Here is a 286,209-nt window from a genome sequence, read left to right as displayed (position 1 = left end):
AGTCCAGCCTGAGTATCATCACAGCAGGGTGCAGGGTGGAGGTGAGGGACATTTCTGGAATAAGAGGCTGCCGAGACCATGTTGAGCTGGGAGGAGCATCTGCTAAAGACAGCACATCCAGGGTGTGTTGGGTGTAAGCCAGAAAATTCTCGAATGGAAGCCAAGGTCAAGGCCAGAGAAGGTAGTGCCAAGTATAAGAGGCAAAGAGGATAGGAACCCAGGGCCCAAACCATAGGGTCTTAGCCGGGAGGATCAAGAGTAGGACACAGTGGGGGTGCAGGGTGGATGGACAGGGCACAGGCCGAGGCTATAAACAGCCTGGGAGCTCTGAGCCACCTCACTTGCCTCCTGGCTCCCCACACCTTGCAGGCACTTCTAATCCAGTGTCAAAACATCGGCTTAAGATACCAAGAGACACATGGAAGCTGAAAATCTGTGTGCCTGCGGCTGTGATTTACCTACGTCTCAGCAAGTGTGAAGAACCAATGGGCAGAACCGAGAATGACTAGTAGGGAGCTTGTGGGCTGGAGGAGTTCTGCAAGGGCCCCGGGAAGGACAAGGACACCGGCTTGGAGCCTCTCTCAGCTGCCCCTTGGCCTGGCCCCGCACGGCTGAGAACTGTTGGAGGAACAGGCAGAGCAGCAGGGAATGGGCCATGCTACTCCGATGCCCAACGTGAGGCCAACCCTCTGCTTCTAAATCCCAGAGGGGCTTTGCTCAGTGAAGATGCCCCAGGGGGAGGGGGCAGCACCCTGCGCTTCCTCTGACTGGCAGCGAGGGGGCACTGTGGGGCGTCACCCCTGGCGTACCCATCCCCACCCTCCCGGAGTGTGCAAGAATGGCTTCACAGGCAGCAGGCCCTTAAGGGACCACTCATGAGTGCAGGAGCCGCCTCTGGGGCACCCTGAGCTGCTGCGGGAGGGACGCTGATGCAGGGTGATGGTGTAATGTGGTGGCGGGGAGCCTCACATGAGACTGTGTTCTGACTGGCTGAGAAGATCTCGGGTACGAATGATGTCAAACCTGGAGTCTACAACTTTCCTAAAGAAATGACACCCCTACTAGGCAAACCTCAGTCTCTCAAGGGTCCTTCTGCAAAATTGTTGTGGTCTTTGGAGTTGGGGAGGCATGGGGGGAGATTTCTATCTAAAGGATCAAAAGGGTTGCATTGCACCCAACATTGGGGGCTGCATGCCAGGAATTTCCCCGGGCTCTGTTTTGTGCTCTCCGAGGTCCCGTGGGGGTACATCACCAGCACTGGGGTGCCTCACGCTCTGTACCGCGAGGGCAGCAGGCAGCACACCACACCCCCTGGTTTTAGGGGCAGAAGGGCTCCTCAGTTCCACCCTGTGGGCCCTCATGTCTCCTTATTTTAGTTGCCTCCAGTCACTTCTTCCCTTTTGTCTTCTTGCCTCAGCCAAACAGGACACAAAAACTCCACGTGCTAACCAAAGCAATGTCCTTCAACAGCAGACCAACGAATACTCCGAGCTCTTCTTCCCTCTGTCTCTTGGAACCATGGAAGTGTGAGGAGGTGCCATACTGAGTGTGCTGGCCCACCCGTAGAAGGCACCAGAAACACCCACCGCCCGCCATATTGACACCTGTGTTGTACCGACCTACTGAATGTCCAACTCACTTCAGAGAGGCTTCAGATAGGTCCCTGCAGCCCGCGTGTCAAGTCCCTCTGGGGGACTTGCCGCCTTCAGGGCTTTAGCAGACCCTGACAGCAGCGGAAGCGACGTGCCTGCTGAAATGAGGTTCTTTTGCATGCGCGGATTTATTTTTCTTTTTTTTTCATATGTTTATAGCTACCTTTCCAGAATGCTGAGAAAAAGTTGCAAGAGCCTGTCTGGTCAACTCCAGAAACTTCTGCCCGAGAGGTCACGCAGAGGAACCCCCTGACACCTCCGCAGACACTGTCTTGCCACATTCCGATGAAGCGAGTTTTGAAGGTGAGATTCTGCTAAGCTCGTGGTGAAAGAGGTTGACTCCGAAGCCAGTTTATCAGGGAGCTGGAAGGAAGCCAGCCCGAGCGGTTGCCAAGGGCTCTGTGCAGGAGTGCTGAATGTGTAAACCGTATCATTGTTTAAAAATGAGCCAACCCAGAAACTTCGGCTTCCAACAGCTCAGCCTCAAACAGCAGCGGGGAGCAGTCAGGAGAGGCTCGCCTGCAATCACGCCACACAGAAGGGGTCCGTGCGTCCTCTCTGTCCGTCCAGCCCCGGGAAGCCGCAGATGGCAGGCGGAGCTCCTGCTGGGGGGTTCTGGAAGCCTGGCACTCTGGGGTGGCAACACAGGGTGAATGCAGGCCAGAGAGTGTGGGCAGCAGCGAGCCAGAGGCAGGTGAGGAGAGACAAGCCAGGCCAGGAACGAGGGATGACGACTGGGCTTGCACGCCGAGACAGAGCCTGACACACTCTACGCCCGTGCTCAGCATTCGATGAGGGAATGCGTCCTGCCTCGCATTTACCAGGAACTGTTCTAGGCACCGGGGCGACGTCCAGGAACAAAGAAAGCGTCGGACGCTGTGGGTGGCACTGCTGTGGCAGAGGACGGCCAGGACCAGGCTCCCTTACCATGTCCTTGCTGAGCAGAGGCCTGAAAGGCAGGAGAGAGGAGACAGGAGCCACTGGGGCCGCGGGCAGAGGCGGGACGTGCTCCGACTTCCATTATGAACCAGTGGACGGATGTCGTAAAGAAACAGCAGGTGCTCAGCTCCATGCCCGTGGACTGCGAGCCCCAAGGGTCAGTAGAGAGGAAGATTCAGGAACTCGGTAAGGATGGTCTGTCTATTCTGAGGGAAACAGGCCAGGCGGCTGGGGACGGAACTGAGCCCCCAGCACCTCCAGACCAGGGCAGCTGGGATCCGCCGGTGCTGTCTTCATCCTCCTTGCCCTGAGAGAAGGTTCCAGGTCGGCAGTTCCCTTTACAATTCCACCCGGAGTCTGGCGGGGATGGCCTGGGCTGTAGGACTGCCGCAGACAGCACGCTTGTGGTCCTGAGCCGCGCTGCCAGGATGCCATCAGGCCCCAGGTGCCAGCCTACCTTTACTTCTGGCCAGTGGGCTGATTTGCGTCCCCCTCCAGATACATGTCCAAGTCCTAACCTCTAGGACCTCCAAACGTGACCTTATTTGGAAATAGGGTCATGGCAGATGTAAGTTGATGAGGGGGAGCAATGTGGGCCCTTAGAGACGTAAAGAGGAGAGGGCCACGTGATGACAGAGGAGAGACTGGAAGGACACAGCTGCAAGCCACGGACTGCCACGAGGCCACGGCCGCCACCGGAAACTGGGAGGGGGCAGGAAGGATTCTACCCAGAACCTCAGAGAGAACATGGGCCTCCAGACCCCCTGATTCCCGATTCTAGCTCCCCAGATTCTAGCTCACCCAGTTGGTTAAGCGTCCGACTCTTGATGTCGGCTCAGGTCATGATCTCACGGTTGGGAGGTCGAGCCCCGTGTGGGGCTCTGCACTGGGCATGGAGCCTGCTTAAGATCCTCTCTCTCCCTCTTCCTCTGCTTCTCCCCCACATTAAAAAAAAAAAAGTACTTCACAAACAAAATTTCCAGGACTTTTAAATTAGATGGTGTCATGGGTTGAATAGTGGCCTCCAAAATGATTATGTCTGTACAAATCCCGGGAGCTTGTGCATGTGACCTCACTTGGGAAAAAAGTCTTTGTAGATGTGGTTAAGGGCCTTGAGACGCCATCACCCTGGACTAACAGGGAGACCTCAAAATCTGATGGCAAGTGTCCTCATGAGACAGGAGAGGAGACCCAGATGCACAGGAGAGAAGACCGTGGGAAAACGGAGGCAGAGGTTGGAGGGATGTGACCATGTGCCAACGAGGCAGGGAACACCGACAGCCACCTGAAGCTGGAAGAGCGAGGAATCTTTAGAGCTGTTGGAGGGAGAGGGACCCTGCCGACATCTTGATTTCGGACTTCTGGCCTCCAGAACTGTGAGGAAATAAATTCTGTTGCGTCATGCCACTCGGTTTTTGGTCATTTGTGATGGCCGTCCCAGGAAACAAATAAAGCTGGTCACCTAAACCAAAGCTAGAGCCAGCTCTGACGGTGACAGAAGCCACTAAGGAGTGAAGAAGCCGTGTTGAGCCGCATTGAGTCACTGGCTGGACTCAATCCTTGGAAGGGCCAGGGTGAATTGGACCCACTGAGCCCAGAAAGCTCTGTCTTTCAAGACAGAGGAAATTACTAGCCCAGGTGGGTGTTTGTGTTCCTTTTGGTCTAGTTCTCATTTGTTTTTTCCCATTTTGTTATTTATCGAATACCAGTTTGTGTCCCTGGTGAAAACGTTCTCTCTCTGATGAAGAGGTCCTTGTGAGAGAATTGGCCTAGTTACGGGCCCATCTCAGGAAGATGTTCTCTTCGCAGAGCCAGCTCCTTTGCCCTCCTGGGTTCCTGTTGGCAGTGGCACACCCCCAGCCACCAGGAGGACGGTTTCCTTCAGTTTCCGGGACAGCTGGCTTGGCGCTGGTGGCCGAGAACAGGTTCCTCACCTCCCTGCCGAGCGGCTTTTTCCAGAGACAGCAGAGCGCGGCACCGTCTGGCTTCTGAGACATTTGGAACCAGACGGTTCAGATGAAGACCAGGCCTCCTGACCCTCGGTTCCCTTCCAGCTGGCTTTGCCAGCCATCCGGCATCCTCACGGCCCAAGTCAGAACACGAGGGAGTCGAGCCTCCTGCCTTGGCCTTCCTCACTCACATCTGCTTCTTTGGACTGATGGTTCTTCTGACCAAATGAAAACACAAGCACACGACCAAGAAGAACTAAAGAAACTGAGGATGTGGATTCAGCCTAGAAAAGGAGAAACAAAAGATAAAATGAACCTGTGGGACTTCATCAAGATAAAAAGCTTCTGCACAGCCAAGGAAACAGTCAAAGAAACTAAGAGGCAGCCCACGGAATGGGAGAATATATTTGCAAATGACACTACAGATAAAGGACTGGTATCCAAGATCTACAAAGAACTTCTCAAACTCAATACACGAGAAACAAATAAACAAATCAAAAAATGGGCAGAAGATATGAACAGACACTTTTCCAATGAAGACATACAAATGGCTAACAGACACATGAAAAAATGTTCAAAATCATTAGCCATCAGGGAAATTCAAATCAAAAGCACACTGAGATACCACCTTACGCCAGTTAGAATGGCAAAAATAGACAAGGCAAGAAATGACGATGGTTGGAGAGGATGTGGAGAAAGGGGATCCCTCCTACATTGTTGGTGGGAATGCAAGTTGGTACAGCCACTCTGGAAAACAGTGTGGAAGTCCCTTAAAAAGTTAAAAATTGAGCTACCCTATGACCCAGCCATTGTGCTACTGGGTGTTTACCCCAATGATACAGACGTAGTGAAGAGAAGGGCCATATGCACCCCAATGTTCATAGCAGCATTGTCCACAATAGCTAAATCATGGAAGGAGCCGAGATGCCCTTCAAGAGATGACTGGATTAAGAAGTTGTGGTCCACATATACAATGGAATATTACTCAGCTATCAGAAAGAACGAATTTTCAACATTTGCTGCAACATGGATGGCACTGGAGGAGATAATGCTAAGTGAAATAAGTCAAGCAGAGAAAGACAACTATCATATGATTTCTCTCATCTATGGAACATAAGAACTAGGGTGATCAGTAGGGGAAGAAAGGGATAAAGAAAGGGGGTAATCAGAAGGCGGAATGAAACATGAGAGACTATGGACTATGAGAAACAAACTGAGGGCCTCAGAGGGGAGGGTGGTGGGGGAACGGGATAGACCGGTGATGGGTAGTAAGGAGGGCACGTATTGCATGGTGCACGGGGTGTTATACGCAACTAATGAATCATCGAACTTTACATCGGAAACCGGGGATGTACTGTATGGTGACTAACATAATATAATAAAAAATCATTAAAAAAAAAAAAAAAGGAGAAGACATGAAGCTGGTGAGCACAACCCTGACCTGGGGAAGGAGCTTCATAGACGGATTGGGCCTGGCCTGGGAGGCTCCTGACCCGGAGGGGGCAGGTTCACGAGACAGGTTTTCCCTTCGCCTGTGAGCACACACATCACTATCAGAATGAGATGGCTGTGTACGGAGTGCTTTCTCCGCCTTGAGCCCGTTTCTGTGATAACTACCCAGCCCATGCCTCTGCTGAAGGAATGGGCCACAACGCTTTCCCAGGCTCTGACCATCTGGTGTTGGATGCCCGGATGACGGTCACCACCTGACCCACACCAACCAGCCCATTGGCTAGAAAGTAACCCATCAGGTGCTGTCCCTTGAGAGTTTGGACTAAGAGCTAGAGATTCCTCCACTGGGGTGGGTGCTTGCAGGAGACGCTGACGGTGACCCTCGCGTGTCCCTTCCACCCTCATCTCTACACACTCAAGGTGGCCTCTCGGGCACACTTGTCATCTGCAGCTGAGAACTTTATTCAGGCAGGGGGAGCATGCTTAGCCCGTGCGTAAGGCAAGCCAGAAGTGCCAGAGAGCTAATGCCCCCAGAAGCAGCTGTCGACAGGATGAACAGACCCAGTGGATAAATGCTCAGCCTTCCTAGCCCTCAGTTGGGATAACTCTGTTTTCCAGACTTTTCCAGAAAGATTGAGGTTCAGCTGCCTGTGGTGGTAACTTGCTCGATAGTGACTTCTTCCTTTATTGACTTCTTTCTTCTCTGTCTCACTTCCTCCCCACCACCCCCAACCACCCCATGTGGGATACCTCCCACATAGACTACGTTCCCAGAATCCTTTTGTCAGGGTCTGCTCCTGGAGCCACCCGAATAAAGATAGAATTGCATCTACTAGGTCATGTAGGCTTCAGGCTGGAGGCTGTGTCAGGTCCGTCATCGGCATGAAGCCAAGCCCACAGAAGGATGGGTCCGAGAGAAACTGACTGTGAGGGTCTACGTGGCCTCTGAGAGAGTCAAGGGGTAGGAGTCACTAGGCACCTGCGAAACAGAGGGAGCAGCTCTGTCCCCCACACCGCAGTCCCCTTTCCCTCTGTAGGAAGGTTTCTGTTCCTCAGAGCCACAGTCCCAGCAGCAGCACCAACCAAGCTAACTCTACATGACCCACCATTCGCCAGGCACTGTGCTAACTGCAACCCCAACGGAGTTGCCAGATTAAGCATTTAAAAATTCAGGATGTCTGGTTACGTTTGGGACACACTTTTACTAAAAATTTGTTTTGGCAAGCCTATATGCTATCAGGCAACTACCCCATCATCATCGCACAGGCAAAGAACAAGAGCAGTTAAGCGACTTATCCAGGGTCACACAGCTGCTAATAGGAGGGTGGGCTGGGCACCCAGGATGTCTAACTCCGCAGCTCGCCCTCTTAGTAGAGCCTTGACTGGCTTCCTAGCGCCCAACAGTGAGGCGCACTAGATCTCCAAAGAACAAATTCCCCGTCACTTCTTTTTTGTGGTCATGTGGTTGGGGAGCACAGTGGACTGGCATTTTATTCCTGCCTGGGAAATCTTTAAGGCAAGAGACCTGCCTTGGTAGAACATTTTTAAACAAAGTATGTTATAGTAATGGTTCCATTCATGGAACTGCCTGGCTCTGGTGAATTTCCGCTTGGCACGTCTAGCTTCCACCTGGGTCTCCTCTGACGGCATGTGACACATGTGGTTCGACCCAGAAGTTTCCTAGCGGCATCTCTCTTTTCCTGGTGCACCACTTAACCAGCACCTTTCTTTCAAGCACAGCGTGCGGGGCTCTGGCGAAGAAATAAAGTGAGCTCTGCCATGAGTGACTGGGGGAAGTGAGCTGCTGTCAGGCTTGTGTGGCGGTAGGAGAAAGGATTTGACGCCTCTGATCCGCCAGCCAGTTGTGCCCATGGGCTGTATTAGTAGCCTGTGCATCCTGCCAAAGGCTCGAAGCCATCAGGCTGCCAAGCGATGGTGTCTGCTGGACATACGGGAGATCGCAGGTCAGGGACAGTAGGGGTAGATTAGGTGTCGGAAAATATGTGTGGGAAGTAAAGCTGAGCAGCCCTACCCTGGAGCGTATAGAGAGAAGTCAGAGTCTTTTGCTCCAGTGGTTGTCCCTTCTATGGTGTGACTCTATTTATTCACTGTATTGTTTGGTGATGTTTTATGTTTTTTCAATGTACCCATCTAGCCATCATGCGCTCAGAAATTTGCATGCATATTTGATGAAAACGGAAGCCCCTCATTTCTGTTTCTTGAGCAAGTTGATGGTGAACAAACACCTAGCACAAAATGTTGTTTACCAGACAGGTGGGGGCTGTAGTCACCGCCCACGTGAAAACCAGAAGGCATAAATCTGTGGAAGAAGCATCACGATCCACTGCAAAAGGTAGTGATTATTTTTAGGAGATGATTCCCAGGAGGATGACTTACCATCCGCAGCTACAGAAAATGACAGTTACATACACTCTGTGAACCATGACTGTTTGTTCACATCAAATGACTGTCCTTTAAAATCAATCTTGCTCATTTTGGGGGTAAAGAAGATACATACATGGCCAAAAGGTACATGTACAAGATGCTTGATGTCACCGATCATTAGAGAAATACAAATCAAAACCACAATGAGATACCGCTTCATACCCATTAGGATGGCTACTATCAAAACACACAAGAGGGGTACCTGGGTGGCTCAGTCGGTTAAGCATCTGACTCTTGGTTTCAGCTCAGGTCTTAGTCTCAGAGTCATGAATTCAAGCGCCACGTTGTAAACAACAACAACAACAAAATGCCCAGAAAATAACAAGTGTTGACAAGGCGGTAGAGAAACTGGAGCCCTTGTGCTTCGTTGACGGGCATATAACATCATACAGCCCCTGTGGAAAACGGTATGGCAATTCCTCAAGAAAGTTGAACATAGAATTGCCATAAGATCTTCTGGGGATCAACCCCAAAGAACTGAAATCAGGGACTTGAACAGATACTTGGACGTCCACGTTCACGGCAGTGTTGTCCACAACACCTGTAGTACCACGCTACATACGGACGAACCTTGTGGGCATCACGCTGCGTGAAATTAGCCAGACACAGACAGATGCTGCATGATCATATTTCATGCATGTCTGGAATAGTTATGTTCATAGGGAAAGAAAGTGGAGCGGGGGTTACCAGAAGCTGGAGGGAGAGAGAGATGGGACTCAGTGTGAGATGACGAAAAAGTTCTGGGGAGTTGCGCAACAACGCGAATGTTCTTAATGCCACCGAACTATACCCTTACCAAGGGTCAAAATGGTCATTTTTATGTTATGTGTATTTTGTCACGATAAAAAATTAATTTTGCTCATTTTTGATTCTAAGTTAGAAGTGGTAACTGTTAATGTGTGGGCTCCGTTGGCAGAAACAGGACTTTGCCAATGGTTAAGTGATGCCAGTTTGGTATCCGTGTCATCTGAAGTTTAAGTGGATCTGACGGAAATTTGATTTTTTTCAACCAATTCATAGCATCCTGCCAAAGGTAAAACATCCAAAATTAGTGTAAACGCTACCATAAATTTAGTTAAAATATCTGGCACTTTAGATGGAATTGTTTTTGTGGCCTCTACAAATATACGTTTTGGTGAAACACGGCTTCATGATTGAAATGGTGTTTTTACTAAACTTTCAAATAGCGGTGACCTTGGAGTTGGTTGTGATGCACGTGTACTTTCTAATTCATCCAGACCAGCTGTGACATTCTACCAGCTGACATAGGAGCTGCGGTCATTAAAAATTACATATATTTGCATGCAAACTCAGAGTAGCTGTAATAAAGCTGATGTATTAAAAAATACTTCTGCATAGTAGCCCATGTTCCCTTTCTTTGCTGCGAGTCATTCACCAGACGTGAAAATGCCTGGGGTTTTGCAGACTATTTCGTACAACAGCTGGAGTCTTCCAATGGTACCAAGTTTTCTTTCGTTTTGTTTTCTCTTTTTAAAAGGAGTCCCCCATATTTTTGCCAAAAATCGGTTGGAAATATTAATCAAAATACTCAGTGAATGGGACACTAAAATGAACGTCAGCTTTTAAAACATTTTCACAAATTGCAATGACTGAAAGCAAAGCTTGCAAACAGGAAGGATGGAAACTTGCCTCTGAAAAAGGGAGGGAGGAACTGGGCAAAGTCAAGGATGAGAGCGCCCATAGCATAACCTACCCCTGTGCTGGGGGACGCTCAGCTCCAGCCAGACACTTTGGATGGAGCTTCTCTTTTGAACTATATACATTTATATTCTATACCAGAGTGGAATAGGAAAGGCCGATGATCGAAGTTTGGCAAAACATTCGAAAGAGTCGTAAATAGAGATCTCTTCTCTGATGCTTTTTCATCTGGTATCGGTACTCACCAAAGAAAAGTAGTCTGAAAGGGGGCAAAGAGCCAGTGCCTGTGAAAATATTTGGGCTGAAATATTACACACTATAATGTGAAATATGTTAGAAATGAGGCTATCATTGGGGTACCTGGGTGGCTCAGTGGGTTGAGCATCTGACTCTTAATTCTGGCTCAGGTCATGATCTCAGGGTCCTGAGATCGAGCCTTGCATCAGGCTCTGAGCTCGGCGTGGAGTCTTCTTTGTTTCTCTCTCTCAAATAAATAAATAAATAAATAAAATCTTAAAAAAAAAAGAAATGAGGCTATCCTTCATTTAACAGAGTTTCCTTTGAGCTCACCAGGCATCTCAGCACCTGCAAAGAACATTTTCTCAATTAAAAATATCATGGTCTGTAGAGGGGTCTTTGAAGCTATCAACAGTTTCAAATTTATTAACAAGTAAATGCAACTTTGAAGACAGTTTCAGGCTATGTTATGAAAATCTACAAATAATGAGCCCAAACTGAAAAAATAAAACAAAATGAAGCATATTCTTCCAAAGAATGTGATACGCTATTAGATATGGCTACGAAATGGATTCAAGTACTCGACTGTGTACCCATAATAATTATTCTTCTAATGTTTTTTAAATGTTCACATAATTAGTGTAAATACTTTTAAAATTTCACACAGATATATGCAGATACAGATGTATGCTATTTTTATTTTGAGAATCTTTTGTTTTTTTAATTGTTTTTATTATTTTTTTTTTTTGAGAGAGAGAGCGTGAGCGCGGGTGGGGAGGGGCAGAGGGAGAGCGTGAGAGAGAATCCCAAGCAGGCTCCCTGAGAGTTGAATTTCTGAACTGAGCCCATGTTTGCAAAGAGATTTGCTGTAGGACTTTTTGAAAGCAAAGAACGGGCAAAAATCAGGGGGTGAGGAAAAGAACAAACCTCGAGAATGTTTATCCTAAGGGAAAGAAACCAGACACAAAGGTCACATTTTGTAGGATTCCCTCTAAATGAATTACCCAGAAGAGGTAAATGCATAGGGACAGAAAGTAGACTGGTGGTTGCCGGGGGCGGGGGGGCAGGGGGGGTGGAGGGGCATATGGGGAGTGACTGCTGCTGGGGAGGGGGGTTTCCTTCTGGGGGTGCTGAAAATGTCTAGGAACTAGGTAGAGGGAGTGGTTGCACAACAGAGTGAATGTACGAAACGCCACTGAATTGTTTACTTTAAATGGTTATTGAGTAATTTTATGTTATGTGGATTTTACCTTAATTAAAAATCAAGGGACTTCCCAAGTGTCCCTCTGGGGACAGGAGAAGGACACCCCCTACAGGGAAGGTTTAAAGGACAGTGCCAGAGAAAAAGTTCAGCAAGGATTGTACCCCCTACATTCTGCACGTAATTAGATGGGGTTGTGGCCTCACACAGCCGCTGAAGTCTCCAGGAGACTTCGAGAGTTTTCAAGGGCACATTTTGACTCTATTGGAATTTCACTTAATGTGTTAACTTCATCAGCTCCACACCCTCTAAGCAGCAGAAAGCATCAGGCAGGCGAAGGCCAGGCAGAAAGAAGCACCCTGAGCTGTCTCCCTGAGAGCTGCGTCTCATTAATAGGAAAGTTCTAGACCAGGGCAAAGTTCTACAGACGTCTGTTGCTGCAGACCCTGGGCCACTTTGGACCCAGGACCATCCATTGCCCCCTGTAATTCCTGAGGTCCAGCTCTTTGGTGGGTCCTAAGTTCCCATTTCTGTGAATTCAGACCCTAAGTCTCCCAACTCCTGAAATGGGTTCTGTGCTTAGCAACCAAAGAGGTAGACAGCATGGAGTCTAAGAAGCTCGCTAACTCAGAAGGAGGCTCTCACCCCACAAGAGAAGTGATTTCCCTTGGAAGGCATCCTGGGTGTTTGCACTGAAACTGTGTGCCCAAAGCATGGAGAGCAAATTATTTTTAAAAACTGGCAGGGCACTACTAACTTTTAAGCTTATAAATGTGCATTAAAATCAGAAATGATGCAGTCAGAAAGTAGGGAAGGAATTAGGGTCCAATCCATGCTCTTAATTCAAACGAGCGGATCATATGATCTCCCCATGCTTCAGTCTTCTGCAAAATGGGGATCCTTTTGATTTCACTAGGTGGTTGTGAGAATAAAGCGGTATAGATACATATCAAAATGCTTTGGAAGGTGCAAAGTGACATACAAAACGCAAGGATTTTACTCAAGTTGATGAACACAGGAGCTCGTTCAGAAACATACCTAGAGGGGGACCTAGCGCTTTCAATATTTAGGGATAAGTTGGGCCGGCGGGTGAACGCAGATCCAGGTCTTACTGTCTCACGTGGGGTTGGCAGGTCTGTTTGGGCCGCGTAGAGATCCCCTGCTCTGAGTTTGTCATTTAGTAGAAAGAGGAAACCAGCTAAAGGGGGTAAACGCGAATGAAGAAAGTGAATCACCAACCACTCATTATAATTGCCTTTGTTTTTCAGGATTAATAATCCTAGATCAGAAAGAATCCAGTGATTTTAGGGTTTAAAATTTGGGTGTTGAGGGGCGCCTGGGTAGCGCAGCGGTTAAGCGCCTGCCTTCGCCTCAGGGTGTGATCCCGGGGTCCTGGGATCGAGTCCCACATCGGGCTCCTCCGCTGGGAGCCTGCTTCTTCCTCTTCCACTCCCCTGCTGTGTTCCCTCTCTCACTTTCTGTCTCTATCCTGTCGAATAAATAAATAAAATCTTCTAAAAAAAATTTAGCACAAGGAACCAGTCTGGAGTGTTTGTTCTTTGTGTACTTAGCTGAGAAGACGAAGATTTGTGTCTCAATTGGCTTGTTTAGAATTAACATTTTGACCTGTATGCTTCGTTCGCTACACCCCCCACCCCCCGAGATGACATTCAATTAAACTCAGTAGATATTTACTGAGCTTCTGGTTTCCTCCCAAGCTGGGGATACGGGGTGAACAAGACAGGTATCCTCACCCTTGAATGGCACATAGGCTTCTGGAGATCAGCCCAGCCTCAGCCCTGAGGTTTGAAGGGGATGGGGAGGGGGCGGTGCGGAGCATGGGCTTGAACCTGCAGACATCACACCCTACCCGCTTCAGGTGTATTCTGGCAGGGATTTCCATGGAATCACCAGCAGCAGGGGTGGGCACCCAGGTTTGGAGTCATTCCTTTGGATTGCTGCAAACCTCTCTGGTCCTTTAAGGATACCCTGAATCAAGAGTCTGGTATTTAAACTGACAACCACTGCTCACATTTGAAGGGCAGACATCTGAAATTAGAATGCCCAAAGATCAGGAAAGCAAAAGATGGTATGTGGTGTGTTTTCACGGGGCAGTGTGCTTTAAGCTACTACACTCACCTGCACAGTGGCTGAAGGATGTTGTTTTTGGAGACACCCGCCAAAACCCCAAACCAATTTTCAGCCTGAGTACTTCCCATGATTTTGCTCCAAATACTGAACAGATGGGCTCCAAGTTGGGTTTTCCTGAATCTATGCACCAGCAGCCTTGCCCAGCTCAGAAATAAAATAAGCAGGACTCACCCACAAGGACAAGAACCCCGGTTTTTAAGAATTTTTAAAGAATTTTAACTCTCCAAGGATCACAAAATTCTTGCCCCAAACTGCGCGAAAGGCCAAGTTACTCCGGGGGCCTCCACAACCCCCCACCCCCACACCCCAGGAAGACTAGAGACTGGCTAAATCCATAGATTCTCATCACGTATTTCTTCCCCATACGGGTCTGGGAAGCACAGGCTGGAAAGAGGGAGGATTTGACTTTGCCATTAGGTGAAGGAAAACAGGGATCTCCTCTTATGCTCTGTTAGCACCAAAAGGCATAGAATTTCAGAGCTACATGACCACCTAGACTTAGACCCATGACCCCTCTTTATTTTCCATCTCCAGAACTTTCTCATCCTTCCCAAACCGGAACTCTGTCCCCATTAAACACCAGGTCCCCCCATTCCACCCTCCTCCCAGCCCCTGGCAACCAACATTCTTCTTTCTGCTTTTATGAGCTTGACTACTCTAGGGACCGCATAGAAGTGGAAGCATACAGTATTGGTTCTTTTGCGACTGGCTTATTTCACTTAGCATAACATCCTCAAGCTGTTGTAGCATAGGACAAGATTTCCTTCCTTGTTAAGGCTGCATAATATTTCATTGTCTGTATATACCGCGTTTTGTTTATCCATGCATCCATCAATGAACATTTGGGTTGTTTCCACTTTTTTTGCAAATGCCGCTATGCACGTCCATGTACAAATATCTGAGTCCCTGCTTTCGCTTCTTTCGGGTAGATACCCGGAAGTGGGATTGCTGGATCACATGGTAATTCTATATTTAACTTTTTTGAAGAATCACCGGACTGTTTTCCACACTGGCTGTGCCATTTTACATTTCTACCAACAGTGCACAAGGGCTCCAACTTCCCCACATCCTTGCCAACACTTGTTGATTTCTGTTTTTTTTTTAATTAATTAATTTATTTGAGAGAGAGAGAGCACGAGTGGGAGGGGAAGAGGGAGAGGGAGAGAGAGAATCTCAAGCAGACTCCATGCTGAGGACAGAGCCTGACACGGGGCTTGATCCCAGCCCCTGAGATCAGGACCTGAGCTGAAGCCAAGAGCTGGACGCTTAACCAACTGAGCCACCCAGGCGCCCCACTGTTCTTTTGATGGTAGCCGTCCTAATGGGCGTGACGTGGCCTCTCACTGTGGTTTTGATTTGCGTGCCCCTAATGATAAGTGATATTGAGCATCTTTTCATGTGCTTATTGGCCAGCTGTATATCTTCTTTGGAGAAATATCTATTCAAGTCTCTTGCCCATTTTAAAATTGGGTCGTGGGGGTTTTATGTTTGTTTTTGAGTTGACACCTCTTCTTCCATATGGACAAAACGGGTCATAGGAAAGCCATGCTTGTCCAAAGACACTCAGCTGGACAGTGGCAGAGTCAGAATCAGTATCTAGGGTCCTAGTACTACAACAGGGCTTTGTCCCACTTCATTCCTTACAAAGGAGGAAACTGAGGCCCGAAGGTGAGGGTGCTCATCCCTGCTCTTAGGGGTTGTGGCCTTTTGGGGGCGACCCACCAATACCAGCTGTGCTTCATTGCACCATCTTGGACTGACTGGAGCCTAGCTTCTCAACCCTAGTGTTATGGACTGAGCTGTGTCTCCCCTCCCCAGATCCATAGGATGAAGCCCTGACTTCCAACCTGATGTATTTGGAGATAGGGCCTTTATGGAGGTGATTAAGGTAAAGGAAGGTGACATGGGAGGGCCCTAATTCAGTAGGACTGGTGTCTTTATAAGAGGAAGAGACACCAGAGCTCTTTTCTCTCAGGGCACAGACAGAGGAAAGACCCCGTGGAGATACAGCAAGAGGGTGGCTGACAGGAAGCAAGACCTCACCAGAAACAACCCCCACCAGCACCTAGACCTTGGACTTCCAGTGTCCAGAACTGTGAGAAAATGCATATCTGCTGTTCAAGCCACCCAGTCTGTGGTATCCTGGCATGATGGCAGCCCAAGTTGACTAACACCCGGATTCAGAAAGGAAACAGAGAAAAACCCCGAGAGAAGTTCGAGGCTGGGTACCGGTGGGTCCCACACTGGGTTGGGCCACTTCAGAATTTTTCTGGCATCTTCAAGTCTTTAATCTGACGTCCGAGTAATCTCTTCTTGGCAGAACACAATTTCCTGATGTTGAAAATAAAGGGCTTAATGAAGCCTACTAAAATATAACCAAAGGCTTCCTGGATATCAAATGGCTGTCACCAAAAAGTATTCTGGTGATTTAAAAGCCCCAGACACGTGCATATTAGATTTCCCCGAAGTACATATGGTTTTACCCCCAGTATTGAGCTTCTCTCGTTCCATTCTCTTCTCCGTGATCTCTTGGGAGGTTTTTCTCAGCTATTTCTGAAATCTATGTCAGCCTTTCCCCCCCATCTGCCAGATTAAGTGCCAGATCCCTCTCCAGGCTTCTTATTTCTGTAAGATCTAGTTATACTTCAGATGGTCTTGGCTGTAAGGCAAACGGGATCTAGTGAACAATGGGAAGAGGAGGAAGCCAAGAGCAGCTGTGGACGGCCATGGGTGGGGTAGGGAGCAGACCGGTCATCAGGCTCACGATGGGCCTCAGGCAGGGGGCTGGAAGGCCAAGTGGGAAACTGAGGCAGAACCCTAACCAAGTCGTAAGAATGGGCTCAGCGTCGTAGCAGTTGCCCAGGGTGATGTATTAGCCTGGTGTGTGCAGACTTACTCTTCTAAGACACCGAGTTCCTCCTTTCTGCCCCTCCCCCTTCGCTCTGTTTTCTCAGACTCCTGCCCACCCCTCCTGTCCTCACCTTCCCCCACCCCTGCAGCCTCTCTGTTTCAGGCGCTGTAATCTTTCCTTGCTGTTTCTTGGCTTTGTCTGCTCACAGGAAACCTTCAGGGTAATGTCATAGGCCCAGGATGTCTCTCAGGGTGAAGGGCAGGGTCCCAACATAAGTTAAAAGCTGGCTGAGACTCCCCTGTCTCAGCTTCCCGGAGAGAACTCTGGCACACATCCCAGAGGTTCTGAAGGTTTTCCCTGCTGAGTTAGGAACTGAGCGGGCTGGGAGGTCAAAGAAAGTGGTGCAGTTGGAATTTATACTCAGGAATGAAGATTCTCAACCTAGAGCCTCACTCGACTACAGTATTTCTCAGGCTCTAAGCACAGCTGAATCTTTCCAACATGCGCGTGCTGATGTCGTGGGCTGTGCGGCTCTGAATTCTGCATTTCTAACAAGCTCCCAGGTACGGGGGGCTGTTCTTAGTTACCGCCCTGTGAGTGTCAAGGTCCCCCAGCATCATGTTAAGGGAGGGACATCTGTGCTGGAATTTCAGCTGGCATGGAAGGCTGGAATAGTTTTGAGTGCCATGGGCTCCCGGTCACACCTGGTGGCCACGACCTCCTCCTCTCCCATATCTCCTCAGGCTTGGATCTGCGGCATAAGCTTGAGCATCTATTGGAATCACCTGGAAAGCTGAAGCCACTGCGAGCTGGGCTCCATTCCCAGACTTTCTGATTCACTAGATGGGGGTATAGGGCCCCAGAACTTGCATTTCAAATACGTTTCCAGGTGCTGCTGATGCTGCAGGTCTGGGGACCAGACTTAGAACCCGCTGTTGCAGAATGACTGAAACGGGGGTACCAGAAGGGCCCTACCACAGAGGGTCACATAGTGTTGGGTTTGAGTGTGATTCTGCCCCTTACAGTGTGATGGTGGGTAAGTCACTCCCATTCTCTGGAATCCAGCTTTCCCATCTACAAAACTGCGACAATGCCTCTCACTGTGCAGAGTTGCTGAGCAGATGAAAGAGAACGTTTGCAAGGACCTTCACATGCGTTTGTCCTTAAGAAAGCATTCCCAGGGGATGCCTGGGTGGCTCAGTTGGTTAAGTGTCTGCCTTCCGTTCGGGTCCTGATCCTGGAGTCCTGGGATCGAGTTCTGCGTCGGGCTCCTTGCTGAGCAGGGAGCCTGCTTCTCCCTCTGACTGCTGCTCCCCCTTCTTGTGCTCTCTCTGTCTCTGGCAAATAAATAAATTTTAAAAAGAAAAGAAAGAGTCCCAGTTTGCCTCTGAGAGTCTGCTTGCTGCTCTCACACCAATGAAAATGTTTTCAGGTGGTCAGCTCTTTTAGTTGTTTGACTCACTGTTTTCATGGAATTGAGTAAATTATCCAAATCAGAAGAGCACTCCCACCCCCAGGACGCTGTTGAGGAAAGTAAGATCTAGAAGGGCTGGGTCTGAAACACCCAGAGCAGGGCTTCTTAACATTTAATGTGCAGGAAAATCACTTGGGGAGCCTGTTGAAATGCAGATTTTTGTACAGGAGCCCTGGGTTGGTTCTTGAGGATTTGCATTTCTTTTTTTTTTTTTTTTTTTAAGATTTTATTTATTTATTTGAAAGAGATAGAGACAGCCAGCGAGAGAGGGAACACAAGCAGGGGGAGTGGGAGAGGAAGAAGCAGGCTCATAGTGGAGGAGCCTGACGTGGGGCTCGATCCCATAACGCCGGGATCACGCCCTGAGCCGAAGGCAGACGCTTAACCGCTGTGCCACCCAGGCGCCCCTGAGGATTTGCATTTCTAACAAGCTGATGTCGTCGGGCTCAGGAGCACACTTGGAGTAGCTAGAATTCTAGAACAATTTCACATGCATATTCCTTGACCCTGCCCAGACTTATGCCTACAGTTTCCTCAGGTGATCCTTCAGCAAACTGAAGTGTGACAGCGTTGTCTCCATGACCACCTTAATCTTTTGCCTTTTAAATTCTAGCTATAGCCCAAACAGGGGAAGTTGTCAACATCACACCCCCAGCCCTGCACCTTTTCATGGGGATGTAAAGAGAAGCAGAGCTGCCTCAGGTTTACACTTCTAGTGCCTACTAACTGGGCGATGCTGGGCAAATCATATCATGTTCACGATTCTTTTGAAGTAATCTGCTCATCTGTAATATGGGAAAAACCATACAACAGATCACTGTGAGTCTGGATGACCCACTGGGTCCAAAAGCACCTTGGAGATTGTAGATTTGCAAATGCAAAGGACTCTCTTTAAAAGTAGAAACACTGGGGCACCTGGGTGGCTCAGTCGGTTAAGCATCTGCTTTCAGCTCAGGTCATGATCCCAGGGTCCTGTGTTCGAGGCTTGCATCGGGCTCCCTGCTCAGTGGGGGTCTCCCTCTCCTTCTCCCTCCGTGCTCTCTCTCTGTCTCTCAAGTAAATAAAATCTTAAAAAAAATTAAAAAGCTTGGAGCCAAACTTTCTATATCAACTTGCAAAAACTAATTTTACATGGGTTTTGGCCATATGCACGCTGGGAGGAATGTGCAGAACAAGGAAAACTAAAATATTTTGGTGTTGGTCCTAATTTAATCTAACCATTAATTTATAAAACCTTTGCATCTTGGCCACCTCCAAAGAGGACCAGCTGTGCATGAACGTCACTGCCTTGAAAGTTGTTTAAATGGTTAAATGTACATTAGCACATGCAGCTGCTGGACAGCGACACACAGCATCACGGGCCTTCGCCCATTTAAGGGTCAGTTGGGTTTCAAAAGCAAGAGGGTCATCTGGAACTTAAGTCCTCCTTTTGCAACAACCGATTTGAGTATCGTCTGAGTTCCTGGGCTATCTTTAGCTTCCTATGGCTAAAACTCCATAAAGACTAATAGCAATGATGTGTAAAAAGCATTGTGGTTTACAAAGCATTTCTATAGCCATCAATTTGAAACCCTCAACGATCCTCTGCGGTTGGATTTCCCTTCCTGTCCATTGTACAGATGAGGACACTGAGGCTCAGAGAGGTTAAGGGAGTAAAAATTGTAGAAGGAGCAACAGGGCGAGAGCTTAAATCTGGTCTGCTGATTTACAGACTGGTGCATAATTATGGTCTCCTAGAACCAGTCTCAGTGAGCAGAGTTCTAAAGATTCCATCTTGGACCGTCACATGCATATACTTTTCTCCGCAGCTACAAGATCTGGGGATTCTTGTTCACTTGCTTAGTCTCCCACCTGCCAGTGGAGGGATTCAGCAGGACGGGGACCACGGCGGAAGTACTAGTCTGGAGAGCTACCTTAGTAGTTTTTGAGGGTTGCCTTTTGTTCCTTGGGCTGCTCGTTAACTTTCTTTAATCCCAAGGGGTCTGTCTCATCTTTAATTGGAAGCAAAGTTTCTGTCTCTAATTTAAACAAGAACATGGGTGAATTGCTTAGGATTTCTTCTGGCTGCTAATGACTGAGATTTGAAATAGTACTGGCCCATATATAGATGGAGGACTGGTTTTTTTCTGACCAAAATGTGAGGGAGGGTAGGTAATCCAGGGATGGTATGGCAGTTTCACAAACTCCTCAGAAATCCAGGCTCCTTCTGCCTTTCTCTCCACTATTCTTAGGGCTGGTTTCCATCCTCAATTTCACTTTATGGTGGTAATGTGATCACTGTAGCTCCAGCCGTCATGCCAGCATTCCAGGTAGAAACAAGGAGGAGGAAGGGACACAAAGTGCATCTTGCAGGCAAGTTCCTGCCTTTAAAACTGAGTACATTACACACCCAATAAACTCCAGGTTGTGTTTCTAAGGAAGAAGGGAGAGGAGGAACTGGCCTCTGCTTTGTTGGGTTCTAGGTGGGTCATGAACTGAACAGGGAACCAGGGCTAATCTGAACATTTCAGGAACACAGAACATCTCATTAGGGAGGCGTTGTGGGATAATTCCTCTCTGCTGCCTTTAATTCCTGTGCATGTCCATTGAAGATTCAAATCCCAGGAGAAAGAGAGCCTGAATTTAAGTTTGCCTTAGCTGCCCCTTGGGTCATCAGAGAAGTGGGCCTCCAGGTGGACACCCCATCAGATACATGGACGGCAGCAGCTTCCTTGCCCAAAAGAGAGGATATTGGGCAGAAACAAGTCACATACGTCTTCCAGGTTTCCTCGTTGTCCCATTTCATTCTCCCTCTTCCAGGCCCAGACACTTCTCAGCAGGGAGAAGTCATGACAGAGTGTGGAATGGAAAAAGAACAGGGCTGTTGAGATGAACCACCTGGTTTTCATCACAGTTCTGCCATTTACCAGCTGTGTGACCTTGGGCCTGTTACTTCACCTGGCCATGCCTCCCTTTCCTCCACTGTTGGAACGGGAATAATCCCACATAGCTCCAAGTCGGCTGTGAGGATTGACATATGAATAATGGGATTCTCATGGTCTTGCTAGTCTTGAGTATGAATAGGGTCCCTTCGACACTGGTAACCTGTTTCACGAATTCTTGTTGACGGGGAAACCCCACCTCCCCCTGCCTCACGTGTTTGTGGAGGCATTTAGGGGATGCCCTGCACATGCGCTTACCGAGAAGTCAGCTGCCCCTATGCTCTGGGGCTGCCCTGCCAGGCGCCTTGGCCGCTGTCCCTCGTTGAGCCCTTTCAAAGCTGAGCTACGGTTTGGGGAAATCATAAGGAGAGCTCTTCTTCCCTCTCAAATGTTACTCTCCAGTGGGAGGGATCCAGACTTAGCATTCCTTAGGTCCCTATCTCTCAGTTTCCTTGCAGGCTCCTATTTTCCTGAGACCGGATCATACAGCCACAAGGCAGGGCTGGAGGCAGAGCCGAGGTCAGGCTTCCCAGCTGGGGTTCCTCACTGCCTATCCAGAAATCCATCTTCTCCTTTTCTCCTTAGGAAGTAAATACTGATTTCCAGCTGGGCCCCTTGCCACCTGGATTAAAAGAGATTTCTTGGCCTCCCTTGGAACTTGATCTGTCCATATGACCGAGTTCTGGACAACAGGTTGTAAGCAGAAGTGCCACAGATAGGGAAGGCTGCCTAGAGAACTGACACAGCTGGAAGCATGTCCCTTGTTACCCTCTTCCCTCTTTCTTTCAGCCAACCAGCCGGAATTGTGATGGCTGGAGCTGCAACAGCCATCTTGGACCAGGAGGACAGCTTGAGGATGGAAGCTATGTCCCTGAATGGTGGAACAGAAAGATTGAAGTCTGTGTCCCTAATGACACCACAGAATCTCCATGCCAGTATTGGACCATTGGTTCTGGATCCTTTTGTATGAACGAAAAATAAACTTGAATCTTGTTTAAGCTATAGTCATTTTAAGGGTTGTTTTTTCCTTGCTATATTCAGCTAAAACTAATCCTAATGGACAGTGTCACACTCAGGCCAGGTACTTTCCCTTTGTCTGTTGGAGTAAATTCCCTCTCAGGAGATCTGTTAGTCCTCAGTGCAGAGACTTCTGATGGGGTCTTCCCGATAGATAGATAGATAGATAGATAGATAGATAGATAGATAGATAGATTTTATTTGTTTGTCAGAGAGAGCACAGGCAGGGGAAACAGCAGAGGCAGAGGGAGAAGCAGACTCTCCATGAGCAAGGACCCCGATGTGGGATTCGATCCCAGGACTCTGGGATCATGACCTGAGGCAAAGGCAGACGCTTAACCCACTGAGCCACCCAGGCGTCCCCCCCACTGATATTCCTGACATGTCCAGGCACATCTGAATCCTCTTAGAATCAAACTGGAATTCTCACAACAAGCAAAGTGCTTGGCACATAGACTGTATTCATCACGGTGTAGCTATTCTTAGAATACATAGTCTGGTATGGTTCCAAGCACACAGGGTTCAATAAAAATTAGTCAGCGCTCTCTCCTTCTTTTATATGCACAGGTGGTCAACTCCTTCCACCTGTTAGGTCTGGACTGAAATGCAGAGGGCTGAGCCAGGGTGGGGAAAATTCTACATAAGTAGTTATGAACAGATTTGTATCTAGAGGTCAGTTTCCAGAATGCTGATAAGAAGGTATAAAAAAAAAAAGTGCATTTCCCAGGCAAGTTGGTGCTTTGAAGCTGAGTACATTACACACCCAAGAATCTCCAGGTTTTATTTCTAAGGAAGAAGGGAGAGGAGGGACCGGCCTCTGCTTTGTTGGGTTCTAGGTGGGTCATGAACTGGACAGGGAGAGGCTAATCGGAACATCTCAGGAACGCACAGAACATCTCGTTAGGGAGGTGTTGTGGGACAGTTCCTCTCTGCTGCCTTTAATCCCTGTGCGCTGAAGATTCAAATTCCCAGGAGAAAGAGAGCTTATCCCAAAGGGAACGACAGCAAGCTCAGAAGCATTTTCCTTCAGAATGCTGGCTTGGGGAACTTCCCTGAGCCCCCTCTGGGCCTTACTGTCTACACCTCGGCCTCCCTCTTCTGCCATCTCAGGGCCTCTCCAGAGCAACGCCCTTCCAGGGCCTTAACTTGAAATTCCAGGAAGGAAGGAGGGCTGTAGACTCCCTAGCCAGCCCACCACTCCCTAGCTCACCTGACTGTGCCTGACCCCCCAGACTCCTCAGGCATCTTTGGTGGCAAATACAATCCAGCCTGAAGTGAGGAGGGAGGAGGAAGTGGGGGAACAGGGGTGATGGCGACTCCCCAGTCCCTCGATCTCAAGCCAGGAGAAGCCCACTTCTCGAATTTTGCGGAGATGTGGAAGGAAGCCATCTCTTGACTTGGCCCGTTCATTCCGTTTGTTTGGGAATGTTTTTTATTCTTCTTTTCCCCTGTTCAATTCATTTAACAAGCTGAATCCTTACAATTGGCTGAGATGTGATTTCCTGCTTTACAAAAAAAAAAAATCAAAACAACAAAAGTCATTCTAACTACCCATGAGTCTAATAATAATGAGAATCTTTGCGTCAGCATTGCCCAGATTCAGGTCAGCAAAGGGTGGAGGTGGGGAGTAGGTAACCCAGGAAACCCAGGGACTATTTGGGACAAGTCAGACCTCAGAGGGCCATAATGGATTATTGGAACAGATGGTTCAAAGCTGGCATGGCAGCCCCGAGATCTCTCAGTCTCAACCCAAATCACGGGGCGTATTTAGTCCCCATTGGGTAGGTGCCTCTGTGGCATCGTCTTCCTTTGGGGACCACCCCCCAGGCGAGGCAGGATAGATGAATGGCAGCCAATCCTCTGAGCTTGGGGTCTTGCCCAGCAGGGTCCTAAGGAAGAACCAATTCCTTAATCAACCTTACTTTCTCTTCTCTTCTATTTCAGCTCTGAAGTCAATTTCCTTTGTGCTCTCTTCCATGTCAGGGTGCACTCTTCGAGGCATGGGGCACCGTGGTTGTGGGGGAGGCTGTGGACCTAGACAGTCTTGCCTCCACCACCTGCTGGATGTATGGCCTCAAGCAAGTCACTTGCCCTCTCTGACTTCACTTTCCGTACCTGGAAAGTTGGATTTATTATGGTTCCTTTTCTTTTCTTTCTTTTTTTTTTTTTAAGATTTTATTTATTTATTTGACAGAGAGACAGCCAGCGAGAGAAGGAACACAAGCAGGGGGAGTGGGAGAGGAAGAAGCAGGCTCCTAGCAGAGGAGCCTGATGTGGGGCTCGATCCCAGAATGCTGGGATCACGCCCTGAGCCTAAGACAGATGCTTAACGACGGTGCCACCCAGGCGCCCCTATGGTTCCTTTTCATAAGGCTGTTGGGACAATGCATGGAACAATCCATTTGAAGCTCTTAAGAGCGTGTCTGGCATACAGTAGGGGCTCAGTAAATGTTAGGTGTGATGGTCACTGGTGATGGGAGTGTGAGACAGCAACAAGGCCGTACTGGAGGCAGATGCTGGCCGTTGACAGCTGTCCTGGGTGTCCGAATCCCCATGTCCAAATTCTTGTCCCAAATAAAGGGTTGCCCACGAGAGGAGTACCCACGATGGGCCTACCCTCCTGACTCCTTTCTGCTGCTGCACAGGGAGAGCCAAGAGCCTAGAATGGCCTTTCTCTTGGGATTCAGGCTCCTCATCGGGAATCAGGGCTGACATGTGGCTGTGTGTTTGGGGACTGTTAGTCCTTGACCAACGTGGCCCCAGACGCGACCATGTTTTGAATGTGTAGGTTTGCATCGTGTGGTTTTCGGCCTCCTTTTTAACGAGCAGCTGTAGCTTGCTGGTGATGGCAGTGTGTTTGCTTTCAGCAGCTCCATTCCTTCTCCTTCTAATGTCTTGCTTCCATGAGCTGGGAAAACGGAGAGCAAAGTTGTTAGAATGTTCTGCACAAGACAAGGCTTTGAGCGAGGGCCTGGGGCCTGTGCTGTGAGCAAAGCCCCGAGCTGATTCAGGCTGTGCGCTGTGGTAGAGACAGCAGTGGACAAGGAGTTGAACTGGTCTACAAGCCACTGATTCTTTAAAAAGTTTTATTTAAGGGGCGCCTGGGTGGCTCAGTCGTTAAAGTGTCTGCCTTCGGCTCAGGGCGTGATCCCGGCGTTGTGAGATCGAGCCCCACGTCAGGCTCCTCTGCTATGAGCCTGCTTCTTCCTCTCCCACTCCCCCTGCTTGTGTTCCCTCTGTTGCTGGCTGTCTCTATCTCTGCCAAATAAATAAATAAAATCTTTTAAAAAAAAAGTTTTATTTAAAAAACGATCATACAGTAACATTTGGCTCATTTTCCTTTCCGTGTCCAGGGCTCTAAATGTTAACACATGTATACATTTCTAGGATGGCCACCGCAACTGGGGGACAGAACAGTTCCAGTGCCCCAGAAGACCTCCTTTCATGGCCATCCCTCTCCTCCATCCAGAAGACCCGGCAGCCGCCGACCTGATTGCCAAGCACTACAGGTTTGCCTGTTTGAGAACATCAGGTACATGGAACCGTACAGTCTGTAACTCTTTGAGGCTGGCTTCCCTCACGCAGCACACTGTTGTCAAGCTTCATCCAAGTCTTCGTCATCAACAGCTCATTCTTTTTTACAGCTGTGTAGTATTCCATCACCTTGATTCTTCACCTGTGAGGACCATCTGGGTGTTTCCAGGGTGGGGCTTTCACAAATAAAACTGCCATTTGCATTTGTGTACAGGTTTTCATGTGAGCATAAGTTTTCACTTTCCTAATGTAAATATCCTGGCGGGAGATTGCTGGGTCCTATGGAAGGTCATATCTAGCTTTATAAGAGATTGCTAAACCATTTTCCGGAGCAGCTGTACCATTTTTGCATCCCCACCAGAAATGTCCTAGTTGCTCGGTATCCTTGCGAGCACTTGGTATTGTCTTTTTCGTCGTAGCCGTCCTAGTGGGTGTGCATTGGTATTTGTGGGTTTGATTTGTGTTTTCTTCATGGCTAATGATGTCGAACCATCTTTTGATGCATGTATTTGCTATTCTTATGGCCTCTTTGGTGAAGTGTCCACTCAAGCTCTTTGTCATTTTTAAAAGTTGGTTGTTGCTTTTCTTACCGTTGAGCTTTAAGAGTTCTTTTGTATTTTTGGATACAAGTCCTTTGCGAGATCTGAGGTCCACCAGTGCTTAAGCATATTACTTAAGCACCTAAGCCTCGCCCCTTATTAAATGGGGATAATATAGTTTTCTTACCTGCTTCCCAGTGTTGCTCTGAGGCTCAAATTATAAAGGTTAGTGAAACATTGGAAATTGGGCAGGGACCGCCATTGCTGTTTTAATCACCCAGGTTCTTGTATGAACGGTCTGTGGCTGATGGGTGTTTCTTTATTTGCATAATATTATACTCCTTCCATGCGGGTATTTCACAGATAAAAAGGTTCAAGATAAAGGGGACTTGAGTGAAGAAATGGCCTCCGCTCTGCCATTGTGGGAGCTCCTCTGTCCACAATCTGCCCAGACTCCAGAAAGCAGCTCCTGCTGGCCGTGGTCAGAGCCCAGTGCACCTGCTGAGAGTCACACGTCACAACAGAGGATTAAAGAATGATGCACTACAGAGCATGTACCCCATTCCCAAATGAAAGGAGGATTACTGGACCCCATCTTCCACTTCTGGTCGCCTTTCGAGGTAGGTCCCTTGTGAATGAGCCCAAGCTTGAGGGTGGTTAAGGTGAGACAGTGGTGACAGAATGTATAGTACCCATATTCTAGAAGTGCTTACCCATGTCCTAGTAATGCTAACTCACAGGCTAGGGGTGTTGACCCGTATCCTAGTAGTACTTACCACTGCTGTAATAGCAGACATTGTGGCGGCGTCCCCAATGTCCATCCCACCCCTCCCATGGAGCTGAGTAGAACTTCAGTTTGAAAAATTAACTTTAACTCACAGGGTGAGCCTGAGGCATTTGGGAAGAATCCCATTTACTCTGCTACTTACTGGGTCTGGAATGGACATGACCTGATTCTGCCAATGAGACACAAGAAGTGATTTGCTGAAGGTCTCTGGGAAAATGTCCTACCTTTTGTGGAGGGGTGAGAAGCCAGATCCATTCTCTCTGTCTCTGTGTGTGGGTGTCTGTCTGTCTGTCTGTCTCTAGTCTTCTCCCCCTTTGCTGAACGTTAGTAGCCATGACCACAGGGGTGCAGACTTGGAAGGAGTTCAGGGCTCGGGATGGGCGAACAGAAATCTGGAAAGAACCTGAGTCCTTGATTCTGTCCTTGAGCACAAAATGTTGCAGCCTGAAGCCCACCCTGTCTGGATGTCTTTGTATGCCCTTGCCAATCTTCTCTCCAGTTCAATTCAGTTTGACTCGGCTCCCCTATTATTTGCAGACCCAAACACAGTAACTGTTCAAAGCTGTCCCCCTCACCATGCTTCTCAGCAGCCTTCCTCAGTTGGTTAGTTAGACTTCAGAGGTGCAGGGAGATTCTGGGGTGGAGGACAAAGGAATATGGGAAAGACAATGACCTCTTTTCTCCTCAATGGCCTGACATCAAGAAGAGTTTGTGGACTGAGCCTCCGTGGGTGTTCTGTTTTAACATGGAAGCATTAACTGCACCTAAACCTTATTAACTTGGGTTAAACTGGGGGTGGGGAGGGGAGGAGGGTCTGGAATACGGCATGCATTCAAAGGAATGCAGTTTTATTCTTTCCTGAAGTGCACAGTAACTGGACCAGCACCAGGTAGAGGTCCTGCTGGCCTGCTTTAGGGAAGACACAATTAGCATATTGTTGCTATGCCAACACTAATAATTTCTTCGGGGATTTTTCTTCGCACATATAGGCATTGTGGCTGAGTCAATAGTGTAAGCGAGGTAACAGAGGTGGTGGAGAGGGTTTTAACCTATTTCAGGGAACAGATTGTTTTCAAGGACTTGAACGCTGGCCATTGGCAGAACAACGCAGCGCTAATTATGCATTCATTAAGGCGGGCTCGGCCACCCCATCCGGGCGCTGCCCAAATGCTCACAGAGTTTCCATCTGAGGAATCCTGCCGGCGATGCTCCACGGCCCCGCGCTGGGCGTCGGTGCGCGCACCCGGGCTCCCGTGCACCCAGGCGGTTCCGGAGCAATGCACGCCAAACGCTTCGGAAGAAACTTGCTTGTGCCCCGTGTATCATCAGAGGATTTCTCATTGTGGGGAATGTGGCTGCATGGGGGCTTTTTTTAGTAACCATTGGTTACCCAGGCTGTGTGTGTGTGTGTGTGTGTGTGTGTGTGTGTGTGTGAGTGACTGGGGGGGGGGAGCGATCCAATGCCAGCTAGCAAGAGCACCGCTTACTTGTGGAGATTTCTCATAAGCCCTCAGACCCCTGAAAGGAGACTGCAGAGTCCGTAGTCTTGACCCTATTTCCTTTCTCCTCACTGATCTCTCAGATTGTTACCTGAAGCCTCGAAGACAGGAGCAAATGAGGCTGTTTTCCATAGCAGATAAAGACTCATGCATTTAAAGAGAAGCAGCCGTCTAATATTGGTGTATATTTAAGATGCGGGTTGGGGGGACCCCCATTTAATAAATAGGAAATGAGTGCGGGGGAGGGGTGATCCCTCAGCTCGTGCCAAGCGTTAGAAGTGTTTCCTTGAGCTACCCAAGATCCAGGGTGCCCTCTTTCTTCCTGCATTAAGTCTGACTTGAGTACCTGCTACTTGCCAGGTGCTGTGCAGGATGAATGATGAATGAAATGCAGAATCTGTCCTGGAGGGGCTCACGGTGTAATGGGACACGCACACACACACGCACGTACACGACTCCAATGTGTGTTGAGATGTACAAGGAGCAAGAGAACAGAGGAGGAAGGTTCAAGCTGGAACCTGAAGGTCAAGGAAGCATCCCAAGCAAAGGAGGGCCAGCAGGCAGCAGGTGCAGAGATGTGGCCATGGGAGGGGAGGTGGTTTGTGTGGGGACCCGGGACCACCCAGCCTGGCCGTGTGGTGTGGGGGTGAAGAGCGTGGCTCTGCAGGTGACATCTGGTGGGACCATGGGCACTTTACCCTCTGTAGTCTGTTTTCTTAGATATAAAACGGGGATGATGACCCTACTTGCCGAGGGTCGGGACGACCGAGTGAGATCTTGCTGGGGGAGTGCTCAGAACAGTGCCCGGCTGGCAGTAAGCATGTCCTTGGGTCACAATGTTTCAGGGGCATGGCTTGTGCTTTAGTCCTTTCTGAAGCCAGCACTCCCCTGACTCTTCCTCAAGGCACTTTGGTCCAGCTGGGTCTGTGAGAAATCTCAGTCATGGACAACAATAGGTTACTTTCAAAAGGCGAGGTTCCACAACACATTGTGTTGAATTGGAACTATCAAGATAAACTCATAATCTCAGAAAGGAATGTTCCCAGGTTGGTCACTATTCAGGGTCAACTCCTTGTAGCCAGATTTTTATCTTAAACCCTTGTTCTTTGCTCACAGAGTTGGGACTTTTTGGAAAATGGCTGATTCCATGTCTGGGGGTGGGTGGGATTAGGACAGAAAGTTTTGGATCATCTTGTTGCCAGTCAGGAAAAATGCTTTCAAGGATGCCAAGGGCATCCTAGAAGGGCTCACATGGACAGGGTGACAATTTGACCATTTAATAAGGCCATTAATGGGAGCATTCATGAAAGGCTGTGAATTCGTAGTGACATGCAAATGAGAAAAATTCACCTAACGTACAAAAGGGTAGTTGAATGATCAGAGGAAGATGACTAATGGATACAGTTACTTTCTCTTCTAGTCAGTAAGGGAGTGTTAACGCATACAGTACTTTGTTTCTTCCGTAAGGTGGGTGGCTGGTTCTAAGGACAGGAGGTTTGCCTGTGAGCCTCAGATTCCCTCCTGGCCCTTCTCTGTTCTTCATGACACAGGGACCACCTCCTACAGGCTGCCTTTCTGGGCTGCTGGCAGGGCCTGGCCAGTGGGAGGGAAGCTGAGAGGAAGAGGAGAGGAGCCAGGGGATCTCTCCCTACTCTTCTCTGTCTCCAGCAGTGCCTGACCCTGGTTACATCCCCTCCCCACATCACCTCCAATGCCACAGCTGCTGACCCACCACGGTACCAGCTTCTTCTGGGGCCCCTAGGCCTCTAGCTCCAGTAGCACTTTCTCCTTTTTTTTTTTTTTAAAAAGGTTTTATTTATTTATTTGACAGAGAGAGAGAGCGCTCACGTGCAGGGGGAGCGGGAGCGGGAGAAGCAGGCTCCCCACTGAGCCGGGAGCCCAAAGCCGGGCTTGCTGGGATCATGACCTGAGCCGAAGGCAGTTGCTCAACCAACGGAGCCACCCAGACCCCCCTTCACTCTCCCTTTTTTTGTCCCACCGGCCCCAAAATTTCCAGCAGTTCTTTCTTGTTGCTCATCTTGGTTACGTCACCCGTCCTCTGCTGGCTTCTTAGCTGAAGAATCTTTGATAAATTCCCTCCATGGAAACTACTGAAGTGACCTCCGTTTTCCTGGCTGGTATCTGACAGATTAGGTCATTGTTTCTATCTGCATAAGCAGGGGAGAACAAACACTGGCAACTGCGAATAAACCAAATAATCTCAGAATCAACAGACACGCTAGCAAGGGCAGGAAGGGTCGATGAGCACCGTGGTCACATAAAACCCAGGCAGAGGGGACCCAAAGCTGACTGGCACAGGACACACAAGAAGCAGGGAGAAAGCTCAACAAGACGCTCCTAGCAGATGCTCTCCGGAGAGGAGCTCGCTTTGCTGATTCAATCCCTCATCAAGCCGGAGATGCAAGTTTTAGGTGGCCTTATGTTAATTATAATAAAATTTGAATACAGGTTACTGCATCAGTTGCAAATAATATTGTCGCACCAGATCAACACATCCTAAGAGGGTAATGGGTTAGATGTCTTAGCCCAGAAACATTTAAAGGTAGAAGCAGTTCTGGGAAAGAAGCCGAGCATGGCAGTTGCCATCTGTGTCCTGTCTGTCTCCCCCCCGGGGGGGGGGCATGTTGTCCCCTCACCTGTCTGACTCCAAGCTGTGCAGCTCTTTACCCAAGAGCTGTCTGTGGCCATGGGAGCCTGCTTGGCTCCCCCAGGGCAGCCTGAAAGTGTCCAGCTCCAGGACAGCCCTCAACCAAAATCTGCATGGAACGCTGGATGGGTATTCTAGCTGCCCTGCTTCCCACTTGGAGTAACTCTGGGGTATGATCTACACCGTCTCCCATCTTTCTGGGCAGAACTGTCCCGGTTGGCCCACGACGGGAACTTGCTTGCCAGCACGGCCGCTCTGGATCATTCCCTTTCCAGTCTCACGTCCCCACCTCCTGCCTGCCAGGCGATTCCTAGAATCACCTCCCTAAGAAACTACTTCCGCTCCTATCCTTGTCTCTGAGTCTGCTTCTCGGGGAGCCCTGGCTAAGGCACTGTTTTTAAAAATAAACTCATTTGGGATAAGTTTAGATTTTGAGAAAGGTCACAAAGATAATCTGTCAGATACTGAGGCTCTGAGGTCCAACCAGTCACAGAGACGTCTCGTACCCAGTTCTTCTAATTGTTGACTTCTTTTTTAAAAAGCTTTAATTAAAGTATAATTAATATACAAAGAACTGTATATATTTAGCATGTACAATTTGATGGGGTTAGAAGTATGCCAACAATTAGAAATATAGATAATATAGAAAAATAGAAATACACCACAATAAAGGTAATAGACATACCCAACACCTCCCAAAGGATCTTTATAGCCCCCCCTTTTTTGTTGTTTGTTTGGTAAAAACATTTAACATGAGATCTACCCTCTTAACACATTTTGAAGAGCATAATACATATTGTTAACTATGGGCACGATTTCCAGAACTAAGTCCTCTTCGTCAGCTGAAACTTTAAGTCCAAACACTACCTGATCACTTACCATACGTCAAGACCAAGAGATCGACATTGGTATCTTACTAGTAAGTAGACTCCAGACCTTATTCAGATTTTATCAGTTTTTCTACTAACATCCTTTTCCTGTTCTGGAACCCATCCTGGCGACCGTGTTCCACACAGACGTCGTGTCTCCTTAGCCTCCCCTGGTCTGCGGCAGTGTCTCTGACTTTCCCTGTTTTGCATCACCTGACAGTCTTGAGGAGTGCGGTCACGTATTTTGTAAAGTGTCCCTAGGTTTGGATTTGTCAGATGTTTTTCTCGTGGTCAGATGACAATGATGGGTCTGGTGGAAGAATATCTCTCAGGTGAAGTATTCGTCCCATTACATCATCTCGGCGAAGACACCACATTTGAAAACTTAAAAAAAAAAAAATCCCTAAAAAGACATATACTTAAAATTCCCAAGTCATCACAAGTCAAAGTTTTCTTTTTATAAAAAGAGACCCCACCTACAGGCCTGGGACTCATGTTGACTCACTTTAAATTGTGCACGCGGGTCCATGTCCCGGCCAAGAATCGATGAGCCAATAGCCCCATTCTGTGTCCTCAGCTTGTCCAAGAAAAGTGTCCTCTGTTTTTTTGGCAAGTCTTTGTTAAGATGAATGACCCCCCTGGAAGGGATAAAATATTACTGAAACCGTAGGATGATATAAAAATGTAATCAAGAAATAAATGTAACAATAATCCTGGCAAGGTGATAGATCAAGTATAAGATAACGAGTTCAGGCCATGGCTTGTCTGTTTGCGAATGAGCGTTAAGTACGGGCACCGTAGTAAGTCGTACAACCATTGTGCCTCTGAGTGTTTTGTCTGCTGTGTGAGGGATTCGAAGTATCCAAAAATTCAGATGCACCGTCTGCAACTGGCTTTTAAATTGTTTACAGACATTGAATTCATCATATTTATAATGGAGAAAAATGGATTTTCTGCGTTCTGTTGGTTAGATGTAAGCGAACAAATCAAGCATTAAGGAAAGTCCACACAATTGTGGGGGCTTCTTCCCCCCCAATAGAAAAACGCCTGGGTGTTAAATCATCCATCAGTGGGTTACAGGAGGACCAACAACACCCCCCTTCCTTCCACGCACACCTTTAAAGCTGTTAGCGTCCGGGCCACTGATGGAGGCAGGCACTCTTGGAGCCTTTGGGCATTTTCACATCTTTCATCTTATTTTATCCTCACAGGAACCTGGTGGTATTATCTTCATTTGACAAATGAGGACACTAAAAGTGTAATTTAGAACGCATTTGACTGCAAGAAAGAGACTGCTGGACCAAAAAGGACTTCGACAGCAACAAGTTCATTATCTCTTTGAAAAGTAGTCCTGCTAGCTGCAGGCTGGTTAACTCAGGCACTCCCTAACACTAGGTCCCGGCTTCTCTGTGATTCTTTCCACTACTCCTCATGGCCACAAAGTGGCCACAGCAGGTCCAGGCATCCCTACAGTGCTCTGTGAAGGCAGACTCTCCTGTGGGGCTGTGCTGAGAGGGAGGAAATCCTTGCTTAGCAGCTCCTTGGTGAGTCCCCCTCATTGGCCAGGAAGAGTCCTGGACTCAGGGATCAGCCAATCACCAATGGGGGGTGGAGTTATATGACTGGACCAGTCAACCTTCACCCCGGGGGCTGGGAGGGGGAACGCCCAGCCAGAGCCGTAGGGAAGATGGGCTGTGAGGAGGGCCAGGGAAGGGCACGGCTTGCCTAAGCTGACCCTGCCAAGTCAGGACTGGGACCTTAGGTCCAGCCTTACTCTCTTGGCACTTCCCACGAGACCCTTCTGAGTGCTTGGGGTGAGGTCATCCTTTAAAAGGTTTAGGACCTGGAAGGATCCTCTAGGGACTTCCCATCTCCCTCTGACCACCAGGCGAAGATGGGTTTAAACTGCACAGAACAAAAAGTTGGGTTGCTTCTTCCTGGAGACTGTCATGGCTCCTGAGGCTCTGAGATCCAAGTAGTCCACACCCTTTTTTTTTTTTTTTTTTTAAGATTTTATTTATTTATTTGACAGAGAGAGACAGCCAGCGAGAGAGGGAACACAAGCAGGGGGAGTGGGAGAGGAAGAAGCAGGCCCACAGCGGAGGAGCCTGACGTGGGGCTCGATCCCATAACGCCAGGATCACGTCCTGAGCCGAAGGCAGACGCTCAACCGCTGTGCCACCCAGGCGCCCCCAAGTAGTCCACACCCTTATTGCACAGATGGGAACACTGGGGGTGGGAGGTTCTTGATATGCCGTCCTGTTTACTATACTTGGTCGCTTTGCAGGTGGCCACTAACAAAAAGTGAGTGTGAACGGAGGCACTTTATTTATTTTTTTTAAGATTTATTTATTTGAGAGAGAGAGAGAGTGCAGGGGCAGAGGGAGAGAGAGTCTCAAGCCGACTGTGCACCAAGTGCAGAACCTGACATGGGACTCGATCTCACAACCCTGAGATCAGGACCTGAGCCAAAACCGAGTCCGACGCTTAACCTACAGAGCCACCCAGGCGACCCTGGGGAGGCACTTTAGAAGAGCTTTTGGGAACATGGATTGTGGAGCTAGGCTGCTGGGTTTGTATCCCGGCTCAGCTACCCACTGGGTAGGTGACCTTAGGCAAGTTACATAAGCTCTCTATCCTCATCTGAAAAGAAACAGGACTGCTTCCTTGGGTTGTTGTAAGGAGTAAATGAGTGAGTTTGCATAAAAGCTTTAGAGCATTTTGCAAGCTTTTAAATTGTCATTGTACTCCCGTTACATGCCCAGCACTGTGCTCTGTTTGTACCCACGTAGTGTTTACGACATCTCTATTGTTAGCAGACTTCCTTTACAGATGAGGAAATTAAAGCATAGGAATGTCAAGTGCCTTACACGGGGCCCTGCAGCTGAGGCCACTCTGAGTGTCACACCCATGTCTGGCTAGCTCCAGAAGCCTCAGCTCTTAATCACCTTGCTGTTCCGTCCCCTCCAATCAGCATTCTGCCTCTTGGTTCCTCTGTTTCCGAAAAAGAGGCCAGCGACGTCAAGGCCCAGGTTCATGGTCACTTATCTGGTCAGTGAAACAGGAGTCAGGATGCAGGGACCCTCTCACCACCCCACACATCCCATGCAGGATGGAGGCTCCCAGGTTCTGACAGCGTGACTTGTCCCAGCCACCCTGACGAGCAGTCCTTCCTGGGTCTGACCAGAATCTGTCCTGCTTTAATTCATGCCCGTCTTCTTTGGCTGACTTCCCTTCTTTTTCTAGTCTACGTGAATCATTAGCTTATGAGTCAATGAGCCCTCCCGACTGCCACTCATCACTGCCCTGTTTGTCCCCATCTGTCCATTTCAGCACCTCTCCCTGAGGATGTGGCCTAAGCCTACCTGTGTCACCTTCGTGGACAAGTGGAGCAGGGTTTCTAGGGAATGTCCATGCCTGCACGGTCTCAGCTGAGCTTCAGCAGGACCTGGCTTCTCCCTGGGCCCGGCAACAAAGCATCTCCTTCCTGACATCTTCTTTCCCTGTGCCTCTCAGACAACCCACCTGCCACCTGGCTGGGGAGTCGTGTGACCAAGTAAACTGGGGATAGGGAAACTGTCCTCTGGACCTGTGCTGTCCACTGGGGCAGCCAGTGGTCACATGTGCTATTTAAATTGATTAAAAGTAAATAAAACTTAAAATCCAGTTCCTCAGCTGCACCAGCCAAGTTTCCCGTGCCCGGTACCCACATGCGGCTAGTGCTTTCCATATTGGACAGCCCAGAGAGAACATTTCCACCATTGCAAAAAGCTCTTTTGGACAGCACTATCTGTGGTTCTCATGCTCAGAATCGTCTGGGGGACTTGTTAACACCTAAGGCTGGCCTCACCCCCAGCTTTTGCCTCCTAGTTCCAAGGCGGCTTGGAGGATTTTCATTTCTAACAATTTCCTAGGTGATGCCACAGCGGCATCCACACGTTGGTCCGGGGCACACACTTTGAGAACTGCTGTATTCAGCCACCACTGGAAGAGCCTGCTTCAAAGACTCCATGTGCTAATCTTGAGCTGCTGGTGGGACAGAGCGACGGGGAGACACAGCTCCCTCAGCTGGGCTTCCAGAAGGAGCCTGAGACCAGCTCTTTAAAATGTGAATGTTAGAGGGGCAGTGTGCACATTGCTGTACTTTCCCCCAAAGCCCCCAACCCGAGAGAGTGATCCTGCACCCCCGTCGATTGCCTGAGCTTCATTTCCACTTGTCTGTAACTTCTCGATTCCGAGCCTGATCACTGTTCTTCTCCGACAACGAGTACAAAGTGAGGAGCCAGCCCAGCGTGACCTGATATCACTCCTCGGTTGCAGCTCTCCCTCCACCTTGAACCTTCCAAGACCTGCTGGCACCCAGTGCCTCCTCTTTTGAAGAGGCCAGGTTGGGTACAGGAAAGAACACTGGATTTGGAGGTAAAAGATTTGGATTCAAGGGCCGTCTGGGTGGCTCAGTCAGTCAGGTGTCTGAGTCTTGATTTCAGCTCAGGTCATGATCTCAGGGTCGTGGGATCGAGCCCCACGTCAGGCTCCACACCCAGCATGGAGTCTGCTTGAGATTCTCTCTCTCCCTCTGCCCCTGCCCCCGCTCGCACGTGTACTATTTCTCTCTTTCTAAGATAAATAAATAAAATCTTTTTTTTTAAGAAAAGATTTGGATTCGAGTCCCTGTGTGACCTTGGACATTGCCCCTCTGAGCTCAAACATGGGGAAATAAGGGCCATGGTAGTTTATAAAGCTGCTTTCTGCTCAAGTAATATACTATATGGATTTTGTTGGTAAATCACAGGGTACTGTCCAAACCGGAGGCCCCACAGCTTGGTGTGTAACCATTAGAGTACAGGCTAATTCAATCAGTTGTTGGGTTATATGCACACCTCACGACAGCCTGAGAGCTCCTTGAGGCAGGGCTCCTGTTCATCTATTAATCTTTGGGCCCCCTAGTGCTTGACTTGAGGTCCAGCAAATAGTTCCACTAATAGTGATTATTATACTCAAACACACAGCATTTATCCTGTGCTGCACTGTTCTAATGTATTAATTCATTTAATTCTTACTGCGTTTCCACGAGGTATGTATTCCTGTTAGGAAGTCACACGTAATAGATGTCTACTAGATATTTATTGAAGCATCTAGGGCAGGACTTCTTCAACTTGAACGAGCCTAGGAATTATCTGGGAATCTCGACCTTGTTAAAACGCACCTCCTGCTTCAGCGTGGCTGGGGTGGGGCCTGGGATTCTGCATTTCCAACAGGCTCTCAGGTGATGCTGGCAGTCAGCAGACCACACTGTGGGCATCAGAGATCTAGACCATTTACTAGACTATCAAACAGAAAACGTCCAGTCCCTTGCTGGAGCGGAGGCAGGGGCAGGAAACACTCTAGAAAAAGCTAGCACATCTTACTTGGGTAGTGAGAGGATTACAGATCCTTAGGATAGAAGTTCTTTGAGAGGATGATAAAACGAGTCAACAAAAGCAGCTTTTAAAGTCTCGGAACAGTCCGTTCTCGCGGTTTCCAGGAGAAGAGCAGGGCCAGCGCTTTCCAACATTAGCAGTAGAGCGTCCAGGGGCTGGGGCCACATGTCTGACTTTAACAGGGAGCCCAGCAGCCACGGCCAGAGCTCCTGGAGTCTGTCATCCAGGGAGGGCTGCGAGACCTTCCCAAGACAGCCACAGGAACAGGTGGGGCCGAGGCCAGTGTTCCCAGCAGGTAGAGGGATGTTCAAGGGCAGTGGGAGAACATGGCCTCAGAATCAAAACTGGGTTCAGATCCAGTGTCTTCACTTATAAGCCGTTCAACCTGTGACAAGTTACTTAGCCCTGTGGTTCTGTTTTCACGCTGTGGCGCAGAGGTCATACTGGGTTAGGCCGGGGGAGCTGAAGCTCCTGGAGGATTTAAGAACGGAGTGACCTTAGTGCAGGGCATTTGTTACACAGGAGATCACAGCGCCGGAAAGCCAAAGGGGTAAGGTGAGGCAGTGCGGAGATGAGCAGGAAGACAACCGCGGGCAGGGAGGTGACAGTGTCACTGGGCTGAGGCTGGAACCACAGAAGACACAGCCGTTGCCAGGATGCTACCTGAACAAGGAGGGAGGAGGAGAAATAGCCTTGCTTATTGCTTTCATCCCACCTTCCAATCTCCCGCCATTGTCTCCCTTGGCCCAACCTCGCTGGCAGCTTGCTGGGAAACGCAGCCCACAGGGGCCAGCCCGCGTGGCTGTCTGGAGCAGAGCAGGAAAGGGGAGGCGTGGCTCTGAGGGCCAATGGGTTCAGGACCCCAGGCCACAGGTTCGAAGACTCGGTGGGAAAGCCCACGTGGATGCCCGGAACACAGGGCCACCGCATTAAGAAGCACCTGCCCTTCCCCTCCCCTGGAAACAGCCAGCTTCCCTGGGGCTAACCATGGCTTCTGGGATGACGTTTTGGCTATCAGCAACCTCTCTCTTCCCACCTCTATGTGAGTGGGATCTCCAGGCTCTGCAATTTAATTAAATTCTCCGCTGGCCTCTTGGAGTCCTGCGACATGTCGGACCAAAGGGCCACGTCAGTCGGGGGGAGGGGAGCGGCTGAAGCTGGATGCAGGGACATTAGCAAGGTGGGGCAGGGAGGAGGGCCTGGACAGGCCTGTCTCGGAGTCGTCCATTCGCTCCTGCACTCCTGCACAAGCAGTTACTGAGCCAGAAACATGCTGGGGGATAGAAATGCAAGGGTGTGTCCTAGTCTGGTGGGTGAAACAGGTCTGCAAATCAAGGTTTCAGTCAGGGCTATCTCGGTTGTAAGAAACAGAAACCCATTTAAAAAACTCAAGTGTGAAGGTGTTTTACTGAAAGGGGTGAGGGAATCTGATGGAATTGAAGTTGGGGAAGTGTGGTGGGACCTCATGGGACCCATCCCCATCTTTTTCTCTGCCTCTCCCCTCTGTTCTACCTGAGCCCCCCCAAACCTGACCCCACATTGCCCCCTGATCCCCCATAACTTCTGCTCCCGGGTGACTTCTGGCTTTCCTGGATGTCAGTGGACTCAGGCCTTGAGCCCTGGCGATGGTACAAATCCAGGCCATTCTCACCGATGGACTGAGATTGCGGGTCTCTGGGTCACATTACTGAGAGAGGCCCAGGCCCTACCTGGCTGTCTTGAGTCAGACTCCCTGGGCCATCAAGGTGACCGGGACAAACAGGGGAGTGGGAGGAGGGTAAGGGCCCTGCAGGCTACCCTGGGGAGGGGCCACTTGCCTGCACCAAAGTTGCTCCTGTTTCCTGCAAGAAATAATTACAGACCTGGCCTGAAAAGATCAAATAAGAAAAGCATTTAAAATGACAATAGTCACCGTTTATCAAGTCACACAGTAAAAGCTCTTTACAACCATTGACTTCTTTGAGGCCTCAAGCGAGCCTCAGAAGTCAGCAGTATCATTATGTTCATCTCCCCATTTTACAGATGAGCAAACTGAGGCGTAGGAATTCGAATCCATGACCTGAGGTCAGATAGGTTGGAGGTGGCAGCAGCCCCGTCTCTGGGCCCCGTGCCCGAGGCCTGTGTTTCACTGCTTCCACCCAGACGAGGAGCCCTTTGGTAAGGCCATTCCAACCGTCGACCTCCGGGAATGTTCTCTCCAAACAAAACCTTCCTCGTGTTAGAGGTTTTCAGGGGCACCACCATCCATCTCCACGTTTCCATCTTCCCAAATAGAATTTCTGTGCCCATTAACAATTGCCCTCTCTTTTTAAAAAAAAGAGGCTTTGTTTTCTAAGCGCAGTTTCAGGTTCGTAGCAAAACCGAGCGGAAGGTACAGAGATTTTGATCCCCTGCCCCCCTCACGCATAGTCTCCCCATTATCAACCTCCTCACCAGAGTATTACATTTGTTACAATTAAATGGGCCAAAGACCTTAACAGGTACCTTACCAAAGAAGATATGCAAACAATGAATCATGGAACACTACATGGAAAACTAATGATGTGCTGTAACAGTTCAATAACGTCTCACAGGATTAAAAAAAAAGAAGATATGCAGATGGCAGATAAGCACATAAAAGGACACTCCACACCATATGTCATCAGGGAAATGCAAATAAAAATGACAATGAAGCCAAAATCTACACACTGACGATACCAAATGGTGAGGATGGGGGGCAACAGGGACTCCCATTCATGGCTGGTGGGAACGCAAAATGATACAGCCACTTAGAAGGACAGGGTGGTAGTTTTTTACAAAGCGAAACATATTCTTATCATAGAAGCCAGCAGTCGTGCTCCTTGGTATTTACCCAAAAGAGATGAAAAATTGTGTCCACACAAAAACCTACATAGAGATGTTTATAGCAGCTATATTTGTAATTGCTAAGACTTGGAAGCAACCAGGATGTCCTCCAGCAGGTGAACGAATAAATAAACTGGTCCATCCAGATGATAGAATATTAATCAGCACTAAAAAGAAATGAGCTGTCAAGTCATGAAAAGACATGGAGGAAACTTGAATTCATATGACAAAGTGAATGAAGCCAGGCTGGAAAGGTTCCGTGCATATGTCTGACTCCAACTACATGACATTCTGGAAAAGGAAGAACTATGGAGACAGTAATGAGATCAGTGGTTGTGGGGTGGAGGACGGGGGAGGTGAATAGGAAAAGCACAGAGGATTTTCAGGGCAGCGAACTTCTTTGTATGATCCTGTAACAACAGTGTTGTTGACAGACTAGTTTCACTGTAATGTTTTTGTCTGGTTTGGGGTAATGCTGGCCTCATAGAATGAATTGGGAAGTATTTTCTCTGCTTCTGTCTTCTGGAAGAAACTGTAGAAAAATTGGCGTAATTTCTTCCTTAAGTATTTGGTGGAATTCACCAGTGAACCCATCTGGGCCTGCTGCTTTTTGTTGTGGAAGGTTATTAATTATTGATTCTATTTTGTTAATAGATATAGGCCTATTTAGATTGTCTATTTCTTCTTGTGTGAGTTCTAGCAGATCGTGTTTTCCAAGCAATTGGTCTGTTTCATCTGGGTTATCAAATTTGTGGACGTACAGTTGTTTTTTTAGTATTTATTTATTTTCATTTTAATGTTCATGGGATCCTCAGTGGTGTCCTTTCATTTCTGACATTAGTAATTTGTGTCCTCTCTCTTTATTTCTTAGTCAACCTGAATAGAACTTACTGATTTTATTGATCTTTTCAAAGAACCAGCTTTTGGTTTCATTGATTTTTTCTCCTGATTTCCTATTTAAAATTTAATTTATTTCTGCTCTAATGTTTATTATTTCTTTTCTTCCACTTGCTCTGAATTTAATTTGTTCTCTTTTTCCTAGTTTTCTAAGGTGGAAGCTTAATGAATCGATTTTAGATCTTTCTTCTTTTTCTAGTATATTCATTCAATGCTGTAAATTTCCCTCAATTTCAGCCCCACTTTTGCTGTAATACACAAATTTGATAACTTGTGTTTCCATTTTGTGCAGTTAAAATATTCAGTTCAAAATATTTTAAAATTTCTTTGAGATTTTTTCTTTGAACATGTGTTCTTTAGAAGCATGTTGTTTAATCTCCAAAATCTCCAGCTATCTTTGTTATTAATTTCTGATAACAGAAATTAATTAGAATTAGTTTAATTCCATTGTAGTCTGAGAACAGACATTATGTAATTTCTATTCTTTCAAATTTGTTAATATGTGTTTTATGGCCCAGAATGTGGTCTACCTTGGTCAGTGTTCCATGTGTATTCTGCTGTTGTTGGATGAAGTAGTCCATAGGTGTCCATTATTTTCTGTTGATTGATGGTGTTATTGAGTTCAACGATGTCCTTACCGATTTTCTGCCTGCTGGATCTGTCTATTTCTGCAGAGGAGTATTGAAGTCTCCAACTATGATAGTGGATTCACTGATGTTCCCTTGCAGTTCTAGCAGTTTTCGTCCTACGCATTTTGATCCTCTGTTGTTCTGCACACATACATTAAGGATCAAAATGTCTTTTTCTAGAATTGACTCCTTTATCATGACATAATGTCCCTCTTTATCCCTGATAACTTTCCTTGCTCTGAAGTCTTCTCCGTCTGAAATTAGTATAGCTATTCCTGCTTTCTTTTGATTTAGTGTTAACAATGTATATCTTTCTCCACCCATTTACTTTTTTGTTTTGTTTTGATTGTCATTGTATTATTTTAACTTCACAGTTTGTCATTCGTTTACGTTTAATCTATATGAGTCTTTATATTTAAAGTGAGTTTCTTTTTTTTTTTTTTTTTTTTAAAGATTTTTTATTTATTTATTCGACAGAGATAGAGACAGCCAGCGAGAGAGGGAACACAAGCAGGGGGAGCGGGAGAGGAAGAAGCAGGCTCATAGCGGAAGAGCCTGATGTGGGGCTTGATCCCATAACACCGGGATCACGCCCTGAGCCGAAGGCAGACGCTTAACCGCTGTGCCACCCAGGCGCCCCTAAAGTGAGTTTCTTGGAGACAACTCTAGGTGCGTTTGTTTTTTGATCCACCCTGATAATCTCTGTCTTCTAATTGAAGTATTTAGACTATTGACGTTCAAAGTGATTACAGATATAGTTGTATTAATATCTACCGTATTTGTTACTACTTTCTGTTTGTTGTCCTTGTTCTTTGTTCATATTTTTGTCTTCCACTCTTTTTCTGCCATTTGTGGTTTTAATTGAGCATTTCCTGTGATTATGTTTCCTCTCCTTTTTAAGCATATCAGTTGTACTTTTTTTTTTTTTTTTTTACATTTTATAGTGTGTTGCCCTATACATTTACAACCAATCTCTCTGCTCCTCAGGCTCCATATCTCTCCATGATTCTTCCCACCATACCCCAGTTATAGCAGGAGGGTTCTGTAGCAGATATAAATTAAAAATTCTTAAAATGGATTTACAAAGACAAAACAAAAAGGTTTACCAAAGCTAAATGAACTAAGCAAGAAAACCTCATTAAGTTGCCATTTGCTGATTTGACTTTTTTGAAATTGGACAATATTCACATTCCAAGAGCTTTCAAAGTGATTACAGATATAGTTGTATTAATCCAAGTTCACATTCCTGTAACACTACTGCTTCATGAGTAAGGCAAATACATTATAGTAACAAAATAACCCTAAATTCTCCCTCTTGTCTTTTGTATCACTGTTGTCATTCATTTCACTTATACGTAAGCATGCATAAGTATATATATGTATGTACATATATTTTATATGCATTCATAATTGAAACTGTTATCTGTAAGATCAATTAAGAATATAAAAAATACTTTGTTTTACCTTTGATTATTCCTTCTGCAATGGTCTTCCTTTCTATAGGTAGATATGAATTTCTGACCTATATTATTTTCCTTCTCTCTGGAGAACTTCTTTTAACATTTCTTTTTGTTTTGTTTTGTTTTAAAGGTTTTATTCATTTATTTGACAGACAGAGAGACAGCCAGTGAGAGAGGGAACACAAGCAGGGGGAGTGGGAGAGGAAGAAGTAGGCTCCCAGTGGAGCAGGGAGCCCGACGCGGGGCTTGATCCCAGGACCCTGGGATCACGCCCTGAGCCAAAGGCAGACACTTAATGACTGAGCCACCCAGCCACTCTTTTAATATTTCTTGCAAGGCAAGTCTACTGGCAACAAATTCCCTCAATTTTTGTTTGTATGAAAAAGTCTTTAGGGGCGCCTGGGTGGCACAGTCGTTAAACGTCTGCCTTCGGCTCAGGGCGTGATCCCAGCTTTCTGGGATTGAGCCCCACATCAGGTTCCTCTGCTAGGAGCCTGCTTCTTCCTCTCCCACTCCCCCTGCTTGTGTTCCCTCTCTCGCTGGCTGTCTCTCTCTCTGTCAAATAAATAAATAAAATCTCAAAAAAAGAAAAAGAAAAAGTCTATTTCTCTTTCACTTTTGGAGGATAATTTCTCAGGGTACAGAATTCTAGGTTGGTGTTTTTTTTCTCTTAATACTAAATATTTCACTCCACTCTCTTCTTATTTGCACGGTTTCTGGGGAGAAAGTCCGTTGTAACTCTCATCTTTTCTCTTCTATAGGTAAGGTCCTTTTCCCTCTGGCTTCTTCCAGGATTTTTTCTTTTTCTTTGATTTTCCATAGTTTGGTGATGATTTGCCTAGGTGTAGTCTTTTCGATGTTTATTCTGCTTGGTGCTCTCTGAGGTGTGGTTTTGTGTGTTTGGGGGAAATTTTCACTAATTTGGGGAAATTTCCTTCTATTCCCTTCTCTCTTCTCCTTCTGGTCTTTGCATCACATGTATATTACACCTTTTGTAAATGTCCCATGGTCCTTGGGTATTCTGTTCAATTTTCTTCCGTCTTTGTTCTCTTTGCTTTTCAGTTTGGCAGCTTTGTATTGCATCTTCAAGCTCAGCCACATTCTTCCTCTCCTCAGCCATGTCCAGGCTACTAATGCACCCATCTGGAGCATTCTTCATTTCTGTTACAGCGTTTTTGATCTCTAGCACTTCCTTTTGGTTCTTAGAATTCCCTTCTCTTTCCTTACATTGCCCATCGGTCCTTGCATGCCATCTGCTTTATCATTTGGAGCCTTACCATAGTAATGATAGATATTTTACCTTCCTCCTCTGATAATTCCAACATCCTGGCCATATCTGAATTTGGTTGTAGTCCTTGCTCACTCTCTTCAAACTGTGTTTTTTGCCTTTTAGCATGTCTTGTAATTTTTCTTGATAGCTGGATATGATATATAGGGTAAAAGGAACTGGTGTAAATAGGCCGTTGGTAATGTGGTGATGAGGTGTGTGTGTGTGTGTGTGTGTGTGTGTGTGTGTGTGTGTAAGCATTCTATAGTCCCATGATTAGGTCTCAGTCTTAGCAAGTTCATATCTTTGACTTGTAAACTTCACACAAGATTCTCAGGCTTTTTTCTCCTCGTTAAGTGGGACAGAATGGCTAGAGGGGGCTGATGTTAGGTGTTTCTCTTCTCCCACATGGAAGGCTAGAGCTACACAAAAGTATAGGGGCCTCCCTGTGACTGGGTGGCCCTGGAGTTTTGAGCTCTCAGACTTGTCTACACTGAGCCTCTAGTTAATTACAGTTCAGGTTTTCCTACCTCAGCACTGGCTCCCTCCCAGGTTGCTGCTTGTGGGTTTCTATTTTGATTAAGTTATGGTTCTCTGTATTTATTTATCTGTTGGTCTGTCCAATTTTGGGGGCTGTGGTTCGCTCTATGACTTCACTTCTCTTACGAATCTTAAGGAGAGTTGATTTGTCATTTTGCTTAGCTTTTTACTTGTTAGGATAGAATGGTGACATCCATGCTTCCTACAGGCCAGGCGAGAAATCGGAAGTCTCCCTCCTCTCATTTTAATTGAGCATTTTTAAATATACCACTTTATCTCTGCTCTTAGCATATAAGTTATAACTCTTATTTTGTTTTAATGGTTACCCTAGAGGTTACAAAATACATTTTTAAAATGTAAGTCTACTTTCAAATAATACTGTACCATTTCGCATGTAGTGTAGGTACTTTTCCCCCAATCTCTCTTCCCATCCCTTGTGACATCGTTGTCATTCATTGCCCTTACCCATCTGTTGTAATCATTACACTGTCACTGTTGTTGCTTTAAACAGAGTTATCTTTTACATCACTTAAGAATAAGAAGAAATAAAAAGATTTCATTTTACCTTCACTTATTCCTTCTCTGATGCTCTCCCTTTCTTCATGTAAACTAAGTTTCTGAACTTTATCATATTCTTTCTGCCTGTAGAACTTCTTTTATCATTTTTTTTTTCAGGGCAAGTCTGCTGGTGATGAATTCCCTCCGTTTTTGTTTGTTTGAGAAAAGCTTTCTATCTTTTTCGCTTTGAAGAATAAGTTCACCAGATGTAGAATCCTGGGTTTGGTGAATTTTTTCTTTGACCGTTTTAAATATTTCACTGCATTCTCTTCCTGCTGGCTTTCTTTATGGTGAGAATACTACTGTAACTCTTATCTTTGTTCCTCTACCAGTAAGGTATCTTCCCTCCTCTGGCTTCTTTCAATATTTTTCTTCCACTTGGGGTTTCTGTAGTCTGAATATGATGAGCCCAGGCGTGAGGTTATTTCGTTTTGGTATTTATTCTGTGTGGTGTTCTCTGAGCTTCCCAGATTTGTGCTTTGGAAACTTTTGGCCATTGAGACTTAAAATCTTCCTTCTCCATTTTCTCTGTCTTGTCCTCTGGTATTCCAGTTATGCATATGAGACACCTTTTCATGTGGTCCCACAGTGCTTGGATGTTCGGTTCTGTTTTTGTTGTGTTTTCTTCTCTGTGCATTTCAGCTGGGATATTTCTATTGACCTATCTCCATGCTCATTGATTCTGTCCTTGGCCATGGTTAGTCTTCTGATAAGCTCATCAAAAACACTCTTCATTCTGTTGTAATATTTCTGATTTCCCCCCTTTCTTTTTTATTCATTTTTAGAATTTCCAGTTCTCTGCTCACATTATCCATATGTTCTTGTATGTTGTCTACTCTTTCCACTAGAGTCCTCAACATATCAATCATATTCATTTTAATTCTCTGCCTGATATCCAACATGGGTGTCATATCTGAGTCTGGTTCTAATGATTGCTTTGTCTCTTCAATTTTCTTTTGCCTTTTGTCATGCTTTGTAATTTCCTGCTGAAAGTCAGATACGTAGTGAGTAATAGGAACCCCTAATTGAAAATACTGAGCACCATGCTTGATCTCGACTAGATTCTTGGTTAAATCAATGGGCCTATTTGGCTCTAAATCATTAATTGCTACTGGTTTAGTTGGGTGGTGATCCAGAGTTTGGCTTTGCTTCTTTCAACCATAGAGTTAGAATCACAATTTAGCTCTCCTCACCCTAGCAGTTAAGCTGTATGAATGCTGCAATAGGCAAATTTCTTAAAAATAAATGAAGGGTATCTTCCAGGTACCCCAGATGCTTTAAGCAGCACCTAATGACATATTTAAGTATAGGGCCTGCCGGAACCACCACCCTCTCTTGAGAAAATAACCTCCCTAATTGCACGCTGACCCAAGATACATTCTCCCAAGTAAATAATACTCTGTTCAGAAGCATCCTAATTAGGTATTTACCTCAGAGATTGCAATGGCTTCGCACATCTCTCCAGGGAAGTATTAAGCATATCAGGGCCGACAGGACTGAAAAACAAACCAGCATCAAGAAAATAAACCCTATCAATGATTTTCCATGAGACGGCAGAGGGCCGGAGCTCTGGGGAGGAGGAGCTGCTGGCCAACCGTGGAGTCAGGCAGCTTCCCTGCCTGAATGGAGGCAGCCGTCTTGGAGACAGCTTGGGTGGGACTGAGAGGCAACCCGTCCTTGTCCTGCCTCCCTGGAGTTAGGAGTTGGGGCTGTGCAGGGGAAGGCCTTTTGTCCACTCACAGATTGCTCAAACAATAGCTGGCATGTGAGCTGGGGCTCAATCCTTAGGAATCCTGTGTTGGGTGAGATGTGAAGGGTCCTCCTCTTTGTGCTTTCTCCTGCTTCTCATGTTCCTGGGTCACTGGCAGCTGCTGGAGAGGCCAGGGGACCTCAGACAGCCTTGTCTGCCCACTCTCCTTCTCTCTTCTCCCTCTTCTTCCCTCTCTCTCTGTCTTTCACATCTCCTGAACTCATCTAGTGCTCCCTGCCTCTCCTCCTTCTTCCCTTTACTTTCTTCCTTTCTATCTCAACAACTCCCCTCTTCATCTTCCTTTTCTCTCCTCCTTCTTCCCTCTTCCTCCTCTTTCTTTTCTACTCCCTGTGCCTCCTCCAGAATTCCAGAAAGTCTGGACCACCCTCACCAACCCCCCCAGCAAATGTGTACTGGCTGGGGGGGAGGCGGTGGTGCTCCCAGGGCAGGCCCTCTGGTGCTGGGAACACCCACCTCAGCCTCCCACCAGGACCTGACAGGAGGTACCCCTCCAACCTCGTTCACTTCTTGAAGGCACCATCCACTGGGCCTCAGGATCCTAAAGCCTCATGGGCTGAAGTGCAGACACACCATGAGGAACACAGGGGCTGTCCTGGAGAGCCCTGGTGAGACTTCTCAGCATGCTGGATACAACCACAGTCAGTGAAGAGGGCCCAGAGCACTTGGGGCTTCTTCTCATCCTGGCTTCTTCTCAGTGGCCCAAAGATTACGCCCTTTCATGTTCATCTCCAGAGCCCATGTCTTCCATCAGCATGGGCAGATTCAAAGGCACCTTACAGCTTGTCCATTCCGGAATTCTTAACTTGGGGTCTATGACCCAGAGGCTCGTATTAGTCAGCTGGGGCTGCCGTAGCAAAGCGCTGAAGATGGAGGAGCTCAGTCAACAGACATTTGTTTTCTCGCAGTCCTGGAGACTGGAAGTCCAAGACCGAAGTGTTGGCAGAGTTGATTTCCTCTGAGGCCCCTCTCCTTGGCTTGCAGATGGCCACCTTCTCCCTGTGTCTTTACATGGTCTTCCCTCTGTGTGTATCTGTGTCCTACTCTCTTCTGATAAGGACATCAGCCATATTGGATTAGGGCCCACCCCGATGACCTCATTTTAACTTCCTCTTAAAAGACCTTGCCTCCAAATGCAATCACATTCTTAGGTACCAGGGGTTAGGACTTAAACATAGGAATCTGGGGGGACACAACTCAGCCTGTAATAAGGTTTGTGGATAAAATCAGGGAGAAATAGAAAGGAAAAAACTGCATTTTTATTTTTACTAACTTCTAACCCAAATGTAGCATTTCCTTCCTACATCACAAATGTATGCAATAGTAGCACCTGTGATGTCATCACTGATAAAAATCACAGATATTTTCACATCAAATTATGGTTATCACAGATATCCTGAAATACTGTTAGTGCTCATAACTACTTTGAAATTACAGTTGTTATACGCACTGCTGGGACTTATTCTTTACTGCATCTATTAAGAGGTACATATGTTAGTGCATAACAAACTGTTTTTTTTCAATATGTTGATAATTTTATGACAATATAATTGGTTTCCCTTGTAAATTTGATTTTATTTTATACACTTCAAGCATTATTCTTACAAGATATCTGTAAATCTCACCAAACTGCCTAAGGGACCTATTTCAGATCTTCATTTTGACTCTTGTCCAGGGTCACACAGCTAGTTAGTGGAAGGGCTGGGGCTTGAGCACAGGTCTCATGATTCCTGGCACATTCCTCATCCACTCTGCCACATTTGCTAGTTTCTCCTCCGATGAAGACCGGTATAAAATCATTAGCCATGATAAGAATTTTCCAAACTCCTGCAGATTATGAGTGTACCCCATATATTTCTCAGATGTGTGGCCTTCAGGGGCACCCTTCCTTTTAACAGCCAACTAGCCTTGTCCCCTTTCTGAGGGATGGAAGGAAGGCCAGCTTTAACTGCTTCCCCTACCGAAGTATTAGGGAGGTATCAGAGGGACGCTTATGGTTTCCACAAATGGGTATTTGTTTTCTCTGATTGCACCATCTAGAAGGGCACCCAACTCATCCTGGTTTGTCTGGAGCTTTCCCAGTGCTAGCACTGAAAGTCCCATGACCTGGGAAGCCCCCCACCCCAGGGTAGCAGGGGTGTTTGGCCACCACCCCCCTCCCAAGCCAGCTACTCCATCCCTTGGAACATCTCTCACCATCTCATTATTGGCCTGTCCAAGCTGCTCCTTCTTTGCCCACCCTGCATGGTTCTCCAAAGTCCAGCAAAAAGCAGGCTGTCTCCTGCTCTTCATCTTCTCTGACTTAGGGATGAAATTGTAGGAAAGAGAGCAACCTAATATCTGAGAGTGGCTCTCAGGACCCCAGCCCACAGGCTCGTTCTCTCTCCTTGGCCCCCAACCTGCTGCTGCTTGGTGTGGGTCCATGTGTGACCTGTGCTGAGGGTCACCCCTCTTTCCCCACCAGGAGCCCCTGACCACAATCCTCTGCCCTCTGCTCTCTTGGGGTCCGGACTGCTAACATCCTTCCCTCTTCCCAATCAATATCCTGATCTTTCTCAAAGGTGCTTCTCTGCAGTGAAGACCAGCTCCAACATTATTACATAGCACAGCTCAGCTTCTAATTCTCAGTCTCCCCAGCTTGGCTTCACCTCTGCACAGTGAGAAGATTCATAGACGTGGTTTTCTCGAAATGATCAGAGCTTCCTTCCCTCCATTCCTGGAGCAAGGCAGCATCCAAACAGTGGCTTATCCTGGTCCCGGCCCCTGGGACAGTAGAAGATATATATGCGTTATCGCTGCAAGCATTCATTTATTCATTCAAAATGGATTTATTGAGATCTACCATGTGCCAGGCACCGAGCTGGGATATGTAGACACAAAGAGGAACAGGACCTCAAGACCTGTTCTTTCATGGTTCTCCGCTAGTAAGGGAGGCAGACCATGACTAGCAACATCATATGACATGACTGGTTTAATGGTGCAGGTTTTGGGTGAACCCACCGAAGATGAGGTAGTTTCTGTCCTGGTGATGAGGTGGAGGGCGGGGAGGAGAAGGTGTAATGTCCTGACTCTCAACACCTGGGAACGCATTGGAAATGCAAATTGGCAGCCCAACCCCCACCTCCCGAATCAGAATCTCTGGGGCTGGGGCTCTGCCGCCCGCATGCTAAGTAGCTCTGCAGAGAAGTTTAGAACCACTGAAGTTCGCCAGTCAGCGGCACGCACGGCGGATGCTGGGGTGCCCTCTCCGATACCCCTTACAGGTCAGGGCAAGCATCCCCGAGCTGCCATAAGTGACTGCTGCTAGCCCCTCGCAGATGCCCCCTTCTCCGGAGAATTGCTCTCTGCCGGGGCAGCTGCCTCAGCTGGGAGGTTACCTCCATCCCCACCCCCACCGACTGCCTCCAATGACCGTCTTTGCCTCCAGTCCCTGCGTGTGGCAAGCTCCGGGGTGCAGGGTGTGAGCCACAGCTTTGCATAAGCTCAGACAGAAGATCATCCCCAGCTAAATCCAGACCCTTCCCTATCCTGCCTTCCTCGTGCCCTTCCCTGTAAACCACTTGAACAGGAACCCGGTCTTGGGCTCTGCTTCTAGGCACTGAAGTCAGAGGCTTCACCGAGGAAGGAGGCTTGGAGGAACATCCAGGCGGAGGGCACAGAATATGCAAAGGCCTGGAGATGTAACCCCGCTCCCCAGGGCTGTCTACCCACCGGTTCCTTCACGTGGGTGGAATGCGGGCTCCCTGCAGGTTGGAATCTGAAAATTTTCCATGTCCTACAAAGGAGTATCTGTATCCAGGAGCAGCGAGATGTCCCTGAAAGGTAAGGTAGGATGGGGCGTGATTTGATTTGCACTTTGGACAAATCACTCTGGCAACAGTAGAGTGATGACTTGGAGACAAGAGAACATTTGGGTGGAGACTTCCGCAGTCCCGTCGTCAACGGTGAGGCCACACCTAAGGAGCTGGGGGAGGAGGGTCAAGAGGAGATCCGCAGGTGAGAGGGACAGAAGGTAGAGTCACTATCTGCTGGGTGTGGTCCTTTCAGCGACTTGGGCAAGAGGCGCAGGGGACCCCAGTGGCTGGAGGCTCTGTGAAGCCTGGCTGAGATGGGCCAGAGACAGGCAGGCACAGGCACCCTTCTGGAGTATGTCATGGTCATATAGGACAGCTGGCCACAGCTGGCCTCAGGCTGGGTATCCAAGCGAAGCAGAACCGCCTGGAAGCAGGAGATTCTAAAGGTGACCTTAACGTCACGCACCTGGCTTTACCTGTCTGTGTTACCCGCCGTGGCAGAGGGTGAAGACGGAGAACCTTGCACACAGACACGTGTGTTACAACATACTCTCAACCTCACACCCCAGCCAGGCCTCCGCAGACCAATTTGTATACACCTGGACAGAAGGGTGATAATTTAGTACAGGTGACATTATTTGAACACGCAGTTTTCACTGGTGGAGATGCAAGTGCGTTCTCCAAGGCAGTGTTTGGCAATGCTTGAAAGAGATGATCTCATCAATCACTTCTCATTCCCCTGCTGTTTACTGGAGCCACCGTCACGATGAATTCTCTCGGTGTTAATGGGCGTCATCAGGGCTTCTATAGGATTCTCCCTGCACCTCAGCTTTAAATAACCAGATTGTTTTTGACATGTTATTCAGGCTTGGATTTCCCAGCCCCCCTCACCCCCTCTCCACTGTTTCATATCTGGGAGACCCTCACCTTGAAACCACTTTTCCCTCTGGTTCACCCAAGGCAAGTCCATTTGCCTCAGATTTAGGGAACGGAACTAAGCCAAGATGCCTTTCCACAGACGGATTAGGGGGTGGGCTTCATTGTAGGTGTTCTAAAGTCTTTGCAAAGGTTGCAACACATCCTTCCTGGTGTTAAATATTTATCTCTTCCCAAGGCCAGAAGTGGCGGTGTGCTTGGGCTTCCCTGGGGATCTGGCAAGTTGCTGGGGCTCCCGATGAGCTCTACGTGGCTGTAGTGCTGGGAAGCTGTGAGGTGGTCCTCCTCCAGTCATGAAGACGATGTAAAATAGTGCCCAGCTATTACCTCCCAGTGATTATTCTCTTTGACCAAGAAAATCTGTGAATCATAAGACCATGTGTCCCAAACCAGTCCCCTAAAGCAAGTGTTCCCTGAGGACCAGTGAGATTAACGGACTCAAGAGAATGGCAAGAATTGAATGAGTGAATGAATGAGTGGTGGAGAGGCCACGGGCCACAGGCTGGGTGCCAGATGTACACTCGCAGCCTGGCGGAGTCTGGTTTCAGCCTCCAGTGCCATAGTTTTGTCTAGCCAGCCTTGACTCTGATCTTGAGTTCAAAAACTTCTTCCTGATGACCCTCCCTCACAGCCCATCTTTATTGCTAGCCTAGTCTCTGTCGTTTCTGTTTTTGGCTCATTCTCCCCCGGGGGTGATGAGGGTATAACATGTCTGTGCAGGGGGGCAGGGAGAATGGGACCCCGGGCTCAAATGGACCCCTCACGTTGTCTTTGGATCAAGAGAAGGAAGAATCCATAATGTGGACAATAGGGCTTTGGGATGACAGTGTTTGCTGAGTTCCCTCATTTGTGCCATCCCCCACCCTCACTGCCACTTCCAAGGGAAGAGTGTGGGCTGAGTGAGTGAGTGAGTGAGAGAATGAATGGACCTTAATTGCACCTGTCTTCTTCTCCCTGTCATCAGCCCATCATTCTCCTGGCTTGGAATGCTCTCCACGTGCCTCATTCTCCAGCTTCTCCCTCACCATCTTGGAGACTAGCTCAAATGTCACTTGTACATATCTCTCTTTTGATCTTTCTGAAAGACAAACATGATCCTGTCACCTCTGCATTTAAAACCTTTAAATGTCTCCTCAAATCCATTCAACAAATAATGAACTATTGCGAACATTGCGATGTGTCTCCCAGTGCTTGGGATGTACCTGCGTGCCGGGCAAGACTGCAGCTAAAGTCGGTCTCCTCATGGAATGTATATTCTAGTAGTGGAGGAGAGAGCCCCCGGACAAGGAAAAATAAATCGGAAGGTTCCATACGGTAGTCTTTGGAGCAGATAATGTTGGGATGGCGGATGGAAGGCTCACGTCAAGTGCTCTTTGTAGGCCACGCTCATCCTGTTCACCTTTGCTGCCTGTCTCTGAATCTCTCTCTCTCTGACATACATAGCTCCAGCTTTCTCAGGTCATAGGAAGCTAGAAGAAGCTTCTGGGTCATTGGTTTATGACATGAAATGGAACTGCCATACAGCATGCCAGAGATGTTGGTTTAGGGGAGGGGAAAGGCCTTGATCAGGGGAACTCAGGAAGGGAATATTTGTCCAGGGTCTGCTGAAGAAAGGCAGTGGGGTCCAGGGCTCATGTCCCCTACCCTTCAGCCTCTGTCTTCCCCTCCACTCCTTTCAGATCAGAGTCTGTGCAGAGATGCCAGTTGGTGAGCCATGGGGAAATTTCTTTTTTTTCTAGTTCTATGAGCCAGGAAAGCCGGGTTCTAGTCCTACCTCTGCCCAAGCAACCTCAGGAAAACTCCTTTGTGGGCCCTGATTTCCTCATCCCTGAGATGACAGGGTGGCCCCTTCCAGCTCCTTCCCTGAAGCTTGGTGAGCCACTGCTCCTCAGCGGCTCCCTCAAGGGGGTCTACACCAAAAAGTAGCTTATGATTTGAAAAACCTTGGCAGGGGCTGTTTGTTCAGTTAAGACTTTCAGATGATCTTGTGACACCTGCCTTCTCAATTGACTTTCTGTTCCTGGTAATCAAGAGGAGGGTAGAATTCCAAAATAAGAGAAGTAGAGATGCAGAGAAAACCTGTGGGTCTCTCCTGGGGTGGTCATTAGGGCAAACGCTAGGTATTTCCACCAGGATTGTATCTCCTGCCCCCCCCCAGGTGGTTGGATGGGGCCACGTGATCAGTGATGGCCAGTGAGTTGCGAGGGGAAGTGATGCACCTCGCTTCCAGGCCAGAGCATTTAGGTCACTGTGGAAACCCTTCGGGGCTCTTGACGGTGTTGGAGAAGGAGTCTACTCTGTCAGTCTGAGTCTCTGAAAGACTACGTTAAGCACAGCCCCCAGCTGACCCTACACAGATGTGCAGCCTGAGAGAGAAATAGCCATTGCTACCCTAGGTCACTGAGTTGTGGGGCTTGTTTGTTACTGCCGCATAACCCCCCCCCCCCCGTGTCCTGACTATTACACAAACCCAGATTCTGTTAAGATCAGTGGAGAACATGGTTGCTTTCTCCTGAGCAACTTTCATTTCCCTTCCCCAGTCAGCCCTTTTTGAGTCAGCCGGACATGAAAGCAGCCAAGGAACAACAAGGGCTTGATCTCTCGGGGATGAGTGTGAAGGCTTTTCCCAACTTGTTATTTTACCTGCCAGGAAAAAAAAGAAAATATCCATTAGGAAATTATCTTTAAGAGCCCCATGTGAGGGCCGAGAACTTTCCTCATTGTTTGCGGTAATGTTGGTGGATGACATGCTTGACTGTGAACTACCAAGAGGGGTTATTATTGTAGTCCAACTCACTGTTTGCCTCAGACTTTTATTACCAGGGAAAGTTAAGTACATGCATATGAATTTTAACATCTAACCAAGACCCCACAGCAGATGATTTAAACAAACAAACAGAAAAACAATTGTATGGACTTAGGAAGACATTTCAGCAGAACATTTCCTGATAAGAAAACTCTACTTCTAGAAGATCTTCATGTACCGTCAAAGTGGCTCATTATCTCTAAAGCAGAATTCGGGGTGTGTTCAGCCTAGGGCCCACGGGTACTTCACTTGGCAAGTGGTGTCAAAACAGTCATAACTGTCAATGATAGAATTTATATAGCTCCCCTGGCATGCCCCATCAGTGTCTTTGGCTCCCAGGTTTGGTGCTAGAAGGACTTGGATTCAAGACCCACCTCAGCTACTTACTAGCTCTGAAACCTTCAACAAGTCCGTTTACTTCTCTGAGACTTGATTTCCTCATCAACAAAATGGAAACAAATTTATCTACTTCTTAAGGCAGTCTTAGGGCTCTGCTGCTTCCGTGGCACAGCTGTGGTCATGTTGTCCCACTTACACATTTCCATTGGCTTCTTGTCACCTCGCCGCTGGTTCAGTATGGTGGCCACTAGCCACATGTGGCTATTTCCATTTCAACGTATGTTAATTAAGATTAAATATAATGAAAACTGTAGTTGCTCAGCGGCACTAGCCACATTTCAAATGCAGTGTGGCCACTGCTCAGATACACAACATTTCTCTAGCTGCAGAAAGTTCTATTGGACAGCACGAGATAGGGCTAGTTTTCAAATTTCTTGCTAAAAGGAAACCTTGGGAGAAAGTCCCCTATGTGAAAGAGGTTCAGAGAGATGTTCTGAGACGCACCTGTCCTCCATCTCTCCTGACAGTCTCTCTGGAGGTTGTAAAGAACCCCGCAGAGCAGTTTGAGGACCACTCAGCCTCTATGTGCTCTCCCCCACCCCCAAATGTCCTCCTCCTCCCCCGCACAGTGAGTTTCCTCTCCCTAACATGCCTTTCCCTCTGCTCTGCCTGTTAATCATATTAACCATCCTCCAGGACGCAATTGCTATGTCACGAAGCAGATCCCACTCACACGTGGGCTTAGTCACTCTCTGCATCCTTTACTAGTGATCGGCTGCCTTGGATTGGGCCTGTCTCCCCAGCGAGGAGGGCAGGGACCAGATCCTGACTTCATTGCATGCGTGGCACACAGGCAATACTCAGGGAATGGTAGTGGAATGGATGAACACAAGTGGGGCGGGACCTTGCAAGGGGCCCATCTCCCCAACTGGACAGTGGGGCCGGGGTGCTATTCTGTTTCCTCAAGAGAGCAAACTCACAATGACCTGTGTGAGCACAACTGGGTCCTGTTGCTGAGCAATGTGGCCGCCTACAACCCTCGGGTCTGTCCTAGTGCTGGTGGGGAAGGACACTGTGGCTGGGCAGGGCCTGGAGCTCGCAGGAGCTCCGCACATTCTTCCCTCCCACATATACTGGTTAGGTACCCACTGTATGCATGGGAGCGGTGAGAACTGGGGACGGAGCCCTGGCAAAGCCACACAATCCCTTGCCTTCATAAAGTTCAAGTCCTAACTCTCAGTGTGACTATCTGTGGAAATGAGGTTTTTAGGAAATAATGAAGGCTAAATGAGGTCATACAGGTGAGGTCCTCATTTGATAAGATTGGTGGCCTTATAAGAAGAGGGAGACAGAGAGAGATTGCATGGATGAGGTCACAGCAAGAAGATGGCCATTGGCAAGCCAAGAAGGTTCTCACCAGAACCTGAGCAGGCGGGCACCCTGATCTCAGGACCTCCAGCCTCTGGAACTGTGAGAAATAAATGTCTGTGCTTTGAGCCCCCATCTATGGCATTTGTGATGGCAGGCTGAACAGACTAAACCACTTCTGTAGGGACTTTGGCTTTTGCTCTGAGATGGGGGCCATGGGGGTTTTCAGTAAGGGATGTGGACTGACCTCTGCTGTAGAGGGATTTTTCTGGTTTCTGTGCTCAGAATAGAGGGGATGAGGGGACAGGTGGAAATAAGGAGACCTGGGGGGAAGGCTATTACAAACATCAGGCAAAATCCATATGGCAGGATACCATTCAGCAGTAAAAAAGGAACAAACTGATACTTGCCATGACATGGAAGAACCTCAAAACATTATTCCCCCCCCTGCAAATATTCATTAGGCACCTACTGCATGCATGACTGTAGTTAGTATTAGGGACGGAGCCCTGGCAAAGGCAAAGAAAACCAGCCACAAAGACCACATGTGTATGATTCCATTTATGTGAAATGTCTAGAAAAGACATGATGAAAATGTCCCAAAACAAAATTATAGTGATGGTTGCATAATTATAAATTTACTGAAAATCATTGGTTTGGACCAGGGCCATAGTGGGGTGGGGTGAGAAGCAATCAGATGCTATTTTGTGGGTGCAATAAATGTTTGCTGACATATTGGACATGAGATGGGAGAGAAAGAGGAGCCCAAGATTGATCTCTGTGCTAATACTTGTAGCACTTACCCTGTTGCAGACCCGGGTCCAAGCCTGTTGCAAATATTAACTCCTTTAATCCTCATAAAAATCCTATGCGTTAAAAACTATTTTCCCCATCTGTTTTTTTTAAAAGATTTAATTAATTTATTTGAGAGAGAGAGTGGGCGCATGAGAAGGGGGGAAGGGGGGAGGGAAAGGGAGAAGCAGACTCCCTGCTAAGCAGGAACCCCCCCCCCAACATGGGGCCGCATCCCAGGACCCCAGCATCATGACCTGAGCCAAAGGCAGATGCTTAACCGACTAAGCCACGCAGGAGCGCCCCTCTTTTTCACATCTTACAAATGAAAAGCCCGAGTCACAGGAAGGTCAAAGCACCTTGCCCACGGTCACATACTTAGGGCCACTCCAAGGATCTAGATGAGCGGAGCTGACATGTACTAAGATGAGACAAGGCGGTGAGAGCAGCTGATTTGTGGGCTGAAAGATCGGGAGGGCAGCGTGGACACATCAAGGCCGAGAGGTGCCCGGCTGCGTGCAGTGAGCCGTGGCATGATCAGGTCCAGAGTTTACAGGAGGGGGCTGGGGTACAGACATAAATTTAGAGTCGCCAGTGCATCCGTGGTATTTAAAGCCATGAATCTCAGCCAAAGAGTGAGTGTAGACAGAGAGGAGAAGGGGTCCTGGAGCCCTCTACCATTGAGAGTTTGTTGAGACGAGAAGTGAGCAAGAGGTTGGGGGACCGAGTGGCTGGTGGGGTGAGAGGAAACTCAGCAGAGCGTGGTGCCTGGGCAGCCCAGGGGGTGAGTGTCTCGGAGGACCGAGGGCCTGGCTGCTGCTGGCACAGAGCTGCACAGAGCCCCTGCTCCAGGGCCCCTCGTCATCACATGAGCTGACACAGGGAGGTTGGCGACCTCAGAGATGAAGGGACCCAAGCACTCTGAACCCTATGGAGGTTTAGGCAAACATGAGATTCACCGGGGTGGCCCTTTTCTGAGGTCAGATTTAGGGAAGACCACCTGTCCTAGGAACACTCTCGCCTCCTCCCAAACCAAGAGAGGAGAGCAAGGACTCCGAACTTGCCCGTGGCCTTGGCACCAAGGTGACAGGGTCGGAGGGGAAGGCTCAGTGAAGCAACTGGTCAAGGAGCCAGATGGAGGCCATCTCCCAAACTGCCGTGTGCTTTGGGAGAAAGTGTCCGTGGGTGTGTGGGGATGAAAGGAGTTGGAACATTGGGGCTCAGCTCGCCTTGTCGCAGGACTCCCTTGCCTAAGCATTAAACAAAAGGCGTTGTTACTTAGAAAGGCAATTCTGAGCTGTCCCAGACCGAAGGGATTCTGTGGGTTGGGTCAGAGCCCTATGCGTCGAGGAACAGGATGCTAGGGGTGGTAGTGGGTTCTCTCTGGGGAGTCTGCCCATCACAGGGCGCCGGGTTTTCTGCCCCACCCTCAGGACAAACAAGATATGAGGACAGAAATTCCAGTTTCCAGACATGAGTCAGCACACCTGGTGATTCTAAGAACTCCAGGCGATGACTAAGTCTCCCTTTAGCCAGACAGATGGAGCCTCAACACAGAGATTTGGGTAATTAATGTAATTTGGGTAATTAATTGGCCTGTTTGGTCTCATCTGGACTACACAGTTCTCCCTAACATTGGAGATACAATTAGAGGTTGTCCATGTTTCCCTATTGACCCGCCTGAGGGAGACTCTTTCTGAGTTTCCCTGGCAGGGTGTGAATGACTTCAGACGGCTGATAGAGTGAAACGCGGTGTCTGTTCCTTTCCGCCCTGTGGTTGGTGTGTGGAGAACAGCAGACAGGAGACCGGCTCCTGGCAATCCCAAGGCGATTTACACGGGGGCAGGCAGTCAGGCTAGACGGTCCTCAAGGTCCCATCTGTATGAGTCGGCTCAGGCTGCCATAACAAAGAGCCACAGACTGGGCGGCTAATACAACAGAGACGTATTGTGTCACGGTCCTGGAGACCAGAAACCTGAGATCAAGGTGTCGGTGGGGCTGCTTTCTTCTGGGGCCCCTCTTCTTGGCTTGTAGATGGCCTCCTCCCAGCTGTGTCCTCACACGGTCGTCCCTCTGCACCTGTGTCCTGATCTCCTCTTCTTAGGACTATATGACACCAGTCAGATTAGATTAGGGCCTGCCCTAATGATCTCATTTAACTTAATCCCCACTCCAAGACCCTATCTCCAAATACAGTCACATTTCCTGAGGTACTGGGAGTCAGGAGTTCAACACAAGTCAGCCCACCACCTCATCAGTCCTGGATTCAGAGATTCGGGGTCCACTCTCTTTTGCTAACTCCCCACGAACGGAGGTGCGACATTCCCTCTCTGGGCCCGTTTTCTCCTCTGCTCTGCCTCCCTCACTTGGAAGGCACGAATCAGCGAATGTACAAGAAAGAGCTTTGTCAAGTCCACAGCTCTGGTCCTCGGAGGGACAGCACCACCCCTAGGGGGCACTTTGGAAATCTGTGGCTGTATGCTTTGGGTTGTCACAAAAGTTAGGGGACCTCATCGCACCTAGTGGGCAGGAGCCAGAGAGAAGTCCAGCTTCATGGGGGACGGTCCTGCACCATGAACTGCCCTCTGTGGCTCACAACTTTTTCATGTCCTCTGTGCCTTCTCGTAGGTAAAAACAACAACCCATCATCATCCGAATCTAGCACCGAATTCTATTGCATGTATAAACACCAAGTACTGCTATTTTTTTTTTTTTTGCAAAGTTTAAATGTATGCTTTTTTATGGGAATGCATTGCCAGGCAAAGTGAGAGAGGGTTGTGCTTTATTTTGTTCAGAACTTTATCAAAAATTAACCTACACTTCAGAAAACTCACATTTTCTACAGCACGCATTTAGCCACCGAATCTCTAACGCAACTCTATTCGTGGCGCTTGAGTCATTGATACAATGTCCCTATGCCAGGCTTTGCATATGTGCCGCTGTCTCATCCGTGCTAGTTAGAGACGCAGGTGTCTACCTCATTATGTCTCCTGGTAGAGCCGTGAAATGTATTATTCTAATTTACTGTTCTTCCATCCTGTCTATCACAGACAGGGCATCATATATTTTCTGGAAATTATGAGTTGAGTGGTGATCTTATCTCCAAATTCACTTAAAGATTTTAAAGGGAGTACAGAATATTCTTAAAGGGGGGCCTATTACACAGGGGTTGAGAAATTCTGCTTTAAGGCACCGTGTGGGGGCTAACTTTAGCTGGGCTGGTCAGCCGTGGCAGCCTTGGGGGTTTCGCATTTCTTTTTTAAGGTTTTATTTATTTATTTGAGAGTGAGTGAGCAAGAGAGAGCAAGCAAGAGAGAGCAGGAGTGGGTGGGGGTGGGGGGAGGGGCAGAGGCAGAGGGAGAAGCCGACTCCTCGCTGAGCAGGGAGCCCCATGCGGGGCTCGATCCCAGGACCCTGCGATCACGACCTGAGCTGAAATCAAGAGTCAGATGTTTCACTGACTGAGCCGTCCAGGGCGCCCTGGCGGGAGTGGGGGAGGGGGTCGCATTTCCTCAGCCTCTTGCCGTAGCTGCACCTGACGCGGCCCAGGGTGACCTCATGTCAGTGGAGCACCTCAGAAGGAAGGGAACCTCTTTACTTCTGCCATTTCTTCTGCCTCCAACACCAGCAAGGCTCTGGCACCTGCATTGGCCACCACTCCTTACTTTAGACAACAGGGCTGGTCACCACCAAGGCTCCGGACCTCTGTCACCCTGCTGCCTGGCACAGGGAGCCTGTGAGAGACAGGGCCTGGCTGAGAGAGCAGCTCCCCTGAGCCGGCTGGCTACCCTGTGCCAAGCAGCTGGCAGCAGCCTGAGAAGCCAGGTCACCTGGAGGCCCCGAGCTGGGGCTCAACCGTGGGACTGTGTCGTCACTGGCAACGTCACCAGGCGGAGTGGGGCATCAGCACGGCCGGCGCCCTGGGGCGGGCCAATTGCTGCCTTTGCCACTTGTTTGTGTCCCAGCTTTGCTCCCAGCCTGGGTGCCAGCCCCTCCCAGGCTTGGGGCCTCGGGCTTCATTAGTGGCGCGGTGCACAAATGAGGTCTGGCTCCCCTGGGACAGCCACCCTCCCCTTGGTGCTGCCGACGAGCAGGCAGGCTCTGCCCCAGCCTCTCCCCCTGCTTTTCCTGGTCTCACTGCAGCAGGTGGCATGGCAAGTCCACTAGAGACAGGCCTCCAGGGTGCCACGACAGAGGCGGGCCTGCGGGCATCCCCCCACCCCCCGAGCGCCACTCTGAGTTTCTTGTACTTCTGTGACAATCCAGTCTCCACTCCCTCCTCTTCCAGGTCATTTCCCACAGGCCTCCAGCTGAGAATGGCCAAGCAGAAGCCGTGCCTCTTCCTCGACGTGCACCCCATCCGCTCAGCAGTGTCCCAGCTCTTACTGAGACACACTCCTCAACTGTGTGGGCCACCTTCATTGGTGCTCATCAAAATGCAGGTTTCCTGGCCACCTTGGACCTAGAAAAAGCACAATTTCTGCAGCCGTGGCCCCGGAATCTGTATTTTAATATGAGCTCCCTAGGTGATTCTGTGTTCCTTAAATTTGGGAAACCCTGAGCTACAGAATACAGCCTAAATGTCTCTACGGCACTGGCGGCTTCCACAACTGGGCTCTGGCCTACCTGTGTAGCTGCATTTTCCACGGCTGGACTCACACTGAACTGCGAGTATGCAATAAATATTTATTGGATGGGTACAAGGATGGACGGATAAATAGTTGGATGGATGGGTGAATAGTGGAATAAATAAATAGGTAAGTGGATGAATGGCTAGAAGAATGAATGATTCAGTAAGTGGAGGGAGCCAACTTAGAAATATTTAGATCGATCAATCAGTCAGTCAATATCTAGGGAACGTCTTCCATACCAGTATTGTGCTGGATAGTGGAGAGGAGTGCTAGGGGGAAAATGAGCTGCTTACAGAGAAGTAGATACAACCTTTGTCTTAATGTTTCAAACATGCTGGACCCAAAGCCATGCAAACAGTGTCCTCCTTCTCTAGATCTGGTATTTATTGACACCTGTCATACCCAACATCGTGGGCTCTGCCCCTCCCAGTTCCTCTACCTGCACGTGCTCTTCCTTCTCCCCAGAAGAACACTTCCTCCTTTTCCCCCTTGCAAACTCCTACACACCTTTTAAGACAAGATCAAACAGCACCTCTTCTGGAAGCTTTCCCTGATTCCCTCCTGGTGAGATATATTTTCACAGCACAAGGTCAGACCACGATCATAGCACATCTCGCCCTGTCCTGTCCTCTTCCTTTTAACCTCACCTGGTAACCCCACCTGTACCCCACATCGTCAAACCCCAGAGGGCAGGGAGAGTGTCTTACTTATCTTTAAAATCCCAGCAACCAAAACTATTCCTGGTACCTTGCAGGTGCTCCGGAAATATTTATGTAACCTTAAGTGGTCTCTTGGACACTAATTTCCCATCTCTTCTTAATTGGGGTTCTGCCTTCGGCTGCTGGGCTTCATTGAAACCTTGGTCATTAAAAAGCAGTTCCTTTGTTTCCTCTGCATGGTTCATATTTAGGCAAAGAGATTTATTTCTCCAATAAACCTCGCTCTCCAAACAGCCGCATTCATCTGCTCCTCCTACTGAGAAATGAAAGGAAGTCACTAGAACTCTGGTGCTGGGGAAAGCAGAAGAAAGGACCAGAGAAACTTGTTTAAACCTCACTGCCAGCTGTTGATCAAGGTCGTTTCTCTGTTATTTGCCTCCTGTGTTTGCAGAGTTCAATGAGATTCTTTGGCAGGGGGGTGGGAGGAACCTCAGAATTCCTTTCTTTGTTCTATTAACTGCTTTAATTTTTGAAAAAAAGCAGCACTCGGGTTTATGTTCCAAGAGGGTGGCTAACCCCTCAGGAACCGTAGAGATGACAGGTGTGGTTGTTAGCAAACCCAATAGGCTCCGAGCTCCAAGCTTCAGAAATGCAGGTGGGGGATGTGTCCCAGCTCTTGGTGACCCAAGACCGCTGGAGAATTTCTGCCCGACACTGTAAATTCAGGTACAAATTCAGTCTTACGGGGTGGGCCTGAAATCCATCTGATTTTTTTTCTGTTTTCCTGGTTAAGAATTTTATATCTCTAAGGATTCTTGCTCCCAAACTTCTTTCCTAGATGCAGACCAACTGATCTGGTGGAGAGGCTACTGTGTTCTCTGCCAACTTAGCTCCCGTAGAATTAAGGGGTTTAGGGGGAGGGGAGGATGCCAAATGCTAAGTGGGCTGTCTGGGCACTGAGCTGGACACAAACACTGTAGTCTTGCTCCTAGAATTCTGAAATTCAAGGTGAGAAGGAACTTTGAAGGTCACCTTGTCCAATCCCTCCTTTCCACGCTTGAATTCCCATTGTGACATTCCCAGCAAATGATGATTCTCTAGCCCTCGTACAATCGCTTCCAGTGCCAGAGAACTCATTACCTCTCTGGCAGCCCATTCTGTTTTCTGATTGCTCCGCTAGCCAGCTTGTTCATATGTTAAGTGGATATCCATGTCTCTACAACTTCTACGCCATGGTGGCCTTGCTGTGCCTGCTTGTAGAGAAAGTGTTCAAAGTCTCAAGGTTCCTCTTGTTCAAGCTAATCATTCCTGATTCCCATAGTCTACTTCTGTGGGAGATGGGGCCCTACATTATTTTTACCTGTTTCCCACGTTAGTGGAGAGCTCCTCAGTGGCATCGTTCACTTACTTCTCCCCAGGATGGGCACGTGACATCAAGTGGTGGCTGTCACTACGTCAGTACTTGACATAGTGCTGGGCACATAAGGGTATGCAACAATATTTATTGAATGGATACAAGGATGGGAGGATAAATAGTTGGATGCATGCGTGAGGGTTGAATAAATAAATAAGTGGATGAACGAATGAATGAATGAATAATTCAGTTAAGTGGGAGGGAGCCAACTTAGAAGTATTTAGATCAATCAATATCTATGGAACGTCTTCTATACCAGTATTGTGCCAGGTAGAGAAGAGGAGTGCTGGGGGAAAATGAGCAGCTTACAGAGAAGAAGGTACAATCTTTGCCTTAATGTTTGAAACAAACTGGACTCAAAACCCATGCAAACAGCCTCCTTCTAGACCTGCCATTTACTGACACCTGTCATACAGCAAGTCAGCAGCAGCATAACGTGGTTCCCAGAAATCCCATCCTATGATTTGGGAGTGAGAAAGTTAGAGCTAGAAGGGATATTAGTGATCAGTTGGTTGAGCCCTGTCTCTTACAGGGGACATGGAAATGGAAATGTCTTAGCCTCACTCCAGAAGGTTAGTGCCAGAGCAAATTTTCTGAATCTCCCAGACCAGCCCCTCTTTCCAGTATTTATTCTTTGTTCAGAGATTGTCTTATTCCACATTTCATATGTATTTGCTCCAAAATGTCTGTTTTGCATTGACCTTGCAGACTTGGCTGCTTTTGGATTCCATAGATATCATTTGTTCATTCATTCACTCATTCATTTATTACTCACTCTCCCTCCAGCCATACTTGGAGAATATTTATTATGTATCAAGCCCTGTGCTAGGCTTTGAGGGTAGATGAATGAGACAGGGTCCCTACCATGGGAGAATCTAGCAGGGGAGAAAGACCCATAAATAAACAAAAGGCAATGTACTCAAGCTATAAATTGGGAGTGAGTGCCAAGAGGAAGAAATAGCTATTTCTGCTTGGGACATAGAGAGAACCCCTTCAGGCTTGATAACAATGAATGGGCCTTGAAAGATCAGTAAGAGTTTGCTAATGGATAGGTAGGGGTAGGCATTTGAAGCAGAGAAAACTATTTGCTAAGGCAAGAAGCTTGGAAAGAGCCAGCATCAGCTATAGCTCAGGGTGGGAGAAGTGGTGTGGAAGGCAACAACACAGGTAGACTAAAACCACTACTCCCAAGGGTCTCCTAGGACCCAAGGAGTGGCATAGAGTGGCCTTAGCCATTCCATGATGATTTGTTCTTGTGTCCTGATGAAATGCTGATCAGCAAGAGCTTGAAAAATGAGCTCATTAGAGGGAGAATTCTCTCAAAAACCTCAGTATAACTTAGCAGTTAGGGAGTGAACTACAAGTCTTCTAACTAGTTGTGGGAAGTGCAATGTTTCTGCAGAAATTATTTAGATTTTTTTGGCGTTCCCTTTGACCATTAGTATTAAGGATAAACAATGCTTCGTGTGTATATTATAAATAACTTTGAAGTTAGTCTCCTTAGTTTTTATGCAAGGCTCACAACAATCTCTGTTGGAAGCCTGTACAGAGTTGAAGAAAGATACATGTGATTTAAATTTAAAGATGAGCCAGATATGACCTGTGATCAATTTTCAGTGGCTGTTGTGCACTTGGGTTGCAGAGACATTAAGGAAAGCTTGTAAACTACCTAACAGAGCACTTAAAAATCTAATAAATAAGAAATACAATGCCACTGTCAGAAGTCTTGATGGAGGTCAGAGGGAGCCCGAGAAGTAATTTGTGCAATAAATCCTGTGAATTCCCATTACTTTTTTTTTTTCCTTCAGACAGGCTAAAAATAGAAGCCCCAAATAAACATATATCAGAGGTAGAAAAAAGAAAATGGTGATTTGGAATGAGCTGCTGGATAGCTTAAGCTGACAATGTAGAGATTAGAATCAGAGATTACAGGCATGGGGGATTCCACCATCTTTTTCAGGGACCCATATTTGATTTGACAAAACTTCTGAAGAGTCAGTTGGAGGAAAATGTGTCCGCTAGAAGCAAATCAAAGCGAACAGGGTAAAGATCCAGACAAGTATAAATTTAGTCCCTCCTTGGCTGAAGTCTCCTGGACATTCCATGGTCTGACTTCTTCTTTATGACCATTAATGACTATGACTATGACTATCTCAGTTCAGATGTCTCAAACCATCTGGCTTCCCCTCCCATCAGGCAACTACTCTTTTGATGACCACCAATGACCTTCTTGTTGGTGAGGCCAATGGAAACTTGTTTTATTGTACCCCTGCTACATGTGGCTTTGTTATTGGCCCCTTCTTTCTTGAAATGTGCCGCTCTTAGCTTTCAAGATACCCATATCTTATGTTTTTCTTCCTGTTTCTCATTCCCACCTTCTCAGCATCCTTTGCTGTTTCCTTTCTTCCACTTGTACTCGAACATTGATACGTGCTGTCCCTCACTCTCTTCTCTTTCCACACCCTCTGAGAAACTTTGAGACCCCCAAGTTTCTGTCTTTGCCCAACACGTGTCTTAACTTCATGTTTTCAAAGTCTTTCTAGGCCTGTGCCATTCAATAGAGTTGCTGCTAACCACACGTGGCTATTTAAAATCAAAATCTTAAAATAAAATAAAATTTAGCATTTAGTTCTTCATTCCCATAAGCCACATTTTAAGGGCTTGATGGTTGCATATGGCTATCGTGTGGGACAGGGTAGCTATAGAACGTTGCCATCCCCGCAGAAAGTTCTATTGGACAGCACTGTGCTAGTTACGGCTACCTGAGTATTCCACAAGCACCTCAAACTCATCATGCCTCGAATATATTATCAGAAGACTGTTGGTGTGGATGGGAAATGTGTCAGAGAAATAAGGGAGGGGAAAAAGATTTTTTCACTTGTAAGTGATATAAAATCCATCTCAAGAGGCTTAAATAATAAAGGGAGCTTATTGAGCTGTGTAACTAAATGGTACAAAAGAAAGATACGTTTTGCATGAGGCTTGATCTAGCCTAGGGACTATCTCTCTACCCTCCGTAGCTCTGACTTCATCCGAAGTAGCAGCACTCGTGGACACAAGATGGCTGCCAGCAGCTCCCAAAGTCAAAGTCTTCCTCCCTCCTGTCTAAAGGGGGATAGAAGATCTTTGTCTTAGCATTTTCAGTGTAGGTCTTGAGATCCACTCTGCTTGGACTAGCCTAGGCCATAAGTCATGTCCGTGCCTGAACCCATCACTATGGCCAAGGGCACAGAAAGCATTGACGGGCTCCGTGCCATGGTCCATCCATGGAGCCCACATCATTTGGGATGAGATTGTCCTGACTCACAAGGCTGCTCAGACAGAGATTGGAAGCTGCAGGGAAGAGAGAAGGGGAATATGGTTGCCGAGGAGACACCTGCAGATGTCTGATAGCAGGGGGAAAGCATGATTTTAGAAGGAGATTGAAAAGTGGAGTTTACATTGAATTACCATTGTCTTCAAGTTTTAGAATCAGGAGGTAGGTACTTGGGGTTGCCTGGAGGGAAGGAGCAGGACCATGTTTCTTTCATGTGACTCACTGTTGACCCGGGGCTGGACAGCACACCTTCCATCCTGTGTCTTGTCTTTTTCCTTTCTCTTTTCTTTTCTTTTTTCTTTTTTCTTTTCTTCTTAAGATTTTACTTATTTATTTGAAGGAGAGAGCAAGCACAAGCAAGGAGAGACAGAGGGTAGAGCGACAAGCAGACTTCCTGCTGAGCAGGGACCCTGGGATCATGATCCGAGCTGAAGGCAGAAGCTTAACTGACTGAGACCCCAAGCGCTCCCATCCTGTGTGCTTCTTAAGGAAAGTTTTTTGCTTTGCAGCTGCAGAAATGATCACATTTTCTGGAAGGGGTCAGAGGACTAGAAAATGGGGTTGTTTTTTCAAAGCCCAAAACCGGGTGGAGAGAATGGGTATTGTCCATCTACTGCAATATTTTTTTCCCTCAAGAAGGGAAGAAAAATACAAACAATCAGGGGAGGGGCTGGAAGCAGGAAGAGATAACACAAGTGAACACAGTACCATACATCTCCTTTGAGACTGTCCAAAGGTAAAACTGCTTCTCTACCAGCACAAGAAATTAATATATGCCCAAACTGGAATAGACAGCTTTTCTAACGTGTTCACAGTGCTTTATTGGTTTGCCAGTGATCCATATCACCTGTAAGGAAGGCAATATGTTCTTGAAAGTTCAGGCAGAACTGTACTTCCTTTCATGGAACAGAAATTAATAAAGTCATGCCTTTCCAGCAAGTGTGAATTAAGACCCAAACTGCTTTCTTTCATAACTACACATAATGAGCGTCTTAAGTGCGGAGTGACAGCAGTCCCACAAACTCCATTAACACTTTATTCAGGGAGCCTTATAAACCCCATTTAACTTGAAGTATATTGTCACACCTGGAGCGTCTCCAGTGGAAGGGTTTCACCTTTGTTTAAGTGATGTGGTACTGGAAAAACCGTGACCACAGCATGTTGAAATTCTCTTCCTGCACAAGTGTAGAAAAATATTTTTTTCTTGACTTAAGGTTTTTTTTTCCCCCCAAAGCCAAAGCACTTGAAATGTGTCCACTGAGGGAAGCCCTCCTGATAATTATTTATGAAACTCAGAAGTGAGGGAGGAGGGGGCAGCCACCTGCTCTGGGTTACATTGTGTTCCCCCCAAAAGATATGTTGAAGCCCAAACCCCCAGTATCTGTGAGTGAGACCTTATTTGTAAGTAAGGCCTTTGCGGACGGCAAGTTGAGATGAGGTCATACCAACTTGCGGTCGGCCGTAATCCAAAGACTGGCGTCTTTACGAAGAAGAGATCATTTGGACACAGAGACGGAGAGAAAAACATATGATGGCAGAGGCAGAGAAGGGGGGGGTGCACAGGGCAGGCCAAGGAAGGCTGAGGATTGTCTGCAACCCTCTGGAAGCTACGAGAAGGCAAGGCAGGATTCTTTCCTAGACCCTTCAGATGGCGCATGGCCCTGCCAACACTTAGATCATGGACAGGTGGCCTCCAAAACCACAAGTGAAAGAATACGTTTTTGTTGTTTTAAGCCACCCAGTTTGTGGTACAGCCACCGTGAGAAAAGGCCCCAGAGCAACACCCAGATCCTTTCCCTTCCTGCTGTTGAGAGAGGCACAGATCCTCAGTTGCCAGATGGACTCAGAGTGACTCGCCAATATCCCACATTCTTGCAAGACCGCCTGCCAGAGTCTCTGTGACACTTTCTGATCCTCAACCTTGAAAACCCCCTAACCTTCCGAGTTACGTCTCCCCAGCCACACAGCACAACTCAGTTAGGAAAGGGGAGAGAGCTAAACGGAAGAGCAATACAGGATCTGGTTCTCTGGGCCTGAATTAACTCCTGAGCCCAAGGAGTTTTGCATGTTCTGGCCAAAGAGCCATGAGACCTGCTTCAGAACTCTAATTACCAGGGTATTGGATGAGGCACTTAAGACCAGTGAACCTCAGGCTCCTTGTCTGTAAAATGGGTCTATAACGCCCACCCTGCCAATTTCCTAGGGTTTTTTGGAATCAGATGAGAGAGAATGTGCAAGAACCAGTCTGAAATAGAAATTGAGTACACGTCTAAGGCATTGACATGCCCGGGGTGGGGGGGCACAAAACCCGGTTTCTTAGCAAGGGAGGAAGTGGGCATGGGAGGCTCCTGAGATTGAATACCAGTGGGGTTCTAGAGTGGGGCTCAAACCCGAGGGATCTGCTCAAGGACAAGTGGCAAAGCCAGAGAGCTGCAACCAGAATTCGGGTCTCTAAAACCGAATCCTCTGTCTTCTCACTGAAACACCTCCCCCCACCCCAATGGGCCCAGTGCATTTTCTTCTCTAAATTATTTTTCTAATTTAGGAAATTTCTGTCTCACTTCTCCCCATCTTAATTCTGGTCCCTCTGTCTGTCTTCCTCTTTTTCTCATCCTCTTTCTTTCCCTCTCAAACCACATCTTTCTTTTGAAAAGTTTCGAGTAGAGTGAATGCAGTGTTCTCAGCCATCTGGGCATAAAGAGCTCACTATGCACTTCGAAATTATGTCCTTTGAAGAATCCCCTCTTTAATCTCCTCCAAGGCAGGTTTTTGTGGTGTTAGAACAAAATGACACAATACTCTTCAAACTAAAAGCCTCATTATGTAGCATTCAGAAAATCTGGCAACTTCCTCTTCTTACCTTCCTGATCACCGGAGACCTACTTAATTGGGTGAGTTTAAAAGATTTTTTGATAGCATTTGATAATTAGGACTAATAAAATATTCCAGAATAACTGTCTCAACTTTTGGGAGGGACAATTATTATCTTTAACATCATGATGATGAAGAAAATACATCTTGGTTAAAGCATTGGTCTATATAATGCATGTCTCAGGGGGTTGGAACCATATGTGCTGAGCCAACAGCCTTTCATGGCAGCTACGGTCACAGCAGGTGACCCCAACCTGGGAGAGCATCTCTTTCCTCTGAGGTCTCTTGTGATGCAATGAGAAGCTTGATTGTTTCGGGGGGACCTGTTTCAAGACCTGATTATAGGTGTGGAACAGAGACAACTGGATTAGACCATGTTATGTCATCTCACCATGGAGATAATAAGCACCATCCCAGACTGGAAACCCCTCCATCCCTCGATAACTGTGGGACTTCAGAAAAGTGTGGGGGAGGGGTCACTGGGTTCTCAGCTGGGGAAACAAGCACAGTAATTCCTGTCTTCACCTTCATCATCCGCGTGAGAAAATGAGTGTGAACCTTGGAATCATATTGCAAAACTCTATATGCATGGGAAATGCTATTCTCAGCGCCGAAAATGCTCCTAGAGAGACCCAAATGGGGTGGGGACAGCCATGTACTATCGCTTTCTTTGACATAAACCTTAAATGAGGCCCTAGCCCAGCCCCTTCTCGGGAGCCGGCCTTGGCATTCCAACCCAATGGGACCCTTTAGTCCTCTTGATACGTCCTCCCCCACTGTATTTGCACCACTCCCAAAGACAGCGTACCCCAGGGTCTCCCTCGGTGAACCTAGTCCTCTGACCCCCCGAGGTTCTACTGCTCCCGCGGCATCTCTGACCCTGCTCACTGAAGGGTCTGACGCTCTCAAGCACCTACGGCACCTGCTGGACTCTGCTGCCCCTCCAGCCAGGACCTCACCCGCAGTCCAAGCCACGGCTGCCTACCATGCTCTGATTTCTCAGACCAGAAAGGTGAGAACAAAACAAAGCTTGGCCTCCCGAGCACACACCTAACTCCTGTCAAATCGTGCTTCTTTCCTAAGGGCAGAGGAAACGGGGGGCCCTGTGCTTGGCTCTGGAAGGTTCCAGGGCCTTGGTCCCCAGCAACTGTGAGATTCCTGCTGTGCGGCTTTGATCTGGCCTTCCCTGCAGGGGTGGGAGGAGCATTCCTCCAAGGTGCTCTTGCCACCATTGCTGGGGCCGTCACTCTCCCTCATTGGCACCCTGATCCATGGGGCCAGTGTGGGCAGAAGCAGTGAGGACACAGTGGACCTGGGAAGATTTAGGGTGACTACTCTGTAGGCAGCCTTCAGAAGGAGAATGAGGCATCTTCACCCCTGCCAACTCCTGCCTCCACCCAGACTCCTGAGGGCAACCTTCCAGCAAATTCCTCCTTGGGCAGCTCTGGTCCAGCCTCTGAGGGCACGTGAAAATCCCCTGAGCCCATCCCCTTCCCCGCGCGGTTCTAGACTGGGGATTCCATTGCAAAATTTGTACAATCAAGACAAGACCTATCTCTCTCGGTCACAGTGGGACCCGTTCAAGGGGCAAGAACTGAGCCGAGGCTTCGGCATCTAGGAAAGAGAAGGTTTCCTGAGAGCCCCTCAGTCAGAGCATGTAGCCGGTTCTTCCAGATGCCCAAGACAGGAGCCTGGGAGGCATCCCGACACCGCCCTCCTCTCCCTCTGCCCTGGGCTTCTCAATCAGTCAGCAACTCTGCTCACCTCATCTCCGAAATTTCTCCTGAGTCCACGCCCCCGCGTCCTGCCCCACTGTCAATACCTGCTTCCTTGGTCTGACTCTCCTTCCAGAAATCTGCCCCTCTGCACTCCCTCTCTCCACACAGGCCGCCCGGTGGGCCCTTTAAAAGCCAGATCCGACCACGTCACTGGCCTCTTCACGCAGAGTCCCTCAGCCTGTTATTGTCTCCAGGATGATAGTCGAATGTCGTGGCCTAACTCCCAAACCCTCGAGGCCCTGGCCGCAACTGGCTTCTCCAGGAGCACGTTAGCCATTATCCCTCACCTTCTCTGCTCCCCTGATCCTGTCGGTCCTCAATTCAGGGCTGTGCCTTATTTTTAACGTGTGTAACATTTCTGAAATTCTGATGTGTTTGAAATTGACATATACATCTAGTGTTTCGATCCCTTCCCCAGAGAAATTGTCGATAAATCAGTGGTGCTTTATATAATCAATAGTGTATTAGATCAGAGGAGCCACATGGCAAGCGGCAGAATCAAAGATCAGTTTGGTGAGTGAGGCAAGGAAGATGTACTCTGGGATTTGGACTTTATCTAGTGCAGCCCCCTGAAAAGGATGGGAAGGGTCAAATTGGTGTTTCGATGTTAGGATAGGAGAGGGAACTGCACCTTAGAAATAGAAGTCTCTAGGGGCGCCTGGGTGGCTCAGTCAGTTAGTGTCCAACTCTTGATTTCGGCTCAGGTCATGATCCCAGAGGCATGATCTCAGGGTCATGTGATCGAGCCCCACATTGAACCCTGCCTCAGGCTCTGCGCTGGGCATGGAGCCTGCTTAAGATTCTCTTTCTCCCTCTGCCTTCTCTCCATGTGCAAGCTGGCTCTCTCAAAAAGAAGAAGAAGAAGAAGAAGAAGAAGAAGAAGAAGAAGAAGAAGAAGAAGAAGAAGAAGAAGAAGAAGAAGGAGAAGAAGAAGAAGAGGGAGAAGAAGAAGAAGAAGAACTTTCTAAAAGACATTCTGCATGGGGTGCCTGGGTAGCACAGTCGTTAAAGTGTCTGCCTTCGGCTCAGGGTGTGATCCCAGCGTTCCAGGATCAAGTCCCACATCGGGCTCCTCTGCTGGGAGCCTGCTTCTTCCTCTCCCACTCCCCCTGCTTGTGTTCCCTCTCTCGCTGGCTGTCTCTATCTCTGTCAAATAAATAAAATCTTTAAAAAATAAATAAATAAAATAAAAGACATTTTGCAGATGGATGTTAAAGTAATGGCCTATTAATGTAGAGTTAGTGCAAAGCAAGGGCGGGAGGCAAACTTTTTCCGTAAGGGGCCAGATGTAAATGTTTCAGGCAGTGCAGGCCACTCTGTGTGTCACAACTACACAATTCTGCCAGTGCAGGGATTTGGAGGCAGCAATGGACAATCTGTACATGCATGGGTGTGGCTGTGTTCCAATAAAGCTTTATTTATAAAAACAAGTGGCATTCCAATAATTTAAAAAGTGTTTTGATGACACTATATTTATAAAAGATATGACCTCTGGGTTATAGTTGGCTGGCCCCTGGGTACAGCAGAGTGATACCCAGCATTTTCGTAACCAGAATTCCAGAGAAACTAAAATCTCGGAGTCGTACAGTGGGTATCAGTCAAGGTTTTTAATGGATCTTTTGAAGCCAAAGGGCCCATTCATAAAGGAATGAGTGAGATGAGGGAAATAACAGGGGGTTGAGACTCCCCAGGGACACACGCAGTTGGAAGCCATCACCATCCCAGTGCCTGAGGGGACAAGGGGAGAGAATGGTGTTCCTGGAACCCAGATCAGAGCTGTGGCCTTGGGGCAGGAGCCAGCTGGCAGAAACGGTGGCCATAGGAGGACCCAGCCACCATGGGGACTGTACCCAAATCAAGAAGAGAGGGAGGAGGGGAAAAAAATAGACTGGGCTTTCTCTCTATGGTTTGTTTTTTCCAGAGTTGATATTTACCCAATCGCCCATCCTCACTGCCATTCTGCTTTTGGTCATTCTGCCTCCAAGCGCTTCTGTATCTCAAACCAAAGAATGTCTTTAAGATACACCTGAAAGGCTGTTCCATAATCCTGCCTTAACAATCGAGTGCAATGTCCAGTCTTTTCCACCCAGCTAGCAGTCCCCCCACCCCAAACCTCACATTTGATTGGTATTTATATCCTTTTGCTTTAACATTCACAGATGCCAGACACACTTTTGGGTACACGGTGGATCACTTGAAAGTAATTAAGACCCAAGGAATTCAAAATCTAGAAGAGATAGACCGCTAACTAGCCAGAAGAGGGATTCAAACACGCTACCTGTGAGGTCTGAGCCGAGGGCCATGAGAATTACAGAGGAGGGAAGGCTTAGTTCCATCTGGTCCAAGGGAAGGCTTTGCCTCGGGGGTCACATCTGAATTGGATCTTGAAGGATGGAGTAGAGGTTTTCTAGGAAGGGGAAGCAGCTCAAGCAGAGGCACAGAGCAGAAAATGGCATGTTCTGGAAGACAGGGGACTGGGGGGGATGGAGCAGAGCTGACGCAGTGAGCTCAGTGCCTGGTGGGATTAGCAAGGCAGGTGGCGCTGGGCCCTGAAGGGGCCCGCATAGCCTCCTGAGATGATTAAGTCTGAGTCTGAAGGCACAGCAGACTGAATGCAGACAGATGACAATTGGTCCCCAGACCTTGAATACTCAACTTTCATCTTACAATTTTAAAAAAATATATTTTTCTCTAGAACCCACTTCTCTTACCTTCTCTGCTCTGACACTTACCTGAATGTCAGCTTCAGCTTTGTCTCAGAAGTAGACCCTGCCCTCACCAGCCCCCCGTTCTGTTCAGCTGCTTTTTTTCAACGAAAACTGTTCTTCCAAACAGTTAAATGTGAATTTGGGATCTCATTTATCAATTTCCATTTATTACCAACTGTGGTTGAAAGATTTGCATGATGAGAAGTGGGAAGACGGAATTGTCTTCTCCTTGGAGAAATAATTTGTGCACCTGTCATTTAGAAATTATTCCAAGTTCATGCTTCATGAGAAAAGTTACAAATTGCTCCCTGGGATGGAGCTAATGTACCCATCCACAAGCGACCTCAGACGCGAGTCTGGGTGTGTTATTAGCTGGAACACCTTCTCAGTGTGGCCTCGGGGAAGCGAATGAAGAGTCATAGATCAAGACCACGGTTAGGGCATTTTTTCATTCACTTATTAAATATTTATTCACCACTGATTAGGTATGCATCCCTGGGCGAGATGTGCTGGGAGGTACAGTCACCTGTGTGGAAAACTCAAGTCTTCCCATACTGGAAGGTAAGCTCCGCGGAGCAGGAACTTTATCCACCTGATTCACTGATGTGTTGCCAGCCCAAAGTGGTGGCCAGTCGATATTTACTGAATGAATGAATAAAGGAACGAAAGCATGTATGTTGTCAAGGAAAGAATGCTAGGTGCCTGGGTCTGAATCCTAGAATCTGATTATAAGCAAGCTAGTTTCTTTATGTATATAAGCGACTTGCTTGACCTGTGAAAAGTGACAGCTTTGATCCTAATGCTGTTGAATACATATCGTGTCCCCCTCTATCTTTATCCTTCTGAACAGAAGAAACCCATCTAACAAAATATGACAAACATCATGGTTTCTAAAAAGCCATCGTTCACTCTGTGGACCCCAGATAATACTAACTGATCCTGGAAACAGGGAAAGTGGAGAATCCAGCAGAATGGAGACAGTAAAATATAGAATGAGTAACTGCTTTTTTTTTTTTTCCTTTGTTGGCATGGTTTTCAAGAGCCAGGAGAAGAACAGAAGCCCTACCCATTCCCACTCTGCCACAGACGTCCAATGCCAGCTGATGGAACTTTCTCTAGTCCCCTCATTATACAATCAGCAAAGTGAGGTGATCAGCAGAGAGCTGGCCTCACCACCCCACCCCCCTTTGCTTTTTGGTCAAGTGAGTCCCGTTGGTCAGCAAGCCTGCTCTTCCCGGGGCAGTTAAAACAGTGCAGATAATAGGCCCACAGACGTCAGCCCTGCATTTATCCGCTTACAATGGCTCAGTTCTGCACCGCAGCATTATTCGAAGCCCACTTTGAAACAAACGCGCCTTGAAACACAGGCGACTGTGCCCTTCCACCCCCACCCCTGCTGGGAACTTTAAAAGACACCTCAGCGAAACCAAGCCGGGCTGTAATGAGAAGGGGGTTTTTCTGAGCACGAGCCGGAGGCCGGCAGAATCTTAATCAGTCAACTCCGACGTCAGATGAGTGTCGGCTTGGGGGGCAGAGTGGGGCTGCCACGGCCCGCGGAGCCCCAGCTGGTGTGGCTTCTCCCAGACTTGTTCGCAAAGGGAGACACCTGAGATGTTTCATGATCTCCTGTTCAGATCCTCTTCCTGACCATCTCCCTTCATGCCTGAAGGGTCTCACTCCCAGGAGGCCCTGGGTTCCCACACCTTCGATCTCAGTAATCGAAGTAGCAGTTGTGCCACCACCCTGTCACCATCATCCTCAGCTGTGTCTTCGACTAGTACGTGCAGTTACGAGGGGCTTTCACGGGGCGCTGGGTGCCTCACTTAGCTGAGCAGCTGACGTTTGATTTTGGCTCAGGTTGTGAGATCGAGCCCGGCGCCGGGCTCTGCAAGGGCTCTGCTTGAGATTCTCTCCTTCTGCCCTTCCCCCCCAAAAGATAAATAAAATCTTAAAAAAACAAACGAGGGGCTTTAGCTATTTTGTTATTTGACCTAAGTGATACCCAAGAATTGCATTTCTAAGGAGTGATTTCCCACAGGCCAGGCTGCTCTGAACCACCCCTGAAGATTGGTGAGGCAGGGAGACGAAGCTCTGTGGAGCAGGGCCGCCCCACCGGCCTAGGCCGGTCATACGACGAAGGAAGAGAGAAATAAATCTCTCTTACGGTTGCCAGATTTAGCAAATTAAAATAGAGAATGTCAGAGAATCAACAAATAATTTCAAATATGGCGTGAGATAGATTTTCACGAAAAAAATATTTGTTCTTTATCTGACATCCAAATTTAACTGGGTGTCCTGGGTTTTATCGGACAGCCTGGCTCTTCGTTGTAAATTCGGGCCGGTGTGGTTTGGAGGTTTCTTTGGCCCCGATGAGCCTTCCCCTTCACTCACACAACACCATGGACAGGGGCTGAGTGCTGGCTCCCACAGCGGGGGCGGGGGGGGGGGGGCGGGGAGGTCCTCCGAGCATCACACCTGCTCTTGCATCGTGCTTCTTGTTCTTGTCCGTCCTGGGCCCCACTCCTTATCCCTGGGCTTGTGCTTTCCTCTCTGGACCCACATCTTGCTCTAGGAACTGCCTGGAGGCCCCGTCTCTGATAGAACTGGGGCCATGGTCGTCCCTTAGCACCGTTCCTGGGGTGTTGAGGACCTGGCCCAAGCTCCCATTCTGTTCCTTGTTATTGCTTATACCGTCTCCCTTCTTAGGCGGTGAACATCCCGAGGGCAGAAACGTGTCTTTTTAGTCTTTGGCTCTGCAGGGCCCGCCAAGGCCTAGAACAGAATGAGGAGACAGCACTGGTTTAAGTGCAAAACACCGGATTTTATGCCTCCCGCACCCGCAAATTCATATGTTGAAACGTAATCCCCAACGTGAGGGGGCTGGGAGGTGATTAGGTTATGAGGGACGAGGCTTCAAGAATGGGATTAGTGTCCTTATAAAAAGGGACCCCGGAGAGCTCCCTTCCTGTGTGAGGACACAGCAATTAGATGGACATCTCACCAGACACCAAATCTGCTGGCACCTTAATCTTGCACTTCCCAGCCTCCAAATATGACAAATAAATTTCCGTTGCATGGTCATTCGTTTAAGATTTATTTATTTATTTATTTATTTATTTATTTATTTATTTTAGTAATCTCTACACCCAACACGAGGCTCAAACTCATGACCCTGAGATCAGGAGTTCTCTGCTCTTCCGACCGAGCCGGCCAGGTGCCCCGTGTATGGTGTTTTTCTTAGAGCAGCTCAAACGGACGAAGACCTGAAGTCAGTAGATGCCACCAGTGCCCGACAGGTCTCCTGCTGGCATGCTGGAGTTCCAGGTTTACCAGGACAGGGGACCTAACCTGGGCTCGTGTTCGGACTCCAGGAGCAGGTGCCATGCCCCCAACCCAGCCATCTTAGGCCGAGCTGGGAAGTTGCCGGGGAGACCTGGGAAGGAGCAGAGGTGCTCCGTTTGAGGAAAAGGGCCCAAACCCCTGACCCTCCCCTTTGGGGGTGACTCTGATCAGGTGGCAGGAGTGGCCTCTGCCATCGAATTCTCCAGAAGGGTGGTGCAGATGGTATCCACAGGCTGACCCTTGACGAGGGCCAGAGGCCAAAGGGTAATAGAAGTTCAAGCTGTACAAGACAACCATCCCAGTCAAACTGTGGGGGGTTGGTGCCCAAGGGAAGTGGTTGTGGAGGCGGCTCCGCAGGACCGGAACGCTGGCGGGGAGGCCGGATGTGCAGTAACTGCAGGCGGAACATCCCGCCTGCTGGCGGGCTGGGGGGGACCTGCCGCAGCCCGGCCGCAGAAAGCCCTCGGGGTCCCCCGCAGCACTGTGGGCTCTGCCTGCCTGGGGGGCTGCCTGGGTTTATGGGCACGAGACGAGGACAGCTAGGGCTGGGCCTCAGGCCTGGGTACACAGAGTCAGTCACCTCTGAGGGATTCCTGAGCCTAGCAGGGCAGGGGCCCAGGGCAAAAGCCTGGGCATGCTGTCAAGCTGGCTTGTTGGCACGTCTTCCTAAGTTGGCCTGGAGAGGTGTGAGCTGTGCTCTGGCCGTTGCTGGGCAGGGAAGCTTTTTTGCATCCCAGAGCCTGTGAGGCAGGACCTGCCCGTGACTCGATTTTGTTCGTTTCAATTCTGTGAGGCTGGGTTCTGCTCGTCTGATGGGACCTCGGGGAATCTCACCTCTGACGTGGGGGGCCGGCCACCCTGACCTGCAAGGCAGAGCTGCTGTTCCTCTTCCAACCAGCAGAACATCAGCTGTCAGCCCCTTTTTGGTCCACCCTGGGCTGTCTATGGCTCGCCTGGCCACAAGTCCCCCACACTGGCTTGCTGGGGCACTTGTCGGGAATCACCAGGAGCAGGGGCCTGCGGCATGCCTCCTCTGCCCCCGGGTATCATGCCGAATGTTCTCTGTACTTCCTCCCATTTCCATCCTGTTGTTTATTCTCTTCATACAGTTATATGGATTCGCCTCAAAAAGATTTTAAGGTAAATTTGTTTTCCAGCCCTCACTAAAACCCTGTGAGGTAACGAGTATTATTTCTAAAGACGGTGAACTGCAGCTTAGAGAGGGGACATCACACAGCTAGTGGGGACAGCTAATGGCAGGACTGGATGACAACACAGCCCATTGTGATTCCAAATCGAAGTCTCCGCCCTCGCATTACAGACTGAATAGCTATGAAGGATTCGACACATATAAAAGAACACATACAATGTCTGTGAAGGTTGTAAGCATAACAATAAAGTGTCCCTCTGTGAACGCGCCCCTGGGGCTCTCCATGGGCCAGACTGCTTCTGGACGAACAGGGCAGGGTCCCGCCAGGAGCCACACTGAGCCCAGAGCTTTCCACGCTTTTGTCCTGTGACTCTCACCGCCCCTGGGGGGCAGGGGTGGGCACTTCGTCCTCGATGTACAGATGGAGAAACTGAGGTGCTGGGGCTTTTCCAACCAGGCCCTGGTGCCTGCCAGGACAGAGCTCAGACTTCCACATCTGGCTGCTTGTCACACTCTCTGGGGACATTTTTCAAAATGTAGATCCCTGAGCTTTATCCCTGACCTTGTAGAATGGAATTTCCAGAGCTGAGGCCCAGGAAGGCATTTTTTTCCAAAGTCTCCCGGCGACTCTGAGGTAGCTGGCCCGCAGCCCGGGTTGGGGACTAACGTTCTCCAGCACCGTGGTCGGGAGTGGGGGACAGAGACGCAGAGCTGCAGACACACCTGCTTGGCTTTGCCTGCTCATGATTCTCAGTGACCTGCAGCCCATGGGAGGGCCTCGGGACCCTCCTGAAACAACGCACAAACCCTTGCCCCAGGCAAAGGGCACTCCTCCCCGAAGCCTTTCCTTGTCACAGACCATCAAGATTACCTAATAAAAGAGTATGGAGGGTTCCTAATATCTGGTGTTTATAAGGTAAAAGGAGTCTGTCGCTAGCATTTACTGAGGACTCTAATTCCGCGTTCTACTAAGGAGTCTGGCTGCCACCCAGCTCTTGGCAACAGAAATGGCTGGGAATCCTGCAACTTCAGGGAAGGATACCCACTGCCAGCGTCCCGTCGGCGCTGCCTTGTGTTGCCTGTGCTTTCCGGCTTCACCAGTATCCATGGAGCTGGTGGCAGGCTGTGCGGTTAACCCTGCAGTGTGTCGCGATGTCTGTTTGCATTGGCCGTTCGGGGAGTCTATAATTTTCCAATAACTAGATGCTAACATTTCAGATGTTACAATTCATTTGCAAATCATCCACACCCCCGGCCAAAGGCAGGTGCGTTCGTGCACCTCTGGCTCCGTCCAGTTTGCCTGGCTGGTGGTGTTGCAATAGCAACACGGTTCCTTTCCCACTGGAAATCGGGAAGGGTCGCGGCAGGTGGACCACGGGATCTTTAATCCAAGCAGGGCCCCAATCGACCAAGTTTGAGAGCCCCTGGCCTAGAGGCACCAGCTCTTATAGCTGGAAGGAATCCTGGCCCCAAATCAGGGAGCCTCAGAATCGGCTACGGTTTCTTTAACAAACTAGACCCAGGAGGTAGTTTCTTCCAATTTCGAAGACGAAGGCTGGCCACACGGGCAGTGGCTGCCCGCCTGATAACATGATATTTAATTTACAGCAGCGCAAGAGCGTAGCTTGTGCGTGTTAATATTGGATTATTTCTCTTCATAGTTAGCTGCCTCCTCACTTCACCGTTTCCATGGCAACCCTTCTCAAACACCGCTTCGTACTCTGAATACACAATGTAAACAATCTGCAGTTGAACATTTCCCAATTTAGGGGTTTGGAGCCAGAGCCAGCAGGCCTGCCATTAGGGAGAAAGGTGAGCCTCCGATCCCAAGAAGCCACGAGGAGCTGGCGGGGACTCCTCTGTCACTTAGCAATGAGGGGCCAGAGGCTCGGAGAAGGGAAGTGACTTTCTTATCGCCACGCAGTTTGTGAGGGAGCCCCCACCAGAACAAGGGCGTGTCCGGGAACTGCAAATGCTCCCTCGCATGCTCGTGGCACACACCGTTGGTCCATCCTGGTCTTCCTCCCCCTCGAGCCCACTCTCTCTCCTCTGTCTCAGCGCGACGCTCTGGGAAGTCACCGCCAGTTGATCAGAAATGGTGTGTAAGACAAAGTTCCTTGGCCATTCCGGCAGAACCAATACTAGACCCAGTATCGCAAAAGGAATGGCATGTGTGTGGGTCACTGGTAGGTTCCAGAAGCCAGGAGATCCAAGAACTAAGAAGATAAAGGAGGAGGAAAGCAACTCAGTGAGCATCTTCTGTGTGCCAGACATGACAGAGGTTAGTGCTTCCGTATGCATCACCTTGTCTCACCTGCGGAACTCACCAAATCCCCGTTCAGGGGGAGTCAGGGGTGGGCTCAGGGCCAGACAAAAATCAAGTGGAGGGGCAGAGCCAGGTGGAGAATGTTAGACACTAAGGGTGGCCAGAGCCAGAGGCGTCCGTCAGAACAAGTCCATAAGGTGCTCCAGGGAATGGGTAGGGAAGCAAGACCCACTGATTAACCTAAGGACAGCAGCGGGAGCCCAAGCCCCGAGCTGGGAGCTGAGCGCGGCCGGAGAGGAAACACGAGTTTGGGAGCACAGCCGGTGCACCCCGGGGCTGTGTCGTGAGTGTGGCTGGTAGTGTCCGTAGATCACCCTCGAGGGCTTTGGGGCGTGTGGCTTAAGAGAGAGGCTCCTACCAGATGTTCAGAGCTCAGTGATTGGAGACAGAGCTTTAAGGAGAGACCAACCCCATTGTTCACAGCCAGGAAACTGAGGCACAAAGAGATGAAGGGACGCTTTCAGAGCCACCCAACCTGTGAGGCCCATGTGAGGCTGGGGCACAGGTCCGCACACCCCAAACCCTGCTTGCTGTCTTATGAATCACTGCCTTGTTGCAGATCTTCGTCTTCCGGTTCAGAGTCATGAAAAACTAGGTGGGAGGGGACAGCATGGACAGTAACTGGGGGGGTAGGGTCTGAGAAGGAGTACAGCGGGCAGGCAGAAGTGGGGAGGGGTGCGGTGGAGTGGAGGGACCCTGAGGAGGCAGGAGGCTGGCCAGGGAGCCCCCTTTTCTCCAGGGATCTCGTGCCGGGGCCATAGTGATTGTCCAGAGCTGCCTGACCCGGGACTTCTCCCGCGGTTGGTGGCGACAGTCTCTGTGCCTCTCCTTTTGAGATCTGCCTCGTCTTGGCTTGCTGGCTGCAGGGCTGATCCCTGACGCAGCCCAGACTGGCACCTCTCCCTCAGGGAAAGGCACTGATCCATCCAGGCAGTGGTGCCTGGAGAAAAGGGACACCTCTTTCTCCCCACCGTGCATCCTTCCAGCCCAGAGGGCCATCATCGCCAGGGGCTTCTAGGGCCTCCGTGGGCTCCACGTTCAGGTAGTTTCATCCGAGGAGTTGTCTCTACTCAAGAGAACAGAGACGCAGCCTGCGGGCCAACGAATGGCCCAGAAACCCAGGGAAGCCATTGATATTTTCTTTTTATCAAAGGAGCTATTTTTACTTCCAGTCTCTGCCCACACATAGTAATGCACACATTTTCTTCATAGTTATAAGCATGACAAGGAGGATTATTGGTTTTTTTTTTTTAAATAGAAAAATCCCAGACCTTTTTCTGTCAACTTCGTAGCAACCCTTAGCATCTTTTGATTTCTGAGAGAATGAATCACATGATTGCTGCATCTTTAGGAATGAACCAGAGGATGCTCTTGGCCTCAGGAAGATGAACAGAGGCTCAGATGGCATGTTTGGGAAAATGCCACCGGTGGGTGTCCTATGGGAGTAGGGCTTTTCCTAAGGGTCAAGATTTGGGGAAGTGATAGGGGAGGGCTCCCCATTTCGCTGCCAAGCAGGCTTTGGAGCAGTGTGTGTGTGGGGGGGAGGATGCAGTCCGTCATTTGTAGGTTTTAACAAGCAAACAGAAAGGGAGGTTCATTCCTAGCCCAGTCGGTGCAGAGTTTCTGCCTTTCCGCCCACATCCCGGGGCCCAGAGCAGCCCCACTCACCCATCGGAGCCCTGGCTGTTCTTTTGAATTTGCTTTCACTGGTTGCCAAGGTGTGCTCTGGAGGTGGGGGCTTGCCTGCTGTCTGTACTCCTAGGGATGGCCCATCGGGTTCCCCTAGCGACGCTAGTAGGGTCACCAGATCTGTAAGAGTGTCCCTGAGAGCCAGGGCTGTCCTCCAGGTCCCATTCTGCAGCCTGTGCTGAGCTGTCAGGCTCTCAGAATATTATCATGGAGCAAAATCCACACACATTTCCAGGCTCTGGGCTGTAAACCTGGGGCCCTGAAAATGCTCTTCTCTGCTACCCCCACCCCCTCCCCAGCCTCTGTGACTAGGACATAGTTGTTCTGCCTTGTTCTGCATTCTCCTCAGAGGGAAGAGGGGGCTGAGAGCTGCACCGTGCCTCCAGTCCTTAGAGGAGTCCTCATTACTATGGCCATTTGCTACATGGAGAGAGCCACAAATCAGGAGACCAAGGACTGGCTCCACTGCTGACTCACTGTGACCCTGGGAAGGTCATGCCCCTTCTCTGGGCCTCAGTCTCCCCATCTATAAAATGCAGGGATTAGGCTACATCAGTATTCCTCAAAACACCAGTTCTATGGGAACCTAACTGGGGATAGGAGCAAAAGGGGTTCCAGGGCCAAATAAGTTTGGGAAATGTTGGATTTGGGAAAATGAAAGATGCCCATGGTTGCAGATCTTCTCAGAGCCTTTAATATACCTTGTAGATTTCCAAAAGGGGATTGTAGTATAATTTCGAAATTTATTTGAACTTAGAACATCTCAGTCTTTCCAGCATGAGCGTCGGAATTCTCTCTCTCTCCTTGGACAGGCATTCACTTCTTCAAGCATCTACGGCTGTTTGCTCTTTCAGTTTTTGTCTAAACTACGAATAGGCCTGGTAAGGTCTTGGAAGTAGGATAAGGGTCACCTTAAGGGTTCTTGAGAGTCCTTAGAAGAAGGGTTTGGGGGAAGGGTTCCAGTCTTCCAGAATTTGTATTTAAACTCCCATGTGTATAGTTTCTATACTTTCCCAGGGGGCATAGGGCCTCTAGCATTCAGCAAATTACCCACTGCCTTTAGACTCTTACCTTGGTAGAGAGGAAGCTTGACGACGTAAGAGTTTGAATGTGAAACAAACCAGGTGGGACTTTGCTATCTTACTGGGAGTCAGGGCCCTGGGAACAGGGAACAGAAATGACAGGAAAGTGGGCAGAGAATGGGGGCAAGGAGAGAGATAAGCAGCACCTCCATCCCGGGCAGGCCCTGGCGCCCCTAGCTTCTTCCCCTGTCCTGACACTCACCCCCTGGTTCTTAGGTATGCAGCTTAGCTGCTGAATACTCATGTTTGTGGCAGGGAGAAAATTACTGCTGTCTCAGAAAGGCTCCATCTCTTACAGGTCAACAGGGCTCCATTCATGAAACCGTTGCTCCAGGGCACCAATGTCCTGAAAGTGTGTGTCTCTTCAAGGCCAGACACTTTCTCTCATTTCCTCAGAGACGCTAAGGCCTCCATCTTGGACTCTCTCCACGCGAACCCGAGATGGATGTTCAGAAGCCGAGAACTGGTTGCAGGAAACCACCTCCTCATTACCGAGCACAGCCTGCATAGACAGACGTGTCCTGAGGCAGTGGGGCATTCCCGAGGTGACCAAGAGGAGGTTCTGGTGGAACCGGGACCCAGAGGCGTGAAGTCTGGATCCACAGAGGGAGCCTGTGAAGACTTCATTCAGAAGCTGAGTTCTAAAGTTCACCATTCTGGCCGCCTGCTGTCTTTTGATCACTGGCCTTTGAAACAGAATACTAATCATAAGTTTATACATTATTATTTACGGGCAGCCTGAGGGATTAGAATTCTCTCGGCTCGAAGGGCCTCATGACCGCTCACACGCATGACCCAGCGGAGGACGGTTCCGGCAATTGTCAGAGGGGAGAGCAGAACTGTGTGCTGGTCACAAAAGCTCTTTTCTTTCCTTTCTCGGATATCTTCTGAAGTATCTGCGTGTCCCTACCCGAAATATCTCCACCCTGCAGGTAAGAATTTGCTAGAGAGTTTGCTCTTAGAGCCCAGCTAAAAGGGGGAAAGAGAAAGGAGAGGCCCCAAAGCTAGCTGACCACATTCATCAGAAATCCTTTAAATTAATTTAAAACGCTGAGTCATACAGGCCCATCCACATTGCGTAACAGCCATTAAAGTATTAGTACTACTTTGGGGGGCACTTTATTATGCAACACAGTGGTAAATCTCCTCTGGGCCTTTTTTTTTTTTTTTAATTCCCCAAAAGACTTGCAGTTTGCGAATTTATTTTTCAAATGGGTTGAGTCTGTTGTTCGGCTTCCTAGTCAGCCTTTAGCCTCAAAGCAAGGGTCGTGGTCCATGTGAAAGCTAGTAGCTAACATGAAAACCTTCCTTGATATTTTAAGAGCACTTTGAATCATGCACAAAAAGAGAACCACCAATCCATTCATTTAACAAGTGTTTGCTGACGGCTTATACGTGTGGGAGAGTAAGCTCTGCACCTGAGCTCCCTTTGTCTTTTCTGGGTCTCTGTTTCCTCACGTGTAAAAGGGGGGCTTGGATAGGAAGGCTCGTTCTTGAGGCAGGACGGTGAAGAGCAGGGATCCTGGACCCAGACTGCCTGGCTCTGAATCCCAGCTTTGTCACTTAGTCGCTGTGTGACTTCTGGCAAGTTACTTAACCACTCAGAACCCTTGGACTCCTTCACCTGAAAACAGAAGAGGATAATGGTATTTACCTCCCGGAGTTGCTGGCAGGATTAAATGAGTCAATAGATATAATGTACTTGGAACACTGCCTGGCCCAGACCGAGGGGAGGTGAATATGATACCCTGTTAGGATGGTGTTTGTTGAGGCCGGGGCCAGACGACTGCTTGTGCATGGCCCAGACTATTTACCACGCCACTTCCTCTTCTCCCTGGGTGCACAGCTGGACCTCGCGTCCAGCCTCCCTTGCAGCCGTGGCCACGTGGCTGAGTTCTAACCCATAGGGGGGACGTCGCCACGTCCAGGCCTGACTTATGAAAACCTTCCGTTTGGGACTCTCCATGTCTTTCCCCCCTGTTCTCTCAGTGCAGACCGGCTTGCCCCCCCACCCCCCCAACCTGGAAGCCACATGCTGAAGATGGCATGGCCACGATGGAGGGGACCGTGATTCCTGGCCAACCGCATGGAGAAGGGCTGCCGCCCCCTATACCCGATTTGGATGTCATTTGAGTGAAGAATAAACTTCAGAAGTGCTAAGCCAGTGCGATCTGGGGGCAGCCGAGTTACTATAGCAAGGCACCGGGCTAGGTTTGGAATTCGGTGAAGACCTAGACGTCTTTCCTGAGGGGCTGAGCCTCGCTGTGACTATTCAGTTGCTTGACTCCGAGTTTCGGATGTTATCTGGGTAACCGAACCAAAGGACGTCCAGTTCTCTGGCTGGGGACAAGAGCTTGCGTGTCCAGCAAGTGCTGGCCTGGTATCTGGCAAGTTCCCTGCAGACAGCTGCCCTGGCTGGCCGCCTGGGCTCACTACTCTTGCTTTCTGGACCATGCGTTTCTGCCCAGACGCCGCAGGGAGCGCCTCCCATTCGCCAGGCGGCACACCATTTCGGTCCTCGGATCTTGGTCTTCTCCCGACTTTCCAGCCGCGGAAATTAGCAGGAATGTTTGTACGGGAGCCTCTGAAGTGGGCAAAGTGAAACTTTCCCTCATTAAAACCCCAAAGCACAGGCTAGAAGGATGCTCACCGAGCAGAATCGGCTTCTGGTGCGGAGTGATTTGTGGAAACGCACCTGGATGGGAGACGCGCCTGCCAGGCTGTCCCTTCGGGATTTAGTGACTCCCCTTGTGGCAGATCTGCACTCCCTTTGATGAAAACCTCTGACACTCTATCTTTCCTTGTCTCTCACCACTTGTCATCTTACTTCTGGCATAATTGTCATTTCTTCCCGTATATTCAGGCCCTTCCAGAGCTACAGAGAGGCTGGGGCTCCTGAGGCTCAAGCCATTAGAGAGAAATGAAAAAATGTGAAAATAGGGCACATTCACAGGAAAACAAAAACCCATGCTGCTCTCACCTTTGGCTGTGCAGTACGCTGATTGTAAAGGAAAATCTGGCTTTTGTGCAATGTCATGGCTCCTACTGAGCACGGAGAGGCCGATCCAATAGCAGAAAATTAGCAAGGGTCTACACCGGAGGCGTCTTTGGAGCCATGTCCCCTGCCAAATAGCCCTTCCTACTGTCCCTTGTGGCGATCCGTCCCTGCCTTACGTCTACTCTCAGGCCGACAAGAGCTGAATGACCAGAGGGGCAATGAATAGACGGCGCCCAGTAATCCGCGTCCTGGGGAGGAGGCTTGCATCTGTGACTTACTACCTGGGGCATCTTGGACAAATCCCTTATTCTCCTTGGATCCCCATCCCCTCGGCGGTGGAGGCCTGTAGCTGTCCACTGAAACCCCCTCCTCGGCTCCCGCCATCACAGATTGTCCCGGGCACACGCTGCCCAGCCAAGCATTTCGTAGCCTTCCTGGGTGAGGTGTGCTTATGCGGCTAGGCTTCCACCGACAGGATACGAGGAGTGATAGATCCTGGGGCTTGAAACACTGGGCTCTCCTCCTCCTTCCTGTTGGCTGCAACCAGGAGTGGTGGTGAATTGGCTTCAACCCCATAGCTGACGACCATGCCCGAGGGGATGGCAGAGCCACTAGGTGGCAAGAGCCTGGGTCCCTGTGTGGTGATGAGGTGCTGAGCCACCTTACAGACCTGGACTGCTCTAGCGGACTCTCGTATTAAAGAAACTGCTTGTCCTTTAAGTCACTGTAGTGCTGGATTTCCTTGACACAGCCGCTCACTGCACTCTCACGGACGTATTCTGCGGAAGCTTGCGGCGTGGTGAGGTATTTAAGCCTGAAGCGATACTGAGTTAGGTGCTCAGTGAATGTTTGCTGAGCGGTGAACAAAGTGGTTTGGTAGTTTTCATATTTAAATCCAAAGAATCTAAGAAGCAGACTTGCAAAGCGTGGAGCAGTGACATGGGTTGACTTTAGGAGACCCAGGTCTACTCTAGCTAGGCATCTTTCCTCCTCCAATCGGCCTGGGCCGGGAGTCCCCCCCATTAGTCAGTAACCAGGAGATGACCCAGGCAGGACATAGCGCCATGACACGTAGCCTTCTGTCTCTCCTTAGAACTTATCCAACAAGCTAGTTAGCATGCCCGTCAGGAGGCAGAGCTGTGGCGTGCTGTAGTGGTGAAGGGTCTGGCTAACGGGCAGCAGCCCCGGTTCAGATCCCGGCTGTACCTCTAACGCCTTGTGCGAGCTTGAGCAGGCCGCTTCAGTGTGAGGGACCTTATACAATCGGGGTGCTCCTTCTGGCTCTGCCTCCTCGTGGGGGCTATGACGGGGATCAAAGAATGCACCAATGAAAGCACTGTATAGGACAGATGCCAGTGGGAGCAACACAATGGGCCGAGTCACACATGCTGAGTGTGGGCCAGGTATGCTTTCTCTTCCTTCCATGAGCATTTATTGAGCACCTAGTATATCCAGGTCGTGAGCATGGTAGGTGTGGCTCCCATCCCCACAGAGCTCAGAGTCTGCGGGAAACTATACACAATAGGTCATTAAATATGGCCTGATGAATTATTTGATAGAAATACAAGGCACCATAAAAACACAGAAGAGGGGGGCTCTTAACTCAGACATCAGTGGTCCTGCAAGGCTTCGTAGAGGTCATGATATCTTCCTCATGATTGGATGCAAAAGAGTTAGCCCGGTGTCTTAGTTCAGGCTGCTCTAACAATCCCACAGAGCGAGTGGCTTATAAACAACAGACATTTAGTTCTCACGGGTCTGGAGGTTGGAATGTCCAGGATCCCGGTGCCAGCGATTTCGCGTCTGGGGAGGTCCACTGCCTAGTTCCTAGACAGCCATCTTCTCATTGTGTCCCCAAGGGCAGAAGGGGAGAAGGAGCTCTCTGAGCCCCTTTACTAAGGGCGATGATCCAACTAATAAGGCCCCACCCTCACAATCACCTCTCAAAGGCCCCGCCTCCAAATGGCATCACATCGGGCAATAGATTTCAACATATGCATTTTGGGGGGGAAACAAAAACATTCAGTCCATAGTGCCAGGTGAAGGGGGCTTTGGAGGCAGGAAGGCACGATCCAGAAAGATGGGACAAGGGTCACCCCTGAAGAACAAGAAAGGGATTCTGAATGGCTGGAGCCTGGAGGGAAAGGAAAGGAATGATGAAGGATGGGGAGCAAGGGGCCGTGAGGGTCTGGAGCAGGGTTCACCACCCTGGCTGCGGTTTGGATAAAATACCAGTGCCTGGGGGCGCCTGAGTGGCGCAGTCGTTAAGCATCTGCCTTCGGCTCAGGGCGTGATCCCGGCGTTCTGGGATCGAGCCCCACATTAGGCTCCTCCGCTGGGAGCCTGCTTCTTCCTCTCCCACTCCCCCTGCTTGTGTTCCCTCTCTCGCTGGCTGTCTCTGTCAAATAAGTAAATAAAATCTTAAAAAAAAAAATACCAGCGCCCAGTGCCCAGCCCCAGGAGCTGAAAAGCTCTCCAGGTGAATTGAATGTGCAGCGAATGTGGAAAGCCCGGATTAGGTCACGCAGGATCCTATGTCAAGCTAACGAGCTGGCAGTCTACGCTGAGAGCAATGGGGAGTCTCTGAGGGTTTCATGGAAGAAAGGGACATAATCGAATTTTCCTTCTTTGGCAAGATTACTCTAGCGCCCAGTGGAGACAGGAATGTGATGGACAGGCTGGCCTTCAAGATACTGGTTAAGAAGGCCACTGCAGGGATCGGGTGAGGCCCAGAGCCCGTGGTGTCCACGGCGATGGCAAGAAGCGGACCCATCTGAGGTCCTAGTGGTGACAGACCGGGCTGGGAGAGGAAGAGGCGGGAGGACAGGGTGAGGCCTAGATTTTTGGTTTGGGCAATCTCCTGAACACACAGGTCTACATTCCTCAGAAGGCCCCAGCTCTGGACTTCTGAGTCAGCAGCAGAGGGCAAATCACGCCATGCAGAGAACTGATGAGCTCTCCGGGGGAAGAGAGGAAAGAGCGAGAAAGACGAGGCCAGGACAGAAGCCCAGAGGGCTGAGGGAAGAGCTGGTCAGAGAAGGAAGAGAAAACCCAGAAGCAGGTGCCATCCAGAAAGTTACAGATGTGACTACTGATAGAAAGGTGCGTTCGAGCACGTCAAATTCCCCTGAGATGTAGCCACAGGTCGCTGGTGACCTTGACAGTGACCGTGAATGGAAACTTAAGGTGGCACGAAAGGCTTCATGAGAGCAGGCGCCACCCCACAGGGGCAACTCTTCTTTATCTCCTTCACATTGTAGCCAAAATGTGTTTATGTATTCACTCCCTAAATATTTATTAAGCACCTAATGTGCTGGGCACAGTGTTCAGAGCGGCGGATAAGACAGCAAGTCCTTGAGGCCTTCACTCGCCAGCAGGAGATGGATACTGTCACTCCTATCACAGGCCATGTCGCGGAGATGCACGACAGCGGCTTTGCAACACGCTGCCCGTTCTGCCAGGGAGCGGCGAGGGGCGGGCAGGAAAGATCCTGTCTAGCAGGGGAGAGGGATGTGAGGTCTGCACTGTGGTTTTCACTGGGGCCATCCACTGCGGAGTTCAGATGGCAGCCAGCAGGGGAAGAATGGCACTGCAGGACCTCCTGGTGCTTTGGTGGGCACCTGGGACTGGCTTTGGCTGATGAGTGGTGGGTAGCAAGCAGTGAGCATGTCCCTTCCAGGCCAGCGTGCATATTCCCGTGCCAGTGCAAGATCCTCCAGAAGTCTCCCTCTGGCTGCTCCCAGGTACCTGAGCACAGCGCAGGGGAAGAAACACTATTTCCCCTTTACCCATCTTAGATTCATTGGCTGCAGGCCTATAAATTAGATCAATGAAAGATCAACGAGAGAAAGACAAACAGAAGCGTATGAACATTCGCATCGTGCGTACATACAGGAGTGTGTGCACTCAGTAATGAGTAACTCAAAGGGGTGATTAGAACTTAGGCTTGTATCACCTCTGAACAAAAGAACAATACATTTTTAGCAAAGGGACAAGACAAAGGAAAAAAGACCGAGCTTCTAGGGGTGGCAAATTGTGGGAAGGCAAATAAATGGTGGAAGATAAGGGCTAGTTCTAGCAAAATTTGTTAGATCCCTCTGGCGCTGTCTCTAGGCTGATAAGAATCTAGAGTTGTCACCTGTGATTAACTTCTGTCCTTCCTGGTGGGGGGGGCACCTTTACAAATTTATGTCCTGCTTTTATACAAACAGGGGAAGGGCAGAGAGTTTTTCATGTATCTGCTTCTTCCCATTTGTCTTCAGCACAAAGTAATCCTTATGCCAAAGTGGCATATTTGGGGGTTGCGGATTTTTGCCACCAGAAGGAAACTTTCATTGTTTGCTACGGTCACCATGACATAACCTAGCCCAGTGGTTCTCAAAGTGGGGTTCTCAAAGCAGCCTGAGTTCCACCTGGGAACTTGTTAGAAATACAAATTATTGGGCACCAACCTCGAACTTATTGCACCTGACTCCCTGGGGTGGGGCTCAGCCAGGTGAGTTTTAATACGCCTTCTAGGAGATTCTGAGGCATGCTCAGGATTGAGAACCCTGCCCTAGGTGGTGCTGACTGCCTCCAGTCATCTGAAAGGCAGAGCGAGGGGAATTAGAATTGATAGGGAAGGCCGTTCTAGTAAACTTGAAAAAACCAAGTAAGACAAATGGTGAGGTTCTTCCCGTCACCGGGCAGAATTTTTTAGAAAAAGATATTGTCTCTATCCCCCACCGACTGAGCCTTCCTACTAAAATGGCCAAAACCATTTGGCTTGCGGAGAGTCTCCCACTATGTCACCGCAGAAGAAAACAGAGGGGATTCTCTGAATCCAGTGGCATGGAAGCCAGACCGGGGTCTGAGATAAACCCAGAAATGCATTTTCCATTTGTCCCAATAGCCTTGCTGACTTAGAACGTGCTCCTGAATGCTTCGAATCTGAAAGGTGTATAAAACCCAGTTATCTCTTCTGCAGGGTGAGTCCTTAGAGCTGGAGTGGAGGCTATTTGGTAATGGGCACTATTTCAATGAAGCAAAAAGTACAATTCAAATGAATTGCTTTTTAAACTGTCAAAGAAGAAGAATCCATTTGTGCATGTGAAATTATTCCAAGGTTCTATTAACTGAAAGCAGGTGGAAGCTGTCAAAGAAAACAAATGTTCTGTAAAAGAGCCGGCTAAACGTTTAAAGGCAGACACCTGATGACTCCTTTGGCCTGTTTCGGATTCAAAAATTTGTTTTAGGGGCGCCTGGGTGGCTTAGTCCTTAAGCATCTGCCTTCGGCCCAGGGCGTGATCCCGGAGTCCTGGGATCGAGTCCCACGTCCGGCTCCTCCGCTGGGAGGCTGCCTCTTCCTCTCCCACTCCCCCTGCTTGTGTCCCTTCTCTCGCTGGCTGCCTCTCTGTCAAATAAATAAATAACATCTTCAAAAATTTGATTTAAACAGCCCTAGGTGGGCTCCACGGACAGACGTTTTAAGAAAATACTAAATCCTAGTAAGCACGTGCCATTTGGTTTCTTGGAGTTGTTTCAGTCAATGTGACCCGACGGCTGTCTTATGGATAGGACAACATGTTAACATTTTAACTTTTTCCTTCGGCTTCCATTTGATGCCAAAGGCTCTTGGCTAGCTTTCCAAATGATGCATTTCCCACATTCTAGGGTTTTCTATTTGCTATTGATAAATGCATCCGTGTATGGCCAAGTCAATGAGAAGAAAACTGTCATCGTATGAAAAGTTTTGATCCCTGGCACGCATGCTTGGTAACAGTCACGCATATGGAGGAGAAGCCTCCATGGTAGGTAAGGTGTCTCTACAGGCCACACAGAGCCTGCACTGCTCTATACGAGACCAACACTGGCCTTTTCCATTTCATTTCCTCCAGGGGTTGCCGCTGCAATTAGTCCTGTGTTCATGCCTTCAGTATCTGTGTAGGCACTGAACTGGGGTTGCTAAAAAATAATTAGTGAACCTTCTCCCTCCCCTTGCCCTCTAGGTACCTCTTATTTGTGCTACTGTGCCAGACTCACACAAACACAATTATCCCTGCTTAGACCAAGAGGAATCATGCAGATGGTGACCAGGCTCCATGCACGAGGACAGGCTCAAAAGGGCCATGCTTCTCATACTTGGGTGTGCCCACAAATCTCCAGGAAGTCTTGCGAAGAAATGCACATTCTGGCTCAGTAAGTCTGGGCTGCAGCCTCAGAACCGGCATTCCTTGCAAGTTCCCAGGCAGCGCTCACGCTCTCGCGGACCACATTTTGAGTAGTGAGGGAATAACGCATGTTGTGCATAACAGTGACTTTTGGAACTGACCTATTAAATAGAGGTTTAGACTATGGACTATGAGAAACAAACTGAGGGCCTCAGAGGGGAGGGGGGTGGGGGAATGGGATAGACCGGTGATGGGTAGTAAGGAGGGCACATATTGCATGGTGCACTGGGTGTTATACGCAACTAATGAATCATGGAACTTTACACCGGAAACCGGGGATGTACTGTATGGTGACTAACATAATATAATTAAAAAAAAATTTAAATAAATAAATAAATAAATAGAGGTTTAGCTGAGGGTCCTGCTCCCCTTTGAGTTAGGGTTCCTTGAAAGCAGGGACTGGATCTTACACATTTGTTTTGTTTTGTTCTCTGGCTGGCACTTGGCACAGTTCCCTGCACTCGGTGGGTATTTATTTAATTAAACAGATCTGGCCTTGTTCCAAAAAGGATTTTAAGTGGACTTAACCCCTAGCAGGTCCTAACTAGGTGCGTGCTCAACTGGCCAGGGAGGGAAGTCCGTCCCAGCGTGTAGTCACAAACCCTCCGGGCTGAAGCCCTTTCTGGGCTGGGCCCCACCGCTTGCTTGCACCTGGATTCCACTCCAGCTGCTCCTCTTCTGAAATTCTCCCTTCTGCCCCATTTTTAAAGCGGTTTCCACTAGAGAGTTGATCAGAGCCAAGGAGGAAAAAACAACAAAACAAAACCAGAGAGCCCTGCGAAGCGGCGAGGCTGCAAGAACCTCAGAAGCTCAACTCTGGGCGGCGGGGCCGTGGAACTCTTGGGTTTCTGCCTCTGCCTGATCTGGAGCGTTTTGCAGGTCGGCTTTGCGCCCCAGCCGCCGGCTCCCCCGCCCGCCCCGAGAGCCCTGCAGGAGCGGGTCCCGGCGGGCGCGGGCGCCTGTTGGCTTGGTGCAAGCCTGTTTGTTAGCTCTGTTCGAGCAATTAATCTTCTCGTGCATCTCCCGCCCTCAGTGGAGGGGGGAGGGGGGGCTCGGGTCGCCTCGGGGGTCGTGGGGAGCCTGCATAGGAGCGGCCGCGCGACAGAAACCCTTGTTCCGAGAGTCCCTGCGTGGCCAGAACCCGTTCCTCTCTGCAGCGGCCTTGGAGGGTAGAGAAGGGATTGTTTCGGCTCCACTGGGGAGGGAGGGGGCGATTATATTGGTCAGTAGTTGAGCCTCTCGGGGGGAAGGGAGGAGCGCACGGGCGAGTGCGCCCTCGGGGAGGAGTACACGTGCTGAGGAGGGGGGTGAGAGGCGGGCGGGAGGGGAGGAGAAGGGAGGCGAGAGCTGCGGGCGGGAGGCGCCACGGCCTCGCAGACGCAGGCGCCGGCAGCCAGAGAGAAAGTTCCCGGGGAGAGCTCGCCCCCGGGAGGGCAGACGTCGAGGCCATTCGCCGCGAGGGTCGCAGGTCCCGTGGGGGCCAGCCTGCCTTCTCCCCGCGCGCGCTGGGCCGCCCGGGTTTGGCTCGCGGCGAAGCAGGGGAGCGGTGCTGTTCCGCGGCCGCCGCCAAACTTGGAGGGGGAGAATGCTGCGAGTGGGAGCGGCGGCGCGGGGCGCGGAGGCGCACTGAGTGCTCCCCGCGGACGCCCCCGGGCACTGGTCCCGGCGCTGCGGCCGAGCGAGCGCTCAGAGGCTGAGCGGGCAGGTAGCGGCTCCGGCGCCGGGACTGCGCCAGCCTTACGAGCCAGGGCCGCCAGCGCCACCGTGCCGGCGTCGCCTCCTCGCCCCGGAGCCATGGTGCGCGGAGCGCGCACCCCGCGCGCGGGACTCTGAGCTCCGGCTGCGCCGCGCGCCCCCACCGCCCTTCGCCCGGCTTCCCCGCCGACCTTGCCCGCGGGCCATGAAGCTTTGGCCGGGAGACTCTCGCCTCTGAGCTTCGCGTCGCCCGCTCCAGCGCCGCTCCTCCACAGATAGCACTCCGCCCGCCGAAGCTCCCCATCCTCTCCCAGGAAGGGCACCTAGGCGCTCCAGGATGGCCCTCCGCGGGTCCCTTCGGCCGCGCAAAGTTCGCAGGAGGCGAGAGATGCTGCCGCAGCAAGTTGGCTTCGTGTGCGCGCTGCTGGCCCTGGTGTGCTGTGTGTCCGGCCTCTTTGGCAGCTTGGGTAGGTGCCGGTGCGGGCCCGCCCCGGGAGTTGAGGGGCTTGGGCTGGGAAGCCGCCGGGTAGCTCCGAGATGTCTCCCCTTCCTTCCCCGTCAGGTTGGTCCCAAGGGTTCATCCAGCCCCGTCCCCACCCCACTGGGCAGGTAGAGCGCACCCAGGAGGGCTGACAGCGACGCTTTGAGCTGTGGCGCTCTTTTCCCTGAGCTGCGCGCGGCCCCTGGGGGCTCAGGACGCGGCTGCAGGTCTGTGTTACCAAGATGAAAGCCTGAACATCGAGCCCCTCCGTGCCAGAGTTCTGTCCCCAGAGTGCGTGGGGGAAACGGGCGGCGCAGAGGCGGGCGGGGTCCAGGTGTGAATTCTCTTAGCCTGGGGTGAACCAAACTGAGTGGCCCGCTTCCCAATTTTGCGGAGAGGAGATGGTTGTGCTCCGTCGAAAACCCAGATACCGAGGCTGGGAACTGAGTCTCAGCCCTCCCCTCGCCCCTGCCAAAGGAGTGCCCTGGGTGTCCTGACACATCGTCTCCAAACCCTAAAAACGTCGGGGGCAGTCGCCTGGGGAGGTTGCTGCCATGTTTCAGCATCGCTTAACTCCTCTTAATCCCCACGGTAGGAGAGCCCTGGTGTCTGGAACCGCAATTCACACTCCTTCATCCAAGACTGAGGGATTTGGGAGTCGCTTAGGATATGCAGATTTGAGAAGAGAGAAAGAAACTTAAAAAAAAAAAATTGGGGGTGGAGTGGGGGATGTGAGCCCATGCAGAATCTTCAGAAGACATTCACTTGGCTAACACTCCCAGTTTTAGGTGGACACTGTGGACGTTTTACTTCTTTACATTAAAAAAAAGCAATAGAGGTGATTTTGCAATCTGGACATGGAGATAAAGCAGGGGGTGCCTTTCTGAGCAATGAGGGACAATCTAGAGAGGTTTATAGTGATAGGTAAAATCAGGTGGAACTTGATTAAACTCTTTAACAAACTGCTTTTCAAGCCCCCAACTTGTGATTTGAGGATAGAAGATCAAAACCTGGCTCTTTCCAACAGAAACCCAGAAAGGTTATTTGAACATCTTAACCTGGTGCTTTGCAGTTGGGCAAGCCAGTGTATTTCCCCCCCTCAGTTACACACCAGAAATAACAAAATACTCAGAGGCTCTTCAGTGTCAGCACTATAGAAGAGGTATTGTTACCCAGCTGAAGCAGTGGGCACATCAGGAGAGGTAAATGAATACTTGGAAGCTCTTAAAAGCGAGAATCGTTTGTATTTGCTGGATCAGGAATTAAGTTTAGAAGTTTAACTGTGTGTGGTCACTGGCATCCACACCACTGCTCTCCCTTGTTACTCTGTGGCCCTTGGACCAGGAGAATTAGCACCACCCGGGAGCTTGTTAGTACAGAATCCCGGGGCCCAGCCCAGCCCTACGGAAACAGAATCTGCATTTTGACAAGGTCCCCAGGTGGTTTCTGTGCACATTCAGGGGTGAGAAGCTCTGGGCCAGACCCCATCAACCTTCTCCAACCTATTTGCTGACCTAATAGCCACCTGAGCATCTTTATGGGACAGTTACCTCTCTAAGCCCTTGGCCAAGGTCAGATTTCGGGCTGACGCATCTGGGACTAGAAACAATGGGCCAGATCTAGGAAACAGATTACTATGTGTGAAGCAGGTGATACTGTGCTTCCAATCCTTGTATCACTCCCAACAGGTGGCTCTAAATAGTCACACAGGGCTGTTGCTGGTGCAGCCCGATAAATACATGTAAGGTCATTGGAAGAATGCAGGCCCCATATTGACCTAATGGTATTTGTGACTTATTTTCCAATACAGGGCATAAAACAGCTTCCGCTAGCAAACATGTTCTGCCAGACACATGGAGAAACAGAAAGCTGATGGCACCTGTGAACGGGACTCAGACAGCTAAGAATTGCACCGATCCTGGTAAGAAATCGATCTCCCCCTTGCCTCAAGGCATTTGGCCTGGAGCTGGTGCTTCTGTGGACATTACAGCCAGAGCTGAGAAAGGTGGTTTGATGAAATCGTGTGGGAAAGGGTAGCTGTAAGGTGTAGAGAGGTAACGTACAGACATTAATCGGTTGTGCTGCTAAGCAACTCAAGTACTTTCTTTACCCAGCGATGGAAAAGGTCACATTGGAGAGTTTAAAAATTTCATTTTTTGTTCTCATGATGCTCCTAAAGGCTCCGTGTTTCCCCTGCTGTCTTGATTTTGCTCGCCTGGGTGTCTTTGTTTTCTTTCCCTCTTGCTCACGGTATCCATCTGATGGAACTCGAGGGGCAGCAAGTCCGGCTGCTCTGGCAGATGGCTGGCACTTTGGGATGACCCACTGACCGGGGTCGCAACACGCTGGGGCACCCGCAGGGGTAGGACACTCTGGAGTGCCTGGGTCCTATCTCTGCAGTGGGAGTTCCCAGGGTATTTCCAGATCCCAGCTCGGGGGATGGATTCTGCTTGCTGTGGGAGGTGGTCTTACCGTTCCCCTTCAGAATTCTCTAGAGGGTCGGAGGCTGTAGGGACCCAGAGATGACCTCTTATCTGTCCTGCCAGAGACAGATTTTGCTTAAATGGGTGAAGAAGATTCTCGGGAGTGTGCCAGCAAGCAGTGAGGCAAATGGAAGCTGCCCAGGCCTTAGACAGGGCAGTCCTGGGCCAGAGCTCTGGCTCCAACACCTGGGGTTCTTATGGGAAGGGTCCAGTGGGCTGGAACATTCAAAAGCCCTCTGAGAACTCTGTCTTACTGTAGATGGATACCACTTGGCTCTTCCACCGCGTTGCCCGGCATGTCAGAGCATATTTCTGGGTCTGCTTTCCCACCTGTGAAATGGGCAGAATAGTACTTCCTGTTCTGGGGTTGTTGGGGGAAATCTGCTATGGCCCTGTGTGGGGCTGGGTGGGAGTGGGAATGGAAACCCAGGTTTCGATGGCATTCTTCACTTGTGCTCATAGGTAGATCTTCTCTGCATTCTATGGGTCAGGAGACCTGTAGGGGAAGACATGAGTTGCTCAAGTCCTAAGTCTTGTAAGCGGTGAAGCATGGGGACCTCGGCCTGTGCTTGGTTCTATGGGCATAAGGAGGCCAGGGCTCTCCCTCAAAGCCTGACTACTACACCATCAACCCCCCTTCCCTGGAGATGCCTTCTAAGAAGGGCTTGTGGGGCATGGAGGGTAGGTGAGTCCAGGCTTGCAGAGAAGCTGCAGGGATTCCCTTTGAACTCGGACCATCCATTTCTGAGAGATTCCTCGTGAGTGACTCTGCAGGCGCTGTGCCCATCCCATCATTTAACCTCCCTCGGGCATCTTTCATTACCAGAAGTGGTGGAGGCATGCTGGACTGACAGGTGACCTGTGTAAGGCCAGAGGCTAACATTGGGGTCCATGTCCTCCAGGGACCCGAGACGTGAGGGTCAGCACCATCCGTGGGGGCCGGGGACATTTTGCTACTGTGGGTAGAGAATCCAGGGTAGTGCCTCTTCAGTTTCTGGCTCTCTGGTGCCCTCGCCTTGGACAGGCTCTGCCCTCCTCCTGTAACTTCTGTCACCTGTAGTCTGGCCACATTGGCTTAGACAGGGCCCTGTTTCTTGGGATAGAGTCTCGTGGGCTTCCTGGTTGTCCAGTCTCCAGTGTACTTTCTCATCAAAAATTACCCTACTGACTGTGGAGCAGTCAGTCCCATTTGTCAGGAAGACCTGGCCTTGTCCCTCTTATGGAGAAGGAAACAGAGGGAAACCGGCCATATCTTTAGCAATAGTGAACGCTTGGGTTATGCTTTTTTTTTTTTTTTTGTATTTTTCTTAAAGATTTTTCATTAGAGCATGCAAGACAGCATAAGCGGGGGGAAGGGCAGTGGGAGAAGGAGAAGCAGACTCCCCACCAAGCAGGGAGCCAGACCAGGGGTTTGATCTCAGGACCCTGAGATCATGACCTGAGCCGAAGGCAGACCCTGAGCCGAAGGCAGACCCTGAGCCACCCAGGTGACCCAGGGTTATACTTTTTTTTTTTTTTTTAAAGATTTTATTCATTTATTTGAAAGAGAGAGAGAGTGAGCACAAGCAAGGGAAGGGCCGGAGGGAGAGGGAGAAACAGACTCCCCTGCTGAGCAGGAAGCCCAACGTGGGGCTTGATCCCAGGACCGCAGGATCATGACCTGAGCCAAAGGCAGCTGCCCAACCAACTGAGCCAACCAGGTGCCCCCCCAGGGTTCTGCTTTTGTTGGTTGTTTCTGGGATAGGGCCCTGCCTATAGAAAGGACTCCATAAAGTTTGATCGAATGATGGAATGAAAGTATGTTTTGAGGGGCGCCTGGGTAGCGTAGTCGTTAAAGCGTCTGCCTTCGGCTCAGGGCGTGATCCTGGTGTTCCGGGATCGAGTCCCACATCAGGCTCCTCCGCTGGGAGCCTGCTTCTTCCTCTCCCACTCCCCCTGCTTGTGTTCTCTCTCTCGCTGGCTGTCTGTCACATAAATAAATAAAAATCTTAAAAAAAAAAAAAGTATGTTTTGAGTATGAAGCACTTTTATCCTTTCAGTGTTTTTTGTTTTTTTTTTTTTAAGATTTTATTTATTTATTTGACAGAGACACAGCCAGCGAGAGAGGGAACACAAGCAGGGGGAGTGGGAGAGGAAGAGGCAGGCTCATAGCGGAGGAGCCTGATGTGGGGCTCGATCCCAGAACGTCGGGATCACGCCCTGAGCCGAAGGCAGACGCTTAACCACTGTGCAACCCAGGCGCCCCCTATCCTTTCAGTGTTTTTGCAAAGATGAGGAACAGGGGGGCTCAGAAGTTTAGTGACTCCCCAAGACCTCTTGGCGGGCAGGCACATTCCTGGTTCACCTGGGTCCAGATCCCATGGCCTCCCTCCTCCATCGCACCTGCCCTAGCTTTCTTTCCTGCGCAGGTGGGGCTGAGACCTGACTTCCCTTCCAGCCACCTGGTGCCTGGGCCCCCTTACCAGTTCACAAGCATGTACATAGCACGCATTCGCTGTTGGCCTCTTGCCCTGTGGTGGGCATGTGGGGGGGTGGGGGCGCGGTATAAGCAAGCATATGAGGCAGCCCTTGTCATCAAGTAGCTTACAATTGTGGAGAAGACCGGCTCCTGACACAGGGAAAACTCGATGATGATGAAGAGGGACACAGAGGTCCTGTAGTCAGCAGCCCCCCGAGGGCTACTTTCAGGGGCTCAGAGGAGGATGTGACCAGGTCTGATGCGGTTTGTGGAGTCTTCGAGGCAGGCCTCGAAGGCAAAGACAGAAAACTTCCCCAGACTGGGTTTAGCGAAAGAGGGAGCGCGTGAGACCAAAGTTTAAATGTCATGACTCAGTTTCCCTCTGTCTCTGGACTCCGGAGTCCTGTAGTGTGGGAAGGTGGTTAGCACGGCTCCAGCCTTCTGGCCTCCCAGGCCTCAGGATGTGGGCAAGTGGGCCAGTGGCTGGGGGGCTTCTGTAGGAGCTCTGGAGTCTTGTTGGCTTGGGGCGCATGGCCCCCTTAGCTACTTGCCGGGGGTGGGGGGACGGCTGGGTGTGGGCTGGCTTAGACCTGCGTCTCAGGCTCTGCTCCTGGAGGGCGCAGCACTCGGTTCTTTCTTGCCGTTTGCTTACAGAGTCCCGTCCTAGGGCTGCTGCTTCGGTAAAGGTGGACCCGAGCTTCCTCGTGCTAAGTTTTGGAGTGTGAGGGACGGTGACATCCACTGGCTGCCCTCCTCCCTACACGGGGAAAGGAGCTGCCCATGAAGAACCATGGAGAGGGGGGGGTTCTTGCACCCTCTGAGGCTTCTGCTCTGCACCTGTTTCTCCAGCTCGAGGGCCCCCGGTCCTGGTCTACTCCGTGAGCTCTTCTAGGGATGGGGGAAGATGGAGCTTGAAGAATTTCCGCTCTATCAGCACCCCGAACTAAAGTGTTCCCCGTGTCCCCTGCCACAGTAGGCTTTCAACAAAAGTCCGTTCACGTTTTTGTAAGAACCTCTAGGGTGGGGACCGTGTCTTATTTTCGGTAGCCTGAGTGCTCCTCCTCACCTGTGAGAGGAATAGCTTCTCGTGGGAAAGGCTGCAGGGCACCCTGGAGACTCGGTGTGGAAAATGGGCTCTTTGCTGCACCCGGGGTCACTTCCCCAGGTCCTGCTGGTGTCCATGTCCCGTGAGCTGTGTTGCGGCTTAAGCGCCTCCCCCATCACATTATCCTATGTTTTTAGGACCTGTATCACCGTCTAAAAGGAGCTTACCTGTCATCTGTTCCCTTCGAGGGCTCCCTCGCTCACTGCGCTCTGCCCAGAAGAGTGATCCCTAACCCTGCCCGCATCTTTCAATCAGGGAAGAGCTTCCGAAACACCCAGGCCCTGGCCCTGGAGTGGCTGCTGTCACTGGTCTGGGATGGGGCCCGGGAATCTGTACTTTTTAAGAGCTCCCAGATGAGTCCAAGATGAAGCCAGGGTTGCTGCTCGCTGGGCCAGAGTCCTGCTGTCCGGGGGGGTTGGCATCACCTGGCCGCTTGCTGGGAATGCAGAGTGTCAAGCCCACCCCAGGCCTCCTGCATCAGAATCTGCATCCTAACAAGATCCCGGGGCGACACGCACACGCACCACAAGCAGAGGAGCACTGGGCGAGGTCGCTGCCTGACCCTTCGTAGGAGTCCAGCAAGTGTTGGGATGTCGAATGAAGGCCAAGACTTGGTGTAACAGAGATTTTCCTGAAAACCAGTTTGGTCTTGTTTTTGAATGTAGAGCAACTATATAGATCTATATCTGTATGTATATATAAATCTTCATTTTTGACTACTGAGGTCTGTGGGAAAGTCATTAATTTATCTTCCCCCAGAGATCTGTGCCTCTAGGACTTAGATTTTTATTTCATGGTCTGCGAAGAGCAAGCATTACAGGAGAGAAGTGGGTCCCTCCACGTAAAATGCATGAACGAGTGAGAGGCTGCGATTTTGAGTCTTCGGGGATCTGTGTTAGCTCAGGCTGCCGTAACATAGTGGAGACGGGGTGCCTTAAATGACAGACCCGTATTTCTCACAGTTCTGGAGGCTGGGAGGGGGGTCCGGGGTGGTTCCTGGTTTGCAGATGGCCCCCCCACCTCACCGTGGGCTCACTGGGTAGAGAGAGAATCTGAGCTCTGGTCTCTCCTCCCCTTCTCATGAGGGCACGAATCCCATCATGGGGAGACCCCACCCTCATGACCCCCTTCAAACCTAATTACTTCCCAGAGGCCTCACCTCCAGGTCCCACCACCTTAAGAGAGGAGAGCTTCCACTCAGGAATTTGGAGGAGACACAAACCTTCGGGAACCAAAGAGTTTCCGCGCATCTCTGGCGGTGGCATTGGGGGTAAGAAGGCAGCTGAGGGAGGAACCGGGGATTCTGCTGGTGAGAAACCCCTGGAGGCTCTGAAAAATCCAGATGCCTGGGCCTACCTCCGAGCTGTGAAATCAGAACTGGTGGTGAGCACGTTCCGGGCTGACTTTTGGGGCTTCGGGGAACCCTGTTGTTCCCCCCACCCCGAGATCCTCCAAGATGGGCTCATCATCGACACATCCCACGGGGCCTTCTCTGATCATCTAAGCCAAAGTAGCCTTCCAGTCGCCAGTTCTCTTGTTCTAGCTCTTTGCAGACCCAGATGTGCATTGTGACATTGTTGCTTTGCCTCCCGACTAGAATATAAAAGGTGAGCATTGTTTGCTCTTGAAACCCAGCGTCTGCTTCAGTTTTTCCTTCTGGGATAGGAAAAGGGGGGATAATTGCATCCACCTCAGAGAGTTCTTAGAAATAAATGAGTTGATACCCACGAAGCACTTACACACATGCTCAGACGTGAGCTTCTGCTTTCATTATTTTTTTTCTTATCTGCTTACCTCAGGCATGATACAAGGCCTAGGAATCGTAGGTCCTGGAAAACTATTTGTTACTTGAATTTTACGAGGACAAGTTAAAAAGTAAGCATCTTGCCAAACACTGGGTTTTAGTTTTTGTTTTTTCTTCTCCTGGAAACAAACTTTTTGTTTTGTTTTTTAATATTTTGAGGATTTGGGACGTTGGAGGATGGCCCACCTTGCAGAACACGCCTCTAAATTGAAAAACCATTTTTTTTTTTTGTCTTGACAATGAGGCGTTACTTTACAGGTTGGCTGTGAAGCTGGGGTGGGTATGTCTCCCCCCTTCTCCCGCTGCCTTTTCCCCTCACATTTGAGGCTGAATCAATGGTCTGTCCTCCACGATGCCACACCTCTTCATTTGGGTTCCCAACATCCTATGCCCATATTCGAAAAAAGAGGGAAGTTTTGTCCCCTACCACCCCCCCATCGATGTTGGAGGGATTTGCTTCATCATGTTTGGTTTTCTGCTTTTCACATAGCCTTTGGAAATGCCCGCTGGCCGTGTGTCTGCCTTTGCTCAGACTGCCATAACGGGATTCCGTAGACCGGGCAGCTTAAACAGCAGAATGTCTTTTCTCATGGTTCTGGAGGCTGGGCGTCTAAGGTCAGGGTGCCCGCCTGACCAGGTTCCGAAGAGAACTCTTACTGGCTTGTGGACTGCCCTCGTTTCGCTGTGTCCTCCGTGGCCAGGAGGGAGAGCTAGTGAGAGACGGTTCTCTGGCGCCCCTTCCTGTAAGGCCCTTGATCCCATCGGACCAGAGCCCTGCCCTCATGACCTGGTCTAGCCCAGATCCCCTCCCAAAGGCTCCATCTTCAAATGTCATTACTTCGGGGCTTAGAGTTTCAGTGTAGGCATTTAAGGAGGACACAGACTTTCGGTGTCCATAGAAGGAAGGCTAGGAAGAGAGGGCTGCTGGGGTGAGGGGTGCTTGAGAGTGATCTGAGGACGGGGTGGTTCCTAGGCTTTCAGGGGAGCAGAGGAGGGGATGTGGGTGTTGGATGGAGGATCTTCTGTGGTCAAGCTGGCTCTGATCTACCCTCACCTTTCGTTCTGTACCAGGGCTGATGCACGGCCACAGTGGGAAGAGGGGGGGAGGTGGAGGCAGTGGGGCGGGCCCACGCACAGGAGTTGGTGTGGAGGCTGGGTGGGAGGAGATGAGGTCACTGAGCAGGTGGGCGCCACGGTGGCTCTCTGTAGGCGCCCCTGTGTGGGGAGCAGAGGTGCAGAAAGCATGAGAAAGCCGGGGTAGGAGGCACGGACCTAGAGCTGCAGAAAGTACATCAGGATGTGGCTGTGGGGGTGCGGCGCTCCTGGGGACATGGTGCAGCGTCTGCGTTCTGAACCGGAGTCTGTTCGAATGCTGCGTCAGCACGCTTGGGAGATGAGTGGCACATCTGAAGTTTTAAAGTCGTTATGTAAAAGCAAACCCCGACTCGGAGAAGCAAGAATTGAACTCGCTACTTCGGGCAGCGAGCTCGCAGTCTAGTTACGGTCCGGGAGGGCCGGAAGGGAGAGGAGTTCCAGCCCGAGGAGGGCGTTTTCTGGGTGGGGCAACCTCCAGAGAGCCAGGTGGCTTCTTGGGGAAAGTGTCACCAGCCACCTGGGGACGGTGATAGGCTCGCATGAGACACCAGCCTGATCACAAATGGAGGCCAAGGAAGATGGCAGCCCGTCATCTGTGATCACTTTTCGTTTTCTGGGAGCTTGGGGGTAGGGATGCTTTACAGAGGATCGAGTGGCTCAGGGACCAAAGATCTGGGTTCTAGTATTGGCTCTGTCTCCAGCAGCCAGAAAGGGCTCCTGTCCGAGCAAGCATCCGCTCTTTCTTGGAGAAGACAGTTCGATGTGGTGAAGGCAGGTGCGTGGGTGTGAGTCCCAGCTCACCCTGCTGGCTGGCTGTGTGACCTTGGGCCCGTTACATAAGCTCTCTAAGCTTCACGTTTTCTCTTTTGTAAAGTGAGGATAGCAGCAGTTCCTACCTGCCTCACCAGGCTGCTGCAGGACTGGAACCACATGATGTGTGGAGGCAGTAAGTATTGAAGGCCTACCGAGCACATGGCAACTGCTGTTGTCATCGTCATCACCGTCATCGTGGCTACCACCAGCATGCCCGTACTGGGTGAGGTGCTAAGTGCTTTCCCTGCATTAACGCACTTGCTCCTCCTGACAGCCCTTTAGGGGTGTGCTGTTAGTATCTTTATTTTGTAGATGAGGACAGGAGACCCAGAGAGATTAAGTAACCGGCCCAAGGTCACCTGGCCAGCAAGAAGCAAGGCCGTGTGTGTGTGTGTGTGTGTGTGTGTGTGTGTGTGTGTTGTGTGTGTGTGTGTGTGTGTGTTTAACAGACTACATTTTGGTGCAGTTTTAGGTTTACGGAAAAATTGAGTGGGAAATAGAATTCCTATATGAATCCCTCCCCCCACCCCAGCTTCCCCTGTCTTGCATTAATGTGGTATATTTGTTGCAATTGATGAGCCAATATTGTTATTAACTGACGTCCACAGCTTACATCAGAATTCACTCTGTGTTGTACTTTTGATGAATTTTGATAAATGTACAATGACCTGTCTCCACCCTTACAGTATCCGGCAGAATAGTTTTACCGCCCTCAATACTCCCCGTGGAGCCTTTTAATTTGGACGGCCTGAACCATGAGCTTGTAGACGTCTCCATAATTGTCAAGGATGGGTGGAAAGAGACCATTCGGAGATGAGGCCTCCTATTGTAACTTCTAGTCTCTGTCTGGCTATCCTACCGTCTGGGTACCCCTCTGAGAAATGGGAATGCCTGTTCATTGCAATGGCAAACACCTGGCTGGGCCCTGCTTCTTGGTATGTTTCTTTTTTCTTTCTTTCTTTTTTTTTTTTAAAGATTTTATTTATTTATTTGACAGGGATAGAGACAGCCAGTGAGAGAGGGAACACAGCAGGGGGAGTGGGAGAGGAAGAAGCAGGCTCATAGCGGAGGAGCCTGATGTGGGGCTCCATCCCACAACACCAGGATCACACCCTGAGCTGAAGGCAGACGCTTAACCGCTGTGCCACCCAGGCGCCCCTTCTTGGTATGTTTCTAATACTGATTTGTTTGCAATCAAAGCTTTCCCCTTCCTACTTTTACTTGAGAAGTAATTGACGTACACCACTGTGTAAGTTTAAGGCTTCAGCATGATGGTTTGATTTGCATATGTTGTGACATGATTACCATAGTACGTTCAGCTAACATCCATCTTCTACAGATAAATAAAAAGAAAAAAATTTTCTCCTTAGGATGAGAAGGCATAGGATTGTCTCTCTTCCCAGCCTTCCCGTATATCATGCCGCAGAGTTTGCTGAGGTCATCACGTTGTACACTCCATCCCTAGGACTTAATTCTCCTTTAACTGGAAGTTTGTACCTTTCGACCACCTTCCTCTGATATCCGCTGTCCCTGCCTCCACTTCTGGTAACCACAAGTCTGGTCTCTTTTTCTGTGAGTTGGGCGCTCTCCTTCCCCCACATGTGAGATCGTACAATATTTGACTACTCATTTCATTTAGCACAATGCCTTCAAGGTCCATCCACTATCACAAATGGTGGGATTTCTTCCTTTTTTGTGGCTGAATAATATTCTGTTAGATATATTCCATATATGCCTATATATGCAACTTTATCCATCCAGCCATGGATGGACACTTAGGTTGTTTCCATGTCTAGGCTCTTGGGAATAGTGCTGCTATGACCATGGGGGTGCAGAAATCTTTTCGAGTTAGTGTTTTCATTTCCTTTGGCTATATTCCCAGAAGTGGGATTGCTGGATCCTATGGCAGTACTATTTTTTATTTTTTGAGGAACCTCCATACTGTTTTCCACAGTGGCTGCACCAGTTTGCATTCTCCCAGCAGTGCCTGGGGTTCCCTCTCTCCACATCCTCGAGGATACTTGTTACCGCTTGTCTTTTGGGTAGTAGCCATTCTGACAGGTGTGAGATGGTCTCTCACTGTGGTTTTAATTTGCATTTCCCCAGTGACTAGTGACATTGAGCATCTTGTCATGTACTTGTTGGCCTTTCATTTATCCTCTTTGTAGAAGTATCTATTCAGGGCCTTTCCCATTTTTCATTGGATTGTTGTTGTTGTTTTTTTTTTTTTTTACATTGAGTTGTCTGAGTTCTTTATGTCTTTTGAATAGTAACCCCTTTTTTTTTTAAAGATTTTATTTACTTATTTGAGAGAGAGAGACAGCCAGCGAGAGAGGGAACACAAGCAGGGGGAGTGGGAGAGGAAGAAGCAGGCTCCCAGCGGAGGAGCCTGATGTGGGGCTCGATCCCATAACGCCGGGATCACGCCCTGAGCCAAAGGCAGACGCTTAACGACTGCGCCACCCAGGCGCCCCAGTAACCCCTTACTTTCTATCTAGTTTGCAAATATCTTTTTTTCATTCTGTAGGTTGCCTTTTCACTGGTCGATAGCTTCTTGTGTTGTGCAGAAGCTGTTTAGTTTGATGTAGCCCCTCTCGTTGATGTTGGCTTTTGTTGCTTGTGCTTAGCTGCTGTATCCAAAAAATCATCGCCAAGACCCATGTCTAGGAGCTTTACTCCTGTGGTTTCTGGGAACTTCATGGTTTCAGGGCTTACCTTTTAAGTTTTTAATCCATTTTGAGTTAATTTTTCTGAGCGGTGTTAAGATTCAGGTCCAGTTTTATCTGTTTACACATGAGTATCCATCATTCCAGCACTTACTGAAGTGCTTTTTTTTATTGAAGACACTCTTTTCTTTCTTTCTTTTTTTTTTTTTAAGATTTTATTTATTTATTTGACAGACAGGCAGTGAGAGAGGGAACACAAGCAGGGGGAGTGGGAGAGGAAGAAGCAGGCTCATAGTGGAGGAGCCTGACGTGGGGCTCGATCCCATAACGCCGGGATCGTGCCCTGAGCCGAAGGCAGATGCTTAACCGCTGTGCCACCCAGGCGCCCCTGAAGACACTCTTTTCCCCCATCAAGTATTCTCTTTATTTTCCTTAAATATTTTATTTATTTATTAGAGTGCTGAGAGAGAGAGAGCAGGGGCAGGGGGAGAGGGAGAGGGAGAAGCAGGCTCCACGCCGAGCAGGAAGCCCAACATGGGGTTCAATCCCAGGACCCTGAGATTATGACCTGAGCTGAAAGCAGATGCTTAAATGACTGAGCCACCCAGGTGCTCCCCACCATTGAGTATTCTTGGCTCCCTTGTCAAAGACTCGTTGTCTGTATATGTGTAGTTTACTTCCACAACTCTCAATTCTGTTCCACTGGTTTATTTGTCTGTTGCTATGCAGTACCATACTGTTTTGATGACTATAGCTTTATAGTTTAGCTTGAAATCAGAAAGCGTGATGCTTCCTGCTTTATTCTTCTTTCTCAGGATTTCTTTGGCTATTAAAAGTTTTTTTCTTCCCCCTTATCCAAACTATTGGGGCCATCTGCTAGCAATCTCTCCTCCCTGCTGGGCCATCTGCTACCCCCTGACTTCCAGATTCTCCGCTCTTGATGCCATGCGGGCGTCCCGCAATCCTGAGCGCGCCCACTCGGCTTCCTCTTGAACTCTGAGAAACGTTCCTCCCTGAGTTAAAAATGGAAATCATTAAGCATTGCCATGTGTTGCCTTGGGTGGAAGAGAGAGAGTCCTTCAACTCAACAGAAAAGGTTTAAAAACTTTTTTTTTTAAATTAAACATTGTCCATTATTGAAGAGGACATTGGAACATAGCATTTTACTAAAAAATACGAGAATGTACTAGAACAATTTACAAAAATTTCTCCTGAAAAGACAATGGATATCCCCCTTGGGAAAGGGACAGAAGTCACTGTGTGGCTGAGAAGTGATGGTGCTCCCTGCTCAGTGGGTCGTTCTACCCGGATGGGGCCACACAGCCAGTCCGTTGGTGGGCCTGCAGTGCCCTTTGCTCATTGAGCGCCAGGGGTCCAGCCCTGGGTCTCCTAGTAATCACCTGAGGAATCCAGTGCAGCATGCATTTCTGAATGTCTCCACACACTGCACCCTGCTGGGCTCTGAAGCTGGGAGGGACCCAGGGCTCTGTTGTCAGGGAGTGTGCAGCAGAACTGGCGGGGGGGGGGGGGGTTCAGGCTGGGGTCTCAGATAACACAGAGCCACCTGTGGCAGTTACCTCGAGGGAGAAAGGGGGGAAAGAAGGCCCTGGTTCAGGGGAAGGTGTCCTCCCTGGAGATGACCTCTGATCCCAGCCTCTAAGGGGAGGAGGTGGCGGTGGAGGACATTCTAAGAAGGCACAGTGTATTTGAAAATGCTGCCTGGGAGATCGCTGCATCATGTCTGTACCTGGAGCCGTGCTTGCTAGCAACCGCTGCGTCTTGCTCGCTGGCTATCCGAGGGGAGAGAGACAACAAACACCTCCTAAGATTACCATGCAGGATAGTACGTAATTAGGCTTTGGGGATTTAGCAGGAGTCAGTGCTCAGCCAGGGCTAGGGCTGAATCAGATTACTTTTTTTTTTTTTTTTTAAGCAGAAGGAGGGGGGCTGGGAAATGTACTGGGGCCCCGGGTGAGGTTGGCAAACTGGTTTGCAGTGGCCCCGCTGAGCCGCAGGTAGGGCAGTCCCCCAGTTCCCGGGTCGTGCCGGACTCTGCGATGGCTCAGGACAGACGGCAGTCGTACTAACGGAGATGTTTGCCAGCCTTTCCCCACTAGCCTGTGAGCTGCTGGAGGGCAGGGCTGTGTCCCTGGCATCGTTGGCTCTGGGGCTGAGGCTGGAGTCTGGCGTAAATTGAGCTTGCAGCAAATGGTGTCTAGCAGGACAGACCCCCTCAATCTACCTGTCAGGGAGCTGTGCCCCACAAAAGTGGCCACGGTCTCCCTGGCTGTCCCTGCCAGCCTGATGCCATGGGACAGATCAGAACATGCGGCGGGAGGGATTAAGGGTTAAGAACGTGGCCTCTGGAGCCAGACTGCCTGGTTTCTAGTCCTGTGCGTCCTTCCTAGTTAGGCGACCTTGAACTAGTTACTTGCCTTTGTGTCTAACCTCAGGGAAGGGGCAGGCTTTGTTTTGTTCACTGAAGTAGCCCAAGCTCTAGAACGGTGCCTGGTGTGTGTGTGGGTGTGCGTGTGTATGTGTGCACGTGTGCGCGTGCATGCATGTGTGTGCGAGGCCGTGCAGTACCACTCACTGTGGTTAAGCTAAGTAAACTGCTCACTAGAGCGCCTGGCACAGAGCAAGTGCTATACAGATTTTTGCTGCTGAAATTACCTCTGAAAAATAACTTGCATTGAACTATAACTTTATAGGATAAATTTTTAGAACGGATCTCTGATGAAGGATTGAGGGTGAAATTTGTAAATGCAGTACTTGCTTTATTTCTTTTTTTTTCTTTTTTTGATTAAAGATTTTATTTATCAGAGAGAGCACAAGCAGGGGGAGCGGCAGGCAGAGGGAGAAGCAGGCTCCCCGCTGAGCAAGGAGCCCAATGCGGGGCTTGATCCCAGGACCATGGGATCACCATCTGAGCCAAAGGCAGACGCTTAACCGACTGAGCCACCCAGGCGTCCCAGCACTTGCTTTATTTCAAGTTCAGATTAAAAATGAACATCTGGACTTACATTTGCTTCTTGTTAATTCTTAGAGGACAAGAAGCTGTTGACTTTTGAATGGCTAACGTTGAGACTGCCCAGCCCGTGCAGGCCGCAGCGGGCCTCCCCACGTATTCTAAATCTGGTCCCCCTGTTGGTGATGGGGGATATGATGCATGAGGCCTTTGGAGACCAGTTTGTGTCTGGCCCTGATAGAACCTGTGTGTGTTTTGCATAAGCCACTTTGCTACGGGAGGCTTCGTGTCCCGCCCGTGAGCTGGGCAGAAGGATGATGCTCTTGATTCTGCAAGCTTCTCAGGATTCAGTGCAAAGTGCTGTGTGAGTATCATTACGACCGTTCGCACAACTGTGGTGGGTGCTTGACCCTTTGAAGAATGTTCCTTCCTTGTGGAATGGAGAAAATCAGTTATTTGGGATTTTTCAGAATGGATCCATGAAACCACAAAGAGGATTTGGTGAAAGGATTGTGTTTGTCTCGGGTGAGGCAAAGGGCGTATCGATGGAGGGTCTGGCCGGAGGTCATTTTGATCACCCCCCCCTCCCCCCCCACGGCAGCTCGGAGGAGCCACCATCGCTTTCTCTCATTTCACGCTAGAAATGTCTCCTTGGAATCCATGATACATGCCAACTTCAGGGACCGGCTTTTTAGCTGGGCCGGCTCTTTACCTAAGGCCTGTTAAAATAATCACATGTTTGAAAAAATTAAGTAGACCTCCTGAGGGCAGCTTGGAGCTCAGCTAGGAAGCCATCCCTTGGCTTTAATATCTGGTGGCTGAGTGAGTGCTGACCAAGCGTCCATGTCTGCTGGGCCCATGGGGAAATTAAACCCGACCCAGACGTGGACCCAGCCTCCAGGGATCTTCCATTCTCACTGAGAGGATCAAAACTGGGAAAGCTAACCTGTAATACGGGGGAGTGGGGTATATTAAGTGCCGGAATCCCTGTGCTAAGAACAGAGGAGGCACGGTAAGTCCTGAATGGCAAGATCAAGAAGGACACCACATTCAAGGGGTCACTGCTGATGGGCACGTTGGCTTTTGAAGGATAATTATGGCGTTGACACGTGGGTAGCACTGGTCTCCATGCCTTATGTGTATCCCCTTTGCTGGCCCCTATAGGCCTAGGAGGGTAGGTACCCGTTTTACAAAAGATGTGAGTAGTGGGGATTTGAACTCGGGCAGCCTGTCCCCAGAGCCTGTGCTCTTTGGGGGAGGAAGATGAGCCGGATAAGCTTGCGTCACAAGGATAAGCTTGGGGCACAAGGCGTGTGGGCAGCCATGGGAGGCGAGTTGTCCTGTAGTGACCACGTGTTGGACCTCGAGCCTTAACCACCCGGAGGCCCTTCCCATGCTCCCTTCTGAGCAGCTCTGTGTTTTAGGAAGAGGCCTCTGCTGGCGACATGGGGGGGAGTAACTTCAACTGAGCTATAGGTGAGAGTTGTTGGCATTATGCTTGATAAGCTTTTGAGGACTCCCCCCCCCCCCCAAAAAAAAGAAGTGAAGACCAAGAGAACAATTGGAAGTATTGCTCCAATATTTAGGCAAGATGTAGGCAAAAGTAATAGTCTTGTGGGGGAGGTCGAGGAATAGATTGGGAGCCCGAGTCTACAGATCTCAGCAGATGTTGGATTTGCCAGCTGGAAAGGGGGAGTTACCTCTGCTCACGGATCCAGATGGATGGTCCCCGGTACAGGGGTGCAGATGAGGGGATGGGAAGCACTCCTTCCTTCTTTAGATTCAGACCCCTCTCTTGGGGCCCCTCGCCCAAGAAGAGCCTTGTACCAGGCACAGTGACTGGTTTGTGTCCTGTATTTCATTATTCCTAAGTACACCTCTGACTCTTGGGACATCTGTGGGTGGGGCACTGGTGGGATGTTGGCCCTGGGGAGAGAGCTCCTGTCCTCGGTGAGCCCCCGGGTTAGGAGGAGAAAGTGGACTTGTAATCGCCACGTGTGACCTGGAGTGACCCCCCGGAATGCCCAGCATGGCTGGAAGGCGTCACGACGCGTGCGGCCTTTGAGCGGCGCTTTGATGCAAGTGGGTATTTGCTAGACAGATGGGAGCGTGAGAAGTTCCTGGCGGTGGATACGGTGATCGCAGAAATAGGGTGCTAGGAGAGAACCTGGCCGGCGCGGGGATGAGGGTGGCATTTTCAGTTGGCCTTAGGTTTGGGTCCTTGAGGGGACATGGGAGGCCCTGTGGCGGCATCGTGCCAAGCCCGAGGTGCACCGCTCTGGGGTCTGGACCCCCTCTGGCTCAGGTAGGGTTTGAGGAAGAGAAAAGCTTAGCCTTCCCTCCCTAGTAACTGCTCACCCTTCTTTCCACCCAGGCGCCAGGACTCTGGGCACCTGCTGGGCAGGGCGCTGAAGGGCTGCCGAGGTGCGCTTAATGCCCTCAGGGAGCAGGGCTGAGAGGGGCGCGGGCCACTACCGTTCTCATGGGCCTTCTGCACATTGCCTGGAGTGTTGGGACACCCAGTTCATTACACTCTTCATGTCAGCGTGGCTCATCCCAGTAGGACTTCACAGGGCCTTTTACTGTAAGCAGCATGTTGGCATTTAAACAGAACCACAGGGAAGAGTCTATAAAACGCCGAGCGTAGTCCATACCTATGCAGGGGAAGGCTCTGGGGTCCTCTCTCGGGACAACTGCTACTCAGAGCCCCATCCTGGTTTCCTCTTCTCTCTCTCCACCCTCTCTGATGAGCGGGAAGGGGGGAGCAGCAGGCTCGAGCTGAAAGAGGATTCCCGTCACCACATGGGCGCCTGGCTGAGGGGCAGTGGCCCAGCCTCCCTGTGCGGTGTGTCCTGGTGCCTCTTGTGCCTCACCTTATTTGGAGATGAACACCAGAGCCCCGGGGACCACACGTGCTGTGCTCCCGGTGCGGAGGGAGCCTCCCCGTGGTGGCTGATGAGGGCGTGCACGGGGCGCTGGGTCCTGCAGGGCAGGAATGGTGGACGAGAGCCAGAAGTAGTCCCAGCCCGGCCTGCAGCCCGGTCTGCTGCCTGCAGAAACCTGGTACCGAAAAGAGGTGGAAATGCCCCCAGAGGTCCCAGGAGTATTGATAAAGGCGATTAATGGAGTAGATAGAATGATTTACAAGTGAAGATTAGGGAAGCTAAGTGGATCTGGGCAATTAGCTAAGCCTCCACGAAGGAGCACTGTGGGAAGGGGCCCTGGGATGGTTTCGCAGTGATTTACTGGGTGGCAAGAGGCTGCACCTAGGGAATCTGCAGACCAGGGAGGGGAAGAAAGAGGGCAGCTCGCCTCCCCTAAGTGCCTCTTAAAGGAAATCTTGGCTCCTCCGACAGCCTCCCCAGGAAAATGGGGGAAAATCCCATGCCCTGGGGTATTTAGATTGGGCAGTGGGCTGGAGAGAGAGAAACCCCCACGCTCAGTGGCCTGGCTGTGCTCTTGCTTCTTTTCTCTCTCGTTTCTGGGTAATTCTTCTGCAGGCCTCAGAGAGGGCAAGCCCTTGAAAGAATTGCTTTGAAATCATTTAAACTATGCTTGTTTTTCCTGAGCTGGCAAAAATCCCACTGTAGTGTGGTGTGACTAAGTGACTTGTGGGCTTTGGGTGACCCAAATGCATTAGCAGGACGAAAGGAAAGGGGGAGGGGGTGCAGACCACGTGCCCCGGGAGGGTGTTGCTGCTGCTTCCGCAGACACCCCCCCACCCCCAAGCTCACAATGAATGCTTAGAATCACACAATCCAGTTGGAAGGGACCCGAGAGGAAGGGGAAGGCAGCAGGTTTTAAGCTCCAGCTTCTGCGTTTTTCATGTGCCCAAGAGCACCTGGGGGCCTTGTTAGCATGCTGATGCAAGGAGGAGGTCTGATGTGTGGCCTGAAGCTGTGCATTTCTGACAGGCTTCGGGGTGGTGTCAGTGCTGCTTCTCTGGAGACCACACTCAGAGCAGTGAGAGCCTGGAGTCCGCCCGACTGAGCTTTGGGTCCCAGTCCTGCCTCGGGACCCAGTCGAGGCCTGTGGCCTCGGGCACGTTTCTTGGCCTCTCTGAGCCTCTGCTTTCGCCATCAGCGAAATGGGGGTCCAGATATTTACCTGGCAGGATTCTTGGCAGAAATAAGAGAGCATGCCTGTCGGCCGCTTTGCTTGGTGCTGTGACGGCTGCATGGCCAGAGCCCCGTGATGTAAGGCTCGTACTCAGAGCTCGATCTGGCATTCCCCATGCTGCTTCGAGGGGCCCTGGTCCGCAGCTGGTCTGCCCCCTCTCTCCATCTCCTGCTCAAGAAAGCTTCCATGATCAGAGAAGTCCGGGGAAGACTTGTAAAATCTGCCTCTTGTGAGGACGAACTGGGTCACAGTAACATGTTCAAGGTTCTGGAATATTCTGTAGTAAAGAGCCCTTTACGTGTACAAGCGTTCTATTGTGATAAAATGCACAGAACTTAAAAATTACAATTTTAACCATTTAAAAGTTAAATGCCACTGTAGTTGGGTGGCACTACGTACATTCGCGTTGTTATGCAACCATCACCACCATCCGTCTCTAGAACTTTACCTTCCCAAACTGAAACTCCATACCCATTAAACAATGACATCCCTGTTTTCTCCTCTCCCTAGCCCTTGGCAGCCACCCTCCTCCTTTCTGTCTCTGATTCCCACTACCCCAGGCACCTCATTGTAAACGGAGTCACGTGGCATCTGTTCTGTTGTGACTGGCTTATTTCACTTAGGGTAATGTCCTCACGGATCACCTCTGTTGTCGCACACGTCAGAATTTCATTCCTCTTTAAGGCCGAATAATATTTCATTTGCTGTGTATACCATATTTTGTTTATCCATTCATGAGTGGACACTTGATCGTTTCTGCCTTTTTACTATAGTAAATAGTGTTGCTACAGACATGGGTGTACGAGTATCTGAGCTTTAAACTCTTTAAACCCAGTGTTTCCCAAATATTTGGGGTGGGTGGGTGGGTGTGGACGGAGAAATGCCTAACAATCCAGCCCAGGATCCCCACCCTTGTATGTTTGTGTCCCCACACCCTTTTACGTTAGAGGATCCCCACCCTTGTATGTTACAGGATCCCCCGCACCCTTGTATGTTATAGTATAAGGGGAACTCTCAGGTCTGTAGCTGAGGGGTTCAATCCTGGCTGTGCTTTAGACTCACCTAGGGAGCTTAAAATTTTTTTACCCATGCCTGGGCTCTACCCTGGACGGATTAAATCAGAATCCGTAAGGCTGGGACTTGGGTGGGGGTATTCTCAAAGTTCCAAGGTGATGTTAAGGAGCTGCGGGAGTAGGGAGCCATGCAGAGCTTCACTCCCAGCTGCAGCACGGCGCCGGGTCGAGAGCAGCCCTGGCAAGCCCCGTGACCTTGCCTGCTGCAGCCTGCCAGGAGTCTTCCTCACCCAGATCAGGCTCCTACACTGGAGGTCCTGCCGCGGGCCTGCAGGGTACAGGGTGGTGAGAACGGTGTGCCCAGGAGCAAGGGCATGACCTTGTGGTTAGCAGCCCTCGGCCTCAGGCTTCTGTAAATCCAGACTTTGTTGACAAGTGTCAGTTGTCCGCCTCTGCTCGGGAGGTGACAAAGGTCCCGTCCTCCAGGAGCAAACCCGATCAGGAGGCAGGCCCACATGTGCATGAAATGACCCACGACACCACTGAGTGCCCAAACGTGGACTTGCCTGACCACAGTATGCAGAGCTAAAGGCAGATCAGATGGGCCATGTCTGATTTTGGGGTTTTATGTACAGAGGGCGTTAAGAGCACCACATTCAAATATTTCTCATCCAGGGAGATCACACGGTTGATTCTCCTTGTCACTCGATCGAGAGAGGGAGTTTCTGGCCTTCAGGTTATCAGGCAGATGGCCTCGCGTGTAAATGCTGCCCCTCCCTGAGCCCGGGATTTGTCTCTGCAGGACTTCACCTCGGGAGCTCCTGTTCAGTGGCCTGCTGTCCCTGTTTAATTTCCAGGGCTTAGCAGTCTTGATTGCCCAATCTCACTTTGGTCTGATGTGCAGTAATGTGGAGGAAAGACTTAAAGATGTTTACATTATTATTATTATTATTATTATTAAGATTTTATTTATTTATTTGACAGAGACAGCCAGTGAGAGAGGGAACACAAGCAGGGGGAGTGGGAGAGGAAGAAGCAGGCTCCCAGCAGAGGAGCCTGATGTGGGGCTCGATCCCAGAACGCCGGGATCACGCCCTGAGCCGAAGGCAGAGCTTAACGACTGCGCCACCAAGGCGCCCCTACATTATTATTTTTTAAGTGTATCATGGGCCTGGGAAAACAAGCCGCAAGTCCGTTTTTGCTCCAGGTTCAGTCTTCAGTCTGGCTTGCTCTTCTCTTTCCAGGAACGTACGATGCGGCACTTTGCTTGATAGCGTTTATCATGGCTCGTCTCTTCATTCACCTCTTTCTGTTCTAGAATCGTATCTTAGGAGTCGTCTTTGGATGCAGTCCCATGTCTTAAATTGTACCCGGCCGTCTTTTTCCGGGGGTAGTTGGCAGACAAGGTAAAAAGCAGTTTGCAGACGTATCAGAAATTCACTGTCACTCCATTTCATCGAGTCATCATTATTCGGAGTTAAGCTAATCCTCGAGGCCAGATCTCCCCCTCCCCCCCACCCCTCTGCTGCCCCCTGGCCTCTCAGGCTGATGGGGTTCTCCACTCCTACCTCTGCTCCCTCTGGGCTTGAAGTCTGTTCTGGCTCTCTGCTCACTCATTTATGTACCCATTTGTTCATTTATCCAAGAAATTCAAGAACCTCTGATGTGGGAAGCACTTTGGCAAGTGTAGACGAATCAAACAGGGCTCACCCTAATACAGGGCGGGAGGGGGGGAGGCAACGTGAATCCAAATATCAGCGGGTTGTCATGAGGAAAGGAACTCTTTCTGCCAAAAAAAAAAAAAAACAAACCCAAAAGACAAAACAAAAGCCCCAAACCCCAAAACTCTCTAAAGCCAAATGGGAATCCAGCTCTCCGTAAACTCATTCACTGAGGATACACAGCTTACGTGCCTCCTTTATGCAGAACAGCCCGGTTCAGAAGACTGACTCCGCTTCCAAAGATGCTAAATTATCATCCAACAGGGAAGGTGAATTGCCAAGAACTGAAATGCTCTCTGGGGCTTGAGGGAGATTGCCATCTCCATGCGTTCAGGGGCTCAGAGCCCAGAGAAGCAACAGGCGCTTCCTTCTGGGTCTTCACGGAGGGTTAGCCTTGAGGGTATTGCCAGCCTTTGACCCTGTGGATGGAGGGACCACGTGGACTGAGGCCTCTAGTAGTGCTTTCTGTAATGGCTTGTGTGACTCCATTTACCTACCTGAAGAGGTGGGGATGTGACTTGCATGATAGCATGTTCAGTCCATTGACGTTGGACATGGACGCCTGACGTACTTTGGCCAAGGGCATGTGTGCAGATGTGGCTTAGACCATGTCTGAGTGGGAGCATTAAAGCCATGTGTGTTTCTTCCACCTCTTGTTCTTTTCCCCTTCTTTTCCATGAGGGTGGAGTGTCCCGGATGGGGCTCCTCCTTCTGCTTGGATTCTAGAATGGGAAGACACGAGAAGCCAACCCGTAGCCGCCAGTACACGATGTGAATAAGAGCTGAGTGTGTGTGTTGTGTTCTGGGGGTTGTTTGTGACGGCACCATAACCCACAGTTAGCTGGCGAAGCCTGATGGATACAGCCTCAGCAGGACAATAGTGTGGTTTGCTCATGAGTCGTGTTCAATGAAGGAGAAGACTGAGGGGGAAGAGAGAGCATCTCAGAACCAGATGACAGTGGGCTTCTACTGTCCAGCTATGAAGTTTGGGTTTCTCGCAAGGTCGTGGGAGTCGGGGAAGGCTTCTGAGCCAAGGATTGATCGTGGGAGGCACGTGCTTTGGGAAGATGACTCCAGCCTCGGGGCAGAGGATGGATGGTTCTGGGCTGATACTTGACCCCGTTTAGGGCGCACACACAGGGAAAGGAGGGCAGTGTCCGTGGAGAGAGGGTCCGATTTCAGAGAACGGGTCGTGGTCCCATGGAGATACACGTGGCAGCTGCCTGATGGTGAACGAGGGAGGCAGGCAGAGGGGCCGGGTTCTTGCTGGGGAGGGAGCTCTGTCTTGTTAGCCCTCCACAAGCGAGGGGAACCCGGCTGACCACACGTGTGCCTAACGTCTGGCCAGTGCCCTGTGCGGTCTGTTTCCAAAATGCTGTGCTTGGCTGTGTCATCATGAGATGTCTGGTGGGACATGCCAGGTGTTGGGTGGACTTCAGGTTCTGTGCTGGCTTTGGGATGTCCTAACGTCCCGCGGCTGCCCAAACTGTGGTGCAGATAGTATGTGAAGCTTTGATGGTGCCTGACTGAGGAAACAGTGCTGGGGGCCGGGGTCTAGTCAGGGTGCACTGGACCCCAGGTGAGCTTCAGGGCAGCCCCGTGACGGGCCTGCTCCGTTCACTGACTCATTAATCATTCATTCAGCAAAGCGGTTAAGAGGGCAGACTCTGGAGCTGACCTGCCGAGGTTTGAATCCTAGCTCTGCCACTTCCCGGCAGTGACCTTGCACAAGTTGCTTATTAACGCTCTGTGCCTCAGTTTCCCCACCCGTAAAACAGTGCTGACAGCCCCGAGGTGAGTAGTCTCCGTGAGCAGCGTGTTAGCAGAAGTAGATCAGTGGGAAGAGGGTTCGATACATAACCAGGGCTGTCGCAGTGGTGGGCACCGAGCACCTGCTACGGACATGCCCCGCACTGGGCATATGGCAGGGAACAAAAAGGCCCGGCCCTCGCAGAGTTTCCTTTAGGGCGGGAGGCAGAAAATAAATCTGTGAGTAAGCAGATGCAGAATGGGAGGTGACAAATACCATGAGGAAAAGAAAGGATTAGGAAGGTCGTGACCAGGAGGGGTTTGGGGATCTAGAATAGAGCCCAGGGGAGGCGCTTAGGGGGCAGACGAGTCCTGCATGTGGTCAGGGGAGGGCCTGAGTAGCTCTCTGCCAGAGGAGAGGACCCACTGGGAGCTGTGTTTCTGGCCAGGGGCACAGGAAGTGCAAAGGGCCTGAGGGAGGCTGTTTCTGGGGCAGCCAGGGGGCTAGTGTGGCAGGAACAGAAGGCCCTCGTTGACTGTTTCCCCTCCTTTTGTAAGGAGATTGAAGCTTTCTGCTTCTATTGCTGGTTGGGATTTTAAAGCAAATGGGCTAGAAAGTCTTGCAGGGATGGAAAGAGCTGCTGTTCTCCAACCTTACACTGTTTTGGAGCCTCACTTTTTCCATCTATAAAATGGGGCTGGTCCCCCCGCCTCTCTGGATGGTTGTGGAGAGCACCTGAGGCCACGTGTCCCCCGTCTGTGCAGACAGGAGGTGCCCAGTAAACATTAATTATGGGAGAGCCTGCTCCGAGGGCAAGGACAGAAGGCTGTCTGGAATGTAACATGTTGGGCTGACATCTGAGGTCACGAGGGAGTGAGGGATCATCGTCGTGACCGCCTACTTAAAAAAATTAAAAGGGTCTTAACGTCCAGGCTCTTACTCATATTGCAGTAATGGCTGCTTGCAGGGGTCATTGTCCTCGTGAAAGAGGAAAATGAGCGTGACCTCGTGACTCGGCACTGAGCTCAGGCTGTGGTTTTTGACGTTGGCTGTTCATTAGAGTCACCTGGGGGATTTAAAAACCCTGATGCTGAGGCCAGACCCCAGACCCCAGACAAGTTAAGTCCGAATCTCTGGGTGTGGACCCAGTCTGCGGTGGTTTTTAAGGTCTCCCTGCCCCCCCCCCCCCGCCACAGTGATTCAAATGTACAGCCACTGTTAATAAAGCACTTGAGCTGGGTTGGGTGGGGATGCAGCCTCCCTGGCTCTGGAAGATTCCAGAAGGGAGACTCGGGGGCCCCTGTGGTTTGGGACTGTGGTGGGGGTGTTGGAGGGTGAAGGTGGAATAAGAATGACCCCAAGAGGGGCGCCTGGGTGGCGCAGTCATTAAGCGTCTGCCTTCGGCTCAGGGCGTGATCCCGGCGTTCTGGGATCAAGCCCCACATCAGGCTCCTCCGCTGGGAGCCTGCTTCTTCCTCTCCCACTCACCTGCTTGTGTTCCCTCTCTTGCTGGCTGTCTCTCTCTCTTCAAATAAATAAAAATAAAATCTTTAAAAAAAAAAAAAAAAAGAATGACCCCAAGAGTCAGGATCCCACCAAGCTTCTTCCTTTGTAATCCCAACTGCGAGTGTGGTTCATTTATGTGGCTGGACATGATTTTACGTTTCACCTTCTAAACATTTTATAACAAATGCGAATGCTTTACAATGGACTCTGTCAATCTCCTGTTTCTTCCTCCTTGGGAGCCAGTATAGTGATAGGAACTGACGGGGTGCATTCCTGCTCCCATTTAGCGTCCCACACTGGGCTCCTTCTGCCTTGCTCGTGCTGGGATGCTTAAGGTGTTTTGAGGAGCCAGAGGCCCTGGGACCCCAGTGTATCACTTTGTGGCCTAAGACCTCACTGATGACAGAAGGCAGAGTTGGGGACGCCAAAGGTTCAACTAAATTAGCAGCCAGGAAGGGATGATTCGTCTCATTAGGTAGCGACAGCCTCATTGTTTACCTTGTTTCCTTCATTGCTTTGGCCGCCAGGAAACTTAAAAGTATTTTTATGCTCACTTGTCTAGGATTCCGTTGGCATTTTTTAAAAAATGTCATGATCTAGTCTGTCTTTATCATTATTTTTGCATCCTGTTACTTGGCTTTCAACCTTTCACTCTGGTCTCAAGCCTTTCTGGAAGTAGCTGGGTTATAAAAATACTCTTGTCTTTTTTTGTTTGTTTTTGAAGAAAATGATAATACAAATTTTATTCTGTGATATAGAATATATACACTAGATAAAATGCAAAGAACCAGACTAAAATATCAAAAGAATCACAACTGTAAAAATTATTATAAAGATGAGGAAACAGATTTCATCCAACTTAATTTTCTCCAAAGTAACGGTTTTCTGATGAAAAATGGCATTTGGTATCTACAAGATGGCTTTTCTTTCATTATACTCATTCTTTTTTTTTTTTTTTTAGCTTGTTTAATTGAAGTAGAGTTGGCATACAGTGTTACACTGGTTTTAGGTGTACAGAAAGTACTTTTAAAGAACTTGATCTAAGTGTGGACCATTTGGGGCATCACCCTGGTCACTGATACCTGACTGGGAAAGAGTTGTTCTCATTAAATTCAAAGGAGAATAAAATAAATTCAAAGGAGTAGTTGGGGTGTTAGAACTTCATTCGTGACCCTGCCGTCCTCACAGGTGAGGACCTGGTCCCGAGGGGAGGGCTTGCTCAGGAGGTGATGTGATGGAGAGAGCTGGACACTCAGTTATCAGATGCACTGGAATTTCTGTCATCGCTTCTCCATTCACTGTTACCTCCGGGCAGGCTTGAACCCCCTTGAGCCTCTGTTTCCTTATTTACGAGGTGCAGACCATCCTAGCTTTGCAGGTTCATTGTGTGGACTGGATGAGCTAAGGTGTAAAAAGCAGTTGGCATGGTGCCTGGCACTCAAACACTCTGGGAGGGTAGCGAGCATTTTTAGCATGACGACTGCTCTGAGGCAGGGCCAGCTGACTGGTCATGTAAAGGGCCAGATAGGAAATATTTTAGGCTTTGCTGGCACATGGTGTCTGTGGCAACTGTTCAGCTCTGCATAGGGGGAAAAGCCAAGGAGAGTGTGTGGCTGTGTTGCAGTAAAACTATTAACCCTGCTTGCCGGCACCCTGCTTGCTGACCCCTGCTCTGGGTCACAAAGTCACTGGGCGGTTTCCTGACTCCCAGCCCCAGGAGCCCAGAAATGGACGCATGAGAAATGGAGACAGTTCAGTAATTAGTTTTCTGTTGCCTGCGGCTCAGTTTTCTGGGTTAACTTTTTCCCTAAGCTTCATACTAAGGCAGAGTTTCATCTAGAGAACTCCAAAACGGGCTCAGCATGCCTGTGTGTTTTCTCTGGGCCCCATCGGAGGTATTTGAGGAAAATCCTTCAGAAGCTCAGTGTATTAAGGGCCCCCTTTGGTGAGGGCTTTTGGAGCCCAGGGCCACCAAAGTGTGGAGCCAGGCCTCTGTGAATGTGGGAGCAGTGATTACTGAGAATGTCACACGGAAGTGACAACCTCACCTCAGGAAGGAGCCCAGACTTCACAGAGAATTTAGCCACTGACCACGGCTTCTGATTTGGAGTTCCCAGCTCTCAGAGGGGGAGAAAATCCTGCTGCGGACTCCAAAAGGCTCATACAATGAACCATCATGCCACAAAACAAGAGGGAAAGAATAGGGATACCCCCAATTCCAAGTAAGAAGGCTGATAGAGTGATTGCTGTGAACCCCCCACTTGCCAGTTTTCCATGTCCTAAATAATAAAAGTGACTAGGAAGATTTTTTTTTTTTTGAGTATAGAAGTCATATTCTTTTTTAGTTTTTAGGGTTTTTTTTTGTTTGTTTGGGGTTTTTTTTGTTTGTTTGTTTTTAACTAAACTTTTCGAGAACTGTAGGGTCCCATGCAGTTGTAAGAAATAGTACAGGGAGCTTCCTTGTACCCTTCACCTTGTTTTGCCTAATGGAAATATTTTGAGAAACTGTATCACAGCCAGGAAATTGACACGGATACAGTCAAGATACAGAGCCTTTCCATCCCCACAAGGATCCCTCCTGTTGCTGCAGGGCATTTTAAAATATAAGCTTCTGTTGAATTTGGAGGCATTGGAATAGGGTGGCATACCAGTCATTGTTTTAATGACTTGCTTTTTCAAATACTCTCCATGGCCAAGAGGCTTATTTCCAAAGACAGAATGTTTCGTTTCCGAATTGCCGATGAAGGAGCGACTGTCTTCCTAAGAGGCAGTTCTCGGAGGGTGCCACTGCACTGGTCCCACAGGGCAGCCACTTGCCACTCAACCTGGCAGACATGTGACCAAAAGGGATCATTTAGGGCTCATCATGGGGGGAAACTTGCCCAGGCTCAGAATAATTCATTTATGAATGGTAGCTACAGGCTCATAGGTGCACTGGACCCTATTAAAGTCTCTGTATCTAAAAAGACAGCATAGAGTAGTAGCTGGTGGACTGATCCCACCAGTTTCATTTCGTGCAATCCTTTGTGGGAGCTGGCAGTGGTGGATGGGAGCCAGCCCCTCCTTAACACTCCTGTAACCAGGTTATAAAGAAAGCAGTGTTAATACATTCTGCCACATGTCTAACCTTCAGTAAGTGGAATGAAGTCCCAGCACTCTCTTTTCAGGTATTCTGAGCACAGCGTGCAGGAAGGATTGACTCAAGGTAGAATCAATAACATTCAAGTGTCAGGATTCAGTTAACCTTAGAGTCAGGATCAGACAGGCAGAAACCACCCAAGCCAGTGGCCAGACTCGGGACCATTTGGGGAATCAGGTGTTGGCACCATCCCTAAGGACACAGGATACAGGCTTCTCTCCCTTGTCACCCGTGGTGGGGGCTGCGGGTGGGGATGACCTCTGGGATCCCTTATCTTTTCCCCTCATCTCAAAGGCCATCCAGTTGCTCAGGGAGCGTCCATTTCCAACAGCCAGTGTGCTAATTATGGGGTTATTAAGTTACCAGCAAACCTGACTCATTATGCAGATTAGCAGAGTCGCTGATGTTGATGGGAAATGGAGGCAGCTGACAGATTTTGGAACTTTGCCAATCATCATGTTAACTTAGGGCCCCTGTGGTAGGAATTCGGGTTTCGGCAACTGACCTCCCCTAGAGCTTAATTGAAACCACACACACCCACACACCCATCACGCTGTCCATGTGAAAAGCTCAGGGTGAATTATAGGCATCCTAGAAGTGGTTAGCACAACACGTTGGGCTCCAGAATGCCGGCTAACACTTACACATTGTGCGACTCTGGGATTTTTTTTTTTTAAACTGTTCTGTTTCCCCATCTATGGAATGGGGATAATAAGACCTACCTCAGAGGGTTGCTATTTGAGTTCAGTAAATGTTAGCTGCTCTTGTTAAGTGGGGAAAAAAAGAAATGCCTCTCAGCTTTTCTCTGCCTCCATCCGTATGAGCGAGACAAGAGTCTTTTAGAGTCTTCCTTAGAGGCTCCTTCTCTTCCTGGAAAGTTACAGGCTTCCTGTTAGTTGGAGGTGGGCGTAAGAATGGCAGAGGTAAGCAGAAAGGAGGAGGGTGAGTCGTTTGTGAGCCCCTGCTATTTGGTCAGCACCGTTGCAGGTGGCAATGAGTAAGGGACCTGATCCCCCTAGGGAAGCGGAGGGTCTATAGGGAAAATAGACCTTGAAGGAGCCAGCAGTGAGATGAGCTATGAACCAGTGCAGGAGACAATCAGAGCCTGGATGGGTTCGAGCTAACGAGAGAAAGCCACCCCAAAGCAGGGATGTTCAACTTGAGACATGTTAGACAAGTAGGAATTACTGTGGTGGAGAGTGACAGAAGAGAATGGCAGGTACAAATGCCCTGGGGCAGGGAAGATTGTGGTCTGCTACAGCAACACAGCTGAGTTTGGGGTGTTTGGAGTAGAGCGATGGGGGAAGGAGGAGGGAGGTGAGGCCATAAGGTTGCAGGGACTACGATGAGCAGGACCTTATGGGCCAGAGGACTGAATTTGGCCTTTGATGGAGGGCTCTCCCCTTCTAGGGCTTTTCATTGCCATTGGCTAGATCCTGATTTCAGAAGATGGTGCCAGATGTGTGGCAGCTTCATTTTGCTGAGGAGTTGAGACCCAGGAGGTTCAGTACTTTGGAAGCCAGAGAGCTGTCCCGAGACTCCTTCATTCCCTGGGCCTTGTGTCTCCATCTGCCGAAGAGATGTTGTAGCTGACGTCTGAGGTGCATTCCAGCTCCGTTAGAGCAAGTTAGACTTGCCAGGGGACTTACACGGGGTGGAGGGGGAGATGTGAGACTAAGGTACCAATTGGAAATTGAGGCTGCCTGTAAAGAAAAAATGAAATCTACTCTTAGGAAACGCTATCAGGGATCAGTGGAGGTCAGTCCCTATCTTAGTCTTTTCGGGCTGCTCTAAGAATAGCACAGACTGGGTGCTTACAAGCAACGGACATTTCTCACGGTTGCAGATGCTGGAGGTCCAAGCTCAGGAGCCAGCATGGTGGGGTTCTGGTGAGGGTCCTCTTCCAGGTTGCAGACTGCTGACTTCATTGTGTCTTCACATGCAGAAAGAGGGCAAGAGAGCGCTCTGGGGACCCTTTTATAAGGGCAATAATCTCCTTTGTGGGAGCTCCACCCTCATGACCTGATCACCTCCCAAAGGTCCCACCTCCTAATACCGTTGGGGGTGGGGGGGGGTTAAGATCGCAACATGTGAATTGGGAGTTGGGGGAGGAGCCTTTAGTCCATAATAGTCCCGTTGTCTGAGAATGTGATTCTGCAGAGGTTGGGAAATTGTGAATTAGAATCCCTCAAAATTCTGATTAGGATTTCCTGATGGTGTTTTTAAGATGACCCAGGAGAGTAACTTCAGTTCAATATAGGGAATTTTTAAAAACCTAGTCTTCAAGTAAATAATATAATTCATGCAATTCAAATTCAAAAAGGACAAAAGAGGATATAATAAAAATTCTCCCTCCCAGCTCTCTCCAACAGTAGCCCAGTCCCTTCCCCAAAGGCACCCCATGACCAGGTGTTGCCATGTGTGTCCCAGAGCACGGGGCTGTGAAAACTCCCAGATCACACCCAGTTGCTAGCATAGCATAGCATACATACCGTTCTGTACCTTTCCTTACTGTCGAAGGCCAGCTCCGGTCATCAGTAGATAGACCGCTTTTTTCCTCTAGTATCCTGTTGTATGAGGGCTGCGATCCGTCTAACTGGCTCTCTACCACCTGCCCGTGTAGCTTGTCTGAGCAGAAGGACGCAGAAGCAGTGTTGTGATGAGTAGCTGACAGGTGGAGTTCCTGGGCCAGAGGGCATGTGAACTTGTGGTTTTGATAAACAGTGCCAGGTGTCCCTCCAATGAGCTTTTGTATCAGTTGACAACCTCTGTCCTACAAGCCCGGGATGAAACACGCCATGGTGTTATCACACCTGTGGTTGCCAGTCGGGAGGGACAGTCCCAGTATCTTGATGGAGTTTTTGTTTGTTTCACTCCCGAGTGAGGTCGAGCACCTTTCCTGTTTGGTACATTTGTGTCCGCTTTCTGCTGGCTAGGGCTGAGGTCCTTTCTGTGCAGACCGTGGAGCAGGGACACTGTGGAGCCCTCACAAATGGGACTCTTGCCCTTATAAGAGGGTCCCCGGGGAGCTCTCTCGCACACTCCTCGGGCTGTGTTGTCGGAAAGGGAATTGCCACCATTGGGTTTCCTGAAGATAAGCTTAAAGAACCTCGGGATGGCAGGGCCTCGTCCAGCATAGCCGGCGGGGAGGGAAGTCCTTGAGCACTAAGTTTTCTGGGGGCGCCATGACCCTATAGCAGATCAGAGCTCCAATTCCACCCGTCCCGCCTGCGTCTCCCACAGCGTTCACACGTGTCTTCCGCACAGCTGGCCCAGAGAGGGCGGTCACTCCGATGTACCCGCACAGCACTGGAGTTAACCAGTCCCTGATGATGAGAAAATGAACCACCTCACCTCCTGGTTTTCCCTGCCCCTGCCAGGGAGCTCGGTCCTAGGGACCCGGCTGTCAGAAACCCAAGGCCGGGTCTCCCGCCTCAGTGAGCTCACCTGCCCCCTGGCAAACCCCACCTCGAACCCTACTCTGCATTATCCCGACCTTCACTGCCTTCGGGGTCTTCATTTGTTCGTTGTCCATTAGCACATCCGCAATGCGGCAGCTACCTTTGTAGTTTGGGGACCTGGTAGGGATTACAAGGGACAAATGCCTGTCCTCGCGGAGCTTGCAATCTGGTGGAGAGGAAACAGGCACAATAAAGAAGCAAAGCGTATAAAGCAAAGCTAGAATAGAGTTTTTCACACTCGAGTGTGCACACAAATCCCCTGGGGCGCCTTGTGGAAATGCGGACTCTGATCCAGCGGGTCTGGGGTGGCCTGGGGGTCTGCATTTCTCCCAGGCTCCCAGGGGCTGCTGTGGATATTGGTTCCCAGGCCACACTTGGAGTAGCAAGGCCCTGGAAGGTGCTCGTGGCAATTTGGGGGAAAAAGAGCAGGGTAAGGGGACCCCCCCCAGATACTGTTGGGGGGTGGGGCAGCTGGTGTATCCTATAGACTGCCAAGTCACGGCCCTATTGAGAACGTATGTGAGGCATCTATGGGAAGGGGGCAGGGGACAGCTTGCAGACACGGAGGGGGCAGCCGGCGTGTAGGCTGCAGGGGAGGGCGTGGTTGGTGGGGAACAGCAAGGAGGCAGGCATGGCTGGAGTACGGTAGCAGGCAGTCGGAGAGGGAGTCGTAGATATGGGAGAGAGGGCAGATGAAACGCAGGGTCTAGTGAGCCATGGGAACACGGAGGGACACTTTATTTGGCCACTGACAGCAGTCTGCTGGGGGCGCTCACTTTCAGGGAGAAGCTGGGGCTGGAGAGATTTCACCACTTGCTGACAGCTAGCCCTGTGTGTGGGTCCTCGGACTCCAGGTTTCATACGAGGAGATGCTGACCTGCAGGGTGTGGGAACTTCGTCAGTTCCTGCAGAAATTGGTCTGGTATCTTAAAATACCTCTTTGCCCAAATGCTAGGAGCCAGGACTGGGCTGGGAAAGGGGTAAGGGACAGAGAGGGAAGCTCAGGTTGGCTGAGCCTGGGAGCCCGGCCTGTCTGAGGTTCAGGGCACCTGGCCAGGCCCAGTTCCTGTGTTTGGAGGATCTATCTCCATTCTGTAGCCGGAGGTCATCCAAAGCGGTTATGAGTGACACTGGCCACACGAGGCGGCCAGGTGAGATGTTCCGAGTGTGGGAGCTTGGCGGGAAGCCTTTCTACTTGTGGGTTCTTGTGGAGCTCACCCTCTCCTGTCCCCTGCGTGGCAGGTGTCATGTATGCTTGGGGAGGGGGTGTGCACATGCTATGGAAAGTAGGGGGGGCTGACCCACACTGTATACTTTCCTTGCCCACACTTAGTCCACACAGGAATCACAGAGCTCTGATGGAATTAATGTGACCTTTTCCATGATGGTCTCTCTTCACCGGAAAACGCCTATCTCCATGCCTCTAACGGGCTGTGCGAACTGTTACAAGGTAGTAAAGCTTCATGGTAAGAACACAGGCTCTGAAGCTGGAACAGCTGAATGGGTAGCCCAGATCCATTACTTACTAGCTGTGTTACCTTGGGTGAGCCATTTGACGTCTCTGTGTCTTCATTCCTCCAGCAGTGATGGGGGATGGCAGTGCCTGGGTTGTGAGCATTATAGGAATTAATAGAATAGAATGAATAGAATGCATATCACGTGGCACAGTGCCAGGAACGTGGGACATGCTCAGGAAATTGTCATGGCACACGCCATGTCCTCCTCCTCCGTGAAGCTTCAGCAGGTCCCAGCGGTATGGGATGAAGTCCACATCAGCAGGACACATTTCAGTTCCCTCTGGGATCAGGCTCCTCTCCCCTCATGTCCCTCGCCTCGCTGATAACTCATGTGTGCTGGTCACTGTCACACACGTTATGGCTACTTGTCCTTGACGATTGAACACGAAGCCAAAAAAGGCTCCTCTCGACTCCCACAGGACAGAGATGCGCTCTCCGTGTGGAATGAGCCTTACAGAGGCCACCCGAGGCTGAGCAGGTGTCTCGGGTAACTGGGGGGTGGGGCATCTCTTGGCGCTGGGGCTGAGTGGCGTTGTTGCCTTTGTATTTTACTCTACCTTACGTCTAGCTCTGGGGGAGTGTTCGTTGGATAATTACACTCTCCCTTCAGTATTGGAAGTTCACTTCTCTGAGACTCACTGGGGCTGTCTCCTCAACAGAGGTTACAGATGTTACAGCCTTGGAAGGGTAAGAAGAAGATCATTCCTGGTAGAACTTGGCATCATTAACTCCAGGGAGAAGTTTTTCTGAACTGCATAAAGATCTGTCTAGAAAACTTGGTTGTAAGAAGGAATTGGACATCCTGGGATAAAGCCTGGTGTAACTGGTCAGCTTGGTTAGATGGCGTTGAGGAGACGAGGAAGAATCCATGTTGCGTTTCGGGTTTCTAAGAGACATCCACATTCTGAGGGGTGTGGTTCCCCACAGCCAGAAGGTGAAAGCTGCCCAGGTGTCCTTCAGTGCATGAATGGGTTAAAGGTGGTGCGTACATCCAAGGGAATATTATTCAGCCCCAAAAAGGAAGGCCATTCTGACAAATGCGTCAACACGGATGAACCCGGAGGACATTTGGTTAAGGGAAATAAGCCAGTCACAAAAACACAGTTGCTGGATGATTCCACTTGTATCTGTTACAAAGAACAGTCAAATTCGTAAGGACAGGGGAAGAATGATGGGTGCCAAGGGGCAGAGGGCAGGGGGCATGGGAAGTTGTGGGCGCTGGGGATGGAGTTGGAGCCTTTCAAGGTGGAAAGCATTCTGGAGATGGGTGACGCTGATGACCGCGCAGCACTGTGAACGTACGTTATCCGCTGAATGGAACACTGGAAGCTGGTGACCGGGGCAGATCCTGTGTCCTGTGCGGTTTACGGCAATGAGAAACATTTTTGTGAACGATAGGTGTCGCACGTGGCAATGGTGACAAGGGAAGGCAGTTTGCTTCAACCCGTCTTAGGCTGCTTGCGGGGGAATGAGATAAATGGAGAAGTCTCCTACGTAGAGGTCCTTAAAGCCCGAAAGTGTTTGCTTTCAGAACGATACCTTCTAAGAATCTGCCCCTGGAAGGCCCGCTATCTGGGGCTGCTTTGGCAAAAAGTGCGGAGCAGAGAGAGAAATTAAAGTTGGTTCTTTTCTACTCAAAATTCTCTTCTTCCTAAAATTACGTGTTTCCGTTCTGCATGGAGGGGACATAAGGTGGAAATACTGTGTAGGAGCTGGGGGAAAATGTGCGTTCAGATAGGCCTGTTAAATGCTTTCAGCTGGGATAGGCCCCCCCCCTTTTTTTTGCCTCCATCTAAAGGGCAAATGATGACTACCGTTTTTGAAACATATTTATTTCTAATGCAGTTGACCCTTGGCCATGATCTAGTACTTGGGGTTTCTGCTGTTTGGGATCCCATGCTCAGATCTCCTCACATAGAACAGTATATCGGTTGGTCCACACACATCTGGGAGGTGCTGGGAGGCTGGTGTGCAGGAGGGGTGAGTGACTTATCTTAGCGTGGGGAGCTCCAGGCTCCACTCTCTGGTGGCCTCCCCACGCCGCCTCTGGGATGTTCAGTAGGGCCCCTCCAAGTTGACATGATGCATACGGATTCTTGATGTCCTCCTGCACCCCTTTCCATGCCTGCCTCCATTCTTGCCTTCCTAGTGCCATTACCAGCTGTCCAGGTGCGCAAGCCTGTACCCCGCCCATCTGACCTGCTTACCTCCAAAACCTGTCCTGTCTCCCTTTCCCTGTCTCCATTGTGATCTCCCCAGTTCCAGCCACCATCCTCTCTGATATAGTCTAGGGTGATGATCTGGTGTGTAGAAAGCTAAAAGCCTAGAGTGCTCGTCCCATCTTGTCTAGGGATCTAGTCTGTTCTAGCCTTAGCCTAGCCTTGGAAGGGTCTGGCCTCCTCTAGCCTCACCTGTTGGGCTCCTCTAGAGCAGAGGAAGGGCACCTTACCCAGCATTCTGCTTTCCCTTTCCCTGACAGTCCACTCCAGATACAACCAGGATGCTTTGTTAAGACCTTCTTAAAACAATGCGATATTACCACAAGCAGAAATGTGCATAAAACAAAAATGTACGTGTAACAAAGTGAAGACCCTTGTAAATGTCACTCAGGTCAAGCAATAGAGCATTACCAGGACCCCCAGGATCTCCCCAGCATGCTTCCTGCCAACCACACCCTTTCCCCTCCAGTAACTAGCGTCCTGACCTACCGGTAATCACCAGTTAAGTAAGGTAAGTAGGTAAAACCAGTTAATTTTGTCTTTTAAAAAAAAAACCTTTATATTTAGGAAGTTATACTAAAATACACACGTCTGTCTGCTTTTACTGGTTTCTAGTTTTGTCCCTGTGTTCCTTGTAGCCGTAGTTCATTGTCGTCATTGTGAATATCTTACACAATGGAATACTAAACAGTTTATCCGTTTGCAGTGGTTAGATATTTGGGTTGTTTCCTGAATGGGGCTAATACCAGTAATGTTCTTAAATACAACTTTGTTCATGTCGCCTGGTACATATGGGTACCCTTGCTTCTAGGGTAGTTTCTAGAAATACTTAGAAATAGAATTACTGGACCATAGAGCCAAGTGGTTTTCCAGGGCATTTGTATCCATTCATTATCCCTGGTATTTATTTTCCTGGTGGCATCTGTGAGTTCCGGTTACTCCATATCCTTGTCAATGCTTAGTATTGCTGGTTTTTGGTAGCTAGAGTCGTTTTAGATGTGTGTGTGGTGGTATCTCCTTGGGGTTATGCTCTTCGGATCTCAGACTGATTTTCTTCAGTCTGATGGCTACTTGCTATCCTCTGTGTGAAGTGCCCGTTTATATCTTTTTAATCCTTTTCCTATAGGTGCTCTGCCTTACTGATTGTAGAAGTTGTCCGTGTATTTCGGATCTGAGTTCTTTGGTTTTTGCTGCAAATATCCCCCAGTTTGTGTCTTGCTGTCTTTCTGTTAAGGGTGTCTTTTGATAAAGAGAAGTTAAGTTTTAATAGAGCCAAATGTATCAGTCTATATACGTAATATTATTGGTGTTTTGTTAAGGGTTGATTTCCCTACATCAAGGTCACAGAGATATTCTTCTACTTTATCTCCTCGAAGCTCTGTAGGTTTTCATTTCACATTCAAAGCTGTAAGTTGCCTGGTGTAGATTTCTGTGACTGTTTTAAGAGAGGAATCCAATGTCACCTTTTCTGGTACATAAACCCAATTGTCCTTTTAACGTAGGGTGATCTTTTACAAATGTAAATCATGTTGTGTTACTTCCCCACCCTTTCATCAGCCGTATTAAACCTTCAAGTGGCTTCTAAACCCCTTACCTCTTGTCACCTCACTCTATAGCCCTCTTGTCTTTAGTTCTGTTTTTCAAATAGGCCAAGCTCATTCCAAACCACTCACCTCTTGGTCACCCCACTCTAGCGCCATCTTGGCTTTGGATCTGTTTTTCTTTTTTTTTTTTTTCTTTTTTTTTTTTTTTTAAAGATTTTATTTATTTATTTGACAGAGATAGAGACAGTCAGTGAGAGAGGGAACACAAGCAGGGGGAGTGGGAGAGGAAGAAGCAGGCTCATAGCCAAGGAGCCTGATGTGGGGCTCGATCCCATAACGCCGGGATCACGCCCTGAGCCGAAGGCAGACGCTTAACCGCTGTGCCACCCAGGCGCCCCTGGATCTGTTTTTCAAATAGGCCATGCTCATTCCTGCCTCAGGGCCTTTGCACTTGCTGGTCTCTTTCCCCTTTCCCCAGAGTTTTACGTGGTCATTTCCTTTGTGTCTTTAATATCACCATCATCCTCTCAGAATGCCTTCTTTATTTACCCTATAGATACCCCCCAACCATTGCTCCTCTTATATTAAAAGTACTGGTCACTATCTTAATTTTTTTCTTTAATTTCTTTACTCCCCTCCCCATTAGAATATTTTTTGAAAGCCAAGATCATTTGACTTGTCCTCTGCTGTGTTCCTGGTCTCAAAGCAAAGCTCAGGTAACAGTAGATACTCATTCGTTGTTGAATGATTGGATAAATCCACCAGAATTTTGTGAAATGAGAAATTCTGTGAAAAATGACCACCGAATGCCATAAAGGACTCTTGCACATTGAAAAGGTTATTGATGTGTGTTGTGAGGATTTTCTTTATTTAACAAACATGTCGTGCTTACATTTAGTAGACACTTCTGAACTGCTTACAAAATATGAACTCATTTAAATTTTTTAAAATGTAATGCAATTTCATTATAATGACATGGATATTGAATATAAAAACAATAATTTTTCCTCTTTATTGGCTAAATCATAACATTATTCTCTTATTCAGAAAGTGGGATCCCATCCTTTGAAGTAGGTATTCTTATTGTCCTCATGTTGCAGATGAGGAAAACGAGGAAGAGACCATTAAATACCCAGGAGCCTCTGGGATGTTGGGGGCTGGGATTCAAACCCAGGTGTGGGATCCCTGTGAAATGGGAGATACAGTGAAATTGTGACCAGGGAAGAGTGTGGAGGGAGTAAGTACCAGTATCTCTCCAGGGACTTCCAGGGGTCCCTGGTAAACAGCACAGTTTACGGTAGCATCTTCCAAGGTATTCCATGACATTCTGAAGATGATCTGGTGGTAAAGGACATTTGGAAATATGTATCTTTTTTTTTAAAGATTTATTTATTTGTTTGAGAGAAAGCGAGTGAGCACACGCAGAGAGGGGCAAAGGGAGAGGGAGAGAGAAACTTTAGCAGACTCCTTGCTGAGCTAGGAGCCTGAGGTGGGGCTTGATCTCATGACCCTTGAGATCATGACCAACCGGGGCCCAAACCAAGAGTTGGATGCTTAATGGATGTGCCACCCAGGGCCCCCGGGAACTGTGTATCTTTTGTCCTTTGGAGAGTCACAGCCCACCTTCACATGGTAGAAAGAAATTCAGCAGGAACTCTCCTATCGAACCCCCCATTTCTTTAAGCACAGCCCACCTCCCCCATCAATGTAACTATGAACAGATCTGTGTTGTCACAAATGGTAAGATTTCATTCTTTTTTTATGGCTGAGTAATATTCCATTGTATATATACTACATTTTCTTATCCGTTCATCCATCAATGAAGACTAGCTGTCTCCACGTCTTGGCTATTGTAAATAATGCTGCAGTGCATTGGGGGGCATGGGGGGTGCTGATATCTTTTAAAATTGGCGTTTTTTATTTTCTCTACATAAATACCCCGACGTGGAATTGCTGGATTATATGGTAGTTTTCTTTTTAATTATTTAAGAACTTCCATATTGTTATCCAGAGTGGTTGCACCAATTTATGGTGCATGAGGGTTGTCTTTTCTCTGTACCCTCGCCAGCTCTTATTTCTTGTCTTTTTGATACTGGCCATTCTCATGGATGGGAGGGGACATCTCACTGTGGTTTCGATTTGCATTTCCCTGATGAGGAGTGATGTTGAGCATCTTTTCATGTGTCTGTTGGCCATCTGTTGTCTTTTTTGGAAAATTGTCTATTCAGGTCCTCTGCCCATTTTTTAATCAAATTTTTTTTCTATTGAGCTGTATGAATTCTTTATATATTTTTGGATATTAACCCCCCATCAGATGGCTGATTTGCAAATTCTTTCTCCATTTACTAGGCTGCCTTTTCATTTTGTTGATGGTTTCCTTTGCTGTGTAAAACCTTGTTAGTTTGATATAGTTCCACTTGTTTTTGCTTTTGTCACCTCTGCTTTTGGTGTCAGATCCAAAAAATCATCCCCAGGATCAATGCCAAGGAGCTCACCACCTATGTTTTCTTGTAGGGATTTCATGGTTTCAGGTCTTAAATTTAGGTCTTTCATTTTGAGTTAATTTTTGTGCACGACGTAAGACGGTGGTCTAGCTTCATTCTTTTGCATGTGGCTGTCCAGTTTTCCCGACACCAGTCAATGAAGAGAATGTCCTTTCCGCATTGGCTCCTTTATCATAAATTAATTGGCCATATGCGTGTGTTTATTTCTGGGCGCTCTGTTCTATTCAGTTGATCTATGTGTCTGTTTTTATACCAAAGATTGCTTTGTATAATTGCATTATGTCCTGAAAAGTGTCTACACCATTAAGTAAACTAAACTATTGACTTAAGTCGTTAGATTTCTAGGTGGTTTCTAACATTTGCTGTCCTAAATAAAGCATGGAGATAAATGTCTTCCGCAAAAATGCTTTTTAAAAAAATATTTACAATTGTTCCTTTAGATACTTTCCTGAAAACAGAATTACTTGGGCTGAGTACACACACTTTTAAGGCTTTGATCTCTCAGACTGCTTTCCACAAGATGCTAGTTTGCCATCTGCAGGATATAAAATTCTTTGTTTTTAAACAAACTTTGGTGACCCTTTGTTAATTGGAAAATTCTATTACAAGGTGACTAATTAGTGCTATAAATGGTTTATATCCTTACCATTAAACTCGTTTCCCATGTGTCAAAGTAAGACTATTGTTCAAGAACCGTTCTCGGAGTGCCCCTGGGTGGCTCAGTCGGTTAAGCGGCCAATCCTTGATCTCAGCTCAGGTCATGATCTCAGGGTTGTGAGATCGAGCCCTGCACCCTGCGGGGAGTCGGCATGAGATTCTTTCCCTCCCCCTCCTCCTCTGCCCACCTGACCCCACCCCCGCTCCCATGTGTACTCTCCCTCTCCTTTAAATAAATAAATCAAAAAAAAAAAATTCTCATTTCAAGTTTTTTAACTTCTCTTTTCTGTAAAGTAAATAACTGATCTGTTTGTTCCTTATCTGTCTGGAGATTTTTTGCTTCTAGAACAAATGTGTATTGTGTCCTTAAACAGAGTATGGAAAGGTCTGACCAGAAGCTGAGATTCAGCTCGGCTGCTGGGGGAGGGGCCTTGGCTCAGGGTGGGAGCATGTAAGAGCTGGACCATTGGTATGGGGGTGCACTGCTTCCAGACCAAGCCCAGTCCAGCATCTGAGACCCACCCCCCCAAAAGGCTCTGTACACAGCTCTTTCTCCTGCTCACAGCTGAGCTGATGAGGATACAAGTTTCTTTGTTCTAAGGCCTCTACTTTTTAATAGTGTCTTGAGGACTCCCTACCCCAAACCAATACCCTGACACATATACTCCCTTCATTTTATCCTCGCTGAAGCCCTGGGAGGGAGAAAATTATCCCTGTCTCCATGCATGGACAGAGCGATGCCCCATTGGACCGGTGAGGAAGTGGCTTTCGAAGTTGAGTGCTCGCTTTCTGGACTGTCACCTCCACTTGATCCGTGACCTTTCGAGGACGCTCATCCTTTGATCTGTGTGATCCCAGCACACTGCCCATCCATCTGGTTCGCGCGTCGTTTGCCACGGTGACCTGCTGATGAGTGGCAAGCTTGGCCCCTGGCTCTGCCATCCCTCCCTTGGCACCTGCCATGCTCCCAGGTCACCATGGAGCTCTTTGTTTCTGTGGTGCAAAGGTCGCCAGTGCCTGATGCAGCCGCACGGTGTCCTCTTGCATTTCAGAGGACCAGCCATTCCGCATGTGAAAGTCATTAGAATAAAGCAGTCGAGCCTTTTCAGTAAACACTTGAAGTGCAAGGGAACATTTCCATCTTATAAAAAGACATGGTGTTGCCATGCTCCCGGCAAGTGCCGGCCTCAGCTTTCAGGTAGGAGGTGTGGGGATGGAAAAAGCCACAAGTGTTCGTGGCCAAAATCTGCCCATGGCTGTTGAGTGGCTCAGGTTTTCCTATAGTTGGCAGCATTCCCCACACGTTTCTTCTCATCTTGGGGTTGTTGACGGATTATGTAATAGAACATTTTTTGCTGAAGATAGCATTTGAAACTGCAAAAATGTTCCCTGCACTAGCTAAAAACTATTAAAAAAAAAAAAAAAGAAAAAACTCCAGCACAACCTTTGGCTTCAGGCATTCTCCTTGGAAAATGTCACAGGGGTGAAGGAGCAGAGCTGGGGAAGGGGAGGGGGCTTGGGAAGGTAGAAGGGGGCACAGCTTAATTTTCTGAAAACCTTGAGATCTCAGCTGCGTGAATTTCTGGCTGTGAGGTCACTTGGTAAAAATCAAGCAAACGAAGGTTGAATTAGGAAAGACTGAAGGGAGAGAGCTTTCAGATCAAGGGAGCACAATTAGATTCATTCAGTCAACACGTTTGGTCTTTGCTAGGTGCTGGGAACAGTGATAAGCCCTAACAAAGCCCTTGTCCTCATAATGCTACAATCTAGCAGGCAGGGGGAGAGAAATCCTAGACGAATATGGTGTTCGGTGGGAAAAGGAAGCAGGGTGATAATTGGGGGGGGGGGTCAGAATGACACTTGAGTCAAGGTGTCTAGAGTGGGGGTGGGCTTTGCTCAATGTTAACGTGAGGTTTCCGTGGTCCCCCAAGTAGGAACAGGTGCCTACCAGCTGGTGACTGGACATGGAGCCTAGAGAAATAGGGGCTGGGTGTTAGGATCTTTGGGGGGTGTATGTGTGGGGGGAGTATGTGTTGGGGCAGGCAAAGTGTTGTAGCCTTAGGAAGCCTCTTATTCTGGGGCCAGGAGGAGAACCCTGTGTAATTGCTGGCTCACAGATGCTCAGGAAACATTTCTCGAAGTAATGAGTGCTGGTAATGGCCTAGAACATGGGGAAGTTACAACAGGTGTGGTTCCCTGACTGCGATATGGGCACGAGGCCTGGGACTTTCCTGTCCTTGCTTGGTTGGGCTAAAATAGAAACCCCAGGGCCTCAGCTTCCCTGTCCAACCCCAGCCTGATTCAGGTGGCCCTGGTGTCTGACCTCAGGGGCCTCTGAGTTCACTCGACTGTCCCTCGGGTCCAGCAGGTGGAATGGACGCCCTTGAAAGGTAGTTATCAGTTCAGTGAGCCGATCAATGCACGCAGCCACTGCACAAGTGGGCACCCATAAAAAGGCCTTGGGGGCTCCTGGTAGAGATGGCTTCTAGCTTCCAGGTAAATGGAGTTTCATCTTAAAAATCAGAAGCCGTTTTCTCAAGTTGTCGAGGCCGTCACTGTGGCAAGCCCCATGCAGCACGGACGTCTGTGCTGGGGTGAACATGTTCGCTCAAAGACTTGCGTGGAATAAATGTGCAAAGAGAGGCAGCAGCTCCAGGCCGAATCCATAATGCCACTGATACTTGGTCAGCAACCATGGGATACCTGCTGTATACCCGATGCTGCCCTCGGGGTTCCTTGCTCTGCAAGGAGTACACAAGAAGCAGCTGTCAGCCTAGCCGAATTTCTCTTGGCCAAGTTAATGAAACTTGGAGTGGGTTGGTTTTAAAAAACTAATAAAGAGGAAGGGAGAAGGAAAAATCAGGAAGGGAAAGCTTAGGTTTTTTAGTTCTCCACCGTTCTCCCTGTGGGGCGGGTGCTGCATGGTGATGCGAGGAACACGAACCAGACGGCTGAGCTCCGTCTGTGCCTGGAGGATAAGCCTGTCCCCATCTGAGTCATGGCCGTGGCAGTGACAGGACATGAAGACAGTGCAGGCCAGCTTGGGGCTGAGCGCGGGGTCGGGGCGTCGGGAGCTCACTGCCGGCAGTGGGTGCAGACAGCTGGTCTGGAAGTGAGTCTCTGCCTGCGTGTCGTCTGAAGGCCGGTCTGTGTGCCCTGGTCAGTCGGCTACCGGCTCGTGGCCTGTGGCAGCCGCTTGCCCGACACCCGCAGAACGCGAGGACTTCTCACCGTGTTAATGGCACAGACTGACAGGCTGTCATTCGTGTGCCCACGAGACGGCCCCTCTGAGAGCTCCCCTTGTCCACGCCCCTCCTTTGATCAAAGTCTGCAGAATTCTGCACGGCCCTTAGGACGAAGAAGAAACTTCTCAGCCTGGCGTCTGGAGGCCCCTGCACCCTGGCCCCCTGCTGCCTGTGTTGTGTTGCTTCACCCACGTGGGGTTAGGGCCACCTGAACCCTGATGGCATCACCCTCAGATGTTTCCGTGTCACCCTCCCCTTTCTCCTCTCCTGCGCGGAGTCCTTCCCGGCATCCCCTGTCTGGTGACTGCAACCGCATTCATCAACATCCAGCTTAAACTGAGCCTCCCTGCAACACTCCTGAAGCCCTTGGGCAGAGTTACTCACTCTTTCTGTTTGTTTCACTGCTGCTTTCATGACATAATTATAATTATTAATGTGTCACATAGGTGTTATCCTAATAACTGCCTTTCTCAACACACTGTGAGCTCCTCCGCTCCCAGCCCAGCCCCCAGCCAGTGGTGGGCAGGTGGCGGTCCCAAACTTTCACAGAATGGACTGGATCCATGACCTAGGTGAACCCCCCCCCTCAACCCCACTCCAGGCAGAGCTCTATGGTAGGCTTTTGGGGCCACAGAGGGGTGGGAAGGACAAGGGGCAGGGCAGAGCTACAAAGTAAGGAGGGTGGGATCACCGCCCTTGGGGAGGAACAGGGAGAGCCAGAGAAAGCACCAGTGGTTATCTGTAAACACATGGCAGGAAACAGGTGTATATACAGAACACCTGCGAGGGCTTAGGGAGGAGACAAGATGACGGTGGTGGTGGGGGGAGGTGACTTTGGAGCACACAGCCCAAGGGAGCATGGCCTCCTTCTTACTCCCAGAGGCCCCTTCCGCCCCACCCCCATCACTGGAGGCTGGAATTGGGGAAGGACGGAAGGACTCCAATGGGCATTTGGCATTCCCTTGACCAGGCATGGTTTTCCCTGGTCTTTGTACAGCTGCCTCCTCCTTCAATCTCTTGTCCCTGATTGCCCAGAGAAACTCAGAACCTCTACATCGGCCCCCCTCCGAATGACAAATTGGTGACCAAGACGGTCGTGGCTCCTGCTTGAGTGTATCCAGCAGAATCTCAAACGGTATCTGGCAGGTGCTCAGGAAATGTATGTCGGACGAAGCACATCTCCTGCCTCCTGCCCTCCTCCCCTGGTGCGGCCAGGCAGCCCACTCACGTGCCCTCCTATGGGTCCCTTTCTTCCTGCCTTGCTCTTGCCCTCCCCTGCGCCCGATCCTTCCAACGTTGCCTGTGTGGCCTACATGAAGCCTCCTGTGTACCCCCTGGCCTGAGCTGGGGGCTGCCTGCCTTGGCACAGCCAGGCCGCTGAGCATGGGCAAACTCGTGGTCTGCCCACTGCCTATCACCACCCCTGTGTTGGAGGCCCCCAGGGCAAGGACCACTGCTGGTGCTCACTGGCGCTCGCTGCGGGGAGGCTTGTGTTGACCTCGGTTCACCTCACCAGGCAGTTGGAGCGTTGATGAGAGTGGGTCTGTAGGTCAGACAGATCTGAAAGCATCTACCGGGATTCTGGGCTGGTTCCCATCCTTACAATCCCCATTGGGAGCAAGCTTCTGCACAGGCTCATAGCTTACGCTCAAAGCCTTCGTGTCTGGATGGGCCAACCCAGGAGGGCTTGGGGTGGGGCTCCCCACTCCCCTGAGCGCTGGCGTTTATGAAGATGAATTGCAGCCTGTGGGTACTGGTTTGTGCTTCTCCCCCACTCCTAGACTCTTTCCCTGCCCTCCCCCATCTAGCCGATCTTACGGTGTGAGGCGCTGGTGACCTCCTCCTTCCCACCGTGGGACTGGAGCTGCTCAGCCCTCAGCTCCCAGGGCCTGAAGCTCAGAGGGAACAATCTGAAGAGTGGAGCCAGCCTCCCTTCCCTGGGTCCCACAGTCCCCCGGGGTTGGTAGGTATGGTGACGTGAGGTCCCCAGGAGGTCGGAGAGGATTATGATCGCTCACACTCATTGGTCCCTTGCCATGTGTCGGCCACTGTCCTTAGAATTTCCTATCTGTGAACTATGTTTATTTTTTAGCTTTCTCATATTGTAAAACTCACCCACTTTGAGTGCACGGTTTGAGAACTTCGGCGATTGCGTGTGGTATTTGTGGAACCACTCGATGCTCAAGAGGGAGCAGTTTCCTTCATGCCCCAAATTTCTTCGTGCTGTGTTCCGTCTCTCCCTTGCCCTAGGCAATCACTGATCTGCTTTCTGTCCCTAAAATTTTGCCTTTTCTAGAATTTCGGGTAAATGAAATCCTATAGTATGTAGCCTTCCTCTTTGATTTCCTTTATTTAGCATGAAGTTTTACAGATCTGCCACTGATGACGTGTGCCTGCCTTTTTTTTTCTTTTTAAGATTTTGAAGATTTATTTTAGTGAGTAGAAGCAGAGGGAGGTGCAGAGGCAGAGGGAGAGAGAATTCTCTAGCAGACTCCCCACTGAGCACAGAGCCTGACCCGGGGCTCGATCCCAGGACCCTGAGATCATGACCTGAGCCGAAGCCAAGAGTCGGCCGCTGACCCAGCTGAGCCCCCAGGAGCCCCTGTGCCTCCCTTCCCATTGCAGAACCCCGTTCCACGGTGTGTATGTACCACGTTCGTTAATCTCTACACTGGTCCATGGAGATGTGGGTTTCCAGTATGAACTATTCCTGCAGCAAGACCGTGAGGAAGCTGGAGCAGAGAGAGCGAGAGAGAAACTTGCCCAAGGTCACACGGGGTGAGCGGCAGAGGTGGGATTGGAACCAGGAAGCGTGTGTCAGAGCCCGTGTTCAAACCAGCACACCGTGCTGCGATTCACCAAGTGTCTACTGTGGTCTGGGGACTTCCGGTCCTGACTTACACTTGAAGCTTCCCGCGTGCCGGGCACCGCTGTAAACCCTTCACGTGCATCAGCTGGGTTGCTCGGCCCAGGCTTTTGTGGGATGGGCACCGCGATAGTCCCATTTAGCAGGGGAGGACGTGGAGGCCCTGAGAAGTTAGGTAGTTCGAGCAAAGTCTGACTGAAGTGGGGAGGGAGGCCCACTTTTCCTTCTGGACATGGGGCTGGCCACCTTGGCCTTGGCCTGGGAGCACTTGATCCTGGGGCCAGGCCTCCGGGAAGGGGTCAGCAGAGTGCGCAGGTCTGCCGGTGCATGCAGACCTCTCTGGTGGGCAGGCGGTCACAGGATGACGGGTTGCCAGCAGGTGCTCAGGATAAGCTGCTCTGGTCCCGGCCGGAGGGACGAGGTCGTGGCTGCCTTGCTCAGGCAGGAGCAGGTGCCGGCACAGAAACAAGGATGACCTTGTGCCTATAGCAGATGTATCGACTAGCTTGAGGTTTATGGGGCCACCCCGTGACTTCAGCACTCAGGGTGGAATCTCCTCGGCCTGAACCGTGCCCTCCCCTTTGAATGTCATCAGCTGGGGTTTGGAGCTTAGATGTGAAACAACAAGCCAGCGCAGTCTTAGGACAAAGGCGGGGCTTGCTTGCATGACAGAGTTCATCTGGTGAACTTTGTGGAGCTAGAGGGTACTTTCTAGGAGCCTGTCTCCACAGCCCTCACCACCCCCAGTCCCTGTCCCCACAGCCTAGGTTCACGTGTAAGGGGGTCCCCTCCACAGACACATCTATGTGTGCCCATTGCTGCCACTCCTGTGAAAAACAAAACTTGAACTGGAAGGAGGCCTCAGGCACTGTTTTCTTTTAAACGTGTCTGATGTAAGGAGCACCCGGGTGGCTCAGTCAGTTAAGTGCCCAACTCTCGGTTTTGGCTCAGGTCATGATCTCAGGGTCGGGAGATCGAGCCCCACCTTGGGCTCCATGCTGGGCGTGGAGTCTGCTTAAGATTTTTTCTCCCTCTGTCCCCCACTTTCTCTCTCAAAACAAAACAAACTGAAACCTTGTCTGATTTCAGCCTTAGATTTTGGTGACAGTGGGCAAGTCAAGGGTGAAGTTCCCCAAAGCCAGATTTGCTATTTATATTCCTTTTATTTCTTTAGTATCTGTCTAAATATTACAAACACTTAAACAGTTAAGCAGGGGTACCTGGATGGTTCAATTAATTAGCGTCTGCCTTTGGCTCAGGTCATGATCCCAGGGTCCTGGGATCGAGCCCCACATCGGGCTCCCTGCTCTGTGGAGAGCCTGCTTCTCCCTCTTTTCCCCACTCATGCTCTCTCTTGCGATCTCTCTCTCTCTCTCTCAAATAAATAAAATCTTAAAAAAAAAAAAAGCACAACAGGTATAACCCCTCTGTTGGCTGGATTATGAAGATCGTGGTGATAACAAATCTCACTGTATATTTTCCTGTGAGCTTGCAGAAGTATCATCTTTTTAGGTCTTCAGAATGACCTTGGAGTAGACAGGGAAGAGGTGATTAATTCCACTTCTTTTTCAACCCAAGGCTCAGAGAGCCTGAGTAACTTGCCCAGGGTCACACAGCTGGTGAGCAGTACGCTGGAACTAGACTGAGACCATTTGTTCTGGGTTCAGTGTCTTTTTGGCCACCCTCCAAAACCCCCTGCCTGACTTTGGTTGAGGAATGAACTTTCTGTCTGGCTTTGAGGTGACACTTTCCCAGGAGTGGGGTGAGGGGGCAGGTGGATGTAGGGTGCCATTCAGGAAATGTGGGAGCGGTCCTCACATGTCACCTCAATGCCTTCTGATGCAGCAAGAAGAAAGGACAAGTCATACCCAGGCCTCACTAAGTCAGAGGCTGGGAGGTCTGTCCTTTGACTCTGATCGTGAGAAAGCCAGAGTTTAACCAAGCGTTTCCGCCAGCACTCTGCCGTTTGTGACTCGAGATGGGGATTTCTACGTCCGGGAGCTACTGAGTGCTTGATGGGTGCTGGGCACTGTTTTAACGTGTGTCGTGCTAACTCACAGACTCCTCAATGAGCCAGAAAATCAAGGCAGAACAAGGTCAAGGTTGCGCAGTCAGGTCAGAGCTGGGCTTCCAGCCCCTATGCCATGATCAGAACCACAGAATGGGATTTTGGTTGACCCCAGCCCGGTTTGGAAGATGATATGATTTGAGGTCCTAGCGAGCAGAGTTCTCTGCCTGAGAAACAAATGAGAATGCAGGGTTATCCGCAGCGGGAAGGGAGCTCTCCCGAGGAGAACCAGCACAGAAGAGAGCACAGCGAGCCGCCAGGGGGGAGGCGGCCCATCGTGCAGGGAATGTTCGGGGGTTCAGAGTGGTAGCATGATGCTCCGATGCTCCGTTTCATGGTGTTTGTAATACCAAGCCTTCGGTCACCGGCCGCCCACGAGGGCCTTGAGGGTTGGGGTGCTTTCAGGGATGAGAAGACAGAGGAGGTGATATCAGAGTGCAGGGAGAGTGGAGAAGAGCTGGTATTCACTGCCTGTGAGTTGCAGGGGAGAGAATGAGCCTTTGAGAGGAACAGAAGCCCTTGAAGGGCTGGCAGTGTATTTTTGAAAAAGTTAAACACATAATTCTCATACAAATAGACAGCCAGCATGTGTCAAAGACTTACTGAACACATTGATGAGGGAACCGGAGGCATGATGAAGCTCGCCCCAGGAAAGATCCAGAAGACCCACCTTATTAGTGAAAGGCTGCTGGAATCCGATTCCCAAGTGAGACACGAAACTTGCCAACATCCTACAGGGCCATGAAGCCATCACCTTTGGGATGGTCTCTTATCCCAAGACAGAAACGAGTGGCAGTTGACAAGTCAGCCGCTAACTTGACAAAGTCTGAGCCACAATGAGGAGGGAATTATCAACGGGATCTTCCCGGGAGAGTCAGATGACCCTTTGCTGGGCAGGTTCGATGATGCTCCCGTGTGACATGGAGAGGACGGCCGACATCCACCTTCCTGCCTTTGGAGCTCTGCATGGTGCTTTTCCCTGTGTCTTTGGAGGCCTCTGGGGAGAAGTTCCTCTGAGTTTAATATGGTAGAGGGTTTTGGGACTCTACCTGTCACTTAAGTATTAAAGGATGCAGGCTCACCATTAAAGGTGGTGGGTTGAAAATACACATCGCCTTGTCTTCTTGCCATTGTGAGTTCACCAAAAAGGTTTTTTGAAAAGCTAAAATTCAGAAGGACAGGAAAGAGAAAATGAATATTTTGGAAGCTGGAAAAGAGAAGTACGAGCAGTAAGTAAGTTATCTTGCAAGCTGGTGGGATGTGCCGCCAAAAGCAGAAGGGTTGGGGGGAGGTCAAGGAAGCCATTTGGTGCCCTCCCTCCCTCCCTCCCCCCCACTGCCCACCTGCCCACTCCCCTCCGATTTAACATAACCAGACGACCCTGTCCCGACTATGGCAGAAAATGAGAATTTACTCTTTGGAAAGCATGACACCAGGTCCTTGGAGAAGAGGGATTAGGAAGAGGTTGGTGTGCTAGGTGGAGACCCACAGCTGTCCTCCCCCACTCAGCTTCCCAAAAGCGGGCGGCCGGTTCTGTACCCACTCAGAGGAGACTGGAAAGTTCCTCCCTGGGGACTCCGATCAGCCTGAGAGGAAGCATCTAAAGACTCTGACCTCTCTTTTTTCCACATCTTTGCCAGCACTTGTTTCTTGTATTTCTGATTTTAGCCATTCTGACAGGTGTGAGGTGATAGGTCATCGTGGTTTTAATTTGCATTTCCCTGATGAGCGATGTTGAGCATCTTTTCATGTGTCTGTTGGCCATCTGGACGTCTGCTTTGGAAACATGTCTGTTCAGGTCCTTTGCCTGTTTTTTAATGGAGTTATTTTTTTGGTGTTGAGTTGTTTAAGTTGTGTAGATATTTTGGATATTAACCCCTTCTCGGATATATCATTTGCAGGTATCTTCTCCCATTCAGTAGGATGCCTTTTTGTTTTGTTGACGGTTTCCTTTGCTGTGCAAAAGCTTTTTATTTTGGTGTCGTCCCAAAGAAAATGAAGACAGTGATTTGAAAAGATGCATGCCCCTTTGTGTTTATTGCAGCGTTATTTACAATAGCTGAGACATAGAAGCAACCTAAGTGTCCATTGATAGATGACTGGGTAAGGAATATATGTATATACAATGAAACACTACTCAGAGTAGCCATAAAAAAGAATGAAATCTTGCCATTTGCAACAACATGGATGGAACTAGAGAGAATAATGCTAAGTGGAATAAGTCAGAGAAAGACAAATACCATATGATTTCACTCATATATGAAATTTTAAGAAAACAAATGAACCGACAAAGAAAAAAAGAGATAAAATACCAGACTCTTAAATACAGAGAACAAATGGGTGGCTGCCAAAGGGGAGAGGGATGGGGGAGTGGGTGAGATTGATAAAGGGGATTAAGAGTACACTTACCTTGATGAGCAGTGAGAAAAATATTGTTGAATCATATTGTATACCTGAAACTAATATAGCATTGTATGTTAGTTATACTTGAATTTTTTTAAAAAACCACCAAGAAAGAAAAAAAGAAAGACAGACACTGACTTCCAGAGGTCCCCACTGAAACAGCCTGATAGTCCTGTAATTGAGGCCCTCCGCCAGGCAATGCTTCATGCTTCTCACATGAGCCCAGGCAGCCAAGTCACCCAACATCGCAGGAGAGCCTTGACTTTGCAAACCAGACAGAAGAAAAGCAATTTGGAGGGAACCACCTATGCAGGGAAGGAGTCGGCCTCTGTCCCTAGGATGAAAGCAGACTTTGCATTACCTATGTCGTTTTCTTCCCAAGATGTTGAGTGTGGATATAAACATGAGGAAAGTGGAGAATCCATATGGGGAGTGGCATATAAGAAACTTATATGGAGACTTCAAAGATGTGAACGAGAAGAAGAAAAAAGTTGGTCCTCCCCTGGAGCAAAGGAGCCGCGACCACCAAATGCAGTGGTGGGATCCAGAACGGCGGGGGGGGGGGGAGATATATATATATAATATAAAATATATAATATAAAATATATAATATAAAATATATATATATTTGCAAAAGACATTTTGGGGACAGCTGTAGAAATCTGAATATAAGCCATATGCAAGACAACATTCTATCAAAAGACGAAATTCCTTGATAGTCATAATAGTGCTGTGGGTAGGAGCAGGGTTTCTCAACTTCAGTACCTTTGATGTTTTAGGCCAGATAATTATTTCCACTGGAGGCTGACCTGTGTGTACATTGTAAGATGGTTAGCAGTATCCCTGTTCTCTACCCACCAGACACCAGTAGCTCCCCCTCAAGCCTTGACAACCAAAAATATCTCTGGACATTTTCAGATACCTCTTTGGTGGGAGAGGGGCTAACATCGCCTTTGGTGAGACCCATTGAAATAGAGGAGAATATTCTTGTTCTAAGAGAAAAGGTACTGAAGTATTTAGGGCAGAATTTTATGATCTCAGCAATCTGCTTTTAAATGGTTTAGTAAAACAAATGTGTGATATAGAGAAAGTGACTATGGCAAATATTAACTGGCCAATAGGTGTAAAGGGTACACGGGCATTCATTGTATGTTTCATTTTATTGAAGTATAGTTGACAGTGTTGTTAGTTTCAGATGTACTAGTTTCGTAGCGATCCCCTAATTCGGTCCATTATGCAGCGCTCACCACAGTAAGAATAGTTACCATCTGCCACCACGCAAAGCTATTACATTATTAATGACTGTTTTCCCTGTGCTGTACTTTACATCCCCGTGACTTATTTATTTTATAACTAGAAGTCTGTACCTCTTAGTCCCCTTCACCTGTTTTATTCATTCTCCCCACACACCCTGCAACCGTCAGGTCTTTGAATTTATGAGACTGTTGTTTGTTTGTTTGATCATTTGTTTTTTAGATTCCACGTATAAACGAAACCATATAAGTCTTTCTCTGATTTATTTAGCATTTACCCTCTAGGTCCATCCATGTTTTCCTGAATGGCAAGATTGCATTTTTTATGGCTGAGTAATATTCCATTGTTCGTATGTACCACATCTTCTTTATCCATTCATCTCTTGGTGGGCATTTAGGCTGCTTTCATATCTTGGCTATTGTAATAGGCATAGCAGGGCATATACCTTTCCAAATTAGTGTTCTTGTTTTCTTTGATAAATACCCAGTGGTAGAATTACTCAATCATTTGGTATTTCTATTTTTAATTTTTTGAGGAACCTCCATAGTGGCTACACCAACTTACATTCCCACCAACAGCACATGAGCGTTTTTTTCTTTCCTCTACATCCTTGCTCACACTTACTATTTCTTGTCTGTTTGATATTAGCCATCCTGACTGGTATGAGGTAATAGCTCATTGTTGTTTTGATTTGCATTTGAGTGATATTCAGCATCTTTCCACGTATCTGTTGGCTATCTATAAGTCTTCATTGGAAAAATACCTATTCAAGTTTATAATTGGATTATTTGGGGTTATTTGGTGTCGCGTTGTGTGAGTTCTTTATATATTTTGGATATTAACCCCTTATCAGTTATATCATTTGCAAATATCTTCTCCCATTCAGTAGGTTGCCTTTACATTTTGTTGATTATTTCTTTCACCATGCAAAAAGCTTTTTGGTTTGATGTAGTCCCAGTAGTTTGTTTTTGCTTTTGTTTCCCTTGTCTGACGAGACCGATCCAGAAAAAAGTTGCTAAGGTTTATGTCTAAGAGATTACTGTCTATGTTTGCTTCTAGGAGTTTTATGGTTTCAGGTCTTACATCTAATCTTGAAGTGATTTTGAGTTTATATTTCTGTATGATGTAAGAAAGTGGTCCAGTTTCATTCTTTTGTATGTTGCTTGTCCCGGTTGCATATTCTTGCCTCCTTTGGCATAGATTAATTGACCACGTATGTGCAGATTTATTTCTGGGCTATTTATTCTGTTCTGTTGATCTATGTATCTATTTTTGTGCTGTACCATACTGTTTTGATTACTATAGCTTTGTAGCATTGCTTGAAATCTTGGATTGTGATACCTGTAGCTTTGTTCTTTTTAAGATTGCTTTGGCTATTTGGGGTATTTTGTGGTTCTGTACAAATTTTAGGATTGTTCTATTTCTGTGAAAAATGCTATTGTTATTTTGACAGGAATTGCATTGAATACGCAAAGTGCTTTGGGTAGCATAGATATTTTGACAACATTCTTCCAGTCCATGAGCGTGGCATGTATTTCCATTTATTTGTATGGTCTTCAGTTTTTTTCATCAGTATCTTATAGTTTTAGGAGTTAAATTTATTCCTTGATTGAATTTATTCTTAGGTATTTTATTCTTTTTATTCTTGATGCAATTGGGATTTTTAAATGATTTCTTTTTGTTCATTATTAGCATATGGAAATACAATAGATTTTTGTATCCTGCAACTTTACTGAATTCATATATTCTAATAGTTTTTTGGTGGGGTCCTCAGAGCTTTCTCTATAGTATCATTGTCATCTGCAAATGGTGACAAGTTTACTTCTTTCTTACCAATTTAGATGCCTTTTCTTTCTTGTGTGATTGCTGTAGCTAGGACTTCCAATACTATGTTGAATAAAAGTGGCAAGAGTGGACATTCTTGTCTTGTTCCTGATCTTAGAGATAAGTTTTTAGTTTCAATGAGTATGATGTTAGCTGTGGGTTTGTCATATATAGCCTTCATTTATGTTGAGGTATATTCCCTCTAAACCCATGTTGAGTTTTTATCATGAGTGGATGTTAAATTTTGTCAGATGTTTTTCCTACATCAAGATGATCATATAGTTTTTATCCTTCATTTTGTTAATGAGGTGTATCACATTGATTTGTGGATATTAAACCATCCTTGCATCCCTGGAATAAATCCCACTTGATCATGGTAAATGATTTTTTTAATGTGTTGTTGAAAATGATTGGCCAAAATTTCATTGAGGATTTTTGCAACTATGTTCATTAGAGATATTGGTCTGTACTTTTTTGTTTTTGTTTTTGTGGTGTCTTTGTCTGGTTTTGGTATCAGGATAATGCTGGCCTCATAGAACGAATTTGGAAATTTTCTTTTCTCTTGTATTTTTTGAATAGTTTGACAAGGATAGGTATTAAATGTTCGGTAAAATTCACCTATGAATCCATTTGGTCTTGGATGTCTGTGTTTTGGGAATTTTTCGATTACAAATTCAACTTCATTACTAGTAATCGGTCTGTTCAGAGTTTCTACTTTTTCCTGATTTAGTCTTCAGAGATTGTATGTTTCAAGGAATTTACCTATTTCTTCGAGCTTGTCCAGTTTGTTGGAATATAATTTTTTCATAGTAGTCTCTCATAACCCTTTGTAGTTCTGGGGTATCGATTGTTACTTCTCTTTCATTCCTCATTTTATTTGAGACCTTTTTTCTTGAGTCTGGCTAAAGGTTTATTAACGTTTGTCTTTTCAGAGAACCATTCTTGTTTTCATTGATCTTTTCTGTTGTATTTTTAGTGTCCTTCATTTATTTCTACTCCAATATTTATGATTTCTTCTGACTTTGGACTTCTTTTTTTTCTTGTTCCTTTATGTGTATGTTTAGATTGTAGATTTGAGATTTTTCTTTGTTTTTTGAGGTGGGCCTGCATTGCTATAAACTCTCTTGGAACTGCTTTTGCTGACATCCCAAAGATTTTGAACTATTGTTTCCATTTTTATTTTTCTCCAGGTATTTTTTAATGTCCTCTTTGATCTTTTTGTTGACCCATTGATTTCTCAGTAGCGTGTTATTTACCCTCCACATGTTTGTGCTTTTCCCAGTTTTGTTTTGTTTTTTTGGTTTCTTTTTGGGTGTTTTTTTTTTTTTTACTTGTAATCAATTTCTACTTTTACACCATTGTCAGAAAAGATGTCTGACACAGTTAAATCTCCTTAAATTTATTGAAACTTGTTTTGTGGCCTAACATGTGATCTGTCATTGTACTCTTTAAATTTCTTTTTAGATTTGAAAAGTCTCAAAGTAGGTTAATATAAAAAAATTTACAAAAGATAACCCATAGATTTGCATACAGGAGAGGTGAAGAACTCAGAAAATGGCTAAAAGAGAAATTTGATAAAGTCTCCCAGATATAGAACAAAAAGAAATTTAAGACAGAAGATGCCTGAAACTGCCACATATTAGCTGTGTGATTTTGGGAAAGTCTCTTGACCTCTGTGGATTTCAGTTTCATCATCCAGGAGGGTGGAGCTCATAATTTCTGTCCTGTGTACCACACAAATATAAAAGGCAATTCCTATCCTTGCAGTTGTACGAATTTCTCTGACTCTCTGGAATACACCTGTTTTTCTGTGAATGATGTTGATGTGCTAATTGCTGATTGCATTAATTCACTCATTTATTTGAGAAACATTATTTGAAAATACTTGTAGTGAAGAGAAGGGCCATATGCACCCCAATGTTCATAGCAGCATTGTCCACAATACCTAAATCATGGAAGGAGCCGAGATGCCCTTCCACAGATGCCTGGATTAAGAAGATGTGGTCCATATATACAATGGAATATTACTCAGCTATCAAAAAGAACTATTTCTCAACATTTGCTGCAACATGGACAGCACTGGAGGAGATAATGCTAAGTGAAATAAGCAGAGAATGACAATTATATGGTTTCTCTCATCTATGGAATATAAGAACTAGGAATATCGGTAGAAGAAAGGGATAAAGAAAGGGGGGGTAATCAAAAGGGGGAATGAAGCATGAGAGACTATGGACTCCGAGAAACAAACTGAGGACTTCAGAGGGGAGGGGGGTGGGGGAGTGGGATGGGCTGGTGATGGATGGTGGGGAGGGCACGTATTGCATGGTGCACTGGGTGTTGTACGCAACTGATGAGTCATCGAACTTTGCATCGAGGACCAGGGATGTACTGTATGGTGACTAACATATAATAAAAAAAATATGGGAAAAAAATGAAAATACTTCTATGAATAAAATGTGATTTTCTTATAAACAAAAAACAGAAAAAGTAATAAAATTAGAGAATGAGATCAGAAGGTCAAACATCAGAATAATCTAGAAAGAGGGGGTTGGGGTGGAAATCATTAAAAAATTAATTCTGGAACCCTTCTTGGAACCGAATTTCCAAATGAAAAGTACACTTAGGTCTTCAGCAGAATGGATGAAAAGGACCTCAGTAAGACTTATCATTGTGAACTGTCCCTGGTGTTGAGAAAAATGTCTGAAAGTTTCCTAAGTGAAGAAGAAAGAGGTCCCATACAGGGATGCCTGGGTGGTTCCGTTGGTTAAGCGGTTGCCTTTGGCTCAGGTCATGATCCCGGGGTCCAGGGAATGAGTCCCTCATTGGGCTCCTTGCTCAGCGGGGAGCCTACTTCTCCCTCTGCCTCCTGTTCTCCCTGCTTGTGCTCTTTCTCTCTCTGACAAATAAGCAAAATCTTAAAAAAAAAAAAAAAAAGAGAGAGAGAGAGAAAAATCCCATGAAAAAGATCGAGACCCAGAGTGGCTTCTGACTTTTTGCCAGTAGTGCTGGATGCTGGAAGGCCTCAGAGGAATGCCTTGGAAATTCTGAAAGTTCTTCCAGCCTGGAATTCTCTACCCTGCAGAGCGTCTAATCAGATTTGAAGGCAGAATAAAGACATTTTCAGTCCTGCAAGGTCTCCTCTGTATCTCCATCTCCATGGATTTGCAGGCACACACTCTGAAGTCAGGCTGTGCATGAGGTGTACATTTCAGGGGTCATGGCCACTTCCCACCCCCAGACTGCCACAGTCCATGGCTGTAAATCCAGAACAGAGAGAGCAGTTCCAGAATCCGAGAATCTGGGGTACAAGGATGACATGGAGGGAAACATGGGCAATGGTGTGTTTATATATATACATAAAAACATCAAAATAAAAGTTCCAGCCTGTGGCAGCCAGGGCAGGCTCTTAGGGTCCTGGGCAGCATCTGGACATGGGGGCAACAATTGGGCTGGCAGAAGAGGGGTGCGTGCAGAGGTGTGCTGGTGTGAATTGGTATTGGGGGGGGGGAGTTGTCACACGTAGAGAGGTCCTCCATATGTAGGTTTCCTGTCTGCCCCTGTGACTGTCTCAGAGTGTGCGCATCTCCCACCTCCCAGCTTTGAATAAATGAGAACAGCAGAGTACAAGGGAGCCCATGAACTGGCTGGCTCTGACCTTGAGCAGCCAACTGCCCACAGGTGTTTGTGACCGACAGCCTGAGACTGACAAAAGAGAACGAAGATTGCGCGGGGTCCACAGTGCTTGGTCCTGGGGGCAATGCGAGAGAGGCAGCCAGCCAATGGCAGGGACTCCTTTTAGGAATCATAAGACCTGTGCATGTCAGGGCTGTGCATGTCAGCATGCACACCTGGCTCTATTTGAGACTTCGCTTTGCTGAGCTGGGGTGTAACGGCATCCTACAATCAAGTGTCTCAGAGTCTGTGTTTTGCAGCAAAGTGTGCCCAGGCTTCCAGAATCGGAGGATCTGGCTCATTCCCTTGGACCTTCATCAAGCTCTTGGCCTTTCTGAACTTGCTTTTCCTATCTGTAGAGTGAGGATGATGTTGACCTCCAGGTTTCAGAGATGTGGTGAAACATTGACCATCACATCATGTTTGCTTCTGGTCAAGCGCTAGGGAAGACAGGGGGTCATGGTAGTTTTTAAGAAAAATAGACTCCTGGCAGGGAACGAGGCACTAGGCAGAGAAGTGCCTTGCCTGGGTCCATCGTGAGCTAGAGTGAGTGGAGAGGGGTACCCAGGGTGCTCTGGCTTCCATCCAGGTTCTGTGTCCGCCCCCTGCCTTGCCTCATTCGCCCTTTAGGTAAGCTTTGCAGTCACTTATCAAATATCTTGAGAGCGAGTGTGCTTAGACTCTGCGATACTTATTCTTTTTCTAGTTCTTTCACATAGCAGAAGAATGTGCCACCGAGAACAAGGTGGGGGAGAGATCTGTCTCCATATGTGGTGGACTTTTAGGATGGGGACAGTGAATTCTGTAAAGAACATCCTTCACTTAACTCTGTGTTTGTATGTGTTTAACCATGTTTAGCCTTTTCTTATTTTTTTTTAAGATTTTATTTGAGAGAGAGAGAGAGCATGAGTGGGGAAGAGAGGGAGAAGCAGGACCCCAGGATCACAACCTGAGCTGAAGACAGATGCTCAACCGAGACACTCAGGCGCCCCAACCTTTTCTTATTTTTAAAAAATATTTTTCTATGGAAAATCTCAGAAACATGTAAAATCAGGGATAATAGTATAATCCCCGACATTATGCATCATTCAGATTCATGGCCAGTCTGGGAGGTTTTATCAATACCCCTTCCTTTCACCTCTTCCTATAGCACTATTTTGAAGCAAATTCCTTATATGAGATCTCATTCATGAATAATTCAGTACGTATCTCTGAGAGATTTTTTTAAAATGACATAACCACCATTATTGCACCTGAGAAATGACCTGATTTTATTCTTTGTTCACACTGCACCTGGGTCTCCGGAGCCTCCACTGGGAAAAGAAGGCCCCAGACAAAATGCAGAGAGAAGCCCAGGAAGTTCTTTGCTTTTGTTCTTCCCTGGGCACAGGTCCTGAAGATGGAAGAGTGGTTTCAGGGACGGTCGGGAATGTTTTTGACCACGCGTGAATTTGAGCCCACCTTTCCAGAGCCAGGCAAGGCTACTGTGCCACTGTCAGCACAGGGCTTATAACCAGAAGGCCAGGAGGGGGCGCTGGTGTCAGATGAGTCCCTCCTGGGGGAGGAGCACCACACGCCATTCACTTCCAGTGGAGCAGGTGGTGCGGTTCCCGCTGAACAGAGAAGAGGAGGCTCAGAGGCTCGTCAGGCAGTGAGGGACCATCCAGGATCAAACCCATGACCATCTTGAAGAATCTGACTCTGTCATAGGTTTCTTGGAAGGTGGCATCAACTCACAAGCTAATCTCCATAGACAGAAGCTTTTTCCTGCAGGTGTCTTCCCGCATCCAAGGCCGCTCTCACAGATAGGTGCCTGTTGGGTCAGCACCAAGGACTTTGGTCTCGGTTTGCAGAGGGCTCAGGCATTCCAGAAAGAAGTGTCTCCTGCAAAAGTCCCCTAGCTCCGCCTTCTCTTCCTTGACTCTCTGCAACACTGGCTCTGGCCACGTTTTCTCATTATGCTCAGCATCTGAGGGTTGAGTCTGAATTTTAAATTTGTGCTCTCAATATATCGAGCCTTAAAAAATAGAATGTTTCAACATCTTATTACCCAGAGTTAGGGGACCTTTAAACATCGGATGCCATGTTTTGCAATCTGTTGGCTTGCCCTATTTTTGTTAATAGATCTTCAAATCTCTTTAAACATTTGCTCCTATCTTTCGGTTTTATTAAATTTTGAAATGCACATGTGTTTTGGAGTCCTCTGGGTAACAAAACGCCGACAGATTATAGTGTACGTTTTTTTGTTGCCTGCCAGCCCATAGAGTCCTAACAACCCAAATCTGATCAGAAATGAGGTTACTACCCCCCACCCTGCCCCAGATCTTCTGAGAATAAGGCCACGGAAATGAGAGAAGTTAAACCAATGATTATGTTCCCCTCAAAGAGTTACAACTTTTAACCAAAGTTCTTTCTGGGGATTGGATTTGGTAGGATGAAATGTCCTTCGGCCCCATACTGCCATCAGTCTCCTGAGCACTAGAATAAGGTGCATTCGTGTTGGATCAACAGAGAGTTTGGGTGATGCCACTTCGAACCCCCTGGGGTGGCTGTGATTTAAAAAAAAAAAAAGTGTTGGTGAAGATGTAGAGAAATTGGAACCCTCGTACGCTGCTGGTGGGAATCCAAGATGGCACAGCTGCTGTGGAAAGCAGTTTGTAGGATCCTAAGTAAGGTGAATCTAGCATTACCATGTACCCTAGTAGCTTTCCAGTGTCATTGAACACAAGTGCTTAGATGGAAACTCGTCCACGAATATTCACAGCAGTACTCTTCATAAAGGCCAGAAGGTGGAAACCACCAGAATGCTCATGACCTGACGAATGGCTGAACAGACTGTGGAATGTCCATGCAGTGAAGTGTTACTCAACCATAAGGAGGAGTGAAGGGCATGCCCTACCACAGAGGAGCCTGGAGAATGTGATGCCAAGTGAGAGAAGCCCCGTATTATAGGATTCCATCATGTGGAATGGCCATGATAGGCAAACCCAGAGAGACAGTTGCCTGGTGGTTGTCAAAGGCCGTGGGGAGTAGCTGGTTAATGGGTAAGGAGTTTTATTTGGGGATGAAGAAACCGTTTTTTTGTTTTGTTTTTGTTTTTTTGCAACTCGACAAATCGGGGGGGGGTTGACAACATTGTGAATGTGCTAAATGCCAGCAAATTGTGTACTTTAAAATGGCTAATTTTATGTTGAAGAGACTGAGACAGTTTGAGTTCTTGTAACATACTTACTATTCTACTTGGCATATGATCAAGTTAGTAGGTTAGGGAGGATCTTTAAGTGGGGTGGCTCAAGCGGCAGTCTGGAGCAGTGGATAAGAGAACGAGCTCTGGAGGGAAGTGGGTACGGGTTCAAATCCTGACTTCTCCAAGCTGTGTGATGTCAGGTAAGTAAGTCGACCTCTCTGATCCCTATTTCCCTTCTCTGTAAAATAGAGCTGCTGTAGTGCCTACCTCACAGGGTCGCCAAGGAGACAGAGCTCTCAAGGGCAGCCATGAATGGGTTCTAGCTGCCAGCCGGGGCGTGCCCCTTCTCCAAACTCTAGTTTCCTTTTCTACCGAAGAGTGAACACCCTGCCAGGCACGTCCTGTCATGTAGGTGACGAGATCGCAGGCAGGAATATGCTCGGGCAACTCCCCATCTCTGTCCATGTTCTCAGGCCACACAGATTCTTGGGGGCACGTAGAAGGCGTCTGGTTTTCCTTTCCTCTGTGATCTGTCAATGCACAGGGCATCAGGAGGCTGGGCTGGAGCTGACCGAGGCCCTGGAAGCCCTTTGCCAGGTGCGGGGTGGCCCTACACCTGTCCAGCTCTGCTGAGCGGCGGCAGGCATGCCCGCCCCCACGGGGCATGTGAGTTTCCCAGGCCCCGGGAATCCGTATCCTCTGAGCACCAGGATCAGCTGGTTAAACCTGCTTTGGCTCAGGTGCTGGGAGAGTCTGCGGATTCCTGGGATCGAAATCTACGTTTGTGGTCCCCAACTGCCTCCCGGGGGACTAGTGGCAAGCTCTGAAGACCTTCCTGGTTGCAGGGCCCCTTACTGGCATCTGGGGAGCAGAGCCAGCCTGCAGGGCCCAGGAAGCCCCGGAGACCAAGAACAAGCTGGCCCAGGAGTCAGTCGCACAGAGAAGACCCCTCTGCTAAGTGACCTGTCAGAAGGACAGGTTTAGAATGCCCTGAGAAACGCCCGACGAGGGGACCATTCCTGCCCACCATGGGCACCTCGTGAATGATCTCAACAGCCACAGAGGCATCTCCCCACTTCATGCATGAGAAAAGTAAAATCCACGAGGGTCTTGTCCAGGGCTCACACTTGCCAAAGATGTGAACTTGGGTCTCACTCCAGAATCTGTTTTCTTAACTGCCTGTCCATAAAACGGGACAACAGTACGTGTCCAGGCTGCCTTAGGAAGGCAAAACGGGACCTAGTATGTTTTATTTCGATAAACCAGCATTACTCAATGCCTCTTCTTGCCTGGGAGCCATGTGGCATGGTCCTTGCTCACAAGGCCCCTAGAGTGTATTGGGCAAGGGGGGCAGACCTCAAAACCGAGAACTTACATCTGCTTTTCTAAGGACTGAGAGTTGGAGGGAGAAGCGTGTACCCAAACCGAGGAGGTGCTACCTGAGCTGAGTACGAAGATAAAGTGGCGGTTGGCAGGTAGAAGACAGACAGGAAGGGTGTTCAGGTTGATGGAACAGCATGAACACAGGGGTGAGGTTGTCAAGCAGTGTAGAGCTGTTGCAGGGGTGGGACCGGACACTTAGCCGGCTTGGGAGGCCCACGGTGACAGGAAGGAAGTGTGGCTCTAGGGGCTGGGGGATGTGTGTGTGTGTGTGTGTGTGTGTGTGTGTGTGTGTATGAGAGAGAGAGAGAGAGAGAGAGAGAGAGAGAGCCCGCGCTTGCACCTTATCCTGAGGGGGAGGTGAGGAGCCACAGGGCAGGGTGTGTTCTGGATCGGGCATTCGGGCTGCTGGGTAGAAGACAGGCTTGGGGGAGAAATGGGCCATGTTGTCAGGTTGCTTTAAGCCCTGAGGTGGGACTGGCTGGTGGGGGGCGGGGGCGGTGGGAGATGGATTAGAGGCAGAGGTAAATTTGTGGCTGGTCTGCCTTCTGGAAGAGGAGAAGGGAGGGGGTCTGTGGGTATCTCAGGTCTCTAGCCTGGGGGAAGAGGAGTGTTAGTATCTACTTAGAAGGGAAGAGATGGGGTGGGAGGTTTGAGTTTGAGCTGTTGGGAGACCAGCAGGGGGACCGTCCAACACACAGCTGAGTGTGATCTTGGGCCGTGGGCACCTGCAGCCTGGCAGCTTTCCCACATCTTTGAGATTCCTCCGTGTTGTTGTGGGGAGCAATGGTTGTTTTTTTGTTTTTTTGTTTTCATTGCTCTGTCAAACTCCATGGCATGGGCGGGTAAGTGGCTGGTTCATCCAGTCAGCCGTCAGTGGGCATTTAGGTTGTTGGGAGCTCTGTGGAATCATGCTGCGGTGAACATCTGAGAGTTGCTTTTCCGGGGACTTGGGCTTTCATTTTTGTTGCATACAAAGGGGTGGAATTGCTGGGTCCTGGGAATGTGCTTGGACATCTTTCGTAGCTGTGGCTGGATAGTTTTCCAGTCTACCACTTCCATGTGGCCTCCAGAAAGTGCGGGGTTCTCGGTAGTTCACATCTCAATTCTAGTATCTTGTAAATGTCACCTGCCTCCCTGGAAAGGAACGGTTCTGAGCACTTTCTTATGTTAAACATACAATGGCTGTTGGGATGTCCTTTTCTCTCCCCCACCCCCCGTGATGTGTCTTTGTCCAGTTTTTTATTAGATTCTTTTTCTGATTTGTATCCGAAAAAGTCTTTTTATCAGATATGGGCTGTATTCCATTTTCACTCCTACTGGTGTCTTTTGAAAGGAAGTTTTTAATTTTAATGAGTTGTAGTAATGACAGCAATGAAGTAAACGTCTTTATTAAACATGGAGCCAAGCGGTATCTTGGAGAGAGGACGCCTCGTACTGTGGCTAGCATGATTTTTAAGGGAATTAAAAGTCTGCTGGTTTCATGAGTGGAGAAGGGAAACAGCCGGGATGGGTCTTGAGTCTGAGAACTTCTATTGGACAGGTCCCCAGTTCTTGTTCTGTAAAAAAGGGGGCTGTCGGCCAGACCTCTTGGGGTGTCCACAGGGCCCAGTGAGCTCACGTGGGTGAGAAGGCTCCAAAGAAGGATGTTGGCACTGTTCTCAGAGGTTCTGCTCCGAGCCTGAAAGCAGAGGGGAGGCCCCTAACCCATCTCCTGCCTGACTGTGGGGGTGGGCCTGGGGGACAGGGGCATGGTGGGGGCTGCTGGAATCATCTAGGAGGGAGTGGATCAGGCCTGAGTCTGGGTCAGGTTGGGGAAACCGGGATACCCCTGCTTTCTTCTCTTTCCTAGAGTCTCCCCCTTCTCATCTCTTCTCATCTAAGGCCCGTGAGCCCTTGCCTGGCGGCAAAGGACCTCTGGAGGGAGGACACTTCCAGAATGCACTGGCTGACCTGCTTGCCACCTGTGCTGTCTTGGTAGCTGACGGTTGGATGGGGCTTGGAGCCTGTTCCCACAGGCTAGCAGTCATGCTCAAAACCCGCATTCCTACTGCACAACCCCATTTCCCCCCACCTCCCCATCACACGCTATGCTCCAACCACACTGACCTTTCTGTTCTGGGAACACTTTGCCACTTCCTGCCTGTGCCCAAACCAGCCCATCAGCTGAAGATTCTTCCCCCGGTCAGCACCTCCTCAGGCCTTCTGCTCTCTGTCCCCCCTGTATGGTGGCCTTTTCCCCACCCCCACGTTTGCCCTGCCACGTGTTCCCTGAAGCTCTCCCCAAAGCCGGGTCACATGGCACTCCCAGGGTCCAGCTCCCCCTCGGTCCCACCAGCAAATGCTGCAGGGCGTGGCCCTCAGCCCCGCTTGCTGCATCCCCATGGCCTGAAATTGTGCCCAGCACGGGATGGGAGCTCACATACCCTGAAGGCCGGGGGGACGCAGACACTTGCCAAGAAGTGGGTCCTCTGCGATTGAAGGGGGAACAGGTTGGCAACGACAGGGAGCTCGGAGCAAATTCCACAGTCACAAGTCAGGGCACCTTACATTCCACCCCTGCCCTCTGTCCTCCTTTGCAAGAGGTCTCGGAGGGGAATTTTAAGCTCTAAGGGCCAAGGTGAGTTTCCTAGGAAGTGGCCAGCCATGCTTGCTTATCCTTCATAATTCCTGGGCCTTGGTCAGTTATAGAGGAGGGGGGCCAGCCCTTGGTCACATTTCCTGGCCCTAGACAGGAATCTGCCTTGAGAAGTCTGCTTTCTGCCCCCACTCTGCCCACCCCACCCACCCCAGAGCCACATGTGGCCATAGAGGCCTCAGTCTCCTGAGGGCTTTGAGAAGTGCAAGATAGCTCTCTGCTATGGGCAGGACAGGTGTCCGTGCCAAAGTGACATTCCAGCGTATGGGCAGACGGTTGTCAGCAGCCCGGATCCCGGTAACCTGCGGTTTTGTTTGCAGCGCCCTGCCCCGCACCAGTGGGGCCTCTAGACAAGTCAGAGCGGGAGGTGCTGCGTTGCTGAAAGCCTGGGCTGCCTTGGGGACCACTGTGCAGTCGCTGCTTGGGGCGGGGGCGGGGGGGGCTCCGCTTTTGAGGCAGGTGCATCTCGGCAGCCCTGGAAGGAACTTGGGGCTCCTGCCTAGGGTCGCGCAGCCCCCAGAAGGCAGCCTGCAGGCCAGGCCCTTCCCCCGAGGCACCAGGCTGGGTGTGGAGGCCTGGTGGGCATGACAGAGACTCGTGGGGGGTGGGTGTCGGGCTCAGGGCTGTCTCCAGGTGCTGCCACTGGTGAGCCGGTGACAGTGGGGCAAGAGGGGTGGCCCTTCTCGGCCTCAGTGTCTCCTGTGGAGAAGGGGGTGGTTCTTTCTCTGGGGCCTGTTGTGAGGGTTCAGTCAAAAACAGCAGCCCTGAGGGGCGCCTGGGTGGCACAGCGGTTAAGCGTCTGCCTTCGGCTCAGGGCGTGATCCCAGCGTTCTGGGATCGAGCCCCACATCAGGCTCCTCCGCTATGAGCCTGCTTCTTCCTCTCCCACTCCCCCTGCTTGTGTTCCCTCTCTCGCTGGCTGTCTCTATCTCTGTCAAATAAATAAATAAAATAAAATCTTAAAAAAAAACAAAAAACAAAACATCAGCCCTGGGACGGGGGAGGCAAGAGGTGGGTGGCCTCACCGGGGAGATGGCAGAGACGCCCACTGAGCCACGAAATACGCTGTGATGGACACGTGAAGAATTTTCAGTTGGGGCGTCCGGTGCACTTAAGTTCTTCAATTATTTCGTGATGCGATTTTGCTCTGATTTTACCCTTTTAAAGATCAGTGACTCTCAACCAGGCCTGCATATTGGAATCACCTGGGGAGCTTTCAAAAATGTAAAGAACTGCCCAGGTGCCCCCCCCAACATTATGATGTCCTCTGGGTGTGGCCTGGGCACCCAGATTTTTAAACCTCCCCAACTGATACTAAGGCCAAGAGCCCCTGTGTTAGGCAGCCCCGTGTGTTCCTTAGTTCCCCACCTCCCAGAAATGCATACGAAACCCAGGATTAGGTTATTGGAAAATGCACGTAAGTTCTTAAAAATTTTTGCCTCATTACATCAATTTAGGTCCGCCGTCTTTATTATTTGAGGTGTATCAGTCAGCTCCCGCTGAAACTCTCCACTGCTTTCACGTCCTCTAAACCCCTTCCTTGCTTCAGGGCTGTTCCTTCTTTTGGAACTCTCCTCCTGGGCCTTGATAGGGCGGGACCCTTGGACTCTCTTCAGGGCCCGGCTTAAATGTCCCCTCCTCTGAGAAGCCTTCTCAGACTTTTCCAGTCTCAAGTCACCCTCTCCCCGGTCACACCCTAGCCTATCACCCTTCCCAGCTGGAGCTGCTGTCATTACTCTGTTTCCTTGGTGCCAGCAGCTCTGCTCTTAACTGTAAGCCCTTGAGAGTCTCTCTGTCCTGTTCGCTGCTGGATCCCCGGGCCCGGCACGTGGGAAGCACCCACCAAGTGCGTGCTGAACATAAAGGGGTTGAATGAGCGTCTCTGGTGTTTGTAAGCCCCTTGAGCACAGGCCCAAGGCCTATGCGTCCCTTTGAGGCCTCTCGTGACACAGGCAGAATTGCCCTGGCACAGAAATGGACGTGTTATAGGGGTAAGCCTCTCAGTAGACCAGTCCGCTTTCGGATTTGCTCTAGGTTATTCCACAAGGAAGGAGAAATGAACTAAGTCACAAAATAGTCATGCACAACTTTAATTTGGGGTCCTATACATATACTATAATAATACGTGAAGAGATAGGCCGAAAGTTGAATGGCAATCTCTGGGTCGAAGGATGGCCAGGAGTTTTCTTCTTTACGGTGGTTTGATAGTTTGAAACATTTCTATAGCGGACACATATTTTCCTGTAACCAAAAATACTAAATTTTAAAGGGGATATTTGTATTTTTCAATGCTTCTGGTATAGTGGTTTGAATACTCTGGCTTGCTGTAGGTAGGTAGGTAGGTAAGTGGATGGATGGGTGGGTGGGTGGGTGGGTGGATGGATGGATGGATGGATGGATAGATAGATATAAAAGAAAACCTTCTGGCTCCAAAGCCAGACCAACCTGGCTTTACAACTTGCTAGCTCTAGCTTAGGCAAATTAACCTCTCCGAGCCTCCGTTTTCCCATCTGTTACTACTGCTAACTAAGGTACCAGGTGAGGCTCTCTTAGGTACAGTATCTCCTGTAACCCTTTCATCCCCCAAACAACCTAGGAGGTAGACAGAACCAGAAACCGAGGGAAGCAAAGCATAACTTGCCATCAGTTGTTGTCACAGCGGGTATGGGACGCAGGTGCAAGCTACCTCCTACGAGGTCATGCATGGACCCTGTGGGGAAACAAAGCAATCGGTCAGTCCTGTAAAATCAGTCCTGGAGCAGTTCTTAGAGTATCCTGTGTCCTCCAAGTGGCCTCGGGGGTTTCTCCATGCTGTGACTCTGAAGGTCCTCCCTTGGGTGCTCTGCCCTCCAGTGGCAGACGCAGGAAGTGCGTCTCTTCCAGGCCACTGAGCCGCTGGGCGGGGTACAAAGAGCACTGGGTTCAATCAGAAAGTCTCTTCATTCCCTAGCAGTGAGAGGCCTGTGGTTCATGTCTCTCAGCCATGGTTTCCTGACGCCTCCACTGTAGACCCGCCCCCTGCCACGGCCCCCCATGCACCTTGTCCGGACTGGTACAGTAGTCTGCCTGCCTCCCTCCCTCCCACAAGCCATCATGGTTGTCTGGATAATCAGCAGATAGGTCTTGGCACTCTCACCCATAAAGACCCTGCAGGTCCTCGTGGCAGGGGGAGAGACCTCATGTTTGCTGAAGGTCTGGCCTAAGCTGGAAGTTTGCCATGTGAGACCCTCTGTCTGACCCCCACCCTGCTTGCTAGCCTCATTCCGTACCCCTTCTCCTGCACACCCCTTGCATAGAAACTGGGGGTGGGTGGGGGGGCACCAAGAGAAGTAGGACTTGGTTATGGAAGTGACAAGCTAGGGAAGGCAGTCACACAGGGGGTAGGACAGAAGGTTCGGAGTGTAGGAGACTTTGCCCACGCCGTTCCCCTCCTGGAATGCCCTTCTTCGCTGTCTCCAGACACACACACACCCACATAGCCTTCGAGGCACGGCTCCACGTCCCCTCTTCTGCAGCTCTGCCCGTCGGTGCCCCAGGCGGCGGGAACTGCCTTCTCTCCCGTTACCACTCTGCTGAAGTCCCCGCGGGCTGCACCCCCAGGGTCCTGCCCATGACTGTGTGTTTCCCACTTGCCTGCCAGACCCCTGGGAGCTGCCCCAAGGCAGATGGGAGCCACCCCAGAGCAGAGGCCCTATCAGCCTACCCCAGCAAGGCGCCCCGCCCACACCGGGCTGCAGTGTCTGGGAATGAGTCAGGTGCATGCAGAAGATGGAGACCACTTCCCAGGCACCCAGACGTCCGGTGTCTGTGACCCTGGGGGTCTCCCGCTGCACCGTCTTCACCTGCGCCCGTGCGGAGGTCTTGGGCGCGGCCCCGAGCTGTGCCTGGCTGGCCCCTCCTCACGACCGCAGCCGAGCAGGCAGGGAGCGGCTCGGAAATGTAAGTCAGAATTAGGAGCAAACCACTTAATGACTTCAGCGAGATATGAACCAAGGCAACGCTGAACAAAATGAATTTTTGATTACCACCAGGGCATTGTGAATATTTCTGTCTGACTTGCCCAGTGTTTTTTGTGTTTTTTTTTGTTTTGTTTTGTTTTTTTGCCCCCAACTCAAGCATGAAATACACCCCGCGGTTCATCGGAAGAGCCCGGCGGCGCGGGCAGGGCCGTTGGGGTAAAGTAACGTTGGAAATTATCAGCATAAGAAAGGAAAATGACAGGCCTCTGTAGGCGGAGGCTGTAGCCTCTCTCCTGTCATTAAAATTTACTTCGGACTTCAGGGCTGCATTTATCAAGACTGGAGGGAGGGTTGTACACTGTAGCGTGATTGTGTTTTAGAGCTGGTGTGTTTTTCAGGGAAATGTAATGGAGGGGGGGTTTTCAGGTCAATTCTGATTTTTAAAAATGTCATCAGCCTGTGCGCCAGGGGCCTGTTCTGGGCCTGTGCTAGGGGTGGGGTAGGGGTATGGGAAGGTCATAGAATGTTCAACTGGGTGAGAAGCCTGCCTGCCTTTAAGCAGACAGCTGTAAATTAAGTAGAAGGGCAAGTCGAATGGCCTCAGGGCTCTAGGAAACGGCAGCAAGTTCAGAGCCTCAGCAGGTCAATCTTGGGTGGCTTCATGGAGGAGGCGGCATTCTAGGCAGACCTTGGGAGACAATAAGGCTTTAAATACGATATTTAAATATTTAATTACTTGGGGTTGGAGAAGGGCAGCCCAGGAGGAGGAATTGTGAACAAAGGCTCAGATACCAGGGAGCCTGTAGCTGGGCTGCGTGGGACCGAGGAAGGCAGAGAGGACAAGCCTGGGAAAGAAAGTTGGAGGTCAAGTGGTGGAGTGCTGACAGCCCCCCCTGCAATGGCTGCCCTTGGTGTGGAAGAGCTGTCGTCACTGGGGGCATTTTTCCGTTAGGGGCTATGGGGACAGCAGTCGACATGAACCTGCCAGCTGGGGCACGGCAGGTGACCACTCCTCCTCCTCCAGCTTAGAAGGCAGTTCATAGGGGTTGGTTACCAAGTGCCCCATGGGCAGGATGCAAAACAAACAAACAAACAAACAAACACCATCTGACTTTGTGTATCTCCATTCCCCAACCCCTGTGTTATGTTTGAAGCCTGACTCCAACTGAGCAGTGTAGGAGAGGAGCCTTGAAGGGACCACGGGTGGTGGGGCACGCTGACAGCGGCCGAATTCCAGCCCTTGCTGGCAATAGCTGTGTGATTTCATGACTTAGCCTCTCTGAGCCTCTGTCCCCCACTGCGATGTAACGGGACAGTGTAGTGGGGGATAGCTCCTAAGTGCTAAGGTGTTCCGAGCAATAAAGGAAGCGTCATACCACACTTAGAGCCATGCCTGACAAACAGCAGGTGCTTAATAAGTGCAGGCTGTGCTGCTCTGCTCCATTTACTCCCTGATTGCTCCTGCCTGGTTTGATGAACGTGCCTCAACTCTTAGCAGCTCTGCTAAGACACTGTGCCTTCCAGCTCCCAGGCACTGTGTCTTATAAAATCCCCAGAGGGGTCTGCCAGGTAGTTCCTGTCACCAGAGAGGGGAGACAAGCTCAAGGGGAGGTGACGTGGTCACGGTTGCACAGCCCCATTTAGACGTACATCCGAGGTGTCTAACAATGGCTCGGCTCCCAAGCTCCTCAGCGACGGGTGGGCCCTCGTCACAGGTTCCAGGTGAGCTGACACCGCAGGCTCTGGGTGCGAATCTGTCTCCCGGTTAGGCTGAGCTAGGTTGTCTCAAGGACAGTGCGTGCCCATCCCTTGTCCCTCTCTCCTAGCCCTCCATGCTCTTCGCGAACTTGATGTCTCATCTCCCTGGGTGCCTGGGGAGAGGGGAGGGGGCTGGGTATCCGCTCTGCTATAGGACACGTGGGCAGTCACGGCGGGGGAGGAGCTCCCAGATGGCTGGGCTCTGGGTGCTGGCATCCCATGTCCCCCCTGGCTTCAAGGCAGTTGCCCATCTGGTGAGGGTGCTGGGTCCTGCATGGGTTTGGGGGCACAGGCATCTAAAAGACCTAGGGCATCCCTCAGGAGGGGAATTTTCAGACTCTAACTCTCCATTCTTAGAAGTTTAAAAGTAGCTGTTTTTCTCAAAACAGTTTCCTCTTTCCCCTCCGGTAGATGTTTCTAGCCCAGTGGGAAGGCACGTTTGGGGAGGCAGGGTGACCACAAAGGGAATGCGCTGCATGGGCTGTTGTGGCAAATGCTAGTGAGGGGTGTTGCGAAGAGACAGGCCTGGGCTCAATTCCTTTCACCTTGGCAGGTCACCTAAGCTCCCTGTGCCTTAGTCTTCTCAGCTGTAAAATGGGATCATAACAGACATACCTCCCCTGGTCACTGTGCAGATTAACCAAATGCACATAAAACACTTAACACTTCTTCCTTCTGCAATTTCCCTGAGTGCCTAAAACCAGCGGGGCACTTGGGGTCCAATTGTAAGCAAGAAAGATTCTGCCCCCTGAGTTTACTTTCTTGGGAGGGAATGGAGTAGCTTTTAGCATAAAACTCTTAAATGATAATTCTGGTTAACAGCAGGTACTGTGTGAGTATTATTTAAAGTCAACCTCATTCTCCGCTCACCCTCCCCAACCCTCTCCCCACCACCAACCCCACCCCAAGAAAGGCAGTTAAACCAGCAAAAGTCTGAGAAGAATATAGTCCCCAACAACGTGGCCCATCCTTCTAAAGAGTTTGCTTGATGTTTCCGTTAATCCCTGTTTCACATTTAAACAGATTATCTGAGCAGAACCAGGATTTTGGTGCAGAATGTGTCGCTGGCCTGGGCTGCTGGCGCCTGACACCGCCATTGAGGCTCTGTCTGTTCCTTGTGTTGAAATTCCAGGTGGTGCATGGGGGAGAAACATGGGCAGGGGGGAGGGGGCATCTAGAGCTGTAAAAGTGTGTTCTCGAAGATGTCCTGAGCACAGATACACTTCTGCCTTGACGTGCAGGAGGCTCCTGCCGCAAACCTTGCTCTCACGCCCGGCCCCTGTCCTGGAGACCCACCTCGGCCAGCCTCCCGCTGTCCTCCAGGGTCGAAGGGAGGAAATGGGACGGCAGGAGCTGAGGGCTTCCAGGGGAAGCCAGGCAGGGGTGCAGTGGGCTGATATGCCTCAGGAGAGGAGCATTTTTATCATCGATGTTTAAAATTGCTGGCCAAGGGACACCTGGGTGGCACAGCGGTTAAGCGTCTGCCTTCGGCTCAGGGCGTGATCCCGGCGTTCTGGGATCAAGCCCCACATCAGGCTCCTCCACTATGAGCCTGCTTCTTCCTCTCCCACTCCCCCTGCTTGTGTTCCCTCTCTCGCTGGCTGTCTCTATCGCTGTCGAATAAATAAATAAAATCTTTAAAAAAAAAAATTGCTGGCCAAGGGGCGCCTGGGTGGCTCAGTCTGTTAAGCATCTGCCTTCTGCTCAGGTTATGATCCCAGGGTCCTGGGATCGAGTCCTACATCAGGCTTCTTGCTCAGCGGGGAGTCTGCTTCTCCCTCTCCCTCTGCTCCTCCTCCTGCTTGTGGACATGCTCTTTCTCTCTCACAAATAAATCTTTAAAAAAAATTGCCAGCCAGTGTGAACCACGAGTAGTCCAACTTCTATGATTTTTTATCTTGGGAAATACATCTAACATAAAATTTACCATTTTGACCATTTTTACCATTTTTCTACGTACAGTTCAGTGGTATTACGTCCATTCACGTTGCTGTGCGCCCACCACCACCTCCCATCCCCAGAACTTGCTCATCTTCCCAGACTGAAACTCCGTTCCCTGTAGACGCGAACTCCCCCTCCCCCTGTCCCCAGACCCTGTCAACCACCATTCTTCTTCCGGTCTGAGTTTGATGACTCCAGATACCCCATGGACGCGGGATCATAGTATGTGTCTTTTGGGGACTGGCTTTATTTCCCTGAGCGCGGGGTCCTCAAGGTCAGGGTTCGTCTGTGTCATAGCAGGCATCAGGCTGCGTGGCGTTGGGCTGTGTGCGTTCGCTGTGTCGTGTTTACCCAGTCACTCAGAGGTGGACACTTAGGCTTCTGTCGTGGCTGTTGTGAATCGTGCTGCCTTGGGCAGGGGTGGCCATATCTGCTCAAGTCCCTGCTTTCTGTTCTTTTGAGTGTCTGCCCAGAAGTGAAATTGCGGGATCCAGGGGTTAACGCCATGTTTAATTGTTTCGAGGAGCTGCTGTACTATTTTTATTTTTTATTTTTTTTTTAAAGATTTTATTTATTTATTTGACAGAGATAGAGACAGCCAGCGAGAGAGGGAACACAGCAGGGGGAGTGGGAGAGGAAGAAGCAGGCTCACAGCAGAGGAGCCTGATGTGGGGCTCGATCCCACAACTCCGGGATCACGCCCTGAGCCGAAGGCAGACGCCCAACCGCTGTGCCACCCAGGCGCCCCTGCCGTACTATTTTTAAACTGTGTGGACAGTGCACCCCTTTATTGCCTACACCTGAGGTTGACATGCCCAGCCCTCCCCCCTTGGTGCCCCGTTCCTGTACTGGGTTTTCTCTCGTTGCCTGATAAAGCCTTGAGAGAGACCTCAGAAGGACTTGTATGGGTGACGTTTAGGTCTGGAGGTTGTCCCTGTCATGGGAGTTGGGCTTCCCCTGGACTCACTAGTGTGGTCTGTGGTTCAGTGGCTGCCAGCACCCGGTGGGGTTCCCTGCTACGTCTTCTTGGCTTCTTTGAAGCTCCTGATGGCTGGCTTCCAACTTTCTTTTCATCTGGAGAAGGCCCATCGGCATTGATTGGGAACACCTATCCTTAGGAGTGGGCTTTGGCCGGTGGTCCAGGTTGCCCCTCTCTCTTGTAGTTGTGGACAGGGATGTGGTGCCTCCCCTCCCCTTCTAGTACCAAGGAAAAGGGAACATCAGAGGGGTCCTTGTCCCTCTGCTCGTGGGGAGCAGCTGGTTCCAGTTCTGGGAGATTGTTCTGGAGCTCACACTGTCCACCCTGAGGGATGTCAAGGCTGGAGATGTGCAGGTGTTGAGGGCAAGAGCTTCAGACCCCACGGTGGCCCCCAGCCCCAAACTGGGGCCTGGGAGCCTCCCTGCCTGCCTCTGGTCAGCCTGTACCTGGAGAAGAGAATGCCTCTGGGCTCTCAGGGACTCCATCCAGATTTTGTACTGAGTTTGCTTTAAAAAGGCAACTTATTTTAGATCTGTGCACTGAACATTTACAGAAGTCCTGTGCTAACTGGGGATCTCCTTCACAATAAACTGGCCGCGGAGCTGGGGATGCTGCGGGGTTGGTGGGGGCCGGAGATGAGACCACATCATCCTGAGTAGGAGTCGATGGCTGTTGAGGCGAGTGATGGCTGCGTGAGCGCGCACCGTACTGTTCTCTCTATTCCTACGTCCCTGTGACATTTCCCACATTACGAGTTAAGAAAAATCCAGCCTTTCTCTCCACCCCACTCCTGGAAGCAAACCTTCCCTGAGCGCTCCTTACGTTTGGACACTTCTCCTGTGTTCTCTCCCGAAATGCTCAACACGAGTGCAGTGGGTACTGTGAGCCCCATTGAGAGGTGAACAGAGGTGCTTTGACGGCTTAGCTGGGATCTGAACCAGGTCTGGTTCCCAAATGCTACTCTGCCCCTCCCCCCGCCCCCCGGACCTGCTGCCCCGGAACGGAGATCCAGGCCCTGCCTCACCAGCTGGTGGTCTGCTCCTGGAAACCCAGCGCCCAGGATATGGAGGGGGGACCCCTGACCCTCTCCCTGTGGCTTGGCCTTCTCCCTCTCCTATCCCCCAGAAAGTCCTGCCTGCAAGGACCTAGAGAGTGGCATTCAGAAGGGCAGAAGGGGTGATGACTTGGTCCGGGTCCTTCTGCTGCAGGAGCCACGCCCCTGCGCCGAGCTGCTGCCCCAGAAGCCTGCCTGCCCCAGGGGCACACGTCTCATTAGCACACTTTCATTTCCTGTGTCTTCCCTGGGCTCCTGCATCTTGCTGCTCAAACCTCCCCTCGCCCCTGGGCTCCTGCTTCCCGGCCGCGTTGCAGTCCCAAGCATCCTTGCAGCTTGTTTGTTGGTTTCCTAACTCCCTCTAAGCCTCTGTTCTTCTGAGGCCAGCTGGTCCCTCTGCAGAGGTATTTTGGTGTTTTCGTCCCTCCCATCCCCTCTGCAGAATCTCGCATCACCTCTGCTTCCCTTGGGCCCGCGTCTCCCCAGCCAGGTGTCCCCGCTGCCGTTCCCGCTGGTCTCCAAGCCCAGGTTGGCAGAGTCCTCCTGCCCCCCCTCCACGCTCCCACCAAAGGGAGCACGTTTCTCTCGGTGCCGCCGAGGCCTGCCCATGCCATCTAGCCCGCGGCAGCCTTCCCCCGAGCGGAGAGGGCACAGTGCTGTCAAACAGGACCCGGTTCCCGGCCTCCCACTCGGTCTCATCAGCTTGTCAGCCTTCATTACGTTGAAGATATTTTTAAACACTCTTAACACTTTATGCCTTCCTTTTAACCCCTCCTCTGGTTAAAACATGGTTCTTCTTCCAGTTCATTTTCCCCCTCCGATCTCACAATGGATTTTCTGGAAATGTTTTCTGAACCTTTATGTCTTCGCCACCGTAAATTTGAAATAAGAACAGTCACAGAAATCATAAAACCCCTTCCATGTCTGTACCCTGTACCCTGCTCCTGCCAGGGCCGGGGGCTCCTCTGCGAGCCCCAGGAGCCTTCCTGGACCCACGGACCCCATGTGCGTCATTGTACTTACTTGCCAGACAGGCCTGCCAGCGTCTTTTTACAGAAGTGGTTTGGGCACTGGGCCTGCCAGGAGAACGACCATTCCCGTTTCAGGAACCTTGAGTCGGCCGTGGCCGGGAGGGGGTGTAGTATTAGATAAGATGCCGGCGAGTGTAGCCAACCCTCCCTAGTTCAGCTTCTTAGCGTAGTAAAGACTTATGTCTCACTCTGTAATGTGCTTGGGCGTGCTCCTGGCTGGTGGAATAGCTTCTGTGTGGTCATTCAGAGACCCGGGCTCCTCCCATCTATGGCTCTGTCTCACTAGGGCTCAGACTCTTACACATTCATCCAGCAGGTGGGGAAAGAAAAGCATGTAATAAACACCCTTGATGCTTGACGACCGCGGTCTGGGAGGACACGCGTTACTTCCACCAGAGAAGGCTGGTCGCATGCCCTCCCTGATGCAGGGGAGCCTGGGAGGGGTCCTTGGCTGGACACTTACTTCTCAGCAACTACCCTGCTCCAGGAGAGAGAGTCACAGTCTTTGGAGAACAGCTAGCCACATCTGCCATACATGGGAGTGGAGTGGGAAGTGGGAGGGAAGAGGGGGGAATTGGGAGAGGCCCTCGTCGTCCCCATTTTTAGGTTCACTAAAAAAGTGCCAAGTCGTTCACCCGGTTTGATCTCCAGGTTTTGTATCCCCGCCCAACCCTTGTGCCCTCAGGAGCCAGGGTCTCGGTGGGGATCGTTACCATCTGCAATGCTGATTTCCCCTAAGTCTGGCTTGGGGCACCTCTCCACATTGCTCCTGGGAGTAAGCTCCATGTAGACCATCCGTCTGAATCCCCCAGTGCCTGGAACGGTATGTGGTACTTGGTAGGTGTAATTGATCGTTGTGGCCATCTGCGGAAAACCCTATCTCCTGTCCCATGTGCTCTTCTGCCGTGTGACCTGGCCATTACCGATCAAGTTCCTTCCTCTCGATTTGGGCTGACCTTAGTAACTTTCTTGACCAGCACAGCGTAGCAGAGGAGATGTTCTGGACTTTTGAGACCAGATCCTAAGAGGTCCTGCAGCTTTTGTCTGCATCTCCAGGGAACACCTGCCATGTTCTGAGAAGCCCAAGCAACACTAGAGGTGTCCCACTCCCCATCCCCAGCTAGGCTCCCAGCAAACTGCCCCTGTCAAGCGCCAGCCGTGAATGTGCGTGTGCCGCTGTGGACACCCAGCCCCGTTGAGCCTTCAGAGGATGGCAGCTTCAGCCAACATCTGGCTGCAACTGCATGAGAGACCCCAAGCGAGATCAACTCTTCCCTGACCCCGGCTCTGCCTTCCGTCTCCCGCCTGCCCTTCTCATGGAGCCCCCAGTCCAGACTGGAGCCACGGCTGTCAGCTCTGGTTGTATTTGGGACTCTCAGGAAGGCCCCTTTCTCGGGTGGCTCTTTCCTCCTTCCCAGTGCCCTGCCAGTTTGATTGACCCCCGCTCTTTTCAACATTATCAGGAACTCTGTCATTTTTTGGAGGTAAGGCAGGATTTCTGGATTTAGGGGTGAGCGTATAGAAAACGAACATCTCTGGATCTGAAAAATACATTGAGTGGTTATCTTCTCATAGTGTTAGAACACCAGAAGAAGAGACATTGGTAGATAGTTTTCCTTTTCTCCCAAGTCCCCAGATTTTGTCTTGCTTGATTTCATCCTGATGTCCCCTCTGCCTGCCACTTCCCTTCTGGACCCCTGGGCCAGTTTTCCATCTTCACAAACAACACCTTGGTTTATGTGTCAGGGCACCAGCTTTCCTCTCTGGGCCATGGCTGGAAGTGGCCTTGTTTCCAGTGATTGCTCTGCAGTGAGATATGCAGGGTTCGGTGGTGGCTTTGTGTGCCCTACTGGCTAGCAGGGGCTCCCCGTGAGGAGCACTCACCAAAGGGCACCTTGGAACAGGAACAGGAGGTGGGCACCTGGATGCCTCAGCGATGGAATTGCAGAGCTCTGGGTTGGGGGCAAAGAGTAAGAGGGAGAAACAATCAGGATTGATTTTTCCTTTTCCATCATAGAATCTATACTATCAGCAGCTCCCCCTCTGGAGGTTTCTAAGGACCAGTTGTGCTTGGAGGTTCAGGTATCTCCCGCAGCACTGAGGGTACAGGGGGGAGTGCTCCCCCACTACGTGGATGCCCCTGTGGACACCTGTCCCCCCACCCCCATGGATGCCCTCCATCTGAAATAGAAGTTGGGTCAGGTACCAATGGAAACAGTCATCGTTTCCAGTTCCATTCAAGACAAGCTCTTGAAGGAGTAATGGCATAATTTCTCATTTCCTCTCATCATGCCCAGGCTTTGATGTTTGTCATTTCTAGATGTTTTTCTTGTTTTGGGAGAATCCATTTGCAATGATTTTTAAATGCAGAAATGCAGACTTCTGCAAGCAATTAAAAATGGCCATCCAGATGGAAAATTACTACCATTGTAATGTTATTGTTTTTACCATAATATAAATTTTGTTCAAAACAGTCATAAAGGAGACTGGAATCAGGTGATGTTATTTCAGTGGGAATTCAGATTATTCCTCCTAGAACTTTTAAAACTGCTCTGAACCATAAGTAGCTACTTAACACACACATCGTGCACGATGTCAGCAATACCATTTACGTGATCTCTGTGAAAGGTGTTCTATTTTAAATGACGGGTAGAGTGGGAAAGAAGGTAAATCCTACTCCAACAGTTCAGGTCCTTCTGCTACAAGGCAAGCTTCCTGACTCCCCTCCCCCACCTAAGAAAGTAAGGTACCAATTAAGAGATGCTGTGGAACTTGAACTTAGAGAGACCCTCCCACGCAAGAGCCAGACAGCAGGAATGACAAGGGATGCAGGTAAGTGGGGAAGGGTCTGAGTGGCCTCCAGGCTGGATAATAGTTATGAACTTGACCCCACATAGGCATATAGATTTTTATCCTGTTCTCAATCTCGTGGCCCTGAGGTCATGACCTGAGCCAAGATCAAGAGTTAGATGCCTAACTGACTGAGCCACCCGGGTGCCCCAGTATCCTGTTCTCTTTAGAAGTGGTAAGAAAAGGGAATCAGGCCCATCATGGCCTGACTTTTACAGCCCCCTGTTTTTGCCTCACTAGAAGGCAGGGTGCTCTGGTGTCTAGGATGAAGGATTAATCTTGGCTGCCGTCCATGTGCACGAGTGGAAGCCGAGCACTGCTGCCCGTGACAGTTCAGTGATGCAAAAGGTCTTTCTCCATCAGCAGTTCTCAGAGCAGGGTTTGCTACTTGACTGGGAGAGTTAGGGGCCCTCCTGAAAGGCCAGGATAAAAAAAAAATCCTCTCTGGTTCTTCTGGGCAATGATGTATGTATGACTAGCTCCAAAACCTTCCGTGTGCAGAAATGGCGAAGGGTTACTTATCACCTGAGCTCGCTCTTAAGGATTTCAGTGATAGACTGTAAACTAAAATTGGTGAGTTTCTAGAGTTTGAGGGCCCTAATTCAGGATCCTGTGAGGAGCTTGGATTCCACTCAGCAGTGGCTGATAGTGCCCAGTTCCTACAGACACGTGTACGCGTGGAGAGTTGGAATTCCTTTGACTTAAAGGAAGTGTGTTTTAGGAGTTTGCTTTCTGTTCATTGTCTTGAGATGGTCCCACTTTTTACTTGCTGCTGTTCTTTTCAGCTCTAAGTCGATCACTGTTGGTTTGGCTTTGTTGCCAATTTAGTTTAGTGTAGGTTGTCGGCATCACAGGGGGAGGTCAACCCCATTTGCATATTTTGGCTCGTCATTTGCCAGTATTTAGGCTGAGATGTGTATACTTTAAAAAAACATTTTTTAAATTTTTAGTTGAAGGATAGTTGACCTCTGACATGAGTTTCAGGTGGACCACGTTGTGATTTGACAGTTCTATACGTTACCGTATCCTTCCCTCCGTAAGTATAGTCACCATCTGTCACCACACAATTATTACAGTAGTACTGAGTTTATTCCTTCTGCTGGACTTTTCATCCCCATGACTTACTTAAGAGACGCGTGGTGTGTTTTCATCTGAGTAAATCACACTCCCGTCTCCCCGGCCCTCCATTTGCTGTCGAGTGATGCTTCGTTCTCATCATGGAGTCCTTTGTCTCCTGGGAAGTGGGGACAGGTGAGGTTGGGGAAGCCCCGAGCGCTCCTTTCAGTCTTCGTGGGCCATGGTGCAGAAAGAAACAAAGTGAACAGTGCGGGAACCTGTGATCCTGATCAGACTGGAGAGCAGCGATCGGCACAGAGAGGAATGGGGACCAAACTAGGAATGTGACTCTCTGCATCATTCAGCAGCTCCGGGTTGAATTTGAAGAAAGGCCCCCGGTTTCCTTGTTCCGTTTACTTCCGGGGCATCCGTAGCTCCTTGTCTGTGATGGGGTGGGTTTTATACACAGCAAGCATGCTTCGGCACTCCATTATCTTCTCTGTTGTGTTCTGTGTCTCTTTGGTGCTCAGAATTCTTGGTGCAGTGGTCTGTTGAGTCACGATGCCATACTGACTGATGGCCTGGGGTATTTGAATGGCATCCTGAATCTGTCATCACCCCCTCTGCTTGTGGCACCTCCCCCACCTACACACCTTCTTGACACCAGTGTGGCCATGAGACTTGAGGACATGTCATAATAATGGGCTTATAGACATGTTCAAAGTGCCAATGTTGTGCTGCCCCAGGGACTGTGACAGGGACAAGCCTCTGGTTCTTGGCACAAATAGCATTTTCTCTTCTTCTGGTAAGAAACTGGAGGTGGAAACCATTCATGTTCTTAATGATCTCCAAGTTTTGATGGATTCTGTATGGAGTCTTCTATAGAGAAGCCTCATGGGGACAGGAACCTGCTACGGCCCTTTCTCTGTTGGCATTTCATACCAACGGTTGCTCTGAGGCTGGAAGATGGTGTGAAATCTATCACAGTGGATAATCCCAAATGTGCGTTTGGAATGCAGTGGTATCTTTTCTCCGAATCCCATGGAAAACTAGCCTCCCTGCGTGCCCAGCTCCTTCTGCTCCTGCTTGGTTCTCCCGCCTGGGCAGCATTGGGAGGAGTCCCTGAGTCACCATCTGGAGTGGCCATCTGTGACTGAGTGATCACGGTCTGGAGCTATTTGGGTGTCTGGCATTGGCTTGAAAAGGAGTCTGTGATGAGCCCAGTGCTGCTTCCTTAACTCAGTGCAGTGTTCTTTCCCCTGTTCCAGAAGGAAGAAAGGGCTTTTTGCGTAAGAATAGTTCCCCCCCACCCCCCATAGTGGAGGGGGTTCTCTGTCTGCACGCTTAGTGTGCACGCTTAGTGTGCAGAGAGGGGTGCATGAACAGAAGGACAGAGGTCCAAATGGCCAGAGATTGTGCGTGGGGCAGTGATCCAACTAGAGTTTGGGGTGGGGGGGTCCTCCTGAGGAGAATGGCTGGCAAGGTTGGAATCGTCCAGAGCCAAGTTCCAGAAGGAACAAAGAATGCTTCTGGAGGGGCGCCTGGGTAGCGCAGTGGTTAAAGCATCTGCCTTCAGCTCAGGGCGTGATCCCGGCGTACTGGGATCGAGTCCCACATCGGGCTCCTCCGTTATGAGCCTGCTTCTTCCTCTCCCACTCCCCCTGCTGTGTTCCCTCTCTCGCTGGCTGTCTGTCACATAAATAAATAAAATCTTTAAAAAAAAAAAAAAAAGAATGCTTCTGGAAGTTCTGTTTGTGATTATCTAACGTGGCAAGTTGGGATTTAATAGAAATAAGAGCCCACCTGGTAGAGAGGCTTTTCCTACCTATATCCTTTTTCTCACCCTAAAAATAGAAGCAAGTGATATATTTAGGGTCCATAGAATGAGTTGGATTTGACTTCAGAGTGGTTCGGAATCAGAAGACCTGACTCAGGTCAACAGGATCCAAGCCTGACCCCTCAGAGTGTCTTTTTTGAGAAAAAGACACTCAGAGTGTCTTTTTTGAGAACAAGCCATATAGTCTAAATAGGGGCCCACAGGGCCAAACCCTGAACAAGGGGCTGCATTTGTGCCTCCTCTGTCCCAGCCCTGACCCCCACCCCAGGCCCTGGCTTGGGGCTAGACCCCTAGGAGGATGGGCCATTGCTCTCATCCATTTTGGGTCTATATACACCCAGTGTGGTCTCATTTCAGGAGTGTGTGTGTGTGTGTGTGTGTGTGTGTGCATGCACGTGTGTGTTTGTGTGTGTGTGTGTGTGTGTTTTAATGTGTCCCCGGAGTGTGTTGACTTAGGTTGGTTGGAACCTGCAGATGGGCCACTGTGGTTGGTAAATCGGGTCTTGGCAACCATTTGGTGGCAGATGGGCCGTTGGGTGCCACACTCAGGATGGCCTCATCCCCAGGACAGTGGGGACCACTGAGGGTCTCTGAAGAATGGCCTGGCACAGCCTCCATGGAGCTAGGAAGGGGTGAGGGTGGCAGCAGGCATCCACACAGAGCATCATGGGTGGGGCGGGGTATGCGTGAACCGTTCTGGAGGAAGGGCTGGTAAAGCTGTCCAAGCCGGGCAGGAGGCAGGGGAAAGAATGAGAAGTGAGCTCACCTCCAGGGCCCAATTTTATGGACACCTCCTCCTCCTTCCTGAAGCTTTCCAGTCCTGTTAGCCTCAGCCCCTGGCTTCTCAGGACCCGCAACCAGCCTGGGCTGGTAGGATAGGTTCCCTCACATCCATCCTCCCGTGGGTTCAAACACACCCCTCCCCACACGAGCCAAAGTGGGAGGAGGAATTAGGTCACACACGGTGCCCCTGAGAGAAGGCTGCCATAGGTGGAGGAGCCCCATAAGGAACACTTGCCTCCCTCCCCGCTGCCCTCGCTTTCTTATGTAGTTCCGCCTCTTTCCCAAGGTGAGATCCTCTCGGTCAAGGACCATGTCCATGTGCATCTGACAACACGACTCAGTACCTGTGAGGTGTATGAGGATCATCAAGTGGCCTACTTTGGGGGGATTCCAGCAAGATTCAGGACCTTGATAAATAATCTTAACAACCTAATCCTGCTCAGCCCTGTTAGATGACATTTAAATGCTGGCACTCGTATGAAATACCTGAGGAGAGCCCTGCTAAATTATTCAGACCTTAATTGATCTTAAAATGCATTTTCAGTAGGATACGGAGTTACCTAGACCCCAGTTCTCAGAAAATAGCATGCTGTTGATTTCATGCACACCGAGTTAAGAATGTCCCTCCATGAGGTCCAAATTGCCATAAACTTGCTTATGCAGCTGAGGCTCACCTTGGCTTTGACACCTGCTAGGTAGGGGTCAAGGTTTCCCGTTTGGCACAATGAATACAAACAGTTCAGATTAGCAGCTTCCAGAGCTGATGTTTCTTTTCTCCAAGAAAGGGCAAAACAAATATTTCTCAAAGAAATTAGAAGGAGGCCATTGGATTTTCACAAAATTTGGATGGAAAATAACTTGATGTCACTGTTACTTTTCACAGGCAAGGTACTACCTAAGAATGAAACCAATTCTTTATTTCATGGCGTCGACTTTTAAATGCCGCCCCGTGTTTCCACTGAAACCATTTTATTGTCTTCTGGGAGCATTTGTGAAATGTGGAAGCATCCTCGTCACTTCTGTCCCCCTTTCCCCTCAGTGAGCTGTTGGGCTGGAACTCAGCTGGCTCCCGGGGCTTTGCGGTGTGACGGAGCTAATGATTTCCTCCTCTGGTACCCTCCAGTGCATTCTCCCAGCGAGAGTCTTTATCGCTTTGGTTAATTAAGACAATTACAGTAAAATTTATGAATTGCAAAGGTAGTTAGAGAAGAGAGGTGGCCTACAAAAGCTTTGCAGAAAAGATCTTGCTTTGTTTGAGCTTTGAAGGATGGGAGTCAGGGGACAGCGGAAGGTGGGTGGGGTGCAATTTTAAATAAAATACTAATATTTTGGAACTGATGGTGTTTTGGTAATGATCTGTAATTATGATACCTAAATAAATGGATAAACCTCAAAATGTTGGCTTACAGCTGGGAGAAGCACACCCATGTGTCCACCAGCAAAGGGCAGGCAAACCGGGGGAGGGACGATTCCGTGGAGCTTGGCAAGGAAGCTCTGGCCATAGTGGCCTCCTCTGGGCCATGCAGGACTGCAGGTTCTTTTACTCTTGGCTTGGGATCCTGGTTCATTAGGGGCATCCCCCCACCCCCTATCCCCGCCTGGGCAAGTATTGACCAGTATATAACTGAGCACGCAATTGGCTGTCATAATCAGCTGTGATGAGATGAAGCTAACTCCGTTCAGTGCCTCCAATAGGCCTAAAAGCAACCTGAGAACGCGGGGTCCCCTGCTCTCTTGTCGTTTCCTGCATATTCCTCTGAATATTGGTGTTTAGTGGGAGATGAGTACTTTGCAAATACCTTTGCTTTTGTCAGTACTCTTAATACCTGACCTAAACAAATATGCTTGAAGAGTTATAACGAAAGGAAGGGAGCGAATCTCAAATCTCATTGGTACTTTGGCCAGTCCCCACTTGGGAGGTGAAACGGAGAAAGGGGAGTGAAAACCTAAGTGGAAATTATTGTTTTGAAAGTACCTCCATCTCATAGAGAGGGAAGAGCTCCTACAAGGCACCCAGCCACTAGCAGGCCTTGCTTCTCCACCAGCAGTGCAGGGGGGAAACAATGAAGAGAAAATTCTATGGCCTCAATCATTGGTCTCCTAAGGAAGAGTCAGAAATTACCTGCCTCTCAGAGTTGAGTTAGCCAGCAACACTTGTAAATTAACAAAAATCTATTTGACCTTATTGGGTGCCTGGTGCTATGTTGGGAACTGGCAGCACCAAATGGAAGAACACCGTCCTCAAGGAACTGATGCCCAAGGTTTGGTGATAGATCACTGTTTACAGCTGTGCAGGTTGTGCACTGCACAACCCTAAGGGTGCCATTCAAATCCTAGACATTGTTGATTTGTCTCTTTATTATGACGGTATTCCGGTAGATGGAAGCAAAGTGTCTTGAGGAAAGGGGCACCTTATCCTGTGGGCTAATAGGACCTAAATGTGGACACAGAGAAACAATTAAAGGGCAACAGTGGCCAGAGTGGACATGTGTGCAAAAGACAGAGGGACCATTAAAAGGATCCCTCTGTGTCTGAGGGAGTCCTGGAAAGGTTTGCAAAGGGCAGTCCTTTGGAAGATCATCCCCCTGAGCAGAGAGGCAGTGTTGCATAGCAGCAGACAGATTGCGTTCAACATCCAGACTGCCTGGGTTCACATCCCAAATGGGCCTCTTACCGTGTGACCTTGGGCAAGTTCACTAACTTCTCTGTGCCCTGCCTGAGTGGCCACTAATTCTGCAATACCCGAGGGTTTGTATCCAGCCAGCCAGGCAGGTGGTTCAGTAGGAAGGAAGCCTGGGGGCAGGGAGGCATCTCAGCCCCCCTCATGTGGACTAGATGCACTCAGACCTCAACTCCCCAAAATGCTCCAGCCTTTTCCTGGGATGCAGACCACACAGAGGCCAAAGACGCTTGCTACTAATAAGACACATTGTGTTTTCCTCTAAAGAGCAATGCCCCTAAAAGTAAGAGAGAAATATGGGCAAATACATCGAAATTCATCCAGGCCCATTGCGTGATTTCCTTCATGATGGGCTCATAAAAGTGATGGGATATATGGTTCTGTAACATTTAAGCACTTTGTAGTTTGCTGATTGTGGTCCTCAGATAACATTTATCAACTTATACTCTTGTTTCAAGGGACAAGGGCAAAGCTGAACAAGATTAATGTTCGCTGGAATAAGTAAACCGTATGTCAAAAGCAAGACATAACATTGGTTACCCCGGCTTCTAAAAATATCCGTGGGCCAGGCAGAATTATTGAGTGTTAAGTATCATCATAATTTAGTCTGGCCACTCACTTCCTAATTGTGCTGGTCCTGAAATATACTGAGTTTTATATCCACGGTCCAAACTTTTTCCTTGTCCGGGGTTGTCTCCTTGGTGACAACCCCAGAGAGCGTCCCTGATCCTTTACATCTCCTAGCAGGGTCCCCGTACTGTGATCCAAAGCCCCAACCGGACAGTGTAGATGGATGCCTGAAAAATCCGGAAATGTGACTCTTTTGGAGGCTGGTTGGGATAACGATCACAAAAGTAACAGAGAAACCCCCAAATCTCAGTAGCTTCACCCAGGACAAGGTCACTTTTGATTCCCACCACAAGCCAGTGTCTATGTTCAGCAGGAAAGCTGCCCAGGTGGTGACCCAGGGACCCCGGTTCCTTCCTGCTCTGCTGCCATCAGCAGGTGGTCTCCGGGGCCTCGTGAAAGGGGATGGAGGGTCGGGAAGACAGGCCTGTTTCTGAAGCTCTTTGGGGAAGAACGGACACATGGCGCATGGCCTGGCTGACCCCCCCTCCCCCCACTGTCTCAGTCAGCAGGCAAGTGTGAGAAGTTACCCCTTCTCCTCCGCCAACCCCCCCCCCCCCCGGCTGAGTTGGCTCGCAACAGCAGACTATCGAAAGCTCAAAGAGTACTGGCCTGCATTTGAGGTTCTGGAAGCTGGGAGTCAGGGAGAATCGCCCCTTACTGTTTGGATGCAGTGAGAGCCAGCCTTTAGCCAAATTTCAAAGGAGCCATCTTTTCTCATCTCTTTCTCCTTTTTTCTGCATTCTTCTAATGCTTTTCTCTGCAGCGCTGCTAAAAATGTCCATTTGGGCACTGCACCCCCACCCCCTCCACATATGCTCCGTTCGTACATTACGTACCTAGCTTCTCTTTCAGCCGAACTACTCATTCCTCCAGTGCTGCTGATGCTCAGTATTGAGAGGTAAAGCTGCTGGGGCTAATTTATACTACTGTGTAGTTGACTGACAGCTCTTTTTCTCGGGGAAATAGTTGCATTAAAACAAAAAAAGATGTTTGAATAAGCTTTGATCTGGGTTTGCCAGAGCCTCGGTTCAGTGACTGTTAGAAAAGAGCAAGTCGTGTAAATTTAAACAGAAGTAAACAGAAACCCAGTACTGTCTCCTATGCTGTGTGCCCTGTTCATGCCCTCCCCGAGCAGAGAGGAGTACAGTGTAACAATGAAGTGCTAACTATCTGGGTATAAACCCCTACTTTATCACTTGCTGCGTGACTGTGGGCAAGTTACGTAACCTCTCTGTCCCTAAAATCAGCTGTTGCGGAAGAGGAGAGGTATGGGTCCAGCCAGGCTGGCCAGGTAGATCAGTTAGCCCCTCACTTAGAAGTCGGATCCCCTCCAGAGAAATGACAGGATTTAGGAGTAGGGCCTTAGGAACTGTGTTTATAGGAGAGAAGTAAGTCTGAACGTTCAGTCGGAAGCTTTTCCATCAGCTCCCGAGTGGTCAAGATGGAGACCCAGGGGCTCTTTAGCACACACCCGCCCCCAGTGGTGTCCAGCGTTAAGGATGGCCTACAGCAGTAGAACCAGTTTGCAGGCGATCCGAATCAGCCCATGCATGGGGGTTGTATGTACCGTGTGTTGGGGTGGCAGGCTTGTTCCCAGCGTGGATTCAGCTAGAAATGACTTTGTATGAACCCAAGTGCCGAATTGCCATGGGACGTTCCTATGGTGTGTGTGTGTGTGTGTGTGTGTGGTTGTTGTTGTTGTTGTTGCAAGAGTGTGTGTGTCTTCTTTCACATCCGCCGGGGGGGATGAGTCAGGATGGAATTAAAAGAAGGGGGTGACTAAATCGACCTGGGATTCGAGTCTATTATTGTATCTGTTGTGGTTCCATTGAGTCTTCTGGGTTTATTTGTTTAAGGAAGTAGCTTGCTTCATTATTTACTTGGTTATCCCAGAATAGCAAGCAGTAAGTGCCTGTGTGTTGGAAACATAGGTTGCGGATGCGCACGGGGGCGGGTGGGGAAGGTCAGGGCAGCTGGGGCCTGGAACGGGGCTAACGCGCTCTGGATCTCCGCAAGGGTGTAAGTTTCTGTTACTTTGGAAGCCTTTGTTTTAATTTTTTTTTTTATTATGTTAGTCACCATACAGTACATCCCTAGTTTTTGACGTAAATTTCCATGATTCATTACTTGCGTATAACACCCAGTGCACCATGCAATACGTGCCCTCCTTAATACCCATCACCGGCCTATCCCATTCCCCCACCCCCCTCCCCTCTGAAGCCCTCAGTTTGTTTCCCAGAGTCCATAGTCTCTCATGTTCATTCCCCCTTCTGTTTACCCCCCTTTCTTCTTCCCTTTCTTCTCCTACCGATCTTCCTACTTCTTATGTTCCATAAATGAGTGAAACCATATGATAATTGTCCTTCTCTGCTTGACTTATTTCGCTTAGCATTATCTCCTCCAGTCCCATCCATGTTGCTGCAAATGTTGAGAAATCGTTCTTTTTGATGGCTGAGTAATATTCCATTGTATATATGGACCACATCTTTTTTTTTTTTTTTAAGATTTTATTTATTTATGTGACAGACAGCCAGCGAGAGAGGGAACACAAGCAGGGGGAGTGGGAGAGGAAGAAGCAGGCTCCCAGTGGAGGAGCCCAATGTGGGACTCGATCCCAGAACGCCAGGATCATGCCCTGAGCCGAAGGCAGACGCCTAACGACTGCGCTACCCAGGCGCCCCTGGACCACATCTTCTTAATCTAGTCATCTGTTGAAGGGCATCTCAGCTCCTTCCACGATTTAGCTATTGTGGACAATGCTGCTATGAACATTGGGGTGCATATGGCCCTTCTCTTCACTATGTCTGTATCTTTGGGGTAAATACCCAGTAGTGCAATTGCTGGATCACAGGGAAGCTCAATTTTTAACTTTTTAAGGGACCTCCACACTGTTTTCCAGAGTGGCTGTACCAACTTGCGTTCCCACCAACAATGTAGGAGGGATCCCCTTTCTCCACATCCTCTCCAACAATTGTTGTTTCTTGCCTTGTCTATTTTTGCCATTCTAACTGGCGTAAGGTGGTATCTCAGTGTGGTTTTGATTTGACTTTCCCTGATGGCTAATGATTTTGAACATTTTTTCATGTGTCTGTAGCCATTTGTATGTCTTCATTGGGAAAGTGTTCATATCTTCTGCCCATTTTTTTTATTTATTTGTTTCCTGTGTATTGAGTTTGAGAAGTTATTTGTAGATCTTGGATACTAATCTTTTATCTGTAGTCTCATTTGCAAATATCTTCTCCCATTCCGTGGGCTGCCTCTTAGTTTTTTTGACTGTTTCCTTGGCTGTGCAGAAGCTTTTTATCTTGATGAAGTCCCAGACGGTGGCTATGAGAGGTGGGCCAGGGTGGAAAAACCCTAGGCTTTGGAGCCAGGCCCATCCGGCTCGGGATGAGCTCTGGTGCTCCTGCTTATGGGCTGGATGGCTTCAGACAAGTCCCTGAGCCTTCCTGGGCCTCAGTCTTCTCATCTGCCAGATGGGGATAATGAGACCGCCCCTTCAGGTGCTTCATTAGGAATTAAGATCATGACTAACAAAGGTTGGTGCCTTTATTTCTCTGCTGGTGTTCATTACAATTTGTTTTCCTCTTCCCTAGTCCCGGAGCAGGTCAAGCTATGCCTGTTCTCCCGACGGGAAGCTCTCCTGCGGGAAAGTGTAGTTAGTGCGCATTTATTATGCCTTTTCCTCAGTGTGAGAGCGCGGGCAACTTTGATTCCAGTCTGTGAATTGCAAGTTGCCATTGTCGGGCTAAACAGACAGACAAAGAGCTGGAGTTTTCTGAGAGATAAGCTGCAGGTAAAGGAAATCTGGCCCTAGATTGACCAGGCTTCACCTGGCTGAGTCTTGGGGTGAAGGGGGGGGTGAGTGGGCCTTTGGCTGGGGTTGCTGCAGGCAGAGGCAGGGATCGGTCAGGATGGCTTGTGGAAAAAAGCGCCTTGGCTCCTGCTGGGTAGAGGCCAGTCCCCTGGGCCCTTCCCATCTCAGTGGTTCGGTGGAGAGCGCCTCGGTTTTAGAACTTTTTATTGAAGGATAACATACATCCAAGAAAGTGCACTTCATAGATTTTCACAAACTGAACTTACCCACGTCGCCAGCGACCTTGATCAAGACACAGACTATTACCAGCCCCAGGAGGCCCCCGGGCCCCTTCCAGTCATCCCACCCGCCGCCCCCCAAAAGGGGACCCCTCTCTTGACTTGTGACAGCACAGGTTCATTCTATAAGGGCAGCTTTTTTAAGGAAAAATTCCACGGACACCCACAAGAGAGTCCTTGTTTTGGTGTCTCCGATTACACGGACTAGTGAACGTGCACTGAGCCCTCGCTGACTGCTAAGTCTCTTCCACTCCTTTTCCAACGTCCTATCACTCCTTCTTCTCGATGAGTCTGAGAGGTTGGGGTAAATACTGTGCCTGGTTTGCAAATAGGAAACCGAGACATTGCAAGGTTAAGAACCTGGTTTGCCAAGGCCACGCTACCAGTAAGGGGCGGAGCAAGAATTTGAAAGCAGTGAAGGTCCTTGCCGTGCGCCCCTGAGGGAAGTGGGGGCGCGTGTCATCTGGATGTAGTGGACTGAGAAAACAGTGTCAAGTGACTGCGAGTTTAGTGCCTCCAACAGCAAGTACCCACACGCTCCTGGTGCTTGTGCACGTGAGAGGTATGTTCACTCTGCATTCTCTCGTGGGTTTAAATGCCTCTTAGATGAACTCTGAGTTGTCCCCTCTGCTGGAGAATTGCTTCTCTGGTCCAGCTCTCTCATGTACAGCTGAGGGAATCGGGTCCCAGAAGGTAGAACTGACTTGCCGCAGGTCACGCATTCGATGAGCACCAGGGCTGGGACTCCGTGTAGACTCGCTGCACAGTGCTCTCGTTTCCGCCCTGCCATCCCCCGTTCATCAGCTTCTCCATACACTTATTTCATGGACAGTCACAGTTGAGTTGAATATTCTGGAGCCTCTGGGGGCAGGGTGGGGGGTGGGCACAGTCCTGGCATCCCCAGCTGTCCACCCACGTCCCCACCTCTGGGCTTGGAGTCGGGGTTGTGTTGCTCCACGGAGCCCCAGCACCCATGTCCCCTCCTTGCCCGGTGAGCTGCTTCGCACAGCCAACATTTTCCATGCCCCGCTGGAGGCCTGCCCCTTTCCTGAGACCAGGTGTTCCCTTCTTTCATTAGGCGTTTACCCGGCATGCACTTAGAGCTGGCGCCCCCGAGCCTCTGCTCCCCCAGCAGGGGCCTGTCTTGGTAGGTTGGATGAGGCAGAGCCAGGTCCCCGAAGCTCAAGACGCTCATGGGTTCTCTGAACCCTCAGCCGGTGGAGAAGGAAAAGAAATCCACGCTTGCCTTCTGACGTTCCTTTTCAGAGTTTCCGCTAGCTCAGTGTGTCTGGTGCCCTGGGATTGTGTGCCTTCATTCTTACACCAGCAACTATTGAGCACCTACTGTGTATAAAGGTGCCATCTAGAGGAAAATACAACAGGTGCAAATGCTTTGGATAAGGTCATTTGTCAGTCCTCTCGGGAGCTGTGTCTCACATGATCCCAAGATCCAGGCCTCTGCCCTCTGGGGTTTCATTCTAACAGCAGCCAGATGTTTTAGGACTTTGGTTACAACTGACCAAAACCCAGCCTGGCCTGGCATGATTGGCTCCTGAATTGGGAGGTCTGGGCTAGCTTTAGGTATGGCTGGGTCTAGGGATCAGTGAGTGGTAACAGGACTGACTCCTTCCAAGGTCGCTTCCTTCACGACAAATCTCTCTACACAGAGGCCCTGGGAAGTCCTGGCCTGCATTTTTTTACCACTTTCAGGTTCAGCAGAAAGAATGCCTTTCCCTTTCCCAAATTCCTGAGATTGGCTCCCATGGGACCATTCTCTTACATCTGAACCAACCCTGCGGCCCTGGGGCGGAACCAGCCCCACTCAAATCTTGGGGACAAGAACAGGGGAGGGGACAGTCCCCCAGGGAGAACCAGGGTTATAGGATTCTGGGGAGGCAAACAACAACGTCAGCTCCTTCACCTGCCCCAGTCCTCTGCATAGCTGACTCAGGACCACCGGGCTGTCTCTGAGACTGGCTGATCTGCACTGGAGCCAGACGCTTCTGTCCCCTTGGGCCTGGATGTGTTGCCACAGCCACAAGCCTTTCTGACCCACACCAACCCCAAGTTGCCACCCATCTAGATTGATGGCATCACGGTGCCCTCCCATCACTCTAGCTGGACACCCATAGGCGCGTCCCTCTGGGGCCCCTCAGCCCGCCATGCTGCAGCCCAGGCTGTCCCTCTCTTGCCATCCCCGTGTTACCCCAGCAGCTTCTGCTTGAGGTCCCTGTCCCTCCCCACCCCCTCGAGGGAGGTTTCTAAAACTGGCATCCGCAAACCACGGCCCACAGGCCAAATCGAGCTCATCGCCTTCTTGTAGGTGTCCCGCAAGCTTAAAATGGTGTCTTCATTTTTGATGGTGGGAGAAAAAGTAAAAATAATAGTAGATTGGGGTATATGACAATTACGTGATATTCTGATCTCAGCGGACATAAATAAAGTTTTATTGGAACACAGCCATGCTCGTTTGTTTATGTGTTATATACAGCAGTGGCGGCTCCGTAGCCTCAGAGCTGAGTAGTTGCGACACAGACCATATGGCCCACAAAGTCTAAAATACATACTATCTGGCCCCTTACAGAAATCGGTTTGCCAGTTTGGGGTTTAAAATACTCTAATCCTTGTCATTCCTGAGCTCAGAAATCTAGTGTTCCCTGGTGTCGTTGAGACACAGCGAGGCTCCTATCCTGGCACCACAGGTCCTGTGACCTAGTTCAATCCCACGTCCCAGTATCTCTTCCCAGTCACATCCCTCACCTCCCGGAACGCCCTGGGTCCTGATGGCCCAGAATTCCCAGCCTCCTGGGCTCCCTCCCCCTTCCCGCCTCAGCCTCCAAGTCATTCCTTGGCCTTAGAAAGCCTCTCTCCCCTATTCCTGGGGCATCCCTGGAAATCCTCCAGAGCTCAGCTCTCCCGACTCCGGCTCTTCCCTGAATCCCCTTTGCTGAGTTGGAGTTCATGGTTCCCTCTTCTGTGCCCCCCTGAAGCTCCCTTTAAACTTGTCCCAGTGCCATTTGTCTTACTACAGCCACCATCCACGCCCTGCCTGCTTCGCCCTCCGCGGTCGGCTGCAAAGCCCTCCTGCCTTATCCCCGTTCCCTTGCAGCCCCGAGAGCAGGTCCTCCCGGTGGATGCTCGGCGCCGGTCCGAAGGAGCGAAAGTCCAGCTGTGGGCTGGGAGCAGCTTCTGTTCCAGGCACAGACCCGCTGGCCGTACAGGAACCCACACGTAGGAGAACCACAGCTGGGAGAATAAAAATACTCCGCGGTAGCAGAACAAGCCGCGAAGTTCATTCTGTACCGTCCGTGGGTAGAACTGGGCAAGAGATGTGCCACTATTGAAAAGTGTGGATTTGAGTTGACTTAATGAGACTAGAACGAGAAGGTGGGGCGAGGGGGAAGGGGTGAGATTCCGAGTTTTCTGGCATGTTCTTACCGCCCAGTTTGGGAGGAGAGTTTCGTGAGCGGGGAGGACCTGCGCTTTAGATGCCACGTGTGAGAGGCAGCAAGTGGGCGGGTCTTAATGACAAGCAGGTGTCCGCGTTCAGTGGACAAAGGCAGCAGCTATCACTTTGTTTTTTTTTAGCTGGGGTGTTGACTCTCCAATGTTATGTTAGCTTCAGGGTATGACCTAGTGATTCAGTGACTGTGCGTAACTCTGCGTTTGGCTGTGCTCACAAGGGTAGCTCCCCTCTGCCACCGTACGGGGCTGTGACAATGCCTCTGTCCACGTTCCCTGTACTGTGCCTTTCACCCCCGTGACTTACTCGTTTCCACGACTGGAAGCCTGTACCCCCCAATCCCCTTCGCCGGTCCTCCCACCACCTTCCCCTCCGGCAACCATCGGTTCTCTGTATTTGTCTGCTTTTTGTTTGTTTATTCCTTTGTTTTGTTTTTAGATTGTGCTGACGGTGAAATCATATCGTATTTGTCTTTCTGGGTCAGACTCATTTCACTTAGCGTAATACCTTCTGGAATGCGGTCTGGGGACTTCTGTTACCCATCCGTGACAGGAGCAGAACAGAGTGAGAATGAGCATTTAAACACTTTGAAGCGATTTGACATTGTGACAGCCAAGTACGTGGTCATTTTTCTAGGGACTCCTTTTTCTAGTGTTTACAAGAGGGTCCGTCAAATAAAGAAATGAGGTTGGTTTTTTTTGGGCTTTTTGTTTGTTTGTTTGTTTGTTTGTTTTTTACCACAGAAAGTGTGGGAAGAGGTCATCTGGGGAAGTGGTTATCAACTGGGGGCGATTGTGTCTCCCCAGGCACCTTGCCTAGGTGACCTCTGGACACATTTTCAGTTGGCAAAACTGGGGGTAGCGGTGCTCCTGGCATCTAATGGGTAGAGGCACCTTACAGTGCACAAGACAGCCGCCCAAACAAAGAACTATGTAGCCCCAGATGCCAGTTGTGTCCAGGTTGAGAAACACTAACCCAGGGAAGAAAATCAGTTAAAATGGGGGGCTGCTGGCATTTTTCTAGGTATGTCTTCTGAGACAAGGGAAACGAAAGCAAAAATAAATTATTGGAACTATATCAAAATAAAAAACTTTTGCACAGCGAAGGAAACCACCAATAATGTGAACACACAACTTACGGAATGGGATAAGATACTTACAAATGATATATCCAATAAAGGGTTAATATCCAAAAATACATAAAGAACTTCTATGACTCAACAGCAAAAAACCCCACCAAATAATCCAATTAAAAACGGGCAGGCAACCTGAATAGACATTTTTCCAAAGACCTATAAATGGCCAACAGACACACGTAAAGATCAACGTCACTCCTCTCAGGGAAACGCGAATCAAACCCACAAAGAGATCTCACCTCACATCTGTCAGAATGACTAGAATCAAAAGGACAGAACAACCAGTGTTGGCAAGGACGAGGAGAAAAAAGGAACCCTCGCGCGCATGGTGGGAATGCAAACTGGGGTAGCCACTGCGGAAGACGGTACGGGGGTTCCTCAAAAAGTTAAAAACAATTACCATAGGATCTAGTAGTTCCACTACTGGGTATCTACTCCCCAAAAACGGAAACACTAATGTGTCAGAGAACGTTCTCCGCTCCTGTAGAATTTGCCGTGTGCTGGGATTTTGTCACTCGTAGGCCCTTGGTAGGATGTCTGTTCATCATCTTGTGCGGTGACTGACCCTCTGAAGAGCACATGGGAGGATGCTGATCAGACTCCCCTTGAAAGGTGACGTTCCTCTCGTGCGGGGACAAGTTCATTGGCCGCTTCCTGGATAGCACAACTCTGTGGAGACGGCATTGCTCAGAACTCTCCTGAGGAAGGGTTAGAGGCCTACTTTTCCCCTTGCCATCTCGTAAGTCCTTCCTCTCCCTGACCGTCTTCCAAAGCCTGTGTTGACGTGCTGCTCTGCCCTTCTCTCCCTGCAGACAGGCCGCGTGCATTCCCAGTTCTGGCCCACAGTCTAATATGGCTTCTTCCCGAGTTGGGTGGTCAGCCCGGAAGTTCAGGGCCCCTGCCTTTCATCCTATGGCCCAGCCTAGGCTTGTAAATGGTGGAAGATGCAGTTGAGGGCCGTATGGATTTTAAACTGGAAGCCTTGAACTCTGTGGATATGTGGAGAAATCCTGCCAGCCTTTCTGGGAAACAGAAGTGTTCAGTGTGTGTGTGTGTGTCTGTCTGTCTGTCTGTCTGTCTCTCTGTGGCAGGGCATGGCGGGTGAGAAGTGAGGAAGGTCAGTGTCTTGTGTAACATCATCATTTTTAACTTTTTAATCTAAACACAAGATGTGGTAAAAGTCTGCAGTGTTGGGCAGGTAAGTGGAGGAAGAGAGGGGCTGGCGGGAAAGCCAATAGTTGTTTCCCTGGATTAAGGATTTGCTTCCTTCCTGCCTCGTGCTGGGCCATCTCCAGCAAGGGGACTCAACACATGTGACCCTGAGCTGAGAAACGATCATGGTCCATGGTTCTGATGACCTCTGCTGTCCTCTTACTGAGGAGGAAACCGGGCTCAGGTCTGTTAAAGTTCATGGCTGCATGAACTGAGCCCAGCACTGAACTTTCTGGACTCCCAATGCAGAGCACGTTGTCTCATTCTTTTCTGCCTCCTGGACCTTGATTTGTGTTGATGTTTTGAAGAGGGAGGATGGGCCTCGGAAAACATCTAAGCAGAGCAATGGCCACAAGTGAAATTCAACGAACTAATGTGGTTTATCTTAGATTTTGTTCTGTGATTCGGCTGAATCTCTCGTTTATAACAAGCTAAGAGCTTCCTCAAACCTCACAGTGTTTTGTGGAAACTAAGGAGCTAAGTAATTTTCCACAAGCTCACAAAGGAAAGCCAAGAATAAAATTCAGACCCTAGTGACTCTTTATTGGAAATGTTTTGACAGAAGCCAAGGATGAGAATAAGCCCAGAGCCTAGAAAGAATTAGGCAGACGTTTTTGTTCTGAGATCTTAGGAAAGTGAGGCTGTATGGCCAAAGCCCACCTATCAGTCATTCAACAACTTTTTAGTTAAATACCTACTACGTGAGACCCACCTGGAAACACATGAAATGTCCAGTTCCTTCCTTTCTACTTGTAACTTTGCTTTACCCTCTTAGTTGAACGATAGCAACTAGGTGGTCTTGTTAGAAGTGTAACAAGTAATCCAGGTAAGAAATGGGCAGAAGACATGAATAGATACTTTTCCAAAGAAGACAACAGATGGCCAACAGACACGTGAAGAGATTCTCAACATCACCCATCATCGGAGAAATGCAAATCAAACCCACAGTGAGATCCCACCTCACACCAGTCAGGATGGCTTAAATTAACAGCACAGGAAACAACAGATGCTGGCGAGGGTGCAGAGAAAGGGGATCCCTCTTGCACTGTTGGTGGGAATGCAAGCTGGTCCAGCCACTCTGGAAAACAGCATGGAGGTTCCTCAAAACATTAAAAATAGAGCTACCCTATGACCCAGCAATTGCACTACTAGGTATTTATCGTAAGGATACAAAAACACTGATTCGAAGGGGCACCTGCACCCCAATGTTTGTAGCAGCCATGTCCATAATAGCAAACTATGGAAAGAGCCAAATGTCCAAGATGTGATACACACACACACACACACACACACACACACACACACACAGAGGAAAATTACTCAGCCATCAAAAAGAAGGAAATCTTGCCATTTGCAATGACATGGACAGAACTAGAGGGTATTATGCTAAGCAAAATAAGTCAGAGAAAGACAAATACCATATGATTTCGCTCACATGTGGAATTTAAGAAACAAAACAGATGAACATAGGGGAAGGGAAAGAAAAATCAGAAAAACCGAGAGGGAGGCAAACCATAACAGACTCTTAAATACAGAGAACACCCTGAGGACTGATGGAGGAGAAGGAGGTGGGGGATGGGCATTAAGGAGGGTACTTGTTGGGGTGAGTCCTGGGTTTTATATGTAAGTGATGAATCACTAAATTCCACTTCTGAAACCAATACTACATTCTATGTTAACTCACTTGAATTAAAGAAGAAAAAAGAAGTGTAAATGTGTCCAAGGACCACATATTTCCTCAGCCAGTGCTCATTGAGGGACTGCCTTCAATGCCTCTCTCAGGAGAAGAGAAGCCATTCTGATCTTTCTGGGAGGATCACACTGTGCCTTCCCAAACAGGACTGATGAACTCAGTCCCTCTCTGCTGAATCCTGGCCGGACGCTTCTTGTCTTGAAGCCACCTGGGAGAGAGACAGGATTGTGCCAGAGAGAAAGATGGTCAAACAGGGAACCCCAGGGGTTGGGGTGGGGGGACAGGATAAGAATGCTGAGGGGGTGACCCTCACCCACAGTAGTGGGTTCTCAAATGGTGAGAGCAGCCTGGCAAGTCCCTCTGTGAACTCTATGAGCTTGTCCCTCCGTTGCCTGGGCTCTCGCTTATCCCTCATCTAGAGGACAGGAATGGCTTCTCACTTTCTACCCCAAGCCCAGTTGGCCAAAGTCCAGTATATCAGTCAGAATTCTCCAGAGAAAAAGAACCAGTAAGAGGCATGTGTACACACACACCCATAAAGGGATTTATGTCACGGAATCCGTTCATGTGATTACAGGGACTGGCAAGTCTGAAATCTGTAAGATGGCCCAGCAGGCTGGAAACTCTCAAGGCAAGAGCTGATGCTTAGTCTCGAGGCAGAATTTTTCTCTAAGGGCCTTCAACTGATTAGATGAGGCCCACCGATGTACTTGAGGGCAATCTCCTTAAAGTCAGTTGAAGGTAGATGTTAAGCACATTCACAAAATATCCCCACGGCAGTACCTAGATTCGTGTTTGATTAAATGACTGAGCGCTATAGCCTAGCCAAGTTGCCACACAAAATTAACCATTCCATCCACAATCCAGCTCAGCGGTGATCTCAGGACCAGGTAGAAGTAAACAGAGGGACCATTCCAACATTCCTCCAGGTCCATTACTGGTTAGTGGGGACCCTGGGCCACTCTTGGCAAGTCACCCATCCTCGCCTGGATCTGAGCACCCTTGGCAGGTGTCCCTAGGAACTATTCACTTACCTCATTGAACTTGAGGCTGACAAGGGTAAGGTTGTACCAAGCGTCCATGTTGGAAATGATGGAGGTCTTCTTGGCATGTCAGCGCAGATTAATTTGAACTCTCTTGGCTAATTGGCATTAATTTTTACTCCAGGTCACTGGACTCTTAATGAACAGAGTGGCCATGAAATTTATCATCCAAACTAGGACACTTTTGAGAGTGAAGGGACACTGTTAATCATTCTGGAAAGCAGATGTGAATCAGGATGGTCCTGGGAAAATCAGAGCATGTACCAGACTTCATCATGGCCATTGGGGCATTTTCTTAAGAGCTCTTTTACAAGGAGTTATTTTCTGTGCCTGTGTTCCATAGATCAGGAGTTAATCAGGTCAACAACATGAGCGCTGTTGTGGGTTGAATTGTGTTCCCCCAAAAGACAGGTTGAGGTCCTAATCCCTGGTGTCTCTGAATGTGACCTGATTTGCAAATAGGGTCTTTGCATAATTAGGATGAGGTCACGTTGGGGTGGGGCCGGAGGGGAGCATGCGAGAGAAAGCCATTTAGGATTCCTCCACCCCCTGCACCCACTGGATTGATTTTGGTGTGTTTCTTTCCAGTTCTTTGCATTTGCTTATTTGTTCGTAGCTGCAAACAAACCACACGCAATTTCGTGTGTTCTTTCATTAATGATTAGATTTATTTTCACATCCGATGTCTTCTTTTAATGACACTTGATCTAAAATGTGCCACGAAGGCAGCGGCTTTGCCTGTTCTTGTTCATGGATGTATTCCCAGGATACAGAACAGTGCTGGGGCATGGCAGGTGCCAGTAAACATTTCTGGAAGGACTGGAGGAATGTGTCATGACCACAGAACCAATTCCTTATTACTGGATGAATGAGTGACTTAGTGTTTTACCATTTGAAGTAATGGACTCTTCACTTCTATGGTTTTCCCCTTATATGTTGAATGACACACTTAGAACACAAACCAAATGGTGAGTTGTGTCAAAGAGAAGAAACATTTTCTGGTTCTTGATACACAGTCAAGTGCTATTTAGAGCTGAATTACCCGGGTATCGGCCTTGGCTCTGATGCTTGCTGTGTGTCCTTGGGCAACTTCCTTAACCTTTCTGTGCCTTAGTTTTCCCATCTGTAAAATGGGACTAAGGATAATATTTCACAGGCTCATGGTAAGCATTAAATGGAATACTATGTGTGAGGTACTTAGAGTGCTTAGTATACAGTAGGCCCTATATATGTCTTTGCTATTTATGGTTTATACATAAAACATATCATGCTAACAAAAAGTTACATCTCTGTTCCCAAGTAGAAATAGCGTACCTTAATAATCACTGTCCTTTTGATGAATTCAGTGCCTCCGTGTGCCCCCTGGTGAGCACTCAGAGCTGATTGTTGTACCATGAACAAGAACCTTGGTTACTGACTCACTGGAGGTATACGGTGTGCGTTCTTGGCCCAGTCCTGTAGCTGGATGCCGTCTGGTAGAGGTGGGGGCAGGACTGATATGAACGAATTGACCCCACGGCACGCTGAGAGCACTCAACCTAGGGTGGGAGAAATAGACACGGAGACACAACCAGTGGCTGTTGGAATTGTGGAAATCAACAAAGGCCACCTAAATGAGAACGCATCCCTGACATTGACTCAGTTTACCGCAGCAAGGGAATCCCCCACCATCACTTGTCTTTGGCAGAGATGCAATGGCAGGCAGGGGAGTAGGGAAGCTTTATAGCGAGAGCGGGAGGCTGGGGGTGGGCCGCGGTGGGAGAGGATTGGCATGGGAAGCTGGCTGCAGGCTGACTAGAAGCGGGGCATGTCAAGGCATTGGTTTGGGGAGTATATTTGTTTCCATTCGTTACAACAGATGACCACAAACTGGGTGATTTAAAACAACAAATTTTTCTCTTCTGGTTCCGGAGGCTGGAAATCTGAGATCAAGGTATCTGAAGGGTTGCTTCCTTCTGGAAGCTCTTGAGGAGAATCTGTTTGCTGTCCCCTCGCTGGCTTCTGGTGGCCACCAGTGATCCTTGCCATTCCTCGGCTTATAGACCCATCGCTGCGGCCTCTGAGGTCATCATGAAGCCCTATCCCCAGTGTGACAGTATTTGGAGACCGCGCCTTGGTAGGTAATTCAGCTTAAATAAGGTTATAGGGGGGCCCTAATCCAATGGGATCGGCCCTTAGAAGCGGGAACGATAGCAGAGCTCACAGTCTCTGCACACACACAGAGGAGGCCACGTGAGGACACGGCGAGAAGACCGCTGTCCCCAAGCCAGGAAGAGGGGCCTCACCAGACACCAACCCTGTAGGCAATTTGATCTTGGTCACGCAGCTTCCAGAACTGCGAGAAAACGGATTTCTGTTGTTTAAGCCCGCTCCTCTGTGGAATTTTGTTGTGGTAACCCTAGCAGGCTAATATATCTAATTTCTTTTTTTAATATAAAATCAATTTAATTACCGTATACCGTATTATTAGTTTCAGAGGTAGAGTTCAGTGATTCATAAGTTGCATAGAACATTCTGTGCTCATTACATCACGTGCCCTCCTTAATGCCCATCCCCCAGTTACCCCATTCCCCCCCCACCTCCCCTCCAGCAACCCTCAGTTTGTTCCTTATAGTTAAGAGTCTCTTACTGGTTATCTCCCTCTCTGATTTTGTCTTATTTTATTTTTGCTTCCCTTCCCCCATGTTCATCTGCTTTGTTTCTTAAATTCCACATATAAGTAAAATCATATGGTATTTGTCTTTCTCTGACTTGCTTCACTTAGCTTAATACCATCTAGTTCCATCCACGTCATTGCAGATGACAAGATTACGTTCTTTTCGATGGCTCGGTCATAGTCTGTTGTATATATAGACCACATACATCTTCTTTATCCATTCATCTAATTTCTAAATAAGGTTCTTGGTGGATATAAGTTGTTTTTTTTTTTTAAGATTTTATTTATTTATACGACAGAGATAGAGACAGCCAGCGAGAGAGGGAACACAAGCAGGGGGAGTGGAAGAGGAAGAAGCAGGCTCCCAGCGGAGGAGCCTGACGTGGGGCTCGATCCCAGAACACCGGGATCATGCCCTGAGCCGAAGGCAGACGCTTAACGACTGTGCCACCCAGGCGCCCCCTCGGTGGATATAAGTTTTATTCAACCCATTTTAGGGAGCATATTTAGCTTTCTCTGGCTGGTCTGGAGTGGGAAGAGGCGATGAGCAGTAGGGAAGCTGGCCCTCGCTGACCAAGCCTTGACCATCTGGGTCAGTCGTGGTTGGGCTTCCCGGATTGTCTGGCCACAGACACATGGGTCAGAGTTCTGTTGTCCTGTATGGTGTGGCCATTGTCCATTTGTCCATTTGGGCTCTTCATTCTGTTGCTAAGTAGCTGTGATACTGAGTAAAGCACTTGATGTCTGTGGACTTCGGTGTCCTTTTCTCCCCCTTTAAAATGGGGGGTTAAGTGGTTCTCGTGGGCAGGACAAGGACGGTTAGCATCAGGCCGGGGAGGGAGGTGGGGATGGCAGTGTCGGCTTAGAAGATGTTGCCCCTGTGATTTTGATAAGCCAAGCCCTGTCCTGGGTGCAGGACAACAGGGCCAGGTAGCATCTGCAGCCTCTTCTGGCCCTTAAATTCCACGGTGGTTGCTCCTGGAGAGAGCAGTCCTACTGCTGAATCTTCCAGTCATATCTTTATTTTTCATGGTGTTTAATCTCTTTTGGAATGTGCTGGGGAAAAAAAAAGATAGGATTTTTAAACTCCTTTTCGTGCTGGTTAGGCCAATGATTTAATTATTTTTGCTCCTGGTTGAGACATGAGGGTGATGGTATAAAACCTAGACATTCCAGCTATTGCCCATGAAAGGTATAAAGTTCTTCGTGAAGTTATTTTAAACCGTAGAATTTGGGGAAAATCACGATTTTTTTTTTTTTTTTTTTTTTTTTTTTTTTTTTTTTTTGCTTTTGGTTTCTGGCACTCGAGTGGTTTCTAAAACACATAAGTTGAAATGATGGAAGTTTGAAGCTATTTAAATTACTTCCCCAGCCTTACAGTCTAGCTTACATCGTTTCAGAATAAACGTCAGTGCTCAGAACGTGGGGCTATTTTTAACCAAGGGAGAAAGCAGAGAGAGAGAGAATGGCGTGTTTTGAGGCAATTTTTTTTCTGTTTTGAAAAATTCACTTCACAGTTTATATTCCGTAAAGAGAGTCGACTAATTGAAAGGTTGAAGAAAGATCAGCTTTTAATGGAAGCGCATCTCTGTCAAACCCTTTCCTTCTGGGAAAGGTCATGGCTCAGCATCCAGGCGACACCTTGGAAGGCCAGAGCTGAGGAAGCAGGGCCGGCCAGCCCATCCCTTGGGCATCCTTTGGGCTGAGCTCATTCTAGTGGGTTTGCGTCTGAAGGGAGGTCGAAGGTCAAATACTCATTCACTCCACGGACAGTTACTGCCCACCCACCAGAGCAGAGCCAGCGTGGGAGGGCAGGTGACAGGAGGAGATGAAAGATGGTGGGGCCAACCTGTGCCCACGGGGGCATTTATCCTCAGAGCAGTTGGGAACCGTTGAAGGGCTTCAAGCCCTCCGCGCCGGTGGAGGAGCTGGTCTGGCTGCATGCAGAACACAGAAGGGGGCAGATCAAGAGAAGACATGACCTGGAGAGGCTGGCAGAGCGGGAGAAGTGGGTGAACACAAGCCGCGTGGGAGGTGAGATTGCCAGGACCCCGTGGAGCACTGGCTGAAAGCGGGCAGAGGGTAGCCGTCAGCGTTCCATGCAGGAAATAGAAGCCCCTCTCCACATTTTAAACAGAACGGACTTCAATTCAGGGAATGATGTGCTTATGAAATTGTAAGAAAGGCTTAAAGAACGGGAGCTAGAAATGGGAAGATCGAGTTCAAGGACAACCTTGGGGAGAATAAGGAAGTGGGTGCGGTTGCCAGGAGAGTCTCTCTACACTTCCATCTCTGTAACATGGGTTGCCAGACGAAGAACCCCTCTGCCTCTTCTCTTTCCTCCCATTCCCCTAGGTTGGCAGAACCTACTTCTCATGCAGAGCCCTAGCTTCAAGGTAGTCCAGACTCCACAGAGCAGGGAATAGGGCTGGTATGTGTCACTGTGCAGTGCACCGCCTCGTGCACTGTACTAGTGTCCCTGACGGGGAGGCTCACGGAAGGAAGTCGAATTGGAAGCTGGAAGCCGTTGGCTCTGTCCACGCACCACAGAGCATGGAGGAGGAGGACGGACCAACACCAGGATGTCTTTCATACGGACCAACATGGATGGTGGGCCACTCACTGGGGACAGGTTTAAGGTACTCGTAGGATGGCAAAGGTGTGACAATCAGTTGGTAGCTGGGTGTGTTAGGTCTTGAGCTCAGGAAAGACTGGGATTTGGGAGAGGTCTGCAGAGATTAGGAAGTCAAAGCCAAGATCATGTGGGGAGGTACACAGATGGAGAGAAAAGAGGGCTTGGGAAGAGCTCTGAAAACCACAGTATTCGGGGTTCCATGAAGGAAGGGAGGCTCTAAAGGACACCGGGCAAGTGAGGATAGTGGGGGAGAAGCTAAGTGAGGACATTGCATGGAGGTGGGATCGCACAGCAGCGTGGGTGAATCCTAATGCATTTTGTCAAGTGGAAGAAGCCAGACCAAAGCAGGCAAAAGAGACCAGAAGGAGAGGCTGCATATTGTAGGACTCCATTGATAGGACGTTCTGGGAAAGGCAAGCTGTAGGGAAAGGAAACACATCAGTGGTGGCCAGGAATGGGGTGTGGGGGGGAGTTGATTATAAAAAGTCAGCACGAGGGAATTTTGGGGGTGATAGAACTCTGCTGTCTTGGGATGTGATGGGTGGATCTCAAGACCCACGGCAGTGTGTGCCCCAAAGAATGGATTCTATATGTAATGTGGATCGGTGGGTAGGTGGATAGATCGATCATTCATTCATTCATTCATTCATATGTTCATACATCCATAAATAAGAAGTGGTCAGTGTTCTTAAATGTTTCAAGTAGGTTGAGGAAGAGGAGTGACAGGTTTCCCTGGATCTGTGGAGTAATGGACAAGACCTCCGCATGGGTGGGCCATGGACTACCAGCAGAATTGGCCTACGGCATGCGTGTGCAGTCCTCTTTTCAGGAGTACTTCTTGCCCTGGCCCTTAGAGCTTCTGGGGTTACAGAGCCTATCCTTGCCCTGGCCCTTAGAGCTTCTGGGGTTACAGAGCCTATCCTTGCCCTGGCCCTTAGAGCTTCTGGGGTTACAGAGCCTATCCTTGGGTAAAGGAAACCTTCACGCCGATGTGCACCTGTTGCGGGTAAAATGCTCTGGCGAAGAGCCTGGTGTTTGGGCTCCCGCCTGGGCCCTCCTCTCGTTGCCTGTGCCAAACCGTGGCTGTGTGACCATAGGCCAGTCTAGCTTTTCAGATCCGCCATTTCCTCATCAAGAAATGGGGATAGTGGTCTTCTCGGGGTCAATGTGGTGGATGGGAGGTTTGCAACGCAGCCTTTGAAACTTGATGCAGGTGCCCCTCACTCCATGGGCTTGCTGCTTGCGCCCCCTCAGGTCGGTAAGCGGCCTGGCTTGCTTCCCTCCCCACCATCCCTGCAAGCTTCTCACTGTCTCTCAATCATGTTTGCTTGTCCTACTGCCCCCAGCCCCTCACGGGCACATCTGTGAGACTCAGTAAATGCTTGTGCCTGGCACACAGTAACACTCAAGAAATGCGTATCGATCTGTACGCTCTTGGGATTGGGGTATTTGCCATCTTGACATCCTGCTGCTTTCTGGAGAACTTTGGCTTTCTCTGAAAGTCAAGTCACCCTCCGAGATGGGGAGCAGCCAAGCCCACGGATGCCTCAGGATCCCATCTGCCCTCTCCCAGAAAGTCCGACACCTATTAGCAAATACCTTGTTGAACAAATGAATACATTTTGAAAATGAGCGGCAATGTTGGCAGAAATACAGAGCTTTGAAAGGGCAACACTGACTCAGGGTTTCTGAACTATAATGACGTCATCCATGTAAGTTTGTCCACGAAAAGTTCAAGTGTGCCTAGGGGTCTCGTTTATAGGCTGTGGTGGAGAGGGGGGTTGCAGATGCTTTTGTCCCCATGGGCCTTACAGTTTCCCTCCAATATTCAGGTAGGCACCTAGTGGGAAAGAACCCCTCCCCCACATACACACACAGCTCCCACCTGCCCTGCACACAGTGGAGGTGGGTGGATGGGAGGGAGGTGGACATCTGAGAGGGGTATGTTCAGAACCACAAGTAATGGAGAAGCTAGTTCTGGGCACCAAAGTCCAAAGGAAAGAATCCTAAAAGGGAGGTGGGCAGAGGCTGCTGGGTCTTGGGCAGCTTTCCCTCCCCTCCTCTTCCCTGGGCTCGCCCCACCCCATCCCCCAGTGTCAGGGTGCCGGCTTCGTCCCTGGTTCCCCGAGCTCAGTTCCACCCACAGACACATCTCTTCCCTTTTCCCACACCCACCCCTGCCAGATTTCTGTAGCTTAAAGGCTTAGGCGTGACCTCAAAAGCCGCATGTGCCTGTCCCCTTGATTCTTCCCTCCTCCCTGGTGGGGATTTGAGCAGAAGGGACGGCTTGGCCCCTCACAGACGTGCAAGTGCAAGCATCGTGACCTTGAACAGGGCCCGGGGGCTTCTGATCCCAGCAAGCCCGGGAGGAGAGTTTTTCTCAGGAAGCCGGGATTAAGGGGCCCCAGCATCCACATCCCGATGTGGCTGGTCTGATCTCAGTCACCGTCTCCCGCTCTTCCCCACTAAGCTGGTTTTGTCTTCCCTTTTGCTTTCACAAACCCAAGGCTCATCCCCTGCGACAATGGGGATAGCCTTGTATGCAGGGTGGGGTCTGTAAGTTAACCCTCCTGGGTGACAGCCGCCTGACTAGGGCTAAGCGCTGTGCCTCCTTTAAACTTTATAGCAGCCTGGGCGGGGGGAGGGGGGTAGGTGCTTAGTGATCCCCACTGAGAGGTGAGGGAACAGTCCCTGAGGTGTTAAGCAACTTGCGAAGGTCCTGCAAGTAATAAACAAGGGGCAGAGGCCCTTCCTGAAACCCCGCCATCTGCTTCTAGAACCAGTGCTCTGAGCAGCTGCATAAGCTGTCCCTGGTTTAACGTTGCTGCTGGTGGTGACAGAGGTGGGATGGATCGGGTTCCTGCTGTGCATGCTCCGTGGCCCATACCCCAGATGGCAGTCTCTAGAGGATTCGATTCCTGAACCAGGGAGCGGACTGGTCTCAGCTACCAGCCACCGACTGGGGAGGGCAGCATGGCCGTCCACGTGTTGCAGCCACACACAGTCACAAATGACCGTTCCTCCACCTCGCGTGGCAGCAGAGTGCCTGAAGAAATGGAGGGACAAACTCAGGTGGGGTCCCACAAGCCGGTGGGTAGTTGTGCCAAGACTCCGATCCAGGTCTTCCCTCCCCCTTTGCGGGGGGCCGTCCCTCCGTGTGAGAGGCAGCCCCTACCCCTAAACAAGGAACGTGCGGTTCCGCGGTGAGTCCTGGCTTCTATGGCGAGGGTCCCCGAACTGGTCACTTTCCCCTCTGAGCCTCTCCTGCGAAACAGGGAGGGACATTTACGGCTGCAGGGCCTGCCTCGTGGGTTCAGGATGTGTCCAGAAGACTTGGGTGGATACAGAGGGCAGTGGGCCATGAGCAGCTGATAACTCTGCTGGTTACTCCGTCTTGCCTGGCGAAATTAAGTCCTGGATGGCGTGCCCTCCCCTCTGCCACCCTCCGCTTTCTATGTGGGGTTGCAGAGCAAGCAAGGCCCTATGGCTGAACGAGTAGAAGCCTGTTCCGACCAAGGACAAAGCCGTTTATAATCCATATCTCCTCCCTGCTGGAGCCCAGATGATACGTCCTCCCAGCAGAAAGGCACATTACTTTATTCTAATTTTCAAAGAATTCCCAGGATTGAATAAATCACCGGCTCTCTCAGCACACTGACTCGGAGAATCAGGACGGTCTTGAATTTTCAGGGCAGAAACGTCTATTGATCCACCCTGAAATATCCCAGACCATTCCATTTCTCCTGGAAAAACAAGACGTCAGCCACAGGAATGCCAAGCCTCCCCTTTACAATGACCATCTCTGAGCCGGCAGACCTGGAAACAGACACCCCCCGCCTCTTGGAATGACAGCAGCGGTTCTATTACAGAATTTTGATTACAGGGGGGAAAAAAAAGTGAAAGAATCCATATTTCATTAAAGGCTGCTTGTTTTAAAGTGGGAACATTTTCTGGGTGTCTGGGGAGCTGATGTTTTCTAGGTCTTGCAGGAGAATCTGGTCTTAAAAAACAAGATTTTCCACATAAGGAAGAAATCATTGCTTTCAGAGCTTAAGGCCAAATTATATTTACAGAGAAGGGATTTTTTTTTTTTTTTTTTTGTCCTGGAAGTTTCTTGGTGAGTATTTATGGAGCACCCATCACGAAGCTGGTGTCATTCTAGGTGTTTAAGCGGTTTATGAGAGCATTCTAATAGGATGAGAGGATATAGATTGGTATTTTTGTATTTTATCATTTTTTAATTCAATCAACTGTTTAAGTGTTTTGGGAGCCCGCTGTGTGCCAGGCCTGGCTAAGGCACGGAGAATGTAATACAGAGCAGTGTGGATCCCCGCCTTCTAGAAGCTTCCAGTCCAGCTGATGTGCTGAAGGCATGGGGCTGTGGGAGTGTCCAACCAGGGAAATGCAGAAATGACCTTCACAAAGTTCTCATCCATTGGTCATCTTGGATGGGGGAGTGGGGTGAGAAGGAATTATTCCTTCATTCCCTGTCAACTTTGAGGCCCAAGAAGCAAATGAGTTGCTCCGATCCCTCGGGAATTTCAAGGGTGATACCCCAAAAGCTGAGTGTTTGATTCTTAATGCGGACGGCTCTGCACATCACAGGGCCGCCCACCATCCAGGATGTTGAGAGCCCATAACAGGAGCAGTGGGGGTAACACCCCAATAGGGGCATTCTTGGGGCCAAAGGAGGGACTGTGACATGGTACTTGGTGACCCAAGATGGTGGAATGCCAGTGGCAACACACTTGGTACCTGAGTGGGCCTGAGGGGTCCAGCAGATAAGAGGACAGGGGCCAGTGCTCTCGGCCCTCATTCCCTACCTTGCTGTGTCTCAACCTAGGGTCCTGGTCCGAGACCACGTGGAGCCTCACTCCCATCAATCGTGTTCCCGGTGTGTGTGTGGTTCCACGGAGAGAGTATGCAGCTGGGGGGCTTTTCCTCCTCATGCCAGCACCGCTATCCCCAACTCGGCCGAGGTCACGACCTCTCTGGGATCTTGGCTTCCCCATCTGGAGTGACAGATCCATCATGGGCAGGAGGAGAGGTTAAGACGAGGGGCCGGTGGGCCTGGGAGAAGCTGGAAGTGCTTTGCAGGAGAACACCTGTCCTTGAGCTCTGGCAGGGAGACAGGGGACCAGAAATGACTCCGGTGTGAGCGGTGAGCCTGCTTCTCAATTCTGACCTGGCAGTGGCGAGGGAATCCTATCCCAGAATCCTGGGAGGGCAAGTTTGAAATTCACCACAGCGTGGAGATACTTTAAAAAGTAAGGCATATTATTAAAATCAATCTCACCATTTTACCGATGATGAAACTGAGGCACACAGAGGTTAAGGAACTGTCCCTGTTGGCACCGCTGCAAACGTTTGAGGCAGGATCTGAACCTTGAGGCAGCGTGACTGCAGAGAACCTGCCCTCCCGAGTGGGACGGACCGTTTCCCGCCGCAGCCTGGCTGTCGACGGAGATTGCGTTTTTAACAGATCCAAATAGGCGTTGAAGCCACTCGGGACCCAGCTCTCTGCTGGGAACGTGATCAGACTCTGACGAAGCGAGGAACCATCCCCTGATTTCTCTGTTTGGTGTATTTTGACATTTTTCTACTTTTTTTTTTCTAGTAACATCTTTATTGAGATAGAATTCACATACCATACATCTATTTCAGGTATATAACTGGGCGGCTCTTAGCGTGTTCATAATTGTGCAAACATTAGACAATTTTAGAACAGTTTCATGAACCCCAAAAGAAACCCTGCACCCTTTAATGGTTGGCCCCCAAGCCATCCTACCTTCCAGCCCTAGGCATCCACTAATCTACCTCTGTCTCTTGATTTGCCTCTTCTGGACATTTTATAGTAATGGGATCTTGCAATATGTAGTCTTGTGTTTTCCTCCATAAGGGCTCCTCCATGTTGTAGCCTGTGTCCGTGCTTTGTCTTTGTATGGCCAAATATTCCCTTGTGTGGCTAGACCACATTTTATTTATCCATTTGTTGGTGGATGCTTGGGTTGTTTCCATATTTTGGCGATTATGAATATTACCATGAACATCCCCGTCCAAGTTGTGTGTGGACGTGTTCTCACTTCTCTCGGGCAGATATTTGGGATTAGACTTGCTGTGTCGTGTGGTAACTCGATATTTAACCTTTTGAGGAACTGCCAGACTGTCTGTCCACAGCAGCTGTACCCCCTGGCCAGTTAGGAGGGCTCCAACCTCTCTATGTCCTTGCTACTATTTGTTATTATTTCTCTTTGCTATCCTAGTGGGTAGGGAGTGCTTCCTACTTAAAAAAAAATTGCAAGGATTACGTTAAATTTGATCAACCCCGAGTTTCTAGAACATCCGTGGATAATTCAGTATTCAGCCATGTTTTCTGAAGAGCGCAGGCGTGCCGTGGACTCAGGAGCGGTAACTGGCCAGCCCCCTCCCAGGGCAGTCCAAAGCCTAGCAAGTTCTACAGTTCCACGGGGGACTCCCACGCCACTAGTGAGGCCGTCACGAGGCCCGCTGATAACACCCTGCCGTGTCCTCTTGTCTTCCAGCGATTCACGAGTTCCCCGCAGACCTGTTCTCCAACAAGGAGCGACAACACGGAGCCGTCCTGCTGCATATCCTCGGTGTAAGTGGCCCGGGTGGGATGGGCTGTTCCTACCCCTCAGACAGGAGAAGCGTGTCTGCAGAGCATGGCCGAGGCACAGCGTGTCAAAGATGCCCCGTCCTTGTAAGACAGTACCTGGGGGACAGGTGCTGGACCCATTTGAACCACAAAATACCAGAATCTTAAAGCTGTCGGTGACTGGCTCTGTGTTGCACAGCAAGTGACCCCAAGAGCCGAGACGAGATTCCAGGTCTTCCCGGGCTCCATGTTCTCCTTTCATAAAAATGGAGTGACAGCATCTTTCCCAGATGTGTGAACATGCGTGGATGTGAGTCAAGTGCCCTAGACCTTGCACAACACACAAGAAGTGCTCTGTGCGTGCTTGCTGTCATGACTCCCATGATCCCCCACCCCAAATCTCACCACCTTGACATAACTATAATTTAAAACTCCGGTGCACTCTTCCTCGAATTTCCCTCTGTCTTCAGATGAGCCTTGGGGGACAAATGGTGGAAGTCAAATACCAATTCAAAAAGAAATAGCGGGTCCAAACCTAAATTATAGGCAGAAGTTGCTCTTCTCTGCCAGGAGTAAGTAAACTGCAGCCTGAAGCCACTGCCGGTGTTTGTAAATAAAGTTTTATTGGAACACAGCCGTTCCTATCACTTCTGTAATCTCTGCGGCGGCTTTCGTGCTTCAATCCCAAAGTAGTTGTAACACGGTGGTGTGGTCCACAGAGCCAAAAATATTTACTCTCTGTCCCTTTGCAGAAAAAGTTTGCCAGCCCTGTTGTATGGTGTGGGGAAACGAAAGTGCTTTTCTACCTGGGACATGGCAAGTTGTCCTCTAATTAGGTCCCCAACCACCCAGCACCATTTGCTTCTATGAGCCCCACCAAGTATTAGTCTTTGCAAGAGATAATTCAGAAAGTGGAAGCTAGGATTCTGGCGGAGATAGTAGCCACCTGAGAATGGTGAATGAGTGAAGTTTTAATTAACAGGATAAACCATTAATGAAAATGAAGGTTGTAGGCAAATATTGAATGACAGGCCTGTGTATTTCTGTAGTAGAGTTCTTATCTTTCTAGTTCCTCGGGCTTTCCCACACCCTCCTCTTTGACTAAGAGGGTGTGGGTTTGGCGAATGAATCCCATAGTTCCGTGGTTCTGCCTTGGGAAAGTCTTGGCGTTGCTAAGATAAAACCTTTTCTCCCGAACCTGAGAACACCTCAGGAATTTTGCAGGAGCCCTGTAGGGCAGACAATAGCCAAACCATGGCTAGAGGGCCAAATCTAGCCCACCTCCTGATTTTATAAATAAAGTTTTATTGAAACTCAGCCATGCCCACTCCGTGTTCTTTTCTACAGCAGCGGAGTCCTTGTGGCAGAGACGGTGCGACCTGTCAAGACTGAAATATTTACTGTCTGACCATTTCAGAAAATCTTTCCTGACCCCTTCTTTAAGAGCAAGGAAAGGCTCAAGCTTTGAAGCCAGTTTCTGTCTGCAGTGCTGGGAAGCTTCTCAGAATTGCCCAGCAGAGCAGTGTGGGGCCATCTTGGCCTCCTTTTCTCTTAAGTGTTTCCGAGGGCATCAAGAGAGCTCCAGCCTCCCCTTTGTGTGGGATTTAATGTTGGGGGGAATTTCTGGGGATGTGAATTCAAGTCCGTATCCTGAGATTTTTATAGCAGGTCTCTCTCCCCTTGTTCTCTCTCCTTCACCCATAACCCCCCATATTTGTTTCTTTTTGCTTCCCCCCACCCCCAAAAGGTAATGAGTCCGATCCAGGGACAGCCATGCCTGGACTACAGTAGACACCTGCCTTGGAGGCCATGGCCACAGCTCATAGATCTTCCAGTTCCTTTAATCACAGTTCATTAGTGAGCTACTCCGACAACTGCACAGGTGTTTTTGCTGAAGCAGCCCAGCCTTTCCCATTTTTGTGAACAGAGCATCCGTATCACTTTGTCTTTGAGGAAAGAAATGCTTCCCTCGGCATTCAGCACAAAGTCCCATCTGTCCATGGGTCCTGGGCCTGGCCTTCCAACCTCACATCCTCTGTTTTCCACTTCAGTCTCACTCTGGTCTATCTGCCTTAGTGTCCTTGCTGTTCCTCATGGGCATCAAGCACACTCCTACCTCAGGACCTTTGCACTTGCCTTTTCCCAACAGCTACATGTTATTTGCCTATATGCCCCACTAAGGTAAGTTACAGGAGGCAGAGGCTTTTCCTGGCAGGTGAGCCACGGATCCCTGATGCCTAGAATAGCGCCTGGCCCATAGGATGAGCTCAGTGAAACCATGTTGGATGAACAGGACAGGGAGGGGTTCTGTATATAAAACCATTTGAAAACTACTGATCTGTCCTTACTCTGTCATCAAACAGATGAAGAGACTGAGAACTGGAGATGTGACTTATCCAAAGTCCTGGCAACTAAGTCCCAGAATCAGCATTAGAATCTGAACTCTCTTGGTACCATGCACCTCCCGTGTGAATGGCTGGTGTATTTTAACCTTTGCCAACATTAGGCAGCATCCCGGGAACTGCTAGCTCTCCACCTGCCATTCATTCCAGCAGGGGGTGGCCAGGTGGGAAGAAGGAGATGGCACCTTCACTAAAAATGAAAGGGGAAGATCAGGATTGTTTATTTTGAACTCTTAAAGTGGTGATTCTAAATGCTTTCCTTCTTAGCCCTAAGGGTTCGGTTGGCCTTCCGAGAGCAGACTCTGGTGCCGGGGAGAGAGCTGGTGCTTTAACCAGAGAGAAAGGAGCCCAAGACCATGTGGCCTGAGCTCTCGTCCCCTTTGCTGCCCAGCACATCACTTCCCCTCCCTGGGCCTCGTTTTCCCTGTCTGCTTGTGAGGGGATTGATGCAGCAAATCTCTGCGTTGCTGGAATAGTCCTCTGTGTGTCTCTCTGTGCCCTCGGCCTCTGCCTTGGCAGGGCATGACGGCAGCCTGGTTCGGGGCGCGACGGCCGGCCAGCCACACCTCCTCGCAGCAGGTGCCTTCGCTGACGATCTCCCGTTTCCTCCTCAGGCTCTGTACATGTTCTATGCCTTGGCCATAGTCTGCGATGACTTTTTCGTTCCGTCTTTAGAGAAGATCTGCGAGGTACGTAGGGGAGACATGGGATCCCACAGCCAAGCCGGGCAGGCGGACGGGGGGCCTGGGGCGACCAAGCACACGGGACACGTCAGGGCCCGGCCGAGAAGGACCGAGCAGGGAGCACTGTGGTGGTGAAGTGTGGCCATGGCAAAGCCTGGCTTTGAAAACCCCAGAGTGGAGTTGGCAGGGGGCGTCCTCTCCCCGATTGGGCAGAAGAAAAGGCTCCCGGTGACGTGTAGTCACCACCCAGAACCTCTGGTGGCCCAGCAGGCTGTCACCGGTGAAGGCAAACCTGCTCGGGCAGGGAGCATTTCCCATAACAAGCTGCAGGTGGCAGGGGCCAGGTGGGGGTCCGTGTCTGGGGGGAGGTTGCAGGTCTTGAGCAAGGGATGCCCTTCGCTCCAGTGTTCGCAGGCTCACATTTTCTCCTTCTAACTGTTTCGTGAATTTGTAACTTTCTTGTCTTCTCTCTCCTCGCATGTAAGAGAGACTCCAGGGCTGGGGCGCTTGGCCGGCTTAGTCCATAGAGCCTATAACTCTTGATCTCGGGGTTGTGGGTTTGAGCCTCACGTCGAGTGTAGAGATTACTTAAAAATAAAATCTTTTTAAAAATTAAAAAAAAAAAAAGGCCCCACTGTATCTCTCTTCTCTGCCTTACCCTTGGCCTCCAACCAAGGAAAGAAAACTACCTCTGTTTCCAGCACCTACTGTGTGCAGGGGGCTCTGGGCTTTGGCACATACTCCGTCCCTGTGAAATCTCCCAGCTACTAGAGGCCATATTGTTGTTGTGACATCTGCAGCCGGGGACACAGCTGGTTAGGACAGGTGCTTCCCTGCTGCTGAGCACAGAACAGGGACTTTTTGACCTGGGCCTCCTGAAGAGTGAGGAAGGTGGCAGTGGGGTGCAAAGGCCTTCCCCTCCCCTGGTCTCCCCTTGCTTTCACCTTTCACCCGGCTCAGACCGGACTGGGGGTCAGTGAGCGGGTTGAGCCAGAGAAAGAGTGTATGGAGAGAATCAGGAAATGGCCTCTGGGAATAGGCGACCAATGCACAGGACGGTGGCCAGTGGAAGTGCCCCTCCAGGTTACCTGTCTCAGTAAGGACACAGATGTGAGTGAGGGGGATGGTCCTGGCCCTGTGGGCAGATCCACTGGAAGGGGCTCAGTAAGAGCCATCAAAGGCCTGAAGAGCCAAAAGGAGGGATGCAATGTCTCTGCTGAGGAGAAGCCTAGGAGGGCTTCATGGAGGAAGTGGTATTTGGTCTAAACTTTTGAAGTGGTAAGGATTTCTCCTAGCAGAGAGGGCAGAGAAGGGCACGCCAGGAGGACAGAATAGCCCAGGCAAAGACAGAATAGGAGGTAGCACGGTTTGTATTGTGCTAGAAGATACTGGAGATGCTCTGATGATAGGACATCTTCTGTGGAACCCTCTCCTAACTGATGAGGTTAGCTGGCCGGGCTTCTGCCCTGGGGGGTCAGTGCTTGACAGAAGCCCAGAGCTCCGACCCCTCTGAGGGACCCCTTCCTATAACCCCAGGCCGCCCAGGGTACTTTGGAAAGTGGATGCAGGAGGACACCGAGCCCCGCCCAGAGGCCTTCTGAGTATCACAGAGTAGGTGCCTTCACGTTGGTATTCAGGGAGACCCAGAACCTTCGTGGTTTCTCCCAGCATCAGAAGCCCCCGGCACCACATTCTTGATCAGAAGATGGGCCTCTGTGGCTGGAGCACAGCCTTGCCAAGCAGAGTGTGTCTTGACAGAGCTACAGCTCTACCCTAAGCCCTCATCCCTGGAGAAAGGGTGTCTGGGTCTTTGTCTCCGTGAGCAGATGGGCGTCGGGCCTGCCGTGGAGAAGGCCTTCTGGAATGCAAGGGCCAGACGTCCAGGTCCCACAGCCCTGATGTGTAGAAGTCTGTGTGGTCCCCGAAGTCTGCGTGGGCTCTGGAGGTGGCTCCCCCACTGAGCACCACTGGAAATCCAAGGGTGGAACAGACCCTCTGCCCTCATCGTCCGGTGGGGAAGGCGAGAGCATAATCCTCAGACCCTCGCTCGGTGATCTGCGTTTCATTAATGGGAAGACTAGACTCTTCTACCCGTCCCGGGGACCCGCTGGCTCTGGGTGTACAGCTGGAGAGGAGACCTCGTTTAGCGGCATGAGCAGAAACTGGCAGGGGAAGGGGACAGGGGACTCTGGGTCCAGTGGCCGACAGAGTAGTGAGAGGCGTGTGCTCAGGGGGCCGGGAGGCGACACGGCCAGCTCAGGCCCCTGACTCTGGCCACGGCAGCTGCCCACGCTTTTCCCTGGCTGTGGGAGGGTCCAGTGGGCGTGTCCACTGTCCCCACCTCACAGCCTGAGTGTCTGTGGTCACTTCTGTTTCAGAAGCTTCATCTGAGTGAAGACGTGGCTGGAGCCACCTTCATGGCTGCGGGAAGCTCGACGCCCGAGCTGTTTGCTTCCGTTATTGGTAAGAAATCCCACCAGCCGGGGACACAGGGTCCAGAGAGAACCCAGGTTTGGTGCCCTGACCAGCGAGGGCATTTGTCAGCTCTGAGACTCTGTTTCCTCGACTGTAGAACGGGAGAGCTGGGGAGACAGAAAGTGAAGCCGTGGTTCCCTGGGGCGTGTGATGGGGTGAAGGGCTGGTGGGTAGAGGCTTTCTTTTGGGGGTGATAAAGATGTTCCGAAATTGGATTGCAGTGACACTCGCACAATTCTGTGACTATACCAAAACCCTGGATTATATACTTTAAATGGGTGAGTTGTATGGCATGTGAATTATATCTTGATGAAGCTGTTTTAAAAAGCAGGAGGAGTGGAGTGGCTGGTCCCCCAGGACACTTTCTCCTCTCTGGTTTTGCCGTTCCGCTCAGCCCCACAGGCATTGCGGTGGTGAGAGCAGCTCCCTCCGACCGTGGGGCTGGGGACACAGACCTCACGGCGGCCTGGGGCCGGGGCAGGGCAGGCACAGGGGCATCTCCGCCTTTCCCGTTCCAGGCGTGTTCATCACCCGCGGAGACGTCGGGGTCGGGACCATCGTGGGCTCCGCCGTGTTCAACATCCTGTGTATAACTGGCGTTTGTGGATTATTTGCAGGGCAGGTCAGTGGTTTGTCTCCCTTCCTAGCGTGACGTAAGGGACCGCAGTGGGGGAACCTGGGGCCTAGCCTTCGATGTGCCTTTGACCGAACGAGGCTGTGAGCAAGCCCAGGTCCTCACGTGTACGAGTGGTGTCTGACGTTCCTTCCACGTCCAGCGCCGGTGGCTCCAGGGGCAGGACAGCGTCCGCTCTCTTGTCCGGGCCGAGGTTGAGCGTTCACTCAGCAGCACCAGATAGTTGAGAGGTGCCTCCTATAACCCTGACCCTGAGCTAGATTCCGGAAGTGCATGAGGCCTGCCTTTGGCCTCCTTAGCAAGGAGCAGGAGGCTGACGTGTTGTCGACACCCCATCAGCGTCTTCCTGGTCCTCAGGGCCATGGGGGGGCATTAGACTCGTCCCCAGAGAGTCAGGCTCGGGAGTAGGCCCTACCTGGCCAAGGGAGGTAGAGGTGGGCAGCTAGTTTACCCCCAGAAGCTTCCGGCATTAGGGGGAAAGCTAATGCCTCCGGCATCTGCCTTGACCCTGGGCTTCTGCTGTGCGACATGAGACACTGTTATCTCAGAGGAGCAGGGGACAGCTTGGCCATCACTTACAAACATTCCGTGGTTCTGTTCCCCAAATATAATAAAGGACACTGGGTGGCCTTGAGCTGCCAGGAAAGATTTATTTCCAGTGGCACAGTTCAGAGGAGCTCCACGGGCACATCCCTGCCCCTGTGGGGCTCTGGGGGTGGTGAGAAAGCCCCTCCCCGCACCATCCCCCCCCATCTCCCCAGCCAGCAGCAGCTGACAGCCCTTTGCTTGGCAGGTGGTCCGTCTGACGTGGTGGGCTGTGTGCCGAGACTCCGTGTACTACACCCTCTCTGTCATCGTGCTCATTGCTGTGAGTTATCGCCCCTGCCCGTCTCTGTCCCCTATAACTGGTACATGCTATAATCCATTCTCTCCCCACTGCACCTCCCTTGCCTGACACCCTGGTTAAGGAGCAAATCCAGGGACCACCCTGAATGAAAAAGGCCTTGGAAACGTCAAAGCATATGTCACATGGTCCATGCGGTTAAGTTCAAGCACTTTGCTCCTCAGGGGCCCTCAGAGCCTCCCTTAGAGCCCATCACCTGAGAATCAGAGTTTCTGGGTTCACCACTTACCACAGAGCAGGAGAGAGAGAGGCTGGCTGGAGACAGGCAGGGTGGGCAGCTGGGGGAAGAGGGAGAAAAGCAGAAGAGCTAGAACAGAGATTTCTAGGGTCTATAAGTATGGGGGTCATGAAGGGGTCCCCTGAGGGCTAGGGTGACACCATGGCCCGTGACATTGAAGCACATGACACCGGCTCCCGCTGAGGACTGTGCCATCCGCAGGGGAGCTGTTTCAATCCAAGTGGTGGCATGAGGGCAGACGCACGTAGTGTGCCCAGATTTTCTGGAATGTGCCCCAGAGAGACAGTTCTCAATCTTACAAGATCTAGAGCCAACTGTATAGGACAGTCCCATCCTTTGTATGAATTATCTCTTGCTGCATAACAAATTTCCCCCAAACTCAGCAATTTAAAAGAGCAAGTATTTCTTGCTCTTCTTGTCTATGGATCAGAATCTGGGGGTGGCTTTCCTGCGTCCTCTGCTCCAGGGTTTCTCACAGGCGTTGGCCAGGGTACACGACTTCCCTGGGGGAGGATCCGCTTTGGGGATCCCTCATGGGGCTGCAGATGGGCCTCCTCCGATCCTTCCTGGCTGGCTGCTCCACAGGGCAGCGCCCACCGCGCACTGGCTTCCCTCGGAGCAGGGGAGAGAAGGCACCAGGGTGGAAGGGAGTCTGTAACCTAGTCTGGGAGGCGGTAACCATCACTTTTGCCATATTCTGTTTGTGAAGAGCCAGCCCCTAGGTCCCGACCATAGATACAGGTGCAGCGGCATGAATGTCAGGCGGGGGCTTACTGGGAGCATTTGAGACCACTGGGACCCCTGCCTACCACAACCCCAAAAACGAAAGTTACAGATAAAATAATTTACCTGTACTCCATTTAAAAAAAAAAAATCAACATGATGCCCAAACGATTAAAGACAAAAGTCATTTATAATAAAAGAACACATCTTTCAGCATGTGAATGTTTTGGCACGAAGATGCTAGAACCCTGGATGATGTAATCTCTTGCCCCCATATGGAAAAATCTCTGAGCCTGAAAACTACCCACACAGACTGAGGCCGGGTGCTGGGCGGGACCCCGTGAGCGATGCCGATATTGATGACATGATTTTCCAAAATTATGAATGATTCCTGATAAAATCCTAGCCAAGTCCACCTGTCCCTCCATTGGCCTGATATCTACCTCACTAGAAAATGACATAATATTTATTAAAACTGTGTAAAAGTACTTTGATTTGTACAGTGGAGTTGAGTTCTGGGCTCAGGTCTTTCCTCACCCCCCCCCCAACTTGTCTGAATATTTAGCAAGACATTTATTTTATTTTTTTTTTAAAGATTTTATTTATTTATTCGACAGAGATAGAGACCGCCAGCGAGAGAGGGAACACAAGCAGGGGGAGTGGGAGAGGAAGAAGCAGGCTCATAACGGAGGAGCCTGATGTGGGGCTTGATCCCATAACGCCGGGATCACGCCCTGAGCCAAAGGCAGACACTTAACCGCTGTGCCACCCAGGCGCCCCTAGCAAAACATTTAAATAAGATGTGGGCCACATGTGGGAAAACCTTCTGATAGCCATATTTCACATGTTCTGGGCTGGTCAGCCCCTGGCCGTCCCTGCTTCTAAATGCCAGTAGCCCTCCACTGGGCTGTATAAACTTAAAAATATCCCCCGCCAACGTCCTCATGTTCCCCAGGGGGGCGCTGGGCACCGCTCTGTTGAGTGCCACTTCCTCAGAGCCTAGAGTTTGGGGAGCCTCACGGTGATGCCCTGCCAGGATGACCCCTCCCGGAAGTGGCCTCCCCACGGCAGCTCCCATGTATGCCGCCCACCAGAACAGCCAGGAGAGAGGGGCACCGTGGGTCCCCTGGCTTCTGCTTGCATCCTGTGCAGGGCCCCTTGGTCTCCAAGATCAGTTTGTGGGTGCAGCCATTCCACCTTCCTGTCCGCACTGGACCTGGCTGGGGTGGTCCTAGGACCCCTCCCCTGGACCATAGGGACATCATTCATCTGTGTCTGTGTCAGAGAGGTTGGGTGGGATTGTGGGGCAATGTCCGTGCCCTCTGCAGAAAAAAACGTGGCATCCCCACCATCAGCCCTGGGCTCCTTTCAAATGGTACAAGTGGGTCCTTTGCCCTGAGAATCTCCAAAGAGGTCTCTCTCTATTTTAAGAAAATAATATCCCTTGGAGCACCTGGGTGGCTCAGTCGGTGAAGCATCTGACTCCCGCTCAGATCGTGATCCCAGGGTCCTGGGAACAGCCTCCTATGTGGGATTCTCTGCTCAGCGGGAGTCTGCTTCTCCCTCTGCCCCTCCCTCCTGCTCATGCTTTCTCTCGCTCTCAAATAAATAAATAAAATCTTTAAAAAAATGAAAATAATATCCCTTACTGTAGGGAGACAAGACAGGTAGGTGTCTTTTCAGTTTTTAGGAGTGTTGATTTCAGCAAGCCTGTTCCCTTACTGACGGCAGCCCCTGCCTGGCTGGCCCCGTCCATGACTTGGAGCGTAATGAAGCGTGGGCCATTTCTCTTAGGAGGCCCACGCCAACCTGGGGCCACACACGGTGGCATTGGTGGGATGGGTTTCGGCTAAGGAAAGGTCCCCTGCAGCTGAGAAACCCAGAAACAGAGAGAGGAGCCCAGCTTTGTGTGAAAATAACAAGGCAGCGTGTGTGAGCTCCAAGTGCTTAGGGGTCTGTGTGTGTTCTTTGGGAATAAATCTGTGCCCCCCTTGTTTCTTTTGCCTTCCAGTTCATATACGATGAAGAAATTGTGTGGTAAGTTTTAAACGTTTGTTTCTTGTTCCTTTTTTGTTCCTATCCTTCCTCATTGGGTTCATTGAATCTTTTTTGAGATTATTTTTACAAACATGAGCTTATGCACTTGTGAAAGTAAAAAGACATGGTGCAAAACAATCATGCCTTTATTCTTTCAAAGTGACAAAGATTGTTTCCCTAAGTGTTCCCACTCTACCAAATAACGAAATATAACATAAAGCTAAAATAATGAAAACAGTACGGCATTTTTCCACTGGGATAAGCATAGACCAGAATGGACTGTGGAGCCAAGAACCCAGTCGTGGGCCCGTGTCTTGGCCAGGGGATGTGACAGGTGTCACGACAGGCAGTGAGTTAGAGAGAGGGTCTCAGATACTGCTGGGGAAACTAGGGGTCAATAGAGAACAAAATAACATCAGGTCCCTTCCTCCCACCTTATACAAGAAGAGAATCCAGATGAATTAAAGATCTTACTGTAGGGGCCCCTGGTGGCTCAGTCGGTTAAGTGTCTGCCTTCGGTTCAGGTCATGATCTCAGGGTCCTGGGATCAAGCCCTGTGTTGGGCTCCCTGCTCAGCGGGGAGTCTGCTTCGCCCTCTCCCTCTGCCGCCCCCCCAACTTGTACTTGTTCTCTCTTTCTCACTGTAAAAAGCAAAGTTAAACAAAACAGAATAAAATGTAGGGACTCACCTTTATGACATCGAGGTAGGAAATGATTCCTTAACTAAGATACATAAAGCAGAAACTTAAAAGGTTGGTGTATTCATGATATGCATGTATCGTACATCCATAAGCCACAGAAATGTTCCCTTCATGACAGTGATTCACAGTCAGCATCCCATGGGTGTCTGTTTGTGGGAATGTGCTCAGGAGGCCTCGCTGAGGACATGAGCAGACAGGTGCTATGGGCCCTGCTTTTGGCCCCGACCTGGCCGCTAAGCCACCATGTGGGCCAGGCAGCCACTCCTCATCGGGGGTCTCCTTTCCTTAGATGGAGTTGGGGGTGGTGGCAGCAGGGTCACCTACAAGTCTCTCCACAGCTCTGCTGGACTGCAGGCTCTGTCAGCAGAGGGAGGGCTCCAGAAACAACCATAGCTCTCGCCTAGCACACAGTAGGCCTTCAGTATGCATCTGTCAGATGACCAAACAAATGAAGCTCGGTACCTCCTTAGAAGCTTGTGGTCCGAGCTGCAAAGATCCCGGCTGTGTATGCGGTTGGGCACCGCGTCTGCCGGGCAGCAGGGATGTGCGTCCCAGGAAGGCCCCTGCCCTGCCCCGTCGCGCCCCAGGGCTCAGCCCTGCAGGCTCCTGTGCTGGCCCCTCTCTCCGGGCAGTTCTTCAGGTCCCTCCCCACCTGTACCCACAGCCTCTCTGGTCCCCAGCCAGAATCTCAGGTGAGCATAAGGGTCTCTTAGGACCAAGTCAGTATGACTCCAGGCCACTCCCTTCTGTGAGTCCTGGGAGGGGGTGGCCCTGCTCCCTCAGCTTTCTGGGTGGCTGTGGGTACGCTGTCTGAGCCCTGAAGACCCCGTGTCACTGAAGAACCCAGCCTCGGCCTTCTCTGTTCCCAAGATGGCTTCAGATGACAGCCGGCCACAGGCTGGCATGGCTCCCCCGCGTGCCTGGGGCCGGGGCCAGGGAGGGCCACGGGACCGCCTGCCCTGCTGCCCCGGCCTAGCCGTCAGTCCCGGGGCGGGCCCACAGCCCTAACCACAGTCTCATTCTCTCTCCGAGGTGGGAAGGACTGGTGCTCATCATCTTGTACGCGCTTTACATTCTGATCATGAAGTAAGTAGCTGTTCTCAGCTCCCGCCGGGCAGGCTGGCGCCTCATTCCGCTTCCTGCTCTAGCCTTCTGATGACAGACCTTCCAGTCACTTCCAGCCAGCTCCGCTTCTCTGGGGGTACCCGCTGGGGTGCTCAGACACTGTTTGGGGGGTTCTATCCACACCTGGACCAGGGGAGGCAGGGCTGGTGGGTGGAGGATGAGGCCGCTCCAAGACGGGTGGCAAGCAAGATCTCTTTCCCCGGGGCTCCTGCCTGCCCCGGCTGACCGCTCTTTCTCACCGTCGCTGTAAGTCTCCCGATCGTGTAATGCTCTTTTCAAAGAGCCGGGCTGCCTCACTTCTGCACCAGGCTTCATACAAGCCACCTGCCAGGGCCGCGGCCTGGCACAATGGCAGGGGGCGCCACTCAGGAAGGAGGGTGCAGACCGTGGGTCAGGGATGTGCACCCTGGAAGCAGTTCCGAAACTGCCCGGGTCAGTGTGATCTCAAAAGTGCCCGTGAGGAATATTATTCAGCCCTAAAAAAGGAAAGGGCCTTCTGTCGTATGTTGTATGCTACAACGTGAATGAGGCCTGCAAACGTGCTGAGTGAAAGGAGCCGGGCACAAAAGGACAAAGATGGTATGGTTTCACTTAGGCGAGGTAGCCAGGAGAGGCCAAGCCGTAGAGATAGTAAGTTAGGGATTAGTGGGGGAGGGGGTGGGGGAGAGGGTGATTACTGGTTAACTGATGAATGGGCACAGAACTGTTCGGATGCTGCAACCGTTTTGGAAGTAAATAATGCTGACGGGTCACCCGACACGTTCTGGGACTGTGATTAATGCCAGTGAATCAGACACTTAAACATGAAAAAGAGTTAAAATGGCAAATTTTATGTCCCCCCAATTTTTCCACATTAAAAAAAAAACACAAAAAAAAACCTCCCCCCGAGCTGAGTTCTCTTTAGGTTTTGTCTTCTTGTCCACACCCCCAGAAAGAGTTAAAAACAACGCTGAGTTTTAGGGGACTCTGAATCCCTATTATTATGGCAAATGTTCGTAGGGTTCGGTGGAAATGGGTGATCGCCTGTCCGAGTCCGGGAGGCTTGTCCTCACGCGAACGGCTCGCTCTCTGAGCACCTTTCAGTGAGACGGGCGGCCCGGGCTCAGAGCTGGAGATGGTGTCTTCTCTGGGGTCAGGGGTGGGGGGGTGCACGTGGCTGCACGGGGTGCAGGCGTGGCCCACCAGGCAGCCCACGGGAGCAGGACTCGGGGCTGGGGGAGCGAAGTCCAGCCTGGTAACACGTCCTTGGAGCTGCCCTTGGCGCTGGCCTGAACTTCTGTCGTTAGGACAAGCTTGGGACGGGCATAAGTAGGCATGGGTCGTGCTCTTGGACCAGAGGTTCCTTATGCCTCCTGGGAAGCCACTAATAGCCCAGTGGGGCAGGCCCTCGGACCGCACAAGGTTCTAGGGGTCCTGTCGGGGGACGGTCAGCTCTGCTAAGAGCCTTCGGCTCCCCCTCGCTGTCTCCACGGGCCACTCCCAGGGCCTTCTGACTGTGTGTAGGGGGTGGGGAGCCCCGCACATTCCTGCCAGGTGTCTCCCCCAGCTCTGACCTCCTGCCTTAACTTCCAGGTACAATGTGAAGATGCAGGCCTTTTTCACCATCAAACAAAAGACCATTGCCAATGGCAACACTGTCAACAGTGAGCTGGAGGATGGTAATGATTACTGTGATAGTGGCTCTGATGACCCCTCCATGCCATTGCTGGGGCAAGGTAAGGCTGAGCAGACAGGAGTGGCCCAAGCTGTGCCACCAAAACCACTCTCCCGCTCTCTTTCCTGCACACACACACACCCCTAAATTGTCACCCTCTTACCTTTGGTCCCAGGGCACTAAATGAGGAAACGTGGCTCGGATTTGCATTTGCGTAGAGGAGAGAAGGATGAAGAGTCCACAGTAACGCCCTAGGGACTTTTCCTGAGCCTCCTGAGGAAGGTTTCAGGCCTGCTGGGCTCCTCCGAAAAGCAGCGAATTACCTCTCTGACCCTTGGAAAAGGCCAGTGGCAGGAGGCTGAGGACTTGGGGTGGCAGACAGGAGCAGGCCTCCCTGTGATTTTTCACACGCCAGGCCCAGGTCTCGTGGAGAGCTCCGTTCTGGAAAAACCTCTGGCTCGTCACCCAGAGGAACGGCAAGGCCTGGGGCGGGCAGCCACAGAGCTGAGCAGGAATGCACAGACTGGCGGACTGGCCCCAGAGAGCCCTGCTTGGGAGCCCGGGCCGGGGCCTGCAGCCTTGCCTCCTGGGCTTCACTTTGGCCCCCTTGTCTGGGGTGCCGGGCCTCCGGAGCTAGGGCGTGTTGCTTTGCTGAGTTCCCCCGATCCTCTAGGCCTGACCGGCGGCTGCTTTGGCAACCGCATCTTAATACCCCCAGTGACTCAGTGATTCCCTCTGGGGGTGGGGGGCACTGCCAGCAAGAGGAGAGCATTTCCATTCTTCCCCACCCAAGCCCCCAGGGAGTGTTAGGGCCTGACTAGTTTTCTGTAATGAAGATTATGGAAAAACAGATTAGGCGGGCATCTCCAGTTCCACCCACGCTGTTCAGAAAGGCCTTCTTCACCAGCATGACAGGTGGACAGGCCACGTGAGGGTCTTTCTTCCGTGCTCCCCCTGGCCCTGGGCAAGCCACGTCCTCTTGGAGGCCACTTTAACTCCTTCGTGGTGTCTGTGACTGCCCAGGTGGTCTCAGGGGCAGTTTGCTTGTGTCTGGGACACATTGGGGCTGAAATCTGTCCCCCTTGGCCCCTCACTAGTCTTCACCCCGGGGTGGATCAGGGTAGGGGCTCCATCCCCTGGACATCAGGCAAGTTTGTTCTGTGCCATCTCAGGTAACCCCCTGAGGGAGGCACCTGTTGCAGGTGCTTGAGGGAGGAATGAATCTTTCCGTATGGAAGAGAAGGAAGAAACCCAACTGTGGGGGGGGGGGGGCAGGTACCAGTGTAGTCATGGTTACGGCCCAGCTGCCAGACACCCGTCCCTGATGGTCAGAGAAGGGAGGCCTGTAGAGCTTGGGGCTGTGTGCATGTGTCCTGTTGCCAAAACGCCGAGCAGCCCACCCAGGGGAGAGCCCGTTTCCAGGCCAACCTCCTCAGAGGGGAGGGCTGGATGTGGCGGCTGGCTTGCATTTCAGCTCCGCAGATGCAGCAGCTCTGAGGTCCCAATTGCAGATCCCCACACACGATGCCTCAGGACAGAGGCTGACTCCTGCCCGGTCTTGTACCCAGAGATCAGTGCTCCGGGGCCCTCGGGACCTTCACAGCAAAGAAGAAAGATTCCAGGGGGGGGGGGGGTCATGCATTCCTCAGGTGCCAGCCCCGAGCTACTCCCACCTGTGTGGCCGAGGGAGGAGGCCCCTCCCTAGTGCCCCGTGGGAAGCATGTCTTACTCAAAGTAGAGCTGTGTGGGCGGCTGTCCTGAGGCTGCAGCCCACGTGGGGCCCTTCCTAGAGCCCTGTCACGGCGCTGTCTCCGTTCCTTTGGTACCCAGGACAGTAGGACCTCCCCCACAGGTTTCTTATTTTCACCCAAATATCTAAGTCCAGGAAAATTTCTAGAAAATTGGAAGATTAGACACAGAGCTGCCCGCCCCCCCAACCACGGGACAAGGAGGAAGATAGACCTCCTTCCAAGTTTTATCCGGAAGAAGGCATTTCGATAAAGGTCAAGGAGATAAAGGTCAGGGGGGGAGGGAGGGGGGCTGCAGGCCTGGAATTGGACAGGTAGGAGTCCCGGAGATGCAGCCTTCAGGGTTTTGTAGCCCCCGCTGGTGGAGGGCCCTGTGTGCAAGTCACCGCAGGGCACTGTCCCCCCAGAAATAGACTGAGGCAGGAGGAAGCAGCTCCCAGGAACCCTGCAGGGACTGAGAAGGGGGCCTCAGGAGTTGGCTTTTCCTAGGGGTGTTGTTGTCACGAATCTTTCCAATGCAGAGCTCCCCTCCCTGCTCCTTGGCCTGCAGGCAGGTCCCCATCTACCCCACACCCCCACCCAAGGAAGCCCAAGATTGCTGGCTCGTGAGCTCTCTCAAGAACCCACGTACACACACACTGGCTTTCCTGTTACCAGTTTCGGTGTTTCCCTGTGTCAAATCAAAATTTTTAACCTGGCCTCTTCACAGGCGTTTGGCCTTGCTACTACCGCTCCTGTAAAATGCCTTTACGTACTTAAATGTTCTTTGAAGGTCATGCGGTTCTTTTTACCAGATCCTCTCAGGCCAATTTTTTGGTTTTTTTATGGTTTTCTTTTCCTTGAGGGTGGGGGAGAAGAACATCCTCAGCTTTGTTCTTTGTTCAGGTGTTTGGGTTTTTCTAAAAGTCTTAGAAATTTTTCACATCACACTTCAATTCTCCAGAAAGCAGAGCCCAGTACGCCCAGAAAAGTCCCTGGGACAGAGGAGGAGGGCACCTCCCTCCCGTTTCCCACTGCTGCGGGGAGTCCTGCCTCTCTTCGCTGGTTGCACACAGCCTGACAGCCGGGGCCGCCGCAGCTAATGGCTAGGCTCCCAGTGGACCTTTCCAGGCTGCCCTGGCCCTGCATCCAACTTTGGCTTCGAACAGGGAGGAGGGAGGTGGACGCCTGGCCTGGGGCTGAATGAACCGCCAGAAACACTTTAGGTAATGGAGTGACCTTCCGGCAGCCACCTTTGGCTTGGCCGTACCACCTCGTGCTGCCACTTGGTGACAGCACTAGGGCAAGAGGCTCCCCCGGGGGGCCAGTTAGCGTGCCTTTTGGCTCAGCGAGAGGATGCTACATAGGTTCCTTCCTTGTGATCCCCGGGTTCCCCCAGGGAAGGCCTGTGTCAGGGCTGGTTCGAAGGACTGGGCAGAGCCTGGAGCCCTCAGGTGACTCTGCTGGTCTCCACCTCCCTGAGAGATGGGGGGTCCCTGCGAGGGAGGGATTCAAGCTCTCCAGCAGCGAGGGACGGTGGGCCCAGGAGCTCCTTCTCCTCCAAGTGGGATGGAGCCGTGGAAATCGGCCAGGAGAGGGGCCATTGCCAAAGCCAGAGGCCCTGAGCATGGAAACCCCCTGTAGCAGGAACCCCTCTACTAACTCCTCCTTCAAATAACCCCCTGGCACCTTGGCCACCATCGAGAATGCTGCCCCAGTCTCTCGGCATCCGCCGCACGCTAATCACCTCCAGCGAGCTCTGCTGGCCTCTGTCTCCTTAACTCTTCTCTTCTAAATTGTAAGTAATCTGCTTTCATCCACGCAATAACACATGCATTACAAAAATAAACCACCGAGGACCTCCGGCACGCCTCCTTGGAGGTTAGCGTCTGTCCCCTGACAAATGCACCGTCCTCCTGGCTTCGTCTCTAACCGCCACACCTCCTGTCTGCTGAGCCTTGCTGCCTGTTGGGTGAGGTGTGCGTGTCTGGTGTGCATTTGTCCGTGTTGGTGCCATTAACTCTCGCGAGGGTGTGCTCTTGGCTACTCCTGCCCGGAAAGGCCGCTCGCTGGGAGCTGGTGACCAGTGCAGACGGACGGGCCTATCTGCTTTGACAGCCTCCCTGGAGGGGAAAACGCCCCCTGCTTCTGTGTGCTGTGTTCCTGAGTGGTTCCATGACTGGCCCCTCGGGGGGGGGGGGGAGTTAGATGTCAGATCCCCTGGGGATGCCAGCCCCTGAGCGAGTCCGTGAAGGTGGCGAGGAAGAGGCCTGAGACCTGGAGACATGGGGCGGGAAGGTGGGGGGGGGGGGGACGCAAAGGGTCAGGGCAGCCTCCCTGCTGGAAGGGGTGTGTTTTTTCAGAGACACTGGATTCGGCCAACAGCTCACCATGTGCCCTCGGCAAGTAGGCTCACCTTTTGGGTCTCTCTTGCCTCATCTGGGGCCTGTAAGCCTCATCTTCACCCTCACTGCGGGCCTCAGGGAGAGCAGAGTTAGACGTATCCTTCTCTGCCAGGTGGAAACGGTTGTTCACACAGAGCGGGTGGCCTGGTGGGAAGCTGAGAGCCAGTGCTATCTGGTGCTTTCTAGAATTTTCCATCCTGGAGAGCCCTTGTCAATTTCCAAAGTTTCATCTGAGCCTCTCTCAACAGAGGGAAAGGAAGGTCCCCTCACGGCCATGGGCTGGGAGGTGACAGGAACCATCTGAATTGTAGCTGGGCTTCCCAGTGAGGTGTGGATGAGGAACTGAGAGACCTGAGTCAAGATGGGCCCCCAAAGAGAGGGGGCATCACCTGATGGAGGGGCTAGACGTGGGGCATCTGCTCGTGAGCAGTCCTGTAGCACGGGGCCTCGGCTAACACTCCCAGAGGGCAGGTGGTCCCCTTGGGCTCAGTCAGGCTCCCCAGCGCTGCCAAGACCATAGCCCCGGGAGGTCTGCAGCCTGAGGGGAAGTCAGCCGGCCCAGCGCTGGGGTGTCGTCCCCAGGGAGATCTCGGCACTAATCATAGTGTTGTGTTCAATATAGTGAAGGAGGAGCCTCACTACAGCAAAAACCCAGTGGTGATGGTGGACGAGGTCATGAGCTCCAGCCCTCCCAAGTTCAGCTTCCCGGAGGCGGGCTTACGTATCATGATCACCAATAAGTTTGGGCCCAGGACCCGGCTGCGGATGGCCAGCAGGATCATAATTAACGAGGTCAGTTTGCGTCAAGGGCCTCGGCTGTGTTCCTGTGCTTTGAGGACACTCGCTGGTATTGGGCCACCAGGACATCCTCGGCCCGGCTGGCCTTTATTGCTGTCCCTGCTTAAAGAGGGAGACCCGAACGTTACCCGCGGGCAGCACATGGTCCTATCCGGGGGTGCATTACTAGGCAGGCAGCAATCAAATACGGTTTCTAAGATGTGCCACTAAGAAGGAAAGCTAATTGGAGAAAGGCCAGTTGGAAGTATGGGTTGTTTCTTTAAAGTGTTATTTAGGACAAAAAGAAGGGAGAAGATGGGGCGCCTGGGTGGCACAGCGGTTAAGCGTCTGCCTTCGGCTCAGGGCGTGATCCCGGCGTTATGGGATCGAGCCCCACATCAGGCTCCTCTGCTATGAGCCTGCTTCTTCCTCTCCCACTCCCCCTGCTTGTGTTCCCTCTCTCGCTGGCTGTCTCTCTCTGTCAAATAAATAAATAAAATCTTAAAAAAAAAAAAAAAAAGAAAGAGAAGAGCACACACCTGTTCTGAATGGATAGAACAACTCTAGAAGACCAAGAACACTGGCGGAGATGGCTTATCCCTGGGGACTTCCTTTTCCCTCTGCACCCTCATGTTCTGCTTGAATCTTGTGTTCTCTTTCTCATTTGGGGGGAAAAATCAGTTTTAATGTTATTTCATGTACAGACAGCATAGCAGAGATGCCCAGGCTCAATGGCTTACCAGCTTTCTTCCAGTCTTTGCCACGTACGTGCACGTCGGAGTTTTAAGTCCTTATCCTCACATCCAGGTAGTTCTCAGAGAGCTTGAGACTTTGGTAACTAATAATCCGTGGTTAGCACATCAGACGTACGCACAAATGATACCACCCAGGGCTTAAAGATTCAGTATTTTGAACATTTCTGCTTTCATACCTAATATGTCCTTCCTGTGGAAGGTGTAGTAGGAAGAGAAACACTGCAAATTTTGCATCATTCTGAATCCTTTTGACCCAAGTCAGTAAAATAGGAGTCAGTGAAATTTTACTGGACCCTGGCTGTTTTTCATGAGCATGATAATTGTACCCATTGAGTGGGGGTGGGGACACCTCTGAAGGATTTGGGTTTATAATATCTTTATCATGGCATACGCACTAGGGAAATAATCGGGGTTTTGATGAGCCGGTAAAATATTGACGGTCACGCCCCCAGATGTTTTAGGCTGCTGAGAACACCTTGTTTCCCCCTAGGCTGGGATTGAGGGCCCTGGCAGGCAGCATGGAGAGCCAGAGAGGCCAGGCTCAGGAGAGGAAATTGAGTTTTAATCTCACATTAGCCACTAACTCGCTTCATCTTCCTGGGCCTCAGTTTCTCTAACTGAGGATGTTTGCCCAGATGCTTACAGCACTAAAAATTTCAGTGACACCAACTGATAAGCGATGCATGGAGGAGGCTAAGCCATATCTTGGGGTAAATTCATCAGGGAATGGGAGCAGGCGGAGGAAAAAACAAAAACAAATGCCCAGTTTTAAAGTTGTTTCTTAAGACCCTGGGTCTCATTAGAATGTTCAGTCATTTTAATTCCAAAATGTTAGAGATGTTTGCAGAGCCTCAATTAATCCGTGGTAGATTCTAGTGCCTGTGGGACAGGTGCTCTCGTGCATTCATCGGAGAGGACGGAGCAGCTGAGTGGGGGTTGGCAGGGGGTGGGTGCATGGGGGAGGGCGTGTGAAGGATTTTCCTTCACTCCAAGGCTATGCCTGGCTGTCCTCACCCACAGCCACTGCAGTGAGTCGCCGAGGGGCACAGACGTTCACCCACCCTCAGTTTCCATGCATCTCACATCTGGGCGCTGGTCGTTTTGAGCTGGTCTGTCCGGCTGCTGAGGGCCGGGCAGGTGCGGGATGTTTTAACTGCAGTACAGAATTAATCCTCTTTATGACCTTCTGAAGCAGATGACGAGACTTCCTGTTTATCAGCAAGGCAAAGTAATTTGCCCAAAACCACACAGCTAATATGAGAGCAGAACAGGAATTCCCACCCAAATCTGAGTCCAGACTGCAAAAGTGGGACTGTGTAGATTATCAGGGGTCAGTTAGTCCACCTCCTCGGCCCCTTCTTTCTGTATCTTTATTCCCTCTATAATGTTCAACCCTTGCTTGAGTTGCTTTTAATTGCCTCTTTCAAGTGGCAATGCTTTGAACATCGCCACCCCCTGATTTTCTCCTTGAACCTAAACATCCTTAGAAACTCCCACCCTCCCTGATGTAACATGGTTCCAGTCCTCACCATCTTCCAGCTTGTATTTCTCAGCGTGTGGATCCATCACCTCCTTTGTGTTGCAATCTATGTCGCTTTTAATACAACCTCAGGTAACTTGAGATATTTTTCCAGGTACAATTCTCTGTTGATTCCTATTAAGCTAGAATCATGACCCCTTCCCATTGTTGCCATTCATGTTGCCATTAAGTCATGCCTCCCTCCTTACAATTCTGTCCTTGCTCAACTAGGTTTTTTTTGTTTGTTTGTTTAACTACAGGAATGACCTGTCATTTAATACTACTTGGGTTATGCCTCCACATCTGAACTTGAGTCTCAGGCATAGATCTCTCTGCTCTTTTTGGTAGGCTAAGTGTTTTGAACACACTTGTAAGAAAAGAATTTTACAATTTGCACCCCACCCCAGACTTCATGATTTAGGAGTCCCTGCCTAAAACCAACATGAAGGCGGTTAAATGGTCAGTTCCTTTTTTTTTTTTTAAGAGAAATAACATGTATCTATTTTAATAATGATGTTTTAAGTTCCAGTAACCACGAGGATAGGTGTCACGCACACAGGTAGAGAATAGTGCCTTGGGGACACATTCACGCACACTTAGTCTCCTGGTGAAGAACCGGGAGGGATATATATCTGTCTGTTGTGTGACAGTCCTTACACCCAACGCCTAGCTCAGACCGATCCACAGGTATTTATAATCGGAACCAGATGAATGGGAGCTGGGCAAAGGCAAAGGAAAGTGGAAACCTGATGATTTCTTGAAATGTGGCCTCTGCCTTTCCCTGGTTTCCAGAAGCCCATGGAGTTGGTGAGGAAGATCAGCTTCTGCTTGGGCGGAAAGGAGGCGGCCTTTGTCAGTTGCTACAAGATGGGACCAGGAAGGGGACAGGTTGGTTCAGGGCGTACCCATTAGATGTGGCAAAGCGCTGGGACAGCAGAGACCATCCCAGTGGCCAGCAACCCAGTAAGGGCTCAGCATCGTTAGTCGGTGGGGAAATGCAAACAGCTACGATTAGATACCATCACATGCCCACCAGAATGGTCCAGAGTAAGAGGACTGCCAGGGTCAAGCGTTGACAAGAACGGGACTCAAAGGAAATTCTAATCCATTGCTGATATGAGTATGAAGTGGTTCAACGTGCATCTGCTGTATGACCTAGAAATTGCACTCCTAAATGCCCCAAAGAAATGAGCGCGTTTGTCTAGAAAAAGACCTGTGCACAAATGTTCATAGCAATATTCTTCATAAGAACCAAAGAAGGGAAACCACGCGATGCGTTGTGGGTTATTCATGCGAAGGAGTACTTGACAGCCATGAAAAATAGCCAGCTACCAGGTCACACAACACCGTGAATGAATTTTACAGATATTGAGTGAAAAAACCACACATAGAATAATACATATTATTTGAATCCACTTATATGAAGTTCAAGTTCAGGAAAAACGAATTGATGTTTATAAAAGAATAGCGGTTACTGTGGTTACCTCTGGAGAGAAGGGGCTTATACACCAGGGGGTACCTGAGGGAATCTTCTGAGGGGCTGGAATGTTCTGCATCTTGACGTAGCTCATCATGGAGCTGTGTGCTTCATTTAAGTATACTTTTTGCACAACAGACCTGAAGAAAATTAAACATTTAGAAAATGATGCAGGATGTTTCCTGGGACTGTCTTCAGGTGGCTTATAAATGTCCACTGAAGGATGTGGAATGGTCGCCGTCATCCGAAGCCATGGGCTGGGTGGTCTGGTCGGCATTAGGAAGGGGAGGCCCAGGCTTCCCCAGTGTCGGTCCACCTGGAAACGAGCAAACTTAGATGGAGTCCAAGGTTCTTGGACCATTTCTCAGGGAGACTGATCTCTGGGACGGTGTTCTAGAAACCTTCCAGGGCTGTGCACCTGTGAGGCACAAAGCCACCGTGTGACACTTTGTAACATGTCTTGGCGTCTGACTTGCCTCCTGTCCACACAGCGACAGAGACTGATCAACTCGGCTAACGGTGTCAACAGCAAACCAGTTCAAAACGGGAGACACGAAAACATCGAGAACGGCAATGTTCCCGTGGAAAACCCCGAAGACCCTCAGCGGGAGCAGGAGCCACAACCCCCCCAACCCCCGCCACCACCCCCGGAGCCGGAGCCGGTCGAGTCTGCCTTCCTGTCCCCCTTCTCCGTGCCTGGTGAGTTCTGGGGGCGCAGGGGCCTCGGGCTAAGCTGAGTCTTCAGGATGGTGACCTGGAGCCTGAGGGCCTGGGAAGCCTGGTGCAAAGGGTCGACATTAGGTCACCAGAATTATTTGGAGGCACTAGATAAATACGTCCTGAGTATTGAACTGTGGGTTAGAGCCGCAGTGAGGCGCAGGTATGCCCGGTGTGGGGGAGCCTGCCCACCAGACAGCAGGCCAGCTGGAGATATGGGGAATGCCGGGAACTCCTAGTGATGGCCCTTAAATGCCCAGGGCAACTGTCTTTCTTTTGCAGTAAGAAAAAGCAAGTATCACTGTTAAGTGTGTGGGCCTGGTCAGACTCTCCAACCCGACATTTGCTGACAGGATATTCTAAGGCCACAAATTACCCATGGACAGTTACAGCTTCTACATTTGACAACATCTCCTACGCATATGTAACCCCTCTGCTTCCTCCATCTCACTGGAGTGTGACCTCTGAGGCCTAGTGTCCTCTGACTACCAGCTCCTTGCTGACCTCAATTTCTGCTCTTCTCCTTCCTGTGCCCTCTCCTCCAGCCACACTGGCCCCCTCACTGTCCTTAGAACACACCAGGTATGCCCTGCCTCAGGGCCTTTGCACTTGCCATCCCTAGAATGCACTTTCCCCAGTGGCCTATATGGCTCACTCCGTCCCCTGCTTCAGCTCTCTGCTTAAATGCCACCTTCTCAGGGTGGCCTTCCCTGACTACCCTGTTTGAAATATTTTATATAGTTTTTTCTCTTGTGTGTCTCCCCCAACTAAAATGTCACCTCCGCAAAGGGTAGGGGTCTTTGTCTATTTTGCCCCTGGCACACGGTAGGTGACTAGCAGGTATCTGTCCAGCAGGTTCACATGCGAGAGGAACCCCAGACACATGCAGGGTACCTTCCTCTTTATCCAACTTTCTGTGCGGGCCTTTGAGTCCTATGTGGGAGATGAAGGCCCTGGTCTTGGCGTTTTTGTCTTGGTCTACCACTGTCCTGACAGGCAACAGAATTACAGGATTTTCAAGTTTGGAACTTGCTGTTTTTCTGGAAAGAATTCTGTGTTTAACACCAGGCTGACAGAGCACGTAACTTAAGAGATAGCTCTGTGGGGAGAGAGGCTGTCCAGTCCCTCGTCCCCATGTCACGGGAAGACTCCTGCCCCCAAGTAGGCGGCGGGGGCCTACCCAGGCTGGATTACTCTGCCACCATGGTTCATCTTGAAACTTCGGTTCCATTTGGGGTCACAGGGCTGCCTCGGAGTTATTAGATGAGTCTCCAGGGCAGGCCGATCACAGCTACCTGGCTCTTCCCAAAATTCAGGGTCTGGTTCTAAAACACAGACATGCCGAAGACTGGTACATGACCTGGGAATCAGCATTTTCCAACCTCCTCTGGGTGATTCCTGGGAACCGGCCAGGTTTGAAATTGCCAATCCCAGTGAGCAACTCCCAGCCTTCTTTCACATGAAGGGCAGACCAGGAAAGTGAAAATTTTCCCTTCACTAAGGTCACAGAGGGTCCCAGCCCTGAGGTTCAGCACCCCCCCTCCCCGGACCTCCCCTGCCAACCAGAAGGCTGAGGGGAGCTGTGTCGGACACATCCCTGACATGCTGGCACACCTGTTGGAAGGTTCTGGGGAGCAGAGGTCATGCTCAGGTTGCTTGTCTTGTGGGCTAAAGGTCACTCTGTACTTGGGTGGGAGCTTGGCGTCTGGGGCCAGGTCTGCGCCACTGAAAGAAGGGGTGTTCTTCTCCAGATCCTGGGAATCGGTATCAGATTACCTGTTTGGATATAGTGGGGGAGAGAAGATATCTGTGCGACAGGATCCCGGGAGGGCAGTGTGTCCCCTCAGAGCAGAACGTCCAAGTCTGAAAGGCCCACCTTGCATTTTTCACTTCTGTGTTCATGAGAGGTCCAGACACAGCCGTGGAGTCCGGAACCCCAGGTTCTTCCACACAGCTGTGCATCGCAACACCACCAGCCCACTTCCCCTCCGGCGTCCACACAGGGCGAGCACGGGGACTTGGGGTGGCAGGCACCCCAGGGGTTTCGGTTCCTCTGGGGCCGGAGCCCGATGCAGTGGGGGCTGGGATGTGGAGGGAGAGGCCCGCCGTAACCCCGCCAAGCTTTCCGGGGAGGAGTTCCCGTGCCGTGAGTTGTCTTCTCCTGTCCCAGGAGGTGGGTGGCAGAGTCCCCATGTTGCAGATGTGGGGCCTGAGGGGGCCCCCAGCCACCGCCCTCCACTGGCCACTTCATGTGGGTCCTTGTGCGGGCGTTGCCCACTGTCCAGGGCTCTCTGGGAAACCATAGAAGGGATATGCCCTTCTTGGCAGTGGCCGTGCAGGCAGCCACATGTCGGGACCACTCACCTCTGCGTTTCCTTGAAACCTTAAAGTTTGGCAGGACTGGGTGGCCTGGACCCCAAGGCCTGCCGTCCCTCCCTTGTTTTTGTCCTTGGACCTGGTGCTTCCCAGAGAAGTGGCCCTGGGAAGTGGGATCTAGCTCCCTGGGGACCCTGTCTGGGTGGCTCAGCCCCGGGGGTGGGGTGGGGGGCTTCAAACGCTGCTCTCTTGCCAGGGCTGGGCCCAGGTAGCTTGTAGGCTCTGTGGACCTGTGAGTCGTCCTGCTTGGAGCTCAGCCTGCCTGGCAGGCGCAGGCACTTTGATCACCTTTCTCCTTTAGCCAGAGGCTCCAAGACCTTCCCCAGGCTCAGCTTAGAACGGAGCCACCTGCCGGGAGCTTCCGGCCTGTGCTGGCCTCCTCTTGCCCTCAGGAACAGGCCGGGCTTCCTGCGTCCCTGCGGAGAGCTCCCTCTCCCTTTGTGTCCCTGCGGATGTGCGTCCAGGTGTTGCCCTTGGAAACCAGGAGTTACTTCCTGCTCCTCCCCCTCTTCCCTCTGCTCGCCTCCTTTGAGGAGTGGGGCGTGGAAAGGGAGCCGCGTGGTTGCTGCCAGTTTAGGTGTATATACGGCGGCCACGGAAAAGCGAGGCCGGTGTGGGCAGAGGTTTCTAGGAACTTAGACAGTGGGACGCAGCGCTTGTGAGAAAGTCCGTGGGTCAGGCTACAGGCCCTGGACCAGCCACTCTGGATCACCTCGTCTTTTCAGTTCATCTCTGGTGGTGGCCTGGCAGTGATCTGGGGCTAATGGGTGGCCCCGAGGGCACTTTAGGGGCAGCAGGAGCTCACCATCCCCTAAGCTGGGCCCAGGAAGGAGCGCTGGATAAGAAAAGTGGTAGCAGGGGTGGGGATGGGAGGAGGGAAGGAGCCATTCCTCTGGTCGGCTCGGACCCAGCCTCACAGGCAGGATGAATCGGGGCCTGCCGGTTCTGTGCATGATTCGTCTGTGTCATTGGGGGCAGCCTGGGAGGCGGGCTCTGGAGTCCAGAAGTCCCGAGTTCAGGCTTTGGTTCTACCACTCACCGGCAGGTAATGCTGGGAAAGCTGCTTTGCCTCCCTAAACCTGTTCCTCAGCCACAGAATGGGGGCAGTGGGGCTTATGCCCCCGGGTTGCTCTAAGTAGTGAATAAGGTACTTTGCCACGGTCTCTGGGCACCGACTGACGCATAGTAGGTGCAAAGAAAATGCTATTCTGGATTATGTGCTTGAATCATGTGGTTTCTGTTACATCCAGCTTTTCACATCTTTCCCTGTTTGGACTACAAGCTGTGTTCTAGAAGGGTCATTGGTGCCAGGATCCCTGGATCCCTGGACCGTGGTCATCCTGAGGGCCAGGGAGCACCTGCTGTGAGCCAGGTGCCCGGTTCTGGGCACTTGGGAGACAAGATCATTCTTTTTAGGAAATATTTGGGTACGAGACCACTGTGGGCTTTGGGGATGCAGGTGGGCACAGGACAGCCATGGTCCCCGTCCTTTGAGAGCTTGCAAGTGTGCTGGGTAAATCCAAGCAATTAACTACAGGATGCAGCTTATGCCTCATCTTCCTTTGCTACACGGCGGACGGGTGGAGGAGGTGGCCCCAGCCCGTGGCCCCCGTGCTCTGCCACCCACATGCGGGATCACGGGGCTTGTGGACGAGAGCCCAGGGACATTCAGCAGCAGCCTGTCCCTGGTGCCCCCCTGGCATGCTGCTGGATTTACATCAACATCCAGGACGACCTGCTCTTCCCACTCTGGGCCGTGGAGCCTGGTAATTAGGCTTCCCCAGGCCGGCTGTTGGCTGGGGGAAGAGGAAGAGGAGAGAAGCTTTTTCTCCCATGGAAACTGTGGTCTGTAACCCAGGGGAACTGCTCTGAAGTTGCCAGCTGGTGACCTTGAGTCCCGGCCTGGCCGGGGAAAGCCCATAATGCAGGCTGTTTGTGGTTGATTTGTGGTCCGGGAGGCTCCCCCAGCCCAGGTGGCCAATGGGACTCCTCTCTTCTGCCCCCCGAAGGGTAAGGGAATCCCATCGTGTGTACTGGGACGCTGGCCTTCATGTCTGCCACTGTTGTAGCAACACCAGGGACTTGCTGTAGGTCAGGCCTGGAGTGAAAAGTCAGGAATCCTTACAGGGCTCTCGGGGGCTTCCGGGTGCTGTGCCCTGTTCTAAGAGCTTTATGTGGTTTTTCTTTCATTGAATCCTCCCATGAAGTGGGGATGTTGATCTCCATTTTGCAGAGAAGGAAAGAGAGGCCAGAGAAGTTAGGCTGCATGTGCAGTCACCCAGCTTCTAGGTGGAGAGGAGTTCCCGCCTGGGCAGCCCCTGCTCACCACTCTGCAGTCCTGCCTCTCTCTACTGAGCTTTTTATTTATCCTCACGGCTTCCTTGAGATTAGGCATCATCTTTATCTCCATTTTGCAGAGGGAAACTGAGGCCCCGAGAGGCTGAGTGACTTCCCAAGTCACATGGCCATTAAGTGGCAGGAGCCCCTCTTCCATCCTGTGCCTCTCAAGCTGTAAACACCATCACAGGCTGGTCCAGTGGGGAGCAGAGCCCCAGATCATGAGCCCCCGGGATGTCCTAGAGCCGGCAGATGACCTCAGATATATATACATCCGGGATCTACGAGGCCGTGCAGCTCCTGGCAATGGAGAGACTGGGATGAATGTGTGTTTCTCAGAAGTCTAGGCCCTTGGAGATGCTTGAACAGTCACAGGAGGTAAAACTCACCGAGCACTTACTCCGGGCCAGGCGGGGGGCTTTGTACGTAGTCACCCATTGAGTCTACACGACAGCCCTAGTGGGTGGGTGCCATGCTCCCCATTTCCCATGTGAAGAAACTGAGGCACAGAGAGGTGTGGTTGCCAAGGTTATCCAGGAGGAAGGGGCAGAGCCAGGATTTGCACATTGGCGTTTGGACGCCAGACGTGCTTCGGGGCCAGCACTGTATAGTCCGACCAGCGGATTGCCGAGTAATGTGTCTGTGGGGAGTAAACTGTTGGGGACCTCACATGCCCTCATCAGGCCGTGGATGGCACGGCTCTACCTTCTCTTCCTTTATTAGAATGAAACTCAGCACAGGCAATCCGGAGATTTCGGGATGTTTTAAGGCTTATTCTCCCCACCCCAGCCCATCTTCCCCACTTCTACATGGCACTCGAGCGAGCTATCCCAGGTAGGAGGAGAGCAGTCTGTTTAGCCTCTTTAAACCCCGTGGGGCGAGGGGTGCTGCAGAAACGGGGCTCTAGAATCCCGTGGGCACGTTCTCACCTCGGAGCCCCTTAGCACATCTGTGAATGTGGCGGAGAAACCAGGTGTCATGGGCTCGCGTATATGTGACGGTCCAGGCGTGGTTCCCGTCTGTTCCAGGCCCTCAGAGACATACGGCTCTTCACGGTGGAAAGCCGTGGCTTCTCCAGAGCCACCAGAGAAATTGTCTCGTAAGTCAAGGTCCGGATTTCAAAGGAACATCCTTGTCCTCGCTATGGAGCACTGAGCTGTCGGTCTGTCAGTCCGTCAGTCCACAGCCCAATCAGAACAACGCTGGCAGAGCGTTTTTTGTTTTTTAATGTAACAACTTCATTTTTTAAAAAATTTTAACTCCAGTGTAATTAACATACGGTGTTCTATTTGTTTCCGGCGTGCAATATAGTGATTCAACATTTCCACATGTTGCTCCGTGCTCATCGTGCTGAGGGTACCCTTCGTCCCCCGTAACAGCTTTACGGATACAGAATTCACTTACCCTAACGTTCACACCTTTGAAGTACACAGTCGAGTGGCTTTTAGTCGATTCCCAAAGCTGTGCAACCTTCACCACAGCCAACTTGAGACTCTCTTTACCGCCGCCCCTTCCAAAAACGCCCCTCCCCGCTAGCAATTATCCCCATCCCTCCTCCCCCACCTCCTGGCAACCACTGCTCTGTCTCGTTGGGTTTTTCTGCCTGGACATTTCATAGGAATGGAATCAGCTCGTAGGTGGCCTTTTGTGACTGGCTGCTTTTCCTCAGCATGGTTTCAAGGTTTATCCATGTAGTAGCCCGTGTCGGTGCCGCGTTCTTTTGTACGGCTGAATAATCGCTCGTATGGATGCACCGCATTTATCCATCTGTTGCTAGACGTTTGGATTATTTTCACTTTCAGGCTATGGGTGGTTTATAAAAACATAATAGATGCCTGGGTGGCACAGCGGTTAAGCGTCTGCCTTCAGCTCAGGGCGTGATCCTGGCATTCTGGGATCGAGCCCCACATCGGGCTCCTCCGCTGTGAGCCTGCTTCTTCCTCTCCCACTCCCCCTGCTTGTGTTCCCTCTCTCGCTGGCTATCTCTATCTCTGTCGAATAAATAAAAATAAAATCTTAAAAAAAAATAATAGAGCACAGTAGAGAAGGATGCTCAATTTTTTAAAAAATCTAAATGGAAGCAATTTTCCTCCAGGTCCCTGTGGTTCGTAAGAAACGGTGTCTGAATACTGGGATCAGAAGGGATGGTGGGAATTTAAGACCTGCTGCCTCCTTCTACAAAGTGGGAAACTGAGTCCCAGAGAGGGGCACCGGCTTCCCCAAGGGTCAGTCTTGACCAGAAAGAACCAAACACCGGCTTCCCCAAGGGTCAGTCTTGACCAGAAAGAACCAAACATCCAGGCCATCTGCCCTGGGTGCTGCCCCATGGTGTCCCTGCAGCCAGGCCAGCGTGGTGCAGGCCGGGAGGGCGGGGGTGAGGGGACCCGGGCCTATCATGTGCTAGGGTCCAAAGCCTCTTTACATGGCAGCAACACGAAGCCCACACAAGCTTCCACAAACTAAAAGGGGGGGCTTTTTTTTTTTTTTTTTTTTTAAGATTTTTATTTATTCGACAGAGAGCACAAGCAGGCAGCGGCAGGTAGGAGAGGGAGAAGCAGGCTCTCCGGTGAGCAGGGAGCCCGATGTGGGGCTTGGTCCCAGGACCGTGAGATTATGACCTGAGCAGAAGGCAGCCTCTTAACGGACTGAGCCACCCAGGCGCCCCAAGGGGGACCTTTTTAAAAGTAAGGATATAGGGGTGTGTTATGGATCCCAAGAGCACAGAAACAGCTGGAGTCATCCAGGGGCAGGACTCAGGGCCTCCGTGGATGTCAGGACTCTTCCTGGTCCTTGTCTTCATTTCTCCACATACGCCTGTCAGACTGGCTTTTGAAGATTCGGTCAGTCCGCACGGCAGACTGTGGCCTCGCATGGCCCCCAGACTGGCCCATGACCATGCCAGCCTCCCTAACTTGGCACACTGGTACCGTATCTGAATTCCAGAGTCTGGAGAGAGAGAGAATGCCATGGGCCCAGAGGCCAGGGGTCCACCCCTGGTCAGTTCGCTCTGCTAGCCAACATGACTTTGGTGGCCCCTAAGAAGGCGGCTCTGGGGGAGGAGGGTCTGAGCACATACACACCTGCGTCCCTTGTGGGACCCATGACTGCTGCCTCTGGTGATATCAGGAGACCACGGGTGTAGCCCATCTCAGACGCAGGAGAAGCGGATTAATACAGAGATATAGGTGCCTTGAGTGATCATGGGAAGGACACCTCAGTCTGGGCACCAGCAGTGACCCCAGAGCTCCCCACGGAACCTGCTTCCACGGCCGCCACACCAGAATCGGGGCAGTGGGAGCCAGGATGCGACAGAACCGTGAATTCAAGATCTCCCCATCAGAGCCGTGTTCCAGGAACCAGGAGGCTACTGCCACCGCTGTGTCTCAACCCCCACTGCAATGCAAACTGGGCACTGGATGGTGGCCAGGCCTCTGGACAGTCCCTGATGTCCACTCAGCGACTGCCTGGGCTCGGATCCCCTGCAGAAAATCCCCGTATCCCCAGAGCCCTGCTTGACAGGAGTGCATCTAAAGCAGTAGGAAGGGAGCCTGGCCCCGCCACCTCCATTCTTCTCACATTAAGGAGGCTCTTTTGAGTCCAGACCTGGAGCTGCAGGGGGGTCTGAGAGATGCCTCTACAGAAACCGGGGGGAGGTTGGAATGGGGGCTGATGGCCATGACAGCCATAGTGCAGGGTGGACAAAAGCAATAAAGCCAGTCTTTACTGATGACTCAGACCAGACCTGGTAAGGGACCCGCGTGGCTCTGCCTCAGGGAGACCAAGGAGGGGCAGAGGCCCAACCCACAGCTGCATCAGGCACCTGCCCCAGCCCCAGCACTGTACTTAGCACCTTATATTAGGTACTAGGGGTACTGCAGGGCAGCCCTGCTGGGTGGCTGGTGTTGGTCCCCATTTCCCAAATGAGCAAATGGGGGCTCAGGTAGCTGGGGCTGGCACCTGGTCTGCCCAGCTCTGAAGTGTTCTCCTTTGGTGCCTCTGTTGACTTTGGCCAAGAGGCCTCTCTGCTAAGCTGGCATGTTGGCTCTAGGGTGCCAGGGGCAGCAGGAAGGAAGGGGAGGGAGGAGGCCAGCTGCTGGGTCTGTGTGGTTTTCAGACACCGGGAACCCAACCACCCCACCCTGTCATTGTAGTGCTTGTGGAATGTTTAAGGCCAGAGGGCATGCCAGCGGAGGGGGAGGGCCAGTGAGCGTTCTTTCTCAGTATTTCTGGGATTAGCGGTCTCTCATTTCATGCTCCTCAGGACTTCCAAATTCTGACAAGGCCCTCCGAGGCTGGGCAGTGAGCTCTGTACTTTCTGCTTTTCTTTGGTCTTTCCACAGTGCCTGGAGGGGGAGGGGCAGTTCCCCACCATCTCAGAGGAGGACGTGGAGGCTCAGAAAGGCTGACTGTCCACCCACTGCCACATTGTGGAGAGTGATGGGGGACAGAACAGCTCTCTCCGCTGGATGCCCTGAGATCCCTGAAGTGGGGTGCAGAACTGGCCATAACTTGGGGTCTTTAGAAGGAGGGCATTGACACACCAACCCCAGATGACCTTCTAGCGCTGAGACCCATTACAGCCAGTCTGAGTTGGTCACGGAGCCTCCACAGAGCTGGGTGGGGACCATGGGCACGTCCGCAGAACTGGGGTGGGGGTCCCAGGGATCTGCACCAGCCAAGGGAACTCAGCCCCACTTCTCTATGGCCTGGGAGATCTTGGTCTGCGGATTGGATCTGTGCCCTCTTCCCCAGGAAGGCAGCTGCTTCTGTCGGGGAGCAGGAACAGGGTCCTAGTGACCAAACCGTGTTCCCTGACTCTGCCAGTGTGGGTGGGGGGAGACCAAGCCAAGGCCTCTACCTCGGAGAAAGCCTCCCTCAGATCCTATGCACCCTGCAGGCCTCTACCCTGGACTGCCAGATACATCTCCCTGGGCCTTGAGTCCCCGTGTGCCCAGCCCCACCTGCGTTCTAATGTCAGCTTTCAGCAGGGCCTGCCTCTGACTTTGCTGAAGCCTAGTGTGTACTTTCTTATCCTCCTTACATTCTTCCCCTCCCTCCCAAGCCTTAGCCTGGCCGCTCAGCGTGGTTGTAGGCCTGACCTCATCTGCTTCCCGTAGAGCCTCTGCTCGCCCCCTCTAGTGCACTCAAGATCAAAACTCACCTTCCAGAATTCAGGATGGGGTCTTTAAGAGGCTTTGGTGTTGGACTTGTGAGTCTGCCATTTCCTAGCTGTGTGACCTTGGGCATGGGGCCTTACCTCTCTGAGACTGTTCTCTGTAAAACCACCCAGCCCAGTGCTTGACAATAGTCCTTGTTGATGTGGTCGTTAAGATCGACAATAGCTAAAATTTAGTGTTTACTCTGCACCAGGTGTTATTCTAGACATATCATGTGAACATATAGTTCATTTTCCGTTTTACAGTAGCACTGTGAGGCAGAAACCATTGTTCTCCCCATTTTACAGATGAGAAAACAGATACAGAGAGGCTCAATACTTTCCCAAGTTCACACAGATAGCATATGTCACAGCTGGGGTTCGAACCTGGCAATCTAGTTACAGTTAACCACGGAGCTGCTGTGCACCTCAGAAAGCAATCCATTTAATGGTAAGTCAAAATTTAAGGATAAAACAAAAACGTATTAAAAACTAAAAATTATTCTGAAGTTCGTTTGCCGCAAGAAACAAGAAAGCTTTAATGGTTCCCTTTCTCGAGAGGAATTTTCTGTTAAGTTCAGAGCCATGAGCTAAGAGTAGGAGGCTCTGGTGGGAGAGTTGACCCCTCTGCCAGCTGTCAGGCAGCAAAAGGACCTCCACGGGCCTTGAAATCATGGGACTCAGAGGGCAGGCAAGCAATATAGCACAAAGGACTCTGGATTTTTAAACTTTGAAGACCTGCATTCAAGTCCTGTCACTACCTCTCACTTTCTGAGATGTTTAAGTCAGTGAATTTCACCAAACCTCATGAAATAGGGAAAATGTCCCCTAAAAGTTGACGAGAAGAACAAAGAGAGTGTGTGTGAAAATCACTTCCAAGATGTGAGGCGTGCTACAGATGTTGGGTAATGGTGAGGTGGTCTGTCATCAGTCCTCCTTGACAGCACTCCAGCTTCCCCTGCATTCCCCTGCCTCTCCACAAAGGCCAGCCTGGAGGCCGCTGGCTGGGAAAGCAGAGTCTGTTTGTGGCTCTGGCTCTAATTATCTGTGAGATTTGGCACGGCTCATTAACCTTCATGGAACTTTGTTTCCTTCTTTATAAAAAAGAGTTAACCAAATGAAACTTATGCCAGGAATGCAGGGTTGGTTCAACGTATGAAAAATGATACACCACATTGTTAATAAAACCACACGATCATCTCAATACAGAAAAAGCACCTAACAAAATCCGACATTGTTTCTTGATGAAAAACCCCATGACAAACTCGGGAATAGAAGCAAACTTCCTGAAGCTGATAAAGGGAATCTACAGCTAACATCATACTTCGTGGTAAAGACTAAAAGCTTTCCCCTTCAGACCAGGAACAGGACAAAGATGTCACTCTCACCACTTCTATTCAACATTGTGCTGGAGGCTCGAGGCAGGGCAAACGGGCAAGACAAAATAAAAAGCATCCAGATTGGAAAGGAAATATAATACTCTTCATAGGTAATGTGATCTTACATATAGAAAATCCTAAGGAGTCCACAAAAAACCGTAAGACTAAACTTGCAGGATACCAAGAGCAATGTACAAATTTCTGTTGTATTTTGGTACATTAGCAATTAACCTGAAATTGAAATTAAAACAATCTCATAATAGCATCAAACAGAATAAAATACTTAGAAATAAGTTTAACAAAAGGTATTACAAGACATGCACTACAAAATATTGTTGAAAGATATTAAAGGTCTAAATGGAAAGACATCCCATGTTTATGGATAGGAAGATGTAAAAATCTTTTAAATGACACAAGTCCCCAAATTGATCTTCAGATTCTGAGCAAACAAAATCACCACTAGCTTTTTTTTTTTTTTTTTTTTTGCAAGAGATTGATGGGCTAAGCTTAAAATTCAGATGGGAATGTGGGAGGCCCTGAATAACCAAAACAATCTTGAGAAAGAACAAAGATGAAGGACTCACACTTCCTGATTTTAAAACCTACTACAAAGATGTGGTAATCAAGACTGGTACTGGAAATAAGGACAGAAGTATAGATCAATGGAATAGAATTGAGAGTCTGGAAATACATGCATACACTTAAGGTCAAGTAATTTTTGACAAGGGTGCCAAGACCATTTGATGGGAAAAGAATAGTCTTTTCAACAAACAGTGCTAAGAAAATGACCACCACATTAAACAAAAAAAAAGTTGGATCACAAACTCACACCATATACAAGAGAGAATTCAATACAAGACAGAGATCTAAATGTAGTAGTTAAAAATGTGAAACTCTTAGAGGAAAACAAATGTCCATATTCATGACTTTGGGTTAGACCATGGATTCTTAAATATAACAAAATCATAAGTAGCCAAAGGAAAGCTATAAATTGCACTTCATCAAAACTTAAAACTTTTGTGATTTATAGGACACTTAACATGAGATGACAACTCACAGAATGGAATGAAACATTTGTAAATCATGATTCTAATAAGGATCTCGTATCCTGAATACATCCAGAACTCTTAGAACTCAACACTGAAAAGACAACCTAATTTAAAAAATGGGCAGAGGATTTGAATAGACCACTCTCTAAAGAAGATATACAAGTAGTAAGTCCGTGTTAGAAGATGCTTAACCTTATTAGTCATCAGGACTAATTCCATTTGATTTAATGCAAATCAAAACCACGATGAGGCACCTCTTCACTAGAATGGCAAGATTCAAAAGAGACAGCAGTGTGTTGGCAAGGATTTGGATCTGTTGGAACCCTCAAACACTGTTGGAAATGTGAAATGGTATGCCTCTTGGGAAACAGCCTGTCAGTTCCTCAAAGAGTTAAATATAGAGTCACTGTATGAGGCAGCAATTCCACCCCGAGCTATATGTCCAGGAGAAATGAAAAACTATGTCTACACAAACACTTGAATGTTCATAGCATCAATCATGGTAGCCAAGAAGTAGAAACAATCCAAATGTCCCATCAAGTGATGAACGGAGAGGCAAACTGGTGGTTCCGTATAATGCAATATTATTCATCCCTACAGAGGAAGGAAGTGCTGTGTGTGGCCACATGGATGGACTTTGAAAACCTATGTAAGTGAAAGGCAGACACAGAAGCCGATGTACTATGATTCCATTTATATGGAATGTCCAAGAGAGGTAAATCTGATAGAAACAGGTTAGTGGCTGCAGAATGTGAGAGAGGAGGGGAATGGGGGATGATTGCTCATGGGTTCAGGTTTTCTTTTGGAGGTGATAAAAACCATGAGGGAATTACATGGTGGTGATTGGCTACACAGCTTTGTAATCCATGAAAACCCACTCTACATTTGAGTGGGTGAATTTTTAATGTCAATTGTATCTCAATTGCTTTTAAATATAAAGCTAGTTAGAAGTGGAGGTGCCCAGAGTGTGGTCCCAGCACAAGCAGCAGCACTTGGAAACATGTTAGAAATGGAAATTCTTGGACCCCTGTTCCAGACCTGCCAAACCATTAGCCCTGGAGAGCATCTAACAAGCTCTCCAGAGGATTCAGATTTAAACCACGTTTGAGGACCACAGGTCTAGAGCTATAACCCCTAGATCTTGCAGACGCCCCTCATTCCAGGGTTCATGAATATCTTGATTGTGCAGCAACATAGCCCCTCATGCCACAAGTTAACCGCTCCCTTAGGTGGAGTGCCTAGTGAACTGTCCGAATTAATCTGAAGTCTTGCATCAACAACTGCCTCCATTCTTAATTTTTGCCTCCAGGATGATTAGCCATCTGTTTTGTTCATTTTAAATTTTTCACATATTGTAATTTTCTACTTCAAAAGAAAAACCTAAGAGCTTAGTGACACAAATAATGGCAGCTCTTCTCTTGCTTGTGTTTGCACATCAGTCAGAGTCCATGAGGAGCATCTCTCAGATTTCCCTGACATTGAACTTGAAGGAAAGGCAGTGGGGGCCAGAAGAGACTCACGGTGGTGGGGGGAGGGGATGTTCCTAGGTATAGACACTGTCCCATTACCCCTGTCCCTAGCCACACACCCTCCCCGAACTCATTTTATCCATGAATTAGTCCAGACATTTTTTTTTTTTTTAGAGAGCATGCACGTGCAGTGGGGGTGGGGGCGGAGGGGCGGAAGAGAGAATCTTAAGCAGGCTCAGCACCCAGCGTGGAGCCTGACACAGAGCTCAATGCCATGACCCTGAGCTTGTGACCTGAACCAAAATCAAGAGTCGGACACTCAACCGACTGAGCCACGCCGGTGCCCCAGTCCATTATCTTTTTATGTTAGAGAAACCCAATTCTGGCTGGTTTAAGCCAAAAAGCCCATAGTGGCAAGTTCACCGGGAGAATGGGCAGAGTAGAACATTGAGCTCAGATGGTTACAAGATGCTGTCCATGTCTCAGCCGTGCTCTCCTGGGTTGGCTTCATCCCTGGACAGCTTGCAAAGACGGCCACCAGCCGTCCAGGCTTACATCCCATGGGGGTAATTCCATGCACGGGTACGGATTGCATTCAGCTGCATGTGACAGAAAATTCAAGGGACAGAACCTTTGCCTCACGGAATTTTTGTTACCTCACAAGAAGTCCTGGAATTAGCCTTGCAGCTCTATCCTACCACCAGTGTCCATTTCTGTCCTTCCATCCTTAGTGGGTGGCTTTGTCTTCAAGGTTACCAGTCGGTCCTGCAGCTCCAGTGTGCCCATGTTCCAGCCAGGAGCAAGGAGGAAGGACAAAGGGCAGGAGACACATGTCACTAAATCTTGTCTCTTTTTAAAGATTTCATTTATTTGAGAAAGCAAGAGAGGGAGCATGAGTGGGGGGTGGAGAGGCAGCAGGAAGGGAGAGGGAGAAGCAGACTCTGCTGGGCAGGGAGCCCAATGCAGGGCTCGATCCCAGGACCCAAGGGCTTCTAATGCTTGTCTCATCACAAAAATATTCTCTTTCCTGGAAGCTCCACCGTATAGACTTCCAATTAGATCTCTGTTAGAGCTGTGACCACTCCTACCTGCAAGGAAGCCTAAGAGATTAAGGTTTTTAGCTGGACAATGACTGTCACAAGCAAAATAGGGTTCCTCTAAATAAGGAAAGGACAGTGGATCGTAGAGGCAGTGATTCCCAGCAAAATCCCCAGGGTTGACGCTCTAGTCATGTGCCCAGCCCCAAACCTATGTAAAGCTCTCAGTGGCCAGGGTTGTTGTCTAGTTCACTGCTGGATTCCCAGGACCTAGCGTAGTGCCTAGCCCGGAGAACGCACGTACCAAGTGTTTATGGGATACGTGATTAGCCAAGCTTGAATCACACTCCCACCCATAGAGCCAGAAGGTGGAGTCAGCCCTCCAAACCACACGGACCGATGTGGAATGGAGGGTTGGCTCCCAACAGGAACATTAGCTTGCTGTTACCAGTAGAGGAATGGATGCTGGCCAGACGAGAGCAGCGCATGCCCAGTACAACCCAGAAGTGCTCAGACTTGCCAATTTTTTTTTTAAAGATTATTTGAGAGAGAGTGAGCGAGCGCGCGAGAGAGAACACAAGGTGGGGGGAAGAGCAGAGGGAAAGGGAGAAGCAGACTACCCGCTGAGCAGGGAGCCTGATGTGGGGCTCCATCCTGGGACTCCAGGATCATGACCTGAGCTGAAGGCAGCCGCTTAACCGATTGAGCCACCCAGGTGCCCTATTAGACTTGCCAATTTTTAGAGATCGCAAACTACTCATCCAGGAGCACAAACTAACCAGTCCAGATCCCAGTGCTCTGAACCACCTCCTCTGTCTGCCTCTCCCACTCCAGGAGGGGGTTTTCCTCTGCCCCCATCACCCCAGGGTCAGGTACCAGATAACTAGAGATGGCCTCTACCCCCCCAGAGCCTGCTGAAATCATTCAAACTAGCCAACCTGAAGCCTTCCTACTGCGCCTTGTCTTTTCCCATGGAAGTTTCAATAAAGGCTCCTGCCCATGCTTTCCTCCTGTTCCTCCTGCCTCCCGACTGACCCGGGTGCTTCTCCCTGTGACTCAGCATGGCATACCTTGCCTTCTGTTTCCAGGGATCTGGGAATATGAAGACTTTTTCATGACGATCATTTTTGCGCGTCTTACCGTAGCTGATCAAAACCAACACTCGGTGCATTTTACAACACGCTAGATGTGGTTTTGGTAATATACGTATTTGGGCACAGCCTTAGAACTTGACCACATTAAAGAATCTTGGCAGGACTCGGGAATCTGTCAGCAACTCCTCCCACCACCCCCAGGTGCTGTGGATGATCAGTGAGAACTGAGAACCAATGGTCTAGTCTCATCGTCTGACTTTGCAGATGAGAAGGCTGGGGCCCAGCCTGCTGGACATGTCAGGAGACCATATCCTGGGGCGGGAGGTTGTGTGGTGAGCACAGAATTAAGGAGGGAGATACTTCCGGCCAGGACAAAAAGTCCCTCCTACAGCGGGTGGCTCCTATCTTCATGACTCTATTGCCTCGGACTCTTTGGTAGCAAGTAACAAGTGAGCTAGAGCTCCCTTGAGCAGGAAAGGGAATTGTATGAGAAAGGTACATAGGGGTTTCCTGGAGCTGGTACAGGTGGGTCTCAGGACCAAGCAGAGCCAAGAACTACAGGATCAGGCTGGCCCCACTCTCCCTGTCCCCTTCCTCGTCCCTGTGTAAGCCCGTGCCCCTCAGACCTGCTTTCTCTGCCTGTCCTAGCCTCACTTCACAGTTCCGCCACACACACTGTCGTCGGTTCAGTGTCCTGGGAAACAGGCTGTGATTACTCAGTGTGATTAGAACCACCCTGGGCCGGTCCCAGGCAGGAGCACAAATGTGGCTGGCAGAAAGTGGCCCCCTGATTGGGATTGCTGCCAGAGTTGTCCCAGGAACCTCACCAAATCCCGAACTTCCACACCCAGCCACCCAGCAAGGTCTGGGGTGGTGGTTCCAGGACATTGACATCTCCTTTCCCCAGTCAGGTGCAACTGGGTTCTCTATTTCTACTCCAGTAACACATCCTTGTGATGTGTCCTCTTCTCTTGGAGATGTTCAGGAAATTTCTCATTTCATCAGCATGATCTAGAGAAATCCTCTTCTGAGAATAGGCTTTCAAATGGGAATTCTCATGTCTGCTATGTGAGATTTTTTAAATTCGTTTTTATTTCTGATGGTCTTTTCCTGTTCTTGTCCCTATGTCCTGGGTGGTCCTCCCATTCATTTCACACGTACTGGGGCTCTGCCATGGGCACAAGCATGTAAGGATCCAGCAGGGCCCTGCCTGTGAGCAGCTCAAACTCAGGCTTCAAAACTCATCCACATTGACTGTGTCCCCCAAGCCAACATCAAGAGCCATGGTCTGATAGCTCCCTAAAATATCCAGAACCGGGTCCGTATTAGTAGCCCCAGTAGCAATGGTGAGATGTGCACTGACAAATGCTGTCTTGTTCCCAAGCCCCCCAGTTTGCTATCATCACCCCCATTCTAAGGTAAGGAAAAGAGGTTTGGGGGCCTGCTTGCCCTGTGACCTGTGGCTGATGAGTTCCCCAGCGGGATTGGATCCCCGTGTCAGATGCCAGAGCTTTGCCCGCTGCCTGTCTTGTCCCTGACCTTTACTGCCCTTCAGCGTACACAGCAATCAGGGAACACGACGGTAAATAAAGTGCTGAATTACACAGTGCAGGCCATTAGCAAACAGGACAGCGTGTCACCTCCAGACGAGCGTATGCTCGTATGCTAATTGTATGCTCTGGATGAGTGCAGAAGGCACCCGGAGCTGTTACCAGCTGTGTTTGCACCCTGTCCTGGAAGAGCGTGGGTGGGAGAGTCGGGCAGTGAGGTCATAGGTCAGCTTCAGTAGTTTCAGTAGTTCATGAATATATATATATATATGTTTTTTAGATTTTATTTGAGAGAGAGAACACAAGCGGGGTGGGGGGTGCAGAGGGAGAGGGAGAAACCGACTTTCTGCAGAGCAGGGGGCTCGATCCCAGGACCCCGAGATCATGACCCGAGCCGAAGGCAGACGCTCAACCCACTGAGCCACCCAGGCACCTCTCATACGTAGTCTTAAAATTCAAAGCAGTTACAGAAGAAAGAGATCACCATGGACTGAGTTAATGAGGAAAGGCTTTCCAGAAGAGTCAGAACAATGGGGAGGCTGCAGACGGGGCGGCGGCGGGGGGGCACAGAGGGGAGGGGTGGGAGCATAGCATGAGCAGCGTGGAAGTTTTCCACATTTTGACCATGATCCATAACGATAACTATTTTACACACAGATATCTGTAAAAGGGAAGCAGAAGTCTGTAGAATAACACATAACTCTTAACTCCATACCGTAGCTCTACTATTTGCTTCTCTTAAAGAAAACGCTACTTGCCATCCACTTAATTGCTCTCACAGTCCATTAACGGAGCGTATCCAACCGTCGAGCACAGCAGCGGCATAGCATAGGTCTGACGGAGCATTGTTTTATAGAGAACAATGGTGGGCCGTGAGGCTTGCCAGCTGGGTGGGGCCCGATCAGGGTAGATGTCCAAACCAGATGTGAAACCCATACCAGGCAAAAGCAACACCATTGTGTGTCTGTGAAAATAAGAAAATGATCTTCGTGCTGTGGCATTTGTATGTATCTCCAAAGATGCCCTACGCATAGACGTGTTCAGGGTTACAATTCCCCGAAGTGGATTCTTCCCACATGGAGTTTTAGGTCAATTCTGGAGAGGCCCGGCAGCCTAGATGGGTTGGGGTGTGGGCTGACGAGGGAAGAGCCAGGAATTTTGGCCAAACCAATCAGGCGGGAACCCTTTCTGCTCTTCATGCAAGGATTACAAGGCACAGAAAGATATGTAGAGAGAGATCTGGGAAGACAGATGTTTTTCTGATGAAGTTTCTAGGATGAATACCTGAATGGCTTTGCTGATTTTGAGCTAGCCATATTCTGTTGGTTCATTATTATAACCAGGCTGGGTTTGGGTTTTTTTTTTTTTCTCAGTAAATATGCTTTTAATGATTTAGGAAGATTCAAGCCCAGATGTATGGAAGTAAAACAGCTCCTGCCAGCCTGCTTTGCAGGGTTTTTTTTATTGAGATGTAATTCATATATCATGACATTCACTCTTGTGAAGTGTCTAGTTTCGTGGTTTTTAGTGTCTTCACAAAGTTGTTCAACCATCACCACTGTATAATTCCAGAAAGTTTTTTTAAAGATGTATTTATTTTTAGAGAGAGAGTATGCATGCATGTATGAGTGGGAGGGGCAGAGGGAGGGGGAGAGAGAATCCCAGACAGACTCCATGCTGAGCTCGGAGCCTGCCTCGGCTCGATCTCACAACCCTGAGATCACGACCTGAACCGAAACCCAGAGTTAGACCCTTAACCGACTGCGCCACCCAGGCACCCCAATTCCAGAACATTTTCATTTCTCTGCCCCCCAAAACCCCACACCCATGAATAATCACTCCCATCCCCTCTCCACAACCGTTCATCTTTCTGTCTCTGTTGGATTTGCCTCGTCTGGACATTTCGTATAAATGAAATCACGTAACACGTGGCCTTTTGTGTCTGGCCTCACTCATTTTGCAGGTGTTCTATGTTCATGCATGTTGTAGCATGGTCGGTACTTCGTTCCTGCTTGTGGACGAATAACGCTGCATTGTGTTTACATGCTGCATTTTGTTCATTACTTGATGGATATTTGGGTTGTTTCTCCTTTTTGGCTATTACAAGTCATGCTGCTACGAGCATTTGAGTACAGATTTTTGTGTGGGCATATTGAGGACCGGCCAAACTATTTTCCAAGAGGCTGTGTGCGCCATTTTGCATTCCCACCAGCAGTGTCTGAGGGTCCGCGTTTTCCCACATCTTTGCCCATATTATTGTCTGTCTTTTTGGTATAGTCATACTTGTGGGTACAAAGTTTTATTTGCCATTGCCTAATGACTAGAGATGTTGAGCACCTTTTCACATACTTATTGGCTATTTTTATATTTTCTTTGGAGAACCATCTATTCAAATCCTATGCCTGTTTTTCAGATTGAGATTTTTTTTTTATTGTCGAGTGATGAGTTCTTTATATATTCTGCAAACTAGACCTTTATGGGATTTCCAAATATTTTCTCCTATCATATGGATTGTCTTTCACCTCCTTGATCGTGTCCTTTGAAGCTCAAAACTTTTAAATTTTGGTAAAATCCAGTGTATCTTTATTTTTTTCTTTTGTGTTTTTTGGTGTCTTTTAGGAAACCATTGCCTGATCCAGGGTCATGAAGACTTATGCCCTTGTTTTCATCTAAACGTTTTGTAGTTTCACCTCATGTTTAGATCTTCAGTCCGTTTTGAGTAAATTTTTGTATGTGGTGTGAGGGAGGGGTCTAATTTCATTCTTTTGCACTATCCCAGCACCATTTGTTAAAAAAAAAAAAAAAAAAAAGACTGTTCTTTTCCTATTGAATAGTCTTGACACCCTTTTTAAATATCAGTTCGCCTTAAATGGACGAGTTTATTTCTGGACTCAAAATTCTCTTCCATTGATTTATAAATCCTTATGCCAGTAGCACACTGCCCTGATTGCTTGTAGCTTTGTAGTAAATTTTAAAATCAGGGCATGTAAGTCCTCCAACTTCGTTCTTCTTCCAAGATTGGTTTGGCAATTCTGGGTCTCTTGCATTTCCGTGTAAGTATTAGAAACAGCGGGTCAATTTTTACTTTAAAAAAAGTCAGCTAGGATTTAACAGGGATCACGTTGAATCTATAGATCGGTTTTGGGGGCGCATTTCCATTTTAATATTAAATCTTCTGATCCAAGTACAGAATATCTTCCCATTTATTTAAGGCTTTTTAAATTCCCTTCAATGTTGTTTGGTCGTTTTCAGCATATAAATCTTATACTTCTTTTCTGACATTTATTCCTAAGGGTTGGTTAGTTGGTTTGTTGGCAGCTATTGTGAATGGAACCGGTTTTCTTAATTTCATTTTTGGATCACTCATTGTTACCATGTAGAAATACAACCTTATTTTGTATATTGATCTTGTATCTTGCAACTTGGCTAAATTCATTTACTGTGATTGAGTGTGTGTGTGTGTGTGTGTGTGTGTGTGTGTGTGTGTGTGTATGGACTTTTTAGAACGTTCTCTCTACGAGATCATGCAATGTACAAATAGGGGTAGTTTTACTTTCTCTTTCCGAGCTGAATGACTTCTTTTTCTTGCCTAGTGTTCCTGGCTAACACCTATAGTACAGTGTTGAATAGAAATGATCAGAGCAGACATCTTCATCACATTGAAAGATTTCAGTCTTCCACCTTTATGATGTTAGCTGTGAGGCTTTTATAGATGCCTTTTAACAGGATGAAAAAATTCTCTTCTCTTCCTAGTTTGCGGAGTGTTTTATCATTTAGATTTTGTCAAATGCCTGCCTTTTCTTTTTGCCTCAGTGGACATGGGTTGTTTTGTTGTTGTTGTTGTTTTTTTTTTCCTGTATTCTATTGACATGGTATACTGGATTGATTGAATTTCATATTCAAACCAAGCCTGCATTCCTGGGATAAATCCCACTTGGTCATGGTACATAATCCTTTTTGTATGTTTGCTGGATTCAGTTTGCCAGAATTTCATTAAAGATTTTTACATCTGTATTCATAAGGGATATTGGTCTGTGTTTCTTTTCTCTTCATGTCTGGCTTTGCTACCAGGATAATACTGGCTTCATGGAGTGAATAGCAAACTGCTCCTTTCTCTTCTACCTTTTGGGAAGAGTTTGTGAAGGATTCATGCTAATCCTTTTTTAAACATTTGGTAGAAATCACCATGAAGCCATCTGGTCCTGGCCTTACTTTAAGTAAATTTTTTTTTGTTTATTTGGTTTGTTTGTTTTTTTACTATGTCAGTCTCTTGTTATAAGTCTTATTGAGTTTTTTTTTTCTTTTTTAGCTAGGTTTGATATTTCTGTCTTTGTAGGATTTTGTCTGTTTCACCTAGGTTATGTAATTTGTTGGCACACTGTTGTTCATAGATTCTTTAATAATTCTTTTTTTTATTTCTGTGAGGCATATAACCATCACCCTCTTTCATTCCTGATTTTAATAATTTGCATCTTCTCTTTTTTTTTTTCATGGTCAGTCTAGCTAACAGTTTGTCAATTTCATTGATCTTTTTATTTTTTTAAAGATTTTTTTTTTGAGAGAGAGAGAGAGAGAGTGGGGGGGGCAGAGGAAGAGGGTGAAATAGACTCCCCAAGGAGCAGGGCTTGATCCCAGGAGCCTGGGATTATGACCTGAGCCAAAGGCAGACACTTAACCAACTGAGCCACCCAGACACCCCTCATTGATCTTTTTAAAGAAACAAATTTTAGTTTCATTGATTCTCTCTTTTTAAAATTTTCTATTTTATTACACTTTAATCTTATTTCTTTTCTTCTGTTTTCTTTGGGCTTAATTTGCTCTGTTTTGTTTCTTAAGGTGGAAGATTAGGTCATTGATTTAAGATCTTTCCTCTTTTTTATGTAGTCATTTATAGCTATAAATTTCTAAGCACTGTTTTTCCTGCATCCCGTAAGGTTTGGTATGTTGTGTTTTCATTTTCGTTCATTTCAAAGTATTTTCTTTTTTTTTTTTTTAAGATTTTATTTATTTATTTGACAGAGATAGAGACAGCCAGCGAGAGAGAGAACACAAGCAGGGGGAGTGGGAGAGGAAGAAGCAGGCTCATAGCAGAGGAGCCTGATGTGGGGCTCGATCCCATAACGCTGGGATCACGCCCTGAGCCGAAGGCAGACGCTTAACCGCTGTGCCACCCAGGCGCCCCCAAAGTATCTTCTAATTTCCCTCGTGATTTCTTTTTTGACCTAGTGGTTATTTAGGAACATGTTCTTTAATTTCCGCATATTTGTGAACTTCCAGTTTTCCTTCTGTTACTGATTTCTAAGTTTTTTCCATTGTGAGTGTCTGTAGGACCTACTTCACATAATTTAAATCCTTCTAAGTGTATCTAAGCTTGTTTTATGACCTAACTGGTGTTTATCCTGGAGAATGTTCTATGCGAGCTTGAGAAGAATGTGTCTTCTTCTTGAACGTATATGTTAATTTTTTCATCAGATTTGGGAACTTTTTGAACGTGATTTCCTTGGGTATTCTTCGTGCCTTTTCTGCCTATTTCTTTCTGTTTCTGAGACTAGATCATTTCAGCTGGCCTCTCTTCAAGGTCATTGATTGATTTCTTCTTCCTGCTCAAATCTGCTGTTGAGCCCCAGCAGTGAATTTCTCAATTATTTTACTTTTCAACTCCAGAACTGCTCTTTGTTCTTTTTTATGGTTTTTACTTCTTTATTGATATTCTCTGGTGAGAAATCATTCTCCTACTTCTCTTCAGTTTTTTTTTAGACATTTTGAAAACTCGTGAATATGTTTAAAACACCTGATATAAAGTCTTTGTCTAGGAGCACCAAGCTGGCTTGGTCAGAAGAGCATGCTATTCTTGAGCTTGGGGTCATAAGTTTGAGTCCTACGTTGGGTGCAGAGATTACTAAAATGAATGAATAAATGAGTAAATAAGTAAATAAACAAACTTTAAAATAATAAGTAAAGTCTTTGTCTAGTAAATCTAATGTCTGGAATTCCTCAGAGGTAATTTAGGCTGATTTTCCCCCCTGTGGATGGGCTATACTTTCTTGTTTTTTTACACGTCTCAAAATTTTTTGTTGTTGTGGAAACTGGGCATTTAAAATAATATAGTTTGACAATGCTGGAAATCAGATTCTTCTCCCTTCTGCTTGTTATTGCTATTTATTGTTGTTTGTTTAGTCAGTTTTCTCAGCTAATTCTTTAAAATCTATATAATTCATTGTGTGTGGACACTGAAATATCTGGTAGGTTCTCTTAAGGTCATCTAATGATTGCGCAGAGATTTCCTTAGATGCCTGGACCAATTAAGTCTTTCAGTCTTTGCCGATAAGTTCTGTGTGAGTTTGGGGGCACACCTTCAACACTGAGGCAGACAGTTTACAAATCTACCTTAGTTTTTACTTTCTTGCTTGCTCAGAGCTTCAACATTAGGCAGAGGTGAAAGCTTAGGGCATCCTCAAATTTTTACTGAGCATACAAATATCCGTGGGCACAGTCCTATGCGTACTCATAGTCTTTTAGATTCCCCAGTGTGTGGGAGGTTTGCAAAGCCCTCTATAGATATCCTATTCCCCAGTTTTTCCTTTAAAGCTGTTTGACCAGTTCATTGTTTGTCTCAACTGTTATCCACCACCTTGGACAGTGTGATGTTCAACAGTTGCCTCTGATTGTTTTCAACAAATGCCCCCAAGGAAAAGGCTATTCATACTGGCTGAGCTCTGATTCAGGAAAAATAAAGACAGCCTGGAAAGTGGGATCTTCCAGGAAACCACCAGACAGGTCAAATAATGCCAGTTCTCCAAGAATGGCCTTGGAAAGAGCTCCAGCTCTGCCCCCTGTGGTGGATGCCAGGATGCTGGTTCTCAAGGCTACTCCAGAGCTGGTGGAAGGGAATGGAAAATAGAGCAAGTTAAAACTCCATGAAGCTCACTATTCTCATTGAGATCCAGCCAATTTTCTTAAAGTAAACACTGCTGGAATTACTACATGCCTTCGTTTAATTTTCAGAGTTCTGAAAAAGGCTGATTCTGACCATTTTTGCCAATGTTCTCATTGCTTTTGTGGAGGAGAGAATCCTCAGAAGTCTGTCCTCCACTATTCATTGGTGTAGCCAACAAGCTAATTTTGAGGCTGCATGTGCACACCATATTCAGTGACTAATTAAGGACACTATGCTTGCACTCAGTGACTTAGTGAGGCCATTTTCTTTGGTTGAATTGTTTGTGGATTCTGTTGGTAAGGGCCAGTGAGGTCACGCCTGCCAGCCAGGACACTCACATTTTAGTCTTGTATCTACAACAAGCTGAGTATACGACCTTGGAACAAAGGAGCTGAGATTTCCACAACCATATGCCGCAGTGTGTGCTGGGTGTTTTATGTACGTTATATCATGTCATTCTTGCAACAACCAAGAAAGAGAAAATGTTCCCATTTAACGAATAAAGAAACTACTAAAACAACAGACTAGTAGACCAGCAGGTGTGTAACCCGGTATGTGTTTCTCTCCTCCCCCTTCTGGCTCCACCCCATCCCTCTGCAGAGGCAAGAGGGGACAAAGCCAAGTGGGTGTTCACCTGGCCACTCATCTTCCTTCTGTGCGTCACCATCCCCAACTGCAGCAAGCCCCGCTGGGAGAAGTACTTCATGGTCACCTTCATCACTGCCACGCTGTGGATCGCTGTCTTCTCCTACCTAATGGTGTGGCTGGTGAGTGGCAGCAGCAGGGGTGGGTCGTACAGACAGCGCCTGCCTAGCACCTGCCGGAGGTGGGAGAGCTGGGTTCAAGAGTGACCTCAGACACGGCGGTGCTCCTTCAGCAAGTCGCCTCGCTTCGCAGACGTTGGCTTATTTCTCAGTAGAAAGGAGTTTCAGCAGAGGTGCCTGGGGCTGTGCTCGGCACCAGGGATACCCAGATGGACACAGCATGGCACTGGTCTTCAAGGCAGGAGTGGGGGCAGGCGACGAGATTCTAAGACCCGCTGCCCAGGTGCGATGGGAAGAGGAATATGGCAGGGTGGTGAGGGTGCTCTGGGAAGATCTCTGGAGGGCTAGTCACTAGTCCCCCTTCCCTTCCAGGGGCCCTGGGGGAATGTGAGGGAGACGAGTCAGTGGGAGACGAACACAAGGCAGTCTTTTCTGTTACCTGCCAGTAAACTCTTTTAGCCCCCTAACAACCCAGTGGAATAGGTGTTTCCACTTTGCTCATTTTACAGATGAGGAAACTGAGGCATCCAGATTGAGTAATTGGCCCAGTTGCACAATTACCAACTATTATACGTTTAGTTACATAAGCAGTAAGTTCTAGAGGGGGGCTCCTGAGTCCATGATTTCAACGACTATCCTGAACTGCCCCTCAGTTTCTTACTGGAGTTTTCAGATGCCATTTGGACTGAAGTGTTGCAGACAGAGAGGCACTGGCCTAGCTCCTTGTGAGCTCCTCTGGCCACGTGTGGCAGCTCCCTGTACAAACCTTTCACTGGCTGGGGGAGGGGGCGGGTAAGCAGGAGCCCCTTTCCCTTTGCTCCGTGTACCAGCCTGTGGGGAGGGAAGGGCTGCGGGGTCACGTGGAAATGCATTTGAATCCTAGATCTCCCACTTATCAGCCATGAAACCCCGGCGGGTGACTCAGCTTCCCTGAGCCACGGTCACCCCCTCTACAGAAGGGGGACGACCCCCTATCTCACAAGGTCATTGGGAGGATGGAAGTCTCTGCTCAGGCATTGTGCTCCGAGCTGGCAGCATGACTGATCGATCATAACTGTAGATAGCAACCGTTCTCACCATGAGAGGCAGCCAGCGCTGCGTCCATGCTTTGTTCAGATAAAATCGGTTAAAATCCTTATGAGATGCCTCTGTGTGCATGTGTGCGTGTGTGTGTGTGTGTGTGTGTGTGTGTGTGTGTGTGTGTTTTGGGGTGCGGGAAGAGTTGAAAATAGTTACTATCTGAACTCCCGAGTAAAGGACGATCAAGGATCATGGAAACAATGCCTTATGTGAATTGCACTTGTAAATTGACATTTTTCTGAGTAAGGTTAACACCAGCCCATCTAAATATCAGATAAAAGGATCCAGTGAATTCTCTTACTGAAGTGCATTCCCAAAACAACCCTGCAAGGAAAATTTAAAACGTATCGCGTGACATTTGAGTAGGTATGAGAATTAGGAAAGATGGAATTAATGAATGGGTGAAATTTTTCTTCTCCAATTACTGGAAACAACAGTATTATGAAATCAGCTCTGCTCATTCGCCATGAAGCGAGACATTTAGCAACACTCGCATCCCCACCACCTTGACTCACCCCTCCTGTGCTTCTTAAAGCAGAGAGAGTCATGGCAGAAGCTTGGCTGGGGTCACAGGAACTGCTTGGCTGGCACACCCTTACCTGTGACTTTGAACTTCAGCCTGCCTCAGTTTGGGGGGAATGGAATGACCCTGACAGTAGAAATTGGTCAAGACAACAGCACCCTGTGTTAGCCTTCATTTTGGGCCACGAGTTTGCTTTGCTTTCCTTGTGCCTCGACAGGGACCGCCAGGGAGCAGTGACGTCTCACCTGCCCACCCCTTACTCCTACCGCCTTTTATATCTCTCACCCCTAAGGCTGAATGATTCTTGAATGTCAGTGTGAAAAGGGAGGGACCTTGGAAAGGGATCGTCCTGTCCAGCACCCTTACACCTTTGGGGAGACTGAGGACCAGAGGGGGGCCACGACTTCCACGAAGTTGCACAAATAGCCCCAGAGCTATGGACTCAGCTCTGCTCCCATATCCGAAGCCTAAGTATCAGGTGGGCCCTGAGGACCCAGGGCTGGAATCCAGGGCAACGCCACACTCAGATGGCATTGCTAGTCCGAAGCCTCCTGGATGGTGTGCTCACGCGTGCACACCACACACACACACACACACACACGACCTTCCTTCTGTTCTTCCATCCGTCAGCTTCTTAGCCACGTAGTTCAGTGAAAAGGGGGAAAATGGAGGCATCCCCCATAATGCCAAAATACCCCAGGCTCCTGTATTCGCGATGTCTGGCATCCCCCACTGAAAGCATGTCAGCCACGGCGTGGCTGTGCTTGCAGAGATCTCGTTCATGGCCAAGGTAGACTGAACCTCGATGGATCGGTGGTTCATTTTTGCCCTGCTCGGCGTCTGAAAGAGAAGGGAAACATACATCTGTGAACATCTTGCACAGGCCAGACACCGTCACCTCACATTTTCTCACTTAATCTTTATTAGCAAACCCATTTTACAGATGAGGAAACTGAGGCTCAGAGACTCGAACCAGCTTATCCTAAATCACATGACCATTCACTGGGACTGGAGTCATCAGTCGAGATGTGAACAACCCTAAGAGGTGCCACGGTTCCCATTTTAGAGATGAGGGGGCAAGCCAGAGCTAATGGGGTTATCCACATGCTTCTAGGGCTTTCCATCTGGCTGCTGCTCAGGGCCCCAGCCATCTCTCGAGTGTCAGGCGTTTGTCAGGAGAGTGTGTGACTGCATCAAGATCCTTGGGTCCGGCAGTTCTCTTTCACGGAGCTTATGCTAAGAAGGCAGTAAGATAAGGACCCAAAGATACACACACAAGGTGCGTGATATTGAGGTAGGAGCATGGCCTTTAGAGTCGGTAAGACCTGGCCCAGAATCCCTGCTCCACCGCTCACCAGCTTCTTGCCTACAGGCAATGCTGCTTAATCTCCGAGCCTCAGTTTCCCTGGGCGTAAAGTGAGTGTAACCACAGTGCCCCGTCCCCCGTGGGTGCTAATAATAAAGCACCTGAGATTGTGTGCACAACATACCTGGTAGAGCACCTGGTATACAGTAAGTGCCCAATACATGTTATATGCAGTGAGCTCCTAAGACCAAAGAAAGAGACCCCCTCACTGTCCAATGGTGAGGGATTGGCTAGAGCCACACAGCCGCACCACGAAATCTGCATGTCGGTTGAAAATGGTGTCGGAGGTGACGACGTGAGGTGGAAAGGTATCCATGGCGTCTTATTACGTGAAACGTGGAACTGCAAACTATATATTGATGGTATAAGCGGATTCTGTTTTTTTCTAACACACCCTCCAAAAAGAAGGTCAAGGATATATTCTAAAGCAACAATGTTCGAGGGTGGTTCCCAGACCAGTAGCCGGAGGGTCCCAGCCACCTGGGAACTGGGTAGGAAGGTAAACTCTCGGGCTTCACCACAGGCCCCCTGAAGCAGAAACTCGGGGTGGGGTCAGGGGGCAGCAGTCTGCCTTGTAACCAGCCCACCAGATGCTGTTCCACGTGCTCAAGTTTGACAACCACAGGCTGACAGGGTAATAGTGGTCGTCCGTGGGTCTTGTTTTCATTTTCCTTCAGTTTCTAATGTTTGAAAACAGCAGATAGAACAGCAGTCCTGCGTTCCAGTTAAAAGCACTCAGGGTAAGCAAAGGGCCTGGGGGTTGCTCCCGGAGTTCATGCCCCCCACCCCGGACTCTTCTGCAGGTGACTATCGTTGGATACACGCTTGGGATCCCGGACGTCATCATGGGCATTACTTTCCTGGCAGCGGGCACGAGTGTTCCAGACTGCATGGCCAGCTTAATCGTGGCGAGGCAAGGTAAGCGTGGCTCCCCTCCAGCTGTGAGCAGCACCACGCAGGACCCCGTGCCCCTGCTGGGGTTAGAGTTCATGGCCCTTCTGGCTGGTCTGTTACGTCCTGCTATGGAGACGGCTGATGAGGGGAGAGCATCACGCATCAGAGTCCATCCGCGGAGAGAATATGACCGCAGGAAACACCTCGAGATCTCTAGAAGCATTTGCTCGTGCAGACTTGGATCAAAAGAACTTGTTCTGAAATCACCAGTGTGATGTTGAACAGAGCCGAAGCTCTGACTTCTTACAGCAAATACAGTAGCGTTGAGAAATGCTCAGGTTCCAGGCAAAGGGGGGGTTATCTTGACCTCCAACTGTTTTCCTGGTCTTAAGGTTCTAGAACATGGGTATGGGTTTCGTTGCTTGGTTGGTTGGTTAGTGGTTTTTCTTTGAGGCTCACTACATGACACGGGTTAAGCAAGGTAAGGAGTACCTGTATGCTCTTTAATGGCAGGACAAAAGCCCCTTAAAGGGCTGACCTTTACTGATTGTGGTGTTTCTGCTGGTGAGGTCGCAACCAGCATGGACCTCCACATGTCCTCCTCCACAGATGAAAGTGTGAAAGTAGGGGGGGCGGGGCTGGGGGCCAATAATAGAATGACACCTCGGGGGAGGCGGGAGAGGAAGAAAGCGGCCAAGGGGAAAGTGGGCTCTGGAAAGCGGGAAGTGACATTTTATTCCTCCCAAGTTAGGAGAAAGGGTTGACTGGGGAGGTGGGGTCAGTCGGTCCTGAGAGGACCTGAGATGAGGGGAGAGAAGTGTGGGAATGTGGTTGACATAGGCCGGAGGCTTGTGGAGAGTGGGGACAGTGGGGACAGCAGCTGAGGGGAACGGGGTTTAATCGAGTGATCTCTGAGGTGAGTGTATTCACTTCCTAGGGCTGTCATAACCAAAACACAGCAACGGGGTGGCTTAAAACAAGAGACTGATTATTGCATAATTCTGGATGCCAGAAGTCCAAAATGGAGGTGGCAGCCGGGCCACGCTCCCTCCAAAGGCTGTTGGGAAGGGTCTGTTCCAGGCCATTCTCCCAGCTTCCGGTGGTGGCCAGATGGCTTCTGGCTGCGTTACTGTTGTCCCTGCCTCTGTCAACACGTGGTGTTCTGCCCTCCACGTGTGTCTGTGTCCAGACTTCCCTCTCCTTACGAGGACACCTGTCCTTGCATCAGGGCCCATCCGAATTCAGTATGACCTCGTTTTAACTTGATCACATCTGCAAAGACCCTATTTGCAAATAAGGCCCCACGCACAGGCACTGGGTGGACACAAGCTGCGGGAGGGGCACTGCTCAACCCGGTTCAGCAAGGGATAGGAGAGCTGCTGAGCCCCAAGGGCCTGGCTGGTGTTCAGTGGCAGGAACTTGGACAAGCGACACTCAGTCATACCCAGCTCCAGTGACTCACGTGTGAGAGATGACAAGTTCACCCAGAGCTGGGGTTGCCGGGTAGATGCAGGGAAGGGCAAGGGGACAAGAGAATGTGCCGTTGAAACAAACAACCCTGGAGTCCAGGCCGGCTGGGAGCCGGGGTCAGGATGCTAGAAGGGGAAGAGCTGGGGCGTGAGGTCAAGAAAGAGCTCTGTAGGAAACAGGGCTAAGTCAGTTTCTGAAGGGGGGACATCCTATCAGAGTGACTCCTATGGAATGTGGAGGGCACAGAAAGTGAGCAAGGGCAAGGCGCAGTGCCGCCGGTGTCATTGGCCGAGGATCCGGCAGACGTGGTTAAAAGCATGGACAGTTTCTTCTTGGCAAAGGGTCCAGAAGCCTCTGCCCAGAATCCGCTGCACAGGCCGACCATGCCACGTGCTCTAAGGCAGAGATCCTGCATCCTGGGCTCCCCGAAGCCTCCCAGCTCCAAGTGTGGTCCGGGCTGGGAGCAGCAACAGCAGCCTGACCAGGGAGATTGTAAGAAATGCACAATTTTAGGCCGCCAGCGTGGCATGGTCGGGGAAGCATCCGCCTCTTGGTTTCGGCTCAGGTCATGATCTCACAGTTGTGAGCTCAAGCCCCGCGCTGGGCTCTGCACTGAGCTGAACGTGGGGCCTACTTAGGCGTCTCTCTCTCTCCCTCTGCCCCCCCCACCCCCTGCTCTTGCTCTGTCTCCTCCAAAATTAATTAATTAATTGATTGATGAATTAAAGAAAAAAGAAATGCAGACTCTCAGGCCCGTCCCAGAGCCGCTCGATCCGAATCTGCATTTCAGCCAGGCCCCCAAGCGAGTCCTCGCTCTCGAAGTTCGAGAAAGATTGCCCTAAGGTTCCTCGACAGGCAGCACCTGTGCAGGGTGGGAAGTCTGCCAAATCTGAGGGACCCCCTCTCTCCTCTCAAACTCGGGAGTTCACGTACCTCCTGACCCCCCGAGCGAGGGCTGCCTGCTCACCAGAGGCGAGGGGCTGGCCCAAAACAGCCGCTTCATGTCCCTGCATCGTTCCAAAAGCTGAGACGCTGGGAGCTGATGCCAGAGTCAGCGCCCCAACAGCACCAAGATTTTTCTGCCAAGATTTTCAAGTCACTTAGGACAGTGCCGAGGCAGACAGGGAGGAAGAATGTGCGGTCCTTGAGGAAGGCACTATGTCTTGGAGGTCTGCAGGTGACAGCAACAGGGCAGGAGGAGGGCGTGGCCCAGCTTCCACCTGCGGGGTTGGTGCTCAGATGGACTCGAACTAGCCGTCCAGGTGCTGCGCTGAGTGGCTGTAAGCTTCTAGATTGTAAAGCATTCTCGGGGCTGCAGGCATTTGTGTTCCAAGCTCGTTCGTTGCACAGACACTTGTGTTTGTGCCGGGTTCTGACGGTCATGTCAAATTAAAGCTCGGTGGCCCGGTTAGAACAGATGGCTGCCAGCAGGAGTCTTATTTGTACAAGTTTGTTTTCTAACTTTTAATACCCCTCGAGCTGTTAAGTCCTTCGATTGTGTGGCCAGTTGGGCAGGAAGCAGAGGATGATGGCGAGGCCCCTAGACTCTAAGATGCTTCTAGTCTAGTTGGGGCATGAGACCCGATGCCTTATCCTCTGAGCCCAGGTCATGGGGCCATCACCTGGGCCCCAAGGATGCATCGTGGCTCAGTGTGAAGGATGCTGAGCCCCTCACAAACTGTGCGACCTTGGGCATGCTTCAAGCCTTGGTTCCATCATCTGCCATGAGAACAATGCCCCCTCCCTCCCAGGGTAACTGGGAGGATTCAGTGAGGTGTGAAGCACATAGTGGGTCCTCGGAGCACATAGTAGGTCCTCAGAGAACCTCAGCAGAGCAACCCAGCAGGAGAACTGATGGAGGGCCCTGTATTCATTTCCCAGGGCTGCCATACAAAGCACCACTAACAACAGAAATGTATGGTCTCACGGTTCCGGAGGCTTGAAGCCCAAGGTCAAGGTGTTGGCAGAGTTGGTTCTTCCCGAGGGCTACAAGGGAGAATCTGTCCAGGCCTCTCTCCCTGGCTTGTAAACGGCCATGCTCACGCTCCCTCTGTGCTGTGTCCAGGTGTCCTCTTTCGAGAACACCAGTTGTATTGGATTAAGGTCTGCCCTGATGGCTCCTTCCAAACGGATGATCCCGTCAAGACCCTCTTTCCAAATAATGCCACGTTCTGAGCTGCTGGAGGGGGGGACTCTAACATATGGCTCTTAAGGGTCATCATTCAGCCGCTGTGAGACCCCTTAGACTTCATGGAGTAGATTTAGACCTCATAAGTTTCTGAAGTGTGGGGTCCATGAAGAAGGAGTTCCTTTCTGAAGAATAGCGCTAGTAGGCCTCGAATGGGGGTTTCCGGGAAACTAATCTTGGTGAATGACACTTGTCAACTGTCTGCTCTAGGCCTTGGCGACATGGCAGTCTCAAACACCATAGGAAGCAATGTGTTTGACATCCTAGTGGGACTCGGCATACCGTGGGGCCTGCAGACCATGGTTATTAACTATGGGTCCACGGTAAGTTCCTCCCATTGCCTTATATGCCACATGGATGCCAGACACGAGCACTTGATGGGGATGGACAGTGGCATTGGCCCTGTTCCAGCAGAGAGCCCCAGGGGACACACTGCCCTCCCCTCTCCTTGGCACCCTAGCACCCACTTTCCATGAAGGCCTCTGGAACGGCCTGAGGGACACCTGAGGGGGGAAGCGCCCGTGTGCAGCCACCCCTCCTCGTCCGTACCCTCACAGGCAGAGTGGAGACTTAAATCCATAGTTAGCTGACTCTCCCCCCACCATGAGCTCACCGTGAATACCCGCCCATGCTTTCCAGAAGGAATGCACCAGAGTGCCCTGGGCTCTCAGAACAGGGCCCCGAGCAGCCCGGAGATTCAAGACATGTATGTGCGTTTTTCCAGGTGAAGATCAACAGCCGGGGTCTGGTCTATTCCGTGGTGTTGTTGCTGGGCTCCGTCGCTCTCACTGTGAGTCTTTCCGGTTCCAGAATTGTACTTCATTCCGTCTGATCCTGCATCGTCACTAGCAATGTCTCTGAAACCCCTCTGTCTTCCCCTGGCAGTGAGGGAGGACGCTGAGAAAACACAAATTCACAGATCCCTCCAGATGCAATTTGTGCCAAGAACGTTGGCACCTGCCACTACATTTTCCCCTGAGTGACTAAGAAGTCTCTAGAGCAAGTGAACCACAGCCCTGTCTCCCCACTGCCCATCCGTCTCCCCTCACCAATGCCAGGAGGAGAGAGATTCTCCCCTGCCTAGCTGAGCTGACACGTAGGGGGACATGACGGTCGGGCCTCAGGATTGGCACATGAGTGATACTGAGGCCGCCTGACTCCACGCGCCCAGGCCTGAGCTGCACAATGTCCTTCTGCTTATTTTAGTCAATCCTTACAGCCACCTGATGAGACCATTCCCATTTTGCAGAAGAAATCGAGGCTGAGGGGGAAAGTAACTTGCCCAAGGTCACAGGGATAAGAAGTGGCAAAGCCGGGATTTGAACCCAGATCGGTCTGTCTCTATAGAACCCATGGCGGTGCTCTGATGGGGTAACTGTGATCCAGCCCTTAGGAAGTCTCAATCCAGAGATAAGAAAGAAAGGCATGAAGTGCGGGAGAGTCAGAAGGAACGTAGAATGAGAATGTGCTCCAAGCCCATCTACACACACACACACACACACACACACACACACACACACAGAAAGGTGGTCCAAGCTGAAGTTAGCCACGCTGTGAGCCAGTAGACGCCTTGGAAGTTTTGCCTGCGAGGGCTGAGGATGCCAAGCTCTGCAGCAAAGGGAGGACTCTGAGAATGTCCCTGGTTGTCGCTAGAGAAGGTCTGGGCAGGGAGGACCTCGGTGCTGGACTGGGCCTTGAGGACACTCGGGTCCCGAGGAGGCGGGCCGTCCTGCGGGGGCAGCTGCCGTGTGTCCCCGAAGCCCGCGGGCCTGGGTCAAGGGCTCGCCCTTCCATCAGACAGGCCTTAAAGCCCGCAGGGCTCCCCCTGACCAGACCAAGGATGAGCCTGGCAGCGCCACTCTGCCCTTGCCCACATTTTGGAGAAAGTTCGGGGATCCGTAGCATGTGTCTAGTTTCCCACGTAGAACGCCTGGAGGACTGCATGCGTTCCTCCGCCCCCAAGGCCTACCCATGCGCTCTGTCCCTCCAGGTCCTTGGCATCCATCTCAACAAGTGGAGACTTGACCGCAAGCTGGGTGTCTGCGTGCTGGCCCTCTACGCCGTCTTCCTGTGCTTCTCCATCATGATAGAGTTTAACGTCTTCACCTTCGTCAACTTGCCCATGTGCCGGGAAGACGATTAAAGCCCAGCTGCTGCCCCCCCCCCCCCGGGAGCGGTTCTGGACTCTCTGGCGCCGGGGTCCCCTCTCTCTCCCCCTCCCCCACCGTGAGTCTCTCCTGCCTCGGTAGCCACTGTCTGCTCTTCCACATGCTGGAAGGAAGAGCCATCGTGGTCTTTGTCTGGTCACGAGCCAGGCCACTGGGCGTCCTCCTCCTCCTCGGAGTGCTGCCCTCCCCGCACGAGGCAAGGGTCAGGGGCCGCTGTCCGAGCCGCTTGGCAGACCCCTGCGCTGGCAGCCCGGCCACAGGGACGTGGTGTGCGCCTCGTCTCTCTCAGACACTTTAGTGAGGAACTTCTGTGTGCAATGTGTCCTTCTGTCACCCGGTGGCCTCAGAAGGGAGGTGGCCGGGAGAACACGCGGTCCCCTGGGGCGAGTGCAAAAATCGGAATGTTGTTCTCAACTGTCACCTCTAGGCCAGAGGGTGTGAGTCCCTTCGGCCTCATGTGCTCCTCAGACCCTCCGACCTCTGCCGGGAGCACTCACAGTTCGGAGGGGGGCAAGGCCTCACCCTGCTGAGGGTTTGGGGGGCCCCAAGGGCAAACATTCCACCCCTTTCTCTGGAAAAAATCAGAAGAATGGCGAGAGTGTCTCACAGCCGAAAGGAGAAACCCGGGTGAATTTTCTTGTCACTTTGAGGCATTCAGAGAATGAGCAATGAAATATTAAAAATAAAATGTCCTATAGATCATCATACTTGAAAAAAATATCATTCCATACAAAAAGGCCACGCTAGGGGCCAAACAGGAAACACTGCCTGGAAAACGAATCCTAGGTGTATCGTGTTGCATGGACACAAAGACGTTTGGTTTGGAATATAGAAAAGCGTGAAAGACATCTACCTGGGTGCTAATTCAGAGACACAGCGGAGACGGTAGTTTACAGCCATACATTCCAGACCTTCCGTGTGATGCACAGCGTCCGTGCGGGGTTGTCGCCCGTTTGTTAAATGCTCTCCTCTCATAAGCCACCCTGTTGCAAGACCCAATTGTCTCTGTGCCCAGCAAATTTCATAGCCTGGTGAACTGCAACGAGTGTGCACACGTCATGGGTACGAACGAGGAGCGAGATTTCCTGAAAAACAAAGAATTGCTCTCTGTTCCCAGGAGGCAAGCATGAAAACCATAACTTGGCATTTTTAGAGCTGAGTTTCTTGAGCCTGAGAGTTGGCTGCCCGTGAAGGGCCAAGGATGGGAGGCGGAGTCACCAAGAGATAGAAAAAATATTAAACAATTTTCACCTGCTTCGTAGCTCTCAAATCTGTATTAAAAAGATTCATGAACACCAACCATCCGTGGTTTCTAAAAAGAAAGCACAATTCATTTTATATAGAGGGTTTTTTTTCTTATTTTTTTAATATTTCTGTTGCAAAAGTCTATCGGATTTGATGCACTTTAATAACTGGGGTATTTTGCACAGAAGAATGTATGGAAACTGCCCTGGATAGGGTGAGGAAAGAAGGTTTTTAGCGATTTGCCAATAATCAGTCGTGGGTGAAGAGCTGAAATGCAATAGCCGATTCCTTCCTGAAACCCCAAGGTTGTGACCTGAGGTGGAATTCATGGCTGTGCTTGCTAAGGCCTCCGGAATCTCAGAAGGAGGAAGAGCTCGCGTGCTCGCGTCTGTGTCTTTTCAGGGAGCGTGAGCCTAAGACAGGAGGGAACGCAGTCACCAGGCTTCTGTTCGGGGTCCGCATCAGTGTTCATAGCTACACCACGCTAAGGGTCCTCTTTTGTTTCTCTACCTAGATTGGGCTCAGTGAGACGTCTTCAAGTTGAGGCCAAAGGTGATTTTCCTAAGAAATTAGCTAAGTAGGACGCCAGGGAACCAGTAAGATCATCGGTATAAACTTGGCATGCCCAGGATTTCAGAGCCCCCCTAGGACCTCTCAGCATGGCTCACCTGGTCCCTTTAGTCCTATAGACTCATCCGGGCTTCAAAGTATGTCCATCTCGACCTCAATTCTCAGAATTGCCCTTTGATGTAAGTAGGGATGATTCTCCCCGTTTAACAGAAAATGTAGTCTTAGGAGGGATCAGGTGACGTTAGATCAATTGTCAGTAAGGAGCAGAACAGGGGCCAAGCTCCCAGTCATCACTCCTCTCTGGGTGGCCAGGGGTTGGCCATCCTTGGTGGGGGGCGGGTGGTGGCATAGCTTTGCCCTTGTGGTGGGTTCTCATTGTTTAAGTTAAAACTTTAGCAAATATTTAATTGACTCCTGGTGCCCCGGCTCGAATCCTAACAGCAGTCCCTCTCTAGTGCCCCTGTTTTTTTTTCCTGGTAAAGACCAGAAGATTTTTTATCTACAAGGCACCAGCGAAGTCCGTGCTGGTGTCCACGTCTCTGAATCCTTGCATAGCTTTTCGAGAACACATCCTAATTACCTGCCTCTCCCTCAGGAGAGTCCATCTGAGATGATACACTATCCTACAGTTGCAGTTCGAGACTAAAGAAAATAGTGTTTCTAGTACTTAGAGCACTGCTGCTGGCTACTTCTCTTTTGACTAATGTGCCAATGTAACTTCTTTAAAGGACCTATGTATTTATTGTACCTAGGAAACTATATATACACTGTAGGTGAATAATCCTCTTTTTTAACTATTTTTCCATCACAAGTTTAAAGAATTGCTTGATTAATTAGGCCTTCATTTAAAAATAATGCTTTTAACACTATACAGGATTCCGTCCTTTATTTTATTCCCAAAGCTAATTAGCATGGGGTAATTACTCTGCTTCAAAAATAGGCAATAAAAATAAATAAATTTAGCTCTTCTGTTGGGGAGCAGAAAAGAGAAAATGAACCATTGCACTGAGATGGAGAACGACTGTAGAATCGGGAGCAGATGGTTCCTGTCCGTTTCTAGTTTGGAATTCGCTCTTACCAGCTCAAGCACGGACAGGGTTGTTAGGTGTGTGGCGTCTTGAAAGCCTGACCCTGGAGGAAGGTTCTGAGTCAGCTGGGGGAAAGACGAATGGTGAAGGACACCTAGGGCAGGGCAGGGCAGAGTCGTCATCCTTCCCGTCACCTGCAGTCTGCTGGTCTCTGAATCTCGCCCAGGTGCACAGACCTCGCTGCTCATCGCCCCTCCCCCTACCCCCACCTGTTCGGGCTCTGTCTTGCTTCTGCATGTCCCCTGCTTTTACAGACCCAAGCAGTTGATAAGGCAGAACCCTCCCGGAGCCAGGTTAAGCCAGTTGGGGGGACATGCACATCACTTTAAGGCGGTCCTGTAGACCCCAACCAAAGACCCCTTCCTGGGCTGCCCAGGGGTCTAGGTCCCCAAGGAAGAAGAGATCCCCCTCTTCCCTTTTGACGAGGAGTCGCAAGCCTGACCCATCAGCAGGAGCCCAGCAGTCAGGGAATGCCGGACTCCACGCACAGCCTGGGAATCTGGGAAGTGAGCGCAGCTCCTTGCCTGAAGCCCTTCCGTCCTCCTGACATTTCTCCCGCCAGAGCCCTAGAGCCCCGCCTTCTCCTTAAGGTGGGGGTGGACAGAGTGAGATGGACTGGGAGAGGGTCAGTTCTGTACCCCCTGGGGGGGGGAAGTGGGGAAGAACCCCAGCATCAGCGGCTGAAGCTGCTGCTTTGCCCTGCCCTCCTTCCCCTGCATATGAGATGGGCCAGTGGGGTTTAGACTCAGGAACGGTGCAGGTGCGGCCTGCCACTTTTGGGGACTTTCTCCTGTGGGTCCTCAGGAGGGAAGCAGAGACCCTGCAGCTGGGGCTGGTGCTCCTCAGTGGGTGTGGTGTTCTGATGGTGCCATGGCCCTGACCCTGAGTGGGCACCAAGGGCGGGGGTTGGCCCCTTCTCTTCCACCCCCACGCCCCCCTTTCCTTCCCTTGCAGGCCATGATTCTCCTTGACTGGAAAAGATGGCTGGCTTGCATATGTGACAGGCTCTCAACAAGAACTTGTAGCTTGACTACACCAGGAACTTTCCTGTTAGGGTGAAAATCTTTAGGCAATTGTTCCTACGCTCCGTGATTTAAATATCCCCAGGTCTGATGCCCTCTGAACATGATCTTTCTCCCCTTGGGGCAGTTAGCAGATGTGTCCAGGGCACCTGAGATGGTTCACATCTTGGCAGCTTTGTTGCCACGTTGTGCTCATAGAAACTTCCAGAAATGTCTGAATATGCTCTCTGGGCAGCTCTTGGGTGGCAGGAAATCCATCATCTCCCCCCACCCCCAAAGTGCTGCCTCCTTAACCCATACGTCTCTATGTGGATTCACCCAGAGTGGCTGGACACCCCCACCAGGTGTGGACAAGTACTTTCCAGCTCTTTTGGTTGCTGTAGCTGATTATCTGAGCCCCTCAAGCATGGAGGCTCCCTCTGGACCTTCTCAAAGCACAGAGAAGGGGCCCCTCCAGCACTGGGTAAACCTTCCCATTGCATCAGTCATGTGGGCGGTAGAACAAGGGGGTCTTTCCATGGATCCATCCCTACAAGGCAGAGAGCTGGAGAAAACGTTCCCACAAGGGCACAGACCACAGGGGCACGGATTTTTTAAAAGACATTTACGTTGTTGTATTTGCTTCTTAATGAGAAGTATCAGACCAGGAGACTAGCTTTGTGTCAGGCCATCCCTCAAGGCTAGCAGCCGACGGGAGAACACCCAGCCCGTCACAAGGCTACCCAACCTCAAGGAGCCGGGTGTCCGCATAAAATCGGGAGAAGAAGCACTTTTCTCCCATTCTGCCCCCTGGCTGGAGCTGCTTTTTCCATCGCACCAAGGAAGCCAGCTGGCTGGTATTAGAGCTTTGACAGTTTATGGAGGTTTTTTTTAATTCTAATTTTTCAATGACAAATGGCACCCTGGTTCCGTTTGTCTCTGCTAAATCCTCACACACTGCCAGGGGCCGATGGCCCTGCTTTGTGTCATGTTTTATCTTCGTGTTTCCAGGGTTTTCCCTCGCCTCGTACAGGTGTGCATGTCCTGGGCTCAGGGGCAGGTGTCCTCCACACGCTTCGCAGCAGGGGCTGAAAACAAGGTCCCTTCCAGTCTGTGGCCTGAACACCCTGAGACAGACCTAGGGGCTGAAAGTGCCCCCCGCACCCCCGTGAAGGTCAAGCCCTTGGTTGTGTAGCTTTATCCATCGTTAGATTCGTGCCTCTGGGATTGGTTGCTCCTTGGTTAAAAGCCTGAAGACAGATTTGGGCATAATCCACACCTATTCCCACTGTTGCCAGAGTTTAAACAGTTGCTTTTTATGCAACATGTTGGTTGGGACTTTTCCATGGTCCAGGCCAATAAAACCCTTAATGCTGGAGAAGATGCGTACCCTCCCTACCCCACCACTGGAAAACAATTTTTTTAAGCGATCGAAAGAAAGTATGGGCCGTTTGGGGTTTCTAGTTGCGTGGTCTGGTACGATCAGCCTTTGTGCATAAAAGGAGGGTCCCGGACAACAGCACCCTCCCTGCTCCCACTCCAGAATTCCCAAGATAGGAATTCCCAATTATCCAGATGGACTGTCTCCTTTAACAGAAGGAGCAAGGCCTTTCCTCACACTGAAAATGACTGGGATATGAGCCAGGCAGCTCTGTTTTTCCAAATCAAATGTTCTAGTGGGGTTTTTTGTTTTGTTTTCTGGCCACTGGGGCATCCCTGTCCTCACCTCCAGTGGTGCCCTTCTGAGCTATAGAATGCTTCCTGGCACTTCCTACACATGGTTCAGACCACGGATATTTGGGGACCCAGCAGACAGAGCTGTGGCTGAGCCTCTGGGGGTCAGCTCTTGGGGACCTTAGTCTGGGAGGCCAGATGTCCAATTCAGAGCAAGGTGCCCTCTGCATGTGTCTCTTGGCCAGCAGCTGCCAGCCAGGAGTAGTTGTTGGGTGAGCACAAAGAGAGCCTTGAAGACCTAAAAAGGAGAGAGGGCTGCCTGCCGGATGGGGCCGGGCCTGTGGGCAGAGGCAGGAGCTGCCAAGAAAAGGGCCAGGCAAGGAGAGGCTGGGCACATCCCAGATGCCCAAGAGGCAGGCTGGGCACAGTTGCCACAGTACCATGGGATTTTCCTAGGGTCCAGCCATGTCTCTACCAAACAGCAGGTAGATACAATCAAGGGGCTCTTTTATGCCACTTGAGTTTAACCCCCAAGACATTTCTGGCATGCTGGGCTGAATGTCACCATCCTTGTTCATTCTAACAGGCAAAGCAGGAGCGATGAGTTGAAAAGTTGTAAATAATAAATATATTTATCTCACTATTTATTTTTTCAATAACTGTGACCTCCCGCACTGTGAATGCTCTGTGATATAAGATTCTTAGTTTAATGAAACTGTCATTAAATTTGAATGAATTGATATTATTGGTTACTAAACACTGGCATGAGTTTATTTTTATTGTGAAGAAAAAATCTAGAGTAAATATCAACTAAATATAAGAAATCTAGCAGTCAGTATTGTAATTCAATATATCAAAATCTGTACACCGTCAATAAAATAAATGAGCACAAGTTGTCTTTCCCAATATAGAGCTTCCATCCACATTTTAATAAACACATACATATTTGTATTTTTTGGAAGGATTATTTACATTGGAATAACAACCACTTAAAAGCATTTCTATTTGCATATCGAAAAAAACTTCAAAAAGTATGAGGGTTGGACCTTTTTAATTGTAAAGTTTGGTAATGAATAAAAACAAGGCAGAAATTTTGTGACTTATCTTGGCTAGCACGAATGAGTCCAGAATGACCCCAACCACTTCCTCCGTCATCAGCAGGGCCATCCTGATGGGCAAGGGACCCATGCAGTCACAAAGGGCCTCACACTCAGAAGGGCCCCAGGCTTGGTTGTCACCATTTTGGATTTCTTAATGATTTTTTTGAAAAAGGGGCCCCACATTTCATTTTTGCACTGGGCCCTGCAAATTTTGTTTTTTTAATTTAAATTCAATTAGCCAACATATAGTACATCATTAGTTTGAGACGCAGTGTTCAGTAATTACTTATTGTTCATGTGGAATAGGTTAGGCCAGCAGCTCCCGTGTTATGACAAATTGAGATTAGGAGGAGAGGTCCTGGTTAATCATTCTACAAATTTCCTGAGACCCAGCTGCCTCGGGGGCCACCACAAACTTAACGCCCATGAATCACCTGGGCGTCTTGTCAAAAAGCAGATTCTAGCTCAGTAGGCAGGGGATGGAGCCAAAGATGCCACATTTCTAGCAAGTTCCCAGGTGATCTACTTTGAGAAGTGATGAGACAGACCAGTCCTACTCAGAGTATGACCAGGGCACCTGGGCAGGTTACGGACCATTACCGATCTGCAACAAGACGAGAACAGAAACAGACTATGAATATTTATGGCAATAGGATGGATAATGTTATGCCCCTGCTTTTTCATTGCATTTTTCTATTTACTTTATAAAATATCCACATCCACAATGAATTAAAATTAAAAAATATGTTTTAAAATTCTTTCCCATGGGTAGAAATTCTACTTTAAAAGAGAGACAGAAACCCCTCTTGTTTTAACTCTTTCTTGTTGAAAGTTGATCCATGAGTGTCTTGGTGATTCCAGCCCAATAATCTCAGTGGGTCGTGCAGCCCACGAGTCCCTCAGCCTGTCTGGTGCTTCATGACTTAGAAAGCCAGTGAAATACCGCCAGGTGTTGCCTCCATGTCACAGGTGGGGAAACGAGGTACAGGGAGCACCCCTGTTGTGCACGGGGACTGAGCTACTCACCAGGAGAGCTGGCTTAGAAGCCAAGTCCCCTTCCACTGCGGCTACCCACACTAGGCCAGGTAGCAGGTGTTGGGCCAAATCTGTCCACTCCTGGGGGCCCGCCTCCTAGTTGATTTCAAAACTTGGGCTCTGTCAACCTGCTTTTGATGTTTTCTAGAAGTGGCTCCTGGCAATTCCAAGTTCACCTGTGGGCCTGGTGCAGGTGGCCTGATGGTCCACTGATGTGGCCTTTGCTAACTGGTGTCCACCAGGCAGTGCAGAGGGGAGGCGTAGATTCTGATCTCTCTCCGTCCCCACGAAAGGCGCTCTCTTCTGAGACCCTGCTTCCCTTCGCTATCTCCGAGGTCTCACACCCCACCCTCTGCCCTGGATGTGTCATCAGACCACGATATCCCTGGGCTGTCCTTCTGCTCAATCATTTTGCAGGTTTGAATACTGTGGATTTTGTCCTTCCTGATAAACGAATTCACTCCTTTGGTTCTCCAATGTCTTTATTTCTGCAAATCTCTTCTCCTGGCTTCTCCTCCACCTGTTCCTTGAATGAAGGTGTTTGCCGGCATTCCATGCTGGAGCCTCTCTTTCTTCTGTGCAGTGGTTCTCAAGCCTGGCTGTCCACTGGAGTCATCTCACGAGCTTCAAAACACACAGCTGCCCAGGGCCGCACACCACAGGCGATCAAGCTGGCCCGGGCAGCAGGGTTTTAGAAGCTCCCAGGCGATTCTAATGTGCAACCAAGGTCAGACACCATTGATCCCGCTCAGCCTTCCCAGATGCAGTGAGGATAACCCCCTCCACAGCTGTCCCCCAAAGCGCCAGCCCCAAGGCACTCAGTCCCTCCAGAGCCCCTCACCTGCACTTCTAACCTCCCATTGGACTCTTCAGCCTCCCAAGTGCCTCAAAGTCAGCGTGGTCAAAAATAACCCAATTTTTTAAAGTGGGTAAGGGTTCACAGCAGCTTTATTCAAAAGAGCCAAAAACTTGAAACGGCTCCAATGTCCATCAATAGGCGGATGGAATAAAGGAGAATAACGTATAAAGGAAGAAATGCTGAGATTATCCATAGCAGGGAAAAAAGAACCTTAAGCAAATATTGAACTCCAGGAAATGACACGCAGGCTAAAGAGTTTGGGGATGAAGGGTCCTGATGGCTGCACCTTACTTCGAAACGCTCTGAAAGCATAAGGTCGATGCACGGGTGGCCGATGGGTGTTAAAGCGAGTTCGGTCAAGGGCTAAAGGCAGGTCAATGGTGGGTATGTGCGTGTCCACCGTATGCTTTTTGGACTTTTCTGTATATTTGGAATTTTTCGTAATAAATTGTTAGGAGAAAAAAGCCAAGCTCCTTCTGCCACCCCAATCACTTTCCTGCTCTGCCCATCTCAGAGGTCCTACTATCTCGCCGGTCATTGGCTGCAAAGGTCAGATCCTCCCAACACCCCCAGTGCTGGACACAGTGACCAGGCTTCTCGTTGCCTCCTTTGCAGTCAGTCTTACGACCTCTCACTCCCCTATGGCCCCTGGCCAGACCTTCCAGTTGGTCCCTACGTCTGCACTCTCCCTCTCTTCCCACCCCAGCCTCCTTCGCCCAGCAGCCAGAGGAGCTTCTAAAGCAGGAACCAGATTTGTCCCTCTCCTGCTTGGAAACATTCAGTGACCCCCAGTTGCCTCAATGGGCCACTTCAGACCTTCCACGACCATCGTCATCTCCCCCTTTATCTGCCTGTCCTCATGCTGTTTCCCCTACTAGAAAGAGTTCCCCCAGCGCTTTCCTGCAGCAGAGGAAACTTCACTTCTGCCTTCAAGGCCTTCCTAGACAATTATACATTTGGAATTTTCTAGAATAGTCTCAATTTGAGATATACTCACTCACGGCCCCCACCAACTATAGAGGGGCACCAAGTTGGGGATGTCTAAACTTGATCTCTCAGGTGGGCCCTTGAAGCGAAAAAGAGCACATTTTGTCATTCATTGATTTATTCAACAGACACATGTTGACGAAGGCCTGCTCTGTGCCAAGCATCAAGCCAACTGCTGGTTGCAGAGATGGGAGGCCCACCTCCAACCAGTGCAGGGAGCCCCCAAGTTCTGGGCGGGAGTGAGCTCAGGGGGCAGGAGCCCAGAGAAGGGCACCCAGTCATACTGGCAGGCAGAGAAGACAGAACTCACGCGGCGGCTCAGTGGACGACGGGAGTCAGGAGCGGTGACGGCAAACAGCATACACACAAGGCATGAACCACGCATAAGGGGTCACATTTGAATCACACCAAAGAGTTCCGATTTGAAAAGAGGTGATGAGGAAGGAAAAAATACGACTTGGAGATATTCAAATATGCCCAAGTAACTCAAGCTGGAAATGCGTGGGGCCCATGAGAGGCAGACCAATGCACCCCCCGCCCCCCGCCAAAGAAGTCCACATACCAGCGCCCAGGACCCGTGCATCTGGCACCTTCTGTGGCACAGGGGACTTTGCAGAGTGACGATGTTAAGGGTCCTGAGATGGGAGACTCTCCTGGACTGTCCAGATGGCCCTGATATATTCACGAGGGTCCTCATCAGAGGGAGGCAGGAAGGTGACAGGGAAGCAGGGATGTGATGATAGAAGCAGAGGTCAGAGGGATGTGGGGCCACGAGCCAGGGAATTCCAGCAGCCTCCAGAAGGTGAAGAAGACAGGACACATTTTCCCCTCGGGCCTCCAGAAGGAAAATGGGCTGCTGAGGCCTTGATTTTTGGCCCACCGAGACCCATTTTGGATTTCTGAGCTCCAGGACTGCAGGCTAATACAGCTGAGGTGTTCGAAGCCGCTAGCCTTGCGGTCATTTGTTCCAGCAGCCGTAGGAAGCCCGTGCAAAGCCTGAGTGACACAAGGAGGGGAGGTCGAGGGAGGCTGAGTCCGCCAGGGCCCCTGGGGGTCAGGCAGTGGGGGAGCCACTGAAGGCTGCCCGACAGGACAGAGGCTGCTTTGCTTTCCAATCTCTGAACTCTCTCTGCAGATGGAGAAGCGCTGGCCCAGGGGCGTGGTGGCGAGGCTGGAACAGGAGCCATTGACCAGGAGTCCGAAACCCAGAGAAGAAGTGAAGGACACTGGTGAAGCTCGGCGAGGGGGGGCTGGGGGGGTTGGCTAAGCACAGGTGCTTGTTGCTCACTGCGTGATCTGTGGGCCCATGTCATCCACAGGCCCCTGAAACTTATTATCAAGAGAAAGGAAAAAGTCGGAGAGGAGGCAGGAAGCATGGGGAGGAGGAGGTGGGAGTCTGGGCGTTGGCTCAGTGACTTAGCCTCTCAGACAACGGCCCCTCCTCTGCCACGCTAGAGAGGCAAAGCCTATCCCACAGGGCTATTGCGCCCACTGTGTGAGACGGTGGGTCCCACCCTGCACCCAGCGCCTCCAGTCCAGCCCCGACCCAGGAAAGGCAGCGGGTAGCGCAGGCGGGACAGACACCTTGCTCTTCGCGGGAACCCTCCATCCAGAGCTGCTCCCCCACGGCTCTCTCTGCAGGAGGGCACACACTTGACCTCGTGCAGATGGAACACGGGCTCGGGAGAGCTGAGGATTTGGGGGTCTTCGGTTAGGACATCAGAACCAAGCCTGCAGGACAGGAATCACGGCCCCCCTGCCCCCCCGCCCCCTCACAGCGGGGAGATGACCTGCTTGCCTGAGGTTCATCCCTGGGACCAGGGAGCGGTGGGAAGAGGACAGGGAGAGGGAGGGTGTCAAGCTGCCTTCTTGGGGATCTCTGCCCTGGGAGGGAGAGCACCTGAGATAAAAGCTATGGGAAGCCAAGAGGGCCAAGGGCTTTTGTGACGGCCTCTCTCTGGACGAGCTTTGGTCAGGCTCCTCTGAATTCTCTTCTCCTCAAGGCGCGGACCTTTGGGGCTCCATGTTTGTCTCCACCTTGTCCAATTTTAGGAGGACTCCCGCTAAGTCAGTCTAGCCAGAACCCCACCTCCTCCACACGGGTCACCCCCTACCTGTGAGCGGGCTCCTTGTTCCCCACCAACCCCAGGTGGTGTTGACTGCCCTGGCCTGCAAGAACTCTATTAGGTCAGTCTAGCCAGAAACCCTGGTGCCCTTGATGTGTCCTCTCAGTAGTTTTCCACCCACTGACCCCACCCTGCTCCTTGGATGTAAATCCCCATGTTTTCTTGCTGTTTTCAGATTCAGGCGCAATCTCTCTCTCCCACTGCCGTGATCCCTGCACCCATGGCGATGACCCTCCTTGAATAAAGTCTGCCTTGTTCTTTAGCAAGGGTCATGAATAATTTTTTCTTTAAAGCTTGCCCAAAAAAAAAAAAAAAAAAAAAAGCTTGCCACACTCCACCCTTGGGGCCGCTGGTCCACGCCAGCCGGGCCAGCCTGCGGGGTCCAAGGGCGAGCAGCACCTGCACATGGGGCTGACCCGGGCGTCTAGGCCAGGGAGCTGGACCCAACAGAGGCTGAGGGGTCGGAGAGCCACCGAGGCTCCCTGCGAAGCTGAGCCAACCAGAGTGCTGGGACCAAGCTGGGACCGTCCAGCGTGGCACTGAAAGCCCCGTGTCCTGGGAAAGCCATCAGGCTGCGGCAAACTATGATATGGGTCACCCTCCATCACCCGTGCGGTCGTGAGCCCACGCTTAGAGGGTCCCACACGTGGAAGGGTCTTGTGCTTGCTTTCATGTTCTGCTATTGCTGCCTTGAAATCGGCAATCCTTTTTGAGCAAGGGATCACAGATTTTCATTTTGCAGAAATCTCGTAGCCTGCCCTGCCCTGGGCCAAGATCCCTGTGAGTACCATGGCCTGCAGGGTCAGCATCTAAGGCTTCCGTGGATGAGACCCTTGGGGAGCACAGATGCTACTCCTTCCTTTCTGGTCCCCAACATCACCTTGTCTCAGGTGGCATTAATTCCTGGCAGCTGAATTGAACCCCAAGTTCCCCAAACACACCTCTTGGCACCCCCGGCAGGGGCAGGGCCCATGGTGGAAGGCACTGTAGAGCCCACGGAGCTGGGCATCTGGTGTGCTTTTATATAAAACCAATAAAGGAAAAAAATTTTAGAAAACAACAAAAAGATACACCAATGGAGGGAAACTGACATTTGTCACAAGCCTACGAAGCAGACACTGTCAGCCACTTTCCATATCATCTCCACAAGCAGAGGTGAGATAGGTATGCCTCCACTTATCTTTCAAAAGAGGAAACTTGGGCCCAGAGAGGCTAAGAAACGTGTCCAAGGCCACACAGCAGGCAAGAGTGGAGCTTCCCCAGGAATCACGTGGTGTGGTTTGAAGCAGCCAGAGCATCGTCATGTCCCACCCCCACCCCCAGGCACCCTCACAGCAACTCCAAGGAAGTGAGTCCATGTTTGGGAATGTTCTTACTTGAAGCCCCAAGAGACTCCTGTTCAGTGCCCCCACGTCTGTGGACTCTGACCCGGGATGGCAGCAGAGGCCCAGGCTGGGACTGGAAGACCAGTGTTGGGTTAGATTTCCTTCCAAAGTGACCAGCCTGTTGCCGCCGCATGACTTTCCCTGGGTTTTCTCCCAGGCTTGAGGACACCACACTTGAGTTTCGGAGGAACTGAGTATGCCCTAAAGGGAGAAGTGAGATAGAAATAAATCACGACCTTACCGCCAAGTAGTTAAGGAACATCTTTTTTTGCCAAGCACACTCTACAAAGACGTGGAAGATACAGGCCTTGTCCGTGAGACAAAAGACAAACAAGGGAGATTAGTAATTATCAACAATTACAGCACCCCTCGATATGGGCACTTCAGCTTGCTTAGGCCGCGACTCATTTTTCCCTCTTCACTGTCTTGAGAGGTAAATAGGGTCCTCCCTCCAGGCCTAGACTCATACAGTCACCTCCCCTGAGATGCCCTTTCTTTATTGCTACCTATTGAAATCCTACTCCAGAAGAATGCCAAAGACCAGTAGCTTGAACAGGATAGGATTGTATTGTCTCTCACGTAGAAGAAGACAAAGGTACTCAGTCCAGACGGGTCTAGCACTCCAATGTGGCAGAAAACCCAGCCTCCTCTGTTTTTGCCCTGTCTTCCTTAGCATATAGCCTCATAGCACAGAATGGCTGCCTACCTTCATCTTGACTACAACCTCATGCGAGATCCCAAGTCAGACCCAACCAGTGAGGCTGCTCCAGAGTTCCTGAGTCATGGAAACCATAAGATTATTAAAAACAAGCAAACAAAAAAGTGTTTATTGTGTGTTTAAAGTTGTTAAATTTGGGGTAATTTTTTATACATCAGTGGATAGGTAATATACTCCATACACAGGTTTTATCTCATTTATTCAACTGTCCTGAACCCCTAATCTGGGACCACATGGATAAATCAGACATGGTTAAAGATTCCCTACCCGAAGACGAGGAGTTCCCAGGGGAGGGGGAGGAAATCATGTTATACGTGTCCTCACCCTTGGAGCTCTCTCCCCACCTCGATGCACAGGGTCGCAGTACTTGGCGCACAGTAGGAGCTCCCCTTCCCAGAGAACAGCCTCAGCCTCCTGACTTGCTTCTGGTAGTTGAGCCAACTCAGATCTGATGAGCTGCTAATGGTCAATCATCTGGCCTCTTGTCAAAAATGTGGATTTGTTTCCCACAAGTCACTGTTTTAAAGGCTTTCCATTCCTGCTCTCCAGGTGCTGCCAAGAGGGACATGATAACACGGCAACTGAGTCTCTTCAGAGCCAGCTGCCCTCCCCCCACCTGCAGCCACGTGAAGGCTGAGTCCTTCCAGACCCACCGAGGCCACCTCCTCCTCGAGGCCTTCCTGGTCACCCATCCCTTGGGGGGAGGGAGCAAAGAAGATGATCTCGAAAAATGATTCCCTCGTGCAGAATCTTTAGGAACCATATTGTTAGAGCAACTTGAACAATAATACTTATAATTCATGGCCTTGTTCTCTCACATAATAACATATATAATGCTCTACGATAAATTCCACACAGCCAATGGATTCTCATAGAACGTTTGCTCTAATTTTTGCCAAACTCTGGTATCTCTAACCAACCTATTGTTGCAGCTGATGAACAATAAGAATGCGGGAAAGTATCGCATTTTTGTTTACACTAATAGGTACAACCAAAGCGAAACAATAAAGACATAAGTCAGAACTTCACTCGCTTATCGATGGCATGAATAACTTCTCTGCAGAATCAAACAATAGCTTTTGAAAACTGGAAGAATGTTTGCTTAATATTTTGTGCTTTTCACAACATAATGACGAAAAATATGACACACTTGAAAGCCGCATTTTCGAAGTATAACTGACACACAATAATGGTGTGTTGAAGTGTAAAATTTGATGTTGTTATGTATGTAAATATCCATGATACTTCCACCACAACCAAAATAATGAATATAGCAACCCACCCCAAATGTTTCTTCACACACGGTCTTGTTTTTCTGGCCATTTCTATGCAGATGTTGTGGACCCTGTTGGCTATCTACCCAACATCGATTCTCTCCTTCCTTTCCAACAGAACCTTAACTTTGATCAGGTTTCGACCCCTTCCCGCTATGGTGTGGGGGAAGTTCACCTCCAAGCCCAGGTCCGAGTATGGACCCTAATTAAACCAATCAGCACATGACATTGTCTAGGTGACTGGTGCAGGCATAAATGGCCTAAGATGGCCAATCACACTACATGGACTTCTAGGCTTAGGAGAGAGGCTTTTCCCCTTTTCTGCAGGATGGATGTAGAGAGCATGATCCCAACTGCCCCCGAACGCTGTCTTGGAACCATAAGAGAACCAGCCTAAGGATGAAGTCAATGCTGAGGAGGTCAAAGCAGAGAAAGGGACCAAACGTGAGTGACTGACGGCAACATGGAGTCCCTGACTGCTTCGCACATGGAGCTGCCTATAGTACGTCGCTTCAAAATGGCCCCAATAATCCCTGCCTTCTGGGCTTCACACCTTCGTTGAATCCCCTCCCCTCAAGCGTAGGCAGGACCTGTGCCTTTCTTTCTAATAGACTAGATCCAAAATGATGGGATGCCACTGCCATGATTAGGTTATATGAGGCTGTGATTTCCATCTCGCCAGCATACTTGCTGTATTGTCTTCTCGGCTTCACACTTTGATGAAGGACACTGGTCACTGAAGGTGGCTTCCAGCCAACAGCCAGCCAGCAACTGAGGCCCCTCAAGGAACTGGACCCCACCAACAGCCATCTGAGTTTGGAAGCAGATCCTCGCCTAGTCGAGCTTTCAGATGAGACCCCAGCCCAGGCCAACAACTGGAGTGCAGCCTTGTGAGACTCTGAGGCAGAGCCAACCATCAAAATTGTGCGGAGTCTCCCAACTCACAGAGTCTGTGAGATGATAAATGTGTGCTGTTTTAAGCTGCTACACTTGGGGGTCATATGTTGCACAGCAAGACCCCTGACACACATCCCTAACTCTGCGCGTCAAGTCCTATGAGACAGTCCATTTCCTTTGTACTCGATCCACTTAGACTCAGAGTTTTCTGTCGCTTAAACCCAAGAGCAACCCCCTGTGGCTTACCTCACCCCACTTGAGTGAAAAGTCCTCAGGCACAAGACTTCCATGACCTCCCAGTACCTCCCTGGTATGATCACGGTGTAGACAGTATGAATTAAGAACATTCTTGGCCCCAGCTTTTAGCTCATCTTCTAACAGCACGGAGCAGGGATACATAATCCTCACAATGGCACAGAACGCAGAAATGGAGAAGCCTTTCTCCCTGGTAGCAGCTCATTTTCATTTAGCCAATGAGGGCTTCTGAAGCGCCTACTGTTTGCAGGGGCCTCCGCTGGATACTGGTGGGGCGAGGTGTAGAACACAATTTTAAAAGAAGGTGCCCTCCCCACTCTGCAGAAGCCTGTGCTCACACTCAGGATAATGGAAGCATGAGAACATGAGTGTCTAGAAATACGTAACAAGTGCAGGTGAAGAGGGCACTTCAGCTGGGAGCAGACAAGCCTCGGGGGCAGATCTTGGAGTCAGATGAACAAAGGCAGCTGGTTGTCTGGGCGGGAGAGGGATTCCCTGAGGAAAATCTTAGAAGCCTCCAGTTTCTGCCTCACTGATGAATGGGGCTGGCCCAGTGGCAGTGGGATACCAGACAAGAAGCTGTCTCAATAATCCGTGCTGAGGGCGGCTTTAAAAGCCTTTTGGGGTGTCTCACGAGCACCCTCTCTCTGCAGAGACCAGCCCCGAAGGTAGCCTGCACGGTGTCAGGCGAGACACCCAGAACTCGTCTGTCAGGGCCGCATCCTTTCCAGAACGTGGGGAATCCCTGCGTGCCCCCGGGTCTCCCGAGGCCCACCTCCACCCGTGGCAGCGGTACCTTCCTGGCATATGGCCTCTCAGAGGAGACAGACGGAAGATCCCAAACCAGCCCCATACAGTGACGGGGCTCCCAGAAGTGTTTCACCAGTACGAGGTCCTAGAAGTCTGAAACAGTCCTAGAGAATTCCAGATTGCCGGTATTTGTTTTTTTAACGGTAAGGTCTTGTGTCCCCAGACCCTCATTCCTGCTCAGCTGCGTGGTGAGAACCGAGAGAGGCTGCTGCTCTCTCCAGAGCCTGGCTCCCAGGTCACCCCAGCCCCTGTCCAGCCCGTGCAGACAGTTTTTTCCTGGCTGACCCCTGAGTATACAGATGGATTTTGCAACAATAAAGTGTTTTCTCCCCTCTTTTGAAAGATTTCTCCAAAGTAACGGGGAATGAGATGAAGGGGTGTGTTGGGGGTTAGAGGATAGAAAAGGCCACAGAAAGAGCTGTTTTCTGTATTTATTTTTACAGAACAAAATATCCCAAATAGTGATTATTTCATTCTGTGTCACCATTTTACCAGTCCAGAGTTCAGGCAGGGCCTGCCTGGTGACCTCCTGTTCCATAGGACGCTGACCGAGGTCACTGCATGGTATTCAACTGGCAGATGGGCTGGTCTGGAGAATCCAAAACAGCTTCGCTCACATGCCCGGTGCCTGGGCTGATTTGCCAGGGTTCCCAGCCAGAGGCTGAGTAGGATGTGAACCACTTTGTCTCATTCCCCGCCTTTGCCCTCCTGCCCCTGTCCCTGCCCCCAGCCCTTCTCCACACTCAGCAGGCTGATCCATAGGGACCCCACACCCACAGGGACTGCCCATGAGTTCCCAAGCCCTCAGGCTTTGGCTACTGAGCCCCCCTCCAGCCCCCACTCCCACTGTAGGAGATTGGAGGCAAGGAGAAGCGTTAGAGCATTTATTTTCCTGGCTGTCTCCCTGAGGGTCGCTGTGAGCTGGGTGCATCCCTTGACTGAGGGTCCCCGCTCCTCTCCCCTGGCAGTCTTTCTACAGCACAGGACTCTGCTTCTGGGTCTAGTAACCACCCCTTCTCCCCATCTTTGGGCTGAGGAAGGTGACGGTACTCTCCTTTGTACTTCCTCAACTACAAATTCATTAAACCCTCCTCAAATTATCCTAATTGGATATGCCATTTGTTTCTGGTGAGATTTGACTGATACAGTAAAGACCTCAGTCATGGTACAAATAACAGGTAATACTTACTGAGCACTTCCTATATGCCAGCTCTGTTCTGAGCCCCTTACCTACATGAACTCATGCAAGGCTCACAGCAACCCTATGAGGTAGGCACTATTTTTTTTTTTAAGATTTTATTTATTTATTCGAGAGAGAGCAAGAGCGAGAGCGAGAGAGCACAAGCAGGGGGAGGGACATAGGGAAAGGGAATAGCAGACTTCCCGCTGAGCAGGGAGCCAGATGTAGGGCTCAATCCCAGGACCCTGGGATCATAATCTGAGCTGAAGGCCAAGGCTTAACTGACTGAGCCACCCAGGCGCCCCTGAGGTAGGCACTATTATTCTCCCATCTCACAGAAGAGGAAACTGAAGCACAGAGAGGCAAAGCAGTTCGCCTAAGGTCACACAGCCACTAAGTGACAGAGCTAGGATTTGAACCCTGGCAGCCGGACTCGAGCCCCTGTTTTCATCAATTTTTTTAGGCAGAAGGAGAATTTCTGTGGAAATAACACACTCTATTTCCTCAAAGTCTCTTATCCAACTCAGAGCAAGGTTTAGGGAAGTTTTGAAAAGCAAGACTGTGCTATTAGATTTTTTCTTCACTAATAGTCCCTAGAAACTCCAGCAAGGCTTGAAGTTGACCTCCTGGGCGTGACTTTTCCCCGGAAATTCCCACAATGCTCCTCGGCACTGAGTCTATGTGCCCTCACCTGTGTGGAGGGAAAAGGAGGCTGAGGAGCAGGTGGAGGTGAGAGCCGCCCCATGAGGACCCCGGTGATGCAAATCAGCCTCTTATATTTTGGTGCAATAAGTTGAAGTGTTTACCTGTTCGTTTCTATAGCCCTGCCACAACTAAACGTCTTCCAGGCCCAGTGGGGAGTGAAGAGAGAGGAGGGGCTGCAATCCTGGGGTGACGACTAACAGAAGCCTGACTCCAATTATGTTTGAGCTTTTTTGAAAAGGAAAGGAAAATAAAAAGGACTGTATTCGTTCATGCAACAGAGATGTTTAATGGTGCAGCTGGCTTTAAGCACATCAGAATCTAGACCTTAAAGGGTGTCACTAGAGCATGGTCTCTCCCCACAGTGCTTTTCTCCATCTTGGCTTTCTTCCTGAGTACCACTTTGCCACATGGTGGCCCAGATGGCTATTGTGCTGCCCCAAGTTGATACTTTCTTAGCTCCGCCAGCTAGGGGTGAGTGGGAGACTGCCGTTTTCCCCTGACAGTGCCAACAAAAAGTCCCAGGGAGGGATTTTATTGGCCCAACTTGGGTCATGTGTTCATCCATGAACCAATCACTGTGCCTGGTGAGTACAGGGCTCTGATTGGCTGGGCTAGAACATGTCTTATTGGCCCAACTCGGGTCATGTGTTCATCCATGAACCAATCACTGTGCCTGGTGAGTGTAGGGCTCTGATTGGCTAAACTAGAATGTGTTCCCTCTCAAATGGGGCTGGAAAGTTGTCAGCTCCACCTGAACCCAAAGGTGAGGAGTCGCAACTTAATTGGAAACCAGGTACTGGGGTACTATTAACAAACAAACACAGGCTAGGGTAGGGGGAAGGAGCCTCCAGGCCCAAACAGCAGCAGATGTACGCTCCCCAGCAGGAGTCCTGAGATCCGTGTCCGGGGAGAGGAGTGTTGGGGGGAGGGTACTTGGGTGAGTCAAAGGGGGACCCAGGAAGGACACTCAGGGCAAATTTAGCAGAGGCCACAACTAATAGAGGCTGCTCGGATTTCTGGAATCTTGGCAGTTACTAGCCACAGGGGCAGGGTGGGACCTCATCTGATGTCTACCTGAGGAATTCTGTCTTCACAGAGCAGGTAAGCAACGCGCCTTGTGGAGACCTCCGTGGGGATGTGGTGAGAACGTTGGGGCTGGTCCCATGGAACCCAGGCTTTGAGGGGCTCATCCGTGTCTCAGCAGTGGCCCAGGAAGCTGAGGGAAGCCTTTATTTGTGTGTGTGTGTGGGGGGGGGGATATGGAAGAGCGGGGTTAATCACAGTCCAGATCAGCATGGTAGGGTCTGAAGGATGGTTCTAGGGGTGATAGTTGCATAGACCTCTCCCCTGGGGCCCAGGGAGGCTTGGGAGTAGCCCACAGGCTTGTTTTAGCAACAGCAAATGACTAACAATGGGACCTGGGGTGGGTGCCCATTTACACACATCACTTTTACAGATGACCGAGTTATGGCACTAGGAAGTGGTTTGCCTGGGGCTGCACAGCCGGAAGGTCCTGGGGTGGGACTTGAACACAGATCTGCCCTCAAAGCTCAGGTTTTCAAACAGGAGCTATGGTCCTATCCAGGGAGATGTGGAAAAGAGTCTCATCCGGGAATGAGACAGGTGAGTCTCCGGAGAAGAGGAATGTTCTGACTCTATGATCTAATGAGGGAGGCCCGCAGGGATCTGGGCAGAGGAGGAAGTGCTGTGGGTGGAGCAGTCAGCACAGCCTCCTGGAGGCTGTATTTTTAAAATAAAATAAGTTTAATTGAGATAGAATTCACATACCATAAATTCACCCACTTTAAGTGTGTAATTCACTGGTTTTTAGTTTGACCACAAAGTTGTGCAACCAGCACCACAGTCAATGTCAGAACATTTTCTTCACTGCCCGCCCCCCAAAACTCCTATAGCCTCTAGCAGTCGTTCCCCCACCCCCAGCTTCTGGCAACCACGAGTTTATTTTCTTTCTCTATGGATTTGCCTGTTCTGGACATTTTGTATAAATGGAACCCTCCAGTATGGGGTCCTGGGAAAAGCTGTAGCGTTCTTGTCTCACGGAGTCGAGGAATGAATCTCGTGGACACAAAAGGGTGAAGTGCAGTGAAAGTTTATGAAGTGAAGGTGAGAACAGAAAGGAAAGAAAAAAGCTCTCTAGAGTGAGAGGGGTCCGGAATGGGTTGCCCCTGGGGGCTTCGCCTGGCAGTCTTCTGATGAGAACTGACCAGAAAGCTCCTGGCCTTGAGATTCTGTGTCATCTCGGTTTGAGCAAAGACTACTGATGACATCCTGAACGGCTCACTTCTCTGAGGTCTGGTCATTTTCTGCGATTACAGCGTAGCTGCCCAAATATTCTCCCTTACATCCGGGGCCAGGTGGTCCGATTTGTTCCCTTACCTCTGGTTTTGTCCACCTCAGCATTTCTCCACATTTGGGGTTTCTGTGAGCCCCTTGCAGTAAGCCCAGTCAGGCAAAGCAGGGGTCTCCTCTCTCTCCCTGCCTACACATTAACCGTTTCCCTACTCAGTCCTCGGTAACTGGCTTCTTCTGGAAGCATCTTTGCCGGGTTCATCCATGTTGAAGCCTGTTATCAGTACTGAATTCCTTTTTATGGCCTAATAATATGCCACGGCTTGGACAGACCATGTTTTGTTTCCCCACGCATCTGCTGATGGACGTCTGGACTGTTTCCGCTTTTTCACTGACACGAACAATACTGCCACGAACATTCGCGCATGAGCTTTCATGTGAACACGTGTGTTCATTTCCGTGGAACTGCTGTATCATATGGTAACTCGATGTCTCACCTTTTGAGGAACTGCCGGACAGATTTGCCAAGTGGCCACATCATCTTCATTTCCCACCAGGAGGCCGAGCTTAGGTTTATGCATAGACATTCTTTCCTCTCCAATTTCTGCCAGGCTGATTTGGTGGACATGTCAGGAAAGGTGGGGAGGGGGGAGTGAGGGGAGCAGCAGGGCAGAAGCAGGGCAAAGAGTCTTCATGGTGCTTGTACCAGAGCCCTGGGGCTCAGTCCTGTCTGCACCCAGCTGGCTGTGTGGCCTCGAGCGAGTCTCCTCCTCTCTTTATGGCTCACTTTCCTTATCTGTAAAATGAAGGCGTCAGACCAGTAGGTCTCAGCTGGGGACATCCGGCAAAGGCTGGAGATATTTTTGGTTGTTACAGTGGACCAGTGATGCTCTGGGTATCTAGTGCATGGAGGTCAGGGGTGCTGCCAAGCATCCTACTATGCCCAGGGCAGCCCCCATAACAAAGAATTGCCTGGCCCCAAATGTCAATAGTGCCAAGGCTGAGAAACCTTGCCTGTATTAGACAGAGATGGCCCTGTAAGGTCCAGTCCTGTCCAGTCACTGGGAAATGCTCTGAGGGCAGTGTGGACTCAGGAGGCATTTTTGAGTGCCCAGGCACTTAGAAGAGAGGCCTCCTGGTCCCACAGGAGTTGCTGCGGCTGCTGTATCTGTGTGAGCTCACTGGCTTTCCCACTCTGATCCCATCTAGGTGTGGTACCCAGGATGGGTGAATTGCATGCCTGGCTTGGTAGATGAACAGACTACCTTGTGAAGTAGTGAGTTCATCGTTAGTGGAGGCATCCAAGAGGAAGCTCCATGGTCACCTGTCAGGGAGGTGCAGGAGGTGACCTGCCTTTGGTCTGGGGCTACCCCTGGGCGAGGCTCAGGCTCCTGCAGGCGGGAGG

The 286,209-nt window shown here is 49.9% G+C and overlaps 1 protein-coding gene across 2 annotated transcripts; it reads left to right on the top strand.

Moving 5' to 3' along the window:
* Positions 1-95,461: 95,461 nt before the first annotated feature.
* On the top strand, positions 95,462-263,560 carry SLC24A4 (solute carrier family 24 member 4). Of its 2 annotated transcripts, none has more exons than XM_044390051.3 (17): positions 95,462-95,597; positions 97,422-97,532; positions 205,723-205,799; positions 208,813-208,887; positions 211,260-211,344; positions 211,875-211,978; positions 212,784-212,858; positions 215,867-215,892; positions 217,626-217,679; positions 219,291-219,376; positions 224,127-224,296; positions 228,524-228,731; positions 253,733-253,899; positions 257,669-257,783; positions 261,628-261,740; positions 262,142-262,207; positions 263,408-263,560. In XM_044390051.3, exons 1-17 carry the CDS (start codon positions 95,468-95,470, stop codon positions 263,558-263,560), a joined length of 1,815 nt encoding a protein of 604 aa, XP_044245986.1. In that variant the 5' UTR covers positions 95,462-95,467. The 2 variants fall into 2 exon arrangements, with proteins under 2 accessions (XP_044245986.1, XP_044245985.1); XM_044390050.3 differs by having other exon boundaries at positions 219,291-219,433.
* The last annotated feature ends 22,649 nt before the right edge of the window (positions 263,561-286,209 follow it).

Source organism: Ursus arctos, unplaced genomic scaffold, assembly GCF_023065955.2.
Source record: "Ursus arctos isolate Adak ecotype North America unplaced genomic scaffold, UrsArc2.0 scaffold_25, whole genome shotgun sequence".
Classification (NCBI taxonomy): domain Eukaryota; kingdom Metazoa; phylum Chordata; class Mammalia; order Carnivora; family Ursidae; genus Ursus; species Ursus arctos.
The sequence above is the reverse complement of the archived record's forward strand: the minus strand, read 5'-3'. Positions and strand labels throughout refer to the sequence as shown.

Excerpts from the sequence above, each read along its gene's own strand:
- SLC24A4 (XM_044390050.3), top strand. The coding sequence starts at position 95,468 with ATGGCCCTCCGCGGGTCCCTTCGGCCGCGCAAAGTTCGCAGGAGGCGA. Across the intron at positions 257,784-261,627 it reads CTTAATCGTGGCGAGGCAAG|GCCTTGGCGACATGGCAGTC; the intron begins GTAAGCGTGGCT and ends TGTCTGCTCTAG. Across the intron at positions 262,208-263,407 it reads TGGGCTCCGTCGCTCTCACT|GTCCTTGGCATCCATCTCAA; the intron begins GTGAGTCTTTCC and ends CTGTCCCTCCAG.